This window comes from Capricornis sumatraensis, chromosome 6, assembly GCF_032405125.1.
Source record: "Capricornis sumatraensis isolate serow.1 chromosome 6, serow.2, whole genome shotgun sequence".
NCBI lineage: Eukaryota > Metazoa > Chordata > Mammalia > Artiodactyla > Bovidae > Capricornis > Capricornis sumatraensis.
The window spans coordinates 83,071,795-83,360,152 of record NC_091074.1 but is presented as its reverse complement, the minus strand read 5'-3'; the positions used below and the strand labels follow the sequence as shown (position 1 = coordinate 83,360,152).

The window sequence follows — 288,358 nt, the reverse complement described above, 5'->3', positions numbered from 1 at the left end:
ACAAATAATGTTTGCAGAATTCTAACCTTATCTCTCTTGCCCAAGGTCAAAGCAAAATCTTGTTTTTCCAGTGTCACTGTGACCAGGGTGCATCCCTGTGGCATAAGCTTCTCCAATCACAGGCACCCTATAGTGTAAGCACCTGACAGTTAACTTTTTTTATTATACTGTAAGCTCCTGATGACACTAGTGGTAAAGAATCTGCCTGCCAATGCAGGAGACACAAGAGACATGGGTTTGATCCCTGGGTGTGGAAGATCCCCTGGAGGAGGGCATGGCAACCCAGTCCAGTACTCTTGCCTGGAGAATCTTACGGAGAGAGGAGCTGTACAGTTCACGGTGTTACAAAAAGTCAGACATGACTGAGTACACACACACACACAAGCTCCTGACACTACGCTTTTGATGGCTGAGGCATCCACTTCAAAGATATCCACCTCAAATAAATACATTGCCAGTTCTATAGCTAGATAAAGAGTCAGACTGCTCCACCTATGAGGTTCCCCATTTTAGAAAGCTCTGGTTGGCCTAGATAATGGGCCATTTGACTGCTTCCTTTTTGCTTCCCATGGTTTAATTCCTACTCTTACCTTTTAGGTTCAGCAACGAAGGGTAAAGCCTTGAAATCCTAGGCCCTCCACCCTTGGCCCCAATATAGACAGAACCCTAGGTCTACACCCTCTTTTTTTTCTCTCTCTTTACCCAAGACCTCACTGTGGCTCCAAGTGTGCTATGTACCCACCAGGACTGGTAAGCAATATACCTTGTTCTTTCAAAGTTCCCTCATTGGTGTTGCTGAAGGTGTCTTGCAATCATAGTGTGAACCACAAGGGCTAGTCCAGGAGCAACATTGGCTCTAGTCTGAGAAATGTCATTGAGAGCTCATCACAAGTAGTTCAGGCTCAATGAGTGCCCCAAGGCATTTCTAGACAATCCCATTACCACTGATAGGCTGAGACTGACAACAGACACAGTCACTGGCGTCTAACACTAAGAGTGATTTGAAGAGGGGTGATGGCTTTAATCCAAAATGCAGTGCTTGGATGCAGTCTCAAAAATGACAGAATGATCTCTATTCAATTCCAAGGCAAACCATTCAATATCACGGTAATCCGAGTCTATGCCCCGACCAGTAACGCTGAAGAAGCTGAAGTTGAACCGTTCTATGAAGACCTACAAGACCTTCAGAATTAACATCCCCAAAAGATGTCCTTTTCATTATAGGGTACTGGAATGCAAAAGTAGGAAGTCAAGAAACACCTGGAGTAATGGGCAAATTTGGTCTTGGAGTACAGAATGAAGCAGGGCAAAGGCTAGAGTTCTTCCAAGAGAATGCAAACTGGTCATAGCAAACACCCTCTTCCAACAACACAAGAGAAGATTCTATACATGGACATCACCAGATGGTCAACACCGAAATCAGATTGATTATATTCTTTGCAGCCAAAGATGGAGAAGCTCTATACAAAACAAGACCGGGAGCTGACTATGGCTCAGACTATGAACTCCTTATTGCCAAATTCAGACTTAAATTGAAGAAAGTAGAGAGAACCACTATAACATTCAGGTATGACCTAAATCAAATCCCTAATGATTATACAATGAAAGTGAGAAATAGATTTAAGGGACTAGATCTGATAGACAGAGTGCCTGATGAACTATGGATGGAGGTTTGTGACATTGTACAGGAGAGAGGAAGTAAGACCATCCCCAAGAAAAAGAAATGCAAAGAAGCAAAACGGCTGTCTGAGGAGGCCTTACAAATAGCTGTGAAAAGAAATGAAAAGCAAAGGAGAAAAGGAAAGATATACCCATTTGAATGCAGAGTTCCAAAGAATAGCAAGGAGAGATAAGAAAGCCTTCCTCAGTGATTAGTGCAGAGAAATAGAGGAAAACAATAGAATGGGAAAGACTAGAGCTCTCCTCAAGAAAGACACCACGAGAACATTTCATGCAAAGATGGGCTCAGTAAAGGACAGAAATGATATGGACCTAACAGAAGCAGAAGATATTACGAAGAGGTGGCAAGAATATGCAAAGAACTGTACTAAAAAGAACTTCATGACCCAGATAATCATGATGGTGTGATCACTCACCTAGAGCCAGACATCCTGGAATGTGAAGTCAAGTAAGCCTTAGGAAGCATCACTATGAACAAAACTAGTGGAGGTAATGGAATTCCAGTTGAGCTATTTCAAATCCTGAAAGATGATGCTGTGAAAGTGCTGCACTCAATATGCCAGCAAATTTGGAAAACTCAGCAGTGGTCACAGGATTGGAAAAGGTCAGTTTTCATTCCAATGCCAAAGAAAGACAATGCCAAAGAATGCTCAAACTACCGCGCAATTGCACTCATCTCGCATGCTAACAAAGTAATGCTCAAAATTCTCCAAGCCAGGCTTCAGCAGTTTGTGAACCATGAACTTCTAGATGTTCGAGCTGGTTTTAGGAAAGGCAGAGGAACCAGAGATCAAATTGCCAACATCTGCTGGATCATTGAAAAAGCAAGAGAGTTCCAGAAAAACACGTATTTCTGCTTTATTGACTATGCCAAAGTCTTTGACTATGTGGATCACAATAAACTATGGAAAATTCTTCAAGGGATGGGAATACCAGACCACTTGATCTGCCTGTTGAGAAATCTGTATGCCTGTCAGGAAGCAACAGTTAGAACTGGACATGGAACAACATACTGGTTCCAAATAGGGAAAGGAGTATGTCAAGGCTGTATATTGTCACCCTGTTTATTTAACTTATATGCAGAGTACATCATTAAAGACACTGGGCTGGAAGAAGCACAAGCTAAAGTCAAGATTACTGGGAGAAATATAAACACCACCCTTATGGCAGAAAGTGAAAAGTAACTGAAAAGCCTCTTGATGAAAGTGAAAGTGGAGAGTGAAAAAGTTGGCTTAAAGCTCAACATTCAGAAAACGAAGATCATGGTATCCAGTTCCATCACTTTATGGCAAATAGGTGGGGAAACAATGGAAACAGTTTCAGACTTTATTTTTTGGGGGCTCCAAAATCACTGCAGATGGTGACTGCAGCCATGAAATTAAGAGACCCTTACTCCTTGGAAGAAAAGTTATGACCAACCTAGACAGCATATTAAAAATCAGAGACATTACTTTGCCAACAAAGGTCCATCTTATCAAGGCTATGGTTTTTCCAGTAGTCATGTATGGATATGAGAGTTAGACTATAAAGAAAGCTGAGCACCAAAGAATTGATGCTTTTGAACTGTGGTGTTGGAGAAGACCTTGAGAGTCCCTTGGACTGCAAGGAGATCAACCAGCCCATCCTAAAGGAAATCAGTCCTGAATATTCATTGGAAGGACTGATGTTGAAGCTGAAACTCCAATACTTTAGCCACCTGATGCGAAAAGCTGACTCATTTGAAAAGACCCTGATGCTGGGAAAGATTGAAAGCAGGAGGAGAAGGGGACAACAGAGGATGAGATGGTTGGATGGCATAACCGACTCAATGGACATGAGTTTGAGTAAACTCTGGCAGTTGGTGATGGACAGAGAGGCCTGGTGTGCTGCAGTCCATGGAGTCGCAAAGAGTGAGACATGACTGAGCGACTGAACTGAACTGAACTGGTGGCTTTAAAGCTTTCCAAGAAGGGTGGTGAATCTTGCTTCATCTTGCTTCTTCAGGAATATCTGTTTACCACCCTTAGGTCCTGTGACTACAGTCAAGAGGTCAAGAGATGGAGAGATGAGTAACTGCCCCCTTTAGTTTTCCTAGTGGGAGGAGAGAGATAATTTTCTGAGCCTAGTGGAACAAATAAGTCTGAGCTCTTTCCTATCAAACATTTATGATGGTATCATATTGTGAAGTTCGCTTTTGGTATAGCAGCCTAACATTGTGGATTCATATATCCCCTTCATCCTCCATAGCTCCATTAAGAATGACTGCAACTAGAATGTGTGCTTAAATATGTGTGCTTGTGTGTGTTTTCATGACAAATTCCAAAAGAATTACTTGTCACCTATCAGTCTTTTAACTATACCCACAAACAGGAGTCATAATTTATTTCAGTCATGCCGTCAACCTATCATTGTGAATGTAAGCACATGTTTTATTTTTAAATGAAACATTTTTATTTCTTCTTTCTAGGCTAGTGAGATCATGTGCTTGAGGGAAAAAGAAAGACAAATTTCTTTTGGGTAAGATTATAGTGAGGGTAATTGCTTGTGGAAATAATCAACAAAAACAAATTTACACTTCAATCAATAAACTTATTAAATTAAAAAATTTTGTGGACTTGTGTATACTCAAAACATGGGTGGATACCTTGCCAACAAAGCTTTATTCCAGGACAGTGAAGCAAAATCTTGAGTTTTGAGAGGGAAAAAAAAAAAATGATCCAAGAATTAAGAATGTAAAATTGGACTGCCAAAAGAAGGACTCTAATGATTATGTTATTGAAGGACAGATAATGGTAAGTGGGTTGGGAGGGGAGATATTAAGAGAGAGAATGTGATGAGTGTGGTGGGTGGGTCATATGAGAGGTTGGGAGGAATGGGCGTTGAGGGTCCTGAGCCTTGGGAACCCCTATCACAATAGCTTCCTCATTTCCTTTCCTTGATTAGCAGTGAACTTGAGCAATCTACTCCAGCTACCATTGTTACATCCTTCAGGAGCAAGAGGTTCATATGGGTTAAATATGAGGTCTCAGCCAGAGATGTAGGGCTAAGGATTCATGGACTGTATTCCAAAGTAGGACCAACCAGAGGATCAGCTACACTGGCGTAGGTGGGCATTGCTTCTTGTGACAGTCATCTCAGCTGGATCTGTGCTCTGGAATCAAGACTAAAATCATCTCTGGATATCAGAACTCTGAGTGGTCTAATCTCCACTGTATTTGGCACCTAGTTTTCCATAAGCAATCCCCCTTTTACTTACAAGAATCAGAAAAATCTCTGGAAACTATTAATATAAACTGGGTCTAGTTTTGCAGGTGCCAAAAATTGTCTTTTAAAAAAACTCATTAAATTCTTTATTCCATCACTTGTGATCATGTTCATTTCAATTCTAGTCCTTCAAAAGCAGAAAAAGACTAACTTTCAGGAAGTAGAAGAAATATCAGCATTTTCAAGCAATTTGTCTTTGATGGGATAGGTGGAAGTCAGATGACCTGATTGGTACATCTGAAGAGGATTTGAAGAATCTTCAAACTAGGAACTTTATTCACCTGTCTATATTGAGGTCAACAGCTTGGAAGAGTCTATTTTCCATGATTCATAAACAATAAGTAGTCTTTCAGCTTAGAAAATACTTTTTATTTTAAAAAAGAAAGATTTTTTGAGCTCGCGAGAACGTAGAAAACTTTGAAGACTGACATCATTTGTGAAATTATTGGAGTGACCCTTGTTCCTAAATAAGGTCTCTGTTTTGAGATGATCTTTTCTGAGGAATGTTTTAAAAATACTATCAAATACCTTAAGCATAATCTTGCTTTCTCTTAGCAAAAAAAGAACATAAAAAATTCTTAACTGAAACTGTTAAGTCTACATTAAGCCAGTAAAACGCTAACCATAGGAAAAGACACAATACATTATCTTGCTATAGAATTAGGGTTCTTACAGAGGCTGAGAAGTCCCAATAATTTGTTTGTCTACAAGCTTAAGACCTGGGAAAACTGGTAGCACTGTTCAAGTGCAAGTCCAAAGGCCTGAAAACCAGGAGAACTGATGGTATAATTTCTGGTCCAGGTCTGAAGACATGAACCAGAAGCGCTAATGATGTAAACTCCAGTTTGAAGGCGGAAGATAGAAGTCCCCGCTCAGTCAGGGAGATAGAGAGACAGAAAGACACAGAGAGACAGAGACAGAAGCCAACAGAGACAGAGACACAGAGAGAGACAGAGAAGTGAGCAAATTCTTCTTCACCACATTTTTGTTGTATTCAAGCCATCAGTGGATTAGAAGATGCCCAACAACACTGAGGGGAGCCATTGGCTTTTCTCAGTCTCCTGATTCAGGTGGTCATCTTACCCAGCAACACTGTCACAGACATAGCCAGAAATAGTGTTTACTCAAATATCTTTACACTCCATGAACCAGCCAAGAAAATGCATAAAATTAGCCATCACAAAATCCTTCAGAGATTGTTTTCTGAACACCTTTCTTTGTTTTTGACTCTATTATGTGTGCCCACAGCTAAAATTGTCATGTAGTTCTACAAAACTTGCTCCAAAAAGCAAACAAACCAAAGTGCCTCTACCCACATAAACACCACCTCATACTTACAAGAAGCAACTACTCTCTTTCTATTTTTTTAAAGCTATTTCCCTTGGTATCCATCTTGATATTTCTTAATAACATGATTTTATTGCTGTGCTGTGCTAATTTGCTTTGGTTGTGTCCAAGTCTTTGCAGTCCCATGACTGTAGCCTGCCAGTCTTCTCTGTCCATGGGATTCTCCAGGCAAGAATATTGCAGTGGGTTGCCATGCCCCTCTCCAAAGGATTTCATGTGAAACTTCTTGGTTTTTCCATGAATGAATGTTCACTATGGAAAATGATAGTTTAACTTTCATTTACATACTCAATCCATGGATATTTACACTTTTCATATCCTCACCCTCCCAGTAGATTTATATCATAACTTTGGTTAGATTGATATGTATGACTATAAAATAGGAAAAGGAGTATGTCAAGGCTGTATATTGTCACCCTGCTTATTTAACTTATATGCAGAGTACATCATGAGAAACTGGGCTGGAAGAAACACAAGCTGGAATCAAGATTGCTGGGAGAAATATCAATAACCTCAGATATGCAGATGACACCACCCTTACGGAAGAAAGTGAAGAGGAACTAAAAAGCCTCTTGATGAAAGTGAAAGAGGAGAGTGAAAAAGTTGGCTTAAAGCTCAACATTCAGAAAACGAAGATCATGGCATCCGGTCCCATCACTTCATGGAAATAGATGGGGAAACAGTGGAAACAGTGTCAGACTTTATGTTTTTGGGCTCCAAAGTCACTGCAGATGGTGATTGCAGCCATGAAGTTAAAAGATGCTTACTCCTTGGAAGGAAAGTTATGACCAACCTAAATAGCATATTAAAAAGCAGAGACATTACTTTGCAGACTAAGGTCCATCTAGTCAAGGCTATGGTTTTTCCAGTGGTCATATATAGATGTGAGAGTTAGACTGTGAAGAAAGCTGAGCACTGAAGAACTGATGCTTTTGAACTATGGTGTTGGAGAAGACCTTGAGAGTCCCTTGGACTGCAAGGAGAGCTAACCAGTCCATTCTAAAGGATGTCAGTCCTGGATGTTCATTGGAGGGACTGATGCTGAAGCTGAAACTCCAATACTTTTGGCCACTTCACGCGAAGAGTTGACTTATTGGAAAAGACTCTGATGCTGGGAGGGATTGGGGGCAGGAGGAGAAGGGGACGACAGAGGACGAGATGGCTGGATGGCATCACCAACTTGATGGACATGAGTTTGAGTAAATTCTAGGAGTTGGTGATGGACAGGGAGGCCTGGTGTGCTGTGATTCATGGGGTCGCAAAGAGTTGGACACAACTGAGTGACTGAACTGACTGACTGATGCATTATTAATCATGTACTCTGGCATAAGTCATGCTACATTCTAAAATATCTTCTCCTTTCTTGCAAGATTTAGTTCTTTTTGGAGAAAATGATTCCTTTGTTTTGCTGTTGTCATAGTTTCCTCTGTACTTATAAATGCATCCCTACTCACTACTACTCTCCCCCATATCGTCTATCAATTTTCCCTGCTTTACGACAACACCCTGATGTCAAGACCAATGGCATCGATGGCTGTCTGGCTGTCACCGCAGGATTTATTTTCATTATCACCGTAGGAATTCTCTCCCCCTCTCTATTCTAGTGAGCTTCCCAGGTGGCGCTAGTGGTAAAGAACCTGCCTGTCAATGCAGGAGAAATGAGTCATGGATTCAATCTCTGGGTCAGGAAGATCCCCTGGAGGAGGACACGGCAACTCATTCCAGTATTGCTGCCTGGAGAATCCCATGGACAGAGGAGTCTGGGGTGGGGTGGGGGGGCTCCAGTCCATGGAGTCACAAAAAGTCGAACATGACTGGAGTGACTAAACACGCATGCTCTATTCTAGGGCATCCCCCTTATCTTAGTATACCAACCTTTCTATCTTTTCATTTATTACATTGTTTTAATAAAGTATCACTTCCAGTAACTCAGTAAGAAAGGAAATATAGGAGATACATTTTTTGAGAGTTTTTGTATTTGAAAATGTCTCTCTTATCAGATATCATCTCAGGTGGCTCAGTGGTTAAGAGTCCGCCTGTCAATGCTATAAACAAAGGAGAAGAAAGTTCCATCCCTGAGTTGGGATGATCCCCTTGTGCAGGATATGGCAACATGCTCCAGTATTCTTGCCTGGAAAATTCCATGGACAGAAGAGCCTGGTGGGCTACAATTCATGGGGTTGCAAAGAGTCAGGCACAGCTGTGCACACACACTTACATAATCCCATTTCTGTTACTTTCTGTTTTTGGAGGGAGGAGAAATAAAAGCTCAAGTTCAATCTGCAATCTCTATCATCAGTTTTTAGAGAGAGAATTTTCTTTCTTTTCTTCAACAAAACTATCATTTTTTACCCACAATGCTGCAGGCAAAGAAGTTTTTATTTGACATTTTTGCCCAATTAACTAATAATAGTTTTTATCTAAATTTTTTTCTTAATTCTTCTAAGGCATTGTTACAGCCTTTGTTTGTTTAATTTTTAACTACTATAATTATGAAATTTAAAAATGCAGCTTCAAAATGGGCAAAATTGAAAATTATTTGAGCTCTTGGAATTTTAACATCTGTGGTAATCTGAAAATTATACTAACTTCTCCCAATACATATATATTTAATACTGGAGAGTTTCTCTCATCTATGACTAAAGCAATAATAATGCAGGTAAGCTATGAAAAGCAATGATAATATTGAAAAGAAATTGATTTGAAATATAATTTCTGTATAAGGAAGACCTGTCCATTAATGAGACAACTTCCTACTCTAATTGACCAAAAGACACGATGACCACAACTAATGAAAATATGTATTTTTCCTCTAATATCTTTATGCGTGTTCCCAGAGTGTCATTTTGTTCAATATTTAAAAGAAGGCTAATGTGCAAATGATGCAATAATGGATGTAACAAAAAGTGCCCGATTTTCCCAAGCATTACTAAACCAGGACAGTTCATTATCTTTATTTTAGAGCTACTCCTGTTTTTACGGAGCACCACTTATCACATAAAAATTATATGATGGACAAAGATTCCTAAGAAGAGCCTCTTTCTAGCCCTGAAAGCTCTTTGATCTAGTAGGATAATTGTTCTTAGGATTAAAATGCGTAACCATTACATAATGAAGGACAATGTTTTGAGCTCTTCTGGTTGATGGAACATGTTTCAATCTGTTGAACTCACCTTCAGTTGAAGTATTTTAACTCATAGCAATGGTAGATATTACCTCTCTTAGCATCCACAGGGTTAAAAATCTTTTGTTAGGAACACTTCTATTATAAACACACTCTGAACACGCAGTGTTGAAAAGCATTGTTAAGAAATAGAAAATTGAAAGACAGACCTAAACACGAAGATTAACCACTTATGGCTCTGAAGTGGGCTAGGGAAAGAGAAATCTGTGGGTATCACAGCCTTTGAGTCCCAAAGAAACCAGAGGCGCCCCAGAATTCCTCTCTTACAGTGAGAAGATTTTTTTTTTTTTTAAAGAGCCACAAGAGACAAGAGTACAGAACCAGCCTAATATCCTCAAGGTCTAGACATGTTGCCACAAATGGCAGGATTCCCAGATGGGGCTAGTGGTAAAGAACTCACCTGCCAGTGCAGGCGAGTGCAGACAGAAGAGACACGGGTTCAATCCCCAATTCAGGAAGATTCCCTGGAGAAGGGCATGGCCACCCACTCCCGTATTCTTGCCTGGAGAATCCCATGGACACAGAAGCCTGGTGGGCTATGGTGCATGGGGTCACAAAGAGTCGGACAGGACTGAGCGACTTAGCACTTGCACCACACCCCAAGGTATACGACATCTTTATGCATTCATCTGCTGATGCACTCTTAGGCTGTTTTTATAGAGGAGTGTAACTGCTCAAAGTCCCTTTTTCTGTTTTGTTAATTAATATCTCCTTCCTAAATAGTGAGAAAACTTTGTAATTGCAAGCTTTAAGTGCAATTGATGATAACCATTAATACACAGAAAGTTTTCAAATACTGGTGAATTAAGTGGCATTTAACACCTGGAAATATTTTAGGTCAATTACAATTTGCTAAACAACAGAATCAGTATGCTGCTCATGAAGCTTTCTTCTAAACCAGAGAGTAATTCAAACATTGCTTTTAAGAACAGTAAAAGAACCTTCTATCTGTGTAACTTTCCCAAAAGGGGCAAGTTTAGGCAAATGGCCAAGAGATTTTATTTTCAAAGAACAATAAAGAAATGTCAATAACCTAATATATGATTTCATTGACTTTTAAAACTATTTTATTGTAAGAACAAATCATAAACACAGAATGCCTTTCCAAACAAAGTATAGCCTAATGAGTTGTTAAAAGGTCTTTTTGTAGTCCTGACCCTGGGGAAGACTTATGGCCCATTTCCATCACAATCCCTGTTCTTTTCATTCTCCCAAAGTAACTGCTATACTGACTTTCATAGAGCTCACATAAATGTCCATTTCTAGAGACTATAGTTTAATTTTACTCACTTTTTAAAGTTCACATTTTATATCAGTTTTAATCCGTAGATTTCCCCTCCAACTCTCTGTTGTTCCTATAGTCTATCTATTAAGGAATCTGGAACATTTGCCCTATTGACTATCCTACACACTTGATTCTAAACTTCTTACTCGTAGCACAGTTCTCTCTTTTCTATTTCCTACAAATTAGCAGCTGAACCCAGAGACTTGATCAGAAAGTGAAAGTGTTAGTTGCTCAGTCATGTCCGACTCTTTACAACCCTGTAGACGGTAGCCTGTGAGGCTCCTCTGCCCACCGAATTCTCCAGGCAAGAACACTGGAGCGGGTTGCCATTCCCTTCTCCAGGGGATCTTCCCAATCCAGGGTTTGAACCCAGGTCTCCTGCATTACAGGAAGATTTTTTCCTGTCTGAGCCACCAGGGAAGCCCAGACTCAGGTTCAAATCCTTTGGCAAAACTGTGTGATATTCTGCACATTCACCAGGAGTTGCCTATTTGATTGTCTCTCTTTTTGTGCTCTTAGCAGCTGTTGACTCTCATTGTCTTGATCCAGTCACTCATTGCGCTGCAAATCCATCGTTCTTTTTCATTTATTAGATAAAATGCTTTTATCCAGAGATACTCCCCCTCTTCTACTATGTGGTTACCAGTGGTATATTTTGTACAGAGAAGCCAGGATAAATGCTTGATTCTTACCCTGGAAATATTTGTTCAGGGATGGCATTGTGGGGGTAGAGAGAAATTATTTACAATTCACAAAATTTTAATATTCAAGAATAAAAATGTAATTCCATATTTTTATGAAACAAAAACCTGTAGAGATTTCACATTCCTATTCGGTAATTTTTCTCTGACTAATAATCTTATATTAAAGCACATTCTGAGAGAAAAATGTCCATGCCATAAGACTGCAGATTAATAAGTGTGTACAAGTGGAACATACCATGTTGTCAACAACCAGACAAAAAAACAAAGCATCGTCAGTACCCAGAACTGCCCCCTTTCATCCCCTTCCAGTTACAACTGTCCCCAAGGATAACCTCTCAGCCAACAGCGAATTGTCCTGTTTTAATGCTTGATGGGAGGACTCATACATAACATACTGTGCTGTATCTGGGTTCTTTTGTTCATCATTATGCTTACAATAGTCACTGTACTATTTATCCATTATTCTGTTGATAGAATTTGTGTTGATTCCAGTTTGGAATGGTTTGATGATGAATTTTTCAGGGCATGACTTTTCAAAAAAATTATTTCTTTAAGAAAATTTTTATTTGAAGTATAATAGCTTTAATTTTTAATTGAAATATAATAGTATAATGCAAAAAGGCAAAATGATTGTCTGAGGAGGGCTTACAAATAGCTGAGAAAAGAAGAGAAGCTAAAGGCAAAGGAGAAAAGAAAAGATACACCCATTTGAATGCAGGGTTCCAAAGAATAGCAAGGAGAGATAAGAAACCCTTCTTCAGTGATCAGTGCAAAGAAATAGAGGAAAAGAACAGAATGGGAAAGACTAAGAGATCTCTTCAAGAAAATTAGAGATGTTAAGGGAACATTTCATGCAAAGATGAGCACAGAAAAGAATAGAAGTGGTATGGACCTAACAGAAGCAGGCAATATTAAGAAGAGGTGGCAAGAATACACAGAAGAACTACACAATAAAGCTCTTAATGACCCAGGTAACCACGATGGTGTGATCACTCACCTAGAACCAGACATCCTGGAATGCGAAGTCAAGTGGGCCTTAGGAAGCTTCACTACGAACAAAGCTAGTGGAGGCAATAGAATACCAGACCACCTGACCTGCCCCCTGAGAAGTCTGTATGCAGATTAAGAAGCAACAGTTAGAACCAGACATGGAACAACAGACTGGTTCCAAATTGGGAAAGGAGTACATCAAGGCTGTATATTGTCACTCTGCTTATTTAACTTATATGCAGAGTACATCATGGGAAATGCCAGGCTGGATGAAGCACAAGCTGGAATCAAGATTGCAGGGAGAAATATCAATAGCCTCAGATACGCAGATGACACCATCCTTATGGCAGAAATTGAAGAAGAACTAAAGAGCCTCTAAATGAAAGTGAAAGAGGATAGTGAAAAAGCTGGCTTAAAACTCAACGTTCAAAAAAGCAAAGATCATGGCATCCAGTCCCATCAATTCATGGCAAATAGATGGGGAAACAGAAACAGTGAGAGACTTTATTTTGGGGGGCTCCAAAATCACTGAAGCTGGTGACTGCAGCCATGAAGTTAAAGTACTTTCTCCTTGGAAGAAAAGCTATGACCAACCTAGACAGTATATTAAAAAGCAGAGACATTACTTTGCCAACAAAGGTCTGTCTAGTCAAAGCTATGGTTTTTCTATTAGTCATGTATGGATGTGAGATTTGGACTACAAAGAAAACTGAGTGCCGAAGAATTGATGACTTTGAACTGTGGTCTTGGAGGAGGCTCTTGAGAGTCCCTTGGACTGCAAGGATCAGTCCATCCTAAAGGAAATCAGTCCTGAATATTCATTGGAAGGTCTGATTCTGAAGCTGATGCTCCAACACTTTGGCCACCTGATGTGAAGAACCGACTCCCTGGAAAAGACCCTGATGCTGGGAAAGATCAAAGGCAGGAGAAGGGGATGACAGAGGATCAGATGGTTGGATGGTATCACCGACTTGATGGACATGAGTTTGAGAAAGCTCTGGGAGTTGGTGATGGACAGAGAACCTTGGCATGCTGCAGTCCATGGGGTCACAAAGAGTTGGACACGACTGAGCGACTGAACTGAACTGATAATAGCTTTATAATGTTTTATTAGCTTCTGCTGTACAATGAAGTGAATCAGTCATATGTATACCTATATTCCCTCTCTTTTGAGCCTCCATCCCGTCCCCTTCCCAGCCCTCTAGGTCATCAGAGCACCAAGCTGAGCTCCCTGGGCTATACAGCAGCTTCCTGCTAGCGATCTATTTTACACATAAAATAGATAGTTAGTGTTAGTTGCCCAGTCATGTCCAACTCTTTGTGATCCCATGAACTGTAGCCTGCAAGGTTCCTCCGTCCATGGGATTTTCCAGGCAAGAATACTGGAGTGGTACCCATTCCCTTCTCCAGGGGATCTTCCTGACTCAGGGATTGAACCCAGGTCTCCTGCATTGCAGGCAGATTCTTTATTGCTTGAGCCACCAGAGAAGCCCAGTTTTACACATGGTAGTGTATATATATCAATGTTACTCTCTCAATTTGTCCTACCCTCACCTTTCCCTACTGTGTTTACCAGTCCATTCTCTACGTCTGCATCTCTATTCCCACACTGAGGATAGGTTCATCAGCACCATTTTTCTAGATTCAGGGCATACGTTTTGGGGAATGCAGATATGCATTTCTTTGAGTATCTATTGTCTTCACTTTTAAACATGATATTATGGTCAGATAGTTTTGGGGTGAACTACTAAAATGTGTAAACTTATTTTATAGAATAAACAATCTGTTATTCTTAAGTAGCACTCTGTCACATTCATTTCAAAATTGTTGATCTGCTGTCAACATCAGGGACAAGACCCCTAGATAATCCCAGAGACGGTAACAGTGCCCACAGCCACATCCAGTAACTTGCCTTTGCTTGTTGCAAAGAAACATAAAACGTAAAAGAGACTGCTCAGCCCTAAGAGAGGAGAGTTGTTTGTTGTCTGTTTTTTAATGTCCACCGGAAATTCTGTCGATCTTATCAGAGCCATACTGGTTTACAGGTCAACAGCTACTTAAGAAGCTCTGCTCAGAAACCTGAATTACCTGAAAGCTTACTTTTGATTCATTTCTCTAGGGATTTATCAACCACTGTGGTTAAATTTTATCCCCTCAAAATTCTGATGTTAAAGTCTTAACCCCTATATCTCAGGATGTAATCTTATTTAGAAATATCAACCTTGAAAATGTAATGACTTAATATGAGGTCACTAAACTGGGCTCTGATCCAATATGACAAGTGCCCTTATGAAAAGGCAAATCCTGAGCACAGACATACACGCATACAGGGAGCGCTCAATGTGAAAACGAAGGGAGATCAGGGTGATGTGTCAACAAGCCAAGGAACACCAAGATCAAATGGACTGTAGCCTGCCAGGCTCCTTTGTCCATGGGATTTCCCAGGCAAGAATACTGGAATGGGTTGCCATTTCCTTCTCCAGGGGATCTTCCTGAACCAGGGATTGAACCCACGTCTCCTGCACTGTAGGCAGATTACTTACCACTGAGCCACTGGGGAAAAGGATAACCTTAACGATTATCCAAAAGACTTGATTTTAGACTTCCAGCCTCCAGAACTGAGATACAATACATTTTGGTTGTTTAAGCCTCGCATTGTGTGGTACTTCGCTACAGTAAGCTAATACATCACCCTTTCTGGATCCGTACCTGGATCATTACTTATTTGCTGATCCTTCATTTGTTTTTAATTTAGGCTTAACAATGGGCTTTGAAAGCTATGTAATCTTGGATAAATTATTTAACTTCCTTAAAATATCAGTGTCCTCATCTGTATAATTAAGATAATAATCATACCCGCATTGTAGGATTATTGTCGGAATTAAACAAACCTGTATATAAAGAACTTCTTAAAATATCTCAGAAAAGTTAGCTTTCATAAATATTTATTATCATTAGTATATACGAAGTCACAGCCTCAGTAAATTCCCTGAAGCAGAACTTGGACAAAAGCAACAAAATGACCCTAGGAAAACGAGATGAAGAAAGTGATAATAACAAAAGCAGGAAAAAATAACACTAGCTAAAAATGTGATTCTCATAGCTAACGATTATAAAGCAGTTTCTATATACTGAGCCCTGTGGTAAGTGTTCTACCCAGACTCTCAGTATTACGGGGTAGTAGGTGCATACATCCTCAGCCATGTTTGACTCTGCGACTCCACAGGCTCCTCTGTCCATGGGATTTTCCAGGCAAGAATATTGCAGTGGGTTGCCATTTCTTACTGACAGGGATTAAACTTGCGTCTTTTGCATTGCAAGGAGGATTCTTTACCATTGTGCCACCTGGGAAGCCCATTATGGGATAGGTGATGTAATTGTTCCATTCTATTAGGTGAGAAGACTGAGATTTTGAGAAGAGAGATAATTTGCCCAAGGTTACAAAATGAGAGTCAAGATTTGCCCCAGAAAGTGACTACAGACCCTAAGTTCTTAATCACTGTAGATAACATGGTCTTCAGCCATAATACAGCTGTTCACATTCCAGAGAATTCCTTGCTGCCTCTCATAAACTGTTTCTACTGCATATCCTGTGCTATTAAATGTAGTCATTTCTTGTAACCCACCCCATAGCACTTCTGGTTCCACACACACACACACACACACACACACACAAACACCAACACTTGTTTGAACTCCCTCCACCATTATTCAAGAGTGACAAAAAAAACAAGCCACAACTTCTCATTCCTAGGCTGTCCCTCTAACAGTTGATAAGTAACCAAGCTTCCTACCATTCAAATACGGGTGGGATCGCACACTACACAGCCTTCCTTGCATCTACCTTGCACGTATCCACGTCCAGTCTCTTCCTCTCGGTGCACAAGTGTAGCTCACAGAGCCCACCCCTGCTCACACGTGGCTACCACTTCTCCTGACTCTCTTACTCTGTCCTTCTAAAAGCTTTTGAAATGTGTAGTTCATGGCTTCTTTCCCCCACAAATAGTTTCAAGTCAAATCCAGAATGGATATTTTTTTTGCTTCACTTATGATCCACAAATAAGAACAAGTTCCAAAGACAGTATTTTTCAAAATATTTATAAATCTCTGGTCCCTATGAGTTCAGCAGACAGTAATTATTTTTAAAAAATTTAAACCTCCACTTTCATGTCATGCTCTCATAAAAACAAACGCAGTTAGTTCAAGTATACCTTTATTTGGCTACTGCATTTTTTCAGATAATTCTTTGTTTGAAGAATTTTTATACAACATGGTTGGTGTATACTAAGAGAAGCCCCACAAGCAGAACAAAGGTAAATTGCAATTAGTTGTTTTTTAGGCATTGTGTTCAGAAAGCCCAGTGTTTATTTCAGCTTTGCACATACTGTATAATGACATAGTATATCGTGATCCATACACATTTAGAGACTATAATTATAGCAGTGCTTCTCCACTTCATTTGCTAAGCCTCGTTGAAAACAGAAGCTAAGTGGAATAAGAGTCTACCAATTTATCCTACAAATTTATCCCAGCTAGAAATAAAATTCCAAAAACAGTAATGTTTTTTAAAAGAAATTCAATTGCTGCAATTTTCATCCACTTAGAGTTTGATGCAAGTAGAAAGCACAAAAATGGGATTTTTCATTGGGTTTTTATTGCCATTCAAGGAAGCGGGTTGGGTAACGTTTTCTGGTTTCTATTAATGTGGCTCTGTTATAATTAAAGATGGATGGACCTCAGTTTGGTTGCCCTGGCACATTTTATACCCTTTTTAAAGGTGTTTTGGGTTCAGAGACATTCAGAGTGTACTTTGTCCTAAACACTCTCTCTTTTCGTTTTTAAGTGGCTGTGTAAACATTTATATCAGTTTCAGATTCATTTACACTTATCTCATCCAAACTTTTCACGGCATAGCTCTGGATGGACTGAAATAAAACTAAACGCTCTTAAACTTGTGAAAGACACTGGATTCCACACTCTCACTGCAGATTCTACCAGATACTTTCTCCTTAGAAGCACAAAATCATGTTTTGTCAAGTATAATTGGATTAAAATATCCACTAAGCTTTCATTCCATCTGAACATCTCTGTCCTATCTGAGTCCTGGGGAACTGCTGGGCCCTGGACTTTCCATCTTACCTGTTCTTGGTTTCACAATAATTTCACAATTGAAGCCCAGTGTACTCAAAATTCATCATCTTCCCTCCCAAACCTTTTTTCTCTTTTTCATTTTCTCAGGAAGTGTCACAGACTTTGTCAAACCCAGAACCTGGAATCATCCTTGACTCTTATTTCTCCCTCATTTCCTGCCATCCCACTAAATCCTGTTCATTTCACCTCCTAACTTTCTAGTTATTTGTGCTTTAACTCCTCCAGTCTATGCAACACTATTTTTTGTCCATATTTATGTAAGAACCATTTTAAACTACTTGATTTTGAAACTGAGCAGGACTGTGTAGCTCTCCTGGGTTCAAAAGCCTTTCTGTGTCCCCCATTTCCTCATCACAGGAAATAGGCTTCATTCAGTCTCCCTTCCCTGAGTTCCAACAGGCAGGTTCAAACAGTTGCTAGTTGGGGAAGGGACAGTATGCAGAGACAAGGGAGGAGCAGTAAAAAATTTAAAAAATGATAGTGCAGCCTTGGGACAGGGTCCTAGTTCCCCCTCAAGGATGCATCTAACAATATCTTTGAGTTGTTTTGCAGATACTAAAACCCCCACCACATGAGAGGAATTAATGGTATGGCGTCCACAGGCACATAGACCCCCAGACCAGAAACCAGAACAGTCCAGTGTTCTGGAAGCAGAGCACTGGTGCTGACTCCCTCTCACCTTGTTGTTCAGTCACTTAGTCGTGTCCAACTCTTTGCGACCCCATGGACTGCAGCACACCAGGCTTCCCTGTCCCTCACCATCTCCCAGAGTTTGCTCAAACTCATGCCCACCGAGTCGGTGATGCCATGCAACCATCTCATCCTCTGTTGCCCCCTTCTCCTGTTCCCCTCAATCTTTCCCAGCATCAAGGTCTTTTCCAACTAATCCATTCTTCACATCAGGTGGCCAGAGTAATTGTACTTCGGCTACCACCAGCTAATCAGAAGATTGTCCATGAGCTGATTGTCCTGTCTTTGAACCATTACTATAAATCTTCTCATTACCCTCTTCAGGTCAGGACACACAGTTTTGAGGGCATTAGCCCATGGTAGCCCCCTTTAGCTGACAAAACAGAGAAGCTATTCTTTTCTACTTCACCCAAAACTCTATCTCCAAGATTTAATTTGGTGTCAGGATACAGAGGAAGGATTCAGCTTCAATCTGCCTTTAGACAGATCATTCCCCAGTCTATTGTTCACATAAAACCACAGGGGTAGTAATGGAGTAGAACCCCATGGGGCCTTATTGGAAAAGGCCTGCCCTGTATTTTCTACTTTAGCTCCTCTCAGAAGTACCTAGATAGTAGTATTTGATGCATATTTCCTGAGCTGTTTTGCAGATATAAAAAACCTTCCCCTCCCCAGTTAATGGAAGAGGTTAACTGTTTGACAATGCTGAGCACACAGCCCCAGCCTCCTGGAGCCTAAGGACTGCTGACGTTCACCCCTGTGATACCACCCTGCTACCTCACCATCAGCCATCACAGAGTTGTGCACAAGCTGATCTCAGACCCTGCAACCCACCGCCCCGACTCCACCTAGTTTTTCAAAAGTGCTTGGCTGAAACTCTTCCAGGAGCTCTGGGGCATTTTAGGGCATGACCCCACTGGTCTCCTTGCATGACCCTGTGATAAACATTTCTCTGCTCCACACTCCAAAGTTTCCAATTGTTTGGCCTCAGGGTGTGTTGGGCACATGGACTTGTGTTAAGAGGGTCTTTCTAAAGGGAAAATTTGATCATCTGAATTCCTTTCTCAAAACCTTTCAATGGTTTCCCATGACTTTCAGAATCAAGTTCAAATCTTAGATTTTACCATGCCCTTCTTGTTGTGCTTCTATCTTCCTCTTCACTCTCTTTCACTCCTCCCAATCTGCTTCTCACAAAGAACTTCTTCAGTCCCTAAAATGTGTGCTAGTATTTCTTCCTTCAGGCCTTCAATCTGTTTAGCATAATAATTATGATTTATTGAACTTATCACGTACCAGGAAGTGTTCTAAATACAGCCAGTTCTGCTTAATGTGATATTTGCATTTCACAAAATCACCATGTTATGCAAAATCATGCAAAGAATACTCTGATGGAAAAAATGGAGATGGGGCGCAACATTTGAAAATTTCATCAGCAACACATTAATGAAAGATAGAAAACCAATAAAAATGGTACCACAATTTGTTATATGTTAGATGGTTAAGAAACACATACGGTGAGGTGAAGTTGCTCAGTCGTGTCCGACTCTTTGCGACCCCGGGGACTGTAGCCTACCAGGCTCCTCCGTCCATGGGATTCTCCAGGCAAGAATACTGGAGTGGGTTGCCATTTCCTTCTCCAGGGGATCTTCCTGACCCAGGGATCAAACCCAGGTCTCCTGCATTGGAGGCAGACGCTTTAACCTCTGAGCCACCAGGTAAGTTAATTACTGATATATGTATTGGTCTTGTCTTTGGTTTCTGACACAGAGCTTCTAATTCTAAAATCCCTGGAATTTCCTGAATGATAGAGATGAGAGGCATATGGTTTACTCATAAGCTCTTTTCAGAACCTGAGTTTATACTGAGGTAAGGTGACTCTTGAAAGGCAGAGGCTGGATACTGTCATGTTCTATGCCTGGGTAGGAAAAGAATTTCCAGACATGAGGTGGAATGAGAGGAAAATAAAGTTTATTAGAGTGAGAGACACTGTTAGGACAGTGGGGCGAGCTCAAGGGAGAGCTAAAACCTTAGGTGGGCTAGTAGCCAAGTTTTATAGCCCCAAGACCTAGACAGCAGATTAAAAAGCAGAGACATCACTTTGCCAACAAAGGTCCATATAGTCAAAGTTATGGTTTTTCCTGTAGTCATGCAAGGATATGAGAGTTTGACCATAAAGAAGGCTGAGCACTGAAGAACTGATGCCTTTGAACTGTGGTGCTGGAGAAGACCCTTGAGAGTTCCTTGGACAGCAAGGAGATCAAACCAGTCAGTTCAGTTCAGTTCAGTTGCTCAGTTGTGTCCAACTATTTGTGACCCCATGAATCGCAGCATGCCAGGCCTCCCTGTTCATCACCTACTCCCGGAGTTCACTCAGACTCACGTCCATCGAGTCCGTGATGCCATCCAGCCATCTCATCCTCTGTCGTCCCCTTCTCCTCCTGCCCCCAATCTCTCCTAGCATCAGAGTCTTTTCCAGTGAGTCAACTCTTCGCATGAGGTGGCCAAAGTACTAGAGCTTCAGCTTTAGCATCATTCCTTCCAAAGAAATCCCAGGGTTGATCTCCTTCAGAAGGGACTGGCTGGATCTCCTTGCAGTCCAAGGGACCCTCAAGAGTCTTCTCCAGTACCACAGTTCAAAAGCATCAATTCTTCGGCACTCAGCCTTCTTCACAGTCCAACTCTCACATCCATACATGACCACAGGAAAAACCATAGCCTTGACTAGACAGACCTTAGTCAGCAAAGTAATGTCTCTGCTTTTGAATATGCTATCTAGGGTGGTCATAACTTTTCTTCCAAGGAGTAAGTGTCTTTTAATCTCATGGCTGCAGTCACCATCTGCAGTGATTCTGGAGCCCAAAAAAATAAAGTCTGACACTGTTTCCACTGTTTCCCCATCTATTTCCCATGAAGTGATGGGACCAGATGCCATGATCTTCGTTTTCTGAATGTTGAGCTTTAAGCCAACTTTTTCGCTCTCCTCTTTCACTTTCATCAAGAGGCTTTTTAGCTCCTCTTCACTTTCTGCCATAAGGGTGGTGTCATCTGCATATCTGAGGTTATTGATATTTCTCCCGGCAATCTTGATTCCAGCTTGTGTTTCTTCCAATCCAGTGTTTCTCATGATGTACTCTGCATATAAGTTAAATAAGCAGGGTGACAATATACAGCCTTGACATACTCCTTTTCCTATTTGGAACCAGTCTGTTGTTCCATGTCCAGTTCTAACTGTTGCTTCCTGACCTGCATACAGATTTCTCAAGAGGCAGGTCAGGTGGTCTGGTATTCCCATCTCTTTCAGAATTTTCCACAGTTTATTGTGATCCACACAGTCAAAGGCTTTGGCATAGTCAATTAAGCAGAAATAGATGTTTTTTGAGAACTCTTGCTTTTTCCATGATCCAGCAGATGTTTGCAATTTGATCTCTGGTTCCTCTGCCTTTTCTAAAACCAGCTTGAACATCAGGGAGTTCACGGTTCACGTATTGCTGAAGTCTGGCTTGGAGAATTTTGAGCATTACTTTACTAGCATGTGAGATGAGTGCAATTCTGTGGTAGTTTGAGCATTCTTTGGCATTGCCTTTCTTTGGAATTGGAATGAAAACTGACCTTTTCCAATCAAACCAGTCAACCCTAGGGGAAATCAACCCTGAATGTTCATTGGAAGGACTGATGCTGAAGCTCCAATACTTTGGCCATCTGATTCAAAGAATCAACTCATTGGAAAAGACTGATGAATTTTAGAGGTGGGCAAGTTGAAGGCAGAAGGAGAAGGAGATGGCAGAGGATGAGATGGCTGGATGGCATCACCAATTCAATGGACATGAGTTTGAGCAAACTCGGAGATAGTGAAGGACAGCCTGGTGTGCTTCAGTCCATGGGGTTGCAAAGAGTCAGACATGACCTAGACACTGACCAACAGACAACAAAGGTCCTTTTCCTTCCACTGACTTGTGGACCCTGCCAGGCTGTGAGCATCGAGGCCAAGATCCACAGCATGAAGGAGGGAAAGCTGGAGAAAAAGAAACAGAAGAAGCAGGATAAAGTGAGAGCTGTAACCCAAAGTAAGGACCTGATGTCAGGTCTCTTTTAAGAAGCTGGTCATGAGATAACAAAGTTATCACCAGGAACGGACCCAAGACAAGGGCCAGTGAGGGACCAGGAGGGCACTTCACCCAAATGTTAGACTCCATCCTGTCTCTCTGTCCCCTATAGCAACCACCTGAAAAGGAAGACAAGGAGGATGATTGAGAATCCTAGCGGCTCAGCTGCTCCTTCTTCCTCCCAAACCAGACTTCGGTTACTTCCCTTACACAGAAATCACATGGATAGGCTCCTCGGCTTGCTAGGTTTCTGCTGCCCTTGGAGGGACAGGGATTATAAATAATGGTCCCTGGTCTGAATCTGGACCTCCTTCAAGGTGAGGGGAGGCTAGCCTCTGGAGAGGGATGAGAGAGTGGAAGACCCTTTTTCTCTGCCAGTGATCTGCCCACTGCTTTCACCAGCTTTCTCTCCTCTTCCCTAAAGAAACTTTGAGAAAAACAGTATATGAATCAATAAAGTATAATGCAAGAATTGAACAAAAAAGGCATTTTATCTGTATCTCTGGAGCTTCCCTGGTGGCTCAGATGGTAGAGAATCTGCCTGCAATGCAAGAGACTCAAGTTTGCCCCCTGGGTGGGGAAGATCCCCTAGAGAAGGGAATGGCAACTCACTCCAGTATTCTTGCCTGGAGAATTCCATGGACAGAGAAGCCTGGTGGGCTATAGTCCATGGGGTCACAGAGTCAGACATGACTGAGCAACTAACACTTTCATTCTTCACACTTAAAAAAAATTTTATTTATTTTAATTGGAGGCTAATTACTTAACAATATTGTGGTGGGTTTTGCTATACATCAACATGAATCAGCCATGGGTGCACATGTGTCCGCCCGTCCTGAAACTCCCTCCTACCTCCCTCCCCATCCCATCCCTCTGGGTTGTCCCAGAGCACCAGCTTTGAGGACCCTGCTTCATGTACCAAACTTGCACTGGTTATCTGTTTTATATACAGTAATATGCATGTTTCAACACTATTCTCTCATATTGTCCCACCCTTGCCTTCTCCCATATAGTCCAAAAGTCCATTCTTTACATCTGTGTCTCTTTTGCTGTGTTGCATGTAGGATCATCATTATTGTCTTTCTAAATTCCATATATATGCATTCATATACTGTATTGGTGTTTCTCCTTCTGACTTAACTCACTCTGTGTAATAGGCTCCAGTTTCATCTACCTCATTAGAACTGATTCAAATGCATTTTTTATAGCTGAGTAATATTCCATTGTGTATATGTACCACAACTTCCTTATTGATTTGTCTGCCAATGGACATCTAAGTTGATTCCATGTCCTAGCTATTGTAAACAGTGCTGCAATGAACGTTGGGGTACATGTGTCTTTTTCAATTCTGGCTTCCTCAGTGTGTATGCCCAGTAGTGGCATTGCTGGGTCATACGGCAGTTCTATTTCCAGTTTTTTGTGGAATCTCCACACTGTTCTCTATAGTGGCTGTACTAGTTTGCATTCCCACCAATAGTGTAAGAAGGTTCCCTTTTCTCCACACCCTCTCCAGCATTTATTGTTTGTAGATTTTTTAATGGCAGCCATTCTGACCAGCAGGAGATGGTACCTCATTGTGGTTTTGATTTGCATTTCTCTGACACTCTTCACATTTTCAAATTAACCAACTAATATATGTGTGTGCTTAGTCACTCAGTCGTGTCTGACTCTTTGTAACCTCATGGACTGTAGCCCGCCAGGCTCCTCTGTCCATGGAGATTCTCTAGGCTAGGATAGTGGGGTGGTTGCCATGCTCTTCTCCTGGGGATCTTCCCAATCCAGGAATCGAACCCAGGTCTTCTGAATTTCAGATAGTTTCTTTACCATTTGAGCCACGAGGGAATATATGCTCTAACATAAATGAATAAGCTATTTACATTAATTAAAAGAAAAAACAGCTCAACTCTCTGCCCATTGATGAAAATAATTCTAGACCATATTTTGCAATGAAAGTACACCCCTGTCTTTAAGCCTGGCCATATCTGGGCTCACTGTAGCTCTCTGATGGATGAATTTTAGAGCTGTCTGTCATTACTTTTCTGTGACTTGTGATACTTCTCCTCTCCAATATGTGGCCGCTGTGCTTCCTCTCAGCTTTTGAACAGGTGCTGTGTAATTTTAAAAAATCACCCTGAATAGTAAAAATGGACAAATGAGTTTTCTGTGAGCATAAAAGACAAATTGGGTAAAATGGACCAGCCTGATCTGGGAGCCAGAACTTCAGTGAATTTTCCAGCTTCAAATAGAAATAATGCTGTTTCACAGCAAGTTATTCTTCTCCATTCCATTTTAGTAGTATGAATCCTGAATTTAGAATTAGCATGAACCAGCACTGCCTTGTAGATAGATCCTCACTTTAGGCTGCAGTAAAGCTGCAAGTGTTTAGCAAGTGCCAACCACAGAAAAGTATCCCACCTTGGGCTCAATGAATGTTTCTTCCTTCCTTGCAATCTTCACTCTGCTGGATTCCCCCAAAACTGTCAGGGAGAAGAATTTTTTTCTTTCTAGGAGAAGGAAAATTCTAGAATGAAGAGTAACCATTTAAATGTTAGTTTTTTGTTGTTGTTCATGAGCCCATGGACTGTAGCCTGTCAGACTCCCCTGTGGAATTTCCCAGGCAAGAATACTGGAGTGGGTTGCCATTTCCTTCTCCAGGGGATCTTTCTGACCCAGGGACTGCACCCACGTCTCCTGCATTGGCAGAAGGGTTCTTTACCACCAAGACACTAGGGAAGCCCAAACGGTATTAAGTATATGCATTAAAAATACAGAAAGCCAATTAAATAGTGACCTGTAAATCCTCTCATTTAAGTCAGAGGGCAGAATCCTTTGAGGGAGGGAGTGCAGACCAGTAGCCACTGTTCAATCTGCTATTTCCTGAAGCCCTGCAGGAAAATGTATCTCTAAGACAGGGGAGTACCAATCAATGCCAGCGTGGCCAAGGATGGAATCGAGCTCTCTCTTATTCCTATAAGCTGTCCACAATGCTCCAGGGCCTCCCTAGAAGCTGTAAAATAAGAACTAAATAAATACACAAACAAATTAATGAACAAAAAGTAGAAAGCACATAGATTGATAAATAAATCCACAGGCTACTTAGTTTTTTAAGAGATTTCTTTCTTTTTTTTTTTTGGCTGTGGACAATTTTTAAAGTCTTTATTTAATTTGTTGCCATATTGCTCCTGTTTTATGTTTTAGTATTTTGGCTGTGAGGCATATGTGATCTTAGGTCCCCGACCCGGGATCGAACTTGCACCCTCTGCAATGGAAGGTGAAATCTTAACCACTGGACCACCCTCTTGCTTTATAAGGTTAATAAAACACAAATGCTGTAACTAATCACAATCGTGACCCAACATTGCCTCCTCCAAGAAGCCTTTAACTTCCTCAAAGTAATTCTACTTGTCTTTATCACCTCATCAGTCTCTTATCCCAAGATATTTCTTTGTTTTCCTCAGAGCACTAACAATCCGTTGCATATTGTTGGGGCAGAAAATGTTTCCTTCTACTCTTCTAGATTCTTTGCCTGGTCTAATAATTAAATTTACATAAGACAGAGTAACGGGATAAAAACAAATTTAATTTTGTGCCTATGAGAGTCCCATAACAATATGAGTCCCAGAGGAATTCCTTGGACAGAGGAGCCTGGCAGGCTGCAGTCCATGGGTTCACAAAGAGTCGGACACCCCTGAGAGACTAACATAGAACATAGATTCATAAACAAAGGCAGCCAGGCAATTAAGTCTTATCTGCCATCCTGAACTGGGCTCCCCAGGTAGCTCAGAGGTAAAGAATCAGCCTGTCAATGCAGGAGCCACGCGTTTGATCCCTAGGTCAAGAAGATCCCCTGAAGGAAATGGCAACCCACTTCAGTATTCTTGCCTGCAGAACAATATGGACAGAGAAGCCTGCTGGGCTACATAGTCCAGGGGGTCACAAAGAATTGGACACAACTGAGTGACTGAGCACGCATGTCACCCTGAACTAAGGAATAGGATGGGGACTGGGGGTTCCAAGGAGAGGAAGGAAATATCCGGGAAGATGAGAAGAGTCCTTTTATAGTAATCAGGTGGTTGCCCTGCCATGCAGGTAGTCTTTCAGATAGAAAGTTGTGTCTAGTTAATAGCTCTCTTTCTGGGTTAGGCCACCTATGTATATTTGGTTAAGCTGTTAAGGGAGAAGTAAATGTTTTGTTTTGTTTTTAATCTGCTGGGTCTTGATTGTCTTCAGCTCAAAATACTTTATATGCTAAAGAGACACATTTTAGGGTGAAATATCCTGTTGCCCTTCAATATGTGCTTATTTCCTCTTTATTTTCCCTCTTCTATAGTTCAGTTCAGTTCAGTTCAGTCACTCAGTCGTGTCCGACTCTTTGCGACCCCATGAATCGCAGCACGCCAGGCCTCCCTGTCCATCACCATCTCCCGGAGTTCACTCAGACTCACGTCCATCGAGTCAGTGATGCCATCCAGCCATCTCATCCTCTGTCGTCCCCTTCTCCTCCTGCCCCCAATCTCTCCTAGCATCAGAGTCTTTTCCAGTGAGTCAACTCTTCACATGAGGTGGCCAAAGTACTGGAGTTTCAGCTTTCGCATCATTCCTTCCAAAGAAATCCCAGGGTTGATCTCCTTCAGAAGGGACTGGTTGGATCTCCTTGCAGTCCAAGGGACTCTCAGGAGTCTTCTCCAACACCACACTTCAAAAGCATCAATTCTTTGGCACTCAGCCTTCTTCACGGTCCAACTCTCACATCCATACATGACCACAGGAAAAACCATAGCCTTGACTAGACAGACCTTAGTCAGCAAAATAATGTCTCTGCTTTTGAATATGCTATCTAGGGTGGTCATAACTTTTCTTCCAAGGAGTAAGTGTCTTTTAATCTCATGGCTGCAGTCACCATCTGCAGTGATTCTGAAGCCCAAAAAAATAAAGTCTGACACTGTTTCCACTGTTTCCCCATCTATTTCCCATGAAGTGATGGGACCAGATGCCATGATCTTCGTTTTCTGAATGTTGAGCTTTAAGCCAACTTTTTCGCTCTCCTCTTTCACTTTCATCAAGAGGCTTTTTAGCTCCTCTTCACTTTCTGCCATAAGGGTGGTGTCATCTGCATATCTGAGGTTATTGATATTTCTCCCGGCAATCTTGATTCCAGCTTGTGCTTCTTCCAGCCCAGCGTTTCTCATGATGTACTCTGCATATAAGTTAAATAAGCAGGGTGACAATATACAGCCTTGACATACTCCTTTTCCTATTTGGAACCAGTCTGTTGTTCCATGTCCAGTTCTAACTGTTGCTTCCTGGCCTGCATACCGATTTCTCAAGAGGCAGGTTAGGTGGTCTGGTATTCCCATCTCTTTCAGAATTTTCCACAGTTTATTGTGATCCACACAGTCAAAGGTTTTGGCATAGGGGATTGGTTTTGTGGAAGATAATTTTTCCATGGACCAAGGAAGAGGAGGATAGGTTCGGGATGATTCAAGAACATTCTGTTTATTGTATACTTTATTTCTATCATTATGACATCAGCTTCACCTCAGATCATCAGGCATAGATCCCAGAGGTTGTGGACCCCTAGACTAGATGGATAATAAGGAGGGGAAAAGAAAACAACAAGTGTTCAATAGTAAACATGGTAAAAAATTTGTAATCTTTATGTATATGTATTATATATAATCTATATCTATAGATAGATTAAAATATATATAGTCTTGGAAAATGGATAAAACTGTATAAAACAATAGTCAGTTAGCTACAATTTATAGCTGTAAGTCCCAATTGTATTAAACATTTGAATGCTAAAGAAAATATCAGGATAAAGTATATATGACTGAGTAATCTTGGGTCTTGACTTGGGAAAGTTCTTTATAAAATGATCCCAGAACAAGCATCAAGGATGAGAGTGGTAGTTGTGAATGTCTTAAAACAAAAAGAAAACCGAAACTTTAGAAACAAGGAAACTAGGAAAATACTTGCAACATCTACTGTAAACAAAGGATTACCGTACAGTGTAAAAGAGCCTTTAAAATTCAAAACAAAGCATGAACATCTCTTTCAAAATAGGCAAAAGGTTTAAGGCAGACAATTTACCAAAGGAGAAATGCAGGTGACTGGTAAACATATTAAAATGCTCTGGCTCCAGTTAGCATAAAAATGCAAGCTTTTCATGATGGCACCTATTGTATGACACCTATTATAATGGCCCAAAAGAGAGCTGAAAAATGAAAGTTTGTCACTCAGTCATGTCTGACTGTTGGCGACCCCATGAACTGTAGCCAATCAGGCTCTTCTGTCCATGGATTTCTCCAGGCAAGAATGCTGGAATGGGTAGCCACTCCCTTCCCCTGCCGGGGTCCAGCCCCAGTGGATCCAGGGTAATTCGAAGGGGAGACGGGGTAGGAGTCCTAGGAAAAAACTTATTTAATTACAGATATATAGAGAGATTAGAAATGGATAGTGTAGTAGGAAAATTAGTGGAGAAAAAGAGGCTGAATAACTTGGTTTACTTGGAATACCAATCACCACCTACGTAGGCCACAGGCGTCTTTCCGTTCTCCCGAAGGAGAGGAGGCACTGAGGCCTCCCCAGTCCAATCTTAGAAGCCCAGCCAAAATTAGCAGGCTTGATGAGTACCCACGTACCAGATGGAAATTCAGCCAGAAGGGAAAAGAATGACTTGGGGTAATCAGTCTTTCCAGAAACTGATCCCATTTCTTTATTTTTCAGGTTTGCTTATATACTTTTTGTTACACATAGGGATGAATACAGAGTCACGCGGGGGTCAGCAGACCTGACCCTTGTCACAATCAGGTGCTTCATATAAAATTATACAACGGTCTTAGGGGTTTTACATCATCTTCTGGCCATGAGGCCTGCTGACATTTTATGGCCCTTTCTAATAATGGTCAATCAACCAGAAAACTTATTTTTTCCAAGGGTGAGTTTTTCTTAAACCAAGCGCCACCCTCCAAATAAAGTTGCATTCCTATAGGGTGAGGGTGTAGTGGGTTATAATCAAGAAAGGAATTTACTTAGCTTAAGGTTTAACATGATTACTCTTAAAGGTTAATACTTATTTCTCCTATATGTTAGTTATATTCATTATAAGAGCAGGGAATATGGAGATTTAGCAACAAATATTGGCTCAACAAATGAAAACTCTTCACCAATATAATTTCTAATCAACCCACTATACTATACTAATAATTTTCTAACTTCTCAAAAGAGTCTGTATTTAGAAAGTTTTAAAGCATCTCGTGCCTCTCACGGTTGGGAGGCTGTAAACAATCACATGTGGCCAGACGAACCCGCTCAGGCAGGCTAGAGAACCTTCAGAGGAGTTTGTAAGTTGAAACACTCTTGTCATGCCCAGGAATTTTTGTTAACTGGAGCTGCAAGTTAACTCCTTCTCCGAGAGAAATGGTGATGGGGGAGAGCCCCCCATAAAGTCAGAGGTAGAGGTGAGAGCATAAAACAGTAAAGTAGGCACTCTGCTTTTGGGGGTAGATGCTCGGGAACAGGGGGTCTCCTGAGGCTCAATCTCACGTTTACGTATGCTGAAGCCTCCTTCCTCATGACCTTTGCCATGGGCGGAGTTCCTCACGCTGGCTCCCAGCATTCCCCAGGGGATTTTCCTGACCCAAGGATAGAACCCAGGTCTCCTGCATTACAGGCAGATTCTTTACTGTCTGAGCCACCTTGTAAAGGCTAATACTCCGTCTTGAAGAAGCAGAGAGACACACACAACTACTGACCATGATTTGGCAAACTGAGCCTCTCTGAAAGAGCCTCACAATTATATACACTAATGCAAATCCTTACAATGAGTATAATCAAGTGTGGTTATGAACAAACCTAAGAGTAGTTTTACTTCTCAGCAATCATCATGAGAAAAAAAGCTAAGAAAGTAGGTCAAGATTAAGTTACTAACAGTATTATTTATAGTCACCCTAAATTAGAAATAAACTAATATTTGTCACTTTTAGAGTCAGTAAATAAATCATAATTTGTTCATGGGATTTATACAGCCATTAAAAATAATTATGAACTAAGCATTGAAGAAAATTCTGAGAGAGATGGGAGTACCAGACTACCTGACCTGCCTCTTGAGAAATCTGTATGCAGGTCAGGAAGCAACAGTTAGAACTGGACATGGAACAACACACTGGTTCCAAATAGGAAAAGGAGTACGTCAAGGCTGTATATTATCACCCTGCTTATTTAACTTATATGCAGAGTACATCATGAGAAACGCTGGGCTGGAAGAAGCACAAGCTGGAATCAAGATTGCCGGGAGAAATATCAATAACCTCAGATATGCAGATTGACACCACGCTTATGGCAGAAAGTGAAGAGGAACTAAAAAGCCTCTTGATGAAAGTGAAAGAGGAGAGCAAAAAAGTTGGCTTAAAGCTCAACATTCAGAAAATGAAGATCATGGCATCTGGTCCCATCACTTCATGGGAAATAGATGGGGAAACAGTGGAAACAGTGTCAGACTTTATTTTTCTGGGCTCCAGAATCACTGCAGATGGTGACTGCAGCCATGAAATTAAAAGACACTTACTCCTTGGAAGAAAAGTTATGACCAACCTAGATAGCATATTCAAAAGCAAAGACATTACTTTGCCGACTAAGGTCCGTCTAGTCAAGGCTATGGTTTTTCCTGTGGTCATGTATGGATGTGAGAGTTGGACCGTGAAGAAGGCTGAGTGCCAAAGAATTGATGCTTTTGAAGTGTGGTGTTGGAGAAGACTCCTGAGAGTCCCTTCGACTGTAAGGAGATCCAACCAGTCCATCCTAAAGGAGATCAATCCTGGGTATTCATTGGAAGGATGGCTGTTGAAGCTGAAACTCCAGTACTTTGGCCACGTCATGTGAAGAGTTGACTCACTGGAAAAGACTCTGATGCTGGGAGGGATTGGGGGCAGGAGGAGAAGGGGACGACAGAGGATGAGATGGCTGGATGGCATCACTGACTCAATGAACGTGAATCTGAGTGAACTCTGGGAGTTGGTGATGGACAGGGAGGCCTGGCATGCTGCGATTCATGGGGTCACAAAGATTTGGACACGACTGAGTGACTGAACTGAACTGAACTGAAGCATTGAAGAACTATTCTGAATATTATTAAGGTTGATAATGGACTCTGGTTATGTTTTCTTTTGTGTTCTTATTAGATTGTTTTAAAATGACCCACTGTTTCCCATTCCAAAAAGCATATGGTTAGGATAGATGAAAAAAAAAGTTCTGATTCTAGGGGTCACTACTTTTTGATTCTGGGCAACTGACTAAACTGTGCCACAGGCCCATGTGACATGGAGCTAGTATTTCTTTGGTGGTTGTGGGAGTTAAAACAGTGTGGCACAAAGTCAGGCTATTCCCCCAAAGTGTGGAATATACAAGAACATAGCATGTACTCAGAGGCACTTGGACAACTAAAGAGCACCTTATCCAGCCAGCATCATTCTCTGGTTTTGAAAGGTTAGAACTTCTTTTTTCCAATTGATGCCTGAATTTCTATGGTGCAGAACTAGGGAGGCCTGAGTAAGATGTAATTGTTGTTTATTCACTCAGTCGTGTCCTATTCTTTGTGACCCCATGGACTTTTAGCCCACCAGGCTTCTCTGTCCATGGGATTCGACAGGCAGTAATAATGGAGTGGGTAGCCACTTCCTCCTCCAGGGGATCTTCCCAAACCAGGGATTGATCCCATGTCTCTTGTTCTGCTACATCTGCACAGGTTTCTTTACTGCTGAGCCACAGGGGGTGCCCAACCTAAAATATCAGTGGGTAGAAACCTTCGCTGCTGGGAGAGAGCCAGAAACCAGCGAAGAGGGCTCTCTATTGGGCAAGAGTGTATCTGATAGAGAAAAAGAAAAAAAGTGTTTCTTTAAAAAGATTGCCGTACACCTCCCCTGTTGCTGGTAATAATTCAGGAGGCAGTAATGACAGGGTAGATGTAAGTGAGGAGCCCAGTGCAGAGAGTGACTTCACAACCTGCCCTCAAAGGCACTGGCTCCTTCTCTGAAAGCCCCACCCACTCTTAGTTTTTCTTCCTGAGCATCATTTTTATTTAGAAGGGAGCTTGACTGCCGAAGACAGAACACTGGTTGGCATGGGAATTAAACTTACAACAAAATAATGCCATTTGCAGCAACACGGCTGGACCTAGAGATGATCACACTAGTGAATCAAATCGAACATACAAAGGCAAAACTCATATACGTGTTTTCTAAAAACTGATACAAATGAAACAGTTTTCAAAACAGAATCATAGATGTAAAAACAAATTTATAGTTACCAAAGGGAAATCATGGTAGAAAGAGATAACTTAGGGGGTTGGAATTAGCATAGACACCCTTACATATAGAAAGCAGGTAATCAAGAAGGACCTACTGTATAGTACAGGAAACTCTACTCCATACATTGTAATTGGAAAAGAATCCTTATATATATATATATATATATATATATATATATCTCAATGTACACCTAAAACAAACACAACAGTTTAAAAACTATACTCCAGTTTAAGATAAAAATAAAATTTAAAAAAAAAAAAAAACTTATGTAGGCTCTCCAGCTTGGAGGTAACTCTGACCCAGCAGGTTCAGGTCTGTCCCAGGGACCTGTGGAGAAATTTGTCCTGTAGTTACTTTCCAGCTGAGGCAGGTATTCTGAGTCTCTGATCCCTCTCTTTTCCAGTCAGATCTTCTTGAGGGGTCATGGCTTAATCAATTAAGATAATTATAAGGTGGGGTGGGAGGGTCGATGAAGGTTAGAGAGGAAAAAAAAACACCTTGGTCTGCCTCATATATTAGACTTAATCAAACACGAAGTACAGTAAATGAGATGAGCATGGCAAGAGTCAAAATTATTCTTTTTATCTAAAACATTCAAGTTAGTCTCCAAAGCACTGGGTGACTAGACGGGCAGTCATGGCTTCTAGTGCAGGCTTTAAAATAAGACACAACAGAGGGAAAGACTTCGTTCTTTTAGTTCTATGTGGCTATGACATATTTTCAACACAAAATCACTATTTCTTTCATGAGTGAATATTGGTCACTCAGCCCAGTTGCCTGTCATAGGAGCAACAGCTTCTTTATTTTAGTCATTTCCACATTTGGGCTTTTTTTTTTTTTTATATATAAGAAGGAAGGTTTTCTTTTTACAGATAATCCAGGCATGTGGAGTTCAAAGCTGTTATCCTATTTCCAATACTCTGTTCACATGCTCTGTTAATTTCAGTCACATCATTAATGTGTAAATGATGAGTAACAAGGACCTTAGGAATAGCAGGTGAAAGAAATTGGTATGGGAGATTGTGATTATCCAGAAATACTGACTGTGTTTTGGAAAATAAGGGTAACATACTAGTTTGCAACGGTTGCCATGACAAAGTACCACAGACTGGGTGGCTTCAACAAACAAATTTGTTTTCTTAAAGCTCTAGAGACTAGAAGTCCAAGATCAAGGTATTAGCATGGGTGACCTCTTCTGAGGCCTCTCGCCATGGTTTGCAGATGACTCTCTTCTCCTTGCAACACTCATACCATCTTGGTTTTCCTTCTGTGTCCTAACTGTCTCTTCTTGTAAGAACACCAGTCATATTGAATTAAGGCTCACCTAGATGAGAGTCTCTTGGACTGCAAGATCAAACAAGTCAATCCTGAAGGAAATCAACCCTGAATATTCACTGGAAGGACTGATGCTAAAGCTGAAGTTGCAATACTTTGGCCACCTGATGCAAAGAGCCAACTCATTGGAAAAGGCCCTGATGCTGGGAAAGATTGAAAGCAAAAGGAGAAGGGAACAACAGAGGATGAGATGGTTAGATATAGCATCACAGACTCAATGAATGTGAATTTGAGTACACTCCGGGAGATAATGAAGGACAGGAAAGGCTGGCGTGTTGCAGTCCATGGGGTCACAAAGAGTTGGACATGACTCATCGACTGAACAACAACAAAATGGTCTTGCTACTGCTGCTGCTGCTGCTAAGTCGTTTCAGTGGTGTCTAACTCTGTGCGACCCCATAGATGGCAGCCCATCAGGCTCCCTCGTCCCTGGGATTCTCCAGGCAAGAACACTGGAGTGGGTTGCCATTTCCTTCTCCAATGCATGAGGGAGAAAAGTGAAAGTGAAGTCGCTCAGTCGTGTCTGACTCTTCGTGACCCCATGGACTGCAGCCTACCAGGCTGCTCTATCCATGGGATTTTCCAGGCAAGAATACTGGAGTTGGGTGCCATCGCCTTCTCTGCAAGATGGTCTTATGTTTCCTTAATTACCTCTTTAAAGGTCTTTATTCCAAACACAGTCACATTCTGAGGTGCCGTGGGGCTAAGACTTCAACATAGGAATTTTGAGAGGACACGATACTCAACCTTGTTCCCCCAAATTTACATCCTTCTCAAATGCAAAATATATTCCCCCTATTTAAACAGGCCCCCCAAATCAACTTATTCTGGTATTAATTCAAAGTAAAAAATCATATCTGTCATCCAAATCAGATATGGGTGAGACTTGAGGGCTGATTCATTCTGTGTCAAAAGTCCTCTCCTGCTGTGAATTAGTGAAACCAGAAGTTGTTGTTGCTTAGTTGATAAGCCATGTCCAACTCTTTTTCGACCCCATGGACTATAGCCCACCAGGCTCCTCTGTCCATGGGATTTCCCAGGCAAGAATAAAGGAGTGGGTTGCCATTCCCTTCTCCAGAGGATCTTCCTGACCCAGGGATTGAACCTGGGTCTCTTGTATTGCAGGCAGATTCTTTACCATCTGAGTCACCAGGGAAGTCCTTTATATAGCATATTTATTTATAAATCATTAAAACTTGAAACTAAATTTGAAGACATGCTTAATACAATAAAATGCAGACTTTTAGTTTTTGATCCCAGAATATGATGTTCAGGTACCTATTTACAGACCTGGCAACTATGCTAGCTCAAATTGCCACTGTGGAGAAAGACTGTGAATAACCAAATCCTGTCCTGAAAATCTGGGGGAAATTATATTTCCAGTGACACTTGGCACATGCTTCAGGAACTAACTGCCTACTCATTCAACACTTGTCCTGTTCACCAGTTAAAATTCTTAATATTTTGTCTTTAAGTTACAGCCAGAAAGTGTTTCAACAGGGAAATGAGAAAAAATTGCAGAGGAGTTAAAATGAGAGCCGATTCATGCAATTAGAAAAATATGACTCAGCAGGAGGTAAAACTAAATTAGAAGAACCCTGAGGTTAGCAAGTCTCACAGGCTCAGTGCATCAGAGTCCTGTCATCTCATTAGGTAGCAAATTGTGCCAATGAATTCATTAGCATTGTCATTACGCACTAATATTGGAAGAAACTCAAGAAAGTCCCTTCAGCATCTTCAGCAGTTCCAGTTTCTGAAAATTTAGATCCATCTTCATTCCAAGTATTCCATCAAGTGGAATTCAAGCCACAGGCTAATATTGGTTACTCATGAAGTTGAGCTTGGAGTGGGGGTTATCTTTACTTCAGTGATGATGGTGCCTATTGTAGTAGGTCTACAGGGCTATTGAATGTCAGAGACAAAAAAAATATTTAGAATTGTCCAACCCAATACTGTCACTTAATGAATAGGTCTCAGGCTCAGGAAATTCACCCAAGTCATTCAGAAGACATAGCAAGTCTTCTTCTGCTACGTCAACACTCCGCCAACTAGGCAGACTTTAAGTGTACCCCTTAGAGGAGGAAATGGCAACCCACTCCAGTACTCTTGCCTAGAAAAACCCATAGATGGACGAGTCTGGTAGGCTGCAGTCCATGGGGTCACTAAGAGTTGGACACGACTGAGCGACTTCACTTTTACTTTTCACTTTCATGTATTGGAGAAGGAAATGGCAACCCACTCCAGTGTTCTTGCCTGGAGAATCCCAGGGATGGAGGAGCCTGGTGGGCTGCTGTCAATGGGGTCACACAGAGTTGGCCTGAAGCGACTTAGCAGCAGCAGCAACAGCAGCAGCAAGTATACCCCAGAATGCAAAGGATTTTGTATTTTTTTTTTGGAGAAGGGGTGGGTCTTTTTCATTATGGTAAGGATATATCTGACAGTTCTTCATCTCTATAGAGGCCAGAAGGGAAATGAAGATTTTAGCCAAAGTGTGTTTAATTTATGAATGTATATATATATATTCAACAATGCTCATGTACATGTATATATACATATTAGCCTGTGTGTATATATATTCAACACTGGTCATGTATATGTGTGTGTGTATATGTGTGTCTGCATTATTGAATATTTGAACATGCTTTATAAAAAGCTTCAGTCAGTTTTCAGGTCTGGAAAAAACACCTTTGTGTATGCATGCTCAAGTCATTTCAGTTGTGTCCAACTCTATGTGACCCTATAGACTGTAGCCTGCCAGTCTGCCCTTGGGATTTTCCAGGCAAGAACACTGGAATGGGTTGCCATTCCCTCCCCAGGGGGATCTTCCTGACCCAGGGATCGAACCCATGTCTCTTCTGTCTCCTGCCTTGGCAGGTGGGTTAATCTCTAACACCACCTGGTAAGTGATTATTCAATATAAAAGGTAAATAGGGAAGGGAAATATTGCATTTATCATGTGTAAAATAGATAACTCATTGGAAGCTGCTGAATAGCATAGGGAGCCCAGCCTGATAGGGCTTCCCTGGTGGCTCAGAGGTTAAAGCATCTGCCTGGAATGCAGGAGACCCGTGTTCAATCCCTGCGTTGGGAAGATCCCCTGGAGAAGGAAATGGCAACCCACTCCAGTACTCTTGCCTGGGGAATCCCATGGACAGAGGAGCCTGGTGGACTACAGTCCATGGGGTCGCAAAGAGTCGGACATGACTGAGCAACTTCACTTCACTTCACTTCACTTCACTTCCCAGCCTGGTGCTCTGTGATGACCTAGAGGGGTGGGATGGGAGGGAGGAGAGAGACTCAGAGAGAGGGGATATATATATATATATATATATATATATATATGATTATGACTGACTGATTCATGTTGTGGTATGGCAGAAACCAACACAACATTGCAAAGCATTTATTCTCTGATTAAGAAATAAATACATTAAAAAAAAATTAAACCACGGCTTAGGTTTGCTTCTGTCCCTTTTCTCACATTTTGGTCTATGCAACATTAGAATTGTTTTAGGGATTGAATAGCTGACATTGAAAGTGCTCATATAAATGCCTGGCCACCTAGCAGGCAATTGTCTGTTGCTCATGAGACATGCGGTCTTTTGTAAATGGATATCTTCATCCATGGTGCAGCAGCTATCATTGCTTCATTCTTTTTATTGCTGAAAAATACTTCATTGTATGGATATACCACATTTATTTATCCATCAGCTGATAAACATTTGGATTCTCTCCATATTCTTTTGGGCTATTATAAATAACATAGATAAGAACGTTCACGTACAAACCTTTTTGTAGAAAATATTTTCATTTCTCTTGGGGATATTTATAGGAGTAAAATTGCTAGGTCATATGGTAACTCTATGAGAATGGTAGCCATTTGAGAAATTTCCAGACTTTAATCAACATTTGTTATTACCTGCCTTTTTATTATAGCCAAACTGGTGAATGTGAAGTGATATCTCCTTGTGGTTTTGATTATAATTTCCCTCGTGGCTAATAATATTGAGCACCTTTTCCTGTGCTTGTTGATCATTTGCATATCTTCTTTGTAGAAATATTAATTCAGATTCTTTACCTGTTTTTAAATTGGTTTATTTGGGAGTTTTTGGTTGAGTTTTAAGGCAACTTTCTATATTCTATATGCAAGGCACATAACAGATACATAATTTGCAATTTTTTTCCAGTCAGCAGGTTGTCTTTTTACTTTCTTTATAGTTTCCTTTGATGCACAAAATGTTCTAGTTTACATGAAGTCCAATTGATCTATTTTTTCTTTTGTTGCTTGTGTTTGGAGCATCATATCTAAGAACCTATTGCCTAACCTGAGGTTGTGAAGATTAACTCCTACTATTTTTTGTAGTGTGAGCCCACAGATAATGAATTACTTTATCTTTTTTATGTCTGACAAAGATTTATTTTGCCTTTATTTTTTTAAGATTCTTTTTTTCTGAATTAAAAATTCTAGATTGACAGCTTTTTCTCCCCCAGTATTTTCAAGATGATGTGCCACTATCACGCTTTAATTGTTTTTGACAAGAAATCTTTCACCTTTATTTTTGTTCTTTTACTCAAAAATGTATAGTTTTTCTCTGCCTTCTTTCAAACATTCTCTTTATCAATTGTTTTGAGTAATTTGATTAAGACATGCCTTGCTGTAGTTTTCTTTTTCTTTTGCGTGGGTTTATTTATATTCTTGAAACTAAGAGTTTATAATTTCCATGAAATCTGGAAAACATTCAGCCCTAATTTTGTTAAATATCTTTTTCTATTTTTCTTATCTCTCTCTCCTTAAGAGACTTAGTTACACATTGTTGTTGTTTAGTTACTAAGTAGCATCCAACTCTTTGTGACCCCATGGACCACCATGCTCCTCTGTCCATGGCATTCCCCAGGCAACAATACTGGAGTGGGTTGCCATTTCTTTCTCCAGGGGGTCTTCTCAACCCAGGGATAGAACTTCTGTATTGGCACGTGGATTCTTTATCACTGAGCCAATGGAGAAGTCTTAATTACATAAATAGGCTGTTTAATGATGACCCAGTTTACTGATGCTCTTTTCATTTAATTTTTTTCTTTTTGTGTTTAATTTTGATAGTTTCTGTTGCTTATCTTCAAATTTAATAATCTTTTCTTCTGCAATATCTAATTTGCCATTAATCACATCCAGCTATCATTAATCTTACATATTTTAGTTTTCATCTCTGGAGGTTTATTTTAGATTTTTAAAATAAGTTTTGTTTATTTACTTAACATTGTGAACATATAGCATTCGATTCTAATAACCATTTCAATGTCTTTGTCTGCTTCTCCACATCTGTGTCCATTCTGTTTGGTTTTGATTGACTATTTTTCTTCCTATTATGGGTCATATTTCCTGGTTTCTTTGTATGTCTTGTAACCTTTCACAGGACGCCAGGTATTGCAAAATTTGCCTTGTTAGATACCAGATAATTCTGTAGTCTTATAAAGACTCTTGAACTTTGCTTTAGGATGTAATTAAGCATGTGGGGAACAACATGTGGGGAAATCCAAAAAGATCCTTTTGGATCTTGCCATTCAGTTCAGTTCAGTTCAGTCGCTCAGTCATGTCCGACTCTTTGCGACCCGATGAATCGCAGCACGCCAGGCCTCCCTGTCCATCACCGACTCCTGGAGTTCACTCAAACTCACGTCCATTGAGTTGGCGATGCCATCCAGCCATCTCATCCTCGGTCGTCCCCTTTTCCTCCTGCCCCTAATCCCTCCCAAATCAGAGTCTTTTCCAATGAGTCAACTCTTCACATGAGGTGGCCAAAGTACTAGAGCTTCAGCTTTAGCATCAGTCCTTCCAAAGAACACCCGGGGCTGATCTCCTTCAGAATGGACTGATTGGATCTCCTTGCAGTCCAAGGGACTCTCAGGAGTCTTCTCCAACACCACAGTTCAAAAGCACCAATTCTTCAGAGCTCAGCTTTCTTCACATTCCAACTCTCACATCCATACATGACCACTGGAAAAACCATAGCCTTGACTAGACGGACCTTTGTTGGCAAAGATCTTGCCATTACAATTTACTAAATAGGACCAGAGCAGCATTTCTGGTTATAATCATTTCCCATTACTGAGTCAAGACCTTTCTGCATACTCTATCTAATTCTCTATTAAGTATAAAGTTTCCTGGTCTAGCTGTTTAAACCAGGTACTTCTTCAGGCCCAGTGTGAGCAATAGATACTGTTTCCTCTAATTCTTTAATTTTATTTCTCAAGGTTAAATATTTTCCTTCTATATGGATAGGTCTGTACTCTGTTGAACAGTCAAGAGGGACTCTTTGGGAATCTCCAGTGTTCTCTAAGTAATTTTCTCTTCTCCGTTACTCTAGCTGTGACTGGGGCTTTCAGCTCTGTGTCCTCAATTCAAGAAACCTACCATGCTTCACTTGATTTCCTCTCCTTATTTCAAGGGTTGGATGCTCTCAGAGCATTAAGCTTGGACAGTTATATGGTTTACTTCATTTGTTTCCCATCTCTTGAGAATCACCATTGCTCACTGTTGATGTCCAGTGTCTTGAAAATTGTTGTTTCATAAATAGTCTGGTTTTGTCTTTTGGTTGTTTTGAGCAGAGAATAAATTTAGTCCCTGTTATTTCATTTTGGTTAGAAGTGGAAGTCTGGAGAATATACTTTAAATTTTATAGGAAATGGAATGAAATTTTAAGTATCATCTGGCATATTTCACAAGGAAATTAAATCAAACAAAATTCTGTGTAAAAATAGAAGTTGAGATTGAGAAGATATGAGAGCTGACAATGTTAAAAAATTCAGAGAAAAAAAGTGATGATAACTTTTTTAAAATAAACATATTTAAGAACAATATCAGGTTTACAGAAAATTGCAATGATGGTACAAGGAATTCCCATATATCATATATCTGGTGTTCCCTATTATTAACACATTATACATTTGTCACAATTTACCAGTATAAATACATTTTGTTGTTCTTGTTGTTCAGTCACTAAGTAGTGTCCAACTCTTTATGGCCCCATGAACTGTAGGCTGCCAGCCTCTGTCAGTAGAATTTTCCAGGGAATAATACTGGAGTGGGTTACCATGTCCTTCTCCAGGGGATCTTCCTGACCCAGGAATCAAACCCACATCTCCTGCATTAGCAGGTGGATTCTTTACTTCTAGTGCCACCTGCAAAGTCCAGTATTAACCAAGCTCCTAATTTATTTGTATTTCTTTAGGTTTTTACCCATTACCCATTTTATGTCCCAAGATCCCACAATAATTTTACTTGTCATGTCTCACTAGGCTCCTCTTGGCTGTGACAGTTTCTAAGATTTTCCTTGTTTTGATGACTTTGACAGTTTTGAAATACTGCTCAGGTATTTCATAGAATCAATTGAGATTTAGTCAGTATTTTTTTCCTCATGATTAGATCAGTGTTATGTGTGTTGGAGAGGAAGACAATAGAGATAAAGTGCTTTTTTTCAATCACATCAAGAAAATATACTATCAATACAATTTGTGACTATTGGCATTGACCCTGTTCACCTGGCTGATGTAGTGTTTGTCAGACTTTTCTACTACAAAGTTCTTTTTCCCCCATCCATACTACACTCTTTGGAAGGAAGTCACTATGCACAGCCCATACTTGTGAAATTGGAATTTATGTTCCACCTCATGGAGGCAGAGTATCTAGCTAAATTATTTGGAATTCTTCTATATAGATAATTTGTCAATTTCCTCATATTTGCTTATTTATTAAATCATTATTTATATCAGTGTGGGCTCATTGATATTTATTTTATACTTGGGTTACAATCCAACACTACTTTATTTTTTATTTTATTGCTCAAATGTTTGCCTTTGGCCACTGGAATCTCTATAGGTTGGCTCTTGTGTTCCTTTGGCATACTCCCATCTTTGCAAATTCTAGCACTTACTTTCTGGCACTACAAGTTGCTCCAGACACATCTTGTATATTTTTTACCCCAGTCCAAGAATCAACTACTTCTTCAAGGAGCCCTGGTTTCTTTTACTGGAGAATGGTGTTAGAAACCAAGATCTTGGCATTAGGTATGCTCATTGCAACTGGGATGTCATTGCTTCTAGGTCCTTTTGGCTGCCAGAGCAAGAAAACATATGTGTCCCAGGTGTATACGCATTTTTATAAATATTTCTGTATCTATTTATCTGTATATGTACTAAGCTAAGTGTGAGTTCATATGGATACCTGTGACTCTAATCCATTATCAAATGGACCAACTTAGCATCCTTCCTTGGCTTATCTATAACCTCCCACCCCATCAGTGAGAAATCTGGCTCCCACCATATGCTATCCACTTACTTAATTGTTCATCTCCACTATACATGTATGCGAAAGTCACTCAGTTGTGTCCAATTCTTTGCTACCCCATGGACCATACTGTCCATGGAATTCTTCAGGACAGAATACTGGAGTGGGTAGCCGTTCCCTTCTCCCAGATGAGCCACAAGGGAAGCCCAAGAATACTGGAGTGGGTAGCCTATCCCTTCTCTAGGGGATCTTCCTGACCCAGGAATTGAACCAGGGTCTCCTGCTTTGCAGGCAGATTCTTTACCAAATGAGCTATGAGGGAAGTGCAAGTGGAAGTGAAAGTTGCTCAGTTGTGTCCAACTCTTTGCAACCCTATGGATTATACAGTCCATAGCATTCTCTAGGCCAGAATACCAGAGTGGGTAGCCTTTCCCTTCTCCAGGGGATCTTCCCAATCCAAGGATCAAACCCAGGTCTCCTGCATTACATATATAGTGGTATGGGAATCATTAACCAGCAACACAAGGGAAACAAATTTATTAATTAGAGTATACAGTACTCAGGTGCATTTCCTTTTGCTTTTAGTCTTACAGACACCAATTATTTCTATTATTTCCCCCCATCCCTTCATTAAGGTTGTTTTTTATGCTTGTAGTAGAATTACATTATCTTGTCACATTCATCATTTCATCCTGGATCTCCTATCCACTTGAATAACTTTTTAAATACTTTAGATGCAGAGAAATAACAGAATCAACATTGCATCAAATAGAACAAATGATAAAAACTTGAACAATTATCTGAGTTTGCTGAGGAAAATGCCAAAAACATGAAAATGATCAGAAAAGAAAGCATTTCCCCAAATAATTAAGCTCATGTAAATCCACATAGGGCTTCCCTGGTGGTTCAGATGGTAAAGAAACTGCCTGCAGTGCAGGAGACCCAGGTTTGATCCCTGGGTTGGGAAGATCCTCTGGAAAAGGAAATGGCAACCCACTCCAGTATTCTTGCCTGGAAAATCCCACGGGTGGAGGAGCCTGGCGGGCTACAGTCCATGGGGCTGAACTGAGGAACTTTTGAAAGAAATAATAGTAGAAGTATTTCTACCATGCACTAAAACATATTTTTTAAATTATGGGGATTTCCTTGGTGGTCTAGTGATTAAGAATCCACCTGCTGATGTGGGAGACACGAGTTCAATCTCTGGTCCAGGAAGATCCAGCAACTAGAGTAACAGCCCGTGCTCTGGAGCCCAGGAGCCACAACTACTGAGCCTCTGTTCCACAACAAAAGAAGCCACTGCAATGAGAAACCCTCACATTACAACTAGAGAATAGCCCAGCTCACTGCAACGAGAGAAAACCTTAATGCAGCATTGAAGACCTCGTGCAGCAAAAAATAAATAAAAACTAAAAATAAATTTAAAAATTATAATAATGTAATAAAAATATAAGAATAGACTAAAAGCTCAATAGAATAAAACACAGACTGTCAGAATTAACCTAAAAATACATTGGAATTTAACATAATATAGAGGTAACATTTGAAATCAACTCTTCTGATATTCTTTCTTTCAGAGTTTAACCACCCATGCCAATTTTGCATCACACAATTGTATTGTTCAAATGAAGTCACTATAACAAGCACTGTTCTTCAGATGTTTGGTCATGGAATATGCTGGCCTTGGCCACACAGACTGGCTTGGCTGATGTATGAATGCCTGACTTCTTTGTATTATTCGTCCCCAAAGGCTGTGACCAACCATCTATATCACTGCCCAGAGAGGCTGAGCAAATCTGTTTCTGGTTAGAGCAACAGTAATAGGGAAGAGAACTTGGTGCAACTGATGGTTCAGACAATATAAATTCACAAGCCTCTAGTGAGAGGGAGAGCTTGTGATAAACTTCAGCCAGAAAGCTTGGGCTGGAGAAAGGATGAGACTGCCCCTGGTGACAGGGATCTAGCCTTGGCCAGCAGCAAAGCTCTAGCACAGCTTTCTGAAGTTCAAAACCCACTAAAGAGGAGCTGGATTGCAGCTCAAGAAACCAAGGCAGATGCCGAAGCTTATAAAGTAAATCAACCCAGGCATTGAAATACTAGGAATAAGGGAGCAAAAATACCTCAGGTCTCAGATTGGTAAAGTCTGGAACCAGTTAAACTTTTTAAATATTTGAGATTGCAGACATTATGCAAACAACGCCTTGGAAATGGGTTGAACAAATAAAGGTTGATAAATGAAGGAAGGGGATTTATGTAGTGAGATAAAAAGCTGCTGCAGAGAGGGTCTCTTGTGATTTCTTCAACAGATATGTTCATAACAAACCTTTGCTATTTTTGTGACTTACTCTGAACAAGATCTGGGTGAGAAATTTGATCAACTGTAGTCTTAGAAGGCAATTGAGCATGTTTAGTCACTTTCTTTTAAGGCAGTATTTCTCAAAGTAGGAACTCTGTGCCCCTGGGTGTCACGTCCTGTACCATTTCCTCCTGTCCTTGAAGCTGTTCAGGATGATCAGGTCCTATCTGCTCTTTTTTAGGTCACTACCTCCCTGTTCTTTACCCCCATCCTATCCTGGAGTTTAGGAAGGTGCTGAAAGGAGTATACCTGCCAAAGTCAAACTTGAAAGATTCACAATTTGGCCTTTGGCTAGGACTGCTGTTTTCATGTGAGAGTCAAGAATAAACTGAAGTCAGAAGAATGCCACTTTTTCAAGCCAAGAAATTTTGGAATCACTACCAGAGCATAATTCTAGAAAATAAAAATTTTCCTTTGCTGTCGCATCTCTGTTGATGCTTCATGTTACATAATCACATTATGTGTGTGTGTGTGTGTGCAAGAATGGTAGTGTATGTAAGAATGAGACAAAGTATCCTAACCTGTCTCCTATTACGGCTGCTTCCTTGATTCTCTGACACAAGTTCCCAGACAAAGCCATTTTAATACTTCAGATTTCATCTATATGCCCAACCCTCTCTGATTTTTCACTTTTAAAGAAACACCTAAAGCTTACTTGTGATGTAAATAACTTCTGTGTTTATATAGCATCAACAATGCAATATTTCATCCAGTTCTAAAAATCAACAAGTTAGATGTTATCATTAATTTTATAAATAAAAAAACTTTCAGGAAAACTACTTTATTTATGATCTTACTGCTCTTAACTGGCAGAAACAATATTTGAGTATAAGAATGTGGTTCCTGACATTCGTTCTTCCTACAAATTCTTATGTGAGTGCTAAAATCAGAATTCTTGTTAAAGTTGTACAGAGAACAGTATATACCTTACAAAAAAAACCCAAAAGACAAGAGTCAATCAAACACAACCTAACCAGCTCAGCAAAAGTTCTCCAGTATCACTTTGTTCATACATGCTAAAAGGAAAACAGAAAGAAAAAAAAAAGATTTCTTCAAAAATGTATTCAGCCCAAATCTAATTCATCCTTATTCATTTTTAGAACTTGGTGAGGCTTGGAGGGAAAAAGAGGGTATTGGTCCATGAATGTGGAAGGCTCAAAGAGAGGCAAGTTAATTACAACATTAATTGTTGGTACCCATATTTTAGCAACTGTAATTTTTTTTAAAGCACGTTGAAATTACTGAGAAATGTGATCCTTTTAGACAATACCAACTTAGAAATTAACAACATCAAAGAATCAGGATTTTTAATATTTTATATACTCTTAGAAATTATTTTAGCTAATGATTTTCAAATGCATGGAACACTTAGGATTCCATAGAAACCTATTAGGACCTTGGGAAGGGGCCGGCAGCAAGTAGTGTCAGAGGAAATAAGTGACAATGAATGGGCTGCCAAAGTTTTTTTTTTTTGGAAAGAAGAGAAGTATTTGTTTAGCTTAAAGAAGTATTTTTTCATTAGTACTCATTTTTCTAATTCTTTATTTTGTGGTGGTGGTGGGGGTCTTTGTTATGGTGCACAGGCTTCTCTAGCAGTGACTGGCAGGGTTAGTTGCCACTTGTGAGCTTGGTTGCCTCAAGGCATATGATATGGAGCCTTCATTCCCCACCCAGGGATCAAACCTGCATCCCCCACGTTGGAAAGTAGATTCTTAACCACTGGACCACCAGGGAAATTCCTCGTTGTACTCATTAGTAGTAACAAGGTTCTAATCATACTTGTCTTCTCTTGTGGCTCAGATGGTAAAGAGTCTGTGTGCAATGCAGGAGACCAGGGTTAAATCCCTGGGTCAGGAAGATACTCTGGAGAAGAAAATGACAACCCACTACAGTATTCTTGCCTAGAAAATCCTATGGATGGAGAAGCCTGGTGGGCAACAGTCCACAGGGTCACAAAGAGTCAGACATGACTGAGTGACTTCATTTTCATTTTAACATACTTGAGATGACAAGATACCCAGTTCAGAAGATTACATTTTCCACCCTCCATCACACAGATGAAGTTCTAGCCAATGAGATGTCAGCAGAAGTATTACATGAGATTTTGAAGGATGTTGAAAGGTAGAACCATCCTCAGTTCCTCCTTGCTTCCTCTGCTCTGGCTTGGAATGTGGAGGTGATGGCTGGACTTCCAGCACTCACCTCGAGCTCTGGGGAACCTTGGAGACGGAAGCTGTACAATGAAGATGAAGCAATTTAAAGTAAAAAACTTCAGTTGAGATGACAGTATGGAGCCATCATACTACAGCAGTCCCATACAGCCTGTCTCCAGATTTATTTTAAATGAGTAAAACATAAAATTCTGTCCAGTACTCATTTCTGTCAGTTACAGCCAAAGGCAGTTCCTAGTGCTAAACCTCATTTAACAATAAAAAAGTCAGAGGTCCTAAGAATTGCCTTTGTAGAGTCAATTTTAAAGAAGTTAAATATTTATCCACTGTTCTTTTTGTAATCCCAGTTTGAGTAACTCCTAACCATCTAGGTGTTCTTAATAAAGAAATGGTGCCCATATATAAACATGTGTTCATATTTCAAAGCAAATTTTACAGCAAATACAGAGAATTTTTATAAGTATTTCTGTGAAATTAAACCATACAAGGTTATTTTCAGAAGCCAGTTCATTTAGCTGACCATGAAAATAAAAATGTAAGTTGAAATAATTTAAAGATTATAGTAAAAAGTACTATTACATTAAATCAATATATTTTTATTTTTGGACAAAGCCTCACAAAAACTTTCTAAGAAATGGATATAAACTGCCCATTAAAATTAGCTATACAGTTAAAAAAACAGAAGGAAAATACATAGCATTGTTTAAAAGAGAAAGTATTCAAACAAGGGACTACTGTGAATACATCTTTTTTCCAAGGATATTGAAAGAGATTTTGAGTTTGGTTTTGAAGTAAGGATTATGACAAAGAGAATTTCTAGTAAATATACTTGCTCATCTATCAAGACGAAAGCATTTGTCTTCATTTCACATTATGTAATGCCTATGAATCCCTTTTATTCATAAAATACATAAAAAGCATATGTAAAATATAGGAAAAATAAAATTAAATCCCTTCTACCTTATATTTCACCAAAAAAAAATGGCCAATAAGCTCCAAGAAAATGGCCAGTCAAGCTCCAAGCCTTTCTGTTTTGTTTCGATTTTGCTCTGAGAGATTGTTTGAAGGAACATTTACATCTCTAGATCAAAGTTTCTTAACCTTGGCACTCCTGACATTTGGACCAGATGCTTCCTTGGGTGAAGCTGTCCTGTGCTTTGTAAGACGTTTAGCATCATCTCTGGCCTCTACCCACAAGATGCCATTAGCAATGCTCCCCACACAATCATGATCATCAAAAATATCTACAGGCATTACTGACAGTCCCAAATGGGGAACAGACACTCTCCACTGTTTCGGCTGTGTTTTACTTTAATCAGAGGCTTCTCTGGTGGCTCAGATGGTAAAGAATCTCCTGCAATGCAGGAGACCTGGGTTCAATCCCTGGGTCCGATCCCTGGGTCAGCAAGATCCCCTAGAGAAGGGAATGACAACCCACTCCAGTATTCTTGCCTGGAAAATACCGTGGACAGAGGAGACTGGTGGGCTATAATCCATGGGGTCCCAAAGAGTTGGGCACACTGAACAACTAACACTTTCACTTTCACTTTATTTTAATCAAAGGTTAGAGAGCTTGCCTGATGCTAAGCATGTTGGAAGCAGGGAAAGAAGGAAAGAATAAGCCCTCTTTCTGCTAATTTTGTAAAACTCCTTCTCTTAGAGGAGTTAGATAGAAGAGATGAACTAGAGAAGCTCTCCAGCCATGTGCTCTTCTCATGCAAAGGCCCTTGCTTCTCTCCTCAGCCTGTGACAATTTATTGTTTCTAATGGCCAAGTTGTCCTGGGAATGATTACTGCAAAGAAACCGTCTCCCTGCTGGCAACTGGTGTCTACCTACTGCCCTTTGTTTCCTTCCCTTTTTCCTCGAGTGCATTTTCCAGTGAGGAACAAAATAAGGTCTCAGTATTATAGAGGAGAGGACTTCCCTGGTGGTCCAGATGATAAAGAATCTGCCTGCAATGCAGGAGACCCAGGTTCAATCCTTGGGTCAGGAAGAGCCTCTGGAAAAGAGAATGGTTACCCACTCTCCAGTATTCTTGCCTGCAGAATTCCATGGACAGAGGAGCCTGGCAGGCTACAGTCCATGAGGTTGCAAAGACTCAGACACAACTGAGTGACTAACACTTTCTTTCTTTTTTTTTTAATTTTTATTTTTACTTTATTTTACTTTACAATACTGTTTGGTTTTGCCATACATTGACATGAATCCACCACGGGTCTACATGCGTTCCCAAACATGAACCCCCCTTCCACCTCCCTCCCCATAACATCTCTCTGGGTCATCCCCGTGCACCAGCCCCAAGCATCCTGTATCTTGCATCAGACATAGACTGGTGATTCATTTCCTGCATGATAATATACATGTTTCAATGTCATTCTCCCAAATCATCCCACCCTCTCCCTCTCCCTCAGAGTCCAAAAGTCTGCTCTACACATCTGTGTCTCTTTTGCTGTCTCGCATACAGGGTCATCATTGCCATCTTTCTAAATTCCATATATATGTGTTAGTATACTGTATTGGTGTTTTTCTTTCTGGCTTACTTCACTCTGTATAATAGGCTCCAGTTTCATCCATCTCATTAGAATTGATTCAAATGTATCCTTTTTAATGGCTGAGTAATACTCCATTGTGTATATGTACCACAACTTCCTTATCCATTCATCTGCTGATGGACATCTAGGTTGTTTCCATGTCCTGGCTATTATAAACAGTGCTGCAATGAACATTGGGGTACACATGTCTCTTTCAATTCTGGTTTCCTTGGTGTGTATGCCCAGCAGTGGGATTGCTGGGTCATAAGGCAGTTCTATTTGCAATTTTTTAAGGAATCTCCACACTGTTCTCCATAGTGGCTGTACTAGTTTGCATTCCCAACAACAGTGTAGGAGGGTTCCCTTTTCTCCACACCCTCTCCAGCATTTATTGCTTGCAGACTTTCAGATCGCAGACATTCTGACTGGTGTGAAGTGGTACCTCATTGTGGTCTTGATTTGCATTTCTCTAATAATGAGTGATGTTGAGCATCTTTTCATGTGTTTGTTAGCCATCCGTATGTCTTCTTTGGAGAAATGTCTATTTAGTTCTTTGGCCCATTTTTTGATTGGGTCGTTTATTTTTCTGGAATTGAGCTACAGAGGTTGCTTGTATATTTTTGAGATTAGTTGTTTGTCAGTTGCTTCATTTGCTATTATTTTCTCCCATTCAGAAGGCTGTCTTTTCACCTTGCTTATAGTTTCCTTTGTTGTGCAGAAGCTTTTAAGTTTAATTAGATCCCATTTGCCTATTTTTGCTTTTATTTCCAGAATTCTGGGAGGTGGATCATAGAGGATCCTGCTGTGATTTATGTCAGAGAGTGTTTTGCCTATGTTCTCCTTTAGGAGTTTTATAGTTTCTAGTCTTACATTTAGATATTTAATCCATTTTGAGTTTATTTTTGTGTGTGGTGTTAGAGGGTGATCTAGTTTCATTCTTTTACAAGTGGTTGACCAGTTTTCCCAGCAGCACTTGTTAAAGAGATTGTCTTTACTCCATTGTATATTCTTGCCTCCTTTGTCAAAGATAAGGTGTTCATAGGTGTGTGGATTTCTCTCTGGGCTTTCTATTTTATTCCATTGATCTATATTTCTGTCTTTGTTCCAGTACCATACTGTCTTGATGACTGTGGCTTTGTAGTAGAGCCTGAAGTCAGGCAAGTTGATTCCTCCAGTTCCATTCTTCTTTCTCAAGATTGCTTTGGCTATTCGAGGTTTTTTGTATTTCCATACAAATCTTGAAATTATTTGTTCTAGTTCTGTGAAAAATACCACTGGTAGCTTGATAAGGATTGCATTGAATCTGTAGACTGCTTTGGGTAGTATACTCATTTTCACTATATTGATTCTTTCGATCCATGAACATGGTATATTTCTCCATCTATTAGTGTCCTCTTTGATTTCTTTCATCAGTGTTTTATAGTTTTCTATATATAGGTCTTTAGTTTCTTTAGGTAGATATATTCCTAAGTATTTTATTGTTTTCATTGCAATGGTGAATGGAATTGTTTCCTTAATTTCCTTTTCTACTTTCTCATTATTAGTGTATAGGAATGCAAGGGATTTCTGCATGTTGATTTTATGTCCTGCAACTTTACTATATTCACTGATTAGCGCTAGTAATTTTCTGGTGGAGTCTTTAGGGTTTTCTATGTAGCGGATCATGTCATCTGCAAACAGTGAGAGTTTTACTTCTTCTTTTCCAATTTGGATTCATTTTATTTCTTTTTCTGCTCTGATTGCTGTGGCCAAAACTTCCAGAACTATGTTGAATAGTAGCGGTGAAAGTGGGCACCCTTGTCTCGTTCCTGACTTTAGGGGAAATCCTTTCAATTTTTCACCATTGAGGATAATGTTTGCTGTGGGTTTGTCATATATAGCTTTTATCATGTTGAGGTATGTTCCTTCTATTCCTGCTTTCTGGAGAGTTTTTATCATAAATGGATGTTGAATTTTGTCAAAAGCCTTCTCTGCATCTATTGAGATAATCATATGGTTTTTACTTTTCAATTTGTTAATGTGGTGAATTACATTGATTGATTTGCGGATATTGAAGAATCCTTGCATCCCTGGGATAAAGCCCACTTGGTCATGGTGTATGATCTTTTTAGTGTGTTGTTGGATTCTGATTGCTAGAATTTTATTGAGGATTTTTGCATCTATGTTCATCAGTGATATTGGCCTGTAGTTTTCTTTTTTTGTAGCATCTTTGTCAGGTTTTGGTATTAGGGTGATGGTGGCCTCATAGAATGAGTTTGGAAGTTTACCTTCCTCTGCAATTTTCTGGAAGAGTTTGAGTAGGATAGGTGTTAGCTTTTCTCTAAATTAACACTTTCTTCTAATTGTAGAGGAAGGACTTCCCTCGTGGTCCAATGACTAATACTCTGCACTCCCAAGGCAAGTGGCCCAGGTTTGATCCCTCATCAGGGAACTAGATCTCACATGCTACCACAACTTAAAATCCCTGAGTGCTGCAACTAAGACCAAGTAGAGCGAAATGAATAAATAAAATTAAAAAAAAATATTGTGGAGAAGGAAAAAACCCTCCTCTACCCTTCTAGGCTCTTCTGGCTGACCTAAGAATGAAATTGACATGAGAGAGATGAACAGGAAAAAATCAAATTTAATTACATGCATCCATGAAAGAGATAGATATAGATATGTGTTCAGTCACTAAGTCATGTCCAACTCTTTGCAGCCCCATGAGCTATAGCTTGCCAGGCCCTTGTGTCCAGGGAATCTTCCAGGCAAGAATATTGGAGTGGGTTGCCATTTCTTACTCCAGGGAGATATAAATATAGATAGCCCTAAGTCTCTCCTATTTAAATAAATTAATAATTCTTGTGAAAGTGAAAGTTGCTCAGTCGTGTCCAACTTTTTGTGATGCCGTGGACTATACAGTCCAAGGAATTCTTCAGGCCAGAATATTGAAGTGGGTAGCCTATCCCTTCTCCAGCGGATCTTCTCAAGCCAGGAATCGGACCAAGGTCTCCTGCGTTGCAGGCAGATTCTTTACCAACTGAGCTATCTCTCACCTTACTCTCTGGCTTTGGATTATATTGGCCTTCTCTTCGTTTTTCAAATTGACCATGCTCTCATCCCCCAAAGGCATGTTGCTCTTCCTTTTTTTCTTTTAAAACATTTTGTTGTTGTTTGTTTTAAAGTATTAATTTTTTAGATGCCCCTAATCTTATTTTTTGGAAAAGACCCTGATGCTGGGAAAGGTTGAGGACAGGAGGAGAAGAGGGTGACAGAGGATGAGATGGTGGGATGGCATCACTGGCTCAACGGATATGAGTCTGACCAAACTCCAGGTGATGCTGAAGGACAGCAAAGCTTGGCATGTTGCAGTTCACGAGGCTGCAAAGAGTCAGACAAGACTTAGTGACTAAACAAAACAACAACAATTTTATTTTATTTTATTTTTGACAGAGCTGTACAGCATGTGGCATGTGGGATTTTAGTTTCCTGACCAGGGATTGAACCCTGCGTGGGAATGCAGAGTCTTAACCATTGGACCACCAGGAAGGCCCAAAATGCATGTTGTTTTCTGTCTGGAATGCTTCCCTTGTGGTTCTCATCTCAACTTGGATTCACCTTTCAGATCTCCACTCAACATTACTTGTCGGGAAGTTTCTCCTGACATCTCACTGTTCATGGGACTCATCTGATATCTGCTCTCAAAAAACCATGCTCCCTTTGCTTCATGTAATTACATACCCATCAGTCAGTGTGATGACTTCTTCTCTGGATTAGAAACTTCATGAAGGCAGGGACCTCATCTGTTTTTGATTTCCATTTTACTTCAAGGTCAGTATTTTTGGAAAGAAAAATGAATGAATCAAAAATGAAAAGAAAAAAAAAAAGAAAGAAAATTGCTTTCCCGTACTGAGTTTGCCTTTCCTCATGATTGATAGTTTTAACATACTGACTTTTTATTTTTGTGAAATCTAATGTGTTCATCTTTTCTACTTTAAGGCCATTTTTAGAATGGCCTTTGCCACCCCAAGATTACATAAATATTCGCCAAAATTTTCTTCCAGTACTTTTATGGTTTCATTTGCAAGATTCAATTCTTAAATCCATCTGGAGTTTATTTCTGAAAGAAATGAAATAGTGCCAGCTATTTTGTTTAGAGCCAATTTCTCCTAAGTTGAAAACTTCAGCTATATCCAGTAGTGTGATACCATTAAAGATAACAGGATTTGGAATCAGAAGTCCTGGATTTAAGTTCAGCTCTCCCACTTGCTGACTGTGCAAGTGTTAGCAAGTCATTTAATCTCTTTGAGAGTTATCAGAAGGCTTTATGGGAGGAAGACTCACAGGAAGAGGCAGTTCTGCAGTTCTCATGAACAAGATAACCATTAATGAGGCAAGGAAGGGGAAGGATAACCTAGTGGTTAAGAATGTGGGCTTGAGTCAGACTGGGTGTCAGTCTCTATGCTTCTCACTTTATCATCTGTAAAGTAGAATTTAAAAATTAAAAATAGAAACCTTCTTTACACAGTGTATTGTAAGGGCTATATAAATCAATGAATGTAAAGCACATAGACCAGTGTCAGATCTTGGTACCAATAAATAATAAGCCAAGGTGCTCATAGACAGAGATGTCATTATTTCAGTGAGGATAATGGAGATGTCGTTTTCATACTCCCTTGAAGAAACTAGGAGAGTATGTTGTCAAAGTGTACTCCACAACAAGCTGCTCATCGGATCAGTAAAGAAATGAAACCTTCGTTTACTGGCAATCCAAAGTCAACTCTCTCCCAAGTCTAATTTCATTTTCTTCTTGCAGAACTATTGTCTGTATATTCTTTTTGGTTTCTGTTTGTTGGGTTTTGTTTTTGTTTTTTGGTGGCACTGTATGGCATGCAGGATCTTAGTTTCCCAACCAGGCATCCAACCCGTAACTCCTGTATTGGGAGCTTGGAGTCTTAATCACTGACTGCCAGAGAAGTCCCTGTATATTTTTAATACAAGCAGAATAACTTCTAATGTTTTTCAGTTTTAAGGTAGTATGCTTAGTAAATTCAGTAAATTGTTATGTCAGAGTTTATAAAAACCAATTCCTTTGATATGGACACATTTTAATAATGTCACTGTAGCTTTGGAAAAGAACTGATAAATGTGTCATATAGTGTCAGTGAGCAAGTGAATATGCCCAATCATAATGAATATTTTCATTACCATTCTGATCCCCCAAAATGCAGGAGTAACTGGGGAGGTGGCATGTTTTAACTGCACAGTACCACAGAATAATAAACATGAAATCACCATTTTCACTTTCCCTTTCCTTTCTGAATATTTCCTTCAGCTACAGACCATGATACAGCCTAACCTCACATCAGAACAGTAATGGGCAAGCCAAGATATATGGTGTCCAGAAAGCAATTTCAATGATGAATGGAATCATGTCTCTTTCATTGAATTAAAAATAAGGGATTTATTACTTGCACAGAATTTTACACTCTAGCTCATTTGGAATAGCTCATCATTTTACAGTTTGTCACATAACTAGATAGTATCAGTCATTCAAATAAGGAAAAAATAAATCATTTTATTGGTTTTGTTTTGGAGGGTTTTTTTTTATTTTTGAGGGGAAAAAATGTTTTTGTTTTCTGACATGTTCACTTTTATAGTAGAAACATCTTCAACTGACAAGTTCACACAGAGAATTCAGGTGTTCATTTGACATCAATGATTATAAATACAGTTTGGTAATTTTCTAACATTATAAAATCTAATTTTATGTTACATTGTATATAATACATTATACATCTAATATAGTAAAGTTTATAAACAGAAATCTTATTAAATTTTTTTCTATAATGTATTGAATCAGAGAAGCAGCAGTTACTGGAAACTTCAAGATAAAATTATTTTTTTTCCACCTATATCTACCCCCCTAAATGGCAACCCACTCCAGTATTCTTGCCTGGAGAATCCCATGGACGGAGGAGCCTGGTGGGCTACAGTCCATGAGGTCGGAAAGAGTCGGACACTACTGAGCTACTTAATTAACTCTCCATCACCAGTTCAGTAAGTGGGGATGGAGGTAGAGCGGGAGGTAGGGGTGGGTCATCAGTGTATTCTCTACTACATAGTTAAAAAAAGCAACCCAGGAGCTTCCCCAGTGGTTGAGAATCCACCTACCAATGCAAGAGGCACAGATTGATCCCTGGTCCAGGAAGATCCCATATGCCAAGGGGCAACTAAGCCCATGTGCCACGACTAGTGAGCCTTCACTCTAGAGCCCGTGCTCTGCAAAAAGAGAAGGCAACCTCAATGAGAAGGCCACACACTGCAACTAGAGAGCAGACCCCACTTGCTGCAACTAGAGAAAGCCCACGTGCAGCAACGAATACCCAGCACAGCCAGAAATACAATAAATAAATAGATAACTTAAAAAAAAAAAAAAAAGGCAGCCCAGGCTCCTCCTCTCTGACTCTCTCTTGCCCAGCCACCTCCGGAAGTGTGCATACCCAACTCTTGCTGCCGCATCTGCCCCAACCGTGTCTCTGATCCTTTTCTTCTGGCCACTGGGTATATATAACTCAAGTCAGCTCTTCAGTGAGGGCCAGTTTTCTTAAATTCAGAGACAGGAGTCAAATGTCCCATTTGCTCTTGGGTTCAAGCCAGAATCTCCAGTCTAGGGTTGGCAATAGCAAAACTGATGTTTTGAGGCCCCCTGCAATCCCACCCCCTTTTGCCATTTTGTGTTTCTTCTCTGCATATCGGAAGCCAAAGAGAGAAAGTCATGCTTCACTGGGACTTGTGCTCTCATGTTATAATATGGTCACAGTTTGTGCAATCCAGAGCACCAGGCAGAACCCTCATGATTAATGTGACTAGCAAAGCAGTGAAATGTCTCTTCACTACATGAGCTGAAATTTCAGTTTCACATGGAAAGAAAACACTTTCCACGATCCAATCCATTTTCAAGTTTTCATATCTTGAATAGAATGATCTGCAGTAGCAGAAAATCTATTTTAATTTCTGTTTTATGCCTGCATGCTAAGTCGCTTCAGTCGTGTCTGACTCTTTGCGACCCTATGGACCGCAGCCTGCCAAGCTTCTCTGTCCATGGGATTCTCCAGGCAAGAATACTGGGGTTGGTTGCCATTTCCTTCTCCAGGGGATCTTCCCGACCCAGGGATCAAACCCGTGTTTCCTGCATTGGGAGGTGTGTTCTTTACCAGTAGCATCATCTCTGAAGCTGATATAGGAATCAGATCCTGTTTGGGGAATGTTTACCTAAAACAGGGGGAACAAGAACAAAATCATTGATTTACTTCCACTGGGGGGGTGGGAGAGGGAATTAACAAAACGCTTAATTTTCTTTCATAATTGTTCTCTCTTGAGTTTTTCTCAGTTTGATGGTGGTGGTGGGGGGAAGTTCTCAGATGGGATGTTAGTGCTTTTTAATTTTAGATAAGAAAAGGAGTTACTGTTTTTTTAAAAACAACTCCAGGTCATACATTATTATCCCATTTCAGAATTTTGTATGGTTTTACTGATGACTGCAGGCAACTGTCAACCCATGGGTCAAGGATTGGTGTCTGGATTAATATTACACCCTCTAAGATGCCAAGTGTCACTAATATGTTCCATAGACCTGGGTCAGGACTGGCAGGATTTATTGTTTTTATTATTTTTACTATTTACTTGAGGATACTATTCATTTCACTGGGAGCAGGAAATAATTACATTTTGCCAGTTTTATTAGTCTCCTCAGGGCATAAGAAATTACCACAAACTTGGTGACTTTAAACAACCAAAATTTATTCTCTCACAGTTCTGGAGACTAGAAGTTTAAAATTAAGGTGTCCACAGGGCCATGCTCACTCCAAAACTCCAGGGAAGGATCCTTCATTGTCTCTTCAAGCTTCTAGTAGTTCCAGGCTTTCTGTTTGTGTCCCCGTAGTTCTGGTCACTGCCTGTCTTCACATGTTTTCTAGGCTCTGTGTCAGAAGGCTCTTGTTCTATCTAGTCTCTTGTCATTGGATTTAGGGCCCATCTGTACCTAAGACGATCTCATTTTGAGATCCTAAATTATATCTGCAAGAACTTTTTTTCCAAATAAGGTAGCACTTACAGGTTCTTTGAACATGCCACCATTGGACCCATTACACCAGGTATGTAAGAAGAAGAGGATGTGGAAGCCTGAGTCAGCCGATTCTGTATTTCTGATGTCTTTTAAGGATTTCAAGCCCCTTAAGGATCACACTGCTGAAGTGGATGAACCTAGAGCCTGTTATACAGCGAAGTAACTCAGAAAGAGGAGAAACGATTATCATTTATTAAAGCATATATATGGAATCTAGAAAAAAACAGGCACTGATGAACCTATTTGCAGGACAGGAGTAGAGACGCATAGAGAACAGACTTATGGACACAGAGGGGAAGAAGGGGGGCAAATTAAGAGAACAGCACTGACATATACACACCACCATGTGTCAAATAGATTGCTGGCAGGAGGCTGCTGTACGGCACAGGGAGCTCAGCTCGGTGCTCTGTGATGACCCGGAGGGGTGGGATGGATGGGTGGGAGGGAGGCTCAAGACGGGGGGATATATTATGTGTATAACATGGCTTTTGTGTCCATGGGGTCATAACAGAGCTGGAAACAACTTAGTGACCAAACAACAACCGTCTCCAAGCTACATAGGGCTTCCCAGGTGATACAGTGATAGAATCCACCTGTCAATGCAGGAAACACAGGAGATGCAGGTGCAGTCCCTGAGGTTGGGAAGAACCCCTGAAGGAGGAAAGGGCAACCCACTCCAGTATTCTTGCCTGGGAAATCCCATGGCCAGAGGAGCCTGCCAGGTTACAGTCCTTGAGGTCGCAAAGAGTCAGACACAACTTAGCAACTGAGCACACACATGGCTGATTCAATTTGTTGTACAGCAGAAACTAACACAACATTGTAAAGCAAATACCTTCCAATTAAAAAAATTTACACAAGTATTTTAATGATGGACTTACAATTGGAAAAATATCCTCAACTATCCACTACTAAGAAAGAATAACAAATAAAATTTGGTTACATTTTTTTCTTTAAATCATAATGCCTTTCAAAGCTTCCCAGCAGGTTCTATCCCATATCTGGCTTTTGCCTAGGGTGGAGAAGAAGATATACTGATTTAAGAAAGAGACATTTGAAAGAAGTCTTATAAGTCATTCTGTACGTTCTTCCACCAAAACTCTACTGGTGAGTGTTCAATAAACATTTCATGAAACTAAACCTACCAATATAATTAATACAACTTCCTTCATTATCCCTTCCAGTTCAAATTACCATCCTGCTTAAACCTAACATCTACCTTCCCCTCTTATTCCCAAGTATTGACCAACGTACGCACGTACTTCATATTAAATTCATGACCATCACCAACAAATTGACATTAAACACTGATCAGCCATCCTACCTAACTTTCCTTGCTCTCCACCTTCTAGAACTATTTTATATCTTTTCCTTAATCATCAAATAAATATTAGCAGCACTCGTAATTGGTAATCTTGCTTCTCAATGTATTGATGAAATTGAAACAATCTTCCCATCCTCAAATTAGTAATACAGTTCAGTTCAGTCACTCAGTCGTGTCCAAATCTTTGTGACCCCATGAATTGCAGCACACCTGGCCTCCCTGTCTGTCACCATCTCCCGGAGTTCACTCAGATTCACATTCATCGAGTCAGTGATGCCATCCAGCCATCTCATCCTCTGTTGTCCCCTTCTCCTCCTGCCCCCAATCCCTCCCAGCATCAGAGTCTTTTCCAATGAGTCAACTCTTCGCATGAGGTGGCCAAAGTACTGGAGTTTCAGCTTCAGCATCGTTCCTTCCAAAGAAATCCCAGGGTTGATCTCCTTTAGAATGGACTAGTTGGATGTCCTTGCAGTCCAAGGGACTCTCAAGAGTCTTCTCCAACACCACAGTTCAAAAGCATCAGTTCTTCGGTGCTCAGCTTTCTTCACAGTCCAACTCTCACATCCATACATGACCAATGGAAAAACCATAGCCTTGACTAAATGGACCTTTGTTGGCAAAGTAATGTCTCTGCTTTTTAATATGCTGTCTGGGTTGGTCATAACTTTTTTTCCAAGGAATAAGCGTCTTTTAATTTCATGGCTGCAGTCACCATCTGCAGTGATTTTGGAGCCCAAAAAAATAAAGTCTGACACTGTTTCCACTGTTTCCCCATCTATTTCCCATGAAGTGATGGGACTGGATGCCATGATCTTAATTACTGAATGTTGAGCTTTAAGCCAACTTTTTGACTCTCCTCTTTCACTTTCATCAAGAGGCTTTTTAGTTCCTCTTCACTTTCTGCCATAAGGGTGGTGTCATCTGCATATCTGAGGTTATTGATATTTCTTCCAGCAATCTTGATTCTAGCTTGTGTTTCTTCCAGTCCAGCATTTCTCATGATATACTCTGCAGATAACTTATATAAGCAGGGTGACAATATACAGCCTTGACATACTCCTTTTCCTATTTGAAACCAGTCTGTTGTTCCATGTCCAGTTCTAACTATTGCTTCCTGACCTGCATACAGATTTCTCAAGAGGCAGGTCAGCTGGTCTGGTATTCCAATCTCTTTCAGAATTTTCCACAGTTTATTGTCATCCACACAGTCAAAGGCTTTGGCATAGTCAATTAAGCAGAAATAGATGTTTTTCTGGAACTCTCTTGCTTTCTCCATGATCCAGCGGATGTTGGCAATTTGATCTCTGGTTCCTCTGCCTTTTCTAAAACCAGCATGAACATCAGGGAGTTCGCGGTTCACGTATTGCTGAAGCCTGGCTTGGAGAATTTTGAGCATTACTTTACTAGCATGTGAGATGAGTGCAATTATGCAGTTGTTTGAGCATTCTTTGGCATTGACTTTCTTTGGGATTGGAATGAAAACGGACCTTTTCCAGTCCTGTGGCCATTGCTGAGTTTTCCAAATTTGCTGACATATTGAGTGCAGCACTTTCACAGCATCATCTTTCAGCATTTGAAATAGCTCAACTGGAATTCCATCACCTCCAGTAGGTTTGTTCATAGTGATGCTTTCTAAGGCCCACTTGACTTCACATTCCAAGATGTCTGGCTCTAGATGAGTGATCATACCATCGTGATTATCTGGGTCATGAAGATCTTTTTTGTACAGTTCTTCTGTGTATTCTTTCCAGGAGGGCCTAGAAGAGCTATTCCATGTTGAAGGTCAGGAGGGGTGGCGGTGAGGAGATACCCTTCGTCCAAGGTAGGGAGCAGTGGCTGTGCTTTGCTGGAGCAGCCGTGAAGAGATACCCCACGCCCAAGGTAAGAGAAACCCAAGTAAGATGGTAGGTGTTGCAAGAGGGCATCAGAGGGCAGACACACTGAAACAATACTCACGGAAAACTAGTCAATTTAATCACACTAGGACCACAGCCTTGTCTAACTCAATGAAACTAAGCCATGCCCGCAGGGCAACCCAAGATGGGAGGGTCATGGTGCAGAGGTCTGACAGAATGTGGTCCACTGGAGAAGGGAATGGCAAATCAGTTCAGTATTCTTGCCTTGAGAACCCCATGAACAGTATGAAAAGGCAAAATCATAGGATACTGAAAGAGGAACTCCCCAGGTCAGTAAGTGCCTAATATGCTACTGGAGATCAGTGGAGAAATAACTCCAGAAAGAATGAAGGGATGGAGCCAAAGCAAAAACAATACCCAGCTGTGGATGTGACTGGTGATAGAAGCAAGGTCCAATGCTGTAAAGAGCAATATTGAATAGGAACCTGGAATGCCAGGTCCATGAATCAAGGCAAATTGGAAGTGGTCAAATAGGAGATGGCAAGAGTGAATATCGACATTCTAGGAATCAGTGAACTAAAATGGACTGGAATGGGTGAATTTAACTCTGATGACCATTATAGCTACTACTGCGGGCAGGAATCCCTCAGAAGAAATGGAGTAGTCATCATGGTCAACAAAAGAGTCTGAAATGCAGTACTTGGATGCAATCTCAAAAACCACTGAATGACCTCTGTTCATTTCCAAGGCAAACCATTCAATATCACAGTAATTCAAGTCTATGCCCTGATGAGTAACGCTGAAGAAGCTGAAGTTGAATGGTTCTATGAAGACCTACAAGACCTTTTAGAACTAACACTCAAAAAAGGTGTCCTTTTCATTACAGAGGACTGGAATGCAAAAGTAGGAAGTCAAGAAACACCTGGAGTAACAGGCAAATTTGGCCTTGGAATGTGAAATAAAGCAGGGCAAAGACTAGTAGAGTTTTGCCAAGAAAATGCACTGGTCATAGCAAACACCCTCTTCCAACGACACAAGAGAAGACTCTACACATGGACATCACCAGATGGTCAACACTGAAATCAGATTGATTATATTCTTTGCAGCCAAAGATGGAGAAGCTCTATACAGTCAACAAAAACAAGACCAGGAGCTGACTGTGGCTCAGATCATGAACTCCTTATTGCCAAATTCAGACTGAAATTGAAGAAAGTAGGGAAAACTGCTAGACCATTCAGATATGACCTAAATCAAATCCCTTATGATTATACAGTGACAGTGAGAAATAGATTTAAGGGCCTAGATCTGATAGATAGAGTGCCTGATGAACTATGGAATGAGGTTCATGACATTGTACAGGAGACAGGAATCAAGGCCATCCGCATGGAAAAGAAATGCAAAAAAGCAAAATTGCTGTCTGGGGAGGGTTTACAAATAGTTATGTAAAGAAGAGAGGCAAAAAACAAAGTAGAAAAGGAAAAATATAAACATCTGAATGCAGAGTTCCAAAGAATAGCAAGCAGAGGTAAGAAAGCCTTTTTTAGTGATCAGTGCAAAGAAATAGAGGAAAAGAACAGAATGGGAAAGACTAGAGATCTCTTCAAAGTAGTAATTAGCTGACATCTATATCCAAAAGCTCTGTCTATCTCTGCCTTTCCTCTTGTAATGTTTTCCTATCAGACACCACTACTTTTGGATAGCTTCTCATAATTCCTTCTGAAAGAACTCACTCTGGCAATGAGCTCTTCTTCCTATCATCAGCTCTCCTCCATGAATCATTCCCATTTTCATGTATCAGTCCCACTAGTACCTAGGTTTGTTGCTGTTTATTTGCTTAGTCATGCCTGACTCTTTGGGACTCCATGGACTGCAGCACGCCAGGCTTCCCTGTTCTTCATTATCTCCTGGAGTTTGCTCAAACTCATGTCCATTGAGGTGGTGATGCCATCCAACTATCTCATCCTCTGCCACCCCTTCTTTTGCCTTCAATCTTTCCTAGCATCAGGGTCTCTTCCAGTGAGTTGGCTCTTTGCATCCGATGGCCAAACTTTTGGAGCTTCAGCTTCAGTGTCAGACCTTCTAATGAATATTCAAGGTTGATTTCCTTTAGGATTGACTGGTTTGATCTCCTTGCAGGCCAAGAGACTCTCAAGAGTCTTCTCCAGCACCACAACTGGAAAGCATCAATTCTTTGGCGCTTGCTCAGCCTTCTTTATGGTCCAACTCTCATATTCATGCAAGACTACTGGAAAAACCACAGCTTTGACTATCCAGGCTTTTGTTGGCCAAGTATCCAAGTATGTTATAGCAACTCCAATATGTTATGAGAAAACTTTTCCTTGGCCTGAAAACTCTTATCTATTTGGTGATTTCTTCTCCTTTCCCCTTTTCAGCAATTCTTTTTCATTTTTCAACACATTTTCTTTGGATTTCATTTCTCATTACTCTATGGACTCTACCCATGATTAAGTTCAAAACTCCTTCATGTTGTCTTTTTCATTGGTTATCTCTGCATCTTAAACTTCCTTAAATTTACTCGAAAACTTTTCCTGTTATTTGTTGATTTCTGCACTCTTTTTTAAAAACTATATCAGTAATTCTTTCTCTCTCTCTCTCTCTTTTTTTATATCCAACGTATGCAGAAATAAAATCCTGTGGAGAATCTACCTACCTCAGTTTTCAACTTGGGGGACTGATTTTTTAAAATATTGGAGAGCTGTTAAATTATGTATGTATCTACTTTAGCAACATCATTTAAATATCCCTATTAATATAAATTCTATGTATCATACAAAATAGTCATTGGGTTTTAAAATCTATCAGAATAATGAATAATTATCTTTAAAAATTGGCAGGACCTCTGTTTCCTTAGAGGTGATTAAAGCCTGACATTTTGCGCAAATTAGATTGTTAAACTATTTCTCTGGAGCAAAAGGGTCTAAATATAAATCTAATCATGCACATTGGTATAACCCTTTATAGTTTTCAAGGAAATTTTATATCCATTATTTTATTTGATCCTTACAAACGCCCTGTAAGATACTGGTATTTATCTAATTTACACAAACAGGAAGAAAGAAACTCAGAGTGTGTAGGACTCACCTGTGAAAAAATAAGTGTAAGTGCTAGTCACTCAGACATGTCCAACTCTTTGCAACTCCATAGAGCCCACCAAGGTCCTCTGTCCATGAAATTCTCCAGGCAAGAATACTGGTGTGGGTAGCCATTCCCTTCCCCAGGGGATCTTCCTGACCCAGGGACTGAACCGGAACTCCTACATTGTGGGCAGATTCTTTACTCTCTGAGCCACCAGGGAAGCCCATATGATTCACCTAACACTCTCCAGCTAGTACTCAACTTAAACCCATGGTCATTATGCCAGTGGCTCAACCTGGAGTGCACATTAGAATCACCTGAGGAGCTTTGATAAATCTTGAAACTCAGGCTGGACCCCATACCAATTAAATCAGAGTCTCAGGGGGTGAAAACAAGGCATCAGTATTTTTGAAAACTCTCCAGGTATTTTTAGTGCACAGCCAAGTCTGAGAACCAGTAGATTACCTGTCCTTTCTGAAGGAGTGCTGTCTCTCCAACTCCCTATGCTCTCCCCTTCAAAATGGATTTAAAAAAGAAAAAAGGATTTTTACTTCAACTTAAAGGAAAAGATGACCCTCTTGGGGCCAAGTTTCTTACATTATAGATATCAGCCATTTATAAGGGAAAAGCAGAATAAAGAAACAATATCAGTCACGTTAGATATATAACTTTCTCTGAAGCCTCTGATAGATGTTTCTACATCTTTTTTTTTTTTTTTTTTTTTGACCGTACCACATAGTCATGTAGGATCTTAGTTCTCAACCAGGGATCAAACCCACTCCCCCTGCAGTGAAATCATAGAGTCTTAACCATCGGCCTTCCAGGGAAGTCCTTCTACATCTGTATTGACTGGAAGATAAAAGGTATCAAAAAAGTATACAGTGTGATTTATAGTAAGCATCGAAACATTTGGGCCTATCTCATAGGTTTTCACACATCACATGGACTTTCGTATTCAAATTTACAGTTAAATATCTTATGAATATCACCATCTTCTTACTCTCCCTAAAGGAATTACAAATGTGACTCTGACAATATAGCTTACCTATGTCTTTTTAATAGCTGGGGATAACATTAGAATGCTTTGAGAAAGAGCTTAAGTATCTTAACAGGTCCTAGAAATGTATCCAATATATGTAAGGTCTGATAACTGTTGGTTGTAAAGTAATTTTTAAATTTATCCCCTTGGCTCTGAGGCTGAACTGGAAAGTGGCAGTTATTCTTCTATGACAATGAGATAGCTCTGCCCCTAAGCATGCGCTGGGGAGGGACAATGTTGGTAAATTGTAAACCAGCATCTCACTGCAGTCCTTCATTTATTAAGAGAGCATTTTTCTTGCAAAGTTGGGCTGTGAATGAAAAGTAAATAAAAAATAAACATTCCTAGAGTACAAGTATATTCCAAGACTGATAGCAATATTACTGAAAGAAGAGTATAAGAACTAAATTAAAAAATGATGATTCTTGAATATTTAAAATGATAATCAGGTCTTAAGAACATAAGGTTTATTGTTACATTTTATTCTGAAACCATTGGTTCAGTTTGCTATATGTAGAAATGGGAACGTAATTTTTAAATTTTTTAAAAGTTATTTATTTGTTTGTTTTGGGCTCTGGGTCTTCGTTGCTGCCCGCAGGTTTCTCTCGTCGTGGTACGCAGGCTTCTCATTGTGTCGGCTTCTCTTGTTGCAGAGCACAAGCTCCAGGTGTGCATGCTGGTTGCTCCGCAATATGTGGGATCTTCCCAGATAAGGAATCGAACTGGTGTCCTCTGCACTGTAAGGCATTCTTAACCACTGGACCACCCAGGAAGCCCTGGGGATGTCAGTTTTAAATTTACACAAAGCCTGAAGAGTTTGCTTCTTAATTTTCTCAGCACATAAAGAATAGAATGAAATCATTTTTTGTTGTTACTGAACTAGTTTTCATTGCTATGTTTTAAGTGAAATATATTTAGTTATGATGGCTTAGGTGAGTGGTTATATGGAAGTTGTCAGAGACCAGTATTCTGACCATTTACTGATCTCTAGATATTACACTAAAATGGCCACGTCACCTCAGCTTTGGGGAGAAAATATGGCAAAGCAGTAGAGCACAAAGAATATAATGTCAGATTTTGAGCGAGGAGAACAGCAATTTCTGCAATTTAATCTCAAACTGGTCTTCACCAGATCTGTAACTTGTATAAATAACAAGTTATCTTTGTAGCAGATTTATATGTGTATGTCTCTGTGTATGTGTGTGCTGTGCTTAGTCACTCAGTCCTGTCTGACTTTACGAGCCCATGGACTATAGTTTACCAGACTCTTCTGTCCATGGGGATTCTCCAGGCAAGGATACTGGAGTTAGTTGCCATGTCTCCTCCAGAGGATCTTCCCAATCCAGGGATCAAACCCATGTCTCCCGCATTGCAGGTGGGTTCTTTACGAGCTGAGGTACCTGGGAAGCCCATATCTATCTTATGAAGAGAAAAATATATATTTACTACTTTAAAAAAACTAAAAAGAGGTAACATAGTAATGAATATACTTAAATTGACTGTTTATTGGATATAAAGAATAGCACTATGTTAGAAAATAGATTGCAAAGGGGACCAAGATAGTGGGTACCTGGGAAGCCCAGATATATACATATATATGACAAATATTTATTAACCACTTAAAAAAAAACTAAAAACAGATAATATAGTAATGAATACACTTAAATTGATCATGTATTGGATATAAAGAGTAGCACTGTGTTACTTAAGAAAATAGATTGGAAAGGTGACCAAGACAGTGGAGTAGGAAGACCCTGAACTCCTCAACTCTGACAGGCACACCAAAATCACAACAATTTACAGAGCAACGATCTACAAGAACAACCTGAAGACTAGCAGCAAACATTTTCCCACAGCTGAAGATATAAAGAAAGAGCCACAGTCAGATGTGAAAGGTGGGGGGCAAGGGGGTAGAGAAGTAATATGATGAAGACCTAGACCTCTGGGTAGGAATCCCACAAATGGGAAGATAATCACAGTTGCCAAGGTTCTCCCCAAGGAGGAAGAAGGTGTGGAGAAGGGCAACCCTTGTGCATTGTTGGTGTGAATGTAAATCAGTGCAGCCACTATATAGTATAGAGAGTCCTCAAAAACTTAAAGATAACAGTGCTGTATGATCCAGTAGTTCACCGTGGATATTACCTGAAGAAAGAGAAAGCGCCAATTTGGAAGATACGTGCATGCTAATGTTCACTGCAGCACTGTTCACAATAGCCAAGATATGGGAGTGACATAAGTGTCTGTGTGTGTGTGTGTGTGTGCGAACTCAGTCACTCAGTCTTGTCCAACTCTTTGTGACCCCATGGATTGTAGCCTGACAGACTCCTCTGTCCATGGGATTCTCCAGGCCAGAGTACTACAGTGGGTAGCCATTCCCTTCTACAAGGTATCTTCCCAACACAGGGATGAACCCAGATTTCCTGAATTGCAAGGCAGATTCTTCACCATCTGAGCTACCAGGGAAGCCCCCCTCATTGTCCCTTTAATCCATGCACACCCACTAGAATTTAAGCTTTGTCAAAGCAGGGAAAACCTCAGCACCTACAATGATACCCAGAGTACAGCAGCCAAAAAAAAAAAAAAGTGTAGAGTAATTGAATGGATGGATAAATGTGAGATATTCTGAAGGACTAGAGGGCTCTCATTTGACAGTCTGAAAACAGAAAAAGTCCTTCTGGACGTAGTGATGTCTGTGGACAAAGGAACAATAACTAGTCAAGGGTACCCTGCACCTGGAATACATTGACCCACCTGGACAGTCTGGGACATGTCTGATGTTTGTGTGATCCATAAAACCCTGGAGGGTCAAGTCCATGGAAATCTTGTGATTTTTCTGATGCAGTTCCCTCAGAGGAGATAATTAAGATTTGAAAGGTGAAATGACTTGCTGAATTCACATAGCAACCAGGGGAGACAGTAGGCTTTCAGATTCCTGGTTCAGATATCTCCACATATATCCATATCCCCCAGCCTACTTGCTATGGACTAAAACTGTGTTCCCCCAAATTAATACGTTGAAGCCCTAAACCCTCAATGTGACTGTAATTGGAGACAGAGCCCCTAAGGATGTAATTCAAATAAAATGAGGCCATAGGCTGTTCTGATAAAATTTGTACCCTGATGAGAAGAGACTTTTGTGACCCCATGGACTATACCCCACCAGGCTCCTCTGTCCATGAGGAGTGTTCCAGGCAAGAATACTGGAGTGGGTTGCCATTCCCTTCTCCAGGGGATCTTTCTGACCCAGGGAGTGAACCCAGATCTCCTGCATTGCAGGCAGATTCTTAACCATTTGAACCACCACAGAAGCCCCTATATGAAGAGACAGCAGAGAGCTTGTTCTCTTGCTCACTTCCCCATACACATTTCGCAAGGACCCTGTGACCACACAGTGAGAAGGTGGCTGTCTGTAAGCCAGGAAGAGAGCCTTCACCAAGAACTGAACCCTGAGCACATTGATCGTAAAATTTCCCAGCCTCCAGAACTCTGAGAAAATAGATTTCTGTCTCTTAAGCCACTCAAATTAGAGTATTCTGTCATGGCACTGAGCTAAGACACTGCCATCCTTTCTCAGTCAGTCCCTTTTGATAAAACCAGCATCAAACTGCTAATCTACATCTCTAGGTGATTATGTCAATCACTTAGAGGGGAATAAGAAATAAACAGGGAAGTGGGTTATAAATAATATCTTTAGCCAGCTCACATTCTTAAACATAGTCTTCACAGGTGATTCACTCCAATAATTCAGTGGCTTCGACTGGATGTTTATAACAGCCATCAGAACTCTATGTGAACATTTCAGAAGAGATTCAAACTGTCTTCTCCTATTGTCTTGTTCTTTGGGAACAAGCTGCATATGAAGCTGGGGGCCGGGACAGTCAGGGAAAGACAAGCTGCTATTTTCTTTTTCAGTCTATCAGTTTCCCTGGGTAATTCATCCAGTGCGAAAGCAATGAAGCATGGATTCCACTTGTAATGATATAGACCCAAGCATATTAACCCAATTATTTTATTAAATTACTTACAGAAAATTTCTCTTATCTGGTGCTCTAATATCACCTTTTTCTTCCTAGAACTCAAAAAGAAAACTGGAGACTTAAGTCTTATTTTAAAAGCATCCCTGCCAGCAAAAATATTGATATTTAAAGCCTGAGTTTGGAGGTAAGAAAGGGGGAGAAATTGAATTAGAATTCAATTCATTTCACCCATGGTTCATAAAATGTAAATGATATGCAAAGCACTGGTTATGGTGTTGAAAATGCAAGAAAATCTAAGACTTGCTCTGTGGTCTGGTTAGAGATACGTATAAGATTCAACAGAAAACATTCAGAAGCAATGTGGAGACCAGACAAGATGAGATATGTGTACAAATATCAAACGGCTTCTCCCCGATTCCTATCTAAATGACCTAAATGACGATAAAGATTATGAAAAGATATTCAGTGCTGTAGTTCCAGGAATGATTTTATATACCAGAAACCTTGAGGAAATCATTCAGATATAGCAAGATAGGGAGATAGGATTAGATTAAAATAAAGACTCATCGGGCTTCCCTGGCAGCTCAGTGGTGTAAAGTCCATCTGGCAGTGCTGGAGACATGGGTTCCAGGAAGATCCCACATGCCACAAAGCAATGAAGCCTGTGAGCCATAACTACTGAAACTTGTGTGTCTAGAGCCCATGCTCTGCAACAAGAGAAGCCAGCCTCAGTGAGAAGCCCACACACCGCAGCTAGAGAGTGGTTGTCTCTTGCCACAACTAGAGAAGAGCCCACACAGCAACCGAGACCCAGGACAGCCCAAAATAAATAAATAAATAAATTTTTTTTAAAAGCAAGAATCATTGACTACAATGCTGTCTGCCCAGAAAGTAAGAGGAAGAGAATCCAGCAAAACTGCCTTAATATCTTAGGATGCAAAGGAGCAAAGGAGTGAGGATTCATACCAACAAGCTGTAGGGTAAAGTGGAGAGAGACGGTGATGTCTTACCACCACCATTCAATATCCAATGTCATGTTGAAGAGCTGGGTGAATCATCTCCATTCTACCAGCACATGTGGAACATCCTTCTGATCTGGAACCAGGTAGAAGATACATACTAGGGGCAAGCATCAGTGTATCTGGTTCTCTAGGGATTCAACACAGGGAAGGTTCCTGCTGAGATGCCTTCCAGGACTGGGTCAGGCTTCCACATGCTGTTTGGTGCCTGACATTGAAGAGGGAATGGAGATGTGTCAGCAGGCAACTGCTGCAAAGTAAACCAGAGAAAAGCTGAGTTCCCCTGTCTCCCTTCCACTAGACTGAGAGATTGAAGAAGAGATAGAGTCACCCAATCTTAGACAAAGCACGCACACATACACACACAAAATCATGAATTCCTAACTCTACAAGCTAATCTTGAGCAAATGTGGACCTCCCTCCTAAAGGAATAATAAACAGAAAAGCCATTTAAACCATCATATTTCATAGCAAGAGGAACAAATGTCAGCTTCTGAAATCCACAGGTATTATCAGAAGGAGGGACATTTTAAAGCAATTGAGGATTTTTTTTTTCTGTTTCTTATGGTCTGTTTTGGCCCTGTGTCCAACTTTAGCATTTAATGCCCTCCACCCCCATCAGAGCTGATTCTTCTTGCATTTTTTCCTTCAATCAGTAATTCATGTGTTCATCTTCACTGATTTCCCAGGAAGCATTTCATAGTGGTTCAGCTCACAGTAGTAGTAACCTTTTTTATTCACATCAAAAGAATAGAAACCTTTAACCAAAGCATTTTATCAAAACAGAGCATTGCATATATGCACCTCTGGTGTTGTTGTCTTATTTCAAAGCAGTAGGTGCCATAGGACTTCTTTTTAACAATGACTGAAGATAGAGTTGATTCCCACCTTCACAGCTTATTATTTTCATTGTGAAAAGTAATTAAATATTACACTGGAGATGAACAATGAAGTGTATAATAATATGATACTCCAAACTAATCTTAGTTGAAGATCAACACTGCCCCTTTCAGTTGGCATAAGATCTAAAACCCAGTGACTGACAGAGCACTGAAATAACAAACCAAGTCAGATACCTAAATGCACTGGAATCACCAAACCATTGGATCACCTTCAAAGTCATCTTTAAGCCAAACCTCCCTAAGCAGTCTGCAATCTGTGGCTGATAAACGTTAGTAATTATACATCCATTCCCTGTGCAGAGCCAGTTGAGGGCTATGCCCAGGTGGACAGCATTTAACAGATGAGAAAACTGAGGTTGAATAGCCTGTTGTTTCTCACACAGTTAATGAATGTTATGCTAGAATTGGGCTTTTTTGTGTGTGATTATACCTTTCCCCAGATCAGCTCTTCATATACCCTGATGGCAGCAAAACATTTTTTCACTTCAGTCAAAACTCTTAAAATATATTTTGTAAACTTTACAATATTCTACCATGCAAATAGTCCATGATCTGCTCATGCATTCCTGAATCATTGGGTATTTGTTTTTCTAATGTTTTGCTATTAAGTAAATATTGGAAGCAACAGCCTATATAAAATATTTTGCCTGAACTCCCTTCTGGAAGGTAGGATCTGACTAAGGGTTGGCTTTCAAGAGCCGGGGAACAAAAATGAGAACAGTGTAGGGCTAGTCTTTAGCCACTGACCACAGAGTCAGGAGACTGCTGCCAGAGGCAAGCGAGCTTCAAGAACTGAACGGGCTGCCAAACCAAGCATCAGTCCAAAAAAGACAGAGAAAACGTAAAACCACACCCATGACAATGGGGTTATAAGTGGGAATGTGTATGTTCTCATTCAGCCGTGTCCAGCTCTTTGGGACCCCATGGACTGTAACCCACCAGGCTGCTCTATCCATGGAATTCTCCAGGCAAGAATACTGGAGTGGATTGCCATTTCCTTCTCCAGGGGATCTTCCCGACTCAGAGACGGAACCTGGGTGAGACAAACCAAGCAGGTACAGGAGAGAGATACCAGGCGGATCCTTGAAACATTATGCTGTCTGTAATACCACAGTGGCAGACAGAAGGAACTTGGCAAATCATGTACCTGATGTTAAGTTTCTGTCTGAAATGTCTCGTGCCTTCTCCTAAATTCAAAGGGCAAAGAACTGAAATTATACCCCATGTGGGAAAGGAGGAAAACCAGAAACACAGATAAATACTACAAAAGACTATCACAGATAATCTATTACAGTGCAGACACCTAGAGGTTTTCAATAGTAAATGTATGTATAAAACACTATACAGTCTTATATGTAAGAATCTCAAACAAGTGAAAATGAGAACAAATATGTTATCATTTTAACAGTAATAACTTAAGATGATCAGATTATTGGTGGCATTTTTCTGCTTCTTTATGTGTTATTAATTTTATATAACATGTCTGCTGCTGCTGCTAAGTCGCTTCAGTCCTGTCTGACTCTGTGCGACCCCATAGATGGCAGCCCACCAGGCTCCCCGTCCCTGGGATTCTCCAGGCAAGAACACTGGAGTGGGTTGCCATTTCCTTCTCCAATGCATGAAAGTGAAAAGTGAAAGTGAAGTGGGCAGTCGTGCTGACTTAGCGACCCCATGCACTGCAGCCTACCAGGCTCCTCCGTCCATGGGATTTTCCAGGCAAGAGTACTGGAGTGGGGTGCCATCGCCTTCTCCATATAACATGTCTAGGTTACTGTTAAAACAAGCAAGACTAATATTTATTGCTGTTTATGCCTAGCTATTTTAATCAAGTTTTAAAATTCTGTTAACCACAGCTTTTGCCTGGAAAATCCCATAGACAAAGGAGCCTGGTGGGCTGCAGTCCATGGAGTTGCTAAGAGTCGGACACGACTGAGCGACTTCACTTTCACTTTTCACTTTCATGCATTGGAGAAGGAAATGGCAACCCACTCCAGTGTTCTTGCCTGGAGAATCCCAGGGACAGGGGAGCCTGGTGGGCTGCCATTTATGGGGTCGCACAGAGTTGGACACGCCTGAAGTGACTTAGCAAGCAAGCAAGCATGTGTTATTAATTTTATATAACATGTCTAGGTTACTGTTAAAACGAGCAAGACTAATATTTATTGCTGTTTATGCCTAGCTATTTTAATCAAGTTTTAAAATTCTATTAACCACAACTCTGGAAGGTCAGCTGTTTGGATGATGAAATCATAACGAGGGTACAACTAGTAGGGGAACAAAAAGGATATACAAATTGTAAGCAGAAAAACAAGTAAAAAGGTAAGCAGACTATGTATAGCTAGCACTAAAGATATGAATGTTCATTTTGAATTGATGAAACGAATAAAGAGAAAGAAAAACTTTTCTCTTTATTCTATATATCCATATGACGAAATTAATATCTGCAGAGAGCTGAGTGGCAGGCAGGATTAACAGTGAGTACAGTGGGTCTTATCAGGAACTTTGAGAAATGGGAAGGCAATTCCTGGGTGTTTCATTTGTCTTAAATATAGATGTATTAACCTAAGTGTAAGCTTCCCCAATAAACTGATATATAAACAAAAAAAGATTTAAATGTTCAATTGATAGCAAATGTCAAAATATAGGTGTAACAATGTGTATTGCAAGTAACGTTGTCATAAGATACTACTACTGAGACTCTTGTCTAATGAACAACCTATTTTCAAATTGTTTGATCAAAGTTTAAAGTCTTCCCCAAATCTCATCTTCTTCATGTTCAATAAAATCAAAAACATTATAGTCTTTGGTTAAAATATACTTAAGCATATCAAAAAGCATAGCTTTTGTAGTGGAAAAAAGTAGCTGTTCTTAAAAATTCTCCTAAGACTGAAGAAAACTCTAAGCTTGTATCTAATAAAATATAAACTCATTTTAATGATATTGCAGATCTAATGTCCTCTGTTAAATTTTCCCCATTCAGCAAAGAAAACATTTTATTTCTGTCTCCTTTTGCAGTTATCAGTCACTGACCTTGCACCCCAGTCTGACTCCCTGAAGAACTGTGACCCCAAAGTCTGGGGATGGGAGCTGGCTGCTTTGAGTCACGCTGTCTGAGCCAAAGATGTCAGTTTTGTGCTGTTTTGTTTCTTACTGAGAATAGGGTTATCGGAGAGAGGATGTTGAGTTAAATGGGGCTTATAAACCAACCCAAGGCAGCATAATATTGTACTTCTGCTATTGAAGAAAATGCAGGCTAATAGCTTATTTGCCATCAAGATTTTTATTTTCTTCAACAAATTAATGTTATTTAAAAAATGAAGGAGGTTTCTTGGTATTAAAGAGAATTTTAAAGCACAACCCAGTGAAATGTGTGGACTCCAAGTGCAATAGGAAATATCTTGGATACACAGGGAAATTTAAAGGCTGAGTATTGCATGCATGCTGCATACTCAGTCATTCAGTCATGTGCAACTCTTGGACACATGACCCCATGGACTGTAGTCCAACAGGCTCCTCTGTCCATGGAATTCTCCAGGCAGGAATACTAGAGTGGGTTGCCATGCCCTCTTCCAGGGGATCTTTCCCACCCAGGGATCAAATCTGAGTCTCTTGCATTGCAGGCAGATTCTTTACCACTGAGTCACCAGGGAAGCCTGCGAGCATTTAGGCAGCTTATAAAATTACCAAATGTCTAAAATAGGAGCAATAACATAAAAGTCAAGACTCTGCGAAAGAAAGCCAAGCGTTCTTAGGCCCTTTATTGTTTCAGAGGAGGGTAAAACGATCAATTAATATTAGACTTTAATATGCATACACGCTGAATTTCTAGAGTAACTACTAAAATAATAGTTTTAAAGTGCGTATATTCCAAACTACGGGAAGAAATAAATGGAACAATATAGTGAAGACAAAAGTCAAGAAAAACATACTACCAGTGGGGCAAATGGGAAGTACACACTAAGATCTTTTGAAAGTTCCCCAACTTGAATGACTTGTCTAAACTCTGGGATTTCAGTAAAAGAAAAGTTTTTTTTTTTCTCTGTCATTTTTTGGTGAGATGTACTTAACTTTTTTTTTTAATTTTTATTTTTACTTTATTTTACTTTACAATACTGTATTGTTTTTGCCATACAATGACATGAATCCATCACGGGTGTACATGAGTTCCCAAACATGAACCCCCCTCCCACCTCCCACCCCATATCATCTCTCTGGATCATCCCTGTGCACCAGCCCCAAGCATCCTGTATCCTGCATCAAACAAAAGAGACACAGATGTGTAGAGCGGACTTTTGGACTCTGAGGGAGAGGGAGAGGGTGGGATGATTTGGGAGAACGGCATTGAAACATATATACTATCATGTAAGAAACAAATCGCCAGTCTATGTTTGATGCAGGATAAAAGAAAAGTTTTTATGACTCAATTTTGGTTGTCAAATGATCTGTGATTATGGGAGAGAAAGAAACAAAATCATCCAGTTATCTCAAGACTTGAACTTGAGGAGTCCTGATGCATTAGACCAAGGTGACCTCAACCAAGTTCTACTTAGCCAGGACAGTGAGGTCTCTGAAATACAATTTCATTGAGAAAAGTGGAGTACAGTCTCAGAAGGAAGATTCAAGATAAGAACCAAAGGTTCCATATAAAAGGATTCGTTTCTTCAGTGGGGCTGATCCTGGAAGATCCTTCAGATCAAATGCACTGTCATAGTGCTTCTAACCTGGGAAAACTAGCTGAGAATGAGAGCTTTATAGGAGCATCATGGAATGAACCTGGTACTCATCTGCCCTCAGAGGGCTTTGACAGCATATGTATTAATAGTTATTGCTGGTTATGAATTACTCCCCAAAATTTGTGTCTAAAGGCAACAAATACTTCTTATCTGTTAGTATCTGTGATGAAATTAGGAGGTATGGCATTTGAGATTTAGAGGAGGTCATGCAGGCGGAGCCCTTGTGGTGGGATTCGTGTCCTTAAAAGGAGAGCAGAGCCTCTTCATCTCTTCACCATGTAATGACACAGCAAGTAGGAGGCTGTGTGCAACTCAAGAAGCAGGGTCTTCCAAGACACTGAATCAGCTGGCACTTTGATCTTGGACTTCCCACCCTCTAGAACTGTGAGAAATAAATGTCTGTTTAAACCACACATCCACGGTGTTTTGTTACAGCAACCCAGACAGACTAAGACTTGTGAATTGACTCATTTAATCCTCACAATGACTCAGTGAAGATGTGTTACTGCTGTACGTTTCACCATGGAAGAAAAAAGAGGTACAGAGAGGTTAAATAACTTATCCAAGATCATAAAGCTAGTAAATAAACTTCCTGGGCATTCAAACCAACGAAGTCTGGTAACAGAGCCCAGGCTTTCATCCACTCATTCCATTGAGTGGACATCAGTGTAAGCAACTGAATGGACACCAGGGTCCTCCCTTAAGATTGTATAAGCTATTGGAGTTTTGGAAAATTTTGAGTGAAGCAAGAAGTCAGATTTATCTGACTTCCTTCCAATACAGCAGATGGGGGCTTGAGCAAGTGTTAACCTGAAAAACAAAAAGATCCAATAACATCTGTAACATCTGTTCCTATAAAGGCAAAGAGTTATGAAGTGCTTTGCTCTGGTTTTTCAGTGATTTTCTGACTCTAGGGGTGTTCATATTCTTTGGGTTGAGCTGCAGATTTGGGTAGCTATGGTAGATTTCAGGGACCAGGGAGATTGAAAATCCCAGGAAAGGCATCTATGGTTCTTACTGAACCCCACAAATACTAGCTCAAAGAAAGTCCTCAGAAGACAGCCACTTTCCTTAATGGCTTTTGGTGGTGGCAGTTCATCCTTTTCCTGTACTCACCTTGAAAGTATGTAATAGACAAGCCTTGCCTTACACTGACAGCCTACCGTAAAAATGAGTTGGGACCAACTGACTTGCATTGACATAATCTAAAAGCAAAGATTTTTCACTTAGCACCTCTGAATCTCTTCCTCTTCAAAGAATATTGTCTTCCAGATGCCCCCACCCCTGAAGTCATGGTCCATCCGTCAGTGGCCATCGCTGTGTCTCCCCATAGTTCAAGCTGTTTGCAGCACAGCATGGGATGAGCTTTCTCACAAACTGGGACTTTCTCACAAACTCAGATGGTAAAGAATCTGCCTACATTGCAGGAGATCCAGGCTCAATCCCTGGGTCAGGAAGATCCCCTAGACAAGGGGATGGCAATCCATTCCAGTATTCTTACCTGGAGAATTCTTACCTGGAGATGGACAGAAGAGCCTGGTGGGCTACAGGCCATGGCGTCATAGTCAGACACGCCTGAGTGATTAACACAAGGGAGCCCTCCTCCAGATGCCTTCGCATAAACCGAAGTTTTCATTGGCCTGAAAGGAGAATGACTATTTCCATTTGAGCTTGGCCTGGCATCAACACTTTTTGCTTCTCTGGTTTTAAGACCACTGCTTCCTCTGCCAATTTCTCATAATTCATCTGGAAGCCTGGGACAACTCAAAATGCCCTGATAGCCAAAGAAACTCTAGAGCGTGAGAGAGTAATTCTGTAAGCATCAGTCAGCAACATCCAGTTTAGAGGGAAGCAAATGCTCCTTCTGGAATCTCTGAGTACAGAGGGAAAACAAATTGCAATGGGTTGGGTTGGTATTGGTGATTCTTTTGCTCCAGAATAAAGTAGAAGATGTGCCATCTGAAAGGGAGTGAACAAAATGGGGAAGTGAAAAAGCAGAGGCAGTCTGTAATGGCAGGAGATAACACTTATTTTTCTTGGGCTCCAAAATCACTGCAGATGGTGATTGCAACCTTGAAATTAAAAGATGTTTGCTCCTTGAAAGAAAAGCTATGACCAACCTAGACAGCATATTAAAAGACAGAGGCACTACTTTGCTGACAAAAGACTATCTAAGTAAAGCTATGCTTTTTCCAGTAGTCATGTATGGATGTGAGAGTTAGACTATAAAGAAAGCTGAGCACCAAAGAATTGATGCTTTTGAACTGTGGTGTTGCAGAAGACTTTTGAGAGTCCCTTGCACTGCAAGGAGATCAAACTAATCCATCTTAAAGGAAATCAGTCCTGAATATTCATTGGAAGGACTGATGCTGAAACTGAAACTCCAATACTTTGGCCACCTTATGAGAAGAACTGACTCATTGGAAGAGACCCTGATGCTGGGAAAAACTGAAGGCAGGAGGAGAAGGGGAAGAGGATGACATGGTTGGATGGCATTACTGATGCAATGGACATGAGTTTGAGCAAGGTCCTGGAGTTTGTGATGGACAGGGAAGCCTGGGGTACTGCAGTCCATGGGGTCAAAAGCATTTGGACACGACTGAAATGAACTGAACTGAAAACTTAGTTGCATGAGTCAGAATAAGGGGCAAAGAGGGGTGGGAGGAATTAGGAGATGGTGACTGACACATATACACTATTGATACCTCATATAAAACAGATAACTATTGAGAACCTACCATTTTGCATGGGAAACTCTACCCAGTGCTCAATGGTGACCTAAATGGAAAGGATATCCAAAAAAAGAGGGGATATATGTACACATAAAGCTGATTCACTTGGCTGTATTGCAGAAACTAATACAACATTGCAAAACAACAATACTCCATGAAAAGTAATTTTTAAAAAACTAAAAAATTCTTGAGTGTATATGTGTATGTATAACAGATTCACTTTGTGAACACAACATTGTAAATCAGTTGTACACCAATAAAAATGTTAAAAACTATATTTCAAATAGAAGGAAACTTTTTCAGCTCCCTGATTCCCCCTGCATTCTTTCACACAATTGCTCAGGATGAGAATACGAAAATGAGAAAATGACCTGTTTCTATGTTCATTATTTTAAAATGCTCCTTCAGCTACCACCATCATGTAGAGTTCTAAGCCAGACGTTTCAGAACATTATTGGATATTCAGAAATAAAGAATGACTCCAAAATTGCTCCTATCCTCACCCAAAACCACACAGCCAACCTGCCCTTGAGGCAAAAGCCTAGGGAAAAGCCAGCCCCTATTCAGCTGGGGTCTAGTTCCTTAGCCAAGGAAGTTACACGGGTCCATTTCTAGAGACTTTCTGGGAAGTACAGGCCAGAGGGCCCTGAAAATACTCAAGACTATCCTTCTCCCAAATTCGTTTTTTTTTTAAATATAAATTTATTTATTTTAATTGGAGGCCAATTACTTTACAATATTGTATTGGTTTTGCCATACATCAACATGAATTCACCACGGATGTACACATGTTCCCCATCCTGAACCCCCCACCCTCCTCCCTCCCTATACCATCCCTCTGGGTCATCCGAGTGCACCAGCCCCGAGCATCCTGTATCATGCATCGAACCTGGACTGGCAATTAATTTCACATATGATATACATGTTTCAGTGCCATTCTCCCAAATCATCCCACCCTCTCCCTCTCCCACAGAGTCCAAAAGACTGTTCTATACATCTGTGTCTCTTTTGCTGTCTCGCATACAGGGTTATCATTACCATCTTTCTAAATTTCATATATATGTGTTAGTATACTGTACTGGTGTTTTTCTTTCTGACTTACTTCACTCAGTATAATAGGTTCCAGTTTCATCCATCTCATTAGAACTGATTCAAATGTATTCTTTTTAATGGCTGAGTAATACTCCATTGTGTATTTGTACCACAACTTCCTTATCCATTCATCTGCTGATGGACATCTAGGTTGCTTCCATGTCCTGGCTACTGTAAACAGTGCTGCAATGAACATTGGGGTACACATGTCTCTTTCAATTCTGGTTTCCTTGGTGTGTATGCCCAGCAGTGGGATTTCTGGGTCATATGGCAATTTCCAGTTTTTTAAGGAATCTCCACACTCTTCTCCATAGTGGCTATATGAGTTTGCATTCCCACCAACAGTGTAAGAGGGTTCCCTTTCTCCACACCCTCTCCAGCATTTATTGCTTGTAGACTTTTTGATAGCAGCCATTCTGACTGGTGTGAGATGGTACCTCACTGTGGTTTTGATTTGCATTTCTCTAATAATGAGTGATGTTGAGCATCTTTTCATGTGTTTGTTAGCCATCTGTGTGTCTTCTTTGGAGAAATGTTTGTTTAGGTCTTTGGCCCATTTTTTGATTGAGTCATTTATTTTTCTGGAATTGAGCTGCAGGGGTTGCTTGTATATTTTTGAGATGTAATACATTAAAATTGAAAAATAAAAGCCATATGATTATCTCAACAGATGGAGAGAAAGCCTTTGACAAAATTCAACATCCATTTACAAAAAATCCTCCCAAACTCCAAACTCTTAAACCTAGAGAAACATTTGACAGAAAAGCAGGAGCCTCCGGGCATGTCTAATACCAACCATACCATAAAATAGGGATCAGCACAGTTTGTTGTAAAGGACCAAATAAATAGTTTAGGCTTTGCAGGTCACATAACAGTTGCAATTTTTTCTCTGCTTACTTGTTTTTACAAACCTTAAAAATACAAAAACATTCTTAGCAGGAGGGCACCTACAAAAAAATCAGTGCGGGAACAAGATGTAGGTCATGGGTTATAGCTCACCAATCCTTGCAAAAGGTCAAATGGATGCTCTTTTACTTTGATGATACCTCCAAACCAAGAGTAAGTTTATTTTTTGTGGACCTTTTCTTATTAATGTGTTAAGGATTTAGGTTCTGAAAACCTAGGTTTCTATTGCTAAGACACTGTGTGATTGGGTCAGCTCATTTGACTTCTTAAATTGCAGTTACATCATCTTAAAAATATGAGCAATAAATGAGTATCTTATATTTGGCTGTTCAGATTCCCCAGTGACAAAACATATGTCAAAGTTCTTTGTAAACTATAAACTCTATTTAAATTTTAGCTGTTATTACTCGATGTTATTGAACTCTTAGGAAATAGAATCACTCTGATGACATTATGGTTTAGTTTGTATATATACAGCCCCAATGATAGAGTGTGGGAAAAGTCCCAAAGAAGTATTTGGTTTGAATCATAAATTATTAGAAAGCTTCAAACTTTTCTTAGAAGCTATTATTTTGTTTATGTGGGAAGTTACTTGTATGGAAAAGAAGCTGTGGTTTTTTAAACCTTCCACATTCAAAGGAGAAAAACCACAAAAGAAAAACAAAATATTTTTCTAAAAGCTATTTGCAGAGATTTGTTTTCAAATGCCAAAAATTCTATCCTCCAGAAGTTAAAATGAGCAAGGATCTGTTTCTTTAGAAAAAGAGAAATTCAAAATTTTGCTACAAATTAATATAGTATATTATATGATATATAAGGAGACAAATAGACATATTATATATGAAGAAATACATAAGGATGTAATGTAGAAGGAGAAAAGACAGATTTAAGTAAATGGTGTTGGCTGATTGTAACCACAATGCTACCTTGTCTAATACATTGAGGAATTGAACAGCTAGTAAATGTTACCAAATTTGGCAACAAACAAAACAAAAAGTGAATTTATGTTCTACCCATGTGCCTCTTAAGGTATTTCTCCCCCAACAAAAGTTTTAAAAGAACATCAACAAACTGTCATAAATAGTGATAGCAAATAGTGTGTCCATTTACAAAATGTGTATAACAGATTATCTGTAATGCTTCAGTCTTTCTTTTCAATTCTTTGTACTTGACTCTAGATCACACTTAAAGAAAAAAAAAAAGCCTCAAACTTTTGGCATTTTATTCTCCCAGCTCTTTATTAGTTTCTAGCTCCTCTTCCATATCCCACCTTGAAAACATGAGCATTTGCCAACATTTTTTGATTGACCCAACTGTCTCCTCAGCTCCATCCTCCAGACATCAAAATCACTCATAAATAGTTGCCTAAAACACTTACTCCTGTTAGATTATAAGGTCCATGAAGCAGGAACTTTCTTTCCTGCTAATATCTCTGTAAGGAATTTGGAACCCAGCTCATGATAATAACGTTCAGTGTTTTAATCACTGCTGTTAACCACCATACTCTGTAGAACTGTATTCTGCCACAAAGCTCACTAGCAACATCAACTTCATCATATTCAAACCACATTTCCAACATTTATCAGCCATCTCATAAATCTTCTCCTCCTGACTTCATAAATGTCACCAACTATTTTCTCAGTGACTTAGAGGTATTTCTTTTCATCAAGTGGCAATTTAATTGCTATGATATGGTTAATTCTGTCTTTTGCAGGGGAAGCTTCTAATATGCATAGGGTGACCAAATAGCGCCACATATAAACTAGGTAATGTTTCTATTAAAGTATCATTGATTTACTCTGTTGTGTTAATTAACGCTGTACAGCAAAGTGAATCAATTATACACACATACACTCTTATTTTTTCGTATTCTCTTCCATTATGGAAATTTCTATTGTTGCAGAGGTTTATTGGAAAGCACTAGTCTAGTAGTAGCTGGACTTAACTGCATCTTGAGCATCCCCATAATGGTAGGCACGGGCATCACAGTTAATGGTCGCAGGACATAACTATTATATTACGCATCCCCATACTCTTCTCCTCCCCCTCCCCTTAGATACTTATCACTATTTTTAACACACTCACCCCTAGATACTAATCTAAATTTATTCCATCCTCAATACTTAAATCAGCACTCCAACCCGCTCGGCAAGGATTTCTCTTCTCGCTCCGGGCCCATTGACTGTGGGGGTAGCTATTTAATGAATTTTATCAGACATCTGGTTCTTTCTTCAGGGCCATCTCACCTAGAATCGCCCATGCTTTCCTCTTAAATAAGACATCTCGATGGACTAATGACTAATCAGCCCATGCTCACACATAACTGTGCTGTCATACATTTGGTATTTTTTAATTTTGGGGGATGCTTGGACTCAGCTATGGCCGTCTGAGGCCCTGACCCAGAGCATGAATTGTAGCTGGACTTAACTGCATCTTGAGCATCCCCATAATGGTAGGCACGGGCATCACAGTTAATGGTCGCAGGACATAACTATTATATTACGCATCCCCATACTCTTCTCCTCCCCCTCCCCTTAGATACTTATCGCTTGAGAAGAAATAAACTAATGCTATATCCAATAATAAGGTGACTCTCATAATGTACGATTGATACTAAATACAAATATATATATATATATATATGCTTAGGACTCCAATCATATAAATATAAAATATAGGCAAAATTAACCTCTGGTCTTAGAAGCCAGTATAGTTGTTAATTTTGGAAAGGAAAGAGATGATAATAATTGGGAGTGAGCATGAAAGGTCCTCCTGGGATTCATGCTATATATATATATATTTGTATCAGGGACAGGGGAGCCTGGTGGGCTGCCGTCTATGGGGTAGCACAGAGTTGGACACGACTGAAGCAACTTAGCAGCAGCAGCAGCATGAAAGGTCCTCCTGGGATTCTGGTAAGGGTGGATTTCTTAATCAGGATGCTTCCTTCGTGAGTATTCTAGCTAGCTGTACAGTAATGATTTTATTGGTTTTCTTTTTCACATTTTATCCCTCAATGAAAAATTTATTTAAAAAATAACTAAGAAAACAATATCAGATAACTCAATAGGAATTTCAAAAACAGACCTGAACACTTCACAAAAAAGATAGTCAACCAATAAATATATAAAAAGTTTCTCAAATTCATTAGTAATCAGGAAAAATGCAAACTAAAGCCACAATAAGCTATTTCTACATACACACCAAGGTGTTTAAAATTAAGAAGACTGACAATAGACATGCTTGTACCTCTGATAGGAATGTAACTGGTACAACTACTTTGCAAAAGTATGCATCAATATATACTAAAGTAGAACATCTTTAATTTATACTTTGCCCTAAGATGCAGTAATTCCACTTCTAGAAAATATATCCAATGGAAATTCTGGCCATGTGCACCAAAAATCTTCACACGAAGTTCATTGCAAGATTATCGATAATAGTTGAACACCTGTGGCAGATTCATGTTGATGTATGGCAAAACCAATACAATATTGTAAAGTAATTAGCCTCCAATTAAAATAAATAAATTTAAATTTAAAAAAAGAAAAGATAATAAAATATTAGCTTATTTATACACTTAAATACTATTATATAAAGCAGCATCAATAAATGATCCATATGATATATATGAAAAGCATGATTGAATCCCATAAATGTAATCCTGAACTAAAGAAGCTAGATATGATTGAATATATATTGTATGATTTAAATAAAATTCAAAAATAGATATAAGCATAAAGTTAGACATTGAGATAGTGATTACCTTTAGGAAAGAATGTAATTACCGATGAAAGAGACTGTGAGGAATTGGAAGTGTTCTTGTTCAAAATCTGGGTGATTGTGATAATCCATCAAGTTGCACATTTACAGTCGGTGCACTTTTCTGCACCTGTGTTTTATTTCAATTTTTAAATTTTAAATGAAGAATAACAGATGGAAATTGTTCAGAAATAATCACTCTGAAAAGACACCATAGTACTCAACAGAATGGAAACAAATTCACATTTTTATGAAAATGCAGAACATAAAAGGTAAAAATAAAAACTACTAGGGAGATAAAAGATTACACACAAATGCCAGTTAGACTGATAGCAAAATTATCAGCAGCAAAAAGTGAATAATAGCATAAAAGAATTAATCTTCTAAATACTAAAGAGAAAAATCAGTGTTAACTTAGAATTTTATCACCAATAAAACTATCTTTCAATAGTAAATATAAAATAAAAATGTACTTGAATTCACACAATCTTCAAATAACAGATTTTCTAATTTATTTATACTGTCCCAGAGAACAGAAAAAGAGGGAGAGCCAGATATCATTTTTTTGGTGAGTACAATTATAATTTCAAAGCAGATAGATAAAATATTAGAAAAGAAAATCATAGTCCAATCTTACTGGTAAATAACACTAGAAAAAATTATGAATAAATTACCAAAAAATGGAATTTAAAGTATATAAAAGAAAGTATTATATTAGGACTAAGTAGTATTCATAAATTAAAAGCAGAAAAATATTCAATATAAATCAATCTATGTAATTCACCATATTAATAAATTAAAAATGGAAAATCATAAAACCTTAAAAGTGAGAAGAATTTTAAAAAGCCACTTAGCAAATTAGAAATAGATGGGAACCAATTTAACAAATTATTAACAAAAGATACACAGACATCATCCTAACTATTGGAAGTCTAGAAGCATTCCCATTAAAGTAAGTATTAAGGCAAGAATGTTTATAATTATCCCTAAAATTCAACATTATACTGGGGCTACAATTAAATATAAAAGTGGTAAGAAGAGGTATAAGCATTTGAAAGAAAGACATAAAGTTGTTAACTAAATATAGATAATTGTCTTTGTAGGAAATACAAGATGATACAGAAATTTTAAAAATCAATATTAATTTTTGAAAGGAAAAAGAAATTAAAGAAATTCAGTACATAAGATCAGTGTACAAAAATTAAGGCCATTTCCATATATCAGCAAATCAAATAAGGAAAAAACATTATTTATAATAAGAACAAGAAATATAAGTTATCTAAAAATTACTAACCAAAGTCAGGCCAGATGCTTATGAAAAAAAATTTTTTTCAATTATTAAAAAATATATTTTGAGTAAGAGGAGAAATAGAACTATTATAAATATGTTAATTCTCTACAATCTAACTCTTGCAATTACAACTAAGATTCTGGTAAGATTTTTGTTGAAAATCAATGAACTCATTAAAATTCAAATGACATTTCTAGCTTCTGGAAATAGTGGAGTATTTTGTCATAGCGATCCTGCATATAACAATTATAAATTCTGGATTATCTATATATACATGTGCATACCCACACTGTGTGTGTGTGTACAGACATACCCAGAAAGACATACACAGTTTATTCACATTGATGGTAGTTATGTTCTATACAGTCACTGCAAACACTGAGTTAGTGAGTATGGAACCATTTCTGGGAAATTCAGGGTTAGGTTCCTGCAAGCCTCTGGTCACATTTGCATCAGCTGACCAATGTGAATCAGCTGGAAAACAAAAACTATATATTATCTACAGTGACAAAATAATATAAATCTGTCTGACTTTTCAGAAACAACAAAGATTAGACAGTAGAACATATATACTCCAGAAAATAATTTTAGTGTGTTACACATTTTACAATATTTGCTCCCATTTAAAGTTATACTTTAATCTTGCCCTTTTGTATCTTTTATCAAACTGCAAAGTATTGAATATTGATGGAAATTTGTCAATTTTTTTCAAAAATTCTATTCTTTATATTTTATTTAAGAATTCATATGTATATATAAATTCATGAGGTGTTTTCCTTTAAATATCTGTGACTGGAAGAAATGACAATATATATCACAAAGGGCTGACATCCTTAATATATATGTCAATTTTGTACCCCAGTAAACAGACACCACAGTTCAAAAGCATCAGTTCTTCGGTGCTCAGCTTTCTTCACAGTCCAACTCTCACATCCATACATGACCACTGGAAAAACCATAGCCTTGACTAGATGGACCTTTGTTGGCAAAGTAATGTCTCTGCTTTTGAATATGCTATCTAGGTTGGTCATAAATTTCTTTCCAAGGAGTAAGGGTCTTTTAATTTCATGGCTGCAATCACCATCTGCAGTGATTTTGGAGCCCACAAAAATAAAATCTGACACTATTTCCACTGTTTCCCCATCTATTTGCCATGAAGTGATGGGACCAGATGCCATGATCTTCGTTTTCTGAATGTTGAACTTTAAGCCAACTTTTTCAGTCTCCTCTTTCACTTTCATCAAGAGGCATTTTAGTTCTTCTTCACTTTCTGCCATAAGGATAGTGTCATCTGCATATCTGAGGTTATTGATATTTCTCCCGGCAGTCTTGATTCCAGCTTGTGCTTCTTCCAGCCCAGTGTTTTTCATGATGTACTCTGCATATAAGTTAAATAAGCAGGGTGACAATATGCAGTCTTGACGTACTCCTTTTCCTATTTGGAACCAGTCTGTTGTTCCATGTCCAGTTCTAACTGTTGCTTCCTGACCTGCATACAGATTTCTCAAGAGGCAGGTCAGGTGGTCTGGTATTCCCATCTCTCTCAGAATTTTCCACAGTTTATTGTGATCCACACAGTCAAAGGCTTTGGCATAGTCCATAAAGCAGAAATGCTGGACTGTGAAGAAAGCTGAGCACTGAAGAATTGATGCTTTTGAACTGTGGCATTGGAGAAGACTCGTGAGAGTCCCTTGGACTGCAAGGAGATTCAGCGAGTCCACCCTAAAGGAGGTCAGTCCTGGGTATTCATTGGAAGGACTGATGGTGAAGCTGAAACTCCAATGCTTTGGCCACCTCATGAGAAGAGTTGACTCACTGTAAAAGACCCTGATGCTGGGAGGGATCGAGGGCAGGAGGAGAAGGGGACAACAGAGGATGAGATGGCTGGATGGCATCACTGACTAGATGGACATGGGTTTGGGTAAACTCCAGGAGTTGGTGATGGACAGGGAGGCCTGGCGTGCTGCGATTCATGGAGTAGCAAAGAGTCAGACACGACTAAGCGACTGAACTGAACTGAAATGAAACAGATACAGAGACATGATTAACCATGCAAAAGATATAAGGGGGAAATTCTTATGAAGGAAAAAGGGAAAGTTGGAGAAAGAGAGCCTTCAAACTATGATCTAAGTCAGAATCCTGTGAAGAAGAGAGGAAGGAAGAAGTACTGGGAAAGAAATATATCAGACTATTGCACAGTTAGAAGAAAGTTTTGGCCAGCCAATGAGGAGCACATGAGACAAAGTCCCCCATTCAGGAAATCCCAGGTCTTGTAGTAACAGGCTTGCAGTAGAACCTCTTCCATGCTTAGCCATTGGTTGGGAGTAGCCCATAGGAAGTATAGCATAAGCACAGGGATGGATCCAGAAGGACAAAATGTGGGACTGTCAGTCAGTTATGCATCAGGAGATCTTGATGGCATGTTTTCATGGCTGCCATAATATGTAAAGAGTACTTAAAACCAATAAGACAAAAAGGGGAAACACCACTATAAAAATACCAGTGGACATTATACCAAATTACCCATCAGCCACTTAGAATTATTTTCCCTTCTCTATGTTCCTCTCTGCATTCCAGTGGATGGAAGAATCTCTGCCAGCCATATTTGGGGTTATAATCTACCAATGAGAGAAATTCCTGTGGAAGTTCTGAAAGGAAAAGAAAAGCAGAAGGCATCGTGCACTGTGTACCACTGTTGCATAGGAATGAAGGCTTCAGCCCACAGCACATGTGAAGATTTGTGAGATCTTTTTTTTTCTGGATATGCTGTACATTACTGATGCTTGAGGCAGCCAAATGCACTATTGCAATGTCCTGATATTCCTGTACTTACAGATTTCCTGTAAGCAAATAGCAGTTTTCCCTGATCTGTTTTCCAATCTTTCTTGTCTCCAGAGTGAAAAAGTGAAAGTGAGTTTCATCCTGGTCTCACAGGAGGGCAGGAACAGACCTTTACCACTTCACAGCCTACTCTGACCTCACTGCCCCTTCTCATGGATCTCACTGAACATCTTCTGGGGCATCCATGTCAACCATTCTTTAAGGAGATGAATAGTTTCCTATTAGCCAGTCTGTGATTAGCTACGGAAAGATCGGTTCTGAGAGTCAGTTTAGCAAATGTTGATGTTCACAGGTTTAGAAGCAGATTTGAAAGACCTACCTGGCACCATCCAGGGGCCAAGCTGGAAATAAAGAGCTGGCTCGGGTTTCTCTGTTGAGGGGGCTGGGATTGTAAGTATGCTTGTTAGTTAGGGATGGGAGATGGAGAGTTTCAGAGTCTTTGTACATTTTGACTCTACAGAGTTGAGCAATTTTTACTTGCTCTTCTTGATTATTCTATTTCCTTATCTACCATGGAACAGATCTTACCAGAAAGCTTGCATTCATGCTAAAAAGTTAATGGATAAGAAACTAAACAGTAATGTAGTCCTCTGGTGGGTGGGATTTCTGAAGAACAGACCTTGTATACATATTGGATGATAAGATGTAGGAGTCTCAGGGAACTGATACAGCCTTTCCAACCCAGGGGACTACATCTCAGAGCAAGTGACTGAAGGATGAGAGCAAACCCAGATTTCCTGTCTCCTCTCACGTCTGCTTCTCCTTCAACACAGAATTCAGTTTATGAATAAAAAAGCCATTTGTGTATTTATTTTTAAAATAATATTAAAGTCAAGTCAAAAAATTAATCAAATAGTATTAAAGTCTAATTAAACATGATAAGTGTCAATTGTTGTTTGTTGTTGTTATTCAGCCTCTAAGTTGTGTCCAACTCTGCAACCTCATGGATTTTTAGTCTGCCAGGCTCCTCTGTCCATGGGATTCTCCAGGCAAGAATATTGGAGGGGGTTGCCATTTCCTTCTCCAGATAAGTGTCGGTACCACTCCTATAGATGTGGGGGTAGAATGGCATTGTTTTTAAGAAAGAGGTCATCTATACACTAGGTCTCGGATGAAGCAAAAAAAATCCCTTCTCCCTGCTTCCTCCTCCCCTGATCTTCCTGAGGGCATTTCTATGAGATATTTTGAGGTATATTGCTATGATAAAAGCCTTCCAATCATTTCTCTTGAAAAAGGTAATAATAAACTTCTGTTAAGGGGAGGGAATTCAAGTACTTACCTCTCTGTTACTATTTAACAGAACCTACTATATTCTACAAACAGAGTGTTTTGCCTGAATCAATAAAAATGAAAGGAGGGGACTTAGGAGATGGGAATCAAGAATGGAGAAAATTCTGGCATTTCCCCAATATTCCAAAACACAGATGACATTTATTCAACTGTAAGGTAAAAAGCACATGGGATTTATAAAAAAAAAAAAAAGTAAATAAGACTGGCAATGTCAACTATTCGAGTTCTAATTATTCATTCATTAAGAAAATTAAAGAGAAGTAATACTCTTTTTGGGGGGCACGGGGGGGGGGTGGAGGGGGTCATACTTCCCAGGTGACACCAGTGGTAAAGAATCTCCCTGCCAATACAGGAGACACAAGAGACATGGATTTGATTCCTGAGTCAGCAAGATCCCTTGGAGGAGGAAATAGCAACCCACTTCAGCACTCTTGCCTGGGAAATCCTATGGACAGAGTAGCCTGTCAGGCTACAGTCCATGGAGTGACAAAAGAGACACCACGTAGTGACTAGATAACAGCACTCTTTTAAAGGATATATTTTCTTATGCAAACTGGAAAATAATAAATAGCACTTTAAAAACACTAAGCTGTGTAAGAAACTGCAGTGGAACCAACATGCTTTCTTAATCCATTTATCTGCAGAAATGAGAAGTGAATCATATTTCAAAAGGTTTAGATATGCTCACTTTATTCTTCTGGAGTTATAATTTTATTACAATCAGATTTATTGAAACTTATCTGATTTTACATTCTTCTTAAAACATCTGCAAATAATATAATTCACCTGCATATTTGGCATAACAATATGCTTCTTTTCGATTTTAACAGAACCTAGTCCAAGCGTTAATTGAATCAAGCTGTTCAAAAGTAAATCTCCTGGGCATTTCTTTGAGCACATCATACGCACTGTAATACTTGTCTGGCAAATGTCTATTTTTCTTTATTTTTAAAATCAGGATCATGTAAAGAAGTTATTTACTACAAATAAAAAAATTCCTTCTCCCCGCTTCCTCCTCTCCTCTCACACACTTTCTTAAAGTAAAGCGAGAACCTAATTCACTCAAGGTAAAAGGCAAAAGCCAAAAATTAAAAAACAAAACAAAAAATCTAGTGGGCGCATAGGGCCTATTACCGCCGAGTAATACGGTAACAGCAGGAGATTACGGTACTAGCCGGGGCTACTGACTGTGTTACGTCAGCGAGAGCCGCAAAGTTCCTTGCCAGTCTTTGCTGATGTAGGGGAGCTGAATATTAAAAGGGCGAAGGTGGAGTTATTGCTTGACTGTATTTTTTTTTCTTTTTCTGTTTTCTTTATTGTTAAAATCTCCAGGTAAAGCGTCTGTGAGCCAGGATCTTAAAGACGTCTCTGGTAAAGGGGTGAGTCAGAGGGTGCAAAACGACCGGGAACTGTTTGGTGGGAGAGACGGTCCCCTCTCCCGGCAGGGAGGAGGCAGCGGAGTTGCTCGGGGGACCGCGGGCCGCTCCACTTCTCGCGGCGCGCGCGCACCAGTGGCTCTGCATCCGCGCTCCAGGTGAGTGCGCTGCAGGGCCGGGCGGGTGAGGGCTAACCTCCCGGGGCCTTCAGGCGAGACCCTACTCCCACTTTCGCTAAGCTCCTGCTCCGTCTTTCACCCCCTTCCCCACCCCACCGCGTTTCCCTCTTGTATTCTGGGAACTTATCTCCTAGTTAACAAGTGTGTTTTTAACAGCGTATTTATCGCTCCGCGGGTAAGGGGAAACGGGTTTCTGCAGTTGCTTGCGTTCTATTATCACCTGTGAGCTCTAGAACTTGGGATTTTCACAGAAGCCTTTGCTGAGGGAATCCCGCCTCGGGGCCCAGCCGCAAGGTGGGTCCCCACTCCCCCGCATTCCCACCGGAGTCCCTGTGGTCTGCACGCAGCTGTGGAAATCTACCTTTCTTACGCAGACGGTGACCCCCGGCTCGGAAAATAAATACGAGGCGCCCCTGGCCGCCGGCTCGCGGACTTGATTTTTACACCTACAAAATCCGCAGTGACTGCCGCCAGCAAAGCCCCTTAGGCTTAGCGATGCTCCCTGCTCCCACTCCTCCCCGGAACCCTCAGGGCCCTCCTGGGCGTGGCTAGAGGCTCGAGTCCTCCGGGACCCCTGATCCTGTGGCTCGGAAAGGACTCTCGGACCTTTCCTAGAGTCGGGTTCAGCCCTCGTTGTGTCCCGAGGGCTTTGCTCTGGACCCGGCTTTCAGGCCGGCTTGGCTGGTCGACAGACCGGCGCGCTCCGCACGTTCAAGTGTGAATTCCTCTGGCGTGAGCTTGCGCGTGGCACTGCCTCTGCGGTCCCCTGGTCTCGGCGACTCCCTCTTCCCAGGCCGCCCCCTCCAGGTGACTGCGAAGCAACCTGCGCAAGTGGCCACCGGGTAGATCCTCCGGGTTTCCATCAGCTTGGCTCGGCGCGGCATACCCTTCAGCCTCAAATCGCGCCACTCGGGCTAGATTTTAATTTCAAGCTAGATTTAAATTAATTTATTTTCAGATTTTAATTTCACGCCGGCCGTGCTGGAGCTTGGGGTGTGTTTGCCTCGGTCCTGAACACCGCCAGAGGCCGCGAGGAGGAGCGCGCCAGGGCAGGTGCCCAGCGGCTGGGCACGGCTCGCGGTCCCCTCCCGCGCGCTGGGCTGCGGCAGGACGGGTCGCTTCGGGATCTGAGTCGGCGGGGCTCCCGGCCGGGTCAGACCCCGCATCTAGCACGGCCTCGCTCCCCGAGGCGGCTGGCTTACACTCTGCATTTCTTTGCGCTCTTTCAGGACAACGCTGGCAAACTACGCTCCGCAGCCATCTCGCTCTTGGTGAACATTTCATTATCCGCGTTTCCCCTTGGCCTGCGCGATCTGTCATGAATGCAGCCACACCGAGTGTAACTGCGGGTGGGGAGAAGCGCCCAGATGCCAACGGTCCCCACCTTTGAGAGTCGACGGCAGACCAGTACTTGCTTGTGGTTTGTTGGGGGGAGACTGAAGTTTTGAATTCCAATTATGTGCAGAATGCTCAAACTTCTCACTCGGACGGAGCGGACAGTGCAGGAAAGGGGACTCCCATAATTCTGGGATTGCGTTTTGCATCGAGTCTCCCTGAGTTCCGTGCTAAGGCTCGGATAGGGAGGGAGCCGGGGCCCCGGGCCAGCGCTACGGGTGGAGAGAGTCGGTTGGCAGCTCCGCGCGCCCCTGGCCATGTCGCCTTCAAAGCCCTACCCCTTTGCGTGGCCTACTGAGGGTTTCCCGGGCTGGCCGGAGTTGCTTCCTCCCTGCACGTTCTCTCTTACCCCCAGACAACCCCAGCAGACGAGGCTCCTGGGAGCCGAGAGCTTTTGACTCCCCGCTCCCTCGCTCCTCTCCTCCGCGCCCGCCGAGGGGTGGCCCTCAAGAGCCGGACTTTGCCGGCCCCGGCCCCGGGGGGCTGGGACCATGGTGTTTCTCTCCGGAAATGCCTCCGACAGCTCCAACTGCACCCACCCGCCGCCACCGGTGAACATTTCCAAGGCCATTCTGCTCGGGGTGATCTTGGGGGGCCTCATCCTTTTCGGGGTGCTGGGGAACATCCTCGTGATCCTTTCCGTGGCCTGCCACCGGCACCTGCACTCGGTCACACACTACTACATCGTCAACCTGGCGGTGGCCGACCTTCTCCTCACTTCCACGGTGCTGCCCTTCTCCGCTATCTTCGAGATCTTGGGCTACTGGGCCTTCGGCAGGGTCTTCTGCAATGTCTGGGCGGCGGTGGACGTCCTGTGCTGCACGGCTTCCATCATGGGACTCTGTATCATCTCCATCGACCGCTACATCGGCGTGAGCTATCCTCTGCGCTACCCCACCATCGTCACCCAGAAGAGGGGCCTCATGGCCCTGCTCTGCGTCTGGGCGCTCTCTTTGGTCATCTCCATCGGGCCCCTCTTCGGCTGGAGGCAGCCGGCCCCGGAGGACGAGACCATCTGCCAGATCAACGAGGAGCCGGGCTATGTGCTCTTCTCGGCCCTGGGGTCCTTCTACGTGCCGCTGACCATCATCCTGGTCATGTACTGCCGGGTCTACGTGGTGGCCAAGAGGGAGAGCCGGGGCCTCAAGTCGGGCCTCAAGACCGACAAGTCAGACTCGGAGCAGGTGACGCTCCGCATCCATCGCAAAAACGCCCCGGTAGGAGGCAGCGGGGTGACCAGCGCCAAGAACAAGACGCACTTCTCCGTGAGACTGCTCAAATTTTCGCGCGAGAAGAAAGCGGCCAAAACGCTGGGCATCGTGGTCGGCTGCTTCGTCCTCTGCTGGCTGCCTTTTTTCTTAGTGATGCCCATTGGTAAGTCTTTACATCAGCTCTTCCCCTTCTGCTATCCTAGACTCACAGTCATGGGTGGATGAGAAAGGATCTGCATTTCAAACGGCAAAGCTAGGAGGGCAGTTAGGAAGGACTTCCCTGTAGAAAAGTAAAATTTCATTCCCTTTCTGCTCCAGTCTCACTTATATTCAGTCCTAGGGCACTTTTTCGACTACTGCAAAGTGGTTTCCCACCGATGCAGATTATTGGTCTTCTTAATAAGAACATTAACTTCTGCTAATGCTTTTAAGCCTGTGTTTAACTGAAAAACATCCATCCTTGGATTTCAAGTCTCTGAGTCTCCTCCACCAGGCACTAGGCACGGGCAATGGAATGTCACTTTCATCTCTGCTGCTGTGGACTGCAAATTCTCTTGGCCTAAAAATAAGCACGATGCTTATCCTGAACAAACTTGTGCAATTTGATTATTAGATTAGATTATTCCTAAGGGTTAGTGAAAATGGTCTGCTTATGTTCTATATCTGTGTTCATTTTGCTTTCTGGATTCTGTGTGGAAGAAACTATAACGAGCTACTGGCAAGAAAAAATATATCTCCAAAACAGTTTAACCTTTAAAGAATTCAATATACTGTTTCCAATAAGTAAATACATTCCCCTTTATTTTAATGCTAAGTATTAAACCAAACAGTAATGTTACAGATCCAGTTTTCACAAATGCTGAATGAGCTGTTGTCAAAACTAATTAGTTCATTATAAGTGTCAGCAAGCTGATGCACTTGGATTCATCATTTACCTCCGGAAGGCCTTCCTGACAACCTAGAATGGTTGTTTACTATTTTTAGTTTGTGAGCTCAGATGTAGACCCACACACATTGGTTATCCACTAGCTCAAGCACACAAAAAAATTACAATAAAAAGTCATAGACGTCTGTACTTTAGGGTCAATTTACATGGCATGTACTGAAAGTCCTTTTATTGGCAACACCGAGTGGTCATTGCAGCTATTATTTTTTGAGGGCTAACTATGTTTCAGACATTAAAAATTTGATATCATTAGTCCTCTCAATAGCTAAGTGAGGTATATGTAATTATTCCAAAATCACAAGTCAGGGGAAGGAATTCTTCAAGTTCTAAAGCTTTGCTGTCTACTATCGTAACCACTAGCCCCATGTGTCTATTGAATGTAAGTTAAAATTAAAGAAAATTAGTATTCAGTATTCACATGTGGCCAGCGGCTACTGCCTTGTACAGCAGAGATATAGAGTATTTCGATCATTGCAGAAATTTCTACCCAACACGGCTGCTTGAGAGGCCCTTCCAAATTCATTCCCTGGCCTTTCATCATTATTGCATTCTCTGCTTCTAGAACGACATCACAGCTTTGATTGTATTTATACAACCTTCTTTACCTGAGCCACTGCCTCCCATCCCTTCCTCTTGAAGTTTGCACATTTAGTTATGCATCTGTTCACCTGTCAATTATTGTATTTATTAAACACTTGTTCTAGACACTTAGGGTGAACAAGACAGAAAAGTCCTTGCACTGAGATGTTTGCAATCTTTGGGGGGAAATAGACAAAAACAAACAAATATACCTTTAAAAGTCAAGGATTAACAAGCACTATTTTAAAAGTAAACAGGATAATAAGATAGAGACTGGGATGACAATGTGGTGAATGGCATGGAAAGTCCTCTCTGAAGAGGTGATATTTGAGCAGAGACCTGACTGAAGTGAGGAGCAAGCTTTGCAGATTCTAGGAGGAAGAGTTTTCTGGGCAGAGGCAATAGCCAGTGCAGAGCTGGCAAGGAACCTGACCTGTCTTTTAGGCCAAAGTCGAATTTGCATATTATTCTAATTGTGATGGGAAGTCATCCAATCAGAGAGGCTTTAGCATGTGAGTGGCTGGTCTTATATTTTTAAACGATGGTTCTGGCTGCTGGGAGGAGTGAGGGCTGTTTCCCAGATAAGAGTTGGAGGGAGACCACTTAGGAGACTGTTGGAGACATCAAGAAGGGAAAAGTGGGGAAGCCCTGTACTCAGGTAAAACAGGTGGGCATGGTTCAAAGTGATCCCAGTTCAGTTCAGTTGGTCAGTCATGTCCAACTCTTTTTAACCCCATGAACTGCAGCATGCCAGGCCTCCCTGTCCATCACCAACCCCGAAACTCATGTCCATTGAGTCAGTGATGCCATTCAACCATCTCATCCTCTGTCGTCCCCTTCTCCTCCTGCCCTCAATCTTTCCCAGCATCCGGGTCTTTTCAAATGAATCAGCTCTTCGCATCAGATGGCCAAAGTATTGGAGTTTCAGCTTCAACATCAGTCCTTCCACTGAACACCCAGGACTGATCTCCTTTAGGATGGACTGGTTGGATCTGCTTGCAGTCCAAGGCACTCTCAAGAGTCTTCTCCAACACCACAGTTCAAAAGCATCAATTCTTCGGCACTCAGCTTTCTTTACAGTCCAACTCTCACATCCATACATGACCACTGGAAAAACCATAGTCTTGACTAGACGGACCTTTGTTGACAAAGTAATGTCTCTGCTTTTTAATATGTTGTCTAGGTTAGTCATAACTTTCTTTCCAAGGAGTAAGCGTCTTTTAATTTCATGGCTGCAGTCACCATCTGCAGTGATTTTGGAGCTAAAAAAATAGAGTCAGCTACTGTTTCCAGTGTTTCCCCATCTATTTACCATGAAGTGACAGGACCAGATGCCATGATCTTAATTTTCTGAATGTTTAACTTTAAGCCAACATTAAATTTGGACATAGCATATGAAAAAAAGAGAGGAGTAGAGATAACTTTTGGGTTTTAGGCCCTGACAACTGGGTAAATAGTAGTATTTCCTGAGATTGGAGAAACTAAAGAATCATGGAGTGGTAAGGGGCTGGCAGGAATGTGAAGCACAAGTGCTTATTTTATACAGTCCACGCTGAGAAGTGTCTATTAGATGCACAAGTAGGCAGTTACATGCATGTATTTGGAGCTAAGAGGGGAAGCTGTTTATGTTTAGCCAAGCTTATGATATAACCTTGGGACACATCAACATATTTCCACAGAAATGGAAGGATATGCAAGTGAGAAAGTGTGGAGAGAAAAGAGAGATGAAGACTGAGCCTTGGACCCTGATATTTGAGGGTCAAGAAAAGGAAGAGAAATGAAAAAGTCAGCAAAAGAAACTGAGAAGGAGTGGCCAGGGAGGTAGAAGAAGGTGATGTCCCGGAAACTGAATGGAGATGTTTCATGAAGGCAGGAGTCACATGCAGCTGCTAGACCAAGTCAGAGGACTGGGAATCCACACTGGACTTGGCCTTGTAGAGGTCTTTGGTGATATGAGGAAGTCCTGAAGGAAATGGCAACCCACTCCAGTATTCTTGCCTGGAGAATCCCATGGACAGAGGAGCCTGGCGGGCTACAGTCCATTGGGTCGCAAAGAGTTGGACACAACTGAGCAACTAACACTTTCTCTGAAGACAGTAGTTTCAGTGGAGTGATGGAGACGAAAGCCTGATTGTGCACTTTTTTGAGAGAATGAAAGGTGATGTGAAAGGGTTTTACTAGACTGTGGGACAGGGAAAGGCAGTGTAGCTACAAGGATCTAGGGAAAATTTTCAAAGGTGGAGATAGGATATCATGTTTATTTTCTGATGGAAATTATGGCCTAGAGAGATCCTGATGGTACAGGCAAAGAAGGACACAAGAGGGTTTGAAAATGATGGGGAAGCCAGAGTGTGTGAGCACAGAGGCAGTAGGTAAGGAGGGGAAAGGTCAAGATCACTTCCAAATACATGCATGTTCTCCATGAAATAAGACTCATGGTCATCTCAAAATTTGATGAAATTTATGTATTTTTAAAACTAAGCTGATTTTAATTTCAGAATGACTAAGAGAATAGAAAACATTCATTTGTAAAAAGCAAATGTTCCTACCAAGCCAAAAGCATCATTGTGAGAGTTAAATTTTAGATGTAGATAATGCTGATGGCTTCAGCCTGGCTTTATACATCAGGAGTAAATTATAGTCAGATGAAAGTACACATCAGCTTAATTTCTCTTTCTTTGGGTTCCCTTCTATATAATTCTGCTCATCATTAAAAAGAAATGAACCAAATATCTAAGTGTTTATGAAAATGTCCTATGGCATCTCTATTCCCTATTTTTAATAAATTGAGTTGGAAAGAAAAAAATAATTAAGATCATCAACTAAAAGTGAGGAAGGAATAGGAAGTGATGGTAGTTTGAGGAGTAAAAGAAAATGTGAAGGATCAGTCTTTGAGGTGAGAGAGTAAATAGATTATGGAAATTTTCTAGAGTTACCAGAAGGTCCTGAGGACATGTTTGAGGCTTAAGTTCATATATTTAAAGGAAGACCAATCAAGAAGGCTGAATGCTGGTCTTTCATAGCTAAGAGGCTGGGAATGATAGGGAATGTTGCTGATGACTGATTATATCTAGGGGCTGAAGTAACAGAAGGGGAGACTGTGAAGGAACATAGGCTAGATCAGATTGTGCTGTTTGTGTGCTCACTCAGTCGTGTCTGACTCTTTGTGACCCCGTAGACTGTGGCCCATTAGGATCCTCTGTCCATGGGATTATCCAGGAAAGAATACTGGAGTGAGTTGACATTTCCTCTTTCAGGGGATCTTTTTGACCCAGGAATTGAGCCACATCTCCTGAGGCTCCTAGATTGGATTAGGGGCCATACAGAGCCAGATGGTGGGAACAGTTCAGATAAGGATGGGTGACTGGGAGTTTGAGACTTCCAGTGGTGGCTTAGCTGTCCAAGAAGAGGAGCGTGATAGACTGGCTCTTGAGTGCCTCTAGGGAAAAGGAGACTCTGGTCTTAGAGCTTCTCTTGTGGATCTGCTGTCTTGGGAAGCTGGTAACATTGAAGTGAAAATGGGCACAAGATCACCAAACCTACCAAATCTATGATCCACAGTTTCTTTTTGACACCAAACTAGAACCCATGCTCCACAACAAGAGAAGCCAATGCAAAGGGAAGCCCACTTACTGGAACTAGAGAAAACCCCTGCACAGCAGAAAAGACCAAGCACAACCAAAAATAATAAAAATAAATATGCAAAAATAAATTTTAAAAAACTCACTCTAAGGTATAAATGACTGATTATTATGTCAAGTGTGATCTCCCTCCCCTGAAGGGGTTCTCGGTTTCAGGAAAATATTTAGGATATGGGAAGAAGACAAGGCTTGTTTCTTCCCGGAGTGATTGGCTGTAGAATAAGTGCCAGGCACTGTGTTGGAACAAAAAGTTGACCAAAGCACAGACTCTGCCCTCAAGGGTCTCACAGTCTAGTTAAGGAGACAAATTGAAAACAATGGTCACAAATCTATGAGATTGGTCCTCAAAGTGATATTACAAATGCTAAGGAATAGAATAGTGAACAATGTCTGGAAATCACTACAGAAGCATCTAGACGTATCGCAGTTAACTAAGCAGAGGCTTGAAGACTGCACTACATCTCATGAGCCATCAGTGAGAGGTTGTTTGTTTTTAGTAACTATCTTAAGTACATTTTTCATGCAAAATGTGGAGAGAATAATAAATATGCCATTATGTTATTATACCCAAGGGACATGAGCTCTTAAGTAGGACAAGTAGTCTCTTGGGAAGAGAGCTTATGGGTTTGCCCTCAGCTGCCAGAGGACAGAGGGCTTGGAAACTGAAACCAGAGCAGGGGTGGGTGTACTGTGCAAAGCTGAGGGATGAAGCACCCACCTGTGCAGGAACCAGACCAGGATAATCAGGTGAGGGGGGACCTCCCATCTCATTGTGAAGGCCCCTCTGGATTTGTGAGAAGGCTCTGTCTCCCCATGGACTCCACACTTCACTCTCTCCCCGGTTCTTCCCCACCAGAGCTGGGTTGGTTGGTGGGCTGAATAGCCTGATTACAGGTAGAAATCTGACTTTTCTGCCTTCAAGTCTAAGTCTTGCTAGCCTTGTCTTCTTCCCATATCCTAAATATTTTCCTGAAACCGAGAACCCCTTCAGGGGAGGGAGATCACACTTGACGTAATGATCGGTCATTTATACCTTGAGTGAATTTTTTAAATTTTATTTTTGCTTATTTATTTTTATTATTTTTGGTTGTGCTTGGTCCTTTCTGCTGTGCAGGGGCTTTCTCTAGTTCCAGTAAGCGGGGTTCCCTTTGCGTTCGCTTCTCTTGTTGTGGAGCATGGGGCCTAGGGCATACGGTCTTCAGCAATTGCAGCTCATCGGGTCTAGAGCAAGAGCTCAGTTGCTCCAAGGCATGTGGGATCTTCCTGGACCAGGGATTGAACCCATGTCCCCTGCATTGGCAGGTGGATTTGTAACCACTGAACCACCAGGGAAGTCCTAGAGTGAATGTTCTTAGAAAACAAGTTTTGATCAAGAAGCTAAATAAAGAGAATTTGAAGCTGTTAGATTTCAACATTGGAGAAGGCAATGGCACCCCACTCCAGTACTCTTGCCTGGAAAATCCCATGGATGGAGGAGCCTGGTAGACTGCAGTCCATGGGGTTGCAAAGACATGACTGAGCGACTTCACTTTCACTTTTCACTTTCATGCATTGGGGAAGGAAAATGGCAACCCACTCCAGTGTTCTTGCCTGGAGAATCCCAGGAACGGAGGAGCCTGATGGGCTGCCGTCTATGGGGTCGCAGAGTCGGACACGACTGAAGTGACTTAGCAGCAGCAGCAGCCTTCAACATATGAAAGAAGGAAGGGTATAAACTGTGCCTCAAGGAACCTTGGGACCTGGAGTGTGTGTTTCATCTTTGCCTATTACATTCTTCTGTCTAGAGCCGACTGGTACCAAAGGCAGTGTGCTGGATGGAGAAAGTATTGACCTGAGATTTCAACCTAGGCTTTCTTTTTTCATAAAATATGGGATGTTATATGGGTCAGCTGCCTAGTATAGCACCTAGCACAGAGCAAATGGCAATAAATGTTAATCTTATCTGAATTCATACATTTCACGGATCATTACTGACATATGTTGATGTGGGATGTTGCCATGAAGAGTGGATGCCTTTGGAGGTCTGGGCAAAATAAAGCATTAGAAAGAAGGGGATTGGGGGGGAAGCATTTACTGAACACTTGGTTATATGCATCAAAACTCTGGACACATCTGATTTACATTCAGAATAAGTATTATTATTGTACTGAGCCATTGCCATCATCTCTGAATGAAAGGAGAGAGTACTGGGCTGAGCTGTGGTTCAGATGGACATTACTATTTGAGAATTATTTTAAAATAAAAAAAGACAGCACAGCAACTTCCCTGGCAGTCCACTGGTTAAGATGCCATGCTTCCACTGTAGAGTCTGTGGGTTTGATCCCTGGTCGGGGAACTAAGATCTCACATGCCACATGGTATGGCCAATTAAAAAATAATTTTTTTTAAAGTTTATAGATGTTTTTTAAAAAGACAGCACATGGTAAGGAGGGAGAACGTTTTAAGATGCAGTGTCCAGGAGAAGGCAATGCAGGCAAGATGATTACCAGGTGAAAGCAGTGAGGCATAGTCATTTATTCATTCAGCAAAATTTCATTGAGCATCTCCTATGTGCCAGGTAGCTAGAGACTCCCTGGAGATAAAGACAAATCCTTGCCCTAGTGGAGCTGAAAATCTGCACAATTCAATACATAGCAAGTTTCAGATGGTGATATGTGAAAAGTAGCAAGAAAAAGGGGTGAGTGCACATAATGACATAGAATGATGCTTGTGGATGCCCAGGCCAGTTAGAAATTGCATTTCTTTGCTGCAGGTACAAAAGAACAGGCCCCTGCCCTGATTCTTATGGAAAAGGCTGACTTCTGAGAGATTATGGTGTGGAGAGAATCTAAGAACCATTTCGGCTTTAAGATAAGAGACCAGTTTTTCAGTTACTCTAGCTGCATCACATAGGTAGGGGTGTGTGTGAAGTCGTGTCCAACTCTTTGCAACCTCGTAGACTGTGGCCCCCAGGCTCCTCTGTCCATGGGATTTCCCAGGCAAGAATACTGAAGTGAGTTGCTATTTTCTCCTCCAAGGATTATCATTTCCTTCTCCAGGGGATCTTCTTGACCCAGGGATTGAACCCACATCTCTTGCATCTCCTACATTGGCAGGCAGGTTCTTTACCAGCTGACTCATGGGGGAAGCCCCTTGCCACACCACAAATCATCTCAAAACTTGGTAGCTTAAGGCAACAATCCTGCTATGGCTTGCATCTGTAGGGCAGTTCTAAGTCAAGGTCTAGTTTATTGGGCTGTCGGGATGTTAGACTTGATGGCCGCTCTTCCCCCAGTAGTTGAAGCCAGCTCTCCTGCAGTGTGGCACTTCTTTCCAAGAGAATCGGGGCAGAAACTGCCAGGCTTCTGAAGCACAAGACCCAGACCTGGCCCAGGGTCACTTCTGCCTCGCTCTGCAGGAAAACCAAGTCACCAAGGCCAGTATACCTTCAAGGGGAGGAAAACAGACTCACCTCCTGGTAAGAGAGCAGATTCGCAAAGGGATAAGGGGATTATTACAACCATCTTCCAATACATTTTCCTCACAACTGTATCAGGCAGCATTTCTCATTCATCTTCCAGTTACTTATGGAGAATGTCCCATATATCGGGCTTTATGAAATGTAACCATGTAAAAACAACCTGGGTGTTTGCCTTCCTGCAGGCTTCTAATCTCCATGAGGAGATAGACATGAATCAGATAACCACATAAAAACGCCAAAACTGTGTACAAGGAAGAGGATGGAGTGGTACCTTGTAAACATGGCCTGTGGATAAGAGTGACCCTGGGCAAGAGGGTAGAATAGGCTTGCTGGGAAGGAGAGCTTGACCTTCTTGACCTTGATCTTTGGGGCTGAGATCTGTAGACCAAGGAGCTGTTCATTGGTTAAAAGGAGACTGGAGGGAATGAGATGGATAAAGACTCTGATAAGACTGGACTGAAGCTGGAGAAAAAGGGAGCTAACTGAATAAGACTTTAGGGTCATTTTTATGAGTTTGTGTTTTTATTTGAAGATGACCAGGAACAAGAATGCCATGATCAAGTTTATATTTTAAATCATCAGAGGCTTAACAAAAAGAAGACTGGCTAGACCAGTTGGGAGACATTGACCCAGGACAGGTGAGAGATACCTTGCCAAATAGGATCCTTCTCACTCAAGGCTGAAAATATTAATTTCCGCGAGCTGCCACGGAGTTCTCAAATGCCTCTTGTTGTCATTGCCTCCAGAGCAGATTTATGAGAAAAGCTTTCCCTGATCACAAATAGTCTAACCAGACTTGGCTTTAAATTAATTGTGGCTCTTTCCACAAGACGAATCTGTCGTTGGAGATTTACCATCATATTCAAAGAATGTGCCTCAGGCTCAGAAGACGTCCACGATGAGTTCTAACAAAGCTTTGAACAATAACTGACTCTTTTAAGCCAGCTGCATACAGGCAAGTCAGTACTCTGAAAGAGACACCACTTAGTGACCCAGGTATTGCTGTGTTTTCTTATTTCGTGGTTTCAGGTTCAGGCGGGAGGATTTTTCCTAAGGCATTTTCCTCATTGGACAGGTTCACCGTCTTAGTCCTTTAACTTGGTTTTCCATCTGGACATGTGTATAGTGACTTTTCATCTTGAAACTGCATTTTTCTTTACTAATTCAAATCCCCCCATATTTTTATATTTGAAATCCACTCCCCCCGTATCAGTCATTTCTATTTCAATTTTGTATTGTGAAATTGCTCATCTGTGCTCTTTGGCCACTTTTTTGTTAAGCCACTGAGTTTTACTTCTTTTCCATTTGTAAGTTTATTGTATACATTGACCATATTAATCACTTATTACTGTATATCCTGGGCTGCCAGTTTTCTCATGCTATATTCAGACATGCTGAGAAAATATAGCTTCTTTATTTTTCAAAAACTGATGTGATCTTTTTCATGAACTCCCAGGGGACACACACACACACACACACACACACACACACACACACACACACACACACACACTTTTAGTTAAACCCAGTAAGTTCAGTCAAATCCAATCATTTAAGCAGAATCTTTATATACTCTGCATCTCTTGGATAACTCAGCATTGCAAGTTTGCCTGCTAAATTGTTAATCAGGGGCACACGTTATGGTTATTGGGGTAGTGGGTGATAGGAAATTATCAGGTCCTAGGTTGATCTCTCCAGAGAAGGCAATGGCAACCCACTCCAGTATTCTTGCCTAGAGAATCCCAGGGACAGGGAAGCCTGGTGGGCTGCCATTTATGAGGTCACACAGAGTCAGACATGACTGAAGTGACTTAGCAGCAGCAGCAGCAGCAGCAGCAGGTTGATCTCTCATGGTGATTTTTAGTTCCTGGCTCTGGGGATGTTGTTTCAGTCTAGTGGCTGGCCCCAGGTGCCAGTCCCTAGCCATCACACAGCTGTCTCCGATGAGTCTGAGGGTACTCACCCATGGACAGTTGCCCCACTTGATGACCCAGCCCTCTTAAGTCATAATAGGTTTATCTGTTTTGCCTCCATTTGGTTCCTGGCTGGGGTAATGCTTGTTCTATTGCCATTGGCCAAGGAGTCACTTTGTCTGTAACAGCCCACATGATCACTGTTCACAGGCTCCTGAGCTAAATCCTAGATGAGGTTTCATCATTGTGTGAAGGCATGGAGAGCCCTATGGGTTCCTCCAAGTCCACACCACTCACACCACACCTCACCCTACCTCACCACACCACACCACACCACTCCACACCAAACATTTGTGTCAATCCACACCTACTCTTCTGCACCCAGCCACACGGGCTGTCACTTTAGCAGATGTAATAGCCCTCTTGTGTCATCTCCCAGTTGCCCGGATGGAGAGTGGGAAAAGGACATTCATTTCTACCTCTGCAGTCAAGAGGGCAGTTCGGGAACACCAGGCTTTCTCTTTTCACTTCCTCCTTCCCCACTTCCCCACACTGTCCACCTGTGGAGAGCAGATACAGAAAGCTTTCCCTTCCTTTGTCTGGCTAAAAGGGACCCTCCTTTGAACCACATACTCCTCCTCCTCCATGCAGGCAGAGAGAGGTATAGGTTTGCTAAAAAGGGAATAAAGACAAAGGATATTTAACAATTTTATAATCTTTATACATATTTAGGAACTATTCTTCTCATTGATTTTTTTTTTGCATTTTACCCTTTTTGTCCTTTTACAAATACATAGACTTTTAAAATTTTTATGTAGTCTCATATTTTAATGTTTCTTCATGGATTGTGCCTTCTAAGGGTCCCTTGGAGAGATCTTCCCCCATGTAACTCAGATAACCTCTATTTTCTCCTAGTTCTTTTAGAGCATCATTTATCATCTGCCTGGAATTTAGTTTTGTATTTTGGTAGGTGATGTCTAACTGTATTTATGTTGAAATGGCTAGCCAGATATTCTTTTTTTAAAAGATTTTTACATGGACCATTTTTAAAGTCTTTATTGAATTTGTTACAATATTGCTCCTGTCTGTGTTTTGGTTTCTTGGCCCTGAGGTATGTAGGATCATTGCTCCCTTACCAGATTGAACCCACACCCCCTGCATTCAAAGGCGAAATCTTAACCACTGGACCACCAAGGAAGTCCCTACCTAGATACTCATGAAAGACTTTTTGAGTAATCTCTCCTTTCCCATCTTCTTTGGGAAACTACCTTTGTTACATTAGGAAGGATCTTGAATCTATTTTGGAACTCCCACTTCTGTTACATTTATCTGTCTCTCTGCTATTAGTGCTACATTATTTTTGTTTCTGTGGTTTCATAATACACTTTCATATTTTAGGGGTGAAGGCACCTAGATGAATATTATTTTTCAACATTATTTTGTCTCTTTGGACATTCATTCTTCCAGGAAAAGTCTGAGCTCATTTTGTCAAGTTACATCTCCTACTCCACCAATACCACTGTACACATACATGCTCTCACACATACATACACAAATCCTGTCACATGTTGTTCATAATTTTTGGATGCTGCTAAATCACTTCAGTCATGTCCAACTCTGTGCGACCCCAGAGATGGTAGCCCGCCAGGCTCCCCTGTCCCTGGGATTCTCTAGGCAAGAACACTGGAGTGGGTTGCCATTTCCTTCTCCAATGCATGAAAGTGAAAAGTGAAAGGGAAGTCGCTCAGTCATGTCCGACTCTTCGCGACCCCATGGACTGCAGCCTACCAGGCTCCTCCGTCTATGGGACTTTTCAGGTAAGAGTACTGGAGTGGGGTGCCATTGCCTTCTCTGAATTTTTAGATATATAGATCAATTTGAAAGGCACCATCTTTATCACACTGAGACCTCCTGTTAAGAAATATGACTATGTAAGTCAACTGTACTTCAATAAAAAACATAACATTTCTCCATTTACTTCCCAAATTATTTTTTTACTATTGTTTACACTTTCCTTTTAATCACACTTACTAACATGTTCTTGAAAAATGATTGTTACAAAGAAGTTGGGGAACGCTGCTTTGGTATTTCATCATTAGATATGACGCTGTTGGTTGTCAGATCAATATCCTTCATCGTATCAAGGAATTATCTTTCTACAGTTTATAGAACAATTTTATCAAATGAATTTTTAATTTTATCAAATGTTGCCTTTTTTATATGCATCAATATACTATTTTTCATTGACATTGAGTTGATAAATTTTATTTCCTAATAATAACCAATCATGTATTCTTGGGTTAAATTCTAGCTGATCAGTGGTATTCTTCTTTTTTATGTTGCTACAGTCTACTAAATATTTTATTTCTGGTTTCCATCTATATTTCTATGTGAAATGAATATATTTTTTATTTTACAGTGGTGTTTTTGTTGCCTTTTTGGTTTCAAGATTATGTTAGCTTTATAAAATGAATTGCGACACTTTTCTTTTTTTTCCTACTATCTGTAACAATTTAAATAGCATAAGAATTATGTGTTCCTTGAAGGTCTGAAAGAACTTGCCCATAAAACATCTGGCTATACCACCTTTTATGGAAGCAGCTCTTGGAGACTGTTTTCTATTTCTTCCATGGATAGTGGTCTATTCTGATTGTCAGATTTGATAATCTTTGTTTTCTTTTCTATTTTCTTTCTTATTGAGGTCCTACATTTTAGCACAGAATTCTACATGAAATTCTGTTATTTTTTCATTCCTTTTCAATCTTTCTCATTTTGTACACCATGTACTTATGTTTTCTCACTTTTTGTCTTCACCGAGGTATCTTGAAAGATTGTTCATTTCATTAGTTTTTTTCAGAGAACCCACATCCTGAATTTATTAATCATTGTTCTCTGTTTTCCAGGGCACTAATTTAAGCTCTAGACATTTCCTTTGTTTTTCTGGTTATATTTTGTTCTTTTATGTTAACGAGCAGAATGTTTGGTTCACGTATTTTAATTTTTCTTGTCTAAGATTAAAAATGACCAAAGTTGTTCATTTTCTTCCCTGCAACTTGAGTTTCTTGCCTTATGTTTTGCTAGGCTGTGCTCTCATCCAGTTTTTTTTTTTTCCTGTTTGTAGCTCCTTAGTCCTGTATGAACGGAAGAGGATTTCTTATATTTTTGTTGTTGTTGCTTGTTAATTTGAACAGTAATTGGTGCTTTTATCCCCTACTTTTTTGGTTGTTGTTGTATCGTTTTTATTGCAAAATTTCACTTATGTGATTGTGATTATCAAAACTGTTATATTATTTATTGTCACTATTTTTCAAAAACATTAAAACAAACATTATCTAGAGTTATATGTTTCAAAAGAGTAGAAACTATTTAGAAGATAAAAATATATAAATCTATAGACTGTTTGAACAATAGACCTAAGGAGGATATTGTTTATTTTTTCTTCTTTTAAAGTTTATTTATTTTTAATTGGAGAATAATTTACAATATTATGTTGGTTTCTGCCATACATCAACATGAATCAGCCATAAGTATACATATGTCCCCTCCCTCTTGTACCTCCTTCCCACCTCCCACCCCATCCCACCCCTCTAGGTCATCACAAAGCACCAGGTTTGAGCTCCTTGTGTCATACAGCAAATTCCCACTGGTTATCTGTTTTGCATATGGGAATGTATATATCTCAGTGCTACTCTCTCAATTCGTCCCACCCTCTCCTGCCCCCACTGTGTCCACAGATCTGTTCTCCATCTCTGCATAGAGAACAGATGCTGCTCCGCAAATAGGTTCATCAGTACCATCTTTCTAGATTCCATGTCTATGTGTTAGTATGCATTTGTTTTTCTCTTTCTGATATATTCGCTATGTATAATAGCCTTTAGTTTCATCTACCTCATTAGAACTGACTCAAATGTGTTCATTTTTATGGCTGAGTAATATTCCACTGTGTATATGTACCACAATTTCTTTATCCATTCATCTCTCAGTGGGCATCCAGGTTGCTTCCATGTCCTAGCTATTGTAAATAGTTCTGCAGTGAACATTAGGGTACATGTTTCATTATCAGTCAATTATAATTGATAACGATACATGTACCCTAATGTAGTGGGATTGTTGGGTCATATAGTAGTTTTCTTATCCCCTACTTTTAAAAACCAATTTCAGATTTACTGCATTGTGGTCAAAGAATGTAAACCCAATAATTTCTAGCTTATGAAATGTATTAGCTTTTTTGATTACTTGATATATGATCAATAATTAGCACATTAATAGATTGAATGTTGCTAAGATATATTTTAATGTTAGCAGTGATGTTCTTGAGATCTTTATCCATTATTTATTATCTTTATCCCTATTTTGTCAGTCAAGAGAGGTGTGATAAATCTTCCTATTGCTACTGTGAATAATTCTTCCAATTCTTTCTTATATTTTTAACAAGTTTTGCTTTAAATATGTTGATGTAGATGCCTAATACTAGAAAGATTAATTCAATGATACCTTTATTTAAAGAGAGGCTTTTGTCCTGTTTATTTTTCCTTGATACGTACATTTTTAAAAATTAATATTGAAGTCTCAAACATATTTTTGTTTGCATTGTCTACATACCTTTGGCCATATTTTTATATACCAGATTGTGTATCTTGCATCAAATGGATTTTTCAGAGTCTGCGTGTCTAATCTGGATGTTATTCTCTTAGTAAAAATTTAACTAATTTCCATTGATTATAACAGATACATTTGGATTGATTTTGTCTTCTGGTTTGTCTTTTTGCTTTATGCTTCCTTCTCTTGGTTTTCTGCCTCTTGAAAACTAGGGCCATTTTACTTGCTTTTTAAATTCTGCAGTATTTTGGAATTTTTAATTCTACTACCAGATCATCTGAGCTTTTGAAAAACATTTTTTAAGCCTTCATTTCTTAAACAGCCATTTCCATCACCCACATTTGCCCATATAAGGGAGAAAGCTTATCACCCCTATTTTCCCTTCTTCCAGAGACCTGCATACAATTTTGTGTTTTAAATGTAGTTTATTCTACTAAATGTTTGCATTTCCTATCTGGTCTTTTGTATCTTTCTATAATTTAGTAATACAAATAGTCCTCCTACTATACACTATGATTTACTCACTCAGAGCTCTGGATTTTGCTTTATCTACCATGTGGAACAGGGACCAGCAAACTATAGCCTATTTTTGTAAATAAAGCTTTATTGCAACACAGCCATGTACATTTGTTTACAAATCATCCATGGGTTGCTTCCATGCTATAGTGGCAGAGTTAAGTAGCTGCTGAAGAGACTGCTTGGCCCACAGGGTTTAAAATACTTGCTGTTATATTCAAGAAGAGTATAATGCCAAATAAATTTTGATCAATAAAGATGTTGGAGAAGGAAATGGTAACCCACTCCAGTATTCTTGCCTGGAAAATCCCAGGGACAAAGACGCCTGGTGGGCTACAGTCCATGGGGTCGCAAAAGAGTCGGACATAACTTAGCGACTGAATAATAAGTTGCAAGCCAAACACATTTTTTAAGCCCGTATATGTCTGAACCTAAACACATAAAAGACAACCTCTCTGAGTACAGAACTTGAATTACGTATTTTTTTTATTTCAAAATACTATTGTTTACTCTTTTGTCTCTTGGTATTCAGTGCTTTATAAGTAATTTGAGGCCAACTTGATTATTTGGGTTTTTTTCTCAAGTGTTCTTTTTATTTATGTGTTTATTTTCTAACCAAGGTATTTATAGTTTTTTTTCCCTAATCAAATATATAAATGTCTTCTGGACATTTCTGGTACGGTGGTAACTTTCTCATTGTTGTTGCCTGAAACCCCATGCTCTTTTTTTTTTATTTTTTGTTCTGAAGCTAAAGATAGAATCTTTTGGTGATTACTTCGTCTGCTTTATTCTTTCTCTTGGAGTGAATATTAGCTCTGTTTTGGATCTCCTCTGTCTGCCCCCTTTTCTTTTGCTTTTTTGCTCATCTTAGGCATCTTTTCGCCATTTTCCTCTGACTTCCAAGTTTCTCAAGTCTGTGCTCTATTATATCTGGTTAGCCTTAGTAACAAGCTACCTCTACCTCCTTCCCTCAAATTCAATCCATTTTATTGGCACATTGTTCCGTCTTCATTATTGCCTACACTTGTAAACCCAATAGCTCCTTAAATCTCATTTCAGCGCAGCACAGAGATTTCCTTCCCTATCACTGTTTTTTCCTTAATTTTTATTGGAATATAGTTGATTTACAGTGTTGTACTACTTTCTGCTGTACAGCAAAGTGAAACAGTTATACATGTATCCACTCTTTTTAAAATTCTTTTCTCATATAGGTCATTACAGAGTAATGAGTAGAGTTCTCTGTGCTATCTAGTAGGTCCTTATTAGTTATCCATTTTAAATATAGTAGTGGGTATGTGTTAATCCCAATCTCCCAGTTTATCCCTCTCCCACTTACTCCCTAGTAATCATATGTTATTTTCTATGCCTGTAACTCTATTTTTGTTTTGTAGATAAGTTCATTGGTACCCTTTCTTTGATTCTACGTATAAGTGATATCACATGATATTTGTCTTTGTCTGACTTAGTACAGCACTCTCTAGGTCTATCCACATTGCTGCAAATGGCATTATTTTGGTCTTTTCAAGGCTGTGTAATATTCCATTGCATATGTGTACCACATCTTCTTTATCCATTCCTTTGTTGATGGACATTTAGGTTGCTTCCATGCTGACTGAGCAACTGACTCTTTCTTTCTGGGCTTCTCTGGTGGTGCAGATGGTAAAGAATCTGCCTGCAGTGCAGGAAACCCAGATTCTTGGGATTTCCCAGGCAAGAATAGTGAAGTGGGTTGCCATTCCCTTCTCCAGGGGATCTTCTCAACCCAGGGATCGAATCTGGGTCTCCTGCACTGCAGACAGATTCTTTACTATCTGTACCACCAGGGAAGCCCAGAAAGAAAGTGCGTTTCTCAGTCGCATGGAAGCAACCTAAATGTCCATCAACAAAGGAATGGATAAAGAAGATGTGGTACATATATACAATGGAATATTACACAGCCTTGAAAAGACCAAAATAATGCCATTTGCAGCAATGTGGATAGACCTAGAGAGTGCTATACTAAGACAGACAAAGACAAATATCATGTGATATTTCTTATATGTGGAATCTAAAAAAAGGGTACCAATGAACTTATATACAAAACAAAAATAGCTCCAGTCCATGGGATCTCAAAGAGTCAGACATGACTAAGCAACTACTAACTGGATATTGTAAATAGTGCTGCAGTGAACTTTGAGGTGCATGTATCTTTTTGAGTTATGGTTTTCTCAGGGTATATGCCCAGTAGTGGGATTGCTAGATCATATGATAACTCTATTTTCAGGCTTTTAAGGAACCTCCGTTCTGTTCTTCATAGTGACTATACTATTTTACATTCCCACCAACAATGTAGGAAGATTCTCTTTCCTCCACACCCTCTCTAGCATTTATTATTTGTAGATTTCTTTGATGGTGACCATTCTGACCAATGTGAAGTGATACCTTATTGTGGTTTTGATTTGCATTTCTCTAATAATTAGTGATGTTGAGCATCATTTCCTGTGCTTTTTAACCATTTGTTTTCTTTGAAGAGATATCTATTTTGGTTCTTCTGCCCATTTCTTGATTGATTTGTTTGTTTTTGTGATATTGAGCTGCACAAGCTCTTTGTATATTTTGGCAATTAATCCCATGTTGGTTGCTTCATTTGCAAATATTTTCTCCCATTCTGAGAGTTGTCTTTTCATTTTGTTCCCTGTCACTGTTTTAAAAGTGAAGTTTTATGCCTGAAAATCTCTGATTCCTCAGATCAATCTCATCTACTGAACAGCTGAATCTTTTCACATAAACAGTAATTCTCTTTTTGTTCAGCCTCACGAGGGTGAGGCTCTGTTTGGAATTGGTTGGGTCCCAGTCCAAACCTTTCAGACTCAGATTAAGGGACTTTCAGGTGGTGCTAGTGGTAAAGAACCTGCCTGCCAATACAGGAGACGTAAGAAATAAAGTTCAATCCCTGGGTCAGGAAGATCCCCTGAAGGAAATGGCAGCCCACTCCAATATTCTTGCCTGGAGAATCCTATGGACTGAGGAGCCTGGTGGGCTACAGTCCATGGGGTCACAGAGAGTCGGACATGACTGAAGCCACTCCACATGCACTTGAGGGGCGAAGGAAAAGAATTGTCTTTGTTGTAGTTCACATTTGCCAGACTCTTGCTCTGTTTATCCATAGGGAGCAGAGGAGACAGAAGGGCCAGTGTTCACTTTTGCCCAGCAGAGGACTAGAGTCCTTGTCCTGTTTGGTTGACACAGTGAGTGCGATGGCCTCTCCTCCATGTGGCATGACCGGCTCCCTGGGATCAATGTCCCAAGAGCCTCCTTTTAGTTGTTGGCTGGCCTTGATGGGAAAACTGAGAGATTTCCCATCTTGTGTGGACCTCAGCATCAGTACTCTAATTAGACACTCAAGTGCAGTTGACATCTGTCTTTGAAAAGCTACCCTGACTCTGCCTAGGTCTGCAGGATCTACTATTCAAGCTTCTGGGGTTGTCACCCAGCAGCAACTGGGAGCCATCTTCCCTTCAACCTGTTTTTTGAGATAAACTGAGGACTCCATCCTTCAGTCAGGCTGGTGGCGACCAAACTAGTTTCCAGAAATCTCTCAGAGGTTCTGCCTTATGTGTATGACCCTTTCTTAGTGTTTTCAGTAGTGATGCAAAAATTCACCTATTTGTGTATTGTTTTAGATTTTTAAAAATATTTATTTATTTGACTGCGTTGAATCTTAATTGTGCCACACAGGCTCTTGGATTTATAAAGAATTTAGAAAGGGGATCAGGAGGTTCATTGTGAGCCACACATCCCTGCCTCAGCCCTGGCACCTTTTCAGGTTGATATTGAATTGTGCAGCAGAAATGAAAATCAATGGACCTGTGATCATTTCCTTTGGTTTCATGTAAGTTTGTGGTTCAAGGCAGAGCAGTCAGAGGGAGATACCTATGGGGTCAGGCAGGGGCGGAGCTTTCACTTTATCACAAGAGGAGGAGATGAAATCATGTGAAGGGCTCTTGTCTGTGTGTGTGTGCTGTCAACTCAGTCGTGTCCAATTCTTTGCAATCCGATGGACTGTAGCCCACCAGGTTCCTCTGTCCTGAATTCTCCAGGCAAGAATAGTAAAGTGGGTTGCCATGTCCTTCTCCAGGAGATCTTCCCAACCCAGGGATCAAACCTATGTCTCCTACATTGTCAGGTGGATTCTGTTACACTAGCACCACCTAGGAAGCAAGAAATGGAGTTTATGTAAGGGATATGAAGAGTGCTTGCCATAGGCAGTTCAAGCTGTTGAAACAGAACACCGTAGACCAGGTGTCTTAAACAACAGATATTTACTTCTTACAGTTTTGAAGACTGGGAAATTCAAGGTCAGGGTGCACCATAGTCAGGTTCTCCTGTGGGCCCTCATCCTGGTTCACTGACAGCCAGGTTCTTGCTCTGTCTTGCAGGACAGAGGGCGAGCTGGCTCCGGTCCCTTCAGTTCCTTTTAAGAACCCGGATCCCATCACAGGAGCTCTGCCCTCATGACCTCATCCAAACCTAATTACTCCCAAAGCAGAGGCCCCACCTCCAAATCCCATCACAGTGAGGGTTAGGGCTTCAACAGATGAAGTTGGGGGGAGGGAAAGGACACAAGGATTCAGTCCATGTTAGAGGTGCTTGTGGCCACTTCCTGACTCTAGTTGAATTTATAGAACAAGCCTGTAAGCTAGAAGCCACTGGGCTCACATAGAGAAGTAGAAACCAAGGCATGGCAGGGAGGAAGTGACATCTCACTGGAGTTGTCTGGCTGCCCTCCTGGAATAGAGGAAAGCGCTCTGGCCATGAGTTTAAAAGCCCTGGGTTCCATCTCCTCATCTGTAGAAAATGGGGCTTGCCTGGGACCAGTAGCTTTCTAGCTCCTCAACGTCACAATTCCTGGTTCCAATGAAATCCTTCTCAGACACCCAAGATATAAAATGGTTAAAAGTGGCACTGAGCCCATGAAAGTGGTCAGGGGACCCCGAGTCCTGGATGCTGAACCCTCACCTTCCCACCAGGAGTGGCCGGTGGGGCATCTGGAGCACTGATTGCTCTCTGTTCTAATGGATCTGATTCCAGGCTCAGTAAATGGTATCAGAAGAAGTTCTGGAAAGAGTTCAGTCTGCATTTTCAAATGAGCAGGAGGGAAAGTTGACAAAGGGCACATCAGCTGTCATTATTCTGGAATGCTGGCAGAGCTGTCGTCTTTGCCCAAAAAGGGTTTGAGAAGAGAACATTGCACGCTAACTTTGTTTCTTTTTTTTTTTTTTATGCTCTCCGCATTTAGCTTATCGTTGGGGCATTTAGTTGCCAGTGAGAAGCCTGCTGTTTACAAATTGGCTGTGTGGTTGGAGCCAATGTGATGAGAAATGTTTTAAAGGTTACCTGCCATCTGCAGGCATTCACTTTGTAAAATGATTTCACTGTCATCATAACTGAACGACAATCTCAGAAATGGATTTTTTTCCCCAAAGGAAACTCTAGGAGTGGACAGAACCCCAGAGTAACAAATTACTCCTAAAGAAGTTATTGGAGAAGGAAATGTCAACCCATTCTAGTATTCTTGACTGGGAAATCCCATGGACAGAGGAACCTGGCAGGCTATAGTCCATGGGGTCCCCAAATAGTCAGATGTGACATAGCAGCTAAACAACAGTGAAGTTACAGCAGTTGTTCTCAACCAGAGGTGATTTTGACTCCCAGGAAACGTTTGGCAATGTGTGGAGACATTTTTAATTGTCACAATGTCTCAGCTAGGGTGAGAGATGCTATTGGCATCTTCTGGATAGAGGCCAGGGATGCCGCTTAACATGGTACAATGTACAGGACAGCCCTACAACAAAAAGGTATCCAGCCCCAAATGAAAACGTTGCCAAGACTGATTAGTTCAGTTCAGTTTGTTTCAGTCACTCAGTTGTGTCCGACTCTTTGCAACCCCATGAATCGCAGCACACCATGCCTCCCTGTCCATTACCAACTCCCGGAGTTTACCCAACTCATGTCCATCGTGTCAGTGATGCCATTCAGCCATCTTATCCTCTGTTGTCCCCTTCTCCTACTGCCCCCAATCCCTCCCAGCATCAGGGTCTTTTATAATGAGTCAACTCTTCTCATGAGATGGTCAAAGTATTGGAGTTTCAGCTTCAGCATCAGTCCTTCCAATGAAAACCCAGGACTTATCTCCATTAGGATGGACTGGTTGGACCTCCTTGCAGTCCAAGGGACTCTCAAGAGTCTTCTCCAACACCGCAGTTAAAAAACATCAATTCTTCAGTGCTCAGCTTTCTTCACAGTCCAACTCTCACATCCATACATGACCACTGGAAAAACCACAGCCTTGACTAGATGGACCTTTGCTGACAAAGTAATGTCTCTGCTTTTGAATATGCTATCTAAGTTGATCATAACTCTCCTTCCAAGGAGTAAGCGTCTTTTAATTTCATGGCTGCAATCACCATATGCAGTGATTTTGGAGCCCACAAAAATAAAGTCTGACACTATTTCCACTGTTTCCCCATCTATTTGCCATGAAGTGATGGGACCAGATGCCATGATCTTCGTTTTCTGAATGTTGAGCTTTAAGTCAACTTTTTCACTCTCCTCTTTCACTTTCATCAAGAGACTTTTTAGTTCCTCTTCACTTTCTACCATAAGGGTGGTGTCATCTTCATATCTGAGGTTATTGATATTTCTCCAGCAATCTTGATTCCAGCTTGTGCTTCTTCCAACCCAGCGTTTCTCATGATGTACTCTGCATATAAGTTAAATAAGCAGAGTGACAATATACAGCCTTGACATACTCCTTTTCCTATATGGAGCAAGTCGGTTGTTCCATGTCCAGTTTTAACTGTTGCTTCATGACCTGCATATAGGTTTCTCAAGAGGCAGGTAAGATGGTCTGGTATTCCCATCTCTTTCAGAATTTTCCACAGTTTATTGTGACCTACACAGTCAAAGGCTGTGGCATAGTCAATAAAGCAGAAGTAGATGTTTTTCTTGGAGAAGGCAATGGCACCCCACTCCAGTATTCTTGCCTGGAAAATCCCATGGATGGAGGAGCCTCATAGGCTGCAGTCCATGGGGTCGCGAAGTTGGGCACGACTGAGCGACTTAACTTTCACTTTTCACTTTCATGCATTGGAGAAGGAAATGGCAACCTACTCCAGTGTTCTTGCCTGGAGAATCCCAGGGATGGGGGAGCCTGGTGGGCTCCTGTCTCAGGTCGCAGAGTCGGACACGACTGAAGTGACTTAGCAGCAGCAGCAGCAGATGTTTTTCTAGAATTCTCTTGCTTTTTCGATGATCCAGCAGATGTTGGCAGGTTGATCTCTGGTTCCTCTGCCTTTTCTAAAACCAGCTTGAACATCTGGAAGTTCACAGTTCATGTACTGTTGAAGCCTGGCTTGGAGAATTTTGAGCATTACTTTACTAGCGTGTGAGATGAGTGCAATTGTGCGGTAGTTTGAGCATTCTTTGGCATTGTCTTTCTTTGGCATTGGAATGAAAACTGACCTTTTCCAGTCCTATGGCCACTGCTGAGTTTTCCAAATTTGCTGGCATATTGAGTGCAGCATTTTCACAGCATTATCTTTCAGGATCTGAAATAGCTCAACTGAAATTCCATCACCTCCACTAGCTTTGTTTGTAGTGATGCTTCCTAAGGCCCACTTGACTTCACATTCCAGGATGTCTGGCTCTAGGTGAGTAATCACACCATCGTGATTATCTGGGTCATGAAGATCTTTTTTGTACAGTTCTTCTGTGTATTCTTGCCACCTCTTAATATCTTCTGCTTCTGTTAGGTCCCTACCATTTCTGTCCTTTATTGAGCCCATCTTTGCATGAAATGTCCTCTTGGTATCTCTAATTTTCTTGAAGATATCTCTAGTCTTTCCCATTCTATTGTTTTCCTCTTTCTTTGCATTGATCGCTGAGGAAGGCTTTCTTATCTCTCCTTGCTATTCTTTGGAACTCTGCATTCAGATGCTTATATCTTTCCTTTTCTCCTTTGCTTTTCACTTCTCTCCTTTTCATAGCTATCTGTAAGGCCTCCTCAGACAGCCATTTTGCTTTTTTGCATTTCTTTTCCATGGGCATGATCTTGATCCCTGTCTGCTGTACAATGTCATGAACCTCCTTCCATAGTTCATCAGGCACTCTGTTTATCAGATCTAGTCCCTTAAATCTATTTCTCACTTCCACTGTATAATCATAAGGGATTTGATTTAGGTCATACCTGAATGGTCTAGTGGTTTTCCCTACTTTCTTCAATTTAAGTCTGAATTTGGCAATAAGGAGTTTATGATCTGAGCCACAGTCAGTTCCCGGTCTTGTTTTTGCTGACTGTATAGAGCTTCTCCATCTTTTGCTGCAGAGAATATAATCAATCTGATTTCGGTGTTGACCATCTGGTGATGTCCATGTGTAGAGTCTTCTCTTGTGTTGTTGGAAGAGGGTGTTTGCTATGACCAGTGCATTTTCTTGGCAAAACTCTATTAGCCTTTGCCCTGCTTCATTCCGTACTCCGAGGCCAAATTTGCCTGTTACTCCAGGTGTTTCTTGACTTTCTACTTTTGCATTCCAGCTCCCTGTAATGAAAAAGACATCTTTTTTGAGTGTTAGTTCTAAAAGGTCTTGTAGGTCTTCATAGAACCATTCAACTTCTTCATTGTTACCAGTTGGGGCATAGGCTTGGATTACCATGATATTGAATGGTTTACCTTGGAAACAAACAGAGATCATTCTGTCATTTTTGAGATTGCATCCAAGTACTGCATTTCAGACTCTTTCGTTGACCATGATGGCTACTCCATTTCTTCTAAGGGATTCTTGCCCACAGTAGTAGATATAATGGACATTTGAGTTAAATTCACCCATTCTAGTCCATTTTAGTTCACTGATTCCTAGAATGTCGATATTCACTCTTGCCATCTCCTGTTTGACCACTTCCAATTTGCCTTGATTCATGGACCTAACATTCCAGGTTCCTATTCAATATTGCTCTTTACAGCATTGGACCTTGCTTCTATCACCAGTCACATCCACAGCTGGGTATTGTTTTTGCTCTGGCTCCATCCCTTCATTCTTTCTGGAGTTATTTCTCCACTGATCTCCAGTAGCATATTGGGCACTTACTGACCTGGGGAGTTCCTCCTTCAGTATCCTATCATTTTGTCTTTTCATACTGTTCATGGGGTTCTCAAGGCAAGAATACTGAAGTGGTTTGCCATTCCCTTCTCCAGTGGACCACATTCTGTCAGACTGCTCCACCATGACCTGTCCAACTGGGGTGGCCCCACAGGCCATGGCTTAGTTTCATTGAGTTAGACAAGGCTGTGGTCCATGTGATCAGATTGGCTAGTTTTCAGTGTGTCTGTCCTCTGATGCCCTCTCACAAACCGTACCATCTTACTTGGGTTTCTCTTACCTTGGACGAGGAGTATCTCTTCATGGCTGCTCCAGCAAAGTGCAACTGCTGCTCCTTACCTTGGATGAGGCCGCCCCTCCTGACCTTGAATGTGGAGTAGTTCTTCTTGGTCCTCCTGCTCCAGCGCAGCCACCGCTCCTCGGACATGGGGTAGCTCAGCTCGGCCTCCACCCCTGACCTTGGGCGTGGGGTAGCTCCTCTCGACTGCGCTTCTGCTAAGACTGATTAGTAGTTTATATTAAAATAATTCCTAAATATCAATCAAAATCTTTAGAAACACTGCATTTAAAGCAAAAAAAAATTTTATTATGATTCAGACTTTTAATTATATTTCCAATATCTTGGCTAGTGATTTAAAACAAAGCAAGCAAAAAAGGTTTCATGTACCTACCAACAATATATGAAGCTTCCAATTTCTCTACATACTCACATTGGTAGGATTTCTCACATCCTCACATCCTTCTTTCCTTTTTTCAATCTTTTAATTATAACCATCCTAGTGGACACAAAGTAGTATCTCATTGTGGTTTTGATTTGCATTTCTCTAATGACAAAAGAAGTTGAACATCTTTTCATGTGCTTGTTGGCCGTTTGTGTATATTCTTTGACATAAAGTCTATTCAAGTCCCTTGCCCATTTTTCAATTAGAATTTGTCTTTTTGTAGTTGAGTTGTAGGAATTCTTTATATATGTAGGATACTAGAATCTTATGAGATATATGGCAAGTGTTTCTCTCATTCTGTGGGTTTTCCTTTCACTTTCTTGATAGTATCCTTTGATGCACAAATGTCTAATTTTTATGAAGTCCAATTTGCCTAATTTTCCTTTTGTTGCTTGTGCTTTTAGTGCCATATCTAAGAAATCATTGTCTGATCCAGGTCACAAAGAATTATTCCTAACTTTCCAAGAGTTTCTCATTTTAGCGCTTATAAGTAAGCCTTTGATCCATTTTGAGTTAATTTTTATGTATGGCGTGAGATAAGGTTCCAACTTTATTCTTTTGCATGTGGAAATCCAGTTGTCCAAGTACCACTTGCTGAAGAGACTATCCTTTTCCTAATGAAATGATCTTGATGTCCTTGTTGAAATTCAATTGACTGTAGAATACGGGTCATTTCTGGACTCTGTTACATATTTCATGTGCCTATTAAACATATGCCAATACCAAACTGTTTTGATTACTGTATCTTTGTAATAGTTTTGAGATTGCTCAGTTCAGTTCAGTTCATTTCAGTCACTCAGTCATGTCCGACTATATGCGAACCCATGGACTGCAGCATGCTAGGCTTCCCTGTCCATCACCAACTCCCTGAATTTACTCAAACTCATGTCCATTGAGTTGGTGATGCAATCCAACCATCTCATCCTCTGTCATCTCCTTCTCCTCCTGCCTTCAATTGTTCCCAGAATCAGGATTTTTCCTAGTGAGTCAGTTCTTCACATCAGGTGACCAAAGTATTGGAGTTTCATCTTCAGCATCAGTCCTTCCAATGAATATTCAGGACTGATTTCCTTTAGGATGGACTGGTTGGATCTCCTTGCTGTCCAAGCTGTCTAAGGGACTCTCAACAGTCTTCTCCAACACCACAGTTCAAAAGTATCAGTTCTTCAGTCCTCAGCTTTCTTCATACTCCAGCTCTCACATCCATACATAACTACTGGAAAAACCATAGCTTTGAGTAGACAGACCTTTGTCAGCAAAGTAATGTCTCTGTTTTTTTAATATACTGTCTAGGTTGGTCATAGCTTTTCTTCCAGGGAGCAAGCATCTTTTAATTTCATGGCTGCAGTCACCATCTGCAGTGATTTTGGAGCCCACAAAAATAAAGTCTGACACTGATTCCATTGTTTCTCCATCTATTTGCCATGAAGTGATGGGATGAGATGCCATGATCTTAGTTTTCTGAATGTTGAGCTTTAAGTCAACTTTTTCACTCTCCTCTTTCACTTTCATCAAGAAGCTTTCTAGTTCCTCTTCACTTTCTGCCATAAGGGTGGTGTCTTCTGCATATCTGAGGTTATTGATATTTCTCCCAGCAATCTTGATTCCAGCTTGTGATTCATCCAGCCCAGCATTTCTTATGATGTACTCTGCATATAAGTTAAATAAGCAGGGTAACAATATACAGTCTTGACGTACCCCTTTCCCTGTTTGGAACCAGTCTGTTGTTCCATGTCCAGTTCTAACTGTTGCTCCTTGACCTGCATACAGATTTCTCAGGAGGCAGGTCAAGTGGTCTGGTATTCCCATCTCTTTGTGAATTTTCTGTAGTTTATTGTGATCCACACAGTCAAAGGCTTTGGCATAGTCAATAAAGCAGAAGTAGATGTTTTTTTCTGGAACTCTGTTGCTTTTTTAACAATCCAGCGGATGTTGGCAATTTGATCTCTGGTTCCTCTGCCTTTTCTAAAACCAGCTTGAACATCTGGAAGTTCACAGTTCATGTACTGTTGAAGCCTGACTTGGAGAATTTTGAGCATTACTTTGCTAGTGTGTGAGATGAGTGCAACTGTGCAGTAGTTTGCTCATTCTTTGGCATTGCTCTTCTTTGGGATTGGAATGAGAACTGACCTTTTCCAGTCCTATGGCCACTGCTGAGTTTTCCAGATTTGCTGGCATACTGAGTGCAGCACTTTTATAGCATCATCTTTTAAGATTTGAAATAGCCAACTGGAATTCCATCACCTCCACTAGCTTTGTTTGTAGATATGCTTCCTAAGGCCCACTTGACTTCACATTCTAGGGTGTCTGGCTCTAGGTGATTGATCACACCATCGTGATTATCTTGGTTGTGAAGATCTTTTTTTTATAGTTCTTCTGTGTATTCCTGCCACCTCTTCTTAATATCTTCTGCTTCTGTTAAGTCCATACCATTTGTGTCCTTTATTGTGCCCATCTTGGTATTTCTAATTTTCTGGAAGAGATTTCTAGTCTTTCCCGTTCTATTTTATTCCTCTATTTCTTTGCATTGATCACTGAGGAAGGCTTTCTTTTCTCTCCTTGCTATTCTTTGGAACTCTGCATTCAAATGGATATATCTTTCCTTTTCTCCTTTGCCTTTCGCTTCTCTTCTTTTCACAGCTATTTGTAAGGCCTCCTCAGACAACCATTTTGCCTTTTTATATTTCTTTTTCTTGGGGATGGTCTTGATCACTGCCTCCTGTACAATGTCACAAACCTCCATCCCTTGATCTACCCAAACTGAGATTGCTACCCAATGTTTTTTACATTTCCTAAAGCTTAATGGAAGATTTAAAAGATACTACTTCTTTTTTTTAAATATTACATAGAATAGCATAGGTACATGATTTCTTAAGTTCAAAAACTCTGAGAATTGAAACGTCTAGATTATTAATTTGAGGCTAAGACCTGACCTGATCAGAACTCACTTGGCGGTAAACACAATCTGAACTCACGGGGATCTATAGAAACCATAAGATGTATGAAAATATAGATTTCAGAATACAGAGTTTATAGAATATAAAAATCTATATTTTAAATAAATTTCATATAGCATTTATATTTTATCTAGATTTTATATTCACATATCAAGTTGCAAAAAGATTTATGTGTTTGATTATGGGATGCTGCCCCATGCCTCTCTGGTGGTCTTATTTAATGCATAATATATGATCTGTGTTGCTTTTACAAAATCTGAAACATCCTGGGTTCCAAAATATATAACTCCCAAAGTTTTGGGAAAAGAATGGTGGACCCATGCCATTCTATTAGAGCAACACTGTTTATCTCATGATGCTCGAAACTCTGATGATTTTCTATCTTTGAGCAGAAAAACACAAGGAGAAACAAATAATCACAATGTATTTTCTGTACTAACATTGATGGCACAAATGATCTGTGTTAGTCAATATTTACGTGTGCTATCTCATTTTATATCTTTCAAAACAGAGGTTCTGACAGTTCACTTTAGTTCAGTCACTCAGTCGTGCCTGACTCTTTGTTGCCCCATGGACTGCAGCATGCCAGGCTTCCCTGTCCATCACCAACTCCCAGAGCTTACTGAAACTCATGTCCATCGAGTCAGTGATGCCATCCAACCATCTCACCCTCTGTCTGTGGGGAAACATAATAAAGTGACCCTTATTAGTCAAAAGTTGGGAGTGGTTTTTCTGAGCCTCTTTTAATATATCAAGAGAAACTGAAAAGGAAAACGCTTTCGCAAATTTGAGTTCCCGCTTAGCTCCCCTGGTTGGGAAACCAAAAGCAAGTTTTCCTCCTGATGTCTGATCTGGCTCCTGTGTGGGGACTGTTCCTCTCCTGTTTACAGTCTGTTCTGCTTCATCACTCCTGAAAGGCAGCAGACCTGCCCAGATTCCCCTGCACCTCATCATGGGCTGTTGGTGATTTCTAGATGATTCTCCTTCTTCAGATTAGTTTATATAGTCTGGGATTTTGCACCTTTATGAGTTCTTTTAGCTTAAACATTGCCCTTCTGGAAAATTCTTTTTTATATATAAGTAATTTATTTTTCTAAGATTTTTTGATGTGGACTATTTTAAAAAATCTTTATTGAATGTGTTACAATGTTTCATGTTTTTTGTTTTGATTTTTTGGCCATGAGACATGTGGGAATCCCCAACCAGGGATTGAGCTCTCACTCCAAGTATTGGAAGGTGAAGTCCCAACCACTGGACTATGAGGGAAGTCCCTTCTGGAGCATTCTTTAAAATGAAAATGCCCCAGCCAATCACAAGGCCTCTGGTACCTCCAAATCTATAGCCCATTATTCAAGTATTATTTTGCTTAACTACATGATTTCCCTATATAGTTGCGAGGAGATATTTTTATCCTTGTTTTACCTGGCTAAGAAATGTAACTCATAGGTGTTAAATAGTGTAACCAGTGCCACCAAGGTAGTAACAGAAGGGCCACTGTGATTTTTTCCTCTACAGTGTGTTAACTTCCTCAATAGAACCATGTCAATCATATGGCAAACAAGACATTAGCTTTGGCCACCATCTCCAGGAGAAAACAGAAGACCCGACACTGTCTACCCTGACTCTGTTGAGATTAGCTTTTATAATTTCCTGGATGAAGGGAAGAAGTAGTTATACAAGAGGAAATGAAGTTGAAGAAACCCAGGATAAGCAGAAGGATCAGCAGAAATGAGAGAGTGTGGGGACTAAATTATTAACATTGTGAGTCTAATGTTCGCGGAGTTCTCAGATGTTTTCACATCCAGTCCGTCTCCTAAACTTGCTTAGTAGTCAGAAGCGTTTACAGAGCATCCAGCGTCTGCCATGTGCTCAGTTCTAAGTCTAATGAAGGAGACTGGAGAAGGTGACCCACTGCCTCCAAGTCTGATTGGGAAGAAAAGGATAACATCCATAAAACAATAGTTATCAGGAAAAGCTCTAGGATTCAGAGACAAGATAGGTCAGGCAGGGCTTAGATGCTCATGGAAATTTCTGTGGAGGGAGTTTTCAATTGGATCTTGAAAGGTAGGTATGAAAAGTCAAGCTGCAAGGCAGAAGTGAACATGGCATGGTTAGGGGCTAGTGAATTCATCCTCTAGAGAGGGTGATTGAGTGTGTGGGTATGAGCACATGTGTGTGCATGCAGGGGACAGCCGTCAAGACAACACTGACCAGGTTTGGTTACACCATTCTCCTGGGTGTCTTTTTGAAAACCAGTCAAGGATTTTGATCTTGAAGTAAGAGAGCCTGGGGAGCAACTGTGGGTACAAAGAAGGTAGGTGACATAGTGTGATAGGTGACATCCTTCTCCTATGAAAAAATGGAGTGGGATAAGCAAAAGATAGCATTTTGCTTTGAGTGTGAAGTGGAATGGTGGTGCCAAGGACTGATGCGGGGAGGAAGAATACCTTCTGGAAAGCTATCAGTTTTGACCATATTCCACCTGAAATCATGGTGCATAAGTGAAACTGTAAAAAACTGCTATTCAGTGTGAATATGGTAAACTCTAGCCATATGTGGTGCATTAAAGTTAAAATTCATTGACATTGCAGTCACTCAGTCATGTCTGATTCTTTGTGACCCCATGAACAGCAGCATGCCAGGCTCCCCTGTCCTTCACCATCTCCCAGAGTTTGCTCAAACTCATATCTATGGAGTCAATGAACCAACCATCCATGGAGTCCATAGAGTCAACCATCTGACCATCTTGTCCTCTCTCATCCCCCATAACATTAAAAACTTAGTTCCTATAAAAACATACATAACATTTTTCCTACATGGTTCCACTGTAAATCCCATTTCATCCATCCCCTCTCCCCTAGGCTTCTCAATGCCCTGGAGATACCCCATACCAGTCAAAAATGCCATGTGGCTCACTGGTAAAGAATCTGCCTGCCAGTGCAGGAGACAAGAGTTCAGTCCTTGATCTGGAAAGATCCTCTGGAGAAGGAAATGGCAACCCACTCCAGTATTCTTGCAGCTGCAAAAACAATTCTATCAAAATAAAAATTAAAAAAATAAAATAAAAACTTATCTCCTCATTCAAGCTCACCACGTTTCAAGCACTCACTAGTGACATATGGCTAATGGCTACCATACAGAAAAATTTGCATCATCTTGGGATGTTCAGTTGCACCAGATCTAGAAATCAGTAGCAAATATCAGCATTTTGGTAATGAAGGAGCTCCTGGGATGGAAATGAGAATTGGTGATGCTAAGTCAAGGGTCATCTCTCAAGGAGGAGACTGTAGGGGTGAATTTCAGGACATGCATAAAGTTTAGGGGAAAAAGCATAAGGAGAGCAAACAAAAATTTCCCTGAAGTTTTGAAAAAGTGGGAGACATAGGATAGCATAAATCCTGCAACAGAACAGGAAGAAAATGTCAATTAGGAGGGAGTGGAGTCCATATCAATTGCCAATGTCGAGGAGAAAGAGAACCAGAAAAGAAATTGTGTTTAGTAATTTGAGGTCATTGGTGACCTATCAGACTTGATGCTGATCTCTGAGACTGCGATAGGAGTTTGGGACTAGGAACAGTTTCAGGAGACTGGTGGGACCAGGGCTTGATTCAGAGGATGGAGGTGGGGGAGGAAGTGGAGGTGGGGAGCAGAGCCAGACAGTAGGAGAAGCAAAAGAAAGAGAGGGAATTGTCACCACCCAGGGCAACCCAGTCAAGTATTCTTTCTTTTTCCAAGAAAAGGAAGCAAAAAGATGAGAGACTCTTCAAGGATTAGAAGAAGATACTTGTGAAAAACAGATGGATGCCTTTATGGTTGGGATTGAATGAGAAAGGGGGCGCTGGGAGAGGGTTTAAACTTTCAGGGGGCCCGGGGGATGGAGGATCAGGAGAGTTATGGGTGGGCTTGTGGCCACTGTCCTCTGAGATCAGAAGACTTGTGTGAAGCCAGGGAATGCCTCTGCTTGGTCTGCTGGCTCTCCTGTCTTCCCCACTTCCCTTCCACTGGATTATTCCTTTAAATTGATTTAATTCTGATCTTTTTCTAATGCATTAGACCTTAACAGTTATGCATAGTATGACTCCCTAGCTCTAGATTTCTCTAAAACTGTTGCAACTCTACATGCACACTGTGTCAGTGTCATCTGTCTTATTTATTTATTTACTTTTTAGCCACCCCATGTGGCACAGGAGATCTTACTTCCCTGACCAGGGATCAAAACTGCACCCCTTCACATTGAAAGGCAGACTCTTAACCACTGGACCGCCAGGGAAGTCCTAGCATCACTTGATTTAGATTGTAAGGATAAGGACAGGGTTTGTTTAACTCTTGTTATACAGGGTTCATCACACTACTGTGAACACAGAAGCAATTAATTCAATACCATTTACTTATAAAGTCAGTAATTACATTTAAATTTGAAGAGCTGCTTTTAAAAAATAGATGTATACAGTTAATTAGGTATGCATGCATGCATACATATGTGTTGACAACTCTATTGACCAGATAAAGATTATTTGTCCTCCTTGCCTTTAGGGTAAAGAGTTGTTAGAGACTGATTTAATTTTGGATTTTAGTTTATTGGGCACTGACGCTGAATGCTTTGTGGACATTATTTGATTGAGTCCTTGCAAACATGTGGAGCCATAGGTATCCTGAGTCTCATTTCAGAGATGAGGAAATTGTGGCAGAGGCTGGTTCTGTAACTTGCCCAGCGTCACACCATTAAGTACAAGTGGCAGAGTAGGAATTGGAACCTGGTTCTTCCTGGTGCCCAGTCTCATGCCCTTAACATCCTCTGTGTCCTCAGGCCAGCGCACTAAAGTGATGGGTCTGTTCCTGCTATCATGACCGAGTTTGCCACAGCTGTGATCATGCCCACATAAGGATGTGTTTGTTCTCTAGAGCCATAATTCTCCTCTCATTACTGAGAGGCAGGAAAATGGTTATGGGGAAATAACAAAAATAACACCTCCTGGTGTCAACCCAGCCTCCACAGAGGACAGAATACTTAGCAACTCTTTCAAAGTATCCAAGACAAAACTTGACCTTTCCATATTTTCTCCATTTAGAATTAAATTTGTCTTTAATGAATATGGTTTGAATAAATCAAGACATCCTGTTTTAGCTACGTAACTGGGAAGGTAATATTTTCAATCTGATTTAAAATTTTTCTTTTACCAAATTCCACAGGGCAAGGAGGGGGAATGTTAAAGTTAAGGATAAAGAGAAACTTCTCAGGAAGTGCACTGATACAAACCATATCTGTGGTCATTGTAAATATCTTTCCGAACTGAAGTCCAGGGTTCCCATGGTAACCACTTTTACCCTAACTGGCTTGCATCATGTTTTTTTGTCTAGAAGCCAGTGGAGCGGGACCCAGCTGTGTCACAAAGTTCAGGTGTCAATAGCAGATGGATCTCCTGGGACAAACACCAGACAGGAAAATATTGCATGCACCCAGCCACTACCTTCCCACACCCTTGCACTTTGCTTCTGTGCTGACCAAGTGCCCAGAGCTCCCCAGGGTTGGCCGTCCTCTCAAAGTCAAACCATCAACTATATCCAACTGTGACTTTTCTCTTTCTCTAGTGAGCATTGGACAGAAATTAGAGCCACATGCTTTGATCTACCAGTGTTGCGTCCATCAGTGATCTTGAGCAATCGTGTTTCATAAGGGTCAGAACATGTTTTCAATAATCCAGGCCAATTGCCAGCTGGAAAAATTGTGTCTTGGTTCCTATGACTCACTCCAGCCTCCAGATGGAAGTGATTTCCCAAGGTCACTGCAAAACCCAGTTCAAAGGTGTCTTGTGTGGAGAACGTACGGCATGACAGTACAAGGGAAATTGTACTGAGGGTCAGGAATGTCTTTCCTGTTCTTGCTCTTGACCTCGGCAGATCTGAGAACTTCCGCCCAATCATGAGAGCATCATAGGGACAGCGAATGACTTTCCTCTTCCCCACGCCCTTCTAACCACCCCGCCCTACGCCCTTTCTCCTATATTTTAGGCTGAATGAAGGGACCGAGGAAGAAATGTGCCTTCTTTCACCGAATCATTTCCATTTCTTAAAATAAATCCTTGTTTTCCTCCTTTGGGAAGCCACCCCAGGACTAGGATCTCAAAATATCTTGTATTTACTTTCTGTGAGAAACATATTGAGAGCCTACTAGGTGGCAGATACAGCAGACCCTGACTTCAAGGTGGAAACCAACATATAACTGAGCCTATTAAAGGGGTGTGATTATTACGTAGGCACTGTTAGAAGAGGTTGCTTTTCCAACTTTGGATATGTGTGTGTGAGTATGTGTGTGTGTGTTAGTTGCTCAGTCACGTCCAGCTCTTGGAAACCCCACTGACTATAGCCCACCAGGCTCCTCTGTCCATGGAATTCTCCAGGTAAGAATACTTGAGTGGATAACCATTCCCTTCTCCAGGGGATCTTCCTGACCCGGGATCTTCTGCATTACAGGTAGATTCTTTACCGTCTGAGCCACCAAGGAAGCCCAATTTGGGGGGCAGGGCAGAGTGTCAAAAGTCTTCATAAAAGAAGATTGGTGTGATCTTCATATAATTAGCATTCACATTTCATGATTAGGACATAGGTTTAAATACACACATCAACATGCAAGTTTGTCTTGATGTCTCCTTGTTGTTGTTCAGTCATTCGGTTGTGTCCGACTTTTTGTGACCCCATGGACTGCAGTATGCCAGGCTTCCTTGTCCTCACCATCTCCCAGAGTTTGCTTAAGTTCATGTCCACTGCATTGGTGATTCCATCCAGCCATCTCATCCTCTGATGCCATCTTTTCCTTCTGCCCTCAATGTCTCCTTAGATCACAAAAATCTTCAATATGAAAACCTGGTCTTTCTTATTATAGGTAAAATATCTGACTTACCTAGAATAGAGCTGAGAAACCAATGAGGGTCATCGTGGCCTCCAAAACTGAGGTAACAGATTGGAGAATCTACAGGCTGTCTATGTGAATTGGGTGGCCTGTGCAGCTGAGTATACAGTGTCCAGCGGGAAATGGATTGATAAGCCCCAAAGCTATAGAGTGGCGCTAGTGGTAAAGAACCTGCCTGCCAATGCAGGAATCATAAGATCGAAACATAACATTCAATCCCTGGGTGGGGAGGACACCCCAGAGGAGGGCATGGCAACCCACTCCAGTTTTCTTGCCTGGAGAATCCCATGGACACAAGAGCCTGGTGGGCTACAGTCCATAGCGTCACACAGAGTCAGACACCACAGAAGCTGCTTAGCATGCGTGCATGCTACTTTTATTATTTTCAACCACTTCTTTTACTTTTACCATTTCTTTCTTTAAAATCCCCTCCCTCTTGAGCCTCCCTCACCCCGTCCCACCCCCGCATCCTGCCCCTTTACATCTCACAGAGCGCCAGGCTGGGCTCCCTATATTAACAGCAGCTTCCCACTAGCTAACTGTTTTACACATGGAGGCGTATATATTCTACCATTTCTTTAAAAGTAATGGCACCTACATTTTAATCATAACTTCGTGCTTTGGATTACCTTGATTCAGAAGCACAACTTTTCTTTTAAATTAGAGTATACTTGTTTTTCAGTGTTGTGTTGGTTTCTACTGTACAGACAGCAAAGTGAATCAGCTGCATGCGGGCATATATCCCCTCTTTTTTGTATTTCCTTCCCATTTAGGTCACCACGGAGCATCGAGTAGAGTTCCTTGTGCTATAACAGTAGGTTCTCATTAGTTATCTGGTTTTTCCCCTTTGGCCATTTTTATTTATTTATTGAACTTTTATTGTACTGGGATGTAGCCGATTAATAAACAATGTAGTGATGGTTTTAGGTGAACAGCAAAGGAACTCAGTTGTCCATATGCTGCATACAGTCTCCCCCCAAGCTCCCTCCCATCCAGGCTGCTGCATAACGTTGAGCGGAGTTCCCTGTGCTATACAGTAGGTCCTTGTTTGCTATCCACTTTAAATATAGCCGTGTGTACATGTCCATCCCAAACTACCTAACTATCCCTTCTCCTAGTCCTTCCTCCCAGCAAGGATACGCTCATAGTAGTGGATATATGTCAATCCCATCTCCCAATTCATCCCACCTCCCCATCCCCCTTTGCTGTCCATATGTTTTTTCTCTATGTCTGTAACTCTATTTCAGAAGCGTGACTTTTAAAGATTCACACTTGCTACTGTGTGACTCTGGGAAGGTTCGTTCTCTCCAGGCCTCACTTCTTCTTTTAATTAATTAAGCTGTATTGAAGTATAGTTGATTTATAATGTTGTGTTAGTTTCAGTTGCATAGGAAAGTGATTCAGTTATACATATACATATATATTCTCCCTTATAGATAAGTACAAAATACTGAGCATATTCCCTTGTGCTATACTGTAGTAGGTCCTTGTTGGTTATCCATTTTATATATAGTAGTGTGCATTGGTTAATCCCAAACTCCTAATTTATCCCTCCCCCTACTTTCTCCTTTGGTAACCATGTTTGTTTCTATGTTGAGTGTGCATTCTCAGTCATGTCTGACTCTTTGTGACCCCATTGACTGTGATCCATCCTCTGTTCATGGGATTATCCTAGCAAGAATACTGGAGTTGGTTGCCATTTCCTCCTCCAGGGGATCTTCCCTACCCAGGGATCGAACCCAAGTCTTCTGCACTGAAGGTAGATTCTTTACCACTCAGCCACCTGCGAAGCCCATTGTTGCTATGTCTGTAGACCTCAATTGATAAGGTGATGTTTCTTAAGCTCTGCATTATATTCTATAGGCCTCGCCTAAAGCAGTCTTAGTAGTAGTAGTCATCGCTCAGTCACGTCTGACTCTTGGCAACCCCATGGACTGTAGCCTGCCAGGCTCCTCTGTCCATGGGATTCTCCAGGCAAGAATACTGGATTGGATTACCATTCCCTTCCCCAGAGGGTCTTCCCAACCCAGGGATTGAACCCGGGTCTTCTGCACTGCAGGCAGATTCTTTACCATCTGAGCTACAGGGAAGATCCAAACAGTCTTAATCAACTTTGAATCCCCAGATACAATGTACAGTACCTATCCCTTGTGAGGCTGACAGGAAGTGGAAAATACCAGAGGCTGCCCCAGCTGAATGTGTCACTTCCTTCAAAGATGTCTGGGGTCTTGTCAACACAACCAGAGGACATGCTCTGATGTTCCAATTTGTTGTTGAATTAAATTAAAAGGACTCAAGGTCCAGTTCTACTTGTGAGATGATAAAATGAATCTTCCTGTGGAGTTCAGATATCCTGATCAGCTGTGCCATATTGTGTATAAATAGCAGAACTAAGAGTTTGGACTTTCTCCATGTGGAGGTGACTTGGCTCTTTAAGTTAGTACAACTTTAATCTTCAGATGTACATTCAGGCAAAGATTTGCCCAGGTTTCATGCTGTTAAACATTTACATTTAAAAGGAAAAATGTCAATTATCCAAAACACTTAAATGTGATCTCATAAACTAAAAAAGTTTCCAAATTCCTTCTGGTGCCAGAAAAGTAAACTCAGTGAGAAACAGCTGTATGATTGAAAGCCTGTCCTGGTTTGTACTCAGTTACTTGGCTTAACTACACAGCCTTGAGAAACAGGAGTCTTGTGATCAGTGTAGACGGCCAACGGGAAAAACTCAAGCCAAAAAGAAAAAATCTGAATTGTCCTAATTATATGTTGCAAAGCTTCCAGTAACTTAAACATGATTCCATTTCCCTGTCCTGAATTGCCTTGTTAGAGAATTAAGTCTTAGGATAGAAATCAAAGCCAGAAAAGCAGGCAATACTGAGCCGTAGAAGATGCATCTTCTCAATTTGTGTTAGGCCACCAGGGTGGGTGTCAGAATGTGTATGTGTGTACTTAGTTGTGTCTGACTCTTTTGCGACCCCATGGACTGTAGTCCACCAGGCTGCTCTGTCCATGGGATTCTCTGGGAAAGAATACTGGAGTGGGTCCTTCTCCAGGGGATCTTCCCAACCCAGGGCTCGAACCCACGTCTCCTGCATCTCCTGCATTGGCAGGTGGATTCTTTACCACTTTGAAAGCCTGAGTGTCAAAACAGCCACTGCAAGCAAAGCATCCTCGTTGCGGACTTCAGTCAGCTCTCTGGCCATTTACTTGAGTACCAATGGCTACTGAAGACTTCAGCACAACTCTTACTACTTCTCCTTTGAACTGTGTAATGTCCTGTAAATTCCACACTCCAGATGAAGCTATTTTAATACAATAGAATCTTTGTGGGTCCAGAATAAATAAAACATCTTTTCATAAGGGGCTTTTGGAAAAGATTCAGGCAGATGCCTGGTTGAGGAAGTGAACTTTGTCTGCTTTATTTTTTTCTATTTACAAAGACAGGTATTTTCCAGCATGTATCTGCTAAGCCATTTACACAAACTTCTTCTGATAATTGCTGTCCTATAGGTGGGCTTCTCACATGGCTCAGTGGTAAAGAATCTGTCTGCCAATTCAGGAGACTTGGGAGACATGGGTTTGAGCCCCAGGTTGGGAAGATTCCCTGGAGGAGGAAATGGCAACTCACTCAAGTATTTTTGCCTGGAGAATCCCATGGACAGAGGAGCTTGGCAGACTGTAGTCCATGGGGCTGTAAAAAGTCAGACATAGAGAGTGTGAGCACACATGAGTGTGCAAAGACACACAGAGTGTTTGAAATTTGTCTCCTAACACACCAGTGTAGTGTGAGGACAATGTCATTGGCCCCAGGGCCCTGGACAATTTGATGGGCTTTCTGTTCAAGGATATGGGGTCAAGGAAGGTGGAAAGGGACTTTTGCAGTCCGAGCACTTAACATGCTTTGTGAGCCAGGCCTGTGAGATTAGACTCTTCACAGACCAGTATCTGGGTTCTTGCCACATATGTGGCTCCTTTAAGGAATGGGAAGAACTCAGGGTCACGAATCAGAACATTTCAGGTGAGTGAGTGCAGCTCTAGCGCTCACTACTTTGGCCACGTTGCTGTCTCTGCCAGGATCTGGGTTTGTTGCCTGAAAAATGGGATTTGTTTAAAAGCTGCCCCAATTACCTCAGAATAATATCACTGGGGAGTCACGCGAGGGATAAGATTCGAGTGCCATAAATAGTTGTGCTGTACAGATGTAAGACTGTAGTGTTACTTCATTCTGCAGGACATGAAGAATCCTTGTCTAAAGTGGCAGTCAGTTTGTTGGTGACAAGATTTAGAACCTTTAGTCAGTGGACGGGTGCTTGGCTGATTTTGTTGCTGGTCTATGGACAGAGTAAGTGTTTAGAGGTGCTTATAGCAAGATGACCGAGAAATTCTGTTAAATGTGATAATAAAAATCAGGCCTTGTATTTGCTTGCCTTTTGCGGTTTCTTTCTCTTTTTTGTAATTTATTTTTCTTACATTTAACTAAAGGACTGGTTTTGATATATGTTGTATTTGGAAAAAGACTGGCCTCTCACAGAGATTGGAGAAACTAGCGTGGTGGTGGTTTAGTTATTAAGTTTTGTCCAGCTCTTTGCAACCCCATGGACTGTAGCCCACCAGTCTCCTCTGTCCATGGAATTTTCCAGACAAGAATACTGGAGTGGGTTGCCATTCCTTCTACAGGAGATCTTTCCAACCCAGAGATTAAACCCAGGTCTCCTGCATTGCAGGCAGATTCTTTACCGACTGAGCCATCAGGATGTGTGGGGCATCACAACTCCAGAAGACAAGTGAAAAATTAAAATGAGAGTTCCATGTTTTACCTATCCCTTGAGAGGCTGACAGGAAGTGGAAAATACCAGAAACTGACCCAGCTGGATGTGTCACTTCCTTCAAAGATGTCTGGTGTCTTGTCAACACAACCAGAGGACATGCTCTGATGTCCCAACCTGGGAATCTGCCCCAGTATCATCAAAAGGAATAAAGGCCCCAAGAGTAGGACTATAAGCACTTTTCCTAAGGTGGTGCTGCTGATGAAATCTGGCCATTCACAGAAGGTCATGGTCAGCTGAGCAAGGAGAGGAGGCTAATTTCCATGTCCAGACCATCAGAAGTGGCTGAATGATCTGAAGACAGCCTGCTTTCTGTTTTGGTACTGATATTTATAAATTAGTGTACAGTTGATCCTTGAACAACAGGAATCTGAACTGCATAGGTCCACTGATAGGCAGATTTTTTTAAATTGTGTACAGTACTACACAATCAGAGGCTGATTGAATCTGCAGATGCCAGCTGCATATGCAGAGGGCTGACTGTGAAGTTATTCTTGGATTTTTCCACTATGAAGGCATTCATACCCTTAAACTTCATGTTGTTTGACACTCAACTGTGACTTTAAAATATACTTTAATATCAAATAAGACAATCCTCATCCTTTTGGCTTTTCATACATATTTACTCTTTCAGATGAAATGTGGAATTATTTAGTTCTCTCATTTGGAAGTCTGTTAACTTGTATATTAAAATGAATAAAAGTGATATTTTCACATGATAAAGAAGCCCCATCCAGGCATCTATCACTTCATTTAAGTCAGTTAAGCTTTGTAACTTTCCCTTTATGTCTTCTATACACTTCTTATTAAATGAATCCCTAGATATTTATTTTTTATTTTTTTAATTTTATTTTTTTAATTTTTTTTAAAATTTACAATACTGTATTGGTTTTGCCATACATCAACATGAATCCATCACGGGTGTACATAAGTTCCCACTCCTGAACCCGCCTCCCACCTCCCTCCCCATACCATCCCTCTGGGTTATCCCAGTGCACCAACCCCAAGCATCCTGTATCCTGCATCAAACCTAGACTGGCAGTTCATTTCTTATATGATATTATACATGTTTCAATGCCATTCTCCCAAATCATCCTGCCCTCTCCCTCTCCCACAGAGTCAAAAAGTCTGTTCTGTACATCTGCATCTCTTTTGCTATCTCGCATACAGGGTTATTGTTACCATCTTTCTAAATTCCATATATGTGAGTTAGTATGCTATATTGGTGTTTTTCTTTCTGGCTTACTTCACTCTGTATAATCGGCTCCAGTTTCATCCACTTCATTAGAACTGATTCAAATGTATTCTTTTTAATGGCTGAGTAATACTCCATTGTGTATATGTACCACAGCTTTCTTTTTTTTTTTTAATAATTTTTTTCCTTTATTTTAATTTACAATACTGTATTGGTTTTGCCATACATTGACATGAATCCACCACGGGTGTACATGCATTCCCAAACATGAACCCCCCACCCACCTCCATCCCCGTAATGTCTCTCTGGGTCATCACCAAGCACCAGCCCCAAGCAACACAGCTTTCTTATCCATTCATCTGCTGATGGACATCTAGGTTTCTTCCATGTCCTGGCTATTATAAACAGTGCTGCGATGAACATTGGGTACATGTGTCTCTTGCAGTTCTAGTTTCCTTGGTGTGTATGCCCAGCAGTGGAATTGCTGGGTCATAAGGCAGTTCTATTTCCAGTTTTTAAAGGAATCTCCACACTGTTCTCCACAGTGGCTGTACTAGTTTGCATTCCCACCAACAGTGTAAGAGGGTTCCCTTTTCTCCACACCCTCTCCAGCATTTATTGCTTGTAGACTTTTGGATCACAGCCATTCTGACTGATGTGAAATGGTACCTCATTTTGGTCTTGATTTGCATTTCTCTGATAATGAGTGATGTTGAGCATCTTTTCATGTGTTTGTTAGCCATCTGTATGTCTTCTTTGGAGAAATGTCTATTTAGTTCTTTGGCCCATTTTTTGACTGGGTCGTTTATTTTTCTGGAATTGAGCTACAGGATGTTTTTGAGATTAGTTGTTTGTCAGTTGCTTCATTTGCTATTATTTTCTCCCATTCAGAAGGCTGTCTTTTCACCTTGCTTATAGTTTCCTTTGTTGTGCAGAAGCTTTTAAGTTTAATTAGGTCCCATTTGTTTATTTTTGCTTTATTTCCAATATTCTGGGAGGTGGATCATAGAGGATCCTGCTGTGATTTATGTCGGAGAGTGTTTTGCCTATGTTCTCCTCTAGGACTTCTATAGTTTCTGGTCTTACATTTAGATATTTAATCCATTTTGAGTTTATTTTTGTGTGTGGTGTTAGAAAGTGTTCTAGTTTCATTCTTTTACAAGTGGTTGACCAGTTTTCCCAGCACCACTTGTTAAAGAGACTGTCTTTCAGTTCAATTCAGTTCAGTCACTCAGTCGTGTCCGACTCTTTGCAACCCCATGAATCGCAGCATGCCAGGCCTCCCTGTCCATCATCAACTCCTGGAGTTCACTCAGACTCACATCCATTGAGTCAGTGATGCCATCCAGCCATCTCATCCTCTGTCGTCCCCTTCTCCTCCTGCCCCCAATCCCTCCCAGCATCAGAGTCTTTTCCAGTGAGTCAACTCTTCGCATGAGGTGGCCAAAGTACTGAAGTTTCAGCTTTAGCATCATTCTTTCCAAAGAAATCCCAGGGCTGATCTCCTTCAGAATGGACTGGTTGGATCTCCTTGCAGTCCAAGGGACTCTCAAGAGTCTTCTCCAACACCACAGTTCAAAAGCATCAATTCTTCAGCGCTCAGCCTTCTTCACAGTTCAACTCTCACATCCATACATGACCACAGGAAAAACCATAGCCTTGACTAGATGGACCTTAGTCGGGAAAGCAATGTCTCTGCTTTTGAATATACTGTCTAGGTTGGTCATAACTTTTCTTCCAAGGAGTAAGCGTCTTTTAATTTAATGGCTGCAATCACCATATGCAGTGATTTTGGAGCCCCCAAAAATAAAGTCTGACACTGTTTCCACTGTTCCCCCATCTATTTCCCATGGAGTGATGGGACCAGATGCCATGATCTTCATTTTCTGAATGTTGGGCTTTAAGCCAACTTTTTCACTCTCCTCTTTCACTTTCATCAAGAGGCTTTTTAGTTCCTCTTCACTTTCTGCCATAAGGGTGGTGTCATCTGCATATCTGAGGTTATTGATATTTCTCCCAGCAATCTTGATTCCAGTTTGTGTTTCTTCCAGTCCAGCGTTTCTCATGATGTACTCTGCATATAAGTTAAATCCATTGTATATTCTTGCCTCCTTTGTCAAAGATAAGGTGTCCATAGGTGTGTGGATTTATCTCTGGGCTTTCTATTTTGTTCCATTGATCTATATTTCTGTCTTTGCACCAGTACCATACTGTCTTGATGACTGTGGCTTTGTAGTAGATCCTGAAGTCAGGCAGGTTGATTCCTCCAGTTCCATTCTTCTTTCTCAAGATTGCTTTGGCTATTTGAGGTTTTTTGTATTTCCATAGAAACTGTGAAATTATTTGTTCTAGCTCTATGAAAAATACCGCTGGTAGCTTGATAGGGATTGCTTTGAATTTGTAGATTGCTTTGGGTAGTATCCTCATTTTCACTATATTGATTCTTCCAATTGTTTTACAATGTTATGTTAGTTTCTGCTGTACAATAACATAAATCAGCCATATGTATGCATATATCCCCTCCCTCTAAAGCCTCCCTCCCACCCACCTCCCATACCCCTCTTATAGTTCCTCACAGAGCACTGAACTTAGATTCCTGTGCTATACAGCAGCTTCTATCTAGCTAGCTATTTTACACATGATAGTGTATATATGTCAATGCTAGTCTCTCAATTTTATTGTTACTGTGAATGAAGTCCTGACCCCCATTACATTCTAACTCTAATGATTACTGGTAGATAAGAAAGCTTTAAGGTTTTAGGTTTAACCAACCACCATCCTGTTGTCTCATTATGGTTCCAGTAACTTTTTAGCTAAATCTTTGGACTATTCCAGGTCTACAAAAATCATCTGCGTTTATCAACTCTGGTCCTCTTTCCAGTATGTATAATTTACCCTTTTCTTTGGCTAATTGTGTTAGCTATTATTTCTAGAACAATGTTAAATAAGTAAAGATGTCCTGTTGAGGTAACAGGCTTCCAGAACTTTCTTTCTTATCAGTAGAAACATGGAACTTTAAAGTTCTGTGTCAGCCTCCTCTTCCTCTCCATTGTTGCTCAAATACTTGCTGATAAAAGTAAAATCTCATTCAGATGACTGTGAAAGGCAGTTTTGGGAGAAATACACAATTGAGTACTTTCCCTTGCCTTTGCCTTAATAATATGGGGCTAGAAAGAGAAGGTGGGATTGAAGGACTGATTCCAGTCTAATTATGAGGTGCCTACATTTTGTAACATCTTAATTAGCCTCAAGAGGGTGCTTACCTGAGTCACTGCTGGGTTCCTTAGTGAGGACCCAGTCAGATCAATTGTTCAATTTATAAAGCTCTGCCTTTCAAGGAGATGGTAGGGGTACTTCTGAGGTCTTTGCTTTGCATTTTGTGCTTAATTTCAATTCAAACCCGTATTCAAGGTACCCACCCCTGACAAGCAAAAGGAAGACAAAATTTATCCCTTGCTTCTATTTCCAACCCATTCAAAAATAGAAGGCAGGCAGAGTTCTCAGGAGTGGACGTTGGTTCAGCTGGGAGACTGGTCATCTGGTATCCACTGTGACAAGGTCAGGGGAAATCACCAGGACTGCCCGGGCTGGGCATCTCTTCTGTTTCCCCCCAGTATAGAGTCTGGTTAGGCTTCAGAATTGTCAATGTTCAGAGTAAATGAAAAATCTGGGAATCAAGCAAGCTGCTGTTTACTTCTGCTTACTCCCTTACTTTATGCATTGGCACAGACAGTATATATGCGTGTGTGCATACTCAGTCACTCAGTCATGTCCAACTCTTTGCAACCCCATGGGCTATAGTACATCAGGCTCCTCTGTCCATGGGATTCTCCAGGCAAGGATACTGGAGTGGGCTGCCATTTCCTTCGCCAGGGGATCTTCCCAACCCAGGGATCAAACCTGTGTCTCCTGCTTTGGCAGGCAGGTTCTTTACTGCTGAGCCACCTGGGAAGCCATGAGTAGTAGTTTCTTAACTACACATAAATGTGATCATGTCCAGTGCAGTGGATGCTGTGCTGTGCTGTCGGGGCCCTTCCCTCCAGGACCAAAGCGGTGGATGACACCCAGTGCTGGGAGTGCTGATCTCCCAGCTCACAGCTCAGTCTCGCCTCTCCTGGTGGGAGCTGCCCTCTCTCTGGAAGCAGCCTGCGTACAATGACAGTCTTTGTCCTAATTCAGCTCAGCTGTTCAGCACGCTCCAGCTCCATTGGGATTGGCTTCACTCCCCAACAGGTGTGATCCCAAGGGTACATCCCATAAACCTCCCACAGACAAACCTCCATCTTAGGGTCAACTTCCCAAGTAGAGTCTACTGCCCAGAGCCTGTCCCTCAGTCCACTTCCCTGACCTATACAATCTGCTGGAATTTTTAGTGTCATTCTTTTTGTGTGTGTGCCAACACCTCCCTTACAGAGGGAGACCCAGTGGGAAATGAAGGAGAGTTTGGTGAGGGGAGGGCAAGACTGATGAGCTTGTGGAAGTCCTAAGGTCTCCTGGTGACTCCTTCCTCTAAATGGATGAAATACAGAGTAGAGACCTTCAGGACTTCTGCTCTGGCCCTCCAGCCTGGAGCACTTGGGGCTGGGAAGCCCACTGGGGGCTGTGGAGCACAGCACAGAGGCTGCTGCTGCTGGCCCAGGGCTGAAAAAGGAGGACCTCAGAGCAAAGGTGGGCAGAATGGGCATAGGAGGAACTGCCAGAAGCATACTCCCCATCCCAGACCGAAAATGGTGTTTAGCTAACCCCCATGAGTGGATTTATGCTCCTCTTGTCCCTAAAAAACAAGCGGGATGTGAACTGGCATGTGGCTGATATACCCAAGAGGATGGGGGAAGATTAAGGTGTCACTGTTGTTGTTTAATCACTAAGGCTGATATACCCAAGAGGATGGGGGAAGATTAAGGTGTCATTGTTGTTTAATCTCAAAGTCGTGTCCAACTCTTTGTGACCCCATGGACTGTAGTCCTCTAGACTCCTCTGTCCATGGGATTCTCCAGGCAAGAATACTAGAGTGGGTTGCCATTTCCTTCTCCAGAGAATCTTCCTGACCCAGGGATCAAACCCTCATCTCCTCCATTGGCAGGTAAATTCTTTACCACTGAGCCACCAGTGAAGCCCAAGATTGAGGTGACTGTCCTTAAATTGGGAAAAATCTATTTAGAATATTTGAGCACAGATGTACCTCCTCTTATGTCTAAGATGTTGGATGTGATCAGGCGCCTCCATGACCTCTGCATCCTCTGCAAACTGGCCATGGTCAGTGATGGAGTGGGGTGGGAGAGCTCGGCAGGTATGTCTCTATGTGGTCAGGCACCAGACATGAAGTATCTTACCGGGTTGGTCATCACTGGTGCCTCCTCTCCTCTTTTCGGTGTGTGTTGAAGTGAGCTGACTCTCTATGCTACTATTGTGACACAGACTCATTATCCCTAATAAGCATTTCATAACTCCATCTATTTTTGCCAATTGTTTTAAGTCTCTCTGATTAGCTATGTGAGGCATGCTGTTATCTTAATCTTCTTAACGTCCATGTGAGAGTTTGACAAGTCAGCAGGGGATCTTGCCTTAGCTGCCAAGGATACACGATTAGGTTACAGCTCCTGTGACCCGTGCTTCAGAGCCTCCCTGCCCGTCCCCCTCCTTGTCAAGGATTCATCTCCAGAGCATACTTCTTTTAAAAGACCTCAGTTTCCTAAAGTCTGGGAAGTCATGGTGCATCAATGAGAACAAAGCTGTTAGGAAGATCAATATCTTGGGCTTCCAACAAATCATTTAATCTTGTGAAAATAAGTAAATAAAGAGGGGGAAAGGTGTATGTGAGAGAAAGAGCGAAAGAAAGACCTTAACCAATTCCAGTTGGGAGGCTATGCAACAAGCAGCCTCAAAGTTTCAGAATCAAAAGTGTATGTATATATATGGGACTTCCATGGTGGTTTCCCTGGTGGCTCAGTGGTAGAGAATCTGCCTGCCAATGCAGGAGATGCAGGTTTGATCCCTGGGTTGGGAGGATCCCTTGGAGGAGGAAATAACAACCCACTCCAGTATTCTTGCCAGGAAAACCCCATGGACAGATGAGCCTGGCAGGCTACGGTTCATGGAGTCACAAAGAGTCAGCACAACTTAGCGACTGAGCAAGCGCGCACATGTGTGTATGTATATTTTTTCACTTAAAAAAATTTTTATTGAAGTATAATATGCCGATAGAAAAGTGCACCTAAGTATCCATCTTGATGAATCTTTACAAAGTGAGCCCACCTGGGTATCCAGCACTCAGTTTAAGAACCAACATCACCCAGACCCAGAGGCCCCTTATATCCCCCTCCACTCAGCCCAAGTAACCACTCTCTCAACCTCTAACCTATAGATTCCTTCTGCAAGGCTTTGACCTGCACATAGATGGAATCACACAGGATGTAGTGTCTTAGGCATTTGTTAGCTTTTTCCCTTGCAGTCGAGGTCCTTTTAGTCTCATTATGCAGATTCATATTTTAACCTTCTGCAAGGGTTAATACAGAGTCCAGAGGGAGTAGTTAACATTGTGACAGAGCTTGAGTGCTTCTTTTCCTCAGATCATTTCAGGGTAGGAAAATAATTGAGGTTTTGGCAGCTGAGATGACTGTGGGCGGAACAGCTTATTTCTCAGTTAATTCCTTAAGTAAACCATCATCTCTGCCAAATATTGCCATAGCCACTCTGAGGAAGGTCCGACTCTGCTATCCCTCCAGCCACACCATTTTTGTTTCTACTTTCTATTAACCTTCCCACTTTTTGTGTTGAAAGAATACTGTCAGGTGTCAGAGCCTCATCCTTTCTAGGCCATTTCCCTGTGGTCCAGATGTGGGTTCTGATAACTAAGTTGGTTCTGGAGATAGAAGAAGAAAGCAGAGGTTGGAACTGGGTTGACAAGAGTGAGTGAGCATCTTCATTTCATAGCCATGTTCCTCTAGGTCCTCCCCTTTCTTTGCGAGCAGGGTATCCATGGCTGCCTCCAAGGATCAAGTGCGGGTGCAGACGGAATAGGTCATGAAGCATCTCCTGCTAACCATGGTCTTGGGTGTTGACCCAGCCTCCTGCTCCCACCCCCACACCCCAGGGCACCACTGTTCCCTGCCCCAAAGTAGCCAGGTGCTAAAGTGGTGGTTCTATTTTTTTTCACTGGGTTGGGCTGAAGGGGAAGCTCCAATACTGTGGCCACCTGATACGAAGAGCCAACTCTTTGGAAAAGACTCTGATGCTGGGAAAGATTGAGGGCAAGAGAAGAGAACAGCAGAGAATGAGATGGTTGGATGACATCACCGACTCGATAGACATGAGTTAGAGCAAACTCTGGGAGATGGTGAAGGACAGAGAGGCCTGGCATGCTGCAGTCCATGTGATCACAAAGAGTTGGACATAACTGAACGGCTGAACAGCAAACCAGGTCTTAGTCTGGCACATGGAATCTCTGAAGTGTCATGTGGGATCTTTCTCTGTGGCTCCGGGACTCTCTAGGTGTGGCTCGCAGGCTCCAGAGCACAGGCTCAGTAGTTGTGGCACACCGAGTTGCTTCACAGCTTGTGGGATCTTAGTTCCCCAACCAGGGATCAAACTTACACCCACTGCATTGCACAGTGAATTCTTTAACCCGTGGACCACCAGGGAAGTCCCAAAGTGTGGTTCTCATTGGTGAGCATGACCTAGAAACTTATTAAATGTGTAGATTGCTAGCCCCACTTCCAGAAATCCTGCCTCATGCAGGCTAAGGTGGGTCCTTGTGGTTCTGACACAAATAGCTGAAATACTTGTTTTCTACAAACATTTGGCATTTCTTCTCCCTGCAGTACCCAGTCCAGCCTCCTCTGCATTTAGAACATAGAGTCACTATTTCCCTAGTGAATCTGCTTCCACTCAGCTTGTCTGCACCTTAGATTAGGGTTTTCAGCATTTCCTCTAGAGACACTTACCAGGAGCATGTGTGGTTATCCGCAAGTGGAATATGTGTTGTGGAATTACAGTAAGTCTTCTACATAGGAACCTTCAAGTTGAAAATTTTCAAAGGTACAAACCTGGAGCTTACTAATGAAGACCTGATGGAATGGGAGGCCCAGAAAAAGGATGAAGAGAAACAAGAGGAAGAAGTAACTAAAGAATGAAGAGATTTACGACACACTAAGTGGCAAGAGGATTTCCTTTATTTGAGGAGGCACTGTTAGTTTTGGAAGCACAGGACTTGAATGGAGGATGGTACATGCAGGTTTCAGCAGCCGTTCAGAATGCAACCTAGTGCTACTGTGTCATCTATGATGAGAGAAAAAGAGCTACTACCCAGACATCACTGGATTGTCTTTTTCAAGAGGGTAGATGATAGACTTGAATCCAGCAAGGAACCAGGATTGTCAGGTTCCTTCAATGTCAGGTGTGAGTGTAATTACAGCTTGCCCTCTGTCTCCTATTGCTGATGGTCCTTCAGCTCTGCCATCTGTCACCTCCTCTCCCTCCTCCAGTCAGTAACTTTTCTTGCCTATTCACTCAATGCCAGCCTCTGTATGCCAGCTGTTGTACTGTACTACTGTACTTTTCAAGGTACTGTACCACAAGATTAAGTGTTTTCTTAATCTTTTGTGTTTGTTTTTATTATTATTACTTGTGTGAAGAGTATTATAGAGCTATTACAGTATAGCACTATATAGCTGATTGTGTTAGTTGGGTGGGTACCTGGGCTAACTTTGTTGAACTAACGAACAAACTGGACTTGTAAACATGCTCTCAGAATGGAACTCGTTCATATTTAGGGAACGTACTGTACTTATCTAGGTTTCCATTTTATGTGAGGTAGTCTTCTGAACTCCAATACTAGCTGTTTGCCCACATTCATGAAAAACTCAAGACTCAGGCTGTGTGTTCAGAGGTGGAGTCAAGGATTGTGTGTGTGTGTGTGTGCGCGCGCTAAGTCACTCAGTCATGTCCAACTCTGTGCGACCCTATGGACTGTAGTCTGCCAGGCTCTTCTGTCCATGGGATTCTCCAGGAAAGAATACTGCCTGGAGTTGCCATGCCCTCCTCCAGGGGATCTTCATGACCCAGGAATCGAACTCGTGTCTCTTATGTCTCCTACATTGGGAGGCTGGTTCTTTACCACTGGCACCACTTGGGAAGCATGGAATCAAGGATTACGTAGCTGCATTTCTTTGCTCTGTGATTGAGCCTTTTATCCTTCTGCCTAGTGCTTTTTTTCCTGTTGTTCTCTTCCCACTTACTGAATTGTCATTTCTTCCTTTCCACTTTTTCTCTTGTGGAAAAAATTTCATTGGCACATAATTTTAAGTGCCATTTAAAGTCCTATTTAAATTTATTAAGAATATGGGGTGAATTGGAATTCTTGCAACATGGCTCTTTGCTTTAAAAGACATGCATGTCCCTTCATTTTATCCTTTCTTAGAATATTGTTCTGGAACTCTTGCCTTTGTGTTGCTTGCCCCCAGGCAGCTGTTATAGGGGGTACTACTAGTAGCCATTAATTAGAATTTGCCTTATTTTGTGGTCGGTTTCTTGTCAGCCCTGTATTTACCCTCCTGTCATGTGGTCTTGAGTCCAGCAGGGTTTATCCAGACCCTGGCTTCGTCAGCAGGTGTGGCAGGCAGGTTACATGTGGCTCTATGGGTCAGGGTAGGTGATGGTTCAATACCCGGGCCAGGTGACAGCAAGAAGATGCCACAGCCCCTAATGTGTTTCTCAGCTTCCAGAAATTGTTTGTGTACTGTGACTCTGCTCTACTGAGATGTGATACTTTTGCAAAATTATGTGCCAGCCACCTTAAACTTGATGTGAACTTCCTCATGCATACAGCCCTGTAGGTTTAAAGGAAGAAGCAGTGGAGGAATCCTGAGATTAAGTGATATGGCTTATATATGACAAATGCAGAATGGGCATCCTGCCCTGGGCTCTAACTCAGGATGCCCTGTGTGTGGTTATGATGTGTCCCCGGCAAATATTAGTGCTTCCTAAGTCACAGGCATGACTGTTGTTTCCAGAATTTAGGTCAGCTGACTCTTGGTCACTGACCATGAGGACATGAAAGAACTGAAATGCACACCCTACAACTTCATTTATTAGAGAAGCAGTCTACAGGGAGCATGTGTGTGAGCATGCTCAGTTGCTTCAGTCGGGTCCAACTCTTTGCAACTCTATGGACTATAGTCCACGAGGCTCTTTTGCCCATGGGATTCTCCAGGCAAGAATACTGGAGTGGGTTGCCGTGCCCTCCTCCAGGGGATCTTCCCGACCCAGGGATTGAACCCGAGTCTCCTGTGTCTCCTGCATTGCAGGCAGTTTCCTTACTGCTGAGTCACCAGGGAAACCCTACAGGGAACATTCAGTTCAGTTCAGTTCAGTTGCTCAGTTGTGTCCAACTTTTTGTGTCCCCATGGACTACAGCATGCCAGGCTTCCCTGTCTATCACCAACTCCCAGAGTTTGCTCACACTCATGTGCATTGAGTCAGTGATGCCATCCGCCCATCTCATCTTCTGTCGTCTCCTTCTCCTCCTGCCTTCAGGGTCAAGAGGGTCTTTTCCCAGCATCAGGGTCTTTTCCAGTAAGTCAGTTCTTTTCATCAGATGGCCAAAGTATAGAGCTTCAGCCTCAGCATCAGTCCTTCCAATGAATTTTCAGAACTGATTTCCTTTAGAATTGACTGGCTCCTTGCAGTCCAAGGAACTCTCAAGAGTCTTCTCCAGCACCACAGTTCAAAAGCATCAATTCTTCCATGCTCATCTTTATGGTCCAACTATCACATCTATACATGACTACTGGAAAAACCATAGCTTTGACTAGATGGACCTTTACCAGCAAAGTAATGTCTCTGCTTTTTAATATGCTGTCTAGGCTTGTCATAGCATTTCTTCCAAGGAGCAAGGGTCTTTTAATTTCACGGCTGCAGTCACCATCTGGGAGCATACAGAGAGCATAGTCACCCTAAAACCAAGAGAATTTCATCATATTGTGGTCATGCCAGTATCACAGAATATATATAAAGAACAAATATATAAAGAAAGAAACACTGTGAGTTCTCAGTATCCCAGGCCTTTGCCCTCAGCCCTGTGTTCTGACATCGTCCCTCCTTTCAGCAGCTGCTGAAGTTCCTCTCTGGCAACAAGAAGCACCTTTATGTTAAGGTGTTGATGACTAATGAAGGACTTGGGCATCACCCTTTCCAGGCATATGGTGTTTTTTATTTAAACATGGATGGAATGGGGGAAAGAATCTAGCATTACTAAGCTTAGTACCAAATCTCCTGGTCTCCCATAAGGACTTGGAGGCTTTCATAACCATAGGCAAGTGGGAGGGATTTGTGTACAGTGATCCTCTTCCTCAACAAAAAGGAAAGGCAACCTGTGACAAGGAGATTTGGGATTTTTTTTTCTTTTTTAACTTTTCATTTTGTATTGGGTATAGCTGATTAACAAAGTGTGATAGCTTCCAGTGAACAGCAAAGGGACTCAGCCATATGTATATATGTTTCCATTCTCTCCCAAACTCCCCTCCCATCCAGGCTGCCACATAATGTTGAACAGAGTTCCCTGTGCTGTACAGTAGGTCTTTGTTGATTATCTATTTTAAATATAGCAGTGTGTACGTGACCGGTATGGTTGTTTTCTAATTGAACAGCAGCATGAACTAACTTAAAAGCAGAAAAACATCTACTTCTGCTTTATTGACTATATCAAAGCCTTTGACTGTGTGGATCACAACAAAGTGTGGAAAATTCACAAAGAAATGGGAATACCAGACCACTTGTCCTGCCTCCTGAGAAATCTGTATGCAGGTCAAATAGCAGCAGTTAGAACCAGACATGGAACAAGGGACTGGTTCCAAATTGGGAAAGGAGTATGTCAAGGCTGTATATTGTCACACTGTTTATTTAACTTATATGGAGACGTACATCATGCAAAGTGCCAGGCTGGATGAAACACAAGCTGGAATCAAGATTGCCAGGAGAAACATCAATAACCTCATATACGCAGAAGACACCACCCTTACGGCAGAAAGCGAAGAAGAACTAAAGAGCCTCTTGATGAAAGTGAAAGAGGAGAGTGAAAAAGTTGGCTTAAAACTCAACATTCAGGAAACTAAGATCACGGCATATGGTCCCATCACTTCATGGCAAATAGGTGGGGAAACAATGGAAACAGTGACAGACTTTATTTTCTTGGGCTCCAAAATCACTGCAGGCAGTGACTGCAACCATGAAATTAAAAGACACTTGTTCCAAATAGAAAGCCCAGGGATAAATCCATGCACCTATGGACACCTTATCTTTGACAAAGGAGGCAAGAAATATACAATGGAGAAAAGAAAATCTCTTTAACAAGTGCTGCTGGGAAAACTGGTCAGTCACTTGTAAAAGAATGAAACTAGAACACTTTTAACACCATACACAAAAATAAACTCAAAATGGATTAAAGATCTAAATGTAAAACCAGAAACTATAAAACTCCTAGAGGAAAACATAGGCAAAACACTCTCCGACATAAATCACAGCAGGATCCTCTATGACCCACCCCCCAGAGTAATGGAAATAAAAGCAAAAATAAACAAATGTGACCTAATTAAACTTAAAAGATTTTGCACAATGAAGGAAACTATAAGCAAAGTGAAAAGACAGCCTTCAGAATGGGAGAAAATAATAACAAATGAAGCAACTGACAAAGAATTAATCTCAGAAATATACAAGTAACGCCTGCAGCTCAATGTCAGAAAAATAAACGACCCAATCAAAAAATAGGCCAAAGAACTAAATAGACATTTCTCTAAAGAAGACATACAGATGGCTAACAAACACATGAAAAGATGCTCAACATCACTCATTATCAGAGAAATGCAAATCAAGACCACAATGAGGTACCATCTTACATTGGTCAGAATGGCTGCTATTCAAAAATCTACGAACAATAAATGCTGGAGAGGGTGTGGAGAAAAGGGAACCCTCTTACACTGTTGGTGGGAATGCAAACTAGTACAGCCACTATGGAGAACAGTGTGGAGATTCCTTAAAAAACTGGAAATAGAACTGCCATATGACCCAGCAATCCCACTGCTGGGCATACACACTGAGGAAACCAGAATTGAAAGAGACACATGTACCCCAATGTTCATCGCAGCACTGTTTATAATAGCCAGGTCATGGAAGCAACCTAGATTACGGAGGCAGACGAATGGATAAGGAAGTTGTGGTACATATACACAATGGAGTATTACTCAGCCATTAAAAAGAATACATTTGAATCAGTTCTAATGAAGTGGATGAAACTGGAGCCAATTATACAGAGTGAAGTAAGTCAGAAAGAAAAATACCAATACAGTATACTAATGCATATGTATGGAATTTAGAAAGATGGTAATGGTGACTCTATACATGAGACAGCAAAAGAGACACACGTGTAGAGAACAGTCTTTTGCACTCTGTGGGGGAAGGCGAGGGTGGGATGATTTGAAAGACTAGCATTGAAACGTGTATAATATCATATGTGAAACAAATTGCCAGTCCAGGTTCAATGCATGAGACAGGGTGCTCAGGGCTGGTGCACTGGGATGACCCAGAGGGATAGGATGGGGAGTGAGGAGAGAGGCGGGTTCAGGATGGGGAACACACGTAAACCCATGGCTGAATCACGTCAATGTATGGCAAAAACCACTACAGTATTGTAAAGTAATTAGCCTCCAATTAAAATAAATAAATAAAAGACACTTGTTCCTTGGAAGAAAAGCTATGACCAACCTAGACAGCATATTCAAAAGCAGAGACATTACTTTGCCGACAAAGGTCTGTCTAGGCAAAGCTATGGTTTTTCCAGTAGTCATGAATGGAAGTGAGAGTTGGACTATATAGAAGGCTGATCACCAAAGAATTGATGCTTTTGAACTGTGGTGTTGGAGAAGACCCTTGAGAGTCCCTTGGACTGCAAGGAGCTCAAAGCAGTGAATCCTCAAAGAAATCAGTCCTGAATATTCATAGGAAGGACTGATGCTGAAGCTGAAACTCCAATACTTTGGCCACCTGATGTGAAGAATTGAGTCATTGGAAAAGACCCTGATGCTGGGAAAGATTGAAGACAGGAGGAGAAGGGGACAACAGAGGATGAGATGGTTGAATGGCATCACCAACTCTATGGACATGAGTTTGAGCAAGGTCTGGAAGTTGGTGGACAGACATGCTGCAGTCCATGGGATTGCGAAGAGTTGAACACAGCTAAGAGACTGAACTAAACTGATGAACTAAGTGGGTTTATTTTTTTAACTTTTAATTTCTTATTGGAGTATTGTTAATTAACAATGTTGTATTGGTTTCAGGTATACAGCAAAGGGATTCAGTTATACATTTACATGTATTTATTCTTTTTCAAATTCTTTTCCCATTTAGGTTATCATAGAACATTGAGTAGAGTTCCTTGTACAGTAGGTCTTTGTTGGTTATCTATTTTGAAGCCGATAACTTAGCTTCTTGTGAAGCAACTGCTATTATGATTTGATTTTACAGATGAGAAAACAAAGTCTCACATGTAAATATGTATCAGATGTCATCCTGCTGATGAGTTGCAGAATGGAATTCAAATCCACACCAGTTCTATTCTAAAATCTTTCCGTTAAATCTCAACATTTTGCATAAACCAACTTTGGCTGCAGTGAGATGTGAAAACTATAGCCATGGTATCATCCTGTGATAGTTCTTTGAAAACTCTAGCATTCTATAATTGTGAGATATTGTCATATTAAATCATAAGAATGAAAAATTAACATTTATGCAGTGCTTACCACATGCCAGATTCTGTATTAAGCATGAATTACCTCACTTTGTCCCCTCAGCAATACCATGAGAAAGATTCAAATCTTGTGCTCCATTTTACAGATGAGGAAACTGAGGTTTACTGAGTCTAAGAAATTGTCCAATTGTGCACAACTGTCTCATTGATACCCACAGAGCTCTAGCTCTGGGCAGAGCACTGACCCATGTGCTAGGGAGCTAACAAGAGGCCCAAGACCCTGCTGTCTGTTTGATGTGTACACATCATGTGGGCAAAGCAAAGCCCATGCACTGGTTGCCAAGGAAACAGGTGGACCAGCACCATGGAGGTTGAGACCAAGGAGAGATGATCACAGACTGAATAAGAACAGTACCTAGGAACCATGATGATTTTAAGGGCTCATGGAAAGTTTTCATGTCTTTAAAATCAGCATCAAAAGCTAAACTTTTATGTCAATGAAAATGTAATCTTACAAAATATCTTTATACCAACACAGTCATAAAATATAATTTTTAATATTGTGTAATGAAAAGGATACCCATGAAGGCAAAAAAAACTAGAACTTGAAAATCATAATGTGGCCCTTCATTATTATGAGCAGAATGCAGGTGACCCCAAGGCCATCAGAAGTGGCAGAGCACAGGTAGAAGGAGCCTCCTGAAGAGCTGCCTGTCAGTCAAAGCAGCCAACTACCAATAGGAACAGGTTCAAAGGATCATCCCATGGAGCAATCATCTTGGTCCATGATTCTGTTGTTGTTTAGTCGATGTCGTGTCCATCTCTTTGCGACCCCATGGACTATAGCCTGCCAGGCTCCTCTGTCCATGGCATTTCTCAGGCAAGAATACTGAAGTGGGTTGCCATTTCCTTCTCCAGGGAATCTTCCCAGTCCAGGGATCGAACCTGCATCTCCTGCATTGACAGGAAGATTCTTTACTTCTGAGCCACCTGGAAGCCCCAGTCAATGACTCTAGCATTCCTCATTTCATTTCCTTGGGAAAACTGAAAGGACTTAAGGTTACACAGTCTGAGGAAGGTCACAGAAGAAAATCCAACTTGAGCTAAGTCTTGACAGGCATGAAGTATTGGCTCAACTGTCAGGCACCCTGTCTTCATCATCTCCGTGATGAGAATAAGGTCAGCTTGCAGGAGGGCTGGCCATCTCCTGAGAAAGAAGGGGTGAAGACAGTACTGGACAGAGTATATTTCTGATACAGCCAGTTGCCAGCTCAGTGCCTGGAACACTGGAGGAATGTAAAAAAAAAAAAAAAAAGTTCTGTGTTGAACTGAACCCTAGCACCATGGGAAGCTATTTCTGTGGCTTACTGAGTTTGTGCCCTCATGTAAACACAAGCATGTGGAAGTTGAAAGTAGCTTCCCTCTTTTAAGCAGGAGTCAAATAGGCAACCAGGTCTGTGCCTGGCATTGAACCAGGATACCCATGGTGGATACAAGAGTGATGGGAGATTTGGTCTCCCTCCTTCAGGACCATTAAATAAAGTCATGGAGTCCACATCATATGACAATCAAACTTGGACATAATTATGAAGAACACTTTGTGTTTTTCTAAAGAAGCAAGGGGAATTGTATAAAGTCTGAAGTAGTTAAGGAAGAATTTTTGAGGAGGTGGCACTTGACCTGGACTTAGGAAATAAGGAAGACTTATGTAGGAGGGATGAGGACATTTTGACAAAAATGGCTGATGGTTTGCAGGAGGGGTAAACACAGCTTCTGGGGTGTGAGAGACCAAGGCTGACCAGTGGGAAGTGCTCACAATCTCCTTGCAGGTGAGGAAGTGGGGCAGACTGAGGAAATGAAGGAAATGTGTCCTCCTCCCTGCTTGCCTTATACCTCTTGTAATGAAACCCAGCTTGATGTTGGATGGATGTATGGTTAAAAGCAAAAAGAGAGAAGAGAGGAAGTGAAGGCACAGTTGGAAGGTGGAAAGCCAGCTAGGGGGTAGGGAGTGATGATTCACAGTAGCCCTCAGTGATGAGAGCTCATTAAACCCTCCTAAAGAAGGGGCTCTCCTTTCTCTGTCTCAGCACACCAGTGGGCACTGAGCCCTGGAAGGTTGAGCAAACTCAAGGTGAGACATGTGGGTGTGTGGCTGTCTTCTCGGCAGCATGCAGGCATTGTTGTTCCATGCACTGCTTGAATTCAGAAAAATCAAAGGCTCACAGAATGGAGCTGGCACATTATTAGGATGGTAATTTAGTTCCACGCTGTAAATCTGTCCACTTGCTTAAGAACAATTACCATTGCAATCAAAATCTTATGTCCAGTTGGAAATGGAAGCCTCCCTCTTCCTGTAGAGTAGGAAGCAGGCATACTCATGGATCTGAGAGGCTTTCCATCCTTTTCCCCAGAAATAAAGTTGGACTCATTTAACATGATTTCTACCTGTTCTCCTGCAATTAGTGTTTAAGTGACCGTCTCTGGGTATTAGTCACTCACAGGAAATGAAATGATGCTATGGTAATTGGCCGTGTGGGTTTGTTCACATCCCTGGAGATTTCACTTGGCTCGGATAGCATTTATACATAGACCCTGTCTGCACTCTTTATTTAGCTAATTAGAGAGCTTGAGGGAATGAGCTGGCATTGGGGTAGGAGAGACGGAAGGGGAGGGGTAGCATATTATAACAGGAAGATCCCTTGATTGAAACAGTATCTGGGTTCTAGTCCAAACTAATAAATATTCTCTCCTATTACCTTCTTATCTAGGACAGCTGTGTTGCATATATTATCTTGTTTAATCCTCACAATAACCCTGTAAAGCTGGTATCACGACCCGCCCCCCTTAAAAAGATGAGAAAAATAAAGTTCAGAAAAGCTGCCCTAACTGAGGCTTCCCAGCTGGAGTGTGGCTGAGCTGAGATTGGAACTCTAGCTGACCTTAGTTCCCAGGCTCTGCTGTCCATTATTAGTGTCTGCTTACTAAATGAACCTGTGTTCCCTGGAACAAGTCACTTTACCCTCCTGCTTCACTTTCTCTAACTATTTATGATTCTATGAGGATGCTGGCTCTCATGGAAACTCTTGAGTGCCTTTGTTTCTGAACTGATGTAAACTATGGGGCTTCCTTTCAGTTTTTGGTTCCCTACTTCTTTCTTTGGTTCTGTTTTTATCCTCTTTTCTACATATCTGAACCAGGGCTGGTGTTAACAGATGTGGAAGTGAGCAAGGGAATGGAGAGAGAAGCAGGTATAGTCACTAGGCGTTCTGTTTTCCAGGCCTGAACAATACTTTCTTCTAAATGAGCTCAGAACACCATGATATATGGAAAAGACCCAAGGGCTTAGAGTTTGAGGATTTTGTTTTCAGTTTTGCCACCATCTTATTGTGAAAAGTGAAAGTGTTAGTCGCTAAGTCACGTCTGACTCTTTGTGACCCTATGGGCTGTAGTCTGATAGGCTCCTCTGTCCATGGAATTCTCCAGGCAAGAATACTGGAGTGGGTTGCTATGCCCTTCTCTGGGGGATCTTCCCATCCCAGGGATTGAACCTAGGTCTCATGCATTGCAGGCAGATTCTTTACCATCTGAGCTACCAGGGAAGCCCCATCTTATTGTGAGGCTTTGACCAAATCACTGTCTCATCATAACACTGGTTTCTTCTCTTTGCAGCTGTAATTGTAATATATATGAGGGAGTGGCATTTCCTTAGCATCACAAAAATGTACACATCAGGTGGAAATAATGGAATTATAGTCTTTGTAGGGGTCTTAAGCCATAGAGTTCTGATCCTCCCTCGGAATTTCCTGGTGGCACATACATAGTTGGTGGCAAAAATATGTCAAGTATTCAGGCAACCTCTTAGCATTCCCAGTGCTTCTGGAGCCAGGCCACTTGTCCTCATTTCCAAAATGGAAGAAAGATTTATACCTATCATGAGGGAATAATGAACTATCTGTCAATGAATACCATCTACGTTCATTGTACAACTTTTTTTTTTTTTTGAATTGTGAACTTATGCTAACAGATTTACAGGAGACTTGGAAAATACAGAGCAAGGTTACATATTGTTCCACTATATATTCCAATTTTTTAAGTAGATAAATTAAGATTTTTAGTTGGAGTTTCAATATCAAACTGTACAATTTTTTGAGAGGTGAAAGCAGAGATAAAGTTCATCAGGGACCAGTTTTGGTTTTCTTCTTCTTCTTCTTTTTTTTTTTTTCTTTAAAGAAAATGTACTTATTTATGTGGTTGTGCCAGGTCTTAGTTGCGGCATGTGGGCTGTTTTAGTTGTGGCACAGGAACTTTTAACCGAGGCATGTGGGATCTAGTTCCCCGATGAAGGATCGAATCCAGGCCCCCTGTGTTGGGAGCTCAGAGCCTTAACCCCTGAACCACCAGGGAAATCCTAGGGACAAGTTTTTCATGCCAGAGCACATCCCTACTGGTGACCTGTCTCCATAATGAATTATGTGAGATTTTGCTTTGTGAGGAAGCAGAAAGGAAATTGCTACCCACACCCAGCCCCCAGCACAGAGCCACCATGTAGGGTGGAGCTCACCAGGTGACACTGTAGACAGCAGATGCCAGGCTGTGTGGCTGTCTGAGTGTATCACAGAGAGGGGCACAGTTTGAAGAAACACTGGCCACCCATTTTGCTCCCATTGACATCTTCCTTCACATTGTCCATTTTTTGTTGGTATTTCTTTTTCTTTTGAAGTATAGTTGATTTACAATGTTGTGTTAATTTCTGCTGTAAAACAGCAACTCTTTAATACATACATATACATATATATTTTTTTTTCATATTCTTTTCCTATGGTTTATCACAGAATATTGAGTATAGTTTTCCATGCTAAAAAGTAGGAGAGAGAGGAAGTAAGGGAAAGAAAGAGCAGAAAAAGGAAGGAAGAAAAGAGACAGAGAGGAAAAGAGGGGAAGAAGGAAGGAGAAAAAGAAAACTACAGTCTAATATCTTTCATGAATATAATGCTGAAATCCTTAAAAAAATGATTAAAATAAATACTTCAGCAATATACAAAAGTAGTTGTATATCATTGCCAAATGGGATTTATTCCAAAGATGCAAGGTGAGTTTAATATTTGAAAATCAATGTGTAATTTGTCATATTACCACACTAAAGAAAAATCACTTGATCATATCAATTGATGTCGAAAAAGCATTTGACAAAAGCTAATGTGCAGATAATATGAAAACTCTCAGAAAACTGGGAGTAGATGGGGAATTTCCTCACCTTGATAGAGATTATCTAGAACAAACCTACAGATAACACTCAACATAATCGTGAAAGAGTAAATACTTTCTCTCTAAAATCAGGAACAAGGCAATGATCTTCACTCTCACTACTCTTATTCAGCATATTCGCTGGAAGTTCTAGTCCATGCTGTAAGGCAAGAAAAGGAAAGAAAAGACATACAAGTTAGATAGGAAGAAATGAAGCTGTCATTATTTGTAGATGATGTTATATATATGTTGAAAAAGCAAAAGAATCTATTTTTTAAAAACCTTCTAGAACTAATAAGTTCAGCAAAGTCTCAGAATACAAGTTAAATGAAACAAAAAATTATATATTTACATACTCATAATGAGCACATGACATCAAATTTAAATATACTATACCATTTACAATTGCTCATAAAAATGAAAGACATAGGTTTAAATCTAACAGTGTATTATACAGTGTCTATAAGCTGAAAACAATAAAATGATGATGAAAGAAATCAAAGAAGATATAAATAAATGGAGAGATATATTGTGTTCATGGACTTAATATAGCAAAGATATCAATTCTCCCCAAATTGAAATAGAGATCTAACACAATCACTATCAAAATTCTAGCCTGTTTTTTTTTGTGTGTGTGTGTGTGGTTATGCATAAGATTCTTCTACAATTTATATGAAAGAGAAAGGAACTAAAATAGCTAAAACCACCTGGACACAAGTTTAAAACAAGAGGAATCACTTTTTCAGATTTCAAAATTTATTATATAGTGATGGAAACCAAGCAGAGAAACAGACACATATATCAATGGAACAAAATGGAAAAGCCAGACATGGATCCATACAAATACACTCAACTGATTTCTGATGAAGAGGCGAAAACAATTCAGTGAAGGAGAGATAGCTTGTTCAACAGCTGATGCCAGAGCAATTGGACATCCAGAGGTAAAAACAACCTCAACTTAAACCTTACACATTAAACAAAAATTAGCTCAAAATGTATCACGTACTTAAATGTAAAACACAAAACTATATGATTTTTAGAAAAATAAAGGAGAAAATTGTTGGCATCTGGGTTTAGACAAAACTGTTCATTCCCCCTGCTTCATTTTGTACTCCAAGGTCAAATTTGCCTGTTACTCCAGGTATCTCTTGACTTCCTACTTTTGTATTCCAATTTCCTATAATGAAGAGGACATCTTTTTTGGGTGTTAGTTCTAGAAGGTCTTGTAGGTCTTCGTAGAACCATTCAACTTCAGCTTCTTCAGCATTACTAGTTTGGGCATAGACTTGGATTATTGTGATATTGAATGGTTTGCCTTGGAAACAAACAGAGATCATTCTGTCATTTTTGAGATTGCATCCAAGTACTGCATTTCAGACCCTTTTGTTGACTATACAGTCAGCAAAAACAAGACCGGGAGCTGACTGTGGCTCAGATCATGAACTCCTTGTTGCAAAATTCAGACTTAAATTGATGAAAGTAGGGAAAACCACTAGACCATTCAGGTATGACCTAAATCAAATCCCTTATGATTATACAGTGGAAGTGACAAATAGACTCCATGGATTAGATCTGATAGACAGAGTGCCTGAAGAACTATGGACAGGGGTTTGTAACATTGTACAGGAGGCAGTGATCAAGATCATCCCCAAGAAAAAGAAATGCAAAAAGGCAAAAGGGTTTTCTGACAAGGCCTTGCAAATAGCTGAGAAAAGAAGAGAAGTGAAAGGCAAAGGAGAAGAGGAAATATATACCCATTTGAATGCAGAGTTCCAAAGAATCGCAAGGAGAGATAACAAAGCCTTCCTCAGTGATCAAAGCAAAGAAATAGGGGAAAACAACAGAATGGGAAAGACTAGAGATCTCAAGAAAATTAGAGATACCAAGGGAACATTTCATGCAAAGATGAACACAATAAAGGATAGAAGTGGTATGGACCTAGTAGAAGCAGAAGATATTAAGAAGAGGTGGCAAGAATACACAGAAGAACTATACAGAAAAGATCTTCATGACCCAGATAACCATGATGGTGTGATCACTCACCTAAAGTCAGACATCCCAGAATGCAAAGTCAAGTGGGCCTTAGGAAGCATCACTATGAACAAAGCTAATGGAGGTGATGTAATTCCAGTTGAGCTATTTCAAATCCTAAAAGATGATCCTGTGAAAGTGCTGCACTCAATATGCCAGCAAATCTGGAAAACTCGGCAGTGGCCAAAGGATTGGAAAAGGTCAATTTTCATTCCAATCCCAAAGAAAGGCAATGCCAAAGAATGTTTAAACTACTGCACAGTTGCACTCATCTCACATGCTAGCAAAGTAATGCTCAAAATTCTCCAAGCCAGGCTTCAATAGTACATGAACTTCCAGACATTCAAGCTGGATTTAGAAAAGGCAGAGGAACCAGAGGTCAAATTGCCAACATCTGCTGGATCATCAAAAAACCAAGAAAGTTCCAGAAAAACATCTGCTTCTGCTCCATTGACAATGCCAAAGTCTTTGACTGTATGGATCACAACAAACTGGAAAATTCTTAAAGAGATGGGAATACCAGACCATCTTACCTGCCTCCTGAGAAATCTGTATGCAAGTCAAGAAGCAACAGTTAGAACCGCACATGGAACAAGGGACTGGTTCCAAATTGGGAAAGTAGTACATCAAGGCCATATAATGTCAAGGCCACTTATTTAATTTATATGCAGAGTACATCATACAAAATGCCAGGCTGGATGAAGCACAAGCTGGAATCAAGATTGCCAGGAGAAACATCAATAACCTCAGATACTCAGATGACGCCACCCTTATGGCAGAAAGCGAAGAAGAACTAAAGAGTCTCTTGATGAAAGTGAAAGAGAAGAGTGAAAAAGTTGGCTTAAAACTCAACATTCAGAAAACTAACATCATGGCATCCGGTTCCATCACTTCATGGCAAATAGATGGGGAAACAATGGAAACAGTGAGAGACTTTATTTTCTTTGACTCCAAAATTACTGCAGGTGGTGACTGTAGCCATGAAATTAAAAGACACTTGCTCCTTGGAAGAAAAGCTATGACCAACCTAGACAGCATATTCAAAAGCAGAGACATTACTTTGCCAACAAATGTCCATCTAGTCAAAGCTACGGTTTTTCTAATAGTCACGTATGGATGTGAGTTGGATTATAAAGAAAGCTGAGTGCCAAAGAATTGATGCTTTTGAACTGTGGTGTTGGAGAAGACTCTTGAGAGTCCCTTGGACTTCAAGGAGATCCAACCAGTCAATCCTAAAGGAAACCAGTCCTGAATATTCATTGGAAGGACTGATGTTGAAGCTGATACTTTGGCCAAAGTCCAATACTTTGGCCACCTGATGTGAAGAGCTGATTCAATGGAAAAGACCCCGATGCTGGGAAAGATTGAAGACAGAAGGAGAGGGGACAACAGAGGATGAGGTGATTGGATAGCATCACCGACTCTATGGACATGAGTTTGATCAAGGTCTGGGAGTTGGTGATAGACAGGGTAGCCTGGCATGCTGCAGTCCACGGGGTCGCTAAGAGTCAGACACGACTGAGCCACTGAAATGAACTGAACTGAAGGTTTAGACATGACTTGACACCAGAAATGAAAACGAAAATTTGTTACACTGGGCTTGATAAAAATTTAATTTTTTTGCTCTACAAAAGACCTTGTTAAGAAGATGAAAGGACATTACATACTGGGAGAAAATGTATTCAAATTCCATATTCAGTAAAAGACTGTTGTCTAAACTATTTGAGGGACTTCCCTGGTGATATAGGGGATAAGAGTTCACCTGCCAATGCAGGGGACACAGGTTTGATCCCTGGTCCGGGAAGATTCCACATGCCACAGAGCAGCTAAGCCCGTGTGCTATAACTGCTGAAGCCCATGTGCTAAAAGCCTGTGCTCTGCAACTAGAGAATCCACTTCAGTGAGAAGTCTGTGCCCTGCAAAAAAGAATAGCTGCCCTCACCACAACTAGAAAAAGCCCACAGAATCAGGGAAGACCTAGAGCAACCAAAAATTAATTTAATTAATTAATTATAATTTTTTAAAAATAAAAATATTTGAGGAACTCTCAAAACTCAACAGTAAAAAAAAAAACAATCCAAGTAGAAATGAGCAGAAGACCTAGAGCAACCAAAAATTAATTAAACTAATTAATTATAATTTTTTAAAAAATAAAAATATTTGAGGAACTTTCAAAACTCAACAGTAAAAAAAAAAAAAAATCCAAGTAGAAATGAGCAGAAGACAGGAACAGATATCTCAATAAGTATATAAAAAGATATACTTTTGAATGATAATGAAAAGCATCATTACCTATTAAGGAAATGCAAATGAAAACCATTATTAGATATTATTACACAACTATAGTGGTGGCTAAAATTAAAAAATAATGGCAATATCAGATAAACTGGATAACTCATAAATTGCTGGTGGCAATGTAAAATGATTCAGACTCAGGAAAAGTTTGACACTTTAAAAAAAAAAATCTAAACACAAAACTATCACACAACCCAGTAATTGCATTCCTGGGCATTTATCCCAGAGAAGTGAAAATTTGTGCTCACACAAAAACCTGTACAGAAATATTTATAGCAGTTTTATTTGTAGTAGTCCCAAGCCAGACACAACGCAGATGTTCTTTAGTGAGTGAATGGTTAAACAAACCATGATCCATTTCTACTCAGCAATATAAAAGGAAAGAACTATTAGTAAATGCAACATTCTTTGGATCAATTTCCAGAGACTTATGCTAAGTGAAAAAAACAACCCTCAAATGATTATATAATGTATGACTCCATTTACATAACACTTTTAATTGAAAAATTATAGAAACAGAGAACAGATTAATGGTAGCCAGAAGTGAAGGAGAAAATGGAGTTGGAAACTAAGTAGGTGTGTTATGCTAGTTAGTGATGAAAATGTTCTGTATCTTGGCTGTATCAGTGTCAATATCCTGGTTGTGATATGGTCCTATAGTTTTGCAAGATGTTAACCACTGAAGGGAGGGTTTCCCAAATGTCTCAGTGGTTTAAAAAAAAAAAATGCCTGCCAATGCAGGAAACCCAGGTTCAATCCCTGGGTTGGAAAGATCCCCCAGAGTTGGAAATGGCAACCCACTCCAGTATTCTTGCCTGGAGAATCCCAGGGACAAAGGAGCCTGGTGGGCTACAGTCCATGGGGTCCCAAAGAGTTGGACATGACTTAAGTGACTAAACAACAACAACCACTGGAGGAAACCTGGCAATAAGAGATCTCTCTGTGTATTTCTTACAGCAGTATGTGAATCTACAGTTACCACAAAAGAAATTTTAATTTTTTAAAAATGTGTCTATTTCTATACACCTATTACTTATAGAAGTTTCATCATTTCAGAATCTCAGTGTAATCAAGCCAATTCTGTTTATAGCAGTGTTCATATACTGGTGTGTGCATGTGAGCATATGTGTGCATTTGTGTCTGCAAATGTGTGGCTTGGTTGGGTGGTAGGCAGTAGCAGAGAAGCAGAGAAGGTGATTCATGCCTTCGGGAAGGTGGTGAAAGGTCTCACACAGAAAGGAATGCTTGTACTCTCCAGCTGAACAGATAGGAAGTTTTAGGTGGATGTTTGTGTGCTAAGTCAATTCAGTTCTTTCCAACTCTTTGCGACCCTGTGGACCATAGCCCACCAGGCTCCTCTGTCCATGGGATTTCCCAGGCTAGAATACTGGAATGGGTTGCCATACTCTCCTCCAGGAGATCTTCCCAATCCAGGGATCGAACCCAGGTCTATTTATATCTCCTGCATTGTTAGGCGGGTTGTTGTTGTTGTTGTTTTTAACCACTAATGCCACCTGGGAAGCCCAAAATTGCTCCTCAAGAGGAGATTTAAAGAATTTTTTGAAAAGAATTTAGGCATCTTTATAGAATGAACGGAACAGTGAAGGAATCTGTCTCTACTAATCTTTTGCACTTAATTATAGTATCTATTTCATAAGATGATTGTGAACTATTAAATGAAAGGATGAATGTAGAAATGAGGGCCACAGTATCTGGAACATGCTAAGAGATTAATAATGGTTGTTATGTTTTAATAGGAAATTCCCTATTTGTATTTGATTGAGGCATAATTTACACAGTGTAATTTATTCTTTTTTGCTGCACAGTTCTATGAGTTTTTACAAACATGTACAGTTGTGTAACCATCAGTATAGTTAAGGTATTGAAAGGTTAGAACATCCCCAAAACTTGCTTTTTGCCCCGTCTGCAGTCAGCCTCTCTCCCCAGCCTCAGCCCCAGGCAATCATTGGTCCCTTTTCTGTCTCTGTAGCTTTGCCACTTTGAGAATGTCATGTCAACATTAAAGGAAAGATATAGTATGTAGCCTTTTGAGTCTGGCTTCTTTCATTTAATAGGGTACATTTGAGAGTCATTCATTTTATTGCCTGAATTAATAGTATGTGGATGTAAAACAAGATCCTTGATCCACCTGGAATTTGTGAAACTGCTTAAATTCTTTTGAAAAATACATTTACAAGTATGTTTGTAGCTGCTTTATTGATAGTATCCTAACAAGAAACAACACAAATGCCCATTACCTATGAAGTAGCTAAATTGTTATGTTCATATGGAATGCGTGCATGCATGCATGCATGCTAAATCACTTCAGTTGTGTCTGACTCTTTGTAACTCTATGGACTAGCCAGCCAGGCTCCTCTGGCTATGGGATTCTCCAGGCAAGAAGACTGGAGTGGGTTGCCATGCCCTCTTCCAGGGGATCACAAGATGAATCACACAGATAAGAGTGAACAAAGCAAGACATAAAAAAGAGCTGACAGCGTGATTCGGTTTATATGAAGTTCCAAAGCAGGTAAAACTAAGCTATAGAGTTAGAGGTTGGAATAGTCATTACTTTGTGGGGAGTATTGACTGGGAGCAGGCAAAAGGGAGCCTTCTGAGGTTCTGAAGATGTTCTGGATCTGGATCTGGGAAGCAGTTTCCTGTGTATGTGCATACATATAAAACCATTGAGCTGGATACTGAAGATTTAGACCCTTTATAAATCTTAAGTTAAATCTCAAATTTTTTAAGTGCAAGAAATTAAGAGTAGATTCCCACTTCCATACTCTCATGTGTTGATGACAAGTTTTGTGAGTGGGCTCTGAGTGAACTGGAGTTTAGTGGCAATGACTGAAGAGAGATTGATGTAAAGACCAAGTGTCTTTAGACAACTGATGATGACTCTCTTTCTGGCAAGATCCAACCTCTATCTCTGTTTCTGTCACAAAGGCCTCACACACAATGACAATGAACAAATAAATGCACCTAGAGTGAGTTTCTGTTTGTTAATGGATTCAATGGTTGATATAGAATGTCCTGCATGGATTCAAGGTGTTTCATTTCCATTCATATTATTGAACTCTAAAAGCTTACCCAGAAGTATATTTGAAGGATATCCTGAAAGAGTAAAATGCCATGCTGGGTGAATCTTGATTTTTTTTTAATTTTCAGATAATTTTTCAAATAACTGATTAATCATAGCTTAAATTAGGCAATATTTTTGCTTGTTTTTACTTTCAAACTCTTTGGGGTCGGTCAAAGAAGAAGCGTATAAATTAAAAATAATTGCAGGGAATTCCCTGGTGATCTAATGATTAGAACTCCACGCTTTCACTGTCAAGGGTGCAGGTTCGATCCCTGGTTGGGGAACTAAGATTACAAGAGCCATGTGGTGGGGCCAAAAAGTGCAAAACCTGCCATTCAATGAACAAAGATGTGTCATCCATGCATGATTCTACAGGAGTGGATATGTGAGACTTGGAAGATAGACATGAAATACTCATTCTGGTCTCTGCTAGAGCTTCCATTCCATCTCTCTAATGAAGTAGTTGGTTTTTTGCAAAGAAAAAAAAATCACTGTGTTTATTTTAAGCTGGAATATGCCAGATCTGCCTTGCCTGTGTGACTCCGGAATGAAATAAGGGTTTGCCTTCTTATTTAAAGTGGGAGGTTAAGTTTGACATATATACACTATCATGTGCAAAATAGATCGCTAGTAGGAACCTGCTGTATAGCACAGGGAGCTCAGCTTGGTGCTCTGTGGTGACCTAGAGGGGTGGGAGGGAGGGGATATATGTATACATATAGCTGGTTCATTTTGTTGTACAGTAGAAACTAACACAGGATTGTAAAGCAATTATACTCCAATTAAATAAATAAAATGCTTTAGATCATCTTATAAATATTGTTACCTTTAACTGAGCTTCTTGAAATATTCTTCACAATTTCTTTAATACGCTGCTAGAAAATTCTAACATATGGTTTCATTCAGAGTACATATGCAGCCTCTCTCCCTAATGAAACAGAGCAGCTGTTTTAAGGTTGTTGCCTGTCACCAACTCAGAATGTAGCAAGTAAAAAAATCTGCAGTTATGATTACATCAAATAGAAATTGCAGTGGGAATTCAGAAGTCCAATGTGAAATTAAGCCATGGTGGAAACTGCCTGAATTACTAGAATCTGCATAACTACTCTTTTGTTAAAATATATATATATTACTTTGGTACTTGAGATAGCCACATTACAAATTGGTCAATATGTTGGCTTTTATTGACTTGATCTCTGAATTTAAAAGATTAATCATTAACAACATAAAAAACATGTCCACGAGCCAGTGTAGCTTAGCTGAGAGAAGGGCAGCCAGTTTTCAAGGGAAGATCTCCTTCTTAGAACCTGAGTTCCACTGCTATGATAAAATTTGCAAGCTGAGACACAGGAGTTTAATAATCTATGGAAGAAATTCTGTTAACCATCTAGGAAATCTGAGGACCAAATTGCTAGAGAGACTTTGTCAAAATTATACAACAAGCCTTTTACAGAGGCAAGCCTAGTTCAAGATTGTCACTCTTCCATTTCCCTTTGAGAAGGTGACATCATTTTGCATTCTATGAGGCTAACTCAGTGGCCACGACTGTCTCTCAACTCTTTGAGGGAACAGACCACCCCTGCATTCCACATAGAGCCCAGTGCCCAGTGGAGGTAGAAGCTGAATATATGTTTGTTTATTTAAGTGTCCTTTGGGCATCACTAAAGTAGACAAGATTTTGTGTTTTTTACAAATGGTTGCTAATTATTATTTAATGGGATTCCCCTTGTTGTTCTTGTTCAGTCTCTAAGTCCTGTCCAACTCTTTGCAACCCCTTAGACTGCAGCCTGCCAGGCTCCCCGTCCTTCACTATCTCCCTGGCAGGCCATACACCTAGTAGTGTCGCAAAGTATCAGACATGACCAAAAGACTAACATTTCACTTTCATAAAGTATCACTACAGATGAGGAAACAAGCACAAGAGGCTAAGTAACCTGCCTGACACCATACAAGAAGGAAATGGAGGAAGTGGATTTAAACTCCCGCAACCCAGTGATCAGGAACCTACACTCTCAGCATCCACCCCTGGCCCTTGCCACGTGTGGTCACATCGTTTTTGTTTGAAGAAAGTGCTGGCATATTGATCTAATAGATTTCTTCCTTGGAAAGAAGAAAGAGAATCTATCATGCCCCTGCTTCTGCCCCATCTTTGCTGTCCTCCCCCCTCCCCAGGCATGACGCCCTGTGGGGAATTATTACTATCCTATTTTTTACTGGGCTGTAGTTCATTCAGCCTCCTGTGTTTGTATCAAAATAATTTCCACCACAGCCTGCCTTCAGATATGGTGAAAGCAGCCCCAGAAGCTGAGTGTTTACACATGAGTTTATTTCTTAAATTGAAACCAGGCTTCTGCTTTGCTCCTCTTTTATACTATAATAGCTAAGAGGGTGTAAAAAGCTCTTTATCAGTTAATACAGTGGCCCTAGGTAGGAAAAAAAGCACAACTCAAGTTTTCTGTGGCTTCTGACTCAGTTTTAATGGAATGTAAGTGCGATGCCAGAGCCTGGTTAAAAATAGAAGCTCTCTGGTGTCCAGGCTCTTCTACAGACAGTGCATGGGAATCCAGATAGTAACTCATCACTGAGAGGGTCGCTATTAATTAGTAGGAAGATGTCAAGCTTCATACAGGGCAGTAAGTGAAAATGGCTTAGAGTTTATAGAGTAGAGCTGCTGCTATTGCCAGAGAATCAGGGTTACTCCCTAAGTCTCTCTGGGGGCAAGTCTCTGGATTAACTGAGAGCTCAATCGCTATATACAGCAGCCACACGCCGTGAAGGATGAAACCGGAAGAGGTAGTGTGGTTGGCCCTGTTTAGAAATGGCCTGCAGGACAGTCTTGGAAAAGGAGGAAGAACTTGCCAGGTAGCCACAGAAAGGAGAGTGACTTTCTAGACCCAACTTATGAGAAGTAATGGGAGAACAAGGCCGAGCCCATCACCTCAGGTCCCCAAGAGTGGATGGGGAGGGAGCAGACCTTAGTGAGCATTAAGAAAGGATGGATAAGTGGGAGGAGGGCCTCAGGCTCAGGTTTGTGTGGACCATCTGCTTCTTTGAAAGTGTTAGTTGCTCAGTTGTGTCTACTCTTTGCAACCGCATGGACTGTAACCCGACAGGCTCCTCTGTCCATGGGATTCTCCAGGCAAGAATACTGAAGTGGGTTGCCATTTCCTACTCCAGGAGATCTTCCCGACTGAGGATCGAGCCTGCATCTCCTGCTTTGCATGAAGATTCTTTACTGAGTCACCATCTGCTTCTTTACTGAGGGCCTTCTGAGCTTGACTTTGGCCTTGTTCGTAATGTAACTTGTAGGGGAAAATGCTAACAAGAAAATGTGTTCAATGAATGAGTTTTAAATTCCAAAAACCCATGGCTCAACAAGGTCCTGTAACCAGATGCAATCAATATAAAAAGAGAGAGCCTTATAATAATTTTCACAACAATAACTATTTTCCACCCTAAAGATGACAAACTTACCCCCCTCCCATTAAGCATACCTCCCAAGAGGAATTAGTTTCCAGCCTTGAGCGGGCCCCTTACCTCTCCAAGCTTTCCTTCTTTATCTGTACAGTAGCTGTATTACTGTTGTTGTTTAGTCCCTAAGTCATATCCAGTTCTTTGTGACCCCAGGGGCTGCAGCATGCCAAGCTTCCCTGTCCTTCGCCATCTCCCAGAGTTTGCTCAAACTCCAGTTCATTGAGTCGGTGATGCCATCCAACCATTTCATCCTCTGTTGCCCCCTTTTCCTGCTGCCCTCAGTCTTTCCCAGCATCAGGGTCTTTTCTGATGAGTCAGCTCTTCATATCAGATGACCAAAGTATTGGAGCTTCAACTTCAGCATCAGTCCTTCTAATGAATCTTCAGAGTTAATTTTCTTTAGGATTGACTGGTTTGATCTCTTTGCAGTCCAAGGAACTCTGAAGAGTCTTCTCCAGCACCAACCACAGTTCAAAAGCATCGATTCTTTGGTGCTCAGCCTTCTTTATGCTCCAACTCTCACATCCATACATGACTACTGGAAAAACTATAGTAGCTTTGACTATATTTGACTGTATAGCTGTATAATCATAGCTGTTTTCACAGGATTTCTTTTAACAATGAAATAACATGTATGTGCAAGAATTAGGGAGGGTGATTTAGCACATAGCTTATTAAAATATTAATTTAACTTTTAAAATGTTTTTTATTATAAAAGTCATATAAAATAAAACATACTATTGTAACCATATTTAACTGTACAGTTCAATGGCACTAAGGGTATTCACATTGTTGTACAACTCTCACCATCATCCATTTCCTGAATTTTTCACCTTCCTAAACTGAAACTCTGTCCCCATTAAACACTAACTCCCATCCTTTCTCCCCAACCCCTCAGCCCTTGGTCCTTGGCATCTACCAATGTAATTGCTAATTCTATGAATTCAACTATTCTAGGTATCTCGTATAAGTGGAATCAAACAGTATTTGTCTGCACTTAACAATAAAGGTCCATTTAGTCAAGGCTATGGTTTTTCCAGTGGTCATGTATGGATGCAAGAGTTGGACTGTGAAGAAAGCTGAGTGCCGAAAAATTGATTCTTTTGAACTGTGGTGTGGGAGAAGACTCTCGAGAGTGCCTTGGACTGCAAGGAGATCCAACCAGTCCATTCTGAAGGAGATCAGCCCTGGGATTTCTTTGGAAGGAATGATGCTAAAGCTGAAACTCCAGTATTTTGGCCACCTCATGCGAAGAGTTGACTCACTGGAAAAGACTGATGCTGGGAGGGATTGGGGGCAGGAGGAAAAGGGAACGACAGAGGATGAGATGGCTGGATGGCATCACCAACTCGATGGATGTGAGTTTGAGTGAACTCCGGGAGATGGTGATGGACAGGGAGGCCTGGCGTGCTGCGATTCATGGGGTCGCAAAGAGTCGGACACGACTGAGTGACTGAACTGAACTGAATGTATATTAGGGGCTTCCCAGGTGGAGCTAGTGATAAAGAACCCCCTGCCAGTGCAGGGGACATAAGAGACCAGGTTCGATCCCTGGTTGGGAAGATCCCCTGGAGGAGGGCATGGCAACCACCTCCAGTATTCTTGCCTGGAGAATCTCGTGCAGAATCTGGCAGGCTACAGTCCATAGGGCTGCAAAGAGTTGGATGTGACTGAAGCAACTTAGCATGACTTAGCATGACATGACAATGTTTATTAGGATGCATTTTTAAGGTTTAACTTAAGATATAAATATTAATTTGAGAAATGAAAGTAATACAAATGATTGGTATCACTTTTCTTTCTGATTTGACTGTAGGGTATTTCTCCTCTAGTCAATTCTTACTAATTTTCACTATTAAGAATCAGAGTTACCTCTCTGAGAAGCTGTGTTGCAATGCCATGCTACATCATTAATCTCAGTGTCTGTCCATCTTAATAGGCAGTGGACCCCTTCAAGAGAGGGAATGTGCCTCATTCAGGTCTGGGGTCTACCACCATGTTTAGAGGATGAAGGTGCTTGGATATTTAGTAAATAACTGAATGAATGAAGATTTGTGTTGGTGAGAAACATTGGGAAGGATGTTCACTTTGGCAGGAATATGGCATGAACAAAAGCAGGAAGATATTTAGAATACTTAGAAAGATGCAGAGGAGGATAGCCTGACTAGAGAACAGGAGTTGGGGAGTACTGGGGAACAGATCTGCCATAGAGACCAGGTGGTGGTTTAGTCACTCAGTTGTTTCTGACTCTGCAACCCTATGGACCATAGCCCACAGGGCTCCTCTGTCCGTAGAATTCTCCAGGCAAGAATACTGGAGTTGGTTGCCATTTCTTCTCCAGGGGATCTTCCCAATCCAGGAATCAAACCTGGGTTTCCTGCATTGCAGGAAGATTCTTTACCAACTGAGCTATCTGGATTCTTGACCCACCTGCTTTTGTTCCTTACCTGTAAATTCTGTTCCCTCCTTCCAGTTCACAGCTTCACAAGATGACTAAATCTTTCCATCATCACCTCCTGCTCCCCTCTGGACATAGAACCAGCTCCCAAGCCCCTTGTGTCATGACCTCTGCCATTCCTTATTTTTAAAAAATTTACCTTTGAATGCTAAGACATTGATTTGGTTCAAAAATTGAGCAATATAGCAAAGTATGTATGAAGAAGCTATAACCCTAGGCGATTCTGAATGGCCCTATTGGGAAACGATTGCTAAAGAACACAATAAAGATTCAGAAACCCCTGGGATGTCTCTGGCAGTCCAGTGGTTTCGGGGCTTCCCTTGTCATACACTAGTTAAGAATCCACCTTCGAATGCAGAGGATGCAGGTTTGATCCCTGGTCAGGGAACTAAGATCCCACATGCCCTGGGGAAACTAACCCTGTGTGCTGCAACTAGGACCCCATTCAGGCAAATAAATAAATAGATATTTTTTTAAAGAATGAAAGAGAGTGCTATAAATAATTATGGCAAGACAATAGGCATAAATTGATTCTGCCCTGGGCAAACCAGGAAGGTGACTTTGAGTAAAAGAGATAGGTATATTGACTCCCTCACTTCCCCCATTTTCAGTGGTCACAATGAAGTTCATCTAACTGATATTTTAGAATTTGATTCCTAGCCTAAAATGAGCATCCAAATCACCAATAGCATTAGAAAAAATTTCAAAGTGATGCTCTAGATCTCCAGAATCAACATGTATGGGACCTGGGTGGTGTGTATTTATGTGTGTGTGGCTATGGCTCCAAAGTTGACTTACACCCATTGTTGATGCTGGCTGATGAGCTATGAAATCCCAATTTTATGACTTCTCTCTAGCTGTTAATAACAAAACAATAAGAATAAATTAAATTTCTATCAGATATTATAATTGCTATTATTGTTCACAAGTCATCTCATCTGATCTCTTAGACAACCAACTTCTAAGGCAGAAGGATTCTGTGTAGCCTCTGATAGGATACACAGAAGTTACTTGACTCTGGAATTAGACCCCAAACTTTTAGTTTCAAAATTCTCCACTTTCTGTGACCATTTATTCATTAAACAATCAGTGGCATATGTTAGAAGAATTCAGAACACCATTCTGGAGTAGTGAATCTGTGCCCCAGACAAGCACTTATCTGTTTTCTGATACTATGTACTAGCTTGAAATTTCTAGAATCTTATGAATGGCATTATATAGTATTTAGTCTTTTTTTTTTTTTTTTTGCCTCTTTCATTCAGCATGATTTTGAAGTGTGTCTATGTTGTGTATCAAGTTAGTTCCTTTTTATTGCTGAGTGCATGCTCAGTCCCTTCAGTCATGCCTGACTCTTTGCAATTTCATGGACTGTAGCCTGCCAGGCTCCTCTGTCCGTGGGATTGTCCAGGCAAGAATACTGGAGTGGGTTGCCATTTCCTTCTCCAGAGGATCTCCCCAAGCCAGAGACTGAACCTACATCTCCTGCATTGGCAGGAGGATTCTTTACTGTTGAGTCACCAGAGAAGCCCATTGCTGAGTACTATGTATATTATAACATGTTTATACTTTCAACCATTGCTGAACATTTGGACTTTTGAAGTTTGGGACTATTACAAACAAAGCTGCTTTAAATATTCTTATATAAGCCTTTGTGTGGATATATGTTTTCATTTCTCCTGGGTAAATAGAACTGACTGGGTCATGTGCTAGGTGTGTGTTTTAACTTTTTAACTCCTAAAATCTTTTGCAAAATGATTCGGTTATTTTACATTTCCACCATCAATGTATGAAATTTACAATTGCTTTTTACCAGCATGTGCTATTATCAGGTTTTTGTCTGTTATAATGAGAATACAATGGGCTTCCAGGGTGGCACAGTTGTAGAGAATCTGCCTACCAATGCAGGAGACCCTGGTTTGATCACTGGGTGGGGAAGAACCCCTATAGAAGGGAACGGCAACCCACCCTAGTATTCTTGCCTGGAAAATCCCATGGACAGAGGAGTCTGGTGGGCTGCTGTTCATGGGGTCACAAAGAGTCCGACACGACTTAGTGACTCAACCACCACCACACTCAGGCATTAAATGATATGTGAAAATAAATAACCTACTATCTCTGTCTGGAAAAATAATTGGGAAATGAAAAATGTCCTTGTAACAAAAATAAATGAGAATAAGCAGAAGGTAGGTGAGCGTTGACAGTGTTTATGATATATAAGCAAATGGGTAAGTGGTTTCGGATCTGCTGAATGTACTAGGAGTCCTTTTTAGAACATACTCTTTCTCCATGGTTTAATAAAGCTATGCTTTTCTTAGCGAAGTTCAAAACTTTTCCCATCCTCTCAGCTAGAAGAGAAAATAATTTGGAGCATCTCTAGGCGTTATTGAAAACTAACTCACTTGTCAATGCAGATAACAATTTGTAACAATTTGTATTCGAGTCAGTCAGCCTGCTTGACAGCCTGAAGATAATTTTTATCCCTCTAGCTTCTTTTTCAGAGAAGGCAATGGCACCCCACTCCAGTACTCTTGCCTGGAAAATCCCATGGACAGAGGAGCCTGGTAGGCAGCAGTCCGCGGGGTCGCTAGGAGTTGGACACGACTGAGCGACTTCACTTTCACTTTTCACTTTCATGCATTGGAGAAGGAAATGGCAACCCACTCCAGTATTCTTGCCTGGAGAATCCCAGGGACGGGGGAGCCTAGTGGACTGCCTTCTATGGGGTCGCACAGAGACGGACATGACTGAAGCAGATCAGCCCTGGGATTTCTTTGGAAGGAATGATGCTAAAGCTGAAACTCCAGTACTTTGGCCACCTCATGCGAAGAGTTGACTCATTGGAAAAGACTCTGATGCTGGGAGGGATTGGGGGCAGGAGGAGAAGGGGACGACAGAGGATGAGATGGCTGGATGGCATCACTGACTCGATGGACGTGAGTCTGAGTGAACTCCGGGAGATGGTGATGAACAGGGAGGCCTGGCGTGCTGCGATTCATGGGGTCGCAAAGAGTGGGACACGACTGAGCAACTGAACTGAACTGAACCGAACTGAAGCGACTTAGCAGCAGCAGTAGCAGCTTCTTTTTAGAACTTTGGAGGTAGTGAGTGTTTAATGATTATTTACTGAAGTAATTGCCATGTCTTGACCACTTTTCCCTTGACACTCTTTGCTTTTTTTCCCTCCATATCCTTAATAAACACTTGAGTACAACAGTTCTTAGATTTTTTGGTCTCAGGCCTCCTTTATACTTTTTGAAAATTATTGAGGCCCTCAAAGAGCTTTTATTTATGTGGATTATATCTGTTGACACTACTATATTGGAAATTAAAATTGAGTTTTTTAATATTTATTAATTCTTTGGAAATAGCAATAATAAACCTATCACATATTGACATAAATTATTTTTGTGAAAAGAAACTTTATCTTCCAAATTAAAAAAGAAAAGATAGTGTAAAGAGAAATATTGTTTTACATCTTTGCAAATCTAGCTATAAAAACAGCTGAATCCTCATGTCTGTTTCTGCATTCAATCTATCACAATAATACACATCACATCATCATCTCTGGAACATTCCACTAGACTTTATGTGAAATGAGAGTGAAAAGGCGAATGTCTTTGTATTATTATGCATGCATTTTCCACCTTACAGCCCCTTTGGAAGAGAGCTGTGAGAACTGATGCTCTAGTATGACTCTTCATTTCACACCAGATTCCAGTCTCATCTCTATAAATATTGGCTCAGTGCATGAATAAGCCTCTCCAATGTATCCTGATTATGTCTACCTTAAAAGCAAAGCTGTATCCAGGCTTCCTCTGATCATACATTGTAAAGGCTCCTGAATTATCACTGTATCAAATGATATTGATATAGTTATTAAATGATGCAATTATCATTGTATCAAATACAATGATCATTGTATAAATGACTACTGGATTTCCTGGGCTTGCCTGATGGCTCAGACAGTAAAGAATCTGCTTGCAGTGCAGGAGATCCTGTTCAATCTCTGGGTCCGGAAGATCCCCTAGAGAAGGTGACCCACTCCAGTTCTTCCCTGGACAAAGGAGCCTGCTGGGCTACAATCCATAGGGTCATAAAGAATCAAACACAATTGAGTGACTAACACTTTCACCAGATTTCCAGGGACTCCTCATCTCTGCTCACTCTTTCTAACTTGATGTTTCTACCCAGGTCCATTCTAATTCTCCCTTTGTATGGTTCCCCTGACTCATTGGAAAAGACTCTGATGCTGGGAGGGATTGGGGGCAGGAGGAGAAGGGGACAACAGAGGATGAGATGGCTGGATGGCATCCTGACTCAATGGACGTGAGTCTGAGTGAACTCTGGGAGTTGGTGATAGACAGGGAGGCCTGGTGTGCTGCGATTCATGGGGTCGCAAAGAGTCGGACACGACTGAGTGACTGAACTGAACTGAACTTCACTTGAAATGCAAAACTCAGTTAAGAAAGTTTTAAGAAACTTTAGAACTGCAGATAAAAGTACAAAAACCAGGGAATAAGGGAATTTTTGATAGCCATGAGCTTTTATTCCTTTTTAGTTTTTAAAAATTTTATCAGGGAAATTATCAAATATAAATAGAAAAGTGAAGAGAACTGTGTAATGAGGCTGCTCTACCCATTACCCAATTTTAACAGTTTTAAATAGGTATGTAAACACTTCTGTTTCACTCAAATTCCCCACTCCATGGAGATTCTTTTGAAGCAAATACTAGACAGTGCATTGCTTCATCTGAAAATTTTTCACTGGGTACCTCTATATAGAACTCGTTTTTGAAATGAGTAGCCATAATATCTGGAGGACGAAATGTCAACACACTCCAGTATTCTTGCCTGGAGAATCCCATGGACAGAGGAGCCTGGCAGGCTACAGTCCAACATAAGAGTCGAACACAATTGTAGCGACTTTGCACACACGCAACCGTAATATCATTATCATCTCTAAGAGGAAAGTCAACAATAATTATTTTCAAATATCCACCCAGGGTTCACATTTCTCCAGTTTTCTTGTAATACTATTAGAATCTCTTTGCTTCAATCAAGATCCAAGTAAGATTCATATATTATGGTTGGTTTTATGTCTGTAAATTTTTTTTTACCCCCTTCATCTCTCTTTTTTTCCTTTTCTTTGAAAATTTTATTGTTATTTTATTTGAACGAGCAGTTTTCTATAGATTAGATTTTGCTGTGTTCTCTGGGTTGTCATGTTCCTTTTCTCCTTGTGTTTCCTGGAAACTGGTCATTAGAACTGAAAGGTTTTCTCGTGTTTTTTGTTTGTTTTAAAATCAATGTTTAGATGATGTACTTCCATCAGGAGGTACATAATGTTTATGGACTCTATCAATCATGATGACTGCTGTCTTGACTCATCAATTTGCTTTTATTAGGACTGTAAAATAGTTACATTCTATTCTTTTCTCTATCATTCTATCTTCATTTATTATTAGCTGGAAAACATCTGAAAGGACCGACTTTCACTCATCAGCTATTTGATTAATTGAGGTATAGATTTTACAAGAGAGGTAGGTTAAATTCTTGATTCAGACTTATAGATTGAAACCCATTATTAATCCTTATTGTGATGATTAATACTTTTTAATATCCTTATCAAGCTTCAAACCATGCCAGCTTTGGCCAGTGGCAGTTTCTTTAGATTAGTTTCTGACTCCTCTTGCCAAAATCCCGTGGTCTCTTGCGACTACCATTCTTGTAGCTAATACATTTCCTGCCCACATCTGATTTCTCCAAGAATTCTTCATTCTTTTCAGTGATAAACAGTGTTTGAGGCCACCATCTAGTCAGAGGCTTATTTCAGCTGCACTGATGACAGTTTCTAGGTCTTTTTAGTAGTCTAAGCTAGGAATTGTGATTTTTAAGATAAATACACTATTTGTTTTCCAAGCAACAAATAATAATAAGTTGTCTTTTCCATTATATTAATATCTCTGTTTCTTTTCTTCTGTCATTGCATTGTCTAAGCCATCTAGAACATTGTTCATTAATTATACTTTTAGACATCTTTATTCATTAAAAACATTTTTGATAATCAAGGAAGGAACAGAAAAAAATATTTCTGATATCAGACAAATTCTCCTTAAAGTAAGGGGAAAATCCTTTAGGTATTAGCAAACTGTGGCCCAAGGGCCAAATACAACTGCTTCTTTTCTTTAATGACTATGAATTAACAATGACTTTTACCTTTGGAGAAGGCAATGGCACCCCGCTCCAGTGCTCTTGCCTGGAAAATCCCATGGACGGAGGAGCCTGGTGGGCTGCAGTCCATGGGGTCGCCAAGAGTCGGACACGACTGAGTGACTTCACTTTCACTTTTCACTTTCATACATTGGAGAAGGAAATGGCAGCCCACTCCAGTGTTCTTGCTTGGAGAATCCCAGGGACAGGGGAGCCTGGTGGGCTGCTGTCTATGGGGTCCCACCGAGTCAGACACGACTGAAGTGACTTAGCAGTAGCAGTTTACCTTTATTAAATGATTGAAAAAATCAAAAGAAAAGTATTTTGTAATACATAAAAATTATACAAAATTCAATTTTAGTGTTTTCTAAGTTGTCTGTCACTAGTTTTTTATTTACTCTTCAACTGAAAAATTATCAGTAGATATTTTGCTGAGTTTATAGTTTAGTCATTCTACTATGACTATAGCTTTATCAATTTTTTTCCAAGAACATTTTAATGTATATATGTGTGTGTGTGTGTGTGTGTGTGTGCATGCACGCATGCTAAGTCATTTTTGTTTTATCTGACTCTTTTCTACCCTATGGACTGTAGCCCACCTGGCTCCTCTGTCCATGGGATTCTCCAAGCAAGAATACTGGAGTGGGTTGCCATTTCCTACTCCAGGGGATCTTCCCAACCCAGGGATCAAACCCGCTTCTGTTCCATCTCCTACATTGGCAGGCAGGTTCTTTACCCCTAGTGCCACCTAGGAAGCCCTGTGTGTGTGTGTATAATATACATATTTGTGTGTGTGTGTGTGTATATATATATATATATATATATGTATGATATCTTCTGGTGTATAAAATACAATAAATATAGCTCTATTGGGAAGTATGCCTTTTATCAACATAAAGTAAGATCTTTATCCCATGAAATGCCTTGTGCCTTGGATTCTATTTCATTTAATACTTATATTGCTGCTCCAGGTTGGGTTTTTTGTATCATTTTTTGTTCATTTTGTTTAATTTATTTTTAATTAGAGAATAATTGCTTTACAATATTGTGTTGGTTTCTGCCATGCACCAACATGAATCAGCCATAGTTATACATATGTCCCCTCCCTCTTCAACATCCCACCCACCTCCCACCCCATCCCAGCCGGAGCACCTGGTTTGATCTCTGAGTCAGGAAGATCCCCTGGAGAAGAAAATGGCAATCCAATCCAGTATTTTTGCCTGGAGAATCCCATGGACAGAGGAGCCTGGTAGGCTATAGTCCATGGGGTCGCAAAGAGTCAGACACGACTGAAGTGACTTAGCACGAACACACAGCCAGTGCTAACAGCCAGACACTATGCTTACCAGTAAGAGGAATTGAGGCACAAAGAAAGTGAGAAACCTGCCCTCACCAGTGGACCTATCAGTGGAAGGATTTCCTTTCTAGGAACAAGGAGTAGCTCTGAAAAGTTGGTAGCAGGCCCTAGTATGTTTATGCAGCACAATAAATGTGGTAACTATTGAGTTGTGGTAACTAAACAGTTCAGGTTTTCCATAACATAGTTTGGAAAAACCTGAACAAACTTTTGCCAACCCAATATTTTCATTTTCCTCTCCTAAGGAACTCTGTATTCACAGATTCCAGTTCTCCTTTAAAGCCTGAACTCTAATTTTTTTATAAGTGACAAGTCATACATTCTGACCTAGTCCAACCTGATTGTTTTTTAAGCCGACCTTATTAACAGAGTTTTGTCAAAGGTTTTTTTTTTTATTTGACAGAGTACAATCTTCATAGTTTTGCACATGGCCAATCATGTCCAACTTGAACAAACAAAATTATTAACTTGGAAGAATTTATTGTTCTTTCAGTGATTTGAATTATACATTTCTCTGCTTTCTGAAAAATAGAGCATAAAATGTGTGATTAATTTCCTTGGCCACTCAGATGACTGTTTTTGTTTCGAACGTTGAGCATTGTAGCAGTGAACACTATTTTCATTATAAAACCAGCAAAGCAGAGATTGACTCTTAGCGTGATCTGAAGGTTAAAAGCATATGCTTTGGTGTCAAACAGGGCTGGGTTTGAATCTGAGCTCAGCCATGTCCTTTAGTCATGAATTAAACTCCTTAAGTCTCAGTTTCTTCATCTGCAAAATGAGAGTGAGAGTATATTCACATAGGGTCATAAGGAAGAATTAAATGGGATAGATTAGTGAAATATCTTGCATAAAATAAGTATCTTCTAGTAAAACAAGTCTGGCATGAAATACGTGTTTGGTGAAATGTCAGTATGATCCATGAATATTTACTAAGCATGTACACTGAACCAGGCTTCCCTGGTGGCTCAGATGATAAAGAATCTACCTGCAATGTGGAACATCTGGGTTCGATCCCTGGGTTTGATACTGTGCCAGGCACAATCCCTATTTGGATGAAATTTACTTTTTAATGTTTATTTTTAAATTAATTTGTATTGGAGTATAGTTGCTTTATAATGTTGTGTTAGTTTTTGCTGTACAGCATAGTGACTCAGTTATACATATATTCCCCTTTTTTGGATTTTCTTCCCAGTTAGATCACCAGAGAGCACTGAGTAGAGTTCCATAAGCCATACAGTGGGTTCTCATTAGTCATTTATTTTATACATAACATCAATAATGTATATATTTCATATCCAAATCCTCTATTGATGAAATGTATATATATAGAGAGGAGATTCCTAGGTGGCAGAGGAGCCTGGTGGGCTATGATCCATAGGATCTCAGAGTCTGACACAACTATATTGACTTAGCATGCACGCACGCATATAGGAAGAGACATTAAGCAAGTCATCACACACATTATCATATGAGAACAATTGTGGCAAAAAGTTATGCAAGTAGAGCAGAGGATGCTGTGGTCACGTTTAACAAAAGAATTCCTAGGTGAAATCTGGAGTGTGCAGATGGGAGGAGAAAGATCACAGACAGTTTTCTTAAGGAAGTAGAGTTTAATCTAAGACCTAAAGGATGAAGAAGGGGTGGAGGTGGAGAAAACATTATATGTAAATGAAACAACAGGTGTGAGGGTCCTGGGGTGAAAAGTGGAGAGAAGAACAGTGATTGGAGGAGTTGTGGAAGGTCTGCAAGGCAGAGTAGGAGAGGCAAGACCAGATCGAATGGCCTGATGGGTCAGTTCAGTTCAGTTGCTCAGTCATGTCTGACTGTGACCCCATGAATCACAGCACGCCAGGCCTCCCTGTCCATCACCAACTCCCAGAGTTCACACAGAGTCGCGTCCATCGAGTCAGTGATGCCATCCAGCCATCTTATCCTCTGTCGTCCTCTTCTTCCCATGCCCCCAATCCCTCCCAGCATCAAAGTCTTCTCCAAAGAGTCAACTCTTCGCATGAGGTGGCCAAAGTACTGGAGCTTCAGCTTTAGCATCATTCCTTCCAAAGAAATCCCAGGGTTGATCTCCTTCAGAATGGACTGGTTGGATCTCCTTGCAGTCCAAGGGACTCTCAAGAGTCTTCTCCAACACCACAGTTAAAAAACATCAGTTCTTCAGCGCTCAGCCTTCTTCACAGTCCAACTCTCACATCCATACATGACTACTGGAAAAACCATAGCCTTGACTAGACAGACATTTGTTGGCAAAGTAATGTCGCTGCTTTTCAATATACTATCTAGGTTGGTCATAACTTTTCTTCCAAGGAGTAAGCATCTTTTAATTTCATGGCTGCAGTCACCATCTGCAGTGATTTTGGAGCCCAAAAAAATAAAGTCTGACACTGTTTCCACTGTTTACCCATCTATTTCCCATGGAGTGATGGGACCAGATGCCATGATCTTCGTTTTCTGAATGTTGAGCTTTAAGCCAACTTTTTCACTCTCCTCTTTTACTTTCATCAAGAGGCTTTTTAGTTCCTCTTCACTTTCTGTCATAAAGGTGGTGTCATCTGCATATCTGAGGTTATTGATATTTCTCCTGGCAATCTTGATTCCAGCTTGTGTTTCTTCTAGTCCAGCGTTTCTCATGATGTACTCTGCATATAAGTTAAATAAGCAGGGTGACAATATACAGCCTTGATATACTGCTTCTCCTATTTGGAACCAGTCTGTTGTTCCATGTCCAGTTCTAACTGTTGCTTCCTGGCCTGCATACAGATTTCTCAAGAGGCAGGTTAGGTGGTCTGGTATTCCCATCTCTTTCAGGATTTTCCACAGTTTATTGTCATCCACACAGTCAAAGGCTTTGGCATAGTCAATAAAGCAGAAATAGATATTTTTCGGGAACTCTCTTGCTTTTTCGATGATCCAGCAGATGCTGGCAATTTGATCTCTGGTTCCTCTGCCTTTTCTAAAACCAGCTTGAACATCAGGAAGTTCACGGTTCATGTATTGCTGAAGTCTGGCTTGGAGAATTTTGAGCATTACTTCACTAGCGCGTGAGATGAGTGCAATTGTGCGGTAGTTTGAGCATTCTTTGGCATTGCCTTTCTTTGGGATTGGAATGAAAACTGACCTTTTCCAGTCCTGTGGCCACTGCTGAGTTTTCCAAATTTGCTGGCATATTGAGTGCAGCACTTTCACAGCATCATCTTTCAGGATTTGAAATAGCTCCACTGGAATTCCATCACCTCCACTAGCTTTGTTCGTAGTGATGCTTTCTAAGGCCCACTTGACTTCACATTCCAAGATGTCTGGCTCTAGGTGAGTGATCACACCATCGTGATTATCCGGGTCGTCAAGATCCTTTTTGTACAGTTCTTCTGTGTATTCTTGCCATCTCTTCTTAATATCTTCTACTTCTTTTAGGTCCATACCATTTCTGTCCTTTATTGAGCCCATCTTTGCATGAAACATTCCCTTGGTATCTCTAATTTTCTTGAAGAGATCTCTAGTCTTTCCCAGTCTGTTCTTTTCCTCTATTTCTTTGCATTGATTGCTGAAGAAGGCTTTCTTATCTCTTCTTGCTATTCTTTGAAACTCTGCATTCAGATGCTTATATCTTTCCTTTTCTCCTTGGCTTTTTGCTTCTCTTCTTTTCACAGCTATTTGTAAGGCTTCCCCAGACAGCCATTTTGCTTTTTTGCATTTCTTTTCCTTGGAAATGGTCTTGATCCCTGTCTCCTGTACAATGCCACGAGCCTCATTCCATAGTTCATCAGGCACTCTATCTATCAGATCTAGGCCCTTAAATCTATTTCTCACTTCCACTGTATAATCATAAGGGATTTGACTGAGGTCATACCTGAATGGTCTAGCGGTTTTCCCTGTTTTCTTCAATTTCAGTCTGAATTTGGCAATAAGGAGTTCATGATCTGAGCCACAGTTAGCTCCTGGTCTTGTTTTTGTTGACTGTATAGAGCTTCTCCATCTTTTGCTGCAGAGAATATAATCAATCTGATTTCAGTGTTGACCATCTGGTGATGTCCATGTGTAGAGTCTTCTCTTGTGTTGTTGGAAGAGGCCTGATGGGTAGTGTTAGTGAATTTCATCCAAGTGCACTCGAGACATATAGGCAGAGATGTCACAGAATAAGAGTTAGTTGAATTTCATAAAGACCATCCTAGAGAAAAGAGATGATACATGCATGCAGGAGACCAATGAGTAGAGTCATGCAGATGATAAATAACGGTAGTTTGGATTAGGCCATGACCCATGACAGTGGAGACAGAGATGTACAAAGACTTGGACAATGTTAGGAGGCATAATCCACTGGAGATATCAATAAGGTATCAGAATTGACTGCCATGTTTTTGTCACAAACACATAAATGAATGTTACATATTCTTTATAGAGATGAGGAATACTAGAAGACAAGCAAGTTAGAGTGTCATTTGGGACATATTAATACTGAGATTCCTACAAGATATCTAAGTATAGATGCATGTATGGGTCATAAGCTCAAAAAATAAGCACTGACTCAAGCTATATGTGTGCATGCTAAGTCTATTCAGTTGTGTCCAACTCTTGGCTACCCTATGGACTGTAGTCTGCCAAGCTCTTCTGTCCATGGGGATTCTCCAGGCAAGAATACTGGTGTGGGTTGCTATTTCCTTCTCCAGAGGATCTTCCTGACTCAGGGATCAAAGCCAAGTCTCATTATGTCTCCTGCATTCTTAGGTGGGTTCTTTACCACTAACCACACCTGGGAAGCCCAGGCTATATACTTGATAGCTAAATGCTACCCACAGATATTAATCTTGATGGCATCCATACTTTTAGAGCAGATTTTCTGAGCACTCCCAGATAATCAGAGATATTTCTACTCTTGCTATGGAAAATTTCGGTGTATTGATTAGTAGAAAGGTTTCTGAACTGAGAGTCTGAAGACCAGAGTTTTAATCTAATCCTTCTGCTCACCAGCTGTGTAACCCTGAGCAAGTGCTTCACCCTTTTGCATGTTCATATCCTTATCTGTTTGTAGCTCAGATGTCTGCTTGACTCTTGGTGTTTCAGGGGCTTATAGGAAGAAGTTATAAATAATTTCCACAACAATTTAGATCAAAATATGCATGCTGGATCCCAAATAGACTACCAAGAAAATCTACAATGTATTGAAATACATGTCGATTAGTACCACTCCCAGAAAAAAACTAAATCGTACTGAGTATATTATTGGTGAGATTTAATAATATGTCCATATTCTTATATCTGTGGGCCTCCTAAAATGCTTCCAGTGCACAGTTTCTTTTTTTATATTTTCTTTTTGGCTGCACTGGGTCTTAATTGCTGCTTGTGAGCTTTCTCTAGTTGTGGCAAACAGGGGCTACTCTCTAGTTGAGGTATGTGAGCTTCTCATTGCAGTGACTTCTTGTTTTTTATTTACTTTTTAATTGGAGGAAAACTGGTTTACAATGTTGTGTTGGTTTCTTCCATACAACATTGTGAATCAGCCATAAGTATGTGTGTGTGTGTGTGTGTGTGTGTGTGTATGTATATATGCATGCTAAGTTGCTTCAGTCATGTCTGACTCTTTGCGACCCCATGGACTGTAGCCACCAGGCTCCTCTGTCCATGGGATGCTCCAGTCCAGAATACTGGAGTAGGTTGCCTTGCCCCCCTTCAAGGGATCTTCCCGACCCAGGGATCAAACCCACATCTCCAGTGGCTCCTGCATTGCAGGCAGATTCTTTACACCTGAGGCGCCCAGCTGCTCCCCTCCCCCATCCCACCCCTCTAGGTCATCACAGAGCACCGAGCTGAGCTCCCTGTGTTCTATAGCAACTTATACAGAGTGAGGTAAGTCAGAAAGAGAGAAACAAATACCGTATGTTAACACATATATATGGAATCTAGAAAAAATGATATAGATGAACCTATTTGCAGGGCAAGAATGGAGATGCAGATGTATAGAATGAACTTGCAGTGGCTTCTTTTGCTGTGGAGCACAGACCCTAGAGCGTGGGCTTCAGTAGTTGCAGCACGTGGGCTCAGCAGTTGCAGCTCCCAGGCTTTAAAGCACAGATTCAATAGTTGTGGCACATTGACTTAGTTGCTCTGAGGCATGTGGGATCCTCCCAGATGAGGGATCGAACCCATGTCTCTTGCATTTGCAGATGGATTCTTCACCACTGAGCCACCAGGGAAGCCCAGTCCAGTTCAGTCACTCAGTTGTGTCTGACTCTTTGTGACCCCATGGACTGCAGCACACCAGGCGTCCCTGTCCATCACCAACTCCCTGAGTTTGCTCAAACTCATGTCCATCATGTCGGTGATGCCATCCAGCCATCTCATCCTCTGTCATCCCCTTCTCCTCCAGAAGCCAGGAGTTAACTTCTAACTCACCAGAATCAAATCAGAATAAGCAAAAACAATGAGTATTACGATTTCATGTTAACAGACTGTCAAAACTTTCTTCTCTTCCAATGATAATTTTTCTGGGAATGAGAGAGACAGATTGACAACTAAGCCAGGTAAAAGTTAAGCTGCTTCAACACTTGCCTGGAAACCAAAGTCAGCTGGGCTGAAGGTGCTGAAGGAAATTCCTGTCCCAAACAAAACATCTAGAAAAATATTGCTTGTGATTATCTGATGTGTTCTGAATGAATCACTTAATTTGAGCAGATATTGGGTGGGCATTTCAGAAGTGAATAGCCACAGTGGGAAACAATCTTTCTTAGAAACATGACTCGTTTGGGTAACAGAAAGTCACACCATACACCAGGGACTAGTTCTTTTCAGGAAGAAAGGCGTTTGTCTCTGTCTTTGCTTTTTCAACTTTTTATTTTGTATTGGAATATAGCTGATTAACAATATTGTGATAGTTTCAGATGGACAGCACAGGGACTCAGCCATATGTATACATGTATCTATTCTCCCCCAGACCCCCCTCCCATCCACGATGCCACATGGCATTGAGCAGAGTTCCGTGTGCTATACACTAGGATGTCCTTGCTTTTTCTTCACCATTTTCCATGTTTATCCTTCAGGCATCTTTTTTTTTAATTAATTTATTTATTTTAATTGGAGGCTAATTACAATATTATTGTGTTTTTTTCCATACACTGACATGAATCAGCCATGGGTGTACATGTGTTCCCCATCCTGAACCCCCTTCCCACCTCCCTCCCCATCCTGAACCCCCCTCCCACCTCCTTCCCCATCCCATCCCTCAGGGTCATCCCAGTGTACCAGCCCTGAGCACCCTGTCTCATGGATCAGGCCTGGACTGGCGATCTATTTCACATATGATAATATACATGTTTCAATGCTGTTCTCTCAAATCATCCCATCCTTGCCTTCTCCAAAGAGATCAAAAGTCTGTTCTTTATATCTGTGTCTCTTTTGCTGTCTCACATACAGGGTCATCGTTACCATCTTTCTAAATTCCATATATATGCGTTAATATACTGTATTGCTGTTTTTCTTTCTGACTTACTTCACTCTGTATAATAGGCTCCAGTTTCATCTACCTTATTAGAACTGATTCAAATGCATTTTTCTAAATAGCTGAGTAATAGTCCATTGTGTATATATACCACAGCTTTCTTATCCATTTGTCTGCCAATGGATATCTAGGTTGCTTCCATGTCCTGGCTATTGTAAACAGTGCTGCGATGAACATTGGGGAACACATGTCTCTTTCAACTCTGGTTTCCTCGGTCAGTGTGTATGCCCAGCAGTGGGATTGCTGGGTTGTATGGCAGTTCCATTTCCAGTTTTTTAAGGAGTCTCCACACTGTTCTCCATAGTGGCTATACTAGTTTGCATTCCCACCAACAGTGTAAGAGGGTTCCCTTTTCTCCACACCCTCTCCAGCATTTATTGTATGTAGATTTTTTGAAAGCAGCCATTCTGACCAGCATCAGATGGTACCTCATTGTGGTTTTGATTTACATTTCTCTGATAATGAGTGATGTTGAGCATCTTTTCATGTGTTTGTTAGCCATCTGTATGTCTTCTTTGGAGAAATGTCTGTTTAGTTCTTTGGCCCATTTTTTGATTGGGTCATTTATTTTTCTGACATTGAGCTGCAAGAGTTGCTTGTATATTTTTGAGATTAATTCTTTGTCAGTTACTTCGTTTGTTATTATTTTCCTCCTTTCTGAAAGCTGTCTTTTCACCTTGTTTATAGTTTCCTTCGTTGTGCAAAATCTTTTAAGTTTAATTAGGTCACATTTGTTTATTTTTGCTTTTATTTCTATTACTCTGAGAGGTGGGTCATAGAGGATCCTGCTGTGATTTATGTCGGAGAGTGTTTTGCCTATGTTTTCCTCTAGGAGTTTTATAGTTTCTGGTCTTACGTTTAGATCTTTAATCCATTTTGAGTTTATTTCTATATATGGTGTTAGAAAGTTTTCTGCTATTGCTAAGTCACTTCAGTCGTGTTCAACTCTGTGCGACCCCATAGATGGCAGCCCACCAGGCTTCCCCGTCCCTGGGATTCTCCAGGCAAGAACACTGGAGTGGGTTGCCATTTCCTTCTCCAATACATGAAAGTGAAAAGTGAAAGTGAAGTCGCTCAGTCGTGTCCAACTCTTAGCGACCCCATGGACTGCAGCCTACCAGGCCCCTCCATCCATGGGATTTTCCAGACAAGAGTACTGGAGTGGGGTGCCATTGCCTTCTGGTTTACCAGTTTTCCCAGCAGCACTTATTAAAGAGACTGTCTTTTCTCCATTGTATATTTTGCCTCCTTTGTCGAAGATTAGGTGTTCATAGGTGCATGGATTTATCTCTGGTCTTTCTATTTTGTTCCATTTATCTATATTTCTGTCCTTGTGCCAGTACCATACTCTCTTGATGACTGTAGCTTTGTAGTAGAGCCTGAAGTCAGGCAAGTTGATTCCTCCAGTTCCATTCTTCTTTCTCAAGATTGCTTTGGCTATTCAAGATTTTTTGTATTTCCATACAAATTGTGAAAGTATTTGTTCTAGTTCTCTGAAAATATCTTTGGTAGCTTGATAGGGATTGCATTGAATCTATAGATTGCTTTGGATAGTATACTCATTTTCACTATATTGATTCTTCCAATCCATGAACATGGTATATTTCTCCATCTATTTGTGTTATCTTTGATTTCTTTCATCAGAGTTTTATAGTTTTCTATACATAGGTCTTTTGTTTCCTTAGGTAGATTTATTCCTAAGTATTCTTTCAGGCATCTTTATTCTCAACTCAGGCCTTCTAGATTTTGCAAATCTATCTGAACCATTGTCATCAATACCACAGGAATGGCTGGAAATTCTTGAGTGGTTTCTGTTCCTTGGCCTTGAAAAGCCATTTTAGTGGGCATGCTGCCTTCTGGACACCATATCTTTGCTCCTTAGGATTAAGCCATCATATATCAACCACAATAACCCCAAACCACATCCTCAGGAACAAAAATGCCTTATCACTCACTTGAGTTAACAATTACACACTGTTATTCCTGTTGTTTATTATTTTCTACTTTAGGTGGCACAGTGGCAAAGACTTACCTGCCAGTTCAGGAGTCTCTGACCCAGGGTTTGATCCCTGGGTCAGAAAGATCCCCTGGAGGAGAAAATGGCAACCCATTCCAATATTCTCACCAGGGAAATCCCATGGACAGAGGAGCCTGGTAGGCTACAGTCCATGGAGTCACAAAGAGTGAGACAAAACTGAGCAGGCACACAAAACATAGTACTAACTAGAGACTTTGAATGGGCACTTGGATCATTTTACTCTAGTAACTAGTCATCTAGCAAAGTGGATTTTCACTCTCCCAGACCCATGAACATAATAAGTGCTAGTACAAAATTTGTGCTTGATCTTGAATTCATTGAAGAGGCACTGAGATGATTTAATCAAGGAAGGTAAAATCAGGTTTGTTTTCTCAGTCTCTCTCTGGCTATACTTTGAAGGTAGGTTATAAGGCAATGAGACAAGAATCAGGAAGCTTAGTTAGTAGGCTGATATGGGGTCCTAGCTAGAAATGATGATGGCTTGAATAGGATGGATGGTGACTAGGAGAATGAAGTTTCTGTGGTCTGCACTGGGTGAGTGGATGGAGTGGAAGAGTTGAGAGAGTGAAGAATTGAGGATGACAGTGGGTGTCTGGCTGGGACAACTCAGGAGGAGGGGTGCCATCTGCTGAGGATGGAGCAGAGAAGAAAGAGTAGGTTTTGTGAGAAATAATGAGTTCAGTTTGTTTGTGTTAAGGATGCGATGGTTTGGGAAAACCAAGAAAGATGCCTGGGGACTTCCTTAGTGCTCCAGTGGTTAAGACTTCACCTTCTAATGCAGGGGGTGCAATTTTTACCCCTGGTTGGGGAGCTAAGATCTCACATGCCTACATGTGGCCAAAAAAACCAAAACATAAAACAAAAGTGACACTGTAAAAAATTTCAATAAAGCCTATAAAAATGCTCCACATCACACACACACAAAAGAAAGATGTCTGTTAATAATTATGTATGCAGAACTTGAGTTCAGGAGCCAGATATGGTCTCAGGATAGAGACTGGAGAATTCATCAAAGCAAAAAAGAAACTGAAGCCTTGGAAATGCATGAACGTCCCTGACCTCTATCTTCCCCCTTAGAATATCAGACAGTTCTCAGTTAAGACTGCAAAGGCTTGGGTAACATTTGAAAAGAATGAGCATGTCCCCTTGCAAGCAAAACTGAGTTTTCTCAATGTTGCATTTATTATGAAAGATGGAGACATGGTCAGTTCTTTTTTTTTCAAGGAGATCTCTAATCAAAGCAATGTCATACTCTATTGCCTTTTAAAATTAAAAAGTAAAGTTTCCCAGGAAAAAGTAAAGTTTTCCTGCATTTTAAAGTTGGTTTTTTTCTAGCTGTGTTTAGAAGCCATATAACAGGTTCCATGAAATCACCTTTTATTTTGGAAAATAAGCTATCAAAATGCCTATGCATATATGTTACGTCAGCTTGACTACCATCTGCTTTGAATGGAGGTCAGGCACTCTGCTGGCCTGGCCCAGCTTGAGTCTAGGGCTAGAAGCAGTAACAGGGGCTTCAAAGACCACCTGCACCCCTGTCATATCCCAGGCAGTGGAGGGGAACGTTCAGGAGCTGCGAGTGGAGACCAAAGTGCTAGTCATATTCCAACTTGAGCACAGTTAGATGATACTCCTGGAGGATGGCTACAGTATTAGTGGACATGCCTCTGAGTTACCTGGTAGACAGTGAGAGGACCTGGGGTTGTCATTTCCAAGTAAGGACTTGTCTAAAGAACTTAGATTCCATATCTTTGTGTGTGTGTGTGTGTGTGCTGGGTCTTTGTTGCTATGCACACACTTTCTCTAGTTGTGGCCATTGAGGCTACTTTTCATTGCAATGCATGGGCTTCTCACTGTAGTGGCTTCTCTGGTTGCAGAGCATGGGCTCTAGGTGCACAGACTTCAGTAGTTGTGGTGCACAGGCTGAGTTGCTCTGAGGCACGTGGTATCTTCCTGGGCCAGGTATCGAACCCATGTCTCCTGCACTAGCAGGCAGATTCTTATCCACCAGGTTACCAGGGAAGTCCCCAGATTCTATAGCTTTACTGTCAGTCCTTGCCGGCTCCCTTGTCCACCTCTTACTATATAACCACCAGCCAGCTCCCACGTCCCTGATGGAATGGAGCCTGCTGTAGCCTGTAAGCGGAGAGGGAAGAGGTACCACCCCAATAAGCTCCTGTGCTTCCTCCCTGGGTGACCGATTTTGGTTGTTTCTGTCACTGCTTTGGATTTGTAGTGTTTGGCCTGCAAACATCGCAAATATGAGAGACTGCTGATGACTATCACATATTAATTATAGGCTCCGACCTTTCCTACAGGACCCTATAAAATGTCTTTATAAGTACTGGAAGTAGTCATTTTACAAGTGCCTGCAACTTAGCTGTATCCAATTATTCGTAGAATGGTTTTATTTTCATGTAAATATGAGTGTCCTAAAGATCAGGAAGATATAAAGTGTTGGAATGTGAGTTAAGACAGGCTCTCTTTCTCCATTTAAAAGCGTATTTCCAGCTGTAAGTAGTTGAAGCCCAAGTTTTTTCAAAATGTCATTTTTTTCCACTGGCAAATGTCATCCATTGATTCCATACACATTTATCAAGGATGCGTTCGACACTGATGGAGATTAAATGAAGGATAAGAAGTATGTGTCCTTAAAGAGACGCTGAAAATAAAAATCGAATGTCTTATCTATTCAACATATATTTGTTGTGAGCCTACAAACTATTGGCATTGAGGACTTAGCAGTGAAATGTAAAGATAAAAACCTATGCCTTTGAGGAGTTCATATTCAAAGAAAGGGACAAAAAAAATAAGTATAGAAGATGGTGATGAGTGCTATTAGATTGACTCATTAGGGGAGACGGTGAGAAGACAGGTTAGACTATGAAGGAGGGGCTTGTGGATGAGCTGGATTTTGAACACACATTTTTTCTTCAATTTTTTATTGGCATTTGCTCTACAGTATTGTGTTGGCTTCTGCCATTCATCAACATGAATCAGCCACAGGTATACATATGTCCCCTCTCTCTTGAACCTCCCTCCCATCTCCCACATATCCCATCCCTCCAGGTTATCACAGAGCACTAGGTTGAGCTCCCCGTGTAACACAGCAAATTCCCACTGGCTCTCTATTTTACATATGGTAATGTTTACATTTCCACGCCACTCTCTCAGTTCATCCCACCCTCTCCTTCCCCCACTGTGTCCACAAGTCTATTGTCTGTCTGCGTCTTCATTGCTGCCCTGCAGGTAGGTTTATCAGCACCATCTTTCTAGATTCCATATATATGTGTTACTATACAATATATGTCTTTCTCTTTCTGACTTACTTCACTCTTTACAATAGGCTCTAGCTTCATCCACCTCATTAGTACTGACTCAAATGTGTTGAATGCAAAGTTGAAGATTTTTTTAAATCAATTTTTATTGAAGTGTAGTTGCCTTACAATGTTGTATTAGTTTCTACTGCACAGCAAAGTGAATCAGCTCTCTGTATACATATAACCCCTCTTTTTGGATTTCCTTCCTATTTAGGTCACCGCAAAGCTATGAGTAGAATTCCCTGAGCTATACAGTAGGTCATGGATGTCTGTCATACAGAGTGAAATAAGTCAGAAAGAGAAAAACAAATATATTTTAATGCATATATGTAGAATCTAGAAAAATGGTATAGACGATCTTACTTGCAAAACAGAGCCCAGGAGCCGCAACTACTTAAGCCTGTGTGCCCTAGAGCCCGTCCTCTACAACAAGAGAAGCCACCGCAATAAGAAGCCTGTGCAATAGAACTGGAGAGTAGCTCCTGGTCACAGCAATGAAGACCCAGCACAGCCCAAAATAAATAAATAAATATTTAAAAACCAGAACATGATGACTTAATTACTATTCTTTTCCTGAATCAAAATATATTTCACTAAGTAAAGGAGAAGAAAAAATCTTGCCATCTGTTGACAGCGCTTAAATTACGTATTAATTTTAAACAGACAATAACAAGGAGATTTTTGAAGGAAATGTACCTGATGAGTCTAGCCCTGGTCTAGCTGGTCATTCTTTCCTGAGTTATCTTGGGACAAGCATGCATGTTCTGGGAGACATGGTGCTCTTTTCTACAAGGAGAAATGCTGTTTGGGGCTTTGATAACTGGTAAGAGACACCTTTAAAGAGCTTTACTTCGAGCCACTTGGATTCATCCAGGATAAAACCCCTGATTCTGCAGAGCTACACACTACACAGCCAGAAAGATCCCATATAGAATGTCTTCCACTTGAAGAAGTATGAAGTATGAAATATGAGAAAACGTCTCCCGAGGTGACCTCTTTACCCATCAGTGTTGGGTGGAGCAGTGGTTCTTGACAACAGTGTTCATGCTAAGTCAGTCTTGTCCCACTGTTTGTGACCCCATGGACTGTAGCCCACCAAGCTCCTCTGTTCACGGGGATTCTCCGGGCAAAAATTCTGGACTGGGTTGCCATTTCCTCCTTCAGGGAATCTTCCCCACTCAGGGACTGAACTCGCGTCTCTTAGTCTCCTGCATTGGCAGGTTGGTTCTTTACCACTAGTACTACCTGGGAAGCCCTTGACAATAGCAACCATGGCCGATATACCCTGGTCCCCAGAAAATGAGAAAAAGGGCAACTCTTCCATCCACAGTTGGTCCCCACAGTGCTCCAGGTTTGTTCTGTTCCATTTGTACCCTGCGCACAATGTGCATCTTTTCCCCTACTCACTGCACCTTCCCACACTGCCATCCTTCCTCACACTGACTACTATTTAAGCTTCCTCCAGAAAGCTCAGAAAAGGCCAGCAGTTAACTCTTTCCAGGGAGCAATCATGTGACTGTCCTTAAAGGCAATTTTAAGTCCCAATTAACCAGGAGAAGAAAAGAGCAAGTCCTTCTAAAGAGGAGTTGAACTGACATCTTTTTGTCATGATTATAAGCTGGATGCTCTTATCAGGATGTATAGGCTAAGTGGGGGTTTCCCCAGTGGCTCAGTGGTAAAGAATCTGCCCGCCAATGCAGGAGATGCAAGAGATGGGGATTAAATCCCTGGATGGAAAAGATTCCCTGGTAGGAAATGGTAACCATTCCAGTATTTTTGCCTGGAAAGATCCATGGACGGAGGAGCCTGGTGGGCTACTGTCCATGGGGTGGGAAAGAGTCAAACATGACTGAGCATGCACAAATATAGGCTAAGTGAAGTGCACCAGGCAGAGGTACCACTTTTGCTCAGCACCTGGGAGGTAGGCTTGGCCATACCTTGGGTCTCCAAGACCACTGTGAGTAGCTGATAGAAGCTGAAGTCTTCTCCAGAAAATGAATCTCTGTTCATACAAAGACTGCATTTCATTTCATGGGAAGTCTATTCATGGATCTTGGGTCAAGAGCCCAGGGTTCCAGTTTGCAGTTAATCTGGCAGTATTCTTAGAGATTTCTGTCCACTATTCCAGGGAGCTAACTTAAAGATTCTTGTCTGGCTGAGAATTGCACAAGGGTGGCCCCTGGATGAACCTCAGAAGGGCTCAGGCAAGTCACTGTGACACAGCCAAATCAGCCACCCAATGTGGAGCACCTGGTGGACTCCAGGTGACAAAGAGCTTGAGTCTGTGCTTATACTCTGATTCCAACAACTTTTCTTTCAGACTTAGCTCAATGGGGCAAGAACTGTCTTCATAGCCAGAAGATGCCAACCCATCTGGCTTGAATACTGCTTGGCACTGGAGCTCCTTGGCCTAGGTAATTGGCCACCTATTTATGTAACAGCTTGTGTCTCTCCCCTATTCATTGAATGTATACCAGCCACACTGGACTGGTACCACACACATGGAGAGACCGCTGGTTGGACAAAGAGAAACAATTAAGGGTTATTTTCTCCCATGGCCACCTAACATTAGCTTCTCCTTGGGTGTCCATGTTTTTTAATTGAAGTCAGTTAAACTCCAGTTTTCAAAATGTGATACCCTTCATGAGCCCTTCCAAGACCATCACCCACTGTTCTGCTTTCCAGTATCTGAACATTGCAACTTTTAAATTGTGTAGTTATTGATGACACTGCTCTTCTCCCCCTTCTTTCTCATTATCTCTGCAAAACCTGTTGTCATTCTATGACCACAGCTGGACATATCACCATCAGTACTTCCTATGCCGTCATGCAGTTGCCAAATGGCCCAGCAAATCAGGAGAAGAAACTGAGCACAGTCTGGGTCTCTGGACCACAGATGAGCAGACACTTTCCCTTCTTGTCCGTACACTCTTCATCTGTTATGGAGGGGTTGACAGTGCCTGCTAGGTTTCCTAGTTTCTGCCACTCTTCACATTCTAACATCTTGTGACTCCAGCTAATTAAAGCTTGTCATAACCTGATATCTCTCAAAGTTGTCATTAAGATGTCAAGTTTTCAGGTAGGTGAAACTAAGTGTAGAAGTTGGAAGGCTAGAACCAAGAAGACTGACTCACGGCTTCCAACTTCTGTACCAAGTCCCCCTGATTCAACAGGAGCTGAACTCAAGAGGCACCTTCTAATTATCAGTGCTGGGTTAGAATTTGAGAACTTCTGGGTTTTTTTAATTTTTTAATTGAAGGAAAATTGCTTTACAATGTTGTGTTAGTTGCTGCTGTACAACAGTGTGAATCAGCCCTATGTATATATGTACATCTTCCTTCCTTCTTGGACAGCCAAGAGTTCAAACCAGTCAATCCTAAAGGAAATCAACCTTGAATATTCATTACAAGGACTGATGCTGAAGCTGAAGCTTTATTTGGCCACCCGATGTGAAGAGCCGACTCACTGGAAATGACTCTGATGCTGGAAAAGACTGAGGGCAAGAGGAAAAGGGGGTGACAGAGGATGAGATGGTTGGATGGCATTACCAACTCAACAGACATGAGTTTGAGCAAATTCTGGGAGATAGTGAAGGACAGGGAAGCCTGGTACACTGCAGTCCATGGGGTCACAAAGAGTCAGATGAGACTGAGCAACTGAATAACAACCTCCTTCTTGAGCCTGTCTCTCTCTCCCCGCCCCCCTCATCCCACCCCTTCTAGGTCATCACAGAGCACCAGGCTGGGTTCCCTGTGCTATACAGCAGCTTCCCACTAGCTATCTGTTTTGCATTTGATAGTGTATATATGTCAATGCTACTTTTTCAGTTCATCCCACCCTCTCCTGAGAACTCCATTTTTATCCTCATGTACTTTAGAGAGAACTGGAACACTGGTGGATAAAACACACTTAGGAGTCCAGTATTGGCAGGAAAATAGTTTTCTTTCTATGGAGACCATTGAGAGCAAACTTTGCTGTAACTTTGTAGCTAAAATGTGACTTTAGTGTAGCCTTCACTGGGATGGCTCCTGGTATCTTCCGCAATAAGCCTACAGATGAGTCCCAGATCAGAAACCAAAAGCGAAATTCTTCCAATGGAGAGGACATCAAGTGAGACTTAAGTGCATCTTTTGAAATCATCAGTTTCAATTACTCCTTGGTATCTAGAGCCCTCAACAATGGAAGGGAGGATAGTGAATCTCCAAGGGTGAAGATGTAGATGGTGTTGAGGGGATAAACTCAGGCTCTTCCTGTCTCAGTCTGGCCAAGTTTTAGTCAATCAGAGTGTTTGGAGGGACCTGAAAATAGTCAGAAATTCTACAGAAGGACCTAATCATGGAGGAAACTCAGTGCATGGAAGAGTCTCTAGAGGCTTGGGGATTTTCCAAAGCTTGGGAATTCAGTGAAGCAAATTCACATGCAAGGGATGACCCAACCTACAAGGGGAGGAGTTCCGGGAATTAAGCCGGAAGCTGTTTGTGTATCTTGCAGCAGAGTCTGAACAGAAATTGTTGAAGTGCCCAGCACACCTACGATGACAAGCGAAATAGGAGACCCTGTGCTGTTATGGGTAATTCAAATGTCTGGCTCCTCCTGTGGAGCATGGTGAGAAAAACTAGAGTATTAGATACCAGGTATGCTTAAAGCTCAACATTCAGAAAACTAAGATCATGGCATCTGGTCCCATCACTTCATGGGAAATAGATGGGGAAACAGTGGAAACAGTGTCAGACTTTATTTTGGGGGGCTCCAAAATCACTGCAGATGGTGATTGCAGCCATGAAATTAAAAGACGCTTACTCCTTGGAAGAAAAGTTATGACCAACCTAGATAGTATATTGAAAAGCAGAGACATTACTTTACCAACAAATGTCTGTCTAGTCAAGGCTATGGTTTTTCCTGTGGTCATGTATGAATGTGAGAGTTGGACTGTGAAGAAAGCTGAGCACCAAAGAACTGATGCTTTTGAACTGTGGTGTTGGAGAAGACTCTTGAGAGTGCCTTGGACTGCAAGGAGATCCAACCAGTCCATTCTGAAGGAGATCAGCCCTGGGTGTTCTTTGGAAGGACTGATGCTAAAGCTGAAACTCCAGTACTTTGGCCACCTCATGCGAAGAGTTGACTCATTGGAAAAGACTCTGATGCTGGGAGGGGTTGGGGGCAGGAGGAAAAGGGGATGACAGAGGATGAGATAGCTGGATGGCATCACCGACTTGATGAACGTGAGTTTGAGTGAACCCTGGGAGTTGGTGATGGACAGGGAGGCCTGGCGTGCTGCGATTCATGGGGTCGCAAAGAGTTAAACATGGCTGAGCGACTGAACTGAACTGACTGAATGCAGTAAGGTAAAGCAGATAGTGGAGAAAGCCAAGGCAACACGCTCCAGTATCCTTGCCTGGAGAAACCCACTCACAGAGGAATCTGGTGGGCTACAGTTCATGGAGTTGCAAAGAGCTGGACACGACTGAGTGACAAACACACAAATCAGATAGTGGAAGAACAACCCAGAGAACACCAGAGTTTTGAGCAGAAACTCTGCCAAAATACAAGAAAGAGACAACAGAAGGAAGGCAGGGGCATGATGAGAAATAAGGGCCATGGCTGTGAGGCAGAGAAGAAGCCAGGCCACACTATGAAGCAGTGATGGGGAGGACAGGGAGGATTATTCAGTCAGTTAGTCAAGAAATTCATTCAGCCATTCATTCAGCAAAAATTAGGAGGATGCTTTCCTCGGTGGTTCTGTGGTAAATAATCTGCCTGACAATGCAAGAGGAACCGATTCGATCCCTGGGTGGGGAGGATCCCCTGGAGGGGGAAATGGCAACCCATTCCAGTGTTCTTGCCTGGGGAGTCCCATGGACAGAGGAGCCTGGCAGGCTACAGTTCATGGAGTTGCAAAGATTTGGACACAGTTTAGTGACTAAACAACAACTTCGAAACACCAGCATTGTGCTGGGTTCTGGAGCTCTACGAGCAAGAAGAACTGACATGGTTCCCACTAAAAGGGAGTTTTCATCCTAGTGACTAGATCCAGAGACATCTGTTCCTAAACCAGGCAGATTCAACCCCGGTGCTCCATGCCATGATGGGAGGACAACAAAGAGAATCATGATCAAACTTCCTGGTCTAAAAAACATCATCATAATCAAGAAGAAAGTGAGGTTGGGAAAAGAAATTGTGAGGAATTCAGAAAAAGATGATCCCTGAGCAGAAAGCTCTGAGCAGAGGAAGGGATCCTAAGATGAGAGCACCCTGACGGGGACCACGAAACAACAGCTCTTTCCAACCCTGATGACACAGCTCAATCTTCTCTTCCTAGAGAGGAAAAATGAAGGGAAGAAAGATATCTAAAGATGTGAATAAGGGACTTCCCGGTGGTACAGTGGCTTAGAATCTGCCTAGCAACACAGGAGACTCAGGTTGGATCCCTGGTCAGGAAACTAAGATCCCACATGCCTTTGGAGCAACTAAGCCCATGTGCCACAAGTAGAGAGTCCATGGGGTTCAACGAAAGAGCCCACATGATGCAATGAAGATCCTGAGTGCCATGACTAAGACTCAACACAGCCAAATAAATAAATAAATGCATTTAAAAATATGTGAATAATATGAAGAAGTTTGGAAAGAAGACTGTACTGTCTTCTTTTAACTTTTGGAAAGCATTTGAAGGAAATACAGTTAGGAGTCTTTCTCCAAACCCCAATTCAATTCAATTCAGTCATTAAGTCATGTCCGACTCTCTGAGACCCCATGAACTGCAGCACGCCAGGCCTCCTTGTCCACCATCAACTCCCGGAGTCTACCTAAACTCATGTCCATTGAGTCGGTGATGCCATCCAACCATCTCATCCTCTGTCGTCCCCTTCTTCTCCTGCCCCCAATCTTTCCCAGCATCAGGGTCTTTCTAAATGAGTCAGCTCTTCGCATCAGGTGGCCAAAGTATTGGAGTTTCAGCCTCAACATCAGTCCTTCAAATGAACACCCAGGACTGATCTCCTTTAGGATGGACTGGTTGGATCTCTTTGCAGTCCAAGGGATTCTCAAGAGTCTTCTCCAACACCACAGTTCAAAAGCATCAATTCTTCGGCACTCAGCTTTCTTTATAGTCCAACTCTCACATCCACACATGACTACTGAAGAAACCATAGCCTTGACTAGACAGACATTTTTTGGCAAAGTAATGTCGCTGCTTTTTAGTATGCTGTCTAGGTTGGTCATAGCTTTCCTTCCAAGGAGTAAGCATCTTTTAATTTCATGGCTGCAATCACCATCTGCAATGATTTTGGAGCCCCCCAAAATAAAGTCTGACACTGTTTCCACTGTTTCCAGCCTTGATATATTCCTCTCCTGATTTGGAACCAGTCTGTTCTTCCATGTCCAGTTCTAACTGTTGCTTCTTGGCCTGCATACAGATTTCTCAAGAGGCAAGTCAGGTGGTCTGGTATTCCCATCTCTTTCAGAATTTTCCACAGTTTATTGTGATCCACACAGTCAAAGGCTTTGGCATAGTCAATAAGGCAGAAATAGATGTTTCTCTGGAACTCTCTTGCTTTTTCGATGATCCAGCGGATGCTGGCAATTTGATCTCTGGTTCCTCTGCCTTTTCTAAAAGCCCAATTGGAAGCTAACAAAAGAGAATCACCTGAAAGGGAGGATGAAAGACTGCAGGGACGAGAAATGGGTCCCATGCCCTGCCTCTGTGGAATTGTCAGATTGGGCATTGGCACATCATGATAGGTTTAGACACATATAGGTGTTGCCACACACTTGATGGGATAAACCAAATGGTTCATTTATGGGAGAGCCTCTGATCCAGAAGAATCTCCCATTCACTGTCTTAAAAGCCAATATCAAGAGATTTGCTATAATTAGCAAGACAGTATTTCTGCATGGTTTAAACAGGACTGTCTCTAAAATCTAGGTGTAAATTAATTTTAACTATCTACTTTCTCATCCTACGGGTTTCCCTGGTGGCTCAGATGGTAAAGAATCTGCCTGCAATGCAGGAGACCCGGGTTCAATTCCTGGGTCAGGAAGATGCCCTAGAGAAAGGAATGGCTACCCACTCCAGTATCCTTGCCTGGAGAATTCCGTAGACAGAGGAGCCTGGTCGGCTGCAGTCCATGGGGTCGCAAAGAGTCGGACATGACTAAGCAACTAACACATTTACACTTTCACCTTTCTCATCCTGTGCCTCAGCTGCCACCAGGAAATGGGTATTTTGAGCAGGGCACCTGAAGGAAAGGACCGATATTTATCTCTGAAGCTGTGGACACAACAGGAAGGCCAGAGTAGCTTGGCTCTGTAAGGAGACTTCAAAGGAGGGAAGAGGAATAGGAGGAAATGGACTGAAAGGAAATGTTGAGATGTCTTTATGCAGAACAGGACTCTGTGAATACAAAGAGTGTCCCTGAAGGAATTATGGGAAACTCCAAGGATCTGAAATCCTCTCAATAGCATTAGTGTTCAGAATTCACATATTTTTTTCTTTTTCTCTTAAATTCTTCAAATAAGGGACACACACTCCCCTCTCTAGCTGATTTACAGAAGAATGAAATTCCCAGACAAGATAATTTGGGACCTGCCCTGCTCATATATCCTCATTAAGCCCAACCCAAGGCCTGCCTTGAGATGAGAGTGCCCTTAATCCTGTCACTGTTGCTATTTGGAAGAAATATGGAACAACATATAGGCATCATAATTAAGATGGATTTTTCTGGAACTGACCGCATTCACAAGAATCACCATTCATGTTCACATTAGCTGCTTTTTTTCACCGCTCAGATTAAGTTTGAGAAACCATATTTCTAGTTTAACTCCCCCAACTGTACCCTTTTTCATTCTCCATATATCATCCTCATTTCCTAGATATGCATTATTCTAAAGTATTTTCAGATATGATAAAGGGACATAGGCCCTAAAGTCAGACTTCCCAATTTCAAATCCCAGCTAACCCTCTGCCTGTGTGACTTCAGTTGAATTATTTAATCTCATTAAATCAGATTCTTAATTTGTAAAATGGGGGTGTTGATATGAATCATATAACTTTTATTTTTATTAGAATACATTAATAGTTGATTTATAGTGTGTTAGTTTCAAATGTACAGCAAAGTGAATCAGTTTTACATAGATCCACTCTTTTGTAAATTCTTTTCCTATATAGGTATTTTCCCATACAGAGTATTAAGTAGACTTCCCTGTGCTATACAGTAGGAATCATATGACTCTTGATGTTACTAATGATGATTAAATTTATGTAGACTGTTTAGTACAGAGCCTGGCTCAAACCAGACACTCAATATGAGTACATTGTATTATAGCTATAGGAAAATGTTCAAAGCTTTGGAGATAAAGGATAATACTGTCCCACTTAACAACCATCATCTCTGTATGTGCCTGTATGTGTTTTAATTTCTTTGAGACACATTGAATTTAACAGGGAATATGCTTCAGAGACAAAAAATACCCTCATCAATCACTGTACCATTTTGCCTTCTTTGGTTCTACAATATTTAACTTTACTCTTTGTTTATATTTATGAGCTTTTCCGCTAAATTTCAGGGCAGTGTTTGCCAGAGTAGATTTTTAAGCCTATCCATCAGTTTGTCATGACTCTGATGGGTCTCTAGAGCAGAGAGAAAAAGAAAGACAAAAAATCAAGATCTTTATGAGGCTGAGGCAAAAGAAAGAAATCGTGCAGAAAATAAATAACACTGGGCTAGCAGTTCTATATCTCTTTATCTATCACTGTATTAGTACATAGCTATTAAGTTTGTGACAACCACTTCAATCATTGGTTTTTTCCTTTGGAAACTGAGTAATTAAATACAATAACCTCTAAGACTGTTCGCATGGTGTTTCCCTGGTGGCTCAGGTGGTAAAGAATCTGCCTGAAATGCAGGAGACACTGGTTCAATCCCAGGGTCAGGAAGATCCCCTGGAGAAGGAAATGGCAGCCCACTCCAGTATTCTTGCCTGGAGAATTCCATGGACAGAGGAGCCTGGTGGGCTACAATCTGTGGGATCGCAAACAGTAGGATACGACTGAGCGACTAACACTGTAACACTGTTCCCACTTTAAGATAACTTGGTTTTGCCATTTTTGCCTCCAGGAGCTATGAGAGAGTTATTATGTAAGACGTAAAGAGACCTGAAACTTGATTCCTGCTGGGTAAATTAAAGGGTGACTTGAGTAGGTAAAGAGGACACTAAAGGTCATTTTGGACATCTGGACCCAAAAAAAATGAGCAGTGACTTGGAGAAAATTTTGTAGTGTGTCTGTTTACAGTGCAACTATTAATGTTAGAAAGGTAGAGTAGGTTAGTACTGGAAAAGACCCTGCATGTCAAGCTCTTAAGAAGCATTTGGCTGCTATTGGAGTATTTTGAACAGGTGAGTATACTGCAATGTCAAAAGGCATCATCAGAGAAAAAAATCACTGGTCAAAGTTGACAAAGCCAATAAATAGTTTGTAAATTTGAAATTCTCATTAGATAATATTACTCCAACATTCAGGAGAGAAAAAGATTCAAATTATTAATATTTAGGCTGTATTTGTATAATACTGCTTGTATCCTCAGTTGCTCACTCATGTCCGACTCCTTGCGACCCTATGGACCGCCGTCTGCCAGGGTCCCCTGTCCGTCGGATTCTCCACGCAAGAATACTGGATTGGGTTGCCATGCCTTCTTCCTCTCTTTTGTCTCCTGCTTTGGCAGACAGGTTCTTTACCACTAGCGCCACCTGGGAAGCCCATGTAATACTGCATCAAAGAACAAAAGAACAATTCAGGCGATCTTATTTTAATAGGAATGTTTGGATGAATTTCAACTTAGTTTTAAATTCAGGCAAAACAATTTGCATATGTAGACTCAGCCTCCATCTCATGTTTTCATGATTTAAAGCTTCCTAGTGGACATCAAGTGATATTTCATCACTAAGAACCAGGGCAGCCCTATCCTTTGGGTCTTTTCCCGTAAATGATATTGCTGATGTGGACCAAGTATGAATGGCTTTTGAGGATATTAACAAGGATGTGATCAGTCAAATGTGAAAACTCAAACGCATTTGGGACCATTTGGAGCTTTTTCGAGACACGATAAAAGTGTTTGTTGGAGAGTTTACTTTATTTTCCTAGCCAAGTGGCCCATTGACTTGCAAATAACATGTATGAATCTCTTGTGTTTTCTTCCAGGGTCTTTCTTTCCTGATTTCAGGCCCTCAGAAACCGTTTTTAAAATAGCATTTTGGCTCGGTTACCTAAACAGCTGCATCAACCCCATTATATACCCATGCTCCAGTCAAGAGTTTAAAAAGGCCTTTCAGAATGTCTTGAGAATCCAGTGTCTGCGACGAAAGCAGTCCTCCAAACACACCCTGGGCTACACACTGCATGCACCCAGCCACGCCCTGGAGGGACAGCACAAGGACCTGGTTCGCATTCCGGTGGGATCTGCAGAGACCTTCTATAAGATCTCCAAGACGGATGGGGTCTGTGAATGGAAAATTTTCTCTTCCCTACCCCGCGGATCTGCCAGGATGGCGGTGGCCAGAGACCCGTCAGCCTGCACCACTGCCCGGGTGAGAAGTAAAAGCTTTTTGCAAGTGTGCTGTTGCCTGGGGGTCTCGACCCCCAGTCATGGAGAGAATCATCAGATTCCGACCATTAAGATCCACACCATCTCCCTCAGTGAAAATGGGGAGGAAGTCTAAAGGACAGGAAAGGTCAGAAGGACAGGAGGGTGATCTTAAGCACCCACTCTCCACTTCCTTCTGGGAAGGCCAGTTCACGTTCCGTGGATGCTGAGACACAGCCAGTAAACCAGGGACCATCTGGGAATGGGCTGGGGAGGAGAGCTGACTCTGGGGCAGAGGTAGGGCTTAGAGACGAGAGAAGATGTCCTACCGCCATCCAGTTCACTATGATGAGAAACAGCATTTCCTTGAGGCTAATGCTCTCTGGGTCATTCTCCGAGCCTGCTTTCTACGCCTGCCCCTTTCAACGACAAACACCATGGGAAACAGAATTTCATACACAATCCAAAAGACGATAAATATAGGATTATGATTTCATCATGAATATTTTGAGCATGCACTCTAAGTTTGGAGCTAATTCTTGATGGAGTGAGGGGATTTTATTTCCAGGCTAAACTTGCTGAAAGCCACGTTGGATTTTTATGGGGAGAAGGCCTGGAGAGGAAGAGCCTTAAGATGGTGGCCAATATACAGACACATTATTTTTAGAGCAAGTTTTACAGTCCACCCTTTCTCAGTTTGGGTGAAACTTGACAGTGAGATTTTATTTACCTTTTGCTGCTGCTTGACAGGATACTGCTCCCAATTCCCTAAGGATGAGGGTGAGGGGCACTCATTATGTCAATGGTCATCTGCACTTGGGTCTAGAGAGTGTTGAAAGAACCAGTTGGGAAAAGGATGGCTTTTCCTAATGGAAGACAGTAAGGATGAGAGTCAGTTCTTCAACTTCTATGGACAAAATTCCAATAAGTGGTTCCAAGATCAGGTGGAGAAAGGCTTCTTGTGTAACATACTTAAAGATCAAGAGTTTGGGGTGGGGTGGGTGCTACTTTCAAGCTAAGAAAGAGGCTACAAAATTACTCCACAGCCTTTTCAACATGGCATAGAAAGGCTTTTCTTGGCAAATCACTTACCTTTTCCAGAATTCCATTATGAAAACCCAGGGCATATAATATTTTGAATGGCATATCACCACTGCCATTTTTTCTCAGCTGCTTCACTACTGCATAATGAGTGAGGTCCATGGTCCCCAGGGCACATGGGACATGCCAGAATAAGCCTGATGATTCAAGTACCCCCTTCCTGAACTCTGAAAGATACACTTAGGAAGATGCTTTCTGGTCACTTTAAGCCCATCAAAAACAGAAGTTTGCAAATTGTTTTTGACAGAACCCTATTTATGCTGAGAAAAGATCCAGTCCCCCATTTATTGAACCTATTCCCACTTTTTACAAGAACCTGGGGGAGGAGCTATTTTTTGCTTTCTGTATATCAAATTTTGGTAAACCTCAAGAATTCAATATATTACAGAGATACAGATGGTGACTATCTGTAAAACTAAAATATTTTCACATTCCACAATAGGAATTTAAAAGAAGATTTATGTTTTTGAAATAATGCTTGACTAGAATCACAGGTCTAAAACTTCTAACCATTTCTATGGTCTATTTCCCCTGTTTGGGGTAATTCCCTCTAAGAATTTTAAAACAAATTATTGCCATTTTAAAATTTTCATTTATTTATTCATTTATTTTTGCCACCTCACATGGCCTGCAGGATCTTAGTTCCCTGACCAGGGATTGAACCCAGGTCCTCGGCAGTGAGTGTGCAGAGTCTTAACCACTGTACCACCAGGGAATTTTCCATTACAGACATTATTTAACCTTCACTGCAAAGGTAGTGGCACCATTATCTTTTCCTTCTTTCCTTGCAGCAAAGTGATAATTTCCTGAAATCCTTCTGAAAGGCGAATTTGTTTGCATACTGCCATGGAAGGTATGTTTGCACATCAGTTGGAGTTTGGTTGTTGGTTGTGTTTTGACACAGAATGTTACTGCTTTCTCGGTCCTTTCTGGAAAGTGTCTCCTTGTTGTCCAGTTAGACACTCTGCCTTTTGCTTGTAACTTAGACTCTGGCAGTAGATGCTGGCTGTATTTCTAGACTCTTCTGTCTGTTTGCACGTCTCACGATGGCTCTTCCAGATGTGGGTGTCATATTGTGCATGGAGGCATGCGGGAAGGACTTGACTACATACACCTTGCTTCAGTTTCATTGTTGAGAAGAACTTCTTTTAGGATCTGAATTTTTAAAACTACTTAGACCAGGCTCACCCTTATAGGAAGAACAACTCCATGAAAAGAAGGGTAACAGTTTTTCTTCACCAGAATATGACTCTATGTTTGAGCTTGTCTTTAAACACCTTAGAGACAAATTTAAATTTTAAATACTAAAAAGCTTAGGATCACCGGAAAACTAGCTTTAACGCCACTTCTAATCAAAGACAACAATTTGAAAACCTTTCGGTCATCAGATAAAATCCATGACAATTGTATTCATGTAAAACTATCCATAAATAATTGTCTGCTACACGCTTCTCCATCCCCAGGCCCTCCAGGGAGGCAAACTTTAACATTTTTTTCCTTTCCCATGACTTGATATTAGGTACAAACACACCAGTTTTACGAAAAATTGATAATGTCACCCAAGACTTAGTCAAAGCGGGATAAACAATACACGAGTTATTTTTTTCACTCATCCACAAAAATCTCTGTACCTTGGAGCATGCCAAAAACTCTCTAAAATTGTCACAGTTAAACAAATGATCGTCATATTTATACTCACATGTTTACTCCTTCTATTTGGAGTTTGGAGAATGTACCCAGAGTAACAGTGATCAAAATATCTTCTCTAATGTGTTATAAAAAGCAGTTGCTTTCAGGATTGTCTAAACATCAGCAAAAAATCAACTTGACATTATGGGATAGGTGAAACTTGAGTTTCTTCTGCAATTCAAATCGCATGCATTAAGAGAGACCTTGAATCTCTTTATTCAGGAATTTCGCCAGAGCTTTGCAAGGATTTCAGAAAAGCATATACCTCCCATAAGGGAGGTCTCAGCCAACACTGCTTCTGCCTAAAATCACTTGGGGTCTGCCGCTGCTGCTGCTGCTAAGTCGCTTCAGTCATGTCCGACTCTGTGTGATCCCATAGACAGCAGCCCATCAGGCTCCACCATCCCTGGGATTCTCTAGGCAAGAACACTGGAGTGGGTTGCCATTTCCTTCTCCAATGCATGAAAGTGAAAAGTGAAAGTGAAGTTGCTCAGTCGTGTCCGACTCTTAGCGACCCCATGGACTGCAGCATACCAGGCTCCTCCATCCATGGGATTTTCCAGGCAAGAGTACTGGAGTGGGCTGCCATTGCCTTCTCGGGCTTCTAATGCTCTTGCCAGCTACTTGGATTGGTCCATCCATAGTGGACTGTGGCATTTGGGTAAATAAATATTTTCTTAAGGTTTTCTTCTTAGGTGTTACTATGTGCCAAGCACAAGCAGAACATTTCACATCCATAGTCTCTAAATGTCATAGCAGTTCTACTGTTCTTTTTTTTTTTTTTTAATTTATTTTTTATTTATTTTTTTTTAATTTTAAAATCTTTAATTCTTACATGTGTTCCCAAACATGAAACCCCCTCCCACCTCCCTCCCCATAACATCTCTGTGGGTCATCCCCATGCACCAGCCCCAAGCATGCTGTATCCTGCGTCAGACATAGACTGGCGATTCAATTCTTACATGATAGTATACATGATAGAATGCCATTCTCCCAAATCATCCCACCCTCTCCCTCTCTCTCTGAGTCCAAAAGTCCGTTATACACCGCTGTGTCTTTTTTCCTGTCTTGCATACAGGGTCGTCATTGCCATCTTTCTAAATTCCATATATATGTGTTAGTATACTGTATTGGTGTTTTTCTTTCTGGCTTACTTCACTCTGTATAATCGGCTCCAGTTTCATCCATCTCATCAGAACTGATTCAAATGAATTCTTTTTAACGGCTGAGTAATACTCCATTGTGTACATGTACCAAAGCTTTCTTATCCATTCATCTGCTGATGGACATCTAGGTTGTTTCCATGTCCTGGCTATTATAAACAGTGCTGCGATGAACATTGGGGTACATGTGTCTCTTTCAATTCTGGTTTCCTCGGTGTGTATGCCCAGCAGTGGGATTGCTGGGTCATAAGGTAGTTCTATTTGCAATTTTTTAAGGAATCTCCACACTGTTCTCCATAGTGGCTGTACTAGTTTGCATTCCCACCAACAGTGTAGGAGGGTTCCCTTTTCTCCACACCCTCTCCAGCATTTATTGCTTGCAGATTTTTGGATCGCAGCCATTCTGACTGGTGTGAAGTGGTACCTCATTGTGGTTTTGATTTGCATTTCTCTGATAATGAGTGATGTTGAGCATCTTTTCATGTGTTTGTTAGCCATCCGTATGTCTTCTTTGGAGAAATGTCTATTTAGTTCTTTGGCCCATTTTTTGATTGGGTCGTTTATTTTTCTGGAATTGAGCTGCATAAGTTGCTTGTATATTTTTGAGATTAATTGTTTGTCAGTTGCTTCATTTGCTATTATTTTCTCCCATTCAGAAGGCTGTCTTTTCACCTTGCTTATATTTTCCTTTGTTGTGCAGAAGCTTTTAGTTTTAATTAGATCCCATTTGTTTATTTTTGCTTTTATTTCCAGAATTCTGGGAGGTGGATCATAGAGGATCCTGCTGTGATTTATGTCTGAGAGTGTTTTGCCTATGTTCTCCTCTAGGAGTTTTATAGTTTCTGGTCTTACATTTAGATCTTTAATCCATTTTGAGTTTATTTTTGTGTGCGGTGTTAGAAAGTGATCTAGTTTCATTCTTTTACAAGTGGTTGACCAGTTTTCCCAGCACCACTTGTTAAAGAGATTGTCTTTACTCCATTGTATATTCTTGCCTCCTTTGTCAAAGATAAGGTGTCCATATGTGTGTGGATTTATCTCTGGGCTTTCTATTTTGTTCCATTGATCTATATTTCTGTCTTTGTGCCAGTACCATACTGTTTTGATGACTGTGGCTTTGTAGTAGAGCCTGAAGTCAGGCAAGTTGATTCCTCCAGTTCCATTCTTCTTTCTCAAGATTGCTTTGGCTATTCGAGGTTTTTTGTATTTCCATACAAATCTTGAAATTATTTGTTCTAGTTCTGTGAAAAATATGGCTGGTAGCTTGATAGGGATTGCGTTGAATTTGTAAATTGCTTTGGGTCGTATACTCATTTTCACTATATTGATTCTTCCGACCCATGAACATGGTATATTTCTCCATCTATTAGTGTCCTCTTTGATTTCTTTCATCAGTGTTTTATAGTTTTCTATATATAGGTCTTAGTTCTACTGTTCTTATTTGAGAGCCAAGAAATTTGATAGTTAAATGTGATTAATGATTCACCCAAGGCCAAGGAGGAACCATGATTTGATCCTGGGTCTTCCAAACCCTAATGTCTACATGTTTTCCACCAACACCTCAGCCTCATAAGTAGTAAACGTCAAAGCCCCCAAATTGGAGTTGGATATGCTGATGATACTAAACCATTTTTGTCATTATTATTGTTCAGTTGCTAAGTCGTATATGACTCTTTGCGACCCCATGGACTAGCCCACCAGGCTCCTTTGTCCAAGGGATTTCCCAGCCAAGAATACTGGAGTGGGTTGCCATTTCCTCCTCCAGGGGATCTTCCTGTATCATGGATAGAATCCGTGTCTCCTGCATTGGCAGACGGATTCTTTACCACTGAACCACCAGGGAAGCCACTATACTCAAACTTTGAATGCTTTGTTTCTTTGGGATTTGCTTTCAATTAATCTCAATAAATATGCCGCCAATTTTCCAGCCCAGCCAAACACAAGAGCAGGTCATAATTGTAAGGGTTTGGCACCTACAGTTCTATCAAGCTGCACCACTTTTGTAGTGTATTGTGACCTGGAATGTTACTGAGGCTTTGCGTGAAGAACAAATTATATCAAACTGGGTGAAGATGGACATGCAAGAGAAGGCAGAAGAGGCTGCCTTGGCTTAGAACAGCAAACACATTTGTGGATAAAAAAAAAACACATTGTGCAGTGTGTTGAAGTTATTGACTACGAGCCACAGTTCATAAGCACACTTTCAGGAAGTATAGCCCTTCTTAAAATAAATAAAAAATAAATACAATATCACTTTCTTTCACTTGTACTCCAAAAATAATTTTTTTGAGTTGGAGAAAGAGAAGGAATTAGAGATACTTCACCAGGAATTATAGAGTCCAGAGAGTATGTCAGACATGTGAATTTCATGTCTGTCACCAGGAGGAAATGGTTCAGAATGCTGGTTTTCAAGTACCAGAGACCTGGGCAATCTTTGAAAATGAAGACTCAGTTGGTAGCTATAGATACTTCTTAGATGGCATCCTCTTGCTTCTGGATTTCACAAATGAAAACTTTTAAGTCCTGAGCATCTTGGTTACCCCCACCCCCCAAAAGGAACCATCACGCAGACCTTCTGGACCCATAAGGTTCATGATTATGGCCTGGGAGTTAGAACATGTTAGAAACTCTTTGCTTGGGCAGGTAATTATTCGCTTTTTAATCACGGCTACTTAATCACAGCTTGACAAACATTCTCACTTGCTTCGGGGGCTGTTTCTGCTCAGATCGTCCTGCCAGAAGAGACGCTGCCTCTATGTATGAGTACTTGTTCACTTAATTAAGGAGAGAGCTCTGCTCGTCAGCAAGGGGAGAAGGGAGCCCAAGCACATGGAAGGTAAACTCTGCAAGCAAACCAGGGAGACTGGAAAAGAAGGCAGCAGTGGTAAATATGGTGGCATCCGAGGTGTGCTCATTTGTCACTCTGATTTCTTTTTACACTACTAGGACTTTTAACCATCAAACTAGCTGCACACAGCTCTGGTGAAGCTCCAGTTGGAACACTGTTGACATCTGCTCCCTGTCTGCAAACTGTACTTTGGAGCAGGGCTGAGCCCAGACTGCTGTGGGGTCCGTCATCTTCCAAAAGCAATGGCAGCAGTGAGAGCCTCTGGCCCTCCAAGTCCCTACAAGATGAGTGACAGCAGATGACTGTGATGGGGCTGGGCTGTCAAGAGCAAGCTGGAATTTGAGCAGAGGATGCCGGATCTTGCCAGCGATCCTGTCACCATTACCTCTTTCCCTCTTACCCAGACCTCAGTGTCACAGGGGCTGTGGATGGATCTTGTCTGCTCTGTACAGGAAAAAATCATGTCTTGGCTACTGCAACATGAACTACTGAGTCTTCTACCTCGAAGGAAGGTCATGGCGTTGGAAGAGGGCTGTGGAGGAGGAGGAAGACTTACCCTGGACATTGCTCAAAGCTGTTCAGTAATGCGTTCCTGTACTGCTCAACAAGAAACTTCCCTAAAGCTGTTGCTGATTCATTTCCAAAGACAAATCAACTGTCTTTCCTCTACTTGTGGCTCAGGAGTCACTACATTACTTGCCCTCCATAGCATAGTCAAAGTGGCACATCTTGAGCTATAAATGATTATTGCGAAACTATGAGGAATCCATATTTAATTAGATTATAAAGTCTGAGGACAAATTTGTACTATATTTGGCAGGTGGGGGGGGGCGGCGGTGGTGGAATGAAGGCTCTGATTTGTTAGAAACCTTGAATACAATAACTGCATTCTGATGTGATGGGCTTCTGCTGTGGCTCAGCGGTAAAGAATATGCCTGCAATGCAGGAGACACTGGTTCGATCCCTGGGTCAGGAAGATCCCCTGGAGAAGGGCATGGCAACCCACTCCAGTATTCTTGCCTGGAGAATTCCATGGATAGAGGGATCTGGCAGACTATGGTCCATGGGGTCACAAAGAGTTGGAAACAATTGAAGCATGCACGCACATTCTGATGTGATAGAAAAGAAACTACAGACAGTCCCAACAGAAGTTTAATATTTTCTTCTATTTATACATTTCATACGAGTCCAAAGTATATTTTCATATCTCGAGTCCTACCCCGTGAGGTAGGAAGAGAAAGAAGGAATTAGGTTTATTAGCGTATGAAGAGCCAAGGGGAGGGATGAGGTTAAGCCGAGGATTTCTTTGAATATCTTCAAATCCAGCCTCTGACTTCTCTTTCCTAGATGCCTTGAATATCCTCAAGGTCCACTGCATTTCTCAAGACCCTGACATTCACATTTCACTCACTCACCTCTGAGCCGTATTTTCAGCTCCGTTTGTACCTTCTCTCCCGCTGTATCTCTGCTGGTGGCTGGGCCGATCAAGATTGTTCTGGGGGCTGAGTGCATATTTGTCTAGGCTTCTCTCATTGGCTAAAAGACAAGCAGATGTTATACTGCTCATTCTCCCTAGATAGGCAGCGGCAGAGCTAAGGAAATAAGCAGGGCAGGAGGGGCTCTTGGCTTGCTCAACACGGTGACCTGTGAGGCAAAGACAACAGTGACTGACACCTTAAGGACTTCAGGAATGCAGAAGTCCCAGAGAGAGTTTTGGGAATGTTCATTTTCCTGTGAGCCTGAGAGTTGTATGCACAATGATCATTACCATCAGCAAGTTGTTCACTTCTTCTCCTGCACCAGGCGCTGTATTTGGCACAAAAAGAAAAAGAAAATACAGGAAGGCACAGACAGTCCCCAGCTTGTGATCTGAGTGTGTTCCAAACTCATCTGTTGCATTTTTCCAAGAGGCATTGTTATAAATGGGGGTGGGGGAGGATGTTCTCAGATGAACCAAAAACAAAAAATAAAAATCTATTTAATATACACCTGGGGTTGGCCAACATTTTCTGCAAATGGCTAGATAGTAAACAATTTCGGCATTGTGGGCCATACAGTCTCTGTCACACATTCTTCTTTGTTTGAATTTTTGTGTGGGGAGGGGAGACCCTCTAAACATGTACAAACCATTCTTAGTCCACAGCCTGTACCAAGAAAAACAAAATAGCAACAGACCAGGGGCCATAGTTTTCTATCCTTGATCTCTGCCATAACTTGTTTACAGCATAGTACAAACAATGCTAAGCACTGGATTTGGTTGTTCAACAGCAAGTTTTTTTTGTTTTTTTTTTTAATGTTCAATTGCCACATCTACACTTGATTACATCAGCATCTGCAAACTGTATGAGTTGTTAAGTAAAGTGACAGCATTCATGTTCAGGGCTGGAGCCTGCTCCAGTATGACCTGCCCACCCAAAAGATACACCCCAGTATGTCACTGTGATTTTCAGTCTCCCCTCCCACTGCTATATTCTGCAGAGCCAGCAGTTCAGCAGAAGCCCAGGCCCATCCACAGGGGTCTTTTTAGCTCTTCCCCTCATTGGAAAAATACTCCAGCACAGTCTGGCCAACTCTGAGAGCAGCAACAGCCAACCACAGCCACTTGACTAAGGCCAATGTGAAGTTTCTCCTAGACTGCTGGAGGCTGCTGTAGGGATGTCCTCACTTGGCTCCAGGGGGAGGCCTCCTGACCACAGTGCAAGTACCCGGGCAATTAGCGGTCTGCTACTGGAGCTCACCAGGACCTGGGGTCCAGAGGAGATGCTGGACAGGCAAGAAGGTCAAACCAGTCACTCCTAAAGGAAATAGAACCTGAATATTCATTGGAAGGACTGATGCTGAAGCTGAAGCTCCAATACTTTGGCCACTTGATGCAAAGAGCTGACTCATTGGAAAAGACCCCAATGCTGGGAAAGATTGAGGGCAAGAAAAGAAGGGGGCAACAGAGGATGAGATGGCTGGATGGCATCACTGACTTGATGGACATGAGTTTGAGCAAGCTCTGGGAGTTGGTGATGGACAGTGAAGCCTGGCATGCTGCAGTCATGGGGTTACAAAGAGTTGGACACGACTAAACGACTGAACAAGTTGCCAACAGGAGCTCTTCTCCTCCTCCTCCTCCTCCTCCTCCTCCTCCTCCCCCCTCCCAAATCCCCTTCCCCTCCCCCCCCCTTCCTTTTCCTCTCTTCCTTTTTGTTTAAGTCTGAAATGACCTAACTAGACTCAAAATGGCGTTACTATGGAAACATATTTAGCCCTCCCCTGGGATAACAGAGCTCTATTTTTCTGAGCTGGTGCCTTGTGGGAGGGGTTTCCTTTCCATCCCCTCCAATTCTGATAGGCAGTAAGGGGGAGAAAGACAGTCTTAGCTGGAAACAAGGTATGCATTTCCCTTGGTCCAGGACAGGGTATGCACAGTGCTAAGAGATGAGACTTGGTGGAGACAGGGATGGGATGCGGTGGAGGGCAGCCCTGATGGGGAAGGACCTGGGAGCATGGAGACCTATCAGTCACAAACAACACTGCCAGCAGCAGGCATAGAATGGAGGACTGGACAGACACTGCTCCTGTTTGGCAGCTTCCTTCCTCCCAGCCCTGTCTATCTTCACCCTCTCCTTTCTTTGCTTCCCCTGTCCTTCCTCATCACTCCTCTCTCTCCATCATTCCACCCTCCACCTCTTGTGAAATTTACAAGGAGTGATGATGTTGGGGTGGGTGCCCTTACTCCAGAGGGTGCCAGTTCCCATGGGCTACAGTGCTGGCAAGCTGGTGCTTCCCTCAGCTGCTGCACGCTTCCCACGGGAGAGCCCCACCTGCCAGTGAGTCCAGGGCAGGAAAGGCCCCCAGTCTGAGAGCACAGGGGAAGCCTCCCCAAGGAGGACCCTTACCTTTGGCAGGATTGCTGTCTTTGTCTTCTTATACTATTAGTTCCAATGGAAAGCTACAAGCACCATGTGCAGTCGTATCTCAGAAAAGAGTCAGGAGTGGTATTTGTTCCCCTCCTCCCAGATGTGTGTCTCTTCTTTTACCAGCTGCTGCGTCTCCCTCTCTGATGTTCAAAAGTCTTTATGGACCCTACAATGCCCCCTTCTCTTCCTCTTCTTCATCATTTGTCTCTGGATTTTGTTTCTTCCCCTTTCCTTTCCCTCTTAGGGTCTCCAGGGCCTTGATTAATGCCATAAAGTAAACTTAGTTTCATGTCAGCATGAGGCAATGGTTATTCCCCCAGAAGGGATGCTATGCTGTGCTAAGTCGCTTCAGTTGTGTCCGATTCTCTGCAGCCCATTGGATAGTAGCCCACCAGGCTCCTCCGTCAGTGGGATTCTCCAGGCAAGAATACTGGAGTGATACTGTAGGTAGAACTCAACTGGATGCAAGGTGTTCCTTCATTCCTGATGCTCCTATCCCCATCTTTATCCCCCCAGCCCATCCATTCCTGGACTGTGTTCCAGGACTCTTTCTCTTCTTTCATCATACCCACCAGGAGCCTTCTTACTGTAAGCAAAGGATCCTCTCCTGCCAAACATGTGCCTACTTTTGCTGACACAGCTCTTAACGTTTGTAATCCTTCCATTTGCTAGGGCCATCATAACAAAGGACCACACACTGAGTGACTTAAACAGCAGAAATTTATTCTCTCTGAGTCTAGAGGCTGGAAGTTCAAAATCAAAGTGTCGGCCGAGTTGGTTCTTCTGAAGCCTCTCTCCTTGACTTACAGACAGCCACCTCCTGCTTGTATCTGCACACAGCCTTCCTTCTGGGTGTCTGTGCCCTAGCTTCCTCCTCTTAGAAGGACACCAGTCCTATTGGATCAGAGCCCATGCCAATGACCTCATTTAACTGCAGGTACATCTCTTAAGACCATATCTCCAAATACAGTCACATTCTAGGGTACCAGGAATTAGGATTTCAGCATACAAAACTTAAGGGGGAAACAATCCAGCCCATAGCACTTCCCTCCCCACTGTCTTCTTTCTTCACATAAAAATGTATCCATAATTCTTTTCCCAAAGCAGAAGTTCAGATGCAGTCCTTCCCAAAGACCCTCTCCAAGACCCTACAGCAGTTATCTATCACATGTATTTGGCAATTACTTGTGCACTTCGGGGGCTTCCCTGGTGGCTCAGACAGTAAAGAATCTGCCTGCAATGTGGGAGACCCAGGTTCAATCCCTGGGTCAGGAAGATCCCCTGGAGGAGGAAATGGTAACCCACTCCAGTAATTCTTGCCTGGAGAATCCCATGGACAGAGGAGCCTAATGGGCTACAGTCGATGGAGTCCCAAAGAGTCAGACACGACCGAGTGACAAACACACTTGTGCACTTTATTGTTATCCTTCTGTTGCTTTTTTTAAAATCCATAACTCCTTTTTCACTTTAAAATATACTTTATACCCTACCTTTATTGGTTCCATGTTCTTAACTAGATGGAAACTCTGGGAAAGCAGACACTGTCATATGACTCCATATGTGTACAGCAGTCCTCAGCACCTAGGTGTCATCTCTGAAGACAGGCTCTCCTAAACAGGCCAGGAGAAAGGGGACAGAGAGAAGCCAGGGACCACTAATCCAAGCACTAGTAAGAGGCAGGGTCTGAGAGCTGGGAGACCAGGACCACAGGTGCTGAGGAGCACCAGACAATCCACCAGGAAGGTCCAGGTAATAGCTGATAACAAAAGGCTTCTGAAAATTTACAGCAGGAATGTAATCAGAATGCAGAGCCCAGCAGTGGGGAATCCCAGGCTAGTTGTCTCCACACCCACATGCCAACATAGAATCACCCTCAGAGCCGCCAATGAATGGGACAGACTCTAGATCCTGAGAAAGGGTGAGACAGAGCAAGACTGGATCACGAACCAAAGCCTGGAAATTCCCTGGTGGTCCAGTGGTTAAGACTTGGCCCTTTAACTGCCAAGGTCTCAGGTTCAATCCTTGGTCAGGGAACTAAGATCCTGCAAGCCCTGCAGTGTGGCCAAAAAATAAAAAATGAACCAAAGGCAGAATGCTTTGATCCTGGGAGTTGGGTCACTGAGAAGCAGCACATAGGAGGCTGTGGTTACCATAGGCCACCATTCCCAGCAGTGGCTGAGTTAATACTATTTCAATGATGTCTGCCCTACATCAAGATTAGCTTGGGAAACTGGTGCCAACCAGCCTTCAGATAGCCTTTCCTCTTTTGTCTCACAACCCAAGAGTGGAGGAAAGCAAGATACACTGACTTGATTGGCTATGAGGATGTATACAGCCATTCCCCGCTCACAGGCCTTTTAATTCCAACATGAAGACCACCTCCCACCCTCACTGCCCAAACCCTCAGTGACTATATAGTGTCCAATCTCAGCTGCTTCTGCTTCTGCCTCTTGGGAACCCCCAGCCCATTCCCTTAGAGGGTGGCCTTAGAGGACCTTGGTCTGGTGCCCTTGCTTCTCTTGAAAAAATCTGATCCCACTTCTGTTTCATCAGTCCACCTAAGTCCTTCATTGTAGACAAATTTATTACCTGCCTGGTGCTTTCCTGACAGCCAAAGAGTGATACCTTCTCTTCTGCCTGGATTTTGCTGAGAAGCACAAGCCTCTATTCTCATTCTGAAGAACCAGCTTAACATCTGCTGTCATGCTTTCTGGGTGAAGAACCATCCCACTTCAGTTTCCTGGTCCCTTGCCTCCTCCCCAGAGACCCTCATACTGGAAGTGTTTCTGGTACCGTGCTATCTATCACAACAAGGGAACACTGTTTTGTCCAGAGTAATGTGGTTTGCCAGCTTCAGTCCAACCTAGAAATTATAGGAGGGATAAAATCACATGAAAAGGCAGGTCCTACAAAAGCATTAAAATGTATTTAAACCAAAACCATCCAAAAATAGGTTTGATTAAGTGTGGCAATGGCTTATTGATTTATCCAATAAAAAGAAAGAACTATCTTTCTTCCTCACTCTGGTCCTCATGCCTTTTGCTAAACCCAGCATTATCTTCCTAATGAAAAGATTTCAGCTCTGCAGCTTGGTTAATTGAAGTCTCAAGAGTGGGAGGGTCCTTGGTACATTAATCAAAAGCTGAGCATCAGTATGAATGCATCTTAGTCCCAGTGCCCTCCCCACCCAAGCCCTCTGTTACAGCAGAGGTGACAGTTGTTGAAAAGAGCTGGGACATGGGAAGCACTGATACTTGAAGAGATGAATGAGCAGATTTAATCATAAATGAAGATATTCAAATTCAATCTGATAAGTAGGAAGGCTATTGAAGAGTAAGCTGTTGAGGGCTTCACTGGCGGTCCAGTGGCTAAGAATCTGCCAGCCAACGCAGGGGCCATGGGTTTGATCCCTGGTCCAGGAAGATCCCACATGCAGCAGAGCAGCTAAGCCCATGCACCACAACTAACGGGTCTGCGCTCTAGAGCCAGAGAGTCAATGCTGCTAAGCTCGAGAGCCACGGCCACTGAAGCCTGAGCACAGAGAGCCCAGGCTCTGCAGCAAGAGAAGTCACCGCAATGAGAAGCCCGGGTACCGCAACGAGAGACTAGCCCCACTCACCCCAACTAGAGGAGCCCAAGCACAGCGAGACCCAGCGCAGCCAAAAATAAATCTTAAAAAAAAAAAAAAAAAGTATGACATATTCTTGAGCAAAACAAACAAAAATTGCAAATATTTAAATAACAAATTATGGCTAATTTTCTACACACTTTCTTAATGTAGTTAAATACCTATCAGGGAGTCATTGAATAAGAAAATAGAGTCCTCTTCTTCCTTTTGTCTCTACTTCCAGCAACTCCTCTGATCCTCTGCTTTCTTATTCCAATCACACGCAACCTTGATCCCTAAACTTCAGCACACAAGAGCTGCCACTCTGCAACAAAAATTTTGCTTCAGCTTGTAAAGCCTGAGTCAAAACACATGCTTTCTTCATCAGATGTAGAAGGAGGAAAATAGCTATTTTTGTCTCTGGGGTATAAAGCCATAAGCAATCCATTTTCCAGTTATTACCACACCTACTTAACCCAATGTTGCAGACAATGAAATGAGTTTGCTGCCTACAAGGCGCTGTGATGGAGTATGTAGAGATAAAGCTTTAAAGAGTAAAAATTAAAAATTGAAAATTTTTGGAGCATCTCCTATGTGAGAGATGCAGTGAGCAAAGCCCACTGCCCATTTTTGATATGGTAAAGTACAAAATTTACAGTCGCATTACCAAAGAAGCATTTTCACAGAGAACCAATAGAGTGGTATGGGTATGAGCAGAATAAAAACAGTAGTCATAAGGGAGTTCAGGGAAAAGAGAAAGACTGGAAAAAGCTGAGCATCCTCTGTACCTTTTTCTGGAGCTCACCAGTGTAGGCACTGAGTTTGCTGAACCCTTGGCCTGGCATGGGTAATGTCAGAGCCCATCATAGGAGGGGAACTTGTGGATTAAGTAAGCAGGGACCTGGGAGCCACAAAACCTGGGCTTCTTTTCAAGCCTCAAGCCCTATACCTAGCGAGGTTCTTGGACAAGTCATGCAACCTCTCTTGGCCTCATCTCCCTCACCTGTGAAATGGGTAAGCAAATGAAATGATGGAGGTAAAATTATCTCACATGAGGATAAAACATTTGAAATCACAATAACCCCTGATAAATGCTAGCCCTCTTTCCATGTCTTCATTTCCCCTCCCAAATGCTATATAAATAAATGACATTATTATGAATTAGATCACCTTTAGAGTATCTTAACTGGAGGAGGAAATGACAACTCAGTCCAGTATTCTTGCCTGGGAAATCCCATGGATGGTAGAGCCTGGCAGGCTACAGTCCATGGGGTCACAAAAAAGAGTTGGACGCAACTGAGCATGCGCACACACACACAGAGTATCTTAAAGCACTGAAAACTCCACGTTTCCTTTTTCCTTTGCTCTTCATCCTAATTCAGTTGATACTTTCTAGAAGTTGGTCATCACCAGTTCAAGACACAAGTGATTCTTTCCCTAGAAAGGAATTCACAAGATGGGTGCTTTACCATCGCCTGGGAGCTGTCATTTGTAAATTTAGAGTGCTTGGCACCAAATTCCAAGTTTCAGTTATTTCTCCACACCCTGCCCCCAACCCGTCATGATGTTATTTTCCTTGGATTGGAAATAAACCCACCAGAACATTTTGTTTTAATTTTTAAAAGTCAGACTCACTGGGCTACTCTAAGGCTTTCCAGCCGACTTTCAGATTATAGACAGCCCAGAACAAGAATATCACGGCTGGCATTTGTAATCTTTCTCACATTGATGACTTACTTGGCAAATAGGAAGTATTTTGTTAGCATCATTGTCCTATGAAAGACACTGTATGGGATGCAGACACTATAAGATGTGTGTGTGTTTATACAATCAACATTAAGAGGAAGAGAAGTAATTTTGACCAGAGCGATTGAAGCAAAGCTTGGGGCTAAAAATCATCTCAGGAAAAAGGCCTGGACACCACTTGGCCTGGGGAACCGTCAGCAGTGTTTACAAGATGCAATAGCAAATTCCGGTCATGACCCACGGAGCTGTTTAGATTTCAGCCGAAATTAAAACCCGCAGCATGGGATCACCACATCATAGTCTTAGCTCTCATTTCAAGTGCTGCTCATGAGAGCCTCACCATTTCTGTGGAGCCCTTTTAAAGATCTTTGGGACCCCTCGGGCAAGAGGCGGAAGGTCTACATGCTAGCTCAGCTCACCACGACTGTTTGCCCAGAGCCGTCAGTCGGATCAAAAGGCTGTGCTTGGCAGAGGACCTGCCACCATCTTCCTGCCAAACAGTCTCTTATGACTCAGATTCTTAAACTTGTTTTAAAGGGAGGGGGAAAAGTCACTTTCGGGGATGAAGTTCTTGGCCCAACTCTGCTTTGTACGAACACAGTCTATGTCTATTTTGGTATTCTGAGTTTTTGAAGCAGCTGTTGAGTTGTGGCAAGGGTGACTGGATTGGTGTTGGCCCAAATCAAAAAGAAGAGTTCTCCATCCTTTCAGTGCTGGGAGATGGAAAACTGAGAGTACCACCTCATACGGAGCAGCAGGGCTGCCCAAAGGGAAATAAGTGAGGACATCATTTCACAAAGAACCATTTGCAAAAGCCCAAACTTGTACAGATGAATACCTTTGTTAGGAGTAAGAATCCTTACTCTACAGAAGGATAAAGTTTTGATCATGTTGACACAGAATGTCTAGTATGTTAAGACTATTCAATTCAGTTCAGTTCAGTCTATTGACATAATTTATTAAAGGTCGATCTGCCTTGTTTTTTGAGGGGATGTGTCTCAGACAGTAAAGAATCTGCCTGCAAAGCGAGAGACCTGGTTTCGATCCCTGTGTCAGGAAGATCCCTGGAGAAGGGAATGGCAACCCACTCCACTATTCTTGTCCGAGAAATTCCATGGACAGAGGAGCCTGGCGTGCTAATAGTTCATGGGGTCGAAAAGTGTTGGAAACAACTAAGCGACTAGCACTTTCACTTTTTTTTTTTTTTTTTCACATCCATTGGTAAAGAATCCACCTGCCAGTGTAGGAGACATAGGAAACTCGAGTTGGATCCCCTGGGTCATGAAGATTCCCTGGAGAAAGAAATGGCAACCCACTCCAGTATTCTTGCCTGGGAAATCCATGGAGAGGGGAGCTTGGTGGGCTACAGTCCATGGGATCACAAAGAGTCAAACATGACTTAGCAACTGAGCACGTACACACACCCATGTTCATGAGTGTGATCCTCATAACCTATTGAAGGTCAGGAGTGCAAGGGGGATGGTCTCCAGCCCAACCCCCTTTCCTGGTACCCACTGTCTTTTGAATCCACTTCAGGAGCCTGTAAGCCTCCCCTCCCATGTGGACTTCCTTCTTTAACATTTCTCTGACTAAGGCACAAATCTAGCATATTACTGTTGTCAATCCTGGGAAATCAGTGATTTAGGAAATGATAATGTAAAGAGAAAAAGGAAAACGAGTATGATGTAAAATAGCTCAGAGACTTCCCTGGTAGTCCAGTGGCTAAGAAGCCACCTTTCAATGCAGGGTATGCAGATTCAATCCCTGGTTGGGGAACTAAGATCCCGCAAGCAACTGGGCACCTGAGGCCATGCACTTCACCAACAGAGGAGCCTCCTCAATGTTTTGAGGGTCAGCTTAAAACAACTCTCCCTGTTGTGTTCTGAAAAAGTAAACACTGAAGTTCCTTTTGTGTCCTTCAGTTGAGAGCATATCCACAGAGGTAGAAGAAGCCATGCTATAAAACAGTCTCCTTCCACCAAGGGAAGCTGCCCATTGCACACATGGCTTTGCCCCTCATCTATCCACTCTGTCACATTCACTGAGGCACCTGTGGTCTGTAGAGAGTCCAGGCAAGTCAATGAGGGCAGAGCGTGGTAAGGACTAGTACATGCGCATTCACATGGTACTGTGGGAGTTTGGTTGAAAGCACCCAGTTCAGCCTCACAGTTAAGCTTCTCAAAAATAGTGACGTCTAAGTGGGATCCTGGAGGATGAAGTGGAACTGGGAACAGAAGGACTTGTTCCAAGCCAGGAAGGGACGCAAAGGCCCAGGGGCTGTAAACATGCATGGGCCGGACTGCCTGCTCCTCCAATAGACCAGGGCACATGGATGTCAGCCTTGCTTATCATGGTGGCCACTTAGCTCTGCAAATCCCCACCACCTCTCATCCTCTCATCCTCTGCAGGCTTTTCTTCTCACTTTTCTTTTCAGCCAAGGAAGAACCGAAGAAGAGCCAGTAAATGATGAGTCCAGGGGTTTTCTTATCAGACCTCCTGTGTTTGGCTTGGCTGGAAAGCCTTAGTTTCTCAGTCTTCTGATTATCTTGGTCTCAGGGCTTAGCACAGCATTACAAAGCGATGGCTAAACAGAGAAAAAAAACTCTATGTCTCATCGTGCAAATAAACATTTGCCCCAACATGAAGTAGCTAATCCATTAGAATAACCAAATGCTTTGGAGGTCTTAACAAGCAAATCTTCTTTGATACAACTGAGAAGTTTTTGATGTGTTTAAAAATTGAGGAATTATTTGTAGCAAGAAAATGTTGTGCAATAAGTTTCAAAGAAAGAATTTGTTCTACTCCCTCCTCCCAAAAAATGCAGTATGCCCAGAAGCTGGCTTCCCATTGTCCTTAACAGAGTGTAGGACGTCCATCACGGAGGGTCCATCACTGAAGGGTCAATATAGTATGTTATATCAGGGCATATTATAATTGAAGAGTGCCTGGGATTTTATTACTCACCAAATGCAGCAGAGGTGGCGGGGAAGAGACAAAAAAGTGAAGGTCTTGGAGCTGCATTTTTTACAATTAACTAGCCGTAAGGAGGGACTTGACTTTCTGGGACTAAGGAAAACGAATTTGGAGGTTCATTCTGTCTGTGAAAATAAAACTGTATTTTAGGAAATAAAGTTGATGCCATTTAAACATGAACCCCAGGACATTTCTGGCTTACTGCAGCTTTATGTCTTTTCTCTTCATTCGATCTGTTCAAAATATAAAGACGGCATTTCCGCGTTGCCAGGGAACCAAATGTGAGCTGATGGGCTGATTTTAGCTGCTGTAGTTTTCCTATAATCCTTACTATTGCTGCAACAAATAAGATCCCTGTAAAGTACAGTTCCACTACGCACTGTTGGTGTACACAACCATCTTCTCCATGTCTTAGTATTTTGTCGATTGAGTTGATCTTACCAACTTTTCCCTCCTTGTAACAAAGTTCATCTGAATCATGCTGGGAGTTCGATCTTTACTCTGTGCTATAGGAGGGAGGTATACCTCTCTGTTGTCAGGTAAACACGCTCATGTGTATGAATTGTTATACTTGAATTCACTGCAGCATTTTGTATGGATGCTATATATGACCCCCAGGCTGACTACAATGGCTTCTAAAGTGTTTCACTCTTTTTAAATGGACTCAGTGTCCATGGAATGTGCTGTTTAAGTGTCTCTGAATTTTCTACATGCCATTTTTACAGATCCATTTGTTTATGATGTGATGTGGTGGATGATCATTTTTTTTAAGAAAACAAATGTATATATTTACTAAGCAGATGAGTAAATTATTATTATTGAAAAAATAGACTTTATGAATCATGTAGCCCACTGTTCAAAAGGAATTTATTTGTTGAATAAAGTGACTTCAAATTATAAGCATTTATAATGTCCTTCTAAATATGGATGCCATAATATTTAAATTGTGTTGCTCAATATCAATGTATATTCTCTAATAAAATATTTTAAACCTCTTTCTTTAGATGTGTGGTACCCTACTTCCTCAATCATAAGTCATTGTTAATATATCTGTTGAAAATTAGAGTGTGGTATCCTTTTTTTTTTTCATCATAAGGAAACAATGTTCAGGAAAACGCTAAATAAAATTTTGCAATCAGATCAGCTATGAAAAGTAAACAATCATGATAGTATGACTTCTTCCCCTTATTTATAGTGGATAACAAACTTGAAGTTTATTGTATATTAGTAGTCTTCAATTTTGTAATCAAAACAGAACTTTCAAGATAATCCAACAGTGTTTCTGGTTAAGACAGCAGATTGAAAACAGTAGGCAAATTTCACCCCAGTTGGAGTCAGTTATAACTCTTAAGAAGGAGAGTTGATGCCTTTGGTCATCTATATAAGATAGACTGTATAGAAGATATGTGAGTTGTCAGTATTCAAGGTAAAAGTTGAATTATAACTGCATCATCGGGTTTAGAGGAAGAGGAAGGTGATACTGAAGCCAGACACACAAAAATGTTGAGTGTGCCCAACATTTTTGAACCATGTGTGTTAAGTGACCCAAAGCCAAGGCAATAGGTTGTAGGGATAAGGGGCTAGTGCTCAGAGATTGTCATGGGAAGCACAGTTCAAAGAGAAGTCTTTGATGGGGCTTCTTGTCTGACCATGAGCACAGAACTGGAAAACCCCAGGACTACCCTCTAGCTCCATTCCCGCCATGCGCACCTTGGTGACATGATGTCATCACTGGGGATAAGAACTTTTTTATTTAGTGTTTTTTTAAAATATTATTTCAGATTAAGCACATTTCTCTAAAAATGTTTCAATGTCCAGTTTCAATTGGCAAGTGGTAACGGTCAACTCTCACAAGATCATGAACATTTTACTGGGAGTCAGACACAGATTCTTACTCCTTCAGCCAATCACAATGACCAGGTAAGGGGAGAGGTTATCTTTTATTCTAATGGTGTATTTCAGAGGAATAAGCATTTACAGCTTGGCACCAGGTGGCTCAGTGGTAAAGAATCCACCTGCCAAGAAGGAGACTCAGGTTTGATCCCCAGGTTGGGAAGATTCCCTGGAGGAGGAAATGGCAACCCACTCCAGTGTTCTTGCCTGGAGAATTCCATGGACAGAGGAGCCTGGTGGGCTCCATGTGGTCGCAAAGAGTCAGACACGACTGAGCACACTACACATACTTTGTTTTCACTGTTCTTTGGTGAAAGGTTTATGAATCAACAAATCCAATGATTTAAAAAAACAAAAACTTCGGTTTTCTCTTAAAATGCTAAGTAGAATTTTCATGGGCTGGTGACAGTTTCCAAATTCCCTCAACCACTTGCCACCTATACGATCTCAAGCTAGTCACTCAACAACTCCAAATCTTAGTTTCCTCTTCTGAAAAATGGGGACAATCATTGTACATCAGAGGTTTGCTAGGATAATCAAATAAAACAATGCATGGAGAAATACTTAGAAAAATACCTGACATCCAGTCAGCACTCAGCAATTATCCATTGTTCTTTTATTTACCCATCTGGCTGTTTTTGTTGTGGCTGTTGCTTTTGGCTGCCCACAGAGATGATCATGGTCTTCCTGGTGATGAGAGATCAGTTTTACCCAAGGCCCTTAGCATCAAAGTCAAATGATGGTACCATATCTCCTATACATGCTGATTCGGGGTTTGCCAAACGATGTCACATTTTGGGGATGCTCTGTGGGTCACAATACAGCTTCAACTGTCATGACAATGGCTTCACTCCCTGGAACCCCACAGAGGGTGTGGAGTGCAGGGCAGAGGCAGAGTGAGAAGATGTTCTAAAGGACACAAAAGTTTGCAATTGTTCAGGCTTTGTTTTCATGGAGCATGGAAGTGGTGAAACTGGTTTGTAATCTCATATCACTGGATTATCCTGATGACTTTCTTCTCAGTTCACTTACTTTTTTGTCCCAGGACATAGACTCTGGAAGACATGGAAAACGGAGATATGGTCAATTTTGCCATTCATTTGTTCCTAGGAAGGTAGTGAAATAATTTTGAATTGATGACCACAATGATGTCAGTGCAATATTTCTGCTGGGCATTCTTCCATGGCTAACATTTACCATGGGAAGCACTGTTCCAATGAGTTCAAATGCTTCACTTCATTTAATCCTCATTTGTCATTTGGTCGCTCAGTCATGTCCAACTTTTTGTGACCCCATGGACTGCAGCACACCAGGCTTCCCTGTCCTTTGCTGTCTCTGGGAGCTTGCTCAAACTCATGTCCATTGAGTCAATGATGCTATCCAACCATCTCATCCCCTGTTGCCTCCTCCTCCTCTTCCCCTCAACCTTTCCCAGCATCAGGACCTTTTCCAATGAGTCGGCTTTTCGCATCAAGTGGCCAAAGTACTGGAGCTCCAGTTACAGCATCAGTCCTTCCAGTGAATATTCAGGACTGATTTCCTTCAGGATTGACTGATTTTATCTCCTTGCTGACCCTGGGACTCTCAAGGAACTTTGCCAGGACCATAGTTCAAAAGCATCAATTCTTCAGCTCTCAGCCTTCTTTGTGATACAGTTCTCATATCTACTACTGGTACCTGACTACTGGGAAAACCATAGCTTTGACTCTACAGATCTTTGTCGGCAAATTGATGTCTGCTTTTTAATTTGCTGTCTAGGTTTGTCATAGCTTTTCTTCTAAGGAGCAAGACTCTTTTAAGGTTGCAGTCACCATCCTCAGTGATTTGGAGCCCAAGAAAATTCTCATAACAATGCTATAAGAAAGTGCTAGGAATCGATCTGGATTCATTTGGCTGCAATTAACAGAATGCCCAAATAAAAGTGGCTCATACAATAAAGATATGTGTAATACTATTATCAATAATTTGGCATGAAAATTTTCATCTTTGCCAAAATGCTCTGGGATCAAACTGCCTGGGTTAGAATCCTATACAATGATGTGTCATAAGTGTTTAGCAACCATATATCAGAATAAAAAAATAAACCAAAGAAAAGACACAATTTACAGCACTTACCAATTCTTGGTGTGTAAATTCTCCCATAGTGACCAATATCAAGTTCCCAACATGAGGTCATTGAACATAATGCTGGCGAAAGAGGTTTTCATAATCATCTCTCTGGGGCCATAGAAACCAAGTTTAGCACACCTAGGATCCTCACTTTGCCCCTTAGTATCATGTGACTTAAGCCTACCTGAGTGTTCATTTCCTCAGGTGTAAAATGAGATAAAGACAGTATCTTTTTCATGGGATTTATTACACTTAAAGAATTTCTGTGCTTATTTCACAGTAAACAGTCAATGGATGTGAGTTATTATTGCTATTGTCATTGTTGTGGGCTTCCGAGGTGGCGCTAGTGGTAAAGAACGTGCCTGCCAGTGCAGGAGATGTAAGAGACACAGGTTCAATCCCTGGCTTAGGAAGATCCCCTAGAGGAGGGAATGGCTACACACTCTTGCCTGGAGAATTTCATGGACAGAGGAGCCTGGCGGGCTACAGTCCTTAGGGTTGCACAGAATCAGACATGACTGAAACGACTTAGCACCTTGTCATTGTTAATACTACTTCATGTAGACATAAAGCGGGAACCATCTCAGAGTAACAGTGTCCATCCTTACTCAATTCTGGTAGAGCAACTCTTCCGAAATATATGCAAAAATATTGCAATCGCATTTTAGATACAATACAACAACTGACTCCTCACCTCCATCCGCAATGAAAGTGTTAGTGTCTGTTTCAGATACCAGAGCTTTTCAGTGGTAATTCTACTTCTTTGCTTTTTTATCCTAACCGAAGTATTTAATGGTTCTATGAATTCATTTTCTTAACAAAAGAGCCCCTTAATACTGAATCATTCTGCCAACTAATTATTAGATCTCTTCTGTTTATAAACATAAATTGCTTTCAATATAATTTCTGAAAAATAATTATTCTGCTGTGTAGGTGGACCAAAAGAACATTATTCTTTCTCACTCTGTTATTATCTTGTGATCCATACACTCTTGGATGGATACACTCAAAGACAATATATGCACAGGATAGATCCCTAAATGCCACCACACACCATCCGGCAGTCTCCTCTCCAGAAACTGTACAGAAAAACATAACAGCCAAAGCTGGAAGAAAAGTATATTGTTTTTTAAGATTTTTTTATATGGATCATTTTTAAAGTCTCTTATTGAATTTGTTACAATATTGCTTCTGTTCTAAGCTTTGGATTTTTGGCCACGACTCCTTGGGATCTTAGTTCCCCCACCAGGGATGGAACCTGCACCCCTTACATTGGAAGGCAAAGTCTTAACCACTGGATCACCTGGGAAGTCCCCGAAGTCCAACTTTTGTTAACCCCCCAAGAGAACTCTGTTCCCACTCAAGTTTTCCTGCACAGACTAGCTTGAATCTAATATGTCCAGGTTTAAGGAACAGACTCCAATGTCTACTTCCACCCAACCTCATGAGTGAGGCATCGATAGGAAGCCTGAAATTGAAGAGTATGCTTATGACCATGCTTACTTGCGGAAGTGAGGCCAGATCATAATAAGACAGGGAATTGGAAGTGGACAAGAAAGAGTGGAATCCTACTCACTAAGAATACGAGAGTAATGAGCTAGACTATACTTTCCTCCTCAGTGTGGTCGGTGTAGGACGTGTGGTCATGAGGGCCAAGGACAGTGGTGGAATGAGGGTAGATGTCTCTTCCTCTTCTGTAGGCAGAAATACAAGGAGAGGAGCAGACATGCTTCCCATCATCCCCATTGTAAATTCCATTGTTTAAGCTGAAAAGTAATAGTTCTACCAACTCCTGGTCCTACTCCCCAGAAGCAGTCACCTTTGCCACTCAACACATATCTCGAACATTGGTTGTATGCCAGGATCATCTTGTGATACATTAACAAACAAAACAGGGGGAAAAAGGCACCCCCATAAAAATTTCCATTCTAGAGCATCTTCCAGGAGCCCTATATGCAACTGTATACCAGCTATCTGTGTGCTCAGTTGCTCAGTCATGCCCAACTCTATGCAACCCCATGGACTATAGCCCACCCAGTCTCCTCTGTCCATGAAATTTTTCAGGCAAGAGTACTGGAGTGGGTTGCTATTTCCCGCGTAGGGGGATCTTCCAGACCCAAGAATCCAACCCAAGTCTCCTGCACCTCCTGGTGCAGGACTTTACCACTACGTTACCTGGGAAGCCATACGCAAATATATGGATCCTTTAAAAATGCTTATAAGAACAGAAATAGCTGGATATTCTGATTGGTTATATTAGATACATTTTTACATGTCAGGAATTGAGCAGTTGTCATCCTTGACTATCTTAGATCTGTAACGTTCTGCCTTAACAAACACCCCACAAAGTTAAGAAAGCAAAGTCTAGTCTCCTGCCCTTTGGAAAGTTCCAGTTTGATATTTTGAGTTCTCCAAAAAGACTTCAAGAGCTTATTTTAGAGCTTCTAGCATTTTTAGGGGCCATAAACTTATTTCAACAGTGTTGTCACTGTTTAAAATATTTTGGGAACCATTTGGAGAGTGACTTCAAAGTCAATTTATATGTGGTACCTCCTTCTCCTCCTTTCTGTGTCATACATTTGTGACCACAATTAGTACCAGCCTTGACTTGCTAGGTCTCCCTGGAACTCAGAAGATGAGCTTTTCAGCTGGGGGAAAACTGCTGAGGTCCCCTTTAACTGATGCCTGTGTGTAACTGGTGCCAATGCCTTGGCCAGATTGCTCTGTCAACTTACTGGCCAAGCACAAGCCGGAAGAAGGGTCGAACACTATAAAAAGCCATTCTGAATAAATTCAGTGGAAAAAATTAGGTCAATGGTGTTCAAACTCTTTTTTAAACAGCACAGTCCTCTCTGTGGATAGAATCCTACACAGAAGGCTGACGTGCAGAAAGAATAAAGGAAAGCAGAGAAGTTCTGGAATGACATGGTCCATCTGCCCTAAGTTGCTTCAGATATGTCTGACTCTTTGAGACCCTATGGACTGTAGCCCTCCAGGCTCCTCTGTCCATGGCATTTCTCAGGCAAGGACACTGGAGTGGGTTGCCAAGCCCTCCTCCAGGGGATCTTTCCAACCCAGGGATCGAACCCACATGTCTTAGATCTCCTGCAATGGCAGGCGGGGTCCTCACTACAAGGGCCACCTGGAGAGTGGGGTAAAACCCCAACCACTTAGACAATCCCGCTGCACACACACAATCTCTCCCTGATGGCCCCTGAGAAGCCCCTATAGGATCCTTAGACCCCCCCAGGAGAGGAGTTTAACACCATTGAACAACACATTCTTCGGGGTCAGTGGGTATCTTCACTTTTCATAGACTTGGCACATAGCAGTCAGCCAATAAAGGTTTCCCAAGGGAGTGAGGAAATCAGCTAGTAAAAAGCTTTGGGGAGCAAAGTGTCTCAGTAAAGAACTTAGGGTTTTTGTTTGTTTGTTTGACCACTCCTCCAGGCATGTGGGATCTTAGTTCGCTGACTAGGAATTCAAACCTGTGCTCCCTGCCTTGGAAGCATAGAGTCTTAACCACTGGACTAGTCAGGGAAGTCCCAAGAATTTAGTTTTTAAAGAAGCCTACTAAAGATCAACAGAGGGCCAGTTAACCAAGGATAATTGCCAAGCAGGGGCTCATATCTGCAAGAACAATTTCCTGAAGGTTGAATTCCAGAGCAAGCAGAAGTTTATGAGGACAGCCAGGTTGGTGGGGCTGGGGTAGGGGGATAGGGGAGGAGATGGGTGTGCTAACGCTCTTTGACTCCACATCCTGGGAGGATGGTGTAGTGATAACTGATGACTGAGAAGATAGACCCTCCAATTTCAGTTTGTTCCCTTCTTTTCCAGAAGAGAGAATAATCTACTTAAACACTAGAAAAGTGACACATGGGCATTAAAGCAGGATTCCTAGGACTCACAGGCAGAGCAGGTGGGTGGCCAGGAGAGGCTAGGGCTCAAGGACAATGGTGATGGTGTGGGGGGCTGGTAGAAGAGCAGGAATGGGGTCTCTGAGGGGCCCAGGGTCCACCATCTGCCTTCCCTGTGCAAATTCTGATTAAACAGCTGACTGTGACTGGGGACTGGCCATTAGGTAGCATTTGTTTATTATTTACTAGGCATAGGTACTGTTATAAATGTTTTTCATATACTAACTCATTTGATGCTCTCAATAAACCTATAAAGTAGGTTCTATTATTTTCCCCCTCTTATAGAAGAGAAACTGAGGCCCAACAGGGTTTGTTGCTGTTGTTCAGTTGCTAAGTCGTATCCCATGAACTGCAGCACACCAGGCTTCCCCGTCCTTCCCTATCTCCTGGAGTTTGCTCAGACTCACGTCCATTGAGTTGGTGATGCTGTCCAACCATCTCATCCTCTGTCATCCCCTTCTCTTCCTGTCCTCAATCTTTCCCAGAATCAAGGTCATCAGCAATACGGTTTAAGGATTTGCACAATATACATACCAGTAAGTGGCAGAGCTAAAATTTGAACCCAGGTACTCTCCAGGTTACAGCCCATGGATCACAAAAGAGTCAGACACTACTAAGCAACAAAACAACAACAGCTCTGACTCCAGAGACGAGTTTCTTAACCAATATGCTATGCTGCTGCTGCTGCTAAGTCGCCTCAGTCTTGTCTGACTCTGTGCGATCTCATAGACAGCAGCGCACCAGGCTCCTCTGTCCCTGGGATTCTCCAGGCAAGAATACTGGAGTGGATTGCCATTTCCAATGCCTCTGGAAACTGGACTGCCAGTTCTATTGCTAATAAAGCTACAAGTTGACTAACAGTCCATTGTATATTTTAATATTACCACATCTTCTTTATCCATTCCTCTGTTGAGACTAGAGAACAAATTCACTGTACCAAGGGGGAAAGGAGGAGGGGTCAGAGGAATTAGGGGGCTGGGATTGACACACATGCACTGTTGATACTATGTATTGAAATAGATAAGGAAACAGAGAACCTGAACCTGCTGTGTAGCACAGGAAACTCTACCTAATGCTCTGTGGTGACCTAAATGGAAAGGAAGTCCAAAAAGGAGGGCATGTATATACATGTGTGGTTGACACAGTAGAAACTAACACAACATTGTAAAGCAACTATACTAAAATTAAAAGTAATTTTTTTAAAAGCTACAAGCTGGAAGATAAAACTTATACCTTTGGGCAAATGAGCTTTCTGAGGGGCTTCCCTGTTTGCTTTTTCCAAATGGTCCAATCATGAAAAGGTCAGGGAAGCAATGCACCCTCAACTCCAGGAAGAAGAAATTTCAGAGCAGTAGGAAAACCCGAAAGAAAGCAAAGCAGAGGACTGACTCCCTACAAATGGTGCCAAGGATAGAGCCCTGGGCTGGGCAAAAAGTCTACAACTTTGAGGGTCATGATGTGGCTTCAGACATCCTCATGTGACAGGTACTTAACACACTTAACCCTTAACACAGCGCAACCTACTCCTTACAGCCAGCTCTTAGAGCAAATATTAAGTAAACCGTCCGCCTGCAATGTGGGAGACCCGGGTTCAATCCCTGGGTCGGGAAGATCCCCCGGAGAAGGAAATGGTAACCCACTCTAGTACTCTTGCCTGGAAAATCCCATGGACGGAGAAGTCTGGTGGGCTACAGTCCATGGGGTCACAAAGAGTCAGACACAACTGAGTGACGACATGTTGCACATAAGGAAACCAAGGCAGGGCAAGAACCAGCACAGCTCATGGATCCCCCAGTTGCTGTGTGCCAGAAGTGTGTTTTCTCTGCCTCTAAAAAAACCCCACTTTTTGGCAAAAAGTAAGAGAAACTTGCTGTAGTGCAAAATATTCCAATACTTCCCTAAATTAGAACATTGCTTTTAAAATTCTCCACTGCATATAGTAAAGCTTTTAATAAAATGTTGACCATGACTTCGCTACAAAAATACATTCTCTACCCAAGGTTGACAAGGTTCTCCCATTCCAACATTAGGACACGTGATTTTCAAACTCAGGCGGAATATTTAGAGGCGGGGCATACTGGACAGTCCATGGGGCCGCAGAGAGTTGGACATGACCGAGCAACTGAGCACACACACGCACACATCCCTGGACATATGGTTACTTAACTACAGTGGTCCCCAGTTCCCTGAGCAAGCATCGTCAGTTTAACACTCTCCTATGTACAGCTATATTAGGCAGCCCTTAAACTAATTTCATAATCCCATGAGTGAGCTGATACAATCTGACTTCCTGACTCTCTGATGAGGAAGTCAAGGAGAGACCCAGCACCAATAAAATGTGAACACCAGCACCAAGGCCCTAAAAATGATTATCCCTCTTGCAGCCACATCCGGCCTTCAGCTGGAAGCTTCCCTGAGGACTCCGATCGTGAAATTCTCCAGAGAGTAAATACTGCTTACAGAAAAATTTCCTCCTAGAATTCAACTCAGTAACACTCTTTTTAATTACTTGCAAAAACAGCAGCAGAGTGAATACCCTTGCCCCCAGTTCGCTGGTAATTGGAGAGTTGCTGTCTTAATCACTGCCTGCTACCCTACATGAAGAGCTTTCTTGGTGCCTCAGGGGTAAAGAATTCACTTGCAATGCAGGAAACTCAGATTCAATTCCTGGGTCAGGAAGACCCCCTGGAGACAGGAACATAACCCACTCCAGTATTCTTGTCTGGGAAATCCCATGGACAGAGGAACCTGGTGGGCAACAGTCTGTGGGTTTGCAGAGTCAGACATGACTTAGCAACTAAACAACCTTTTTATTGCTGAATAGTAGTCCATCACAAATCAATTCACATATAAATTGATTTATAAGTGTCTCTACACATCACATTCTCTGTATCTATTCATTTATCAGCAGACATTTAGATTGTTTCCATATACTGACCATTGTGGAAAATGCTAAGATAAACCTGGGCATGCAGATACCTCTTTGTGACAGTGATTTCATTTCCTTCAGACATATACCAAGAAGTGGGATTGCGGGATCATATGGTAGTTCTATTCTTAATTTTTCCAGGAAGCTCCACACTGTTCTCCACAGTGGCTGCATCAATTTACACTAGCACTAACAGTACATAATCATCTGTTTCCACATCCTTGCCAACATTGTTACTTCTTTCTCTTCTGATAATCGCCATTCTGAAAGCGGTGGTTTTGATTTGCATTTCCCTGGTGATTAGTAATGTTGAGCCTCTTTTCATGTATCTGTTGACCACCTGTATGTTATCCTTGGGAAAATGTCTACTCAGGTCCTCTGCCCACTTTTGAATTGGATTGCTCTCCAGAAAAATGTGTCAGTTTAACTATCTGCCAGGAGTGTTCAAAAGCACAGATGCCCTCATCCTCTCATACCACTCATTCTAGTATTATCCTTCTATCTGATTCTTTTTCAGTCTGATAGACCAAAATGACATCTTGCTTTGTAAGTACATTTGATTCCTAGGAATGTGCAATCTTACTTCATAAATGTATCAACCATCCATTTATCTTCATTTCTTTTTATATCCTTTGTCTCCTTTTCCACTGTGGTGCCTGCCTTTTTAATTAAATTTCAAATCCCAGCTCTGCTACCTACCAGCTGTGAAGTATCCACTGTGGCCTTAGTTTCTTCAACTATGTAGTAGAAGTGCATCTACACAGCAGGGTGGTTAAATGAATTAATGAGCTAATATATGTAAAGGGCTTAGACACATAGGCAACCTGACACATTAAGAGGCAGTCTGTGCTAGCTGTCATTTCAGTTACATTCCAAAGTAAACAGCACATCTTAAGACTGTCTAAGCTATATGCTGTTTCTGTCCCAAGTGCCTCCAAGCCTGGTCTCGGGGTCTATCAGCTATTTCATGCCTGTGTAGATAGCCATGCTGCTCTCTGGGTTCAAGTCCTAGGAGAGACATCATTAGCTTATAGGAAACATAAACATCTATTTCTTACTAAATAATACCCAACTGAGAGTGGAGGACAGAGGAGCATGATGTGCTGCAGTCCATGGGGTCGCAAAGAGTCAGACACGACTGGCCGACTGAACAACAGCAAATCTCTTCCTTCCGGGGTGCCACATTAAGGAACTGTCAGTCAGTTTAAAGGATGAGATAAGAAAGAATAAAGGCCATTTGCAGAGATGCAGATGGACCTAGAGTGTGTTATACAGAGTGAAGTAAGTCAGAAAGAGAAAAACAAACATATAGTATGGCTTATATGTGGAATCTAGAAAAATCATAGAGATTCACTCATTGACAAAGCAGAAACAGACAGATGCAGAGACCAAACTTACCGTTACCAAGGAGGGAAAGAGGAGTGGGACTAACTGGGAGCTTTGGGGCGCCAATCTCCCATATACTGGACCTATATAAACTGTTGTATATAAAATAGATAGCTAATGAGAACTGACTGTATAGCACAGGGAACCCGTACTCCGTGATCTGTGATCTAAATGGGAAGGAAATCTAAAAAAGAATGGAGATATGTGTATGTATGTATAACTGATTCACTTTGCTGCACACAAGAACTGACACGACTTGGTAAAGCAACTGCACTCCAATAAAAATCAAGTTAAAAAATAAATAATTTTTTAATAAAGAGACAAATGTGACAAATACCAGATCAGGATATATATATAATATATACTATTGTAAAAGAAATAGCTAATAAGGACTTACTGTATAGCACAAGAAACTCTAGTCAATACTCTCTAAAGAGCTATATGGGGAAAGAATCTAAAAAAAGAGTGTGTGTGTATGCTCATGTTCAGTTGTGTCTGACTCTCTGTGATCTCATGGACTGTAGCCCACGAGACTCCTCTGTCCATGGAACTTTCCAAGCAAGAATACTGGAGTGGGTTGCCATTTCCTACTTCAGGGATCTTCCCAACCCAGGGATTGAACCTGCTCTCGTGCGTCTCCTGGGATCTCCTGCCTTGGCAGGTGGACTCTTAACCACTAGCGCCACCTGGGATTCCTAAAAAAGAAAAAAAAGATAGGTATGTTGCTAAGTCACTTCAGTCGTGTCCAACTCTGTGCAACCCCATAGACGGCAGCCCACCAGGCTCCCCCGTCCCTGGGATTCTCCAGGCAAGAACACTGGAGTGGGTTGCCATTTCCTTCTCCAATGCATGAAAGTGAAAGTGAAAAAAGGGAAGTCGCTCAGTTGTGTCCGACCCTTAGCATGGACTGCAGCCTACCAGGCTTCTCCATCCATGGGATTTTCCAGGGAAGAGTACTGGAGTGGGGTGCCAATGCCTTCTCCGAAAGATAGGTATATGTATATGTAAAACTGATTCACTTTGCTGTATGGCAGAAAGTAGCACAACACTGTAAATCAACTATACTCCAATAGAAATTTTTGAATAATTAAAATAAAATAAGAGTATCAAGAAACAGTTATAATTGATCAATTTGACATTTCCATATTGAAGAAACTTGTATTCATCCCCACTCCACGATCACTTCATATGCAACATTCTGGTAATCTTGTAAATACAGTTTTAAAATAAACTTTATCTTGATTCTTAAAAAAAAAAAAAAAGAAAGGTGATAAATGCTGAACTATCTCCAATCTGAAAAGCCTACACCCTCCAAGGTCATGTCCCCTTTAAATTCATCTCCCTTTTGCCTGGGGCAAGGTCTCACGGGCTGCAGAGGGGGAGTGTCCTGTAGGAAATTATGGCCCAGACTGACTCTGCTCCGGCCCTCAAATTGTTACCTTGTCCGCAGTAACACCCAGGCCTTCTTCCAGAGCTTCCTCTACCACAAGTGCCTGCTCTTTGTGTTCTTGCATTCTCAGTCATGTCTGACCCTTTGTGACCCCATGGGCTGCAGCCCACCAGGCTCCATGGGATTCTCCAGGCAAGAATATTGGAATGAGTTGCCATGCCCTCCTCCACGGGATCTTCCCGACCCAGGGATCAAACCCGCGTCTGCTGTCTCCTGCACTGCAGGCAGATTCTTTACTGCTGAACCATTAGGGAAGACAACTGTCTACCAACAGGAATTCACCAAAGAGAGGAATTTCCGGTCTCACCTCCATCCAGTCCCACACTGGAAGGACAATACTGAGCGCATTACAGGTCCCCAGGCAAAGGCTCTGGTCACCCAGCAGTGTGGTTGAGGTTATGATTCTGATGAGAGGGCGGTCAGGATCCAGAAAACTAGCAGCTATTTTATTTACAGCTATTCTTGCTAGTTTCTAAGACACTTTGATATATTTTTTTTAAAAGTGGGGAAGGGGGTGGCAAAATCAGCAGGTGACAACTAATCATTACTAATAAGGATTTGACCCAAATCCCTCTCTGGTCTCATGCCAAATCAACCAGGTCACTCCCTGCTTAAAACCCTCCAAGGACTTCTCATTCCTCCAGGATAAAATCAAAATCCTTAGCAAGTTCCTGGCTAACAGGCCTCCCTTTCCTCTCTGCTCTCCAAACCCTCTGCCTCACAGCCCCTTGAACTTGCGAGCTCTCTCCTGCCTCTGTGAGGAAATGTCCTTCCCTCTCCATTCAGCCTCTTTGTGCCTACCCTTCAGAGGTCATCTTAGGCAACACTGGGGCTTCCCAGGTGGCTCAGTGGTAAAGGTCCCATCTGCCAACGCAAGGAGATGTAGGCTCAACCCCTGGGTCGGGAAGAACTCCTGGAGGAAGAAATGGCAACCCATTCCAGCATTCTTGCCTAGGAAATCCCATGGGCAGAGGAATCTGAAGGGCTACAGTCCACAGGGTCACAAAAAGTCAGACATGACTGAGCCCACACACTCTACACAGCACCAGCCCCTACCCTGACCCCGTGACTAGCTCAGATCTTCTTTGTATACATTCTCACAGCATCCCACACTTCTTGGTAGCACTTATTAAATTATATAAATGTATGACTAATTTGTCATTATTTGACCAACATCTTCTCCCTGATTGGACTGAGGTCCATGCAGTGGGGACCATGTCTGTCAGAATTCCTGGGACTTCCCTGGTGGTCCAGTGGTTAAGACTCTGCACCCCCAAAGCAGGGGGCCTGGATTCAATCCCTGGTCAGGGAACTAGATTCCACATGCTGCAATTAAGACCTGGTGCAGCCAAATAAATAAATAATCGTTAAAGAAATTTCTATTCTGTCTCTGAGCTTAGGTCAGTTCCTAGCACATAGTAACAGCTCAAAAATATTTGTTGACCAGATGAATAAATTAACTGAGATTCCAGTTTTAATATTGACCAAAGAATGCCTGACTTCCTTTCTACTCTGGCTTTAAAATGTTCTTTTCTTCTGGCAAATCAGTCTCCCCAAGTGACTTGAACATTCTCTTACGTCCTCCCTAACCAGGCTCACACAAAGAAGCAGTGGAATACAGCCAGCCAAGTCTCGTTATTTTATCCTCATTGTCGTTCTTAATATACCTTTTGTGTTCCAGCCCCCATAAATCAATCTGTCCTGTTCTTCCCACCAGGCATCAGCTTTGACCTTTCAAGTGCTGATATTTTTTCTTAGAAATCTCTTAAAAGTGAGTGCCATTAAACCCTCTCCATGCCACACTAGCTTTACCTTTATAAAACTAAAGTGCTGCAATGTCTTCATTGATAAGCCCTTAATCCTGGTCTCCAATCAGGAAAAAAATAAAATAAAATAAAACACTCTAAGGTCTGGGTATGTAAGCAAATCTCACCACTAGACTAGATGATCACTATCAACACTTCCAACACTAGTGCTTTGCAAGCCCATGATCATATGGTCATTCAGGGGGGGATGGGTTGAGATTTACACACTTTTGGAATTGGGCAAACTTAGATTTTCATTCTGACAGGCATTTAGCAGCTGTGAGAGCCTGACCAGTTTTTTTTTTTATGTCTCAAACCTTGGGGTTTTGGTGAGTAATATGCCTCACAAGATCATTGGAGAAGTAAAATGAAACATTGTCTGCAAATGTTTAGAACAGTTCCTAGTCCTCAAAAAGGTATTTGTTTTACGATGTCACCAGTTTCATCACCATCCTGAGGGGCTTCCCAGGTTGGGCTAGTGGTAAAGAAGCCACCTGCCAATGCAGCAGACGTAGGAGATGCAGTTTCAGTCCCTGGGTCAGGAAGATCCCCTGGAGGAGGGCATGGCAACCCACTCCAGTATTCTTTCCTGGAGAATCCCATGGACAGAGGAGCCTGGCAGGCTGCAGTCCATGGGGTTGCAAAGAGTTGGACATGACTAAAGCAACTTAGCACCTGTACAAACAAAGTTTATGAGAAATCAACACAGGGACACTGCAAGGTCTTTGATAAAGAAGAACACATAAAACGATGCACCACTGATCTCTGAAATCAGACTCAGCTACTTGGAACCACTACATCTTCCTGCAGGTCCACTTCAGTTTGAATGAGATGTTTCTCCAGAACCTCCTCCCTGTAATTAGAGACAGTTGCTCTTCCTCTAGTGGCTCCTGAAACAGGGCTAATGAAATAGAGCAATGTTTATTAACAAACCGCATAATGTAAATATCAGTTGGCCTTTTATCCTCCCAACCCCTACCCCACATGCAATTAGTTCTGACGATTTATGCTTGAGACAGAAAGAAATGGAGTGCATGGGTTCCAAGAGGAGTATTATAAGATTCCCTTGAGAATCATTACATTTATGCTGATGTATTATATCTGAAGAGCTTCCCTGGTGGCTCAGTGGTAAAGAGCCTGCAACGCAGGAGCTGCAGGAGATGTGGGTTAGATCCCTGGGTCAGGAAGATCCCCTGGAGAAAGGCACAGCAACCTACTTCAGTATTCTTGCCTGGAGACTCCCATGAACAGAGGAGCCTGGAGGGCTACAGTCCATAGGGTCACAAAGAGCTGGACACAACTGAAGCAACTCAACATTATATCTGAAAGGTCACTTTAGTCTACTTGGAACCTAACAGATAATAAATATTGTTAAATCAATGACTGCCAAATATTCATGTTTATATTTATGCTCACAGCGTTAAACTAGTTTTCTCCTATGAATTTTGTTCCTATAAAGTCCATACAATTCCCATACAGTCCATGAAATTCTCCAGGCAAGAATGCTGGAGTGGGTAGTCTTTCCCTTCTCCAGGGGATCTTCCCAGCCCAGGGATTGAACCCAGATCTCCCTCATTGCAGGCAGATTCTTTACCAGCTGAGCCACAAGGGAAGCCCAGGAATATGATATTGTATTTCATTTCATCATTTGGGGAAATTTATTGATACCATGATTAATACTATGAATGAAAATGTACTGAAAAATCAACTCTTGCCATTCAAAAGCTGTCTCCACTGCCTCCACCTCTGAGCTATAGGACATAATGCCTTACCTAACACTTGCTTTTTATACTTAGCATGAAAAAGTTTTCCTGCAACATCCCCTACTATTTTTTTAACATTGCAAAAAAAAAAAAATTATGGCTGTGCTAGGGCTTCGTTGCTGCTCAGGCTTTCTCTATCTGGTTACAGTGAATAGGGGCTACTCTTCATTGTGCTGTGCAGGCTTCTCATTGAGGTGGCCTCTGTTGTTGTGGAGCACAGGCTCTAGGCACTCGGGCTTCAGAAATTGTGGTGTGTGGGCTTTAGGTGCTCTGTGGCATGTGGGATCTTCACAAACCAGGCATCGAGCCCGTGTCTCCCGGATAGGCAGGTGTATTCTTTACCACTGAGCCACCAGGGAAGTCTCCCTTGAGCAGCGTCTTTGATTTCCATCTATTTTAATAATAGTATCCTGTGTCTGTGTCTATGAATCTCCAGAGATAATCTAATTCATTGTAATAAGCATTTCTTATTCATGCATTACATGGTGAGCACTAGGCTACACTCACAGGCTTATTAATCAAGAATATACCACCAGAGCTATATCTGTCCAGCTGTCACTGTCCAGCCAGAAAAATGAGCATCACCCTAAACAATTCAATGAGGCATAAAATGCAGGGAACAGGTTTAAAACATGTTATAAAGGCTGGGATGGCAAAAGGAATAGGGTGTGTAAGGGAAGCTAGGAGAACTAGAGAAATAAAGAATCATCACTCAAACGTAAGAGAGCTGGCCTGGAAACCCCAAGTCCACACTAGGGGCTGAGCCACTGGAGGCATGGCCACTGCTGCTGGGGAAAATGCTGCAGGCTTGGGTCATTCTCCCCCTGACACTGCTGAAGACACCTCTGGGTGGGAGTCCCCAGAAGCCTGCAATCCCTTAGACAACTGCCAGTGCTGCTGCCACTGTCCCCAGGGAGCTATCGTGTTCCTGATTGCCTTGCTGGGTGTGCCAAGGAGGCAAGGCTTTCAGTACCAACCAACACAAATATGCTGATGTCTGTGCAATATGTTGTGCCTGGATGGGTCAGATATAGCAAATAAAAATACAATATGCCCAGTCAAATTTTATTTTTTTTAAAGGAAGGCTTATTTTTAATTTTTTGGAGACAAGGTTTTTATTTTTTTTATTTAATTTGACCATGCCACAGAGTACATAAGATGTTAGTTCCTTGACCAGGGATCAAACCTGCACTCCTTGCAGTGGAAACACAGTCTTAACCACTGAACTACCAAGTAAGTTCCCCCAGTTAAATTTTAATTTCAGATCAACAACAAATAATTTTTTAGTATAAGTATGGGGCCAGAGTGGGGCTTCCCCAATGGCCCGTGGTAAAGAATCCACCTGCAATGCAGGAGATGCTGGAGATGCTGGTTAAATTCCTGGGTTGGGAAGATCCTCTGAAGAAGGAGATGGCAACCCACTCCAGTATTCTTTCCGGGAGAACCCCATGGACAGAGGAGCCTGGCAAGCTACAGTCCATGGGGTCACAAAGAATCAGATGTGACTAAGCATGAAGCACAACACGACGACGGGACCAGAGTAATAAAGTCCTTTGTCTCAGACTCAGGAGACTTGTATCTTCTGCCAGATTCCATGAAACGGGGACAGACTTACTTCTTAGCTTGGAAAGAGGGTAAAAATCAAATCCCAGACTTGACCTTGGGAGGCCTGTAGCCCTAGGGCCCTCCAGATCTCCAAGTCTGATCTTCATATTCAAAGATGCAGTATAAATTTCAGAAGTTAAGCCATTAACACGCTCTTCTTACCAATGGCCCAGTTCTCTTGTAGGAGAATCCAGCACAAAGGCTAATGTGTGCAGCGTGTGTCTGTATATTCCCAGAGATGCTGTCTGCTCTAGAGAGACACCACTTAACACAAATTGGAAACATGAAGGAATTAGTTGGCTCAGGCTCTCATTTCTCAAATGACTGCTAGTCCGTGGTTCAAACAACCTTAGTTGGCAGACTCTATTTTTTCATTAATTTTTATTGGAGTATAGTTGCTTTACAGTGTTGTGTTAGTTTCTGCTGTACAGCAAAGTGAATCAGCCATGTGTATACATAAATCTCCTCTTTTGTTTCTATTTCCTTCCCATTTAGGTCGCCACAGAGCACTGAGGAAAGTTGCCTGTGCTGTTCAGCAGGTTCTCAGTGGCTTAGTTGCTAAGTTGCGTCCAACGCTTGCGACCCCATGGACTGTAGTCCACCAGGCTCCTCTGTCCATGGGATTTCCCAGGCAAGAATACTGGAGTGGGTTGCCATTTTCTTATCCAGGCAATCTTCCAAACCCAGGAATTGAATCCAGGTCTGCGGCATTACAGGCATACTCCTGCACTGCAGGCGAATTCTTTACCAACTGAACTACGAGGGGAACCCTGGTTCTCATTCAGTTCAGATCAGTCGCTCAGTTGTATCCAAATCTTTGTGACCCCATGGACTGCAGCACACCAGGCTTCCCTGTCCACCAATTCCCACAGCTTGCTCAAACTCATGTCCATTGAGTTGGTGATGCCATCCAACCATCTCATCCTCTGTTGTCCCCTTCTCCTCCTGTCTTCAATCTTTCCAAGTATTAGGGTATTTCCCAGTGAGTCAGTTCTTCACATCAGGTGGCCAAAGCATTGGACTTCCAGCTTCAGCACCAGTCCTTCCAATGAATATTCAGGACTGATTTCCTGTAGGGTTGACTGGTTTGATCTCCTTGCAGCCCAAATGACTCTCAAGAGTCTTCTCCAACACTGCAGTTCAAAAACATCAATTTTTTGGTGCTCAGCTTTCCTTATAGTCCAAATCTCATGTTCATACATGACTACTGGTAAAACCATAGCTTTGAATAGACAGACCTTTGTTAGTAAAGCAATGTCTCTGCTTTTTAATATGCTGTCTAGGTTTATCATAGCTTTTCTTCCCAGGAGTAAGTATCTTTTCATTTCAAGCCTGCAGTTACCATCAGCAGTGGTTTTAGAACCCAAGAAAATAAAATCTGTCACTGTTTCCATTGTTTCCCCATCTATTTCCCATGAAGTGATGGGACTGGATTCCATGATCTTAGTTTTTTGAATGCTGTTTTAAGCCAGCTTTTTCACTCTCCTCTTTAACTTTCATCAAGAGGCTCTTTAGTTCCTCTTCACTTTCTGCTATAAGGGTGATATCATCTGCATATCTGAGGTTATTGATATTTCTCCTGGCAATCTTGATTCCAGCTTGTGCTTCATCCAGTCCAGTATTTCACATGATGTACTCTGCATGTAAGTTAAATAAGCAAGGTGACAATATACAGCCTTGATATATTCCTTTCCCAATTTAGAACCAGTCCACTGTCCCATGTCGGTTCTAACTGTTGCTTCTTAACCTGTATACAAATTTCTCAGGAGACAGGTCAGGTGGTCTGGTGTACCCTTCTCTTTAAGAATTTTCTACAGTTTGTTGTGATCCACACAGTCAAAGGCTTTAGTGTAGTCAATGGAGCAAAAGTAGATGCTTTTCTGGAACTCTCTTGCTTTTTCATTTTTGGATCATTTCATCCAATGATCCAATGGATGTTGGCAATTTGATCTCTGGTTCCTCTACCTTTTATAAATCCAGCTTAAACATCTGGAAGTTCACTGTTCACACACTGTTGAAGCCTGTCTTGCAGAATTGTGAGCATTAGTTTTCTAGCATGTGAAATAAGTGCAATTGTGTGGTAGTTTGAGCATTCTTTGGCATTCTTTGAGATTGGAATGAAAACTGACCTTTTCCAGTCCTGTGGCCACTGCTGAGTTCCCAAATTTGCTGGCATATTGAGTGCAGCACTTTCACAGCATCATCTTTTAGGATTTGAAATAGCTCAACTGGAATTCCATCACCTCCACTAGCTTTGTTCATAGTGATGCTTCCTAAGGCCCACTTGACTTTGCACTCCAGGATGTCTGGCTCTAGGTGAATGATCACACTTCATAGTTATCTGGGTCATTAAGAGCTTTATTGTCTAGTTCTTCTGTGTATTCTTGCCATTTCTTCTTAATATCTTCTGCTTCTGTTAAGTTTATTCCATTTCTGTCCTTTATTGTGCCCATCTTTGCATGAAATACTTCTCTGGTATCTCTAATTTTCTTGAAGAGATCTCTAGTCTTTCCCATTCTGTTGTTTTCCTCTATTTCTTTGCATTAATCACTGAGGAAGACTTTCTTATCTCTCTTTGCTATTATTTGGAACTCTGCATTCAGATGGACATACCTTTCCTTTTCTCCTTTGCCTTTCACATTTCTTGCCTTCACAGCTATTTGTAAGGCCTCCCCAGACAACCATTTTGCCTTTTTGCATTTCTTCTTCTTGGGGATGGTTTTGAGGACTGCCTCCTGTACAATGTTATGAACCTCCATCCATACTTCTTCAGGCACTCTATCTTACAGATCCAATCCCTTGAATCTATTTGTCACTTCCACTGTATAATCATAAGGGATTTGATTTAGGTCATACCTGAATGGTCTAGTGGTTTTCCCTACTTTCTTCAATTTAAGTCTGAGTTTAGCAACAAGGAGCTCATGATCTGATCCAGAGTCAGCTCCCAGTCTTGTTTTTACTGACTGTATAGCAGTTTTCCATCTTCGGCTGCAAAGAATATAATCCATCTGATTTTGGTATTAACCATCTGGTGATGTCCATGTGTAGAGTCATCTCTTGTGTTGTTGAAAGAGGGTGTTTGCTATGACCAGTGGGTTCTCTTGACAAAACTCTGTCAGCCTTTGCCCTGCTTCATTCTGTACTCCAAGGCCAAATTTGCCTGTTACTCCAGGTATCTCTTGACTTCCTACTTTTGCATTCCAGTCCCCTATAATGAAAAGAACATCTTTTTTGGTGTTAGTTCTAGAAGGTCTTGTAGGTCATCATAGAACCATTCAGCTTCAGCTTCTTCGGCATTAGTGGTTGGGGCATAAGTGATATTGAATGGTTTGCCTTGGAAACCACAGAGATCATTCTGTCATTTTTGAGATTGCACCCAAATACTGCATTTCAGACTCTTTTGTTGACTATGAGAGCTACTCCATTTTTTCTAAAGTATTCTTACCACAGTAGTAGATGTAATGGTCATCTGGATTAAATTCACCCAGTCTGGTCCATTTTGGTTCACTGATTCCTAAAATATCGATACTCACGCTTGCCATCTCTTGTTTACCACTTACAATTTGCCTTGATTTGTGGACCTAACATTCCAAGTTCCTATGCAATATTGTTCTTTACGGCATTGGAGTTTGCTTCCACTACCAGTCATGTCACATCCACAATTGGGCTTTGTTTTTGCTTTGGCTCCATCTCTTCATTCTTTTTGGAGCTATTTCTCCACTCTTCTCCAGTAGCATATTTGGCACCTACCAACCTAGGGAGTTCATCTTTCAGTGTCATATCTTTTGCCTTTTCATTCTGTTCATTAGGTTCTCATTAGGTATCTATTTTGTACATTGTGTATATGTCAGTTTCAACCTCCCAGTTCACCCTACCCCCGTGCTCTTCTCCACCCTGGTATCAACCTATGCATTCTCTATGTCTGTGTCTCTATTTCTGCGTTAGTTGGCTTACTCTTTAGCCTGATTTCAGTGCTCTCCATAACCTGACCTCAAGCTTCCAATAGAGGACTAGATCATTTGACTCAAGTCCAAGTACAGTCAGTGCATCTTAATTGAATTCTGCGTGTACTAGACAGTATCAAATGTAGCAGCCAGAATTCTTGACTGCAAGCAACAGAAGCCAATTGTCATGAACTTCAAATTTATTAAAAAGCTATCAACAAGCTACAGAGGATAACCGGGAGTATACCAATTTGTTTTTTCCAAAATAACAGTTTCAGGAGATTTACTGAGGAAAATTAGGGTTTCACAAATAAACTTGAGAAGGGCTAGTGTATATTTTATTCTATTGAAGCTTTAAACTCTATGTGAACAAAGATTCTACAGTAAACACACCTGTTTAACTTTATAGAATCCATATTCCCCAATCATTCTGTAGTGTAACAGAATGGCAGCCAGTAAAATTAGCATGCTATTGATCACTTTTTGGGAACTGCTATATTAGTAAAATTCATAATACAGTTAGATGCTTCTTGAATCCAAGAAAGTGAAAGTGTTAGTCTCTCAGTCATGTCTGACTCTTTGCCAGCCCATGGCCTGTGTGGCCTGTCATGCTCCTCTGTCCATGGAATTCTCCAAGCAAGAATACTGGAATGGGCTGCCATTCCCTTCTCCAGGAGATTTTCCCTACCCAGGGATCAAACTAAGGTCTCCTGCATTGCAGGAAGAATCTTTACTGTCTGAGTCACCAGGTAAGCTGTACTGGACAAACTTTCAAAGATTCCTGAGCTGAGTTGCCATTCACTATAAAAAGTGTAAAGTGGGAACATTGTTTAACCTTATTTAATTTATTTTGTATTCACTTTGTTTAAACTAAAACAAGCAAAAACGATTTTCACCTCTTTCTCCCACCCTTCCCCACCTCCCATCTCTGGCAGCCACCAATCAGTTCCCTGTATCTATGAGCATGTTTTTTTGTTGGGGGGCAGGACTGTTTGTTTGTTTAAGATTCTGCATATGAAAGAGATCATATAGCAAAAAACAAGCTCAGAAAATTGACAAGAAGGCAGGAGAACCACCTAAGAAGATGAGCAGGATCCAGGGAGAGCTCAGGGAGGAACATAGATGAAATAACAGACAGAATCAATGAGGTGAGGACACCATTCCTGCCTTCAATTCCTCAGTTGCCACCAACGGTTTTCAGTGGATAACTTTCCGGGTGCTAGACTGGCAATGCTACCAATCATTACCCCAAACAATTTGTCTGTCCCCTCCCCTGCTGTTTTTTTCCAACATGCATCTTTGAAGTACTCTGCAAGTTCAAAATTCTACGCTGCCTAAGCTTAGACTGTGTGTCTGCCTCCATCCACAAGGCATGGAAAGAAAGAGTAACAGAGTTTCTGATCTCTTCAGACTCTACTGGAGGGACTCTATCCTCCAGCAAGACTCACATAACTTGTGTTTCCTCATAGTAAAAAATAGGAACTGAATCAATTCCCAGATAGGCAAATAGGACAAATGATCACTTTGGAGGAATATCAAAAGAGTAAGACAAGGATCTTGCCCTAAAGTAATTTAGTTCTTCTGCCCATAACAGAACGAAACAAAAAATAGAATAATTACAACCTGTTTGCAGGGCAGGAACAGATACTCAAACATAGGCAACAGATTTGTGGACACAGTGTGGGAAGAAGAGGGTGAGACAAATTGAAAGAGAAGCATTGAAATATATACACTACTATATGTAAAACAGCTAGCTAGGATAACACAGGGAGCTCACCCCAGTGCTCTGCAATGACCTAGAAGGGTGAGATGTGGGGGGTGGGAGGGAGGCTTAAGAAGGAGGGGACATATGCATATTCATGTCTGATTTATGTTGTTGTACAGCAGAAACTAAAACAACATTCTAAAGCAATTATCCTCCAATTAAAAATATTTTTCATATTTTAAATTTTAAATAATAAAATAATTACGACCTTACCCCTAGAGAACTATATAGAAAGACCTATTAGAAAAAGGAGAGGTTACTGTCAGATGGAGCAGCCAGGAAAGTCTCATGGAGAAATTCAGTCATTCAGTATTAGAAAAACTGGAAGATTCTTCCAGATAGAGAAGGTGAAAGGAAGGCACTTCATGTGGGGTATGATAAATAAATGAGCAAATATATAAAAGTGAGGATGAAGAGACTCAGTGTGGGGATAGTGAGATGCCTGGCCTGGCTGGAAGAGAGGATTTCTCTTAGAAATCAGGCAGGGAAAGGTCTAGGAGAGACTCAGGACTTGATGCAGGAGGCAATGGAGAGACAAATACATTTGGTATTTAAAGAAATTTTACACTAAAGAAAACGGTGCTTCAGAAAGATTTTGTTGTTTAGTCACTAAGTCATGTTTGATTCTTTGTGACCCCATGGACTGTAGCCTGCCAGGCTCCTGTATCCATGGAATTTTCCAGGCAAGAATACTGGAGAGAGTTGCCAGTTCCTTCTTCAGGGGATCTTCCCAGCTCAGGGATTGAACCCACATCTCCTGCAGGTGTATTCTTTACCACTGAACCACCTGGCAAGCCCCGCACAAGTGATTACTTAGAAGAAAATACTCCACACTTTGAGAAATCTCTATTACAATGACCTTGAGAGTAGGGTGACGTCGAGGTTCCTCCTAAGGTACTGGGTCTCCGGTAGTCAGTCATCCTGGGGCAGTTATGGGAGCTCTGGGCCAGAGAGGTGACTCAGATGTAGACCCACCAGGAGCAGGCATTCCAGAATCAAGCAGAGCAGTGTGGACTTGTCCAACAGCAGCTGCCTCTGGTCACTATTACAGGTTATTCTCAGCACTTTCAAAAAATTAGCCCTGAATTTTGCATCAGGCTGTGAGTGAAGGCACAGCTTGGCCACAGTTACACTGCAAGGAAACAGGAAACACACTTCTTTTGTAAAAGACTGGAGTGTGTGGTGTCCGAGATAGTCACAAACAGAAACAGGGCTTCCCAGCAAAAGATGGGCCTAAAAGGCAGCAGCGTGGAAGTGGGATATGAGAACCCAGAGGGGCCAAGGCACTGATCCTAGACATGCCCAAATCAGTGCCCTTGAAAACCCTCAGAAATCACTCAGGGAGGACGGGATTTGACCCTCTCAGGGGATCTTGTTTCCAGAAAGTCAGTCAGTGTATGAACAGTTTATATAATCCTGTTTTATGGGTTCAGCTTGCTAACACCAGGAAGGTGTTAGAGCCAGCCTTTGTCCCAAGCATTTAGTATGCTCTGTCCCATCCGATCCCTACAACAGCACTGTGATCCAGCATTGCTCTTCTCATTTTAAAGCTGAGGACGCTGAAGCTTAAAGATGCTAAATAGGGCCGTCCCTTGGCAGTCCAGTGGTTAAGACTTCATCCTCCAATGCAAGGGAGGCAGTTTTATCCCTGGTCAGAGAACTAAGATCCCATATGTCTCATGGCCGAAAAATCAAAACAGAAATGATATTGCAACAAATTCAATAATGACTTTTAAAATAGTCCACATCCAAAAATATCTTTCAAAAAAAAGATGCTAAATAGCTTGCACCAGGTCACAGAACTGCTAGAGGGAATAGCTGGGACCTAAACTCAGATGAGGAGTAGGCAGTGGCAACCCACTCCAGTACTCTTGCCTGGAAAATCCCATAGATGGAGGAGCCTGGCAGGCTGCAACCCATGGGGTCACAAAGAGTCGGACACAAGTGAGCGACTTCACTTTCAATTTTCACTTTCATACATTGGAGAAGGAAATGGCAACCCACTTAAGTGTCTTGCCTGGAAAATCCCAGGAATGGCAGAGCCTGGTGGGCTGCCATCTATGGGGTCGCACAGAGTCAGACACGACTGAAGTGACTTAGCAGCAGCAGCAGCAGCAGCAAACTCGAATGAGGCTAACAGCAAAATCCACACCCCTAACCAGCATGCTTAATTGTATGCTGAAGTAGGTCTCTCCTCAAAGACTCTAAATGGATTGCAAAGTCAGACCAAAGTTGGATGAACTGCAGAACGGAAATCTGGCCAAAGACCCCAGTCCAGTAAGTTGGAGAGGAAGACTAGGACAATCCATCCAAACTGAAGAAAAATATCCTAGACACTGCCAGCCCACAGAGGCAGGGCTTAGAGAGCCAGTGGGAGGAAGGAGGGTGGGGGCTAGGGGTAGGGTGTCACTGGAAAAGATTGGCGCATGGATCCATAGACTGAGTAAAGCAGATTGCCCTCCCCTATGTGGGTGGACCTCATCCACTGACAATCTGAATAACACAGAAAGGCAGAAGACAGGAGAATTCACTTTCACCGTCAGACTGCTTAAGCTGGACAGCCATCTCTTCCTGTTCTCTGGCTGGGACTCACACCAAAGGCTCCCTTGCTTCTTGGGCCCTCAGAATCACGCTGCAGTACACCAGCACCTCTCTTGGGCCTCCAGCTTACGAACAGCAGACTGTGGGATCTCTCACACCTCATAGTCACATGAGCCAATTCTTCACATCAAATCTACCCTGAGAAACCATAACTCAGAAAGACACATGCACCCCAGTGTCCATTGCAGCACTATTTATAATAGCCAGGACATGGAAGCAGCCTAGATGTCCACTGACAGATGAATGGATGAAGAGGACGTGGTGCATATACATATATGTAAAAGGAATGAGATGCAGTCAGTAAGTGATATGGATGAACCTAGAATTGGTCATACAGAGTTAAGTAAGTCAGAAGAGCAAAACAAATATCATATATTAGCACATGCATATGGAATCTAGAAAAATGGTACTGATGACCCTATTTGTAGGGCAGAAGTAGAGGTGCAGACGTAGAGAACAGACTTGTAGACACAGTGTGGGGATGGGACGGAAGGACAAGCGAGAGAAGAGCATTGACATATATACACTATCATATGTGAAACAGATCGCTAGTGGGAAGCTGCTGCATAGCGCAGAGAGCTCAGCTCAGCGCTCTGTGACGACCTAGAGGGGTGAGACGGGGGTGGGAGGGAGGCTCAAGAGGGAGAGAATATATGTATATACATGGCTGATTCATGATGCTGTAAGGCAGAAACTAACACAGCATTGCAAAGCTATTATATTCTGATTTTTTAAAAAAAATCTTTCTTTCCCTCTCTCTTTTTCTGCTTGTCTCTCTCTGTCTGTGCCCATCTCTCTCTATCTCTTTCCCTCTCTCCATTTAATATATATGTCATATATATATATATATATATATAAAAGCCCTCCTTATATATAATATATATATATATATTGAATGCCCAGGCAGAAGTCTTTTTTTCCCATGTTTCCCACTCCTATCCAATAATCTCAGTCCTCAAAAGTTCCATTCACTACATCTCTTTCTGGACTCCACAGTGTACACAGATACACACACACACACACACACATATACATATCTACGCACATTTTAAAAGAAAAAGCAATCCTACTATTCGAAATTATTGCATCTCACTTTATGTTGTTTAATAATATATCTGGGATGAATCAAAACATGTAGATCTACTTTGGCCACTTTCAATGGCACACATCACACCTTTTTCAACAATTCTCCCATAAATGGGCATCTAGGTTTTTTCCACTGTTTTGCTATTACATGCTAGATAATAAATCATCTTATGTACATATGTCTTTACATAACAGTGATATTATTTCTAAAAAATAGATTCTTGAAGTGATACTGCTGAGTCCAAATGTAGATCAATCTTTAACTGTCTACTGCTAAAAATGTGTTAAATAGATTTTTAACAATAGACAATGTTTATAGGGATATTATGGATCTTTTCTTTTTATTTTACATACACCTGAATTGCTTACATCTTTGTAAAGAGCATACAATTTTTATATCAGATAAGACATCTTTAGGACTTTCCTGGCGGTCCAGTGGTTAAGAATCCACCTGTCAATGAAGGGGACGTGGGTTCCACTCCTGATCTGGGAAGACCCCACATGCTGTGTGACGACTAAGCCCGTGCACCTAGAACCTGTGTTCCACAAGAGAAACCACCTCAATGAGCCTGTGCACACATTTGGAGCGTAGCCCCCACTTACTGTAACTGGAGAAAACCAGCAGGCAGCAACGAAGACCCAGTGTAGCCAAAAATAAATAAATAAATCATGTTTTAAAAATTAAAAGCTCTTTAAAGAAGATATGGTACAAAATCCTTTGATCACTAGAGTCATTCCCTGTAAATCTTTCTTCCCAGAAATATTCTCTATTTGAACCTGTCAATCAAGGCATTTGGACATGAGTGACAGCAGGGTTTGTCTGGCTGGTTTGTTGACTGGTTCGATCATTGTTTGGCTTGTGAGGTTTGAGGGAGGGGCTTCTACTGTTGTTTCATGGGTAGGTATGCTAACATCTTGCAATCTGATGAGAGATTTCTGCCCAAAACTCCAGGAGGACCTGGGTTGTCGAATTCCAAACCCTGTTTTAGAACAGCAGACCCATTTTTCCTGCTCCAGCTCTTCGTATCAGTCCTTTACCATAGTCAGCATGGACATACAGGGCTGCAGCAGTACTCGCTCCTTGACACACAAGGGTATAGACCTCAGAGAACAGGAAAGACACTAAAGATCCAGGTTACTGAGCCAAACCTCTGTCTACCCAGGCCTACCACTGATAGTGTGGGGGACCACACAGCCAAGAAGATTGCTGGCATGTCTATGCATATGATTGGTTTTGTTGAAGCAATCCAATTGATGCAACCATTTCACTTATTAATTCATTGCCCAGCACTTGCTCATTATGATAATTTCAAAGTAAATGAATTAAAAATCATTCAGCCTGAACTTCAGTCCAGTGGGAGACTCATGCACTAAAAGAAGGAATTTTATTTCCTAGTGAAGCAGCAATAAGACAATAATAGTCCTTTGACCTTAAATAGAGTTTCAGGAAGGGAAATCAGGACCTTGAACAGAATGAATAGGCTCCAAACCCTGAAACCTCTTGGTGAAAACCACAATCTGTTTTAATACAATTTGCATGCACAACTTATTCTGTAATTGATAAACTAGCACCTTGGTGGTGCAGTGGTAAAGAGTCTGCCTGCCAGTCCAGGAGACTGAAGAGACCCAGGTTTGATCCCTGGGTCAGGAAGATCCCATGGAAAAGGAAATGGCAACTCACTCCAGTGTTCTTGCCAGGACATGACTGAGCAACTGAATACACACACACAGTATCTCTTTTGGCAAAAAGATGCCCTCCACCATCTCAGGTCTGCAGTCTGGCTATTTTTAGGTACACCACTGCAGCATCTCTGACTCCCTGAAGACATTCCACAGACCCGAAAGAAGCAGTTAAATGAGATTATGAAGCTTCGTTGTCTTCTTCCTGGCCTCCTAGCATTACCCAGAGAAGCTTCTACTTCCATTAGAGAATACTCAACCATAAATCTCACCCCAAAATGCATTTACATGGGGCTCTGTAGACACTGATGGGCCCCAAGGGCTTCCTCAAAATTACCCTCCAGTCTTGTCTCTATCCCACTGCTCTTCCTTCTGCTGTCTAAGGATGCGGCTTGAGAGGACTATCCACAGAAGGGGTGGGAGGAAGGGAACATGGTCCAGGGAAGGAAGGTAATCCTGACCTCACAGCCAGCCCAGAGAAGAAGGAGATGGAGCTATGCTGAAAATGGATAATCAACAAGGCCTCATTGTGCAGCACAGGAACTCTGCTCCATGTTATATGGCAGCCTGGCTGGGAGCGGGGCGGGTGGCGGGGGGGGGGGTTGGAGAATGGATACACATATGTTTATGGCTGAGTCCCTTCGCTGTGCACCTGCAACTATCACAACATTGTTCATCAGCTATACCCCACTACAAAATAACAAGTTCAAAAGAAAAAAAAAGATGATGGAGGCTGTCCTTCCTCCAGGGGAACTCATGCCTAACACACAGGAATGCAGCAAAGACCCGTACATTTTATCCTCAGAGCTTTCTGAGCTTCTCTCCATGGTGAGTTGGCGCCATGGTGGTTGGTGCCTGAATTAGAATTGAGCTGTTGTAATAGTCCTGGTTCAGTGATGATCTGACAAAGAAGTGCCACAAGAAGAGACAGACTTCGTTTGCTTGAAATTGTGCTTGTTTTGCCTAAGGACATCTGGCAGCAATCATCATTTACTCGTTTTGGACTGAATGAATGGTGTCTTATTTCCTGCCCTGTGTGCAAATCCTCAAGTATGGCCATTAGAGGAGGCTGAGTTCTCGCATGTCATCTGAGGCTGCTCTTTGCCAAGAAGGTCTTGTTCCCTATTTTTAAGCTGTAAGAACCAGCCCATTTTAGGATATTTTTATCTGGACTTGCTTTTCAATAATTTGCATCACCTGTTTTCCTTTTAAAAAAAAAATGATTTATCTTCTTTCCCCATGGGTTGCCTTTCTGGATTTACTGGTAGAATGTTCTTGGGTCTCCATCCAATGTTACTCCTCGTTCAGTTAAGAAGGAAGCAGCTCTCATCCTTATGGAAGGAACAAGTTACAAAGAATCTCAGTGATTCTCGAACTTGGCAGCATGTTAAAAATCACTTAAGAAGCATTTAACTCCCCAAACTGCAATGATGAGGTGCATATAATTTCACTTAAATGACATTCTAAAAAGGGGGCTGAGGTGACTGTAGGGACAGAGAACAGATTGATGGTGGCCAGAGTCTGGAGCTGGGGGTCTGATCTCAAAAGCCAAGCCACAAAAATTGGGAGGGTGATAGAACTGCTCTTTATCCTGACTGTAGTGGATGTTACAAATGGTTTAGATGCACTGATTTACAAAGCAGAAATAGAGACACGAACGTAGACAACACATGTACGGATACCAAGGAGGAAGGGGGAGGGTGAATTGGGGCATTGGAATTGACATATATACACCATTGACACTATGTATAAAATAGATAATTAATGAGAACATGCTGTATAGCACAGGAAACTACTCAATGTTCCATGGTGACATAAATGGGAAGGAAATCTAAAACAGAGGGGCTATAAGTATACTTCACTGTACAGTACAAGCTAACACAACTACACTCCAGTAAAAATTAACCAACACAATTCTGTAAAGCAATTACCCTTTTATTTATTAAAAACAAATAAATTTAAAGTTTTAAAAAATTAAAATAGAAAAAAATTAATTCAAAAAATAAAGTCAAATTAATACTCCAAAAAGAAGAGTGTAAGCATGTGTTTAAATATGACAGGAGAGAGGGACGGCCAAAAAAAGTGAATACTGCTACACATACTTTATCCCAGTGCCCAGGTCATATCCAGACTAATTAACTCAGGATATGTGGACAGGATCCAGACATTTATATCTTTTAAAAAGCTCTTCAGGGTTTTCCTGCGCATCAGTCAGGCAGTTCAGACACTCATTCGTGTCCAACTCTTTGCAACCCCAGGGACTGCAGCACACCAGGCTTCCCTGTCCATCACCAACTCCAGGAGGTGCCCAAACTCATATCCATTGAGTCAGTGATGCCATCCAATATCTCATCCTCTGTTGTCCCGTCCTCTTCCAGCCTTCAGTCTTTCCAAGCATTAAGGTCTTTCCCATTGAGTCAGTTCTTCCCATCAGGTGGCGAAAGTATTGGAATTTTAGCTTCAACATCAGTCCTTCCAGTGAATATTCAGGCCTGATTTCCCTTAGGATTGCTGGTTTGATCTCCTTGCAGTCCAAGGGACTCTCAAGAGTCTTCCCCAACACCACAGTTCAAAAGCATCAATTCTTCGGGGCTCAGCTTTCTTTATGGTCCAACTCTCACATCCATATATGACTACTGGAAAAACATAGCTTTGAATAGACAGACCTTTGTCAGTAAAGCAATGTCTCTGCTTTTTAATACACTATCTAGGTTTTTCATAGCTTTACTTCCCAGGAGCAAGTGTCTTTTAATTTCATGGCTGCAGTCACTTTCTGCAGTGATTTTGGAGCTCAAGAAAATGAAGTCTGTCACTGTTTCCATTGTTTCCCCATCTGTTTGCCACGAAGTGAAGGGACTGGATGCCATGATCTTCATTTTTTGAATGTTGAGTTCCTATGCACAGTCGAGATTAAGAGACTCTAGTCTATGTGAGTAACATTTGATTGACATGGACAATTTCTGCTTTATCAGTAGCTGATTCCCCACCTCAAAGAGGCAAATTCCATCAGTCACATGATAGCTTATGGTGAATGTTGTTGGATTCGTGATCTCTGAAGAAGAAGCTTTAGCTTTGGGACCAGGGCCCAGGCTTGATCACTCAAGAGATTTTGTGTAGCAGAGTTTTGTTAAAGTATGAAAAGGGACAGAGAAAGTTTCAGACATAGACCTCAAAAGGGGGACAGAGAGTGCCCCCCTCACTAGTCTAAGCAAGGGAGTTATATACTTTTTTAATTAGTTATTACAATAAGTCAAAAGAATATCTCAAAGTTGTAAAAATTTTACCGCAACTTCCATTTTAAGGTAACAGGATTAGAACTTAACAATAGAAAGGTCTTACCAGACCCACTCCCGTAATATACATTCTAAGATAACAGGATTAGTCAGAAGGTTTTCAAGAAGGAAAAACTATCCTCAGGCAGGATACATTTTTGTTATATAACTCTTAGTACAGAGTTTAAACTGAGTTGTTGGTTGTGTGATTATCAGTTCTGGGCTTAAAGAAAAAAACATATTATGTGACCAAGACTAAGGAATGTAGAAAAAAAGAAAGACACGTGTTCTTTCCTCCTTCTTGAGAATTCCAGACCCCTATCTCCTCCTCAGAGAACCCAGACTTCTTATCAACCTGCCTAAGAATTGACTCTCTCACAGGACCTGCTTGCCTCAGGTCTGGGTAGGAGGCAGGTTTGTATTCTCAAAGAGATGCTTTCCCTCCTCGATAGTGTAAATTTCTGTCTCTGGGGTCCTTTCTCAATGCTCAGAAGTCATCCTATAGGACAAAGGTGGGAGCAGGGTCCTGAGTTTCTGGGCTATTCCAAATTCACTGTGACCCCTTCCACAACCACAGGACATAAATAGCATTAAGAATTGGCATATGTGATCTGAAAGGACTCTGAAATGATTCATTTTGTGTCAACTTGACTGGGCCACAGAGCACCCAGACATTACTTTGGGTGTTTCTGTGTGTCTTTGGCTGAGATGAACCTTTAAACTGGTAGCCTGCGTTCAGCAAGTTTCCTTTCCTAATGTGAGTTTGAGCAAATTCCAGGAGATAGTGAAGGACAGGGAAGCCTGGCATGCTGCAGTCCATGGGGTCACAAAGAGTCAGACACTACTGAGCGACTGAACAACTCCCTAATGTAGGTCCAATCAGTTGAAGGCCTGAATAGAACACATAGGCCAGCCCTCCCCCCAGGTAAGAATTCCTCCTGCCTGTCTGTTTTCAAACTGCGACACTGTCTTTCTCCTGCCTTCACACTCAAAGCGAAGCATCAGCTCTTCCTGAATCTCAAGTCTGATGGCATGTCGGCCTGCCATTCTAGAACCACACCAATAGAAACCCTGGTTCTCAAGTCTTCAGACTTGGATCGGGATTATACCGTTGCCCCCTCCTGGGTCTCCATCTGCTGACTTAGCCTGCAGATATTGGGACTTGTCAGCTTTCATAACTGCATGAACCAAGTATGTCTATATACATACATGTGTGGGCTTCCCTGGTGGCTCAGCAGTAAAGAACCTGCCTGCCAATGCATGAGATGTAGGTTTGATCCCCGGGTTGGAAAGATACCCTGGAGGAGGACATGTCAACCCACTCCAGCATTCTTGTCTGAAAAATCCCACGAACAAAGGAGCCTGGCAGACTACAGTCCAAGGAGTTGCAAATGAGTCTTAGCAACACAACCTAGTAACTAAAACAATAACAATGTATATGTGTATATGTAAATGTATGTAAGCATACATGTGTCTATGTATATGTATGTGTGTATGTGTATGTAGTGTTCTTGCCTGGAGAATCCCAGGGACGGGGAGCATAGTGGGCTGCCGTCTATGGGGTCGCACAGAGTCGGACACGACTGAAGCGACTTAGCAGTAGCAGCAGCATATCTGTGTGTACATATGTTCATATCCCATTCTAGTGATTCTGCTTCCCTGGAGAACCCTGACTCTTCAGTTAGTGTTAGCCGCTCAGTAGTGTCCAACTCTTTGTGACCCCATGGACTGTAACCTGCCAAGCTCCTCTGTCCATGGAAAGAATACTGGAGTTGGGTTGCCATTCCCTTTTCCAGGGGATCTTTCTGACCCAGGGATCGAATCCAGGTCTCCTGCATTGCAGGAGGGTTCTTTACCATCTGAGCTATGAGGTAAGTCTCATGACTCATACAGATTTCTTAAAATTCACAACCACTGGCCAGATAAGCCTAAGCTGCACCAGTTTAAAGGTAACAAGAAACCACTAACCTGGACCTTTACAGAAAAGCTACAGAAAATTCGTATTCCCTGTCTGTTATGCACTTCTCTTCCAAAGCACCATCTCTGGCCCCTAGAATATGGACCCCACTTCCTTGTACTGCCTTACAGACCACTGCCCCAGAAGGGAGAGCACCAAGAAGAGGAAGGAAGGCTTTTCACAGCCTCTTCCTAGAACATGGTGAACAGATTCTTTTTGGAACAAAGTCAAGAAGGTTGGCTCAAGCATATCTTTGATTATTGCTTCCATTTCCACTGTTTCTTCCTTGGGAATATCTGAAATTCGGAGGTTGGGACTCTTTTTTGTATCTCCAGTAGCTATTATCCACTCCCAGATCATCTGGGTTAAAAGTCCCTGCACTTTTCCTCTGCATCCTGGAAAGAGACTATTGACATTTGTTCTCCACTTCAGTGCTTCCATTGTTTTCTATCCATCCCACAGTTTACTGCCTTCAGTGCAGATAGAATTCAGCTGTTGCATTTTTAATTCCCTTGCAATGGTTCCTTAATTCATTCAACACCCTTCTTGTCTTATCCTCTTATATTTTCATGCAACATGTTCTCCTTTTATAAATTTCTACCCTTTCATCACCTAAGCTATGTCTTCCTGCATCTTGTTATGCAAATGGTACCCTAAAACAGGGGCATTCTCAACCTCTGGGATCTAATGCCTAAGGTGAAGCCAAAGTAATAATAAAATAAATAAAGTGCACAATAAATTGTAATGTGCTTGAATCATCCGAAACCATCTCCCTCACCCCCCAGTCCATGGAAAAAATGTCTTTAATGAAACTGGTCTCTGGTGCCAAAGGGTTGGGTACTGTTGCCCTAAAGTTTCTTTTACTTCCTGCACTAGGTTATTTCAGACTTTACTTTCCCTCTACATATTCAGGAAATGTACCCTTTCCTTTCTTTTTTGGATTAATTTTTATTTTTTAAATTATGAAAGCATGATAACACACTTATAGGAGAGACTTGGCTAATACAGAACAAGGTTACATATAATTTCATTATATTATGATATATTATAATTATTTTTAAGTAGAAAAATTAATATTTTTAGTTGGAGTTTCAATACCAGACTCTCAAAAGTTAGTAGAATGAACATACAGACAAGTAGAAGGATATAGTAGACCTGAGAAACACTGTGAACCAATTCAACATAATTAAGATTTATACAATTTTCACACAATCAGTTCAGTTCAGTTGCTCAGTCATGTCCAACTCTTTGCGACCCCAGGGACTGCAGCATGCCAGGCTTCCCTGTCCATCACCAACTCCCGGTGCTTGCTCAAACTTGTGTTCATCGAGTCAGTGATGCCATCAAGCCATCTCGTCCTCTGTTGTCCCCTTCTCCTCCTGTCTTCAGTCTTTCCCAGCATCAGGGTCTTTTCCAATGAGTCAGTTCTTCCCATCAGGTGGCCAACATATTAGAATTTCAGCTTCAGCATCAGTCCTTCCAATGAATATTCAGGACTGATTTCTTTAGAATTGACTGGTTTGATCTCCTTGCAAAAGTCTTCTCCAACACCACAGTTCAAAAGCATCAGTTCTTTGCTGCTCAGCTTTCTGTATGGTCCAACTCTCACATCCATACATGACTACTAGATAAACCATAGCTTTGACTAGATGGACTTTGATGGCAAAGTAATATCTCTGCTTTTTAATATGCTGTCTAGGTTGATCATAGCTTTTCTTCCAAGGAACAAGTATCTCTTAATTTTATGGCTGCAGTCACCATCTGAAGTGATTTTGGAGCCCAAGGAAATAAAGACTGTCACTGTTTCCATTGCTTCCCCATCTAATGCTAAGTCACTTCAGTCATATCCAATTCTGTGAGACCCCATAGACGGCAGCCCACCAGGCTCCCCCATCCCTGGGATTCTCCAAGCAAGAACACTGAAGTGGGTTGCCATTTCCTTCTCCAAAGCATGAAAGTGAAAAGTGAAAGTGAAGTCGCTCAGTCTTGTCCATCTCTTAGCAACCCCGTGGACTGCAACCCACCAGGCTCCTCCATCCATGGGATTTTCCAGGCAAGAGTACTGGAGTGGGGTGCCATTGCCTTCTCCGTCCCCATCTAATAGTAGGATACAAATTCTGTTCAAGTTCCGTAAACTATAAACTAGAAGACACTGGAACATATCTAGGGACATAAAACGAGGTGCAAAAATCTGATGGTCTAAAGGTACTGAAATCATGCAGAATCTGCTCTCCTATCACTGTGGAATTATGTTAGAAATCAATATCAAAAGATATTTGAAAATAACCCACATATTTTCAAATGCAAAGTGACATTTACCAAGAGAGATCTTAGACTTAACAACTGAAAGTGTCAATAGAGTTAGACTGAAAAAAAAAAAAAAAAACCACCACAGAGGGTGACTGCAGAGAAGAAAGCATTTAAATGAGAAATTAGTATCAGAATGCCCTCTCCTTTCTTTTGTGGGATTTCATAAGCCCTGTGAGGAAATATTTCTGTTGACTTAACCAATAAAGAGAAGATAAACCATCTGGACTCAATATTTACGAAAATTCAAAGTGTGTGGACTGTCCTTGGCCCTGAAATCTCTCCACTAGAGTGATGACTGAATTTTAGTTTCAAATATACAGCTGGAGAGGCAAGTTGATATATTCAGCTTCTGGATCAGTTTTCATGTCCAGAAGCTTTTATCCTGATACAATTTTGTTAAGCTAAAATGTAATCAAATTTTACTTCCAGCACCTAACTCTCTGATGCTGTGAATAGATGAAGCCCATATAAAACTACAGTCCCCAGAATGTACTACTATGGGGTTCTTTTAGTCTCTGGTTCCCATGTAGGGTGCTGAATTGTGGGGAGCAGGAGAGGCAAGTGTTAAATATCTCATGATGCAGTGTGACCTTGCCATGTCCTTCCCTCATCTTTGCACAGGCTGTGAGTGGAGGTAAAGGGAGGATGAAGGTGCCTCTAAAAACAGTAGCCACTCAGGATAATGTTTTTTCATCTTTCCTTCTATCAGCTAGATCAGGGGTCCCCAACTCTCAGGCCATAGACTGGTACCAGTGCCTGTTAGGAACTGGGATACACAGCAGGGAGCGGTGGGTGAGCAAGCAAAGCTTCACCTGTATTTACGGCTATTCCCCATTACTGCCTGAGCTCCACTTCCCGTCAGATCAGCGGCAGCATTAGATTCTCATAGGAGCAAGAATCCTACTGCACTTGAATCATCCGGAAACCATCCCCCCAGCCCCAGTCTGTGGGAAAAATGTCTTCCACAGAACCGAGCCCTGGTGCCAAAAAGGTTGGGGGTCACTGTACTGGATCATAAACATCCACTCAGAGTTTGGCACACATGTGGGTGATAAGGCTGCAACAGAAAAAAAGAAAAGTCCCCCTTTCATGCAGCGTACATTCTAGTGGGTGTAGAGTGGATGAGCGCCAAAGAAATTTATCAGATGGGTCTGTGCTAGGAAGAGCATCAGCAGGGTGAGAGGGTAGAAAGGGATGAAGGGCTCAAGGATATAGGGAAGACATTTCATAAATTTATTTTTGTCAGTTTTTTCCTCCAAAATAAATATTATATAGATCCCAGTAACAATATTATATGCAATCAAAAAATACAAAACATCTAGTTAATATGGACTACTCAGCTTCCTCTTGGTCAGCCCTGGATCTCCATGGTATGCCCACACTTTTAACATTTTAGTGTTATTTTTGATTTTTGAAATGATCAATAGCCATTCAGAATGGACCTAATTCCTAAAGTGAATGAAAAATCTGGGGACTATCATTTGTTTCCCCCAAAGTGAGAAAATTTAAATTTAATAACTTTTTTCTTACAAGACTTACAAACTGACTTTTAAATGATAACAATTGTGAAAAGAAAACTTCAAATTGTGTAAATCATGGCTTCATTGTTGGAATAAAAGGATAGACTTCTAAAGTGAATCCTTTGAGAGAAAGCACTTGTTTAAGTGAATAACCTCTGATTTGTTGTTGTTGTTTAGTAACTCAGTCGTGTCTGATTCTTTTGCGACCCCATGGACTGCAGCACACCAGGCTCCTCTGTCCATGGGATATTCTAGGCAAGAAGACTGGAGTAGGTTGCCATTTCCTCCTCCAGGGGATCTTCCCAATCCAGGGATCAAACACAAGTCTCCTGCACTGCAGGCAGATTCTTTAACGCTGAGCCGCTGAGAAATTCCATTAAAAACTAGTCCTATTGCTTAAGGAAATAGTGTTAAGTGGGGAAAACACATGCTGTGTGTTTCAGACACACCTGAGTTTGAAGCCCAGGTCTGCCCATAATACTTATGTCACCATAGGAGAGATACTTAATGTCTTTGATAGTAAGCTTTCTCATCTGTAAAATGGGAATCAAGAAACATTTCATGCAAGAAGAAATATATAGTCAAGGAGCCTGGTGGGCTACAGTCCATGGGGTCACAAAGAGCTGGACATTCCTGAAGCAACTCAGCATGTACACATGCATAATCAAAAAACATGTGAAAATTGTCACCATCTTCTTGCTCAGGGTAATGCAAATCAAGATTACAGTGAAAGGCTGTTTTGCACCAATTTGGCAAGAAATAAATATAAAAGTCTGACAATACTAAACATTAGAGAGCATGGAAAACCACTGCATTTCTTTTTTTTAGTATTTATTTGTTTGGCTGCCCTGGGTCTTAGTTGTCACATGCAGGATTTTTCTTCTTCATTGCAGGATGTGGGAGCTTTAGTTGTAGCCTGCAAACTCTTAGTTGTGGTATATGAGATCTACTTCCCTGACCAGAGATCAAACCTGGGCCCCCTGCACCGGGAGCCCAGAGTTGTAGCCACTGGACCACCAGGGAAGTCCCCACTATTGAATACAATAAGATATAAGATATAAAATAAGATATAAGAAATATTTTATAGATTACCCACAGACACAAAAATTGGTGCAATTATATTGAAACACAGTTAGCCTCGATATTCTATAGCTGGACATTTGTATACTCTGTGACTCAGAAATCCCACTCCTAATAACACATATGAGAGACAGATTGCCCCATGTACAACAGGAAACACACACAAAAATGTTCAAGGCCACATCATTCACAAACTTAAAATCCTAGAGACCATTCGAATGCCTACAAGCTGGAGAATGGATAAACAGTGATGTGTTCACACAACAGAATAGAATACAGCAGATAAAATGAAAGAATTATAGTTGACCCAAAATATGGATGAATCTTAGCATAATGATATTGGTTATAAAAAGCCAATTTCAATTGTTTTGAAAAAGACAAGCCACTTTCTATGGAAGTTGCAACAGTTTAATCAATAGTAAATAGCATAATAAATACTAAGGAAATAAGAAACTAAAAATTCCCATTACACAAAAATTTTCATCTGTGACCAATCAGGAGTATGGAATTAACAGATACACACTACTATATATAAAGCTGGGATTTCCCTGGTGGTCCAGTGGTTAAGACTAAGCACTCCCAATGGAGGGGGCCTGGCTACAATTCCTGGTGAGGGAACTAAAATAGGTCACATATGTCACACAATGTGACCAATAATAATAATAATGAAACAGCTAAACAACAAGGACTTACTGTATAGCACAGGGAACTATGTTGAATATCTTGCAGGAAACTAAAATGCAAGAGAATTTGAAAAATAATATGCACACATATGTACATATAAACATATGATAAGGAAGTGAAAGTTTTGTTCGCTCAGTCCTATCCGACTCTTTGTGACCCCATGGACTGTAGCCCACCAGGCACCTCTATCCATGGATTTCCCGAGGAAGGATATTGGAGTGTGTTGCCATTCCCTTCTCCAGGGGGTCTTCCCAACCCAGGGATCGAACCTGGGTCTTCTGCAATTGCAGACAGATTCTTTATCATTTGAGCCCCCAGGGAAGCCCATACACATATAAAAAGACTGAATCAATTTGCTGTACACCTGAAACTAACACAATATTGTAAATCAACTATACTTCAACTTAAAAAAGCAAGAATTAAATATTCATATCTGTGAATAAGAATTAAATATTCATTTTTGTCATTGTAGCTGAAGAGTTTTAAGATTCAAACAAAGTACACTAAACTACGGCAACTCAAATGGGCTATCAGATCAATTAGTACAGATCAAGACCCATAAAGAGTAGAATATAGGATGAACTCAAGATAAATGGATACATGTGGAATCAGTGGTGATTCAGAGACTAGAAACATTCAGGCACCTGTGAGGAAAGAGGGGAGCCTGGCTTTACTGCAGAAGATGACTGAAATTAGGAAGGAGTGATGCATCCACCACCCCTCCCCCCCAGCAAAGGGAAGGAAGTGGACCAGAGGACACTGCAGGCCAGAGATGCCGAGTTATCCTTCTGCAAATGGGATGGGGGGTGGCCCTGGCCCAGCACCTGCACCACTGCCACACACACACACTCTCTCTCTCTCTCTCTCTCTCCTTCTCTCCCTCTCTCCCTCTCTCCCTCTCTCTCTCTCTCACACACGCTCTCTCTCTCTCTCTCTCTTTCTCTCTCTCTCTCTCTCTCTCTCTCTCTCTTCTCTCCCTCTCTCTCTCTCTCACACACGCTCTCTCTCTCTCATACACATAATACAACTTTCTAGATGGCCCCCAAGCAGAATAAAGTCTGCCAGAAGAAGTTCACGTTTCTGAAAACTAGAAAAGTGTGCTATGATATTTTATGTCTTCAAGATAATCTCCAGTGGATATGGAAACTATTTCAGTCACTAATTCAGTCTCCCAATCAGTTTTGTGATGTGTTTACTGGTTATTTATTATAAAAATATCACTATTCAATGAGATAAAGTAAGACATACAAGGAAGGGAGTACAGAGCCTGATTCACCATAAATGTAACAACAGATAGAAGGAGAGAGGAGGAGAGGAAGGAATCTTCACATCCTACTGGTAAAAGAGGAAGCTGATTTAATCTCTTTGGAAGATGGTTTGTCATTATCTAATAAGTTTAAGCTGCACACACCCTATGACCCCAAAATTCCACTCCTAAGTAAACACTCTAAAATGTGAACAATATTCTATATGTGTATCATATTTTACCATTTTTTTAAAAAGTATTTTTTGCTTTCTAGCTAGCATTGAGAAATTCACAAGTAAATGGAAAACATTGTGTCTGGCATCGAAGGACATAGATGGATGGCTGGGGAGTCATGATAAAATATCTAGATGTCTCCGTGTCATGTTTTCTTCCAGGGACTTATCTTTGATGCTTCTCATTCTCTAAAATCTCAAGTCTCCTTCTGTTGAACCCCCGCCATGCTTTATACTGCTTCCTATGTTTTCATGTCTCCTCATTAGACTGTAAGCTCTTTAAGAAAAAGATTTATATCTCTTTCATTTTTGCATCCTCTGTTAAGCACAGTATACTTGCTGGATATCTGTAGGAGTGGGGCAGAGCTTATGAACTGAAAGGAAGAACAAAGCTGGTCAAACACATAAAGCCAGGCAGGAAGACTTGATTCTTGAGGAAATAAGAACCAGTTGTTATTTTCTTATTGGTCTTCATTCTCGTGAAGATCCCAGTTTTAAAAAGGAGAACCTGCAAACTCTAGTTCTCCATGCAGTGGGAATTCTTCCTTACTAAAAGATCTAAATTGTACATTAGCGCAGTTCCAAAACTACTGATAAAAGCTACTCAGACACTTAGATTTGCTCTTTTGCCTGGGGAGGCGGGGGCGGAGAGTGGCGGGGGCGGGGGGGGGGTGGGGAGTGGCGGGGGGAGGGCGGAGTGGCGGGGGCAGGGAGAGGTTCAGCCAAGGAGAAATTTAACTAAGGCATCAACAGAGTACTTTAAAATATAGAAATGATCGTCTTAGAAGTACAAACTTTGGTTCTGTCATGTAAGCACAGGACCCAAGTTCTTCCATTAAATTATTGGACCCGAGACTCAAAAGGTTAAAAACTCTGGAGACTTCCCTGGTGGTCCAGAGGCTAAGACTCCATGCTACCAATGCAAGGGTTCAATCCCTGGTCAGAGAACTAAGGTCCCACACACTGCATCGTGCAGCAACCCCCCACCCAGAAAAAAGTTAAAACTTCAGAATTGGTGAGATTGAGTTTTGTTCACAGAACCAGGTAATATTTTTCAGTTATTTAAGTGGTTATTTGGACATCAAGTAGACTTAAGCATTAATAGTTTAGACCTTCTGCACTCTTGAGTTAATGCATTCAGTGTCTAGAAAAACTAATAACTTTAAGCTATTATGCTAATGCCAGTAACACCACAGAGAGACGCCAACCTCTGAGGGATATGCTGACCCATAATTTTGGTCATCTCTATGCCATTGTTCTCTCTGAAAACTTTCTCATTACTTTTCTGTCTCTTTAGATACCTGTGGACTCTTGATGAAGCTTTCTTAACTCTATAGCTTTTTTCTTTTCATTTATTACATTCATAAAAGAAAGATAAAGCAGCCCTCCATAATTAAATCCTGCATTAACAACAACCAAAAAAAGAGATAGAATTAGGAAAAAGCAGAGAAGATGAGAAATAAGAAAAGTGTCTGAACAAATGGTTGAAATCATGGGCAATTTTCCAGCTTGATTTATGCCTCTCTTAATTGCCAGTTCCCAGGAGCCTCTTCTGCTTGTTCTTAAATAGGAGAGAGGATGATCTATGCTTAGACCCAGAGTGAACTTGAAATAATGGATGGTACGGGCATTCAACAACGATGTTCTGTGTGTACGTGAAGGAACAGACTCCTGCCTGGGCTGGAAACTTAGCTCAGTCAGTGTGTAACTTCCATAAAAGCCAGAGCCCATGCTCCATGTGCATTTCAATGCCACAGTGTCACTTCACCTATTTTCGAGGACGAAGTTTGTTGTAAATTCTTTATCCTAAAATTCATTGAAAATGTTTCCCGCTTAAATGCAAAACCAAGGGAGAAACACATTTGGAGGTCATCATTCAACTCTGGGGGCTTCCCAGGTGGCTCAGTGATAAAAAATCCACTTGCCAATGTAGGAGACAGTGGTTCGATTTCTGGGTCAGGAAGATTCCCTAGAGGAGGAAATGACAAACCATTCCAGTATTCTTGCCTGGGAAATCCCATGGACAGAGGAGCTTGGCAGGCTACAGTCCACAGAGTCGTGAAGAGTTAGACACGACTGAACACACACTGAGTGACCCCATGGACTGTAGCCCACCAGGCTCCTCTGTCCCTGGAATTCTCCAGGCAAGAATACTGGAGTGGGTTGTTCTCCAGGGGATCTTCCCAAGCCAGGGATCAAACCCACGTCTCCCACTTTGCAGGCAGACTCTTTACCATCTGTGCCCCCAGGGAAGCCGAGCACACACACAAATTCAACTCTGAGGTGTTGTAGTAGCATGTGTCCTCTTACATAAAAGTTAAATTTCTTATGAAAAAAATTGCACCCAAGTAAAAATGCATCCCCTCTTCTCCTGTGACACAGAGATAGCCACTGTTAACTGGTGCACAAGTGTTATTCCAATGCATTGTAGATGAGGGTGCTGTTATGCACTGAATGTGTATTCTTCCAAAATTCATGTGTTGAAGTCAGCATTCCCAATGTGAGGGTATTAGGAGGTGGGCCCTCTGGGAGGGGAATTAGGGTGTGGGGCCCCCACAATGAGATTAACGTCCTCACAAGAAGAGGAGCAGATCATAGCTCTCTTTTCCTCTCTCCTCGTGTTGCACACAAAAGAGATCAGGTGAAGACACAGCAAGAAGGCAGCTGTCTACAAGCCAGGACCCAGGTTTCACCAGGGGCCAAATCAGCCAGAACCTTGATCTTGGACTTTCGGACACCAGAACTGTAAGAAGTACATTTCTGTTGTTTAAACCACCCAGTGTATGGTATGTTGTTATAGCAGTCTGAGCAGACTAAAACAGGTATATGTTTTTTTAATGTGAACCAAAATTTTTCCATCCGTGTTAGTCCCAGCTTTCTTTCTTTGTTGACTTTGCCCAGATAGGAAGTGATCCATAAAGAGAGAAAGATATGTCTGATAGATGCCCCTCTCTATAGCAGAGCGGTTAAAAGAAAGGCTCTAGTCTGTCTGCATTCAAATCTAACATTCACTAGCTCCGTGACATTACGCAAGCTACTTAACCTCTCTGTGCCTCAATTTCCTCAACTAAAATACAATGCGTACTGTGCCTTTTTATACTGTTCATACTTTGGCCACCTGATGAGAAGAGCCAACTCATTGGAAAAGACCCTGATGCTGGGAAATATTGAAGGCAAAAGGAGAAGGGGATGGCAGAGGATTAGATGATTAGATAGCATTACCAACTCAATGGATATGAATTTGAGCAAACTCTGGGAGATAGTGAAGTGCAGGGGAGCCTGGTGTGCTGCAGTCCATGGGGTTGCAAAGAGTCTGATATGATTTAGCCACTGAACAACTGTGCCTACTTCAAAGGGTTCTTGTAGGGATTAAATTAGTAAATTCATTGTTGTTGTTCAGTTGCTCAGTCATGTCCAACTCTTTGCAGCCCCACGGACTGCAGCACACCAGGCCTCCCTGTCCCTCATCATCTCCCCGAGTCTGCCCAACTTGATGTCCATTCAGTTGGCGATGCCACACAACCATCTCATCCTCTGCCACATATTAGTGAATATGCGTATAGTATTCAGAACATCTGTTATATGGCAATCACTCTACAACAATTCATGGCCACTATTCTTATTAACTACAATGGAGTTATTGGATGGAGCACCACCAGCATAAGGCTAAAACTTGAGGAGGAGGTCAGAGAGACAAAGAAGAATATGAGCAGAGGAAAAAAGAGGAAGAAATACTGGGGTCAGGGGTGGAGGGGGGGTGGGTGTACTGCAAGGCAGCCACCTGACTCCACAAAGACTAAAAAGCAATGTAAAAGAAAAATTGTCCTAAGTCCAGCCTGGAGCAGGACTTTTTGATATGATGTAATTCAGACTCATTCTGAAAAGAAATTTCTGATCAAATGCTTGAGCAATTTTCTGATAGCCCTTAATGGGATTAAGACTTGTTCTGGGAAATCATGCTTTGCACTATCAGTCAAGAGTCTAGAGGTCACACATCCCTGGGTGCAGGGTAAAGTCCTGGGTTATCTCAGTGTAATCATTAATAGTGTGCCCATGCTCCCTCAAACTATGCCAGCTGGGACAATAAACCCTTTGGACAAGTATTCCTTTCCTTTTATCTAGTATAACATTTTGTGTATAGTTTAACAATGATTAGCTAACCATTCTTTTTTCCTTTAAATGTGTCTCCCAAAAATGAAATCTTAGAATATCTTCATTAACATTTTCCTTTCAGCAAGATTAAAATAAAACTCTGATTCAAGATCTTAACTAAGTTGTCAGAAAAATATATTTACTTAAAGCAACTTGGTAGGTAAGAGAAATGATATCTGGTCTCATCCTCCTGTGTGCTTGTGATCTGTTGGAAATATACTTGTTAATAGCAATAAACAACTCGAATTTGGAATTAAAAATGCAATTGTATTTACATTAGCACTAAAAAAAGTGAAATACTTAGGTATAATTCTAAAATATGTATATATATTAATACAAGACCTATAGAAAAAAAAACTGTAAAACTCTGATAAAAGAAATCTCAAAGGAACTAAATATTAACAAATGGAGAGATATTTCATGTTGGTGAATAGATTCACTATTGTCAAGAGGTCAGTTCTTCCTAACTTTATCTATAGATTTAATGCAATATCAAGCAAAATCTCAGAAAGCTACTTTGTGAATATTGATGAACTGATTCTCAATTTTATATGGTGAGGCAACAAACATAACATAACCAACACAGTGCTGAAGGAGAGGAACAAACCTGGAGGGCTGACACTACTTGATTTTATGATTTACTAAAAGCTACAGTAATCCAAACTGGGATGTTGGTGAAAGAACAAATAGATTAATGGAACGGAATAGAGAGCCCAGAAATAGACTCACATAATTATGGTCAATTGGTCTTTGACAAAGAGCAAAGGTAATTCAGTGAAGTAAGATGGTCTTTTCAACAAATGGAGATTAAACTAATGGACTTGCAGATGCAAAAGCAAACAAAAAAACACAAAAACCACATCTAGACAGACATCTTTCATAAAAATTAGGTCAATTTCACCTAAATGTGAAACACAAAGCTATAAAACTCCCAGGAAATAACATAGGAGAAAGTCTAAGTGACCTTGGGTTTGGTGATGACTTCTGAGACACAACATAAAAAACACAATCCATGGAAGAAAAACACTGATGATTTGACGTCATTAAAATTAAAAAATTCTGCTCTGTGAAAGGTATTGTTCAGAGACTGAAATAAATCACAGACTAGGAGAAAATATTTGCAAAGATATATTTGATAAGGGATGTGATCCAAAATATATAAAGAAAACTTAAAACTCAACAGTAAAAAAACAAGCACCAAATTAAGAAATGGGCAACAGACATCTCATCAAAGAAAATATACCGATGGTAAATAATCATATGAAGAGATGCTCAATATCATATGTCATTCAGTTCAGTTCAGTTCAGTTGCTCAGTCGTGTTCGACTCTTTGCGACCCCATGAATCGCAGCACGCCAGGCCTCCCTGTCCATCACCAACTCCCGGAGTTCACTCACATTCATGTCCATCGAGTCAGTGATGCCATACAGCCATCTCATCCTCTGTCGTCCCGTTTTCCTCCTGCCCCCAATCCCTCCCAGCATCAAAGTCTTTTCCAATGAGTCAACTCTTAGCATGAGGTGGCCAAAGTACTGGAGTTTCAGCTTTAGCATCATTCCTTCCAAAGAAATCCCAGGGCTGATCTCCTTCAGAACGGACTGGTTGGATATCCTTGCAGTCCAAGGCACTCTCAAGAGTCTTCTCCAACACCACAGTTCAAAAGCATCAACTCTTCGGCGCTCAGCCTTCTTCACAGTCCAACTTTCACATCTATACATGACCACTGGAAAAACCATAGCCTTGACTAGACAGATCTTAGTCGGCAAAGTAATGTCTCTGCTTTTGAATATGCTATCTAGGGTGGTCATAACTTTTCTTCCAAGGAGTAAGCATCTTTTAATTTCATGGCTGCAGTCACCATCTGCAGTGATTTTGGAGCCCCCAAAAATAAAGTCTGACACTGTTTCCACTGTTTCCCCATCTATTTCCCATGAAGTGATAGGACCGGATGCCATGATCTTCGTTTTCTGAATGTTGAGCTTTAAGCTGACTTTTTCACTCTTCACTTTTACTTTCATCAAAAGGCTTTGGTTCATCTTCACTTTCGGCCATAAGGGTGGTGTCATCTGCATATCTGAGGTTATTGATATTTCTCCCGGCAATCTTGATTCCAGCTTGTGTTTCTTCCAGTCCAGCATTTCTCATGATGTACTCTGCATATAAGTTAAATAAGCAGGGTGACAATATACAGCCTTGACGTACTGCTTTTCCTATTTGGAACCAGTCTGTTGTTCCATGTCCAGTTCTAACTGTTGCTTCCTGACCTGCATACAGATTTCTCAAGAGGCAGGTTAGGTGGTCTGGTATTCCCATCTCTCTCAGAATTTTCCACAGTTTATTGTGATCCACACAGTCAAAGGCTTTGGCATAGTCAATAAAGCAGAAATAGATGTTTTTCGGGAACTCTCGCTTTTTCCATGATCCAGCAGATGTTGGCAATTTGATCTCTGGTTCCTCTGCCTTTTCTAAAACCAGCTTGAACATCAGGAAGTTCACGGTTCATATGTCATTAATGAACTGGAAATTAGTTGGATCAATAAGATACCATTAACATACCTATCAAAGTGGCCAAAATCCAAAACACTAAAACACCAAATGCTGGCAAAGATGTGGAGCAACAGGAAATTTCCTTCATTGTTGGTGAGAATAAAAATGGTACATACACTTTGGAAGACAGTTTGGTGGTTTCTTACAAAACTAAACACACCCTTACCACACAATATAGTAATCACACTCCTTGATACTTATCCAAATGAGCTGAAAATATGTCTACCCAAAAACCTGCTGAAACTTGGAGTCAACCAAAATGCCCTCCAATAAATGAATGAATAAACAAACTGTGGTATATCCAGACAATGGATTATTATTCAGCAATTAAAAGAAATGAGCTATCAAGCCACAAAAAGACGAGGAAACTTAGATGCATATCGCTAAGTGAAAGAAGCCTCTGTGAAGAGCTACACTGTTGTATGATTACAACTATATGGCATTCTGGAAAAGGCAAAACTATCGAGACAGCAAAAAGATGAGTAATTGCCAGGGGTTCAGGGAGAAGGAGCAAAGGAGGAATAAGTGGAGGATGGGAGATCTCAGGGCTGTGAAGCTATTCTGTATGATACCGTAATTACAGACACACGATGTTATAAGTTTGTCAAAACTCATAGACTCTAAACACAAAATGTGAACCCTGTTGTAAGCTATGGATTTTATTTCATAATAAAGTATTAATATTGGCTAATCAATTGTAACAAATGTACCACACTAATGGAAACTGTTAATAATAGGGTAAATGGGGGCATTGGGGTGAATGAGAACTCTCTGTGATTTCTATTCATTTTTCTATGAATTAAAAGTACTCTAAAAAATAGTCTAGGGTATTCCCTGGTGATCCACTGGTTAAAATTCAGTACTTTCACTGCTGTGGCCTGGGTTCAATCCCTGGTCGGGGAACTAAGATCCCACAAGCTGCATGGCATGGCGAAATATAAGTTAAAAATTTTTTAAATAAAACAAAAAATAGTCTATTAATTTATTTTTAAATTTGTTTTCTTTCTCACAATGAACTGTGCCTGCACACCCTTCCAGATTTTTTTTTACATAAATGAAAAATTAAGTGAACAACAAAGATTCATGTCATCAACATTCTTTTGTAAAGTTTCTCTTTTTTGTAACTGTTTATTATGAGGATTTTTCCAAGCTACTAAATATTCTACAACATTATTTAAGCTATATTGATTTCCATTTATAACTGCGATAAGTGATTAAACAAATTTCCTATTTTAGATATTTACATTGGTGCCAACAGCTGGTAAAAAAAAAGAAAAGAAAAGAGTAACACTGTGATTATATTCCTTCAAACATGAGTGATTCTTTAGTTAGGATAAGCTCCTAAAAGCAAAATTATTTGAAAAACTCATACACAGAGTTAAGGTTTTTTATATTTATTGCCAAATTTCCCTCTGAAAAGGTCACAGTTTTCACTTGCACCAGTTTGTTGTCTTGCCAGATTGAGTACTATCATTATGTAAAATCAATTAATGTAAATGAGGTAAACATACCTAATTATTATTCATTTTAATTTATATTTTACTACTAATGAGTATCAATATATTTTAATATGTCTTTGGCCATTTAGAAGTCCTTATGATTTTATAGAAAGGTCAATGGTAAAGAATCCACCTGCCAAATAGGGGATGCAGGTCCAATCCCTAGGTCGGGAAGATCCATCCCCTGGAGGAGGAAATGGCAGCCCACTCCAGTATTCTTGCCTGGGAAATTCCATGGACAGAGTAGCCTGGCAAGCTATAGTCAATGGGGTGCAAAGAATCAGACATGTCCTAGCCACTAACCAACAACAAAATTGTTTAATTAGTCAACGTATTAAAGGAAATGAAGGCTAGGGACCCAGTTTTATTAAAAAAGAAAAAAACTAAATCTCTAAATCTAGAGGCCCACATATTTAACATTGGCAATTAAAGAATGTTTTTAAGTGGAAGAAAATAAGTGATATTAATTTTCTTTAAAAAAATTTTTATAATTTCCAATTTTGTTAGTAGCTGTCTACTGACTGAAAACAAAGCATAGCACTTGTAAAACTTGTCTGTTTAATTTGGGAATGACTAGAAACAATAATCAATGGGGTCACTCTGTGTGACCCCATGGACTGCCACCTGCCAGGCTCCTCTGTCCATGCAGTTCTCTAGGCAAGAAACTGGAGTGGGTTGCCATGCCCTCCTCCAGGTAATCTTCCTGACTCACAGATCGAACCCGGGTCTCTAGCACTGCAGGCAGATTCTTTACCACTGACTCACCAGGGAAGCCCATATGATGCTTATGAACATTTTAATACAATGCAATGCAATATGTTTTATATAATTTTAATGAATTTTCTCTTCAGAATGCCAATTATGGACTTAAACCTGTTCTCTCTAATACATATATATATATATATATATATATATGTACACACACATATATATGGCCACTAACTAGAAGTGGTTAATTTCCCATTTCTTTACTATTCTAACATGGTTACTAGAAAAATTTTAATTATATTTGTGGCTCACATTATATTTCTCTTCGATAGTGCTGGTTTGGGCTATAAACTCGAAAGTGATACAAGTTGACTAATGAAAGTATAAACAATTGTATCTATCAACAATTAAAATTACTATTGGAACTTTTAAAAAATTTTGATATCAGATGGAAATTTTTTAAATAAAATTTTGTTATACAGCACATGCGTGCATGCTCAGTCCCTAAGTCTGACTCTTTGCAACACTATGGACTATAGCCTGCCAGGCTCATCTGTCCATGGGATTTCCCAGGCAAGAATACTGAAGCAGGTTTCCATTTCCTCCTCCTGACCCAGGGATCAAACCTACATCTCCTGTGTCTCCTGCCTTGGCAAGCAGATTCTTTACCACTGAGTCACCTGGGAAGCCCACATCTGGTCGAAAAGAATCAATATGCAGGAAGACAACAGAACAAAGTGAATGCCCCAAAGCATGAAGGCTACTTCTAAAATCCCACAATTTTCATTCCCCTGTACCACGGTGACGTTGTGCTAATTGATTTGAATCAAGTATGTTTGCTGTAAAAAGCTGGCCTGGATTCCTTAAAGTCTGAAAACCATCACTCGGAATGCAGTAGAATGATAAATCTTTCATTTACTTACTTTGAAACCCACCATCCTGCTGGTAATAGGCTTACTGCCAAATCTGTAAAGTTTATGAAGGGAATGGAAGTTCAGCTGTAGATAAGAGATTGCCAATACATCTCTGAAAGATGGGGAGTAAACAGAAGTGGGTTGCCAGGGAAGCCGAGCTGAGCGTGGATGACTCGGAACCCAGCCCCGAAAGCCTCAGGCTTGCTCTGCAGACAAGCAGGATGTGACCACAGACAGAGGCTTTATGGAAGTTTCGTGGACATGAAAGCTCTCCACCCATCCGCCCTGGCAACCGACACAGAGCAACCAGAGAAAGTATAAGCAGGTGTCCACAGTCTCCTCCCTAACACACCACCAGAAAAGACAGAAGAAAGAACAAAACATGAACTAGGGATGCTCTTTTTAAAAATGAGGGACTTCTGACACCCAGAGGTTAGGACTCTGCACTTCCACTATACGGTGGACAGGTTCGACCCCTGATCAAAGAACCAAGATCCTGCATGCCACAACTAAAAGCTGGCATGCTGCGGGGTGTGACAAAAAAACATTTAAAAAAAATAAAATACACAAGCTGCCTGCTTCTCAGTCAACTAAGAATAAAGACACCATTTGAAGGGCACTTATGTACGACTCACAACTTACCCTCTCACTAGTTAGCAGGTCACCTCCAAATCAGTCATTTTATTGCCTCGTTTAGATGTAAACAAGCAGTCAGGGTTTACCGGGCATTCAAGGAAAACTTACAACATGAAAAAGAGAGACAGACAAAGATAAATGTACTAATGGCAAGATGTCATGGGGCTAGCTTCCTTTTATCACACCTGCTATGAACCATGAGCAAAACTACAAGTTTGCTTGCAAATTTCAGATAAACTGCTGGTGTTGCATCTCTAAAGATACACAGAAAGCCAAGATTGACAGTTTCCAGGGGACTTTCCTGGTGATTCAGTGGTGAAGACTCCTCGCTTCCTATGCAAGGGGTGCCGGTTTGATCCCTGGTCAGGAATCTAAGATCCCAAATGCTGGATGGTTCAGCCAAAAAGAAAAAAAAAAAAAAAAGATTGACAGTTACTATATATGAAGCCTGATAATAAACCATGTCAACCGATTAGAGTTTTCTACTAATATCTGTGGGGTTTCCTTGCTGGCACAGTCAGTAAAGAATCCACCTGCAATGCAGGAGACGCAGCTTTGATCCCTGGGTCTGAAAGATCCCCCAGAGGAGGGCATGGCAACCCACTCTAGTATTCTTTCCTGGAGAATCCCTATGGACAGAGCAGCATGGTGGGATACAGTCCATGGGGTTGTAAGAGCCAGGAGTGACTTAGCGACTAAGCCAGCACTAATATCTGTGACTACTACGACTGGAGAGCATGGTAGTTCACTACATACCTTATCATTCATTTCATCCACTATGGAGTCAGTGTGGTACTTGTGAAATGTTTGCAAGAACTGGACTCATGTTCAGTTGCTAGCTGCTGTTCATACTCTGAAGTTTGGGAGAAAACTAAACACTATTATTCAGAACTTGTTAATAGAAAACAAAAGTGGTTTGGATGTACCTGTGTTGATACTTAACTCTCATTGGAGGAGGAGATGTTGTCTATCAAAGCTTCATTTCCCTCGCCTTAAGGCTCACATGCTGCTACCATTTTAATTACAGGGAATAAACATGAGATGCTGGTGTGTAATCCTTCAAGATTCAGGGAGAATTAAGCCACCACACTCCCATAATTAAATTCTTGTCCCAGGCAGGCACCTCAGTGCACATCAGAACTCCTAGAAGAGAACACAGGCAGACCACTCTTTGACATTACTTGTTGAAATAATCCTTTTTGAACTGGTCTTCTAAGGCAAAATACATAAATTCAAAAATAGTGGGGGGTGGGAGCAAGGTTCACGAGGGAGGGGACATATGTATACTTGTGGTTGATTCATGTTGTTGTATGGCAGAAACCAACACAACATTGTAAAGCAATTATAATCCAATTAAAAATAAACAAGTGGGATCTAATTAAACTTAAAAGTTTTTGCATAGCAAAGGAAATCATTGACAAAACGAAAAGACAACCTACTGAATGGGAGAAAATATTTGCAAGTAATATGACTGATGAGGAGTTAATATCCAAACTGTATAAACACTTCTCACAACTCAGGATATCATAAAAGCAAAAAACCCAATTAAATATGCATAGAAGACCTAAGTAGACATTTTTCCAAAGAAGATATACAGATGGGCAACAGGCACGTAAAAAAAAAATGCTCCTCAGTACTAATCATCAGAGAAATGCAAATCAAAACCAAAATGAGATAGCATCATACCTGTTAAAATGGCTATCAGCAAAACGTCTACATGTAACAAAATTAACAAGGTTTTGGAGAAAGGGGAACTCTAGTACATTGCTGACGAGTACATAAATTGGTGGAAAACAATATGGAGGTTCCTCAAAAAATAAAAATTGAACTACTATATGATCTAGCAATTCCACCTCTGGATATTTATCCAAAGAAAACAAAACCACCAATTCAAAAAAGGTATATATGCACTCCAGTGTTTATTGCTGCATTATCCAATAGCCAAGATAAGGAAGCAACCTGTGTCCATCAATAGATGAATGGATAAAGATATGGTATAAATATATATTTTTAATAGACTATACTTAGCTAAAAAAAATCTTGCCATTTTCCACAACATGGATGAACCTAGAAGGTATTATGCTAAATGAAATAAATCAGAGGAAAACAAATACCATATGATTTCACTTATATGTGGAATTAAGTTAAAAAAAAAAGGACCCAAAATAAATATGCAAACACAACAAAACAGAGCCGAGTAATAGGTACAGAAAACAACCTAGAGGTGGCCACGGAGCCAGAGACAGAATAGGTGATTAAGAGGCACAAACTCCAGCTACAAAATATAAGCCATGCTCTGTGTTGCACATCTAAAACTCACATAATATTGTAAACCAACCTTGTTCCCATTTTAAACTGTTTTTTGTCTGTGTCCTCGCCATCAAAAACGATGGCAAGACATTTCTATCAAAGCCCATTATTTTTGAGGAAAGCCAAAAAATGTCATTCTATTGGCTCTTTCAGTTCCTTTTCCCCCTTTTTAGGAATTTATAAAGCTGCTCTATTTTGCTTTCAAAAATAGAACTTGAAGCAAGTAGCTGGTGTGCTTCTTTGACATTTTATAGAGAACTGTCGCAAACAAAGTCTTGGATTTGCAGTTCAGTCCTGGACATTCCGGAGGTTTCTGCCAGTGCTCAGGATAGCTGTTGTTAAACCACTTTCAATACAATGATGAAAACTTCATTAAGTTGGTGTAAACATCGCAATCAGGATACTAATCTGTTTATAGGAAGTGGACTTGTAGCAATTAGAATGAATTCTCAGAAAGAAGAATTGAAAGGCACAGTCTCCGGGGTCTTGATTCTAATCTTGGAAAGCAAAACGCACTTTTCAGAGGCTTGAGGCTACCTAAGGCCAGAAGGAAAGCAATTCGTGAGTCCCCCCGTGCTTGTAATAACTGCTAAGGAGAGTATAGTAGTAGCTGTCATATTCTTTAAGAAATATCAATACTTAGGGGCAGGAATGCATGAGCACAAACCTTGGCTGCATTTCAACCCTAGGCCATACAGCATTGATTGAGAACTTGGCTGACACTGCTATCAGTGTCAATAATTAGAATCTTTGTGTTTTTAATAGAGTTCTCACAGGAAGGTCATGGAATTCACACCAGACACTCCTTTAACACACAGGAAATCTGCCTAAGAGAAAGTGTGGCTGTCTATATCCTTGACTCTGACCAACCCTCATCAAGTTGGAAAGGGCACAGACAGAAACTATTCCCCAAATATTAACATTTGGAAATGACCTCCAAGTCCAAGTCCTACAAGACAAGTGCTACCGGAGGCATATGTCTATGCAGCCGTGTAATACTTTATAGTATAGTATGCGTGCATGCATGCTAAGCTGCTGCAGCTTTCAGCTCCATGGACTGTAGCCCACCAGGCTCCTCTGTCCATGGGATTCTCCAGGCAAGAATACCCGTGTCTCTGAAGTCTACTGCATTGACAGGTGGGCTCTTTACCACTAGCACTGCCTGGGAAGCCCATATTGTAGTATGCCATACTATAATACACAGTTTATATATTACAGTATAGCTATATTATATATATTATAATTATACTATAACATACAGTAGAATATTATTCAGTTCAGTTTAGTTCAGTCGCTCATTCGTGTCCGACTCTTTGCGACCCCATGAATTGCAGCACGCCAGGCCTCCCTGTCCATCACCAACTCCCGGAGTTCATTCAGACTCACTCCATCAAGTCAGTGATGCCATCCAGCCATCTCATCCTCTGTCGTCCCCTTCTCCTCCTGCCCCCAATCCCTCCCAGCATCAGAGTCTTTTCCAATGAGTCAACTCTTTGCATGAGGTGGCCAAAATACTGGAGTTTCAGCTTTAGCATCATTCCTTCCAAAGAAATCCCAGGGCTAATCTCCTTCAGAATGGACTGGTTGGATCTCCTTGCAGTCCAAGGGACTCTCAAGAGTCTTCTCCAACACCACAGTTCAAAAGCATCAATTCTTCAGCGCTCAGCCTGCTTCACAATCCAACTCTCACATCCATACTAAAATATAATATAGAATAATATACTATAAAATATATATTATAATTATACTATAATATATAATGTAGTATACTGTAATACTATAATTATAATATTATAATGTACTTAAATATTTTAGTATAAATTTCATTGCATTTCAGCTACAACCATATTCATCAAGGATAAAAACTTCCAAACCTGATTTCTCAAATCATTCTTAAGTTATAAGGATTCCATCTCAGATATCCCACATGAATGTACTTTTTAAGAGCTAAGCAGAGATTCATAGCTGATGAGAAGGAAGAATTTGTTCATACACTGTAACCTGAACTTACCGCTGGCTTGTGTTAGTACTCGTGGAAGTTCCCAACATTGGTCTGGATTTCTAAAGCTAGAATTTAAGTTCTGCTTGTAAACTCTGGGAATCTACAGGAGAAAACAATTCAGTGTTAGCTATTTGCCCATTTAAATATCTAAACAAAAGTACCTGGGGCTTCCCAGGTGTCTCAGTGGTAAAGCATTCCACTGCCAATGCAAGAAACGCAGGAGACAAGGGTTCAATTCCTGGATTAGGAGGAGGTTCATTTTCCATGGAGGAGAAAATGGCAACCCACTCCAGTATTCTTGCCTGGGAAATCCCATGGACAGAGAAGCCTAGTGGGCTACAGTCCGTAGGGTTGCAAAGAGCACAAGTACTAATGAATCTAATGTAAAATTCAATGCCTTAGTAAGAAAACAGATGCAAACTAGAGCTGAGAGACAAGCCCTATGGTCTCAACAGAACAGGCTGGGATGTCCTCTCCAAAATGAAAACAAGATGCTGCTCCTCCCATCTCTTAGCACTGACAAAGAAATGATAATGCTTGGTGGGTCTTTTTTATTTAAAGGAACATATTATACTGAATATGTTATTCTGACACATCATTTTTCCACTTTTAAGGGAGGCTCAGAGGCCTGTAGGGTACCTGCAGCAGGCTCCAGAGTTAGATGCTGTGTCATTTAGGCCTTGTGACCCAGAAGATCTGTGATCCGTGAGGTTTCTATGGAAACTGACGATGTGGTATGAAGCCTCTGACAAGCTTCAATAGGGGAATCACAGAGCAGAACCTTAAGGTTTAAGAGCAAAGCCTTGCCCTCATCCACAGATTATTCTCCTTTTGAGAATAAGTCCTAGCCTTTTACTGGGCCTGACAGGCACTGAATACTTAGCCATGGGATATCCTAGGGCCATGGGACCCCAGTGTTCTATCATGGACTGATGTTACCTGATGCCCTGTGTCATAATGGCAGGGATGCTTGAGCTCAGAGACACACATTTCCAGGTGGAAATGGTATCATACAATCAGGCTCAAGCAGGCTCAGAAGGCACAGGTAATTTGCATGAGCAGGTTTCTCAGACTCTCTGACATCTCTTCCTGTTCAGTCCGTGTGCATGGCCTCATAGGGTTGTTTAGGACTCGCTGATGGTGGGGAGAAAAGGCCTTGCCCTTGTCACAGATGATGATGTATTCTGCGTCACACACAAAGCGGAAATGGCATGCTATTTACTAGCCCAATCAGGAGTGCCCCTGAAGGACAGCAGAAGAACTCTAATCAGAACATCTGTTGTTCTCTTCAGAGAGGGAATCAGAGGCACAGGTCTACACTGATTCCTGGGAAGGGGCTGATGGTTTGGCAAGTGGTCAGAGACTTAGGGCCTTCCCAGATGGCACTAGTGGTAAAGAAACTGTCTGCCAATGCAGGAGACATAAGAGTTCGATCCTGGGTTGGGAAGATCCCCTGAAGGAGAGCATGGCAACCCACTCCAGTATTCTTCCCTAGGAAATTCCATGGACAGAGGAGCCTGGTGGGGCTACAGTCCATAGGGTAGCAAAGAATCAGACACAAGTGACTCAGCACATATGCACGCAGGGACTTAGAGAGAACAGGATTGGAAAACTGGTGACTAGAGTGGTCTGGTGATAATGAGGTATGTGGATAGATCTCTGAGAATAAGGATGGGGTGTGGGGATACATGTGCCTGGTATGAATATTAACCATAGGACTCACCGCAGTGGAAGTTCTTAATAACTAGGTGTAAGTAACCCAGCCTCTTTCCCTGGGACCCATTTCTCTCTGTGTATGTACCTGTGCATGGGATTCCCAGTTGGTACAATGTTAAAGAATCCACCTGGGTTTGATCCCCGGGTCGGGAAGATGCCCTGGAGGAGGAATTGGCAACCCACTCCAGTATCCTTGCCTGGAGAATCCCATGGACAGAGGAGAATGGTGGGCTGTGGCCCATGGGGTTGCAAAGAGGTGGACACGACTTACTTGGGCAAGAGTCTCTGGTACTAGGAAGAGGAGCTCTCCTAGTTCAGGCTGCCTCAACAAAACACCATACATGGGGTGGCTTAAACAACAGACATTCATTTTCCACAATTCTGGAGGCTGGAAGTTCCAAGATCAAGAGGCTGGCTGATTTGCTGTCTAGTGAGGGACCTCTTGCAAGCTGCAGACGGCCACCTTCTTGCCATGTTCTCACATGGTGGAGAGAAAGAGCTCTCTCTCTGACCTCTTGTTGTTTAGTCACTCAGTCGTGTCCAGCTCTTTGTGACCCCACGGACTGCAGGCCACCAGGCTCCTCTGTCCATGGGATTCTCTGAGCATGAATACTTCAGTGGGTTGCCCTTTCCTCCTCCAGGGTCTTCCCGACCCAGGGATCGGATCAAACCCACATCTCCTGCATTAGCAGGCAGATTGTTTACCGCTGAGCCACCAGGGAAACCCCCTAAGGAGCGGTCGGTAGCTGCTCCCTACGACATCTTTCTCTGTGTTGCCTTTTGGCTTTTTTGAATCCTCCAACTCCTGTTTAGACAATTCTCTATGTTAAATTTTCTCTGTTAAAACAATTTGACTTAGTTCCTGCTTTCCTGCCTATATCCTCACAGATAATGAACAAAATACATAAGCATGTGGCCACGAAACCACAAGGCAAGGTGAAAATAGTTGTTTCAATGTGCCAGGCTCATGGGTGCTTCTGTATCTTTCTCCAAATATTTCTAAAGTCCTGGTATGATTTGGTTTCGTAACTGTGCCCTTCCTGGAGGACAGCATGTACCCTACGTACGAGGGCCAGCCACTCCTATGCGTAATGATAGGTAAGGAAACCAATTTATGTAACTCACTGATAATTGCCAGATGGGAGGGGACAGAAGGCAAGGACTGGGAGAAAGAGCAGACAGAACACGGAAAGAGATGCTATCTAACAGAGGGGAGAAAAATACTTTCTGATCACAGGAAAACAGTCCCACAGTTCAGAAAGAGAACATTGTTTTATTACATTAAAAGTTGTTGCTTTTTTTCTTTCCTTGCTATTTGGAAGTAGTTGGGGTAACAAGTGAACCGGGCTACACCCAGGAGAAACAAACTGTGTTTCTGGAAGCATTCTCCTAGGGAGGCTGAAGATCTGGTCATCACTGTCCTGGGAGCTGAACTGCAAGCATTATCGCCCTCTGCTGGACAGGACTCTGCAGATGGGTGGCCAGCACCCTGCCTGTTAGCAACTGAATTGTGCCCCCTCCCGAAATTCATGTGCTGAAGTTCCCACCCCAGTACATGGGAACATGATTTTACTTGTTGATAGGGCCTTTAAAGAGGTAATTAAGGTTAAATGAGGTCATTAGGGTAGACCCTAATCCAACAAGACTTCTGTTCTTAAAAGAAGAGGAGATTAGGGGTTTCCCTGGTGGTCCAGTGACTTAAACTGCACTCCCAAGGCAGGACGCCCCGGGATCGATCCCTGGTCAGGGCAATAGATCCCACATGGCACAACTAAAATAAATAAATAAATTATATATATATATACACATGTGTATATATCCCTCATGCCTCAACAAAGACCTGACTCATCTAAATAAATAAACATAATGTGAAGAAAAAAAATTTTTTTAAGAAAGGAGATTAGGACACAGGCATGTACAGAAGGAAGAGCATGTGAGGATACACGGAGCAGACGGCTGTCTGCAAGCCAAGGAGAGCGCCCTCAGGAGAAACCTCGACACCTCGGCCTTGGATTTCTGGTCTCCAGAGCCGTGAGGAAGAAACACCTGCTGTGTAAGAACCCCTCAACCTGTGTGCATTGTTACAGCAGCCCCATCAAGCTAATACTCCTGGTCCTCGACTACCCTGGTTGCGGCACCCACACCCCCACCCCAGCTTTGGCTCCACTCCAGGAAAGTGCGTGTCTCATTACTACACAGGCCTGCGACCCCCCACCTCCATCATATCCCCTTTACTGGCGAACTGGGCTGGGCGATGACCTGCAAGAGCTCGTCCATTCCTGGGCTGTCTCAAGGCCAATGCGCACTGGCCTTCTGAAGAATAAGGCACAGAAGGCCGTGTGGCATTGTGGGAAGAACACCAGCTCTAGAGTCAGGCAGGTCTGGTTCCAATCCCAATCGCAGCACTCATTACATGAGAAAGCAAATCAAAGTCCTTACCGTTTCTCTGTAAAATTAGGATTATCATCCCATTGTTATGGACTGAATGTTTCTGTGTCTCAAAGTCATGTGTTGGAGCCATAACCTCCAGGGTGGCTGTATTTGGAGATGGAACCACTAAGGAAGTAATTAAGGTTTGTTGTTGGCCAGTCACTAACTGGTGTCCAACTCTTTGGGACCCCAAGGACTGCAGCACACCAGGCTTCCCTGTCCTTCACAGTCTCCGGAGTTTGCTCAAACTCATGTCCATTGAGTCAGTGATGCCATACAACCATCTCACCCTCTGTCATCCCCTTCTCCTCCTGCCCTCAATCTTTCCCAGCATCAAGGTCTTTTCTAATGTATTGGCTGATCGCATCAGGTGGTCAAAGTATTGGAGCTTCAGCTTCAGTATCAGTCCTTCCAATGAATAGTCAGGACTGATTTCCTTTTGGATTGACTGGTTTGATCTCCTTGCTGTGTAAGGGACTCTCAAGAGTCTTCTCCAGCACCACAATTTGAAGGCATCAGGTCTTCAGTGCTCACTCTTTTTATGGACCAGCTCTCACATCTGAACATGACTACTGGAAAAACCATAGCTTTGTCTAGATGGGCCTTTGTCAGCAAAATGATGTCTCTGCTTTTTAATATGCTGTCTAGGCTTGTCACAGATTTCCTTCCTAGAGGTAAGTGTCTTTTAATTTCATGGCTGCAGTCACCATCTGAAGAGATTTTGGAGTCCCCCAAAATAAAATCTGCTGCTGTTAATTAAGATTAAATGAGGACATAAAGGTGGGGCCCTGATCCACCAGATTACTGTTCTTTGAAGAGACACCAGAGAACACTCTCCCTCCCTGTTCGCACACACTGAAAAAGAGCCATGTGACCGCATAGCAGGATGGCCACCATCTAAAAGCTGGGTGAGAACTCTCAGCAGAAACTGAACAAGCAGAACTTTTACCTTGGACTTCTAGCCTCTCAAACTGTGAGAAAATTAATTTGTTTTTAAGCCACCCAGTCTAAGACCCTTTATAATGGCAGCCGAGGTACCTAATACACCCAGAGAGAAGCTTCAGGGCAGTGGTCCCCAACCTTCTTGGCACCAGAAACTGGTTTCATGGAAAACAATTTTCCCATAGACTTGGTGGGTAGAGGGACGGTTTCAAGTGATTCGAGCACACTACATTTACTGTGCACTTCATTTCTATTATTACATCAGCTCCACCTCAGATCATGAGTCATTAGAACCCGAAGGTTGAGGACATCTGCTTTAGGGGATAAAATAAAAGAACATCTAACCAGCTCCCAGGGTTCAATAAATACTAGCAGTGATTGCTAAAAATCTGAAACCAGTGGATAGAAATTAACGGTGAGCACCTAAAATGGAGGGGGATGCTTTGGCAGGCATGATGGCCACCACAAGGAAATTCAAGCATGAGTCAGAGAACCCTTGAGTATTGTCACAGAGAAAATTCAAGCATCAAAAAATGGTTAGACAGGGAATGGATAAAGACAATGTGGTACATACATACAATGGAATACTACTCAGCCATAAAAAAGAATGAAATAATTCCATTTGCAGGAGCATGGAGGGACCTAGAGATTATCATACTTAGGTGAAGTAAGTCACACAGAGAAAGACAAATATCCTATTTCACTTATATGTGATATCTAATAAAAATGATACAAATGAACTTATTTAAAAACAGAAACTCGCTCATAGATTTCAAAATCAAATTTCTAGTTACCAAAGGGGAGATGTAGGGGAAAGTGATAAATTGGAAGACTGGGATTAAACACACACACTACTGTGTATAGAACAGATGATTAATAAGGACTACTGTACAGCACAGGGAATTCTACTCAATATTCTATAATAACTTATATGGGAAGAGGATCTGAAAAAATGGATGTATATATAAATATGTAAATAACTGATTCACTTTGCTGGACACCTGAAACTAACACAACATTTTAAGTCAACTACACTCCAATAAAAATTTAAAAAATGATAAGACATTATTTTTTAAGTGGTTGGAGAACATGCCTTTTCAGCTCCTTTTTGGTCACAAGAGCTTTGGAAATTTTGCCCTGGGATTTTAAAGTCCTTCCAAAATGCCTTAGTTTCATTTTCTCTGGATGATGCGTTAACAAACCTATAAAGTGGCAGGCATTGCTGTAAAACATTATCAGAAAAAGTGTTCCTGTTGTGCTACCCACTTTTGTATGTGCACATGGTGAAGCGACTTAGCAGCAGCAGCAGCAGCAGCATGTGTATATATGTGCACTGAAAATTCCCGCTCTCGTGCTTCTCTAACATCAGTGTAGCAGATTTTTCACAAACCACTGGCCAGATGACAGTAAAGTCATATACGCACACACAGGAGGGAAAAAAGCCAACAAAACGGTTGTCTGTGGCTTCCTCAGCTATGTGAGACACGGCAGGCCAGCCCTGGCAGATCCCTCCCTGTCTGGCTTATCAAGAAAGTGTTTTCAGCACAGGAATCAGTGCATGAGCGTCACTGTTGCTATTTAGTCACTCTGTCGTGTCCAGCTGTCTGCAACCCTATAGACTGCAGCCCACCAGGCTCCTCTGTTCATGGGATTCTCCAGGCAAGAATACTGGAGAGGGTAGCCGTGCCCTTTTCCAGGGGATCTTCCCAACCCAGAGATCGAATCCTGGTCTCCTGAATTGGCAGTTGGGTTCTTTACTGCTGAGCCACCAGGGAAGCCTGCATGGGCATTAAGAGCTGATTTTATTAATTAGCAACTCCAGGGTCTCAGTCAAGGGACCCACACTTGGCTCCAAATATGTCCCAACATTTTCCCCTACAGGGAGACCCCTGCCTGGCCTACATATGTCCCATCACCCCAGCCTGGTGTGTGCCTGTGGAACATAAAGACTGGTCTCTGGTGCTGGGATGTCCCTTACAGGATGTAAGAATCACCATGATTCAGAGACCTATGCCCTTCTTGGTGGTTTCCTCTCCTTGAGAAAAGCCACAGGACACGACAGTTAGCAGAGCTCCTTCTGTTTTAGTATTTGGAAGTTAACAATTCCTTTGTGTGTGCTTTGTCAAAGATAGACAACTATGTGAGGCTGGCTACTGATGATGGCATGGACCCAATGTGTTAAAACCACGAGACCGAGAATCCTGAACTGTGGCATTGTGCTGGCAGCGCCCTCTGGTGGACAAAAAGAATGCTGCCTCTTTGTCTCTCAAACTACTAAAAAATTGTAGTGGTGGTGGTGTTTAACCGCTAAGCAATGTCCGACTCTTTTACCACCCCATGGACTGTAACCAACCAGGCTCCTCTGTCCATGGGACTTCCTAGGCAAGAATACTGGAGTGGGTTGCTATTTCCTTTTCCATAGGGTTATCCCAACCGAGGGGACCCATTTCTCCTGATTTCTTTAGCAGTGAGACCCCTGGGAAGCCCAAAAAATTTGTTAAACCCATTTGATAATGTTAATAGAGTCAAGCATATTTTCTTGCTTTCCAAAATTAACTGGAAAGGTTGTTTAATGTTATTGATAATTTTTGTCTGGAGAATCACATGGACAGGGGAGCCTGGCTGGTCTATAGTCCATCGTATTGCAAAGATTCGGACACGAGTGAAATGACTTAGCACACACATATAGGTATATACATTTATAAAACTCATAACCTGTGTAATGAGGGCTTCCCTCCTAGCTCAGTTGGTAGATCATCTGCCTGCAATGCAGGAGATCCCGGGTTCGATTCCTGGGTCAGGAAGATCCGCTGGTAAAGGCAATGGCAACCCACTCCAGTATTCTTGCCTGGGGAATCCCATGGACAGAGGAGCCTGACAGGCTACAGTCCATGGGGTCGTAAGAGTCAGACCCGACTTAGCAACTAAACCACCAAACCAGTAATAGGAGTGCAGGACTGAAAAGCAGACAGCTTGGGTTAGACTCTCAGCAAAGCTGCTTTCTCCCTGTAGAGCTTAGGCAGATTATTTTAAGTCTTTATGCTTCAGTATGCTACTCTCCAAAATATCTCATACCATGTTGTAATAATTAAATAGATCAATACATTCAAAGTACTTAGAACAGTGCCTAACACTAAATAAATGCTTATTTTTTATCTTGAAACATGCTGAGAAGTCAAGATTTCTTGGGATGACCCTGACAGTCCAGTGGCTAAGACTCCATGTTCCAATGCAGGGGGCCTGGGTTCAATCCCTGATCAAGAACTAGATATTGTTGCAGTGAAAAGGGAGAAAAAAAAGAATGAGTTTTTTTTCTTTCCCTTTCCTGAGAACAAAGACAATAAAGAGAATAGTGAGCAGGCCTGAACATTCCTAGTTTTCCTAACTCTGCATGGGCATAAAAAATAAACCAATTTCAATTACAAAAATTTATCCCAAAAGTTTCAATAAAATTCTTACAAATTGATATCAGCCCTCTGGTAAAAATAATAATAATATGCCTGAATTAATTGGATCATAGATCAAAAAGGAAAAATCACATAATCACACCAATAGAATTTCTTACAGTCTGGCAACCATTCTTTACAAAAAAAGAGAATGCTTTCTAAAATAGGATTAAAAAAAATACGTTCCTAATGTGATAAAGAATATCTGTGTGAACAGAATACCTGTGTGAACAGCCATATTTGGTATGTTTAAAATGTGTTCTAAATAATTTTAGCTCTGAGGGATTGTATGAGTAAATAAGTGTAGAAATGATACAGTGTCAAATAAGCCTGCGCAATGACTAACCAAATAAAACAGGCTTTTATGTGTTTATGTGTATTCTAACTGTCCATATGTTCCATAGCCCTTTGACCCCGTAGGACACTGTTGACAGAGCATCTCTCCAGACTAGCATTTTATAGGAAGTCACTTTGGAGAATGTAGTAATGGTCTTCCCCCAAAGTACGGAAAACAAAATAATAGTGTTACTGACTCCACTCTAATGTTGTCCTAAAATTTAGGTCAAAGTGTTCTCAGGCAACATGGGGGCAACCCAGGGATCGAATCTTTGTCTCCTGAGTCTCCTGCATTGGCAGACAAATTCTTCACCACTGAACCACCTGGGAAGCCGGCAGTGAACTGCTTTAGTGACCAGAAAAATCTACACACCCGCTTTGCTTTAATACGTAAAACTCTGCTAACTTGGAGGCATCCATTGATCTTTTCATGGGCAGAGTGCAGCACATGCACTGGGGAGCTGGCCGAGTGCTTGTTCAGGAAGGGATTATTCACTGATTCAGTGTTGTATTCCATTCTCTGCGCGAGCTATTTCAAGGGTTGGGGAACTCGCATTTGCAGAGCTCATGCGCTGCTGCCATCTATTGGAAAATCTGTGCAACCAGCTAGAGCTAAGTTTTAAATAGGCTTCCTTCCAAATTCCTCACCCAATATTTCATCAGCCGAGATTATCATCTTGTCATAGGCCTGCCATCCAGGAGGGAAAGAGAACAGCAAGAGCCGAAGGGCACTTATTAAAGTGGAGGTAAGCATTTAAAGGCAATCGAGTGAAGGACCATTTTAAGTAAAAATGTGATAGAGAATGCCCACTCAAACGGGCCGAAGCAGAGTGGCCGAGCAGGGCGTGGAGAAGATGGAGAAGTGGGAATGAAGAAGAAGAGCAGTAACGATTCCAAAGAAGTACAGGAAGACTTTTACATACCTGCGAGTTCCATTCTGAGAGCTCATTCATTAGTGCAACTTGTTTGCCAGTCCAACAAGGTTAGCCTAGGTACCCACCTAACGCAATTGGCTGTATAGTACTGTACCGGTATAGGTTTACAATACTTTTTACACACAAAAAAAAATAAAAATAAAAATAAAGAGAACATAAGTACAGTTCCTTGAAAAGTACGGTAGTCCAGTACAACGGCTGGCATACAGGGGGCTGGCATGGAGTGCACAGGCAAGAAGAGTTACCGACTGGAGGAGGGAGAGGAGGTGGGAGGCGGTAGAACTGAAGGGTCGTCACCAATAGGAAACAGAGGGCAAGCTGCGAGCCTGATGTTGACGGAACACACGTTTGCATCTTTGAAAGTCAGCAACAGGAGGGTTCGTGTGTAGGGGTTTACCGTAACCCTTTATGAACATCACAGCTGTCTAGACACCCATACAATTCAGTTAAATGTACACCTAACCTACACAATTGTTTGTCTCTATGCCACCATCAAGAAAAGTTAAAACTAAGAAAAACAGATGCAACAAAACAGTTATCTAGGAGAGTGATAATGGTAGCTGAGATACAAGCAAAGGAGCAGAAAAAGGGATCAGGTTTTCTTTTAAGGCAAAGATGTAGGGGAGAATGTTTAGTGAAAATGTGAGTTTATGGAATCATGTAAGTTTGTTGATCATGAAGTATATGTATATAGAGAGAGTTTGGAAGTGGGAGGCTTGGTCAAGGATAGAAGTTCAGAAGGACAACATGTAGGAAGATGAGGTGCAGTGAACTAGCTTTCCATAGTCCTGTGAAAAATTAACAGAAACCTCCATTATACACAGTCGGGCCACCAGAAGGGGGAGCTCTCATGCCCAGAGATAATCGCAGAGCCAACAAGAAGAAAAAAGACTTCTTTCCTGGCAAAGGCTCAGCCAATGAAAGCCATGGACTCTTTGTTTACTAGAGTCTCACAATTTCCTTTTCCTCGATCAAGCCGTAACTTGCACATAGCTTGCCCTGGTTGCAGACCCAGTGATGACCTAGAGGGCTGAGATGGGGAGGCGAAGGGTGAAGAGAGGCTCACGAGCGAGGGGATATATGTATACACATGGCTGATTCACTTTGTTGTACGGCAGAAACTAACACAACATTGTAAAGCAACTATACTCCAATAAGAATATCGCTAATGTTTGATCTGCCTGCAACGCAGGAGACCTGGGTTCCATCCCTCAGTCAGGAAGATCCCCTGGAGAGGACATGGCAACCCACTCCTGTATTCTTGCCTAGAGAATCCCATGGACAGAGGAGCCTGGTGAGCTACAGTAAACGGGGTCACAAAGAGTCGGACATTCAGGTCATTAGGAAAAGTTATAACCCTCTGGCCTCTGACACCTCCCATGATACCAGAGGAGCATCATTAACATTGTGCTGGGACAGTGGATTTCCACCAAAACAAGAATGAAGTTAGTTGCAAACCCTGAATGGCAGTTCTTAGTTGATCCCGAATAAATCTGTTTGCTTAGAGAAATATCGGGCAGTCTGTTTCAGGTCAACAGCCCCGTGTTGCACAGTAGCACATAGGTTTCCCAGGACTCAAGCCAGGAGGGAGCCAAGCAGTTAGGAATGGGTCATGAATTTGCATTTCTCTTGATCTGTCACATGGTGTGGATTGCCAGGGAAGAACTAAGCAATAGGCAGGGAGTCCTTCACCTTGATGGGGCTGTGTCTGCTCTTCGGAGTTGTTGCTCTGGATCAAGACAGTAGTGCAGGGGGCTGCTGGCCGGCAAGGCTGCCATAGCTGGGGATCCAGAGCTGGGACTGGTTCATCCAGAACAGCTGGAGGACATGCACTCAAGGATGTCGAGAGAGGGACTTCCCTGGTGGTCCAGTAGCTAAGACTCCGCGCTCCCAATGCAGGGAGCTTGGGTTTGATCCCTGGTGAGGGAACTAGATCCCACAGGCTGCAACTAAGACACAAATAAATATTTTTTTTTAATAAAACACCAAGGGAACTAGTGGGAGAGTTAAAACACCCACCATGGAGCATGAGTAGGGTGCTAGGGGGAGGCTAACAGCTGAAGGACAACCAAGCCACGAGGCTGAAGGGGTACGACATCAAAAAGAGAGTGGGGACATCCTTGGTGGTTCAGTGGTTAACAATCCACTTGCCAATGCAGGGGACATGAGTTTAATCCCTGGTCTGGGAGGATTCCACAATGTCACAGGGCAACTAAGCCTGTGTGCTGCAATAGGAGAAAGCCCGCGTGCAGCAACGAAGACTCAGCACAACCAATAAATAAATAAATAAACTTTAAAAAG

At 41.5% G+C, this 288,358-nt stretch overlaps 1 protein-coding gene across 2 annotated transcripts; it reads left to right on the top strand.

The window, feature by feature from the left end:
• Window positions 1–92,569: 92,569 nt before the first annotated feature.
• On the top strand, window positions 92,570–208,931 carry ADRA1A (adrenoceptor alpha 1A). Of its 2 annotated transcripts, XM_068973895.1 has the most exons (4): window positions 92,570–93,650; window positions 199,833–200,218; window positions 202,107–202,168; window positions 207,114–208,931. In XM_068973895.1, exons 1-3 carry the CDS (start codon window positions 92,768–92,770, stop codon window positions 202,134–202,136), a joined length of 1,299 nt encoding a protein of 432 aa, XP_068829996.1. In that variant the 5' UTR covers window positions 92,570–92,767; the 3' UTR covers window positions 202,137–202,168; window positions 207,114–208,931. The 2 variants fall into 2 exon arrangements, with proteins under 2 accessions (XP_068829996.1, XP_068829995.1); XM_068973894.1 differs by lacking the exons at window positions 202,107–202,168; window positions 207,114–208,931 and having other exon boundaries at window positions 199,833–200,350.
• Window positions 208,932–288,358: the final 79,427 nt, after the last annotated feature.

Coding starts and splice junctions, on each gene's coding strand:
- ADRA1A (XM_068973894.1), top strand. CDS start 92,768: ATGGTGTTTCTCTCCGGAAATGCCTCCGACAGCTCCAACTGCACCCAC. Junction 93,651..199,832: donor TTTCTTAGTGATGCCCATTG/GTAAGTCTTTAC, acceptor GTTTTCTTCCAG/GGTCTTTCTTTCCTGATTTC.